Here is a 201,935-nt window from a genome sequence, read left to right on the forward strand (position 1 = left end):
TTTAAAAGTAAGGCTAGACAACAGTAATAAATAAACATCAAATAGAAATATAGTACCTAGCATATGCTTGGTCTTTGATCCATAGTTTTCCTAGTATACAAAGGGCAATGGAGACTCTAGACATTCAATGTGCTTAAAAATAGGCTAGAGACTAAATACAGAGTTAAGTGTGCAGCACCAGTTTATACAGGTTGTTTGTCAACATCTTTCAAAAAAATGTTATTTGATTTTGCAATTGCAATTTCTTTTTCCACCTTCACAGTTTTGTGTGGCAGAGTTTGCCTCATAGGAAAATGTGTTGTTGAGAAAATTCTCTCCTTTTCTGATGGAAATAAATTTTTGTGTTCTGGAAACAAAGGTCTGGAAGGCCCAATAAAAGCTGTGACCTGGATCTCTATGGCCCGTTTGTACAATCTTTTTAAAAAATACTCTCACTATCAGTGGCACGGCATCAAGGAGGAGGCTAGTAGGGAAAAAAGGATAACAGAATCTGAGGCCACCTCCAAGAGAGATTGTCTTGGCTTAAAAAAAAAGACAAATGTCTGTCAAGGAAGGTGGAAACCTTCCTCGAATGGACAGAAGACCCCTACCTCCAAATTATTATAACTTTGCAATTAAGAAGCTTTCAAGCAAAAATGCAGGAAAAGGAATAACAGTTCTTTACTAAAAATACGGAGAACAAACCAGAACAAACTACACCATAATAAGCTTTAACCAGCTAAATCCTACTTTGCTTTTTGTTGCAGTTATAACCACAACCGGCAAGGGGACGCTGTTGGGCTCCGGTGGCAGCGGCTCCACCGCGTCTGCGGGAAACCGGCGTGCGGGCGGTGGCCGAGGCGCCTGGGACGAGCTCGGTGCTCCCCTTGGTGGGGCGGACTGCTGATGGCGCGGGAAGGGAGCAGAGGGTGCTCTCCCTTTCAGGGGGTTCATGCGAACTCACGCTGTCGGCGGCTGATCTTGGTGTGGGTCAGCGGCCGAGGGGGGGCGGCTGGGACCCTCCCGCAAGCAGCGGGCACAGCGCGGGGGGCAAGTAGAACTCGGCCACAGTGCTGAGATGGGCACAGCAGTCCAAGGCGAGACAGCACAGCTCCAGGCAGCGAGGCAGCTCTGGTCCCACAGTGAAAAAGGCACCCCCCCAAGCCAAACTGCCAGTCCTTTATTCGCCTCTGCTCCTTCCCCAGAGCCCTCCCTTTGGGGCTGTGTCCCCGCCACGGTTACACAGGGAATGGGGCTTCCCCAGCTGCCGTAGGGCAGAGGCAGAAAAAACGGAAGAGTTCCACTTCTGCTGGGAAAGCCATCAGCCCTTCAATAGGAGAGCCATTAAGATCCGAACTAGAAACACATTTTAATCTTGATGTTTATCTCTCCCTAACAGGAAAGCTTGATCCCCCCACCTCCTTGACTGTATGTCAGTATGGAAAATTCACCGAAAAGTTTAAAACTATAACAGAGGTCCACCACTTTCTTCCACGTGAATAATTTTTTGGTAGTATTTTAGTATTTTCCATCTGGACGTGGCATGCAGGTTCGCCAACAACACTCCCAGACTTCGCTCATAAGGTCCAGATTCCTGTCCCTGTGCAGGTACGTGGTTACCAGCGTCAGTTGTCCCTCACCTTTTTTCTGTCTTGATACAGAAATCCAAGGCAGATGTTCTGTGTAATAGTAAATATCTTCTGATCTGTCAGTTTCGTATGTTAATCTTATGGACAACTGTGTAGTCTGCCAATAATTTGCTAAGCACCCATATCTGATAATGTGTTTTCGTATAAGCCTGATCCCTGCCATACATATGTATGTTTATTGGAAAACCACATATTAATATTATTTCAATATTTTTTACTTCTTAAATTGAGTTCTGAACTGCTACCACAAGTCAGATGTTTGAAAAGGTAACACATCAACTTGAATTTGATTATTTAGTGTCTATTCTTTTTCTAGAGACTCCTGCTTTTTAAAATTGGCCCTGGTGTGAGAAATACCTCTAATTAAAATTTAGAAGGCGCCCAAATAAAGTGAAACAAAGAACGTTATTAACAGCACGCTGAATGCACCGAAGTCCTCACCCGGTTCGAGCACACCCGAATGAGAGGGACAAGTCCCTTTAAGACCCTTCGATTTGCATAACCACTCCCTTGCTCCCCCCATGCCAGCCCTCGCTCTTTTCTTCCTTAAAAGACGATCTTTGCCTTCTGGTGCAGTCCGCTGGTTGTCCTCATCCACCTATCAGGTTGTTTCCCTGCCCCTGGCCGCATGGTTCCCTGGCAGTGAGCCCACGCTGGTCTCACCACCTGACGTTCTTCCCGGCTCGCCCTCGCGCTGTTACAGTAAGCAAGCAGAACAGTCAGTAACAATAAGTCGCAGTAAGCAGGCAGAGCTATAAGCAGCAGTTGGCAACAATGAGCAGCAATAGGTAACCTCAAGTAGAACTGTATGTAGCAGCAGGTAGGCAGCAGCAATAAGCAACTTCAAGCAGAACTACAAGCAGTCCACCAGTCCTTGACCACAAATTGGCTCCTCAGTCCTTCAAACAAAATGACCTCTAGGTATCTCAATAGGAGGTAACCATGGAAATCCTTGCTCGTAATAAAACTGCCTTATTTATTTCCCACACTGGGTTTGTGTCCCCTCACAGAATTATGTGCATGTTGACTATCACTCAGATTGCAACATTTTAACAAGGTTGCTTTCAAGCTGCTTTTATTCAAAAATGCAAAGATAACTTTGTTCAGCAATCATGGTAATGCTGCTTTGTAAACATTGATGCAGCAGTAATCCAGTTGGACAGTTTCATTCCTGGTAAAGCCCCATGGACAGTCTTATCTCCAGTGGAAAAGAACTGCAGCAGGAAATAATTTGGCTGAGTAAAATAAGTCTCTCTTGATTTAAGGTAAAGATTTATGTCTAACTCCTGGTAGTTCTACATAGAGTTAGCTGATTTGGTTTAGGACATTTCTGTCACAGTATACGAGACTTTTCATTGTAAGTACTATTCCTGTCGTACATCCAACTGGGGCTCTCTCTGTCCTCTCCCAATTTACTTTGGTTTATGTGACTTGGCTTTCTGAAAAGTGCTGCTTCTCTTGCAGTAACTCACAGTTGGTGTAGAAATGTAATATTTCATAAAACTAATATCTGTGTTACATTATAAAATTTGAACACTGTTGCAGCTACACTTTTCTTGATGTAGAACAGACACTGACTAACAGTCAAGGCACTGTTGTTATTCTCAGCTTCAGTGTTCCTGAACTGTAACCCGTCTGTGAGAGCTTTCTTTCTGAGTTAATCACCTCTTAAGTTAGTAGTCCAGAGACTTGCAAATGTTTTTTAAATTCAGTTTTGTTGTTACTGCCCACATAAGTCTTAGCTGCAGAGGGAAATTTACATTAGAATTTGTGTGTTGTTCTCAGCAGAATTCTGCTGAGACCCTCACATAAGTAGTTATGGCATTATTTTTACGCCCTCGCCCGTTCTTCAACATTTCAACTTCCCAAATAATAGATTACAAGTAATTTTGCCAGAATCCTATACAAAAGACTTTGATCCAGTTACAGAATTTTTGTCAAGCTTGCACTCAAAGAATGTATTGACTGCACAGCCATAGCCTTCATAAACAAAGAGCATTAAAACTAAGTTCTTGTTTGCAATCAGGGGTTGTCTTGCTAAGTTAGAGCCATCTGGCAACAACCGGATAAAGCCTGGTTGAATTTTTAACTTGCAGAACAGGCTGGACAACTATTCTGAGCAGACTAACTAACTTTAAATTCAGCTCAGTTGAACAGTTTCACCTTTCCATTATGAAACACAGATCTTCTCCCTTTCTATTAAGCAGCTTCATTCACATTGACCTCAGTCTCTGGATTCTTCCTTTAAACTAATTATCTTGTTTTCTAGTGTTGCAGTTCACCTTTGCAGGACTAGAAGCAACATGTTCCTGGATCTAATGAAAATACAGCTTTCAATGCAATGACTTTACCTTGGTTTTCAACAGTAAGACAGGTTGTCCTGAGGACAGCTGGCTTCTGGAGCTGGTAGAAAGAGGTAAGAATCTGAACAGCCCCCCTGTAATCCAGGAGGAAACAGGGACCTGCTGAGCCACTTGGATCCCCACAAGTCTGTGGGACCAGATGGGATCCACCCAAGGGTGATGAGGGAGCTGGCAGAAGAGCTCGCCAAGCCACTCTCCATCATCTACCAACAGTCCTGGCTCACTGGGGAGGTCCCAGATGATTGGAAGTTGGCGAATGTCACGCCAATCCACAAAAAGGGCCGGAAGGAGGACCCGGGAAACTACAGGCCCGTCAGCCTGACCTCAGTGCCTGGCAAGGTTATGGAGCAGATCATCCTCAGTGCAATCACACAGCACCTACGGGATGGACAAGGGATCAGACCCAGCCAACACGGGTTTAGGAGGGGCAGGTCCTGTCTGACCAACCTGATCTCCTTTTATGATCAGGTGACCCGCCTGGTGGATGAGGGGAAGGCTGTGGATGTGGTCTGTCTGGACTTCAGCAAAGCCTTTGTCACTGTCTCCCACAGCACACTCCTGAAAAAGTTGTCAGTCCACGGCTTGGACAGGGGCACTCTGTGCTGGGTTAGGAACTGGCTGGAGGGCCGGGCCCAGAGAGTGGTGGTGAACGGGGCTGCGTTGGCAGCCGGTCACTAGTGGTGTCCCACAGGGATTGGTGTTGGGCCCAGTTCTGTTTAAGATCTTTATTGATGATTTAGATGAGGGGATTGAGTCCATCATCAGCAAATTTGCTGATGACACTAAGCTGGGGGGGAGTGTCGATCAGCTGGAAGGCAGGAGGGCTCTGCAGAGGGACCTGGATAGGTTGGAGAGCTGGGTTGATTCCAACGGGATGAGGTTCAACAAGGCCAAGTGCCGGGTCCTGCACTTTGGCCACAACAACCCCCTGCAGCACTACAGGCTGGGCACAGAGTGGCTGGAGAGCAGCCAGACAGAGAGGGACCTGGGAATTTGGATTGACAGGAAGCTGAACATGAGCCAGCAGTGTGCCCAGGTGGCCAAGAAGGCCAATGGATCCTGGCCTATGTCAGGAACAGTGTGGCCAGCAGGTCCAGGGAAGTGATTCTTCTCCTGTACTCAGCACTGGTGAGGCCACACCTGGAGTACTCTGGGCCCCTCAGTTCAGGAAGGATATTGAGGTGCTGGAGCAGGTCCAGAGAAGAGCAACAAGGCTGGTGAAGGGACTGGAGCACAAGTCTTGTGAGGAGAGGCTGAGGGAGCTGGGGCTGTTCAGCCTGGAGAGGCTCAAGGGAGACCTCATCACTCTCTACAGCTACCTGCGAGGAGGTTGTAGCCAAGTGGGTGTTGATCTCTTTTCCCAGGCAACTATCAGCAAGACAAGAGGGCGTGGTCTTAAGCTGTGCCAGGGTAGGTTTAGGTTAGATTTTAGGAAGAAATTCTTTACAGAGAGGGTAATCAGGCATTGGAATGGGCTGCCCAGGGAAGTGGTGGATTCTCCGTCCTTGGAGGTTTTTAGGATGAGACTGGATGTGGCACTTAGTGCCATGGTCTAGTAACCACAGTGGTAGTGGATCAAGGGTTGGACTTGATGATCTCGGAGGTCCCTTCCAACCCGGCTGATTCTATGATTCTGTGATTCCACAAAACAAAACCTTCTAATAGTGAAATAGACATAAATACAGAAAGGAATTATACTGAAATAAAAGCATGCTGCCAATTCAAATAAAAACTTAAATTCAACTGCAAGAGGTTATGCATACACAGTAGCATTGTAAACTTGTTCTTTGGCAACATTTAATATCAATTAATAACCACAAGACTTCACAGGCAGTGCAAATAGTCATAAAATTAATCAATCGGTTAAATAAAAGCAAAATTAATACCAAAGAAAAACTTTTATAAGAGAGATAAATTTTAAGTACTGTAATTGTTTCTGTGGATAATTCAGTGTTCTAGCAAAGATGTGTCTAGATCATGACACCAAGAATAATGGCTTAACTCATCACCAATCAAAACTCACTCGTGTTCTATTAAATGAAATAAAACTACTTTATAGTTTTATGGAAACTTGACCAAACTATTGTCATGGAGAAATAGGAAAGGACTGGTTATTTATCAAGTTATTTATCAAGTAAACTGCAACACTAATCTGGATTACTTTGTATTTTAAGTATTTCCGCTTGAAGCAATCTCTAGAAATTCATTCAAATGCAAACTGAATTACAATTAGAATAGGAATACCACCAAAGTTACATTTGTGTTGGTTAATGTTTGAGATAATTTGGAGGGGTGGAGACTGTTACGACCCGCCCCAGGAAAAGGGGAGGGAGGTGTATCAGTAATTCCCTTGGGGTGGATTAGAGTGAAACGACACTGAATAACTGGTGTCTGAAAACATATATTGGTAAGGTTTATTTTAACAATTTTGTATCAACAGGTATCAACAGGTATGCTAGCATTTTGGGTGTTGTCATATAACAGCGTGGCATAGAGATAACCTTTGGAGGGGGGAGAAAATGCATAGGGGAGAAAGACAGGATAAGAGTAAGGGAGAGTAAGGAAAAAGAAAAGATAACAGTGGAAAAAAAACTTATATAGTCACCGCCCGCAGGGTCCAGCGATGACACTTGGTAGTTGCAGCTTCCATGTCTGTCAGTTGAAGTGGTGGCCTTGATCTGCTGGAGGTGAAGGAGGGAAGCCCCCACACGCCAAGAAGTTATGAGTTATTATATCCATGGTTAGTGTCACGGGCCATGCCTCAAGCCTCCAAACTCTCCCTGGGCCCTGCGCAAGAGTTTCTGTGTCTGGCCTGTTTCTGCCTTTTTTTAGATTAGCAGAGGGGGGGATGGGCTTTTATGGGCCGTCAGAGGTCCTGCCTTTTCAGGGCTTGACACCTTCAATTGCCCATCAGAGGTATAATGCAACAGTCAAAAGCCTGCAAGAATCTCCTAGAATGCATAAATCATCAACCATTTCAGTCTCTGACAGAGACCTCTGACAGAAGTCTCTTCCCTCACATTCAAAACCCCTGGTTTCTCCAGGGGTACAGAGAGAACAAATATGCCTGGATGTAAGTGAAAAAATAATTCTTTACCAAGAAGAAATGCTAATATTAATACTGATAAAACTGGCTTAAACCAACTGATGAGGAGAAACTTCCCAAGCCCTGCCCACCAGGCCAAATGAAGATGGCAGCCAGCCTCCTCAACCTGGAAAAAACACATGTGGCCACAGGACAGAGACCAGATGGCCGCCCCTCCATGTGTTTCGCCATCCCCACACCCAGAAAACCTGGCAGGAATGGTTGGAGAGCCAGTGCTGGAAGGAAACGGCGGATAGCAGGGATTCAATACTGGCAGGCGCTTGCGTGGTGATGAAGTGCAGCTGCAGTGCCAGTCCAGGCAGTCAGGGCAGGGCTGTTAACCCCCCCACGTGACTGGAAGGACCTCAAGACTCTGGTTGGATCCAGTGATGAGACTTTGTTGTTGTAGTTTCGATGGTCAAAGTGTTGGTTGAAGAGGTGGCTGTAGTCCTGTCAAAGTGGTGGTCGCAGTCTGGATCCGTCAAGGTGGTGGTGGAAGCCCCAGGTTTAGGAGGCAAACTATGTGGAAGGGCAGCCATCTGTGCTGTGTGTGTTTTTTGCAGGTGGGGGAGGCCAGCCACCATCTTGATTTGGTCTGGTTGGTTTTAACTGAGTTTTATCAGTATTGTTATTGGCATTGTTCTTGGTAAAGAGTTATTTTTCCACTTACATTCAGGCGTATTTGGTCACTCTCTCTGTATTGGAAAAACCAGGGGTACTGAATCTGAGGGGAAGACTTCTGTCCAAGGTATCCGCCTCGCCGAACTATCTCAAACCAACACAGCTAACTATCATCAAAAGCTCATTTGCAAGCACCTGCAAGCAGCATTTTTTGCCAAATAAGAGCAGGCAAGATTATATTTCATTTGACACAATAAATTTTCTAAAGTAGAGAATTAAAAATGTTTGTAGAACAAAGAACTTCTTGTAACCAAGGCTGATAATAATTATGAGTGGTTCAGCACTGTCAAGGTACCTTGGAATGCTCATTGTTTAACCTGGAAAGTCTACTATAACATGGTGTCAGTATTACCTGAGAATATGCACAAAATAAAGAGTCTCACTGGCTTAATCACTAGAATTTCACATTTAGAAATAAGTAAAAGTGTTATGATCAAAAATTTTTATGCTAAAACAGTTTGAAGAAAAATAAATAAATACGCAAATAAAGTAAAAATGCAACAAGAAATAAAAAAAAGGCCAACCCCCCCCCACCAAATCCAGTAAACCAAACCAAAACACTGAAAAAATAACTGTATCAGAAAATACATGGACTGTCTATCTTTTGTTAATACATAGACAGGAAGAGTGATTTGAAGACTTAAAGTAAACAGGTGCAAGGTGGTAATACCTTCCCAGACTGTATTATACACTTTTTATTGCACTTCTGCTTTTTTTAAAAGCTTCAAATACAATATAACATACAGAAAATGTAGTGTCATTGTACCAAAATACTAAAGAACATTCAAGGTTTCAAGATAGGCTTATATTTCCAAGATCCTATTATATGCCTATAACTAGCTATAGCTGTCTTCATTAGCATCACCTGCACTCTCTTAAAAACATAAACAGATCTTGTGTATTTCTGCCAAAACTTTATATCCAAACTTTTATGCCAAACTTTCATAATCACAATTTATTTTTCTTTAAGGCAACAAAATGCAGAAAAATACAACAATTAAATGTAATGACAGCATCAAAAGTTGAAAAACTACCTGTAGAACAATTTAGTTATTTCACTAGGAAATCACATAAGTCTGTATCAATCACAGTCCTTTGCAGAATTGAGTTTATGAAGGCAGTCTGCTCTTCCTTGTAACCTTGTAATACTACCTGCAAAAAGGTGTTCCTGTTGCTAGGTCAATTTCCTTGCAATACAAAGTTTTCTGTACTGAAGTATTTTGACAAGCAAGAATGTTGGGGGCTCTGCACTGTATGCATACTCAGAAGAATCACTACTATATAGTGAGTCATATTTTTCCTCTTTATGTAAGTGCCAGTTTGGATCCCATCAAATCTGAACAGCAAATAGTGCTCCCTTGCGGTAAGATTTTCTAGTGAACCACTCCATACAAACACTAAAGAGGTGATGATAAAGATATGAATAACCTGTGTACCTCCTCTTGGATTACTGCTGCCTTAATTTTAGGCTCTAAATCATTTTCAAGATCTGTAAGTTATCAGCTCCTGACAGACTAAAAAGATGGGAAGGAATGAATTGTCTCCTGAGCAACACTTCATTCCAGCAAGAGATTCCTCTAATACAGAATAAAAAACTATCTGAATAAACATCACCGATGGGAAACACATTGGTTTGTTTGGTTTTTTTCCAATGTGTCAGAACTTCAGTTCAGGACTTAAAGAAGTAAAATCTCAAGGATGTGAAGAGCTACAGCAATCCACAGGTTTGCCATCACTCATGTTGGATCTCAGTATAGGATGCTTTCTGGATTTTAGTTTTGTGATTACTACTGATGCAGCTGGTATGTCAAGATGGACAGTGTTTTCAAAGGCATATTTTGGGGCTGGTTTACTGGGTTTCAGCAGTGAAATTTTTTTGTTATTATCCCTGCCTTTTGTTATTGTTCCACAATGTTTTCATTAATTGGCTTTGCTTGACTTTTCATTATATGTTGGATGCATCTGTACTGATTGATATATATGGCACTAAGCATGTGGAACTGAGAATGTAATCTCTTGGTCGCAGAGCCAATGCTGATGAAATCAATGTCAAAGTCAGACTCCAAGGTGCAGCTAATTATAAAGATGATGGTGTTGATACTCACGTTTTTTTGTATTTCTTCCCCTTGGAAGTGCACGTCTTACTTTGAAGTAAGGGAGACTGTTAAAGCTTGTTAAAGTTTTAGCTGAAGGACAGTAACAGACCATTTTCTCCCTGTACCTCTGTGGTTACTGTGTTTTTCTGCTTTGTCTGTATCATTCTCTACTTTTTAGTAAAAACTGTTTTTTTTGTTTCTACACGTTGCTCAAAAAGCCTCATCTCTATTTTCAAATTTACAGTAAGTCCAGGAGGGAGGGTTTCTATTGCATCAGAGGTCCCACCTCCCTGGCAACATTGTCTTTAACTCAAAACACTTAGGCAGGCGCAGAGAAAAAAATAGAGAAGTTACCCTACTGTTTTTCAGTGTACTCCCCAAGCTTTCTGATGGTTGATACTACTGATGAAAGATATTATTCCAATTTTTTGTCGTAAGATCTGTTCTTCATCATTGCCTTCAATTTCTTCAATGTACTTGTCAGGATTTTTCAGAGCTACAGCTTTCAGCTGGCTCTGTATCACTCTGAACTAGCTTCCCTTAAAAACTGATAGTGCGTTTTAGGCACTGACAGAAAATGGATTACCCCTTTCTACAGCTTTTCTTTTGCTGTAGTAATTGACTGTGTTGAGCCCAAGGAAAAAGCTCTACATTGAAGTTTTGGGTTCTGAGCACGTCCAGAGCCTAAGTAGAAAGGCTTTAGGGAATGCAGTAAGATATGTGCAGCTGCAGGAGGATCTCAGGGAGTGTGTATCTTCGCAGGGTCCAACATTGGTATGATAGAGATTTCTGAAACAGCTGACTCCAATTTTCTTTAATAACTACTCAAAAATCTGAATTCTATAAACTTGCATTTTTTTGTATGTAATCTTCACAACACATTTTGTAGTAGTGAGTTCCATAAGTCAATAAATATAAAGCTTTATATGAAGTACTTTCATTTAAATCTATTTTGATGATTTACTTGAATGAGATTTGATTTTGTTATGAGAAATAATGAATATTGCATCTCCTCTAGACCACTCATTTGTAACTATCCTATCTCCTTCATAGTGGTTTGTTTTTGTTTGGTTTTTGGAGGTGGATGGTGTAGGTTGTTATTTTTCTCCTTTCTAAAACACGAGAAACTACTTAGGGTTTAACATTTTTTCTTCAACTTATCAATGTCAGCACAGAAGCACTCATCCGGGGGCAATGAAGTATTTGAGCTTGTAGTATTAGTAATAAGGTGAAAGGATAGCAGACTACAAAGAAATTAAAAATAAATGAAGGAAAAAGCCTAATGAGCCAATGCTATAAAGCAAAGCCAAGAAACTTAGCTATTTGTATAATTAATTAAAAATACTGTAAGGTAAATGTGTATAGATTAGTCAAGACATCAGAGCTAGTATTTTAATAAGGGAGGTTAAAATACAGCAGGAGGATAGCTATACAAGCAGTATGAAGCAAAAAGTAGTCAATGTTCATGCATAACAGCACACACTGGGTTCTGTACTCATGCCTATTATCAGTTGTGTGGGTAAAATGAACAATTTTCACTTAAAACCACACAAGATGTAATAATTTTTTAATTTAACATTTAATTGTGCTAAAAAAGGCAATTGCACTGGAACTTAGATTGGTCCCCCCTTCCTCTCCCATGCGTCCTTACATTACCTTTAAAACTCATCATAAAATCACATCAAAACCATTCTATAAAAGCTATGACATGAAAACCATTCTGTGATAGTATACAACCCTTTAGTTTTCTATCTACTGAAAAATCATTAAAGTTCCTATATCAATAAATGGCAGTCTGGTTAATAAAAGACATTAATTTTCAAGTGTATAGTCACTACAGATATGCAAAAGCAGAATTGTTGTACTCAAAGTCCACAATAACAATAGCTACAGAAAAGACCGGGATTACACAGAATGACAGCATTGAGTCAGAAGGAAGCCCTCAACTGACATAACTTAGAAGCTGTAGCAATCAACAGAACAGAGACCTGTTACAAGCCTTGATAAACTAGGTCTGAAAAAGCGAAGACAGATACTGTTAGAAACATAGCATAACACAATATGGGTCACAATATGTGGGAAGCATGTAGTGGTAAAGCTGCACACTCAACCTCTGCAGCACTTTGCACAGAAAGATGTTTCAGCTTTCCCAACTGTTTATCTCAAAGCCAATACATTTGTTTGCAAAGGCACATTCTTGAGCAGACACTTCTCTGTTATTTCCAAATTTCTTCAAGGCCATGTACAGGGGGAGCTGTGTTACTCTGAATTTTGCATACAGCAAAATACTAAAGGAAATTAAGAAGACTTCAGGCAATCTAAAAAATCTAAAACACAGAAGTAATATATAAAGTATGATTTTTAAAGTAAAAAAGACTATTAAACATCTTTGCATTGTCTATTACCTGAATTTATTTCTTATAAAAGCAGCTGAAATAAAGATTCCACAATGCAAATCTTGTTATAAAACAGAAGGCCAACTTAAGCAGGCAAAGTTGAGAAGTTAAGCAGTTAAAGAGATTTTTTTTTTTCAAGAGACTTTTTTCTTTTGCCATATTTCACACTCTTCAATAATATAGAAAAAAATCATCCAACAAGAAGTGATTGACGATATAAAAGAAATCTATTATGATGCCTAAGTACATCCTATGTCTGGATTAAGAGTACTGGTGTTGTTTTGTTTTTAAGTACATATGTAGGTCACGCTATTTGTGAAAAGCTTCTAGGCGCATTCTGTTTGGATCTTCTGGATGTCTCAGGGCCATTCCGAATCGCAGCAGCAGCTCAATGTAAGGTGGCCAAAACGACTCATTGATTGTTACATAAGGTTCATGTGGTGTGGTCATTAATTTATTTATCAGAATCTGGAAGACCAAAAGGATAAGATTTAGGAAATAAACAAACAGCTAGATTTTTATCTCCTTTAACCAAATCTGTACAAATTCCTGTAATGTAGGCAATATAAGAAATACTGACTACAGGAGAAATACAAGACCTGTTCAAAGTAGAAGCAAAGAACTTCCAATTAACTTCATTGCATCATTTTTTATGTAAAAATTAGAACCGGAATTCTCCTTTTATTGAGAATAAATATAGACTAAATTCCTTATCTAAATAGAGAATTCGTTAATAGAGTTAAAAACAAAATCAGTTTTGACATACATTTTCAGTTCATGGAGACAGTGTTTATGCCCTCATAATATTGCTCATCAGGAATATTGCACACATTACAGATTAAGTAATCTTACCCATCCCATGGTGCTCTCTCTATTGATCCCAGATATTTAATCTTTCCACTCAGAGGTTCTAAATGTTATACTTTCCCAATTTCAGTAAGTACAAAATATTGTCTGCCTCTTATTGCTAAAGACAAACTCAAAATCCTTCCTACCAGACTATATTCTTTTTTCACTTGTTGCTATTTAAAAAAAACAAACTCCAAATACACAACTGCTCCTCAGAACATTCAGAAGAATTGTTCCAGTTTTGTACTTATTTGACCCAATTATGAGAATTTACTCCAAATGCATTATTTGAGATGAATTTTTACTTAGTCTCTTCTGTCATCTGATATTCCAAAATAGCCTTTAGGCTGTAACATTTATATCTGTATGTAAGAAAACACTTTTCAATTTTAACAGGGATTTCAAGCTAGAACCACATCACTCAACAAATAAAAACCTCCCAGAAAACAAAGATAAGGGACACTGACACTTTAGGCCAAGACAGTTAAAATTAAAAACAAATCTGAATTTTTCAAAGTAGTATGTTCCTCCAAGTGGAAATCAGGCATTACTTGGATGTGTTCACATTTTAAGGAGATTAACAATAACATCAAATATGAAGGGCAATTTTTAAGCATTAGAAGAACTTTAAAATTCTAATTCCACGAGAAACTGTGCCAATTCTAAATTCTGATCTGTTTTCAAGCTCTGCCTAATTTGACATTAATAGGTACGCTCAGATATCTGAAGCATGTAAAATTATTTTGATGATGCAAGCACAAAGCCTGGGTTTTAAACTAAAGTACAACAATGTCATAGTGATCAGATAACAGCATCTTAATACCAGAAAGTTTTTATCCATTACGTTGGGCCTCAGAAAAAAACTTTTTCCCTCAGGGACATTTTATATACATAGATGCTTTGAACTGTTTGAAGAGAAAGGATAGAGGAGGAATAAGAAACTTCACTTCAAATGCTACATTTAAGGCAAGAAGGAAAATTATGCTTTGTAATTCAAATTCATAGATTGCACTGTAATTAAAAACTTACACAAAGCACTTATAAATTAGAAATGCATTAATTGGACCGGTTTCCTCATATGAGAAGATAATCATGCATGAGACTACATATTAGTTGGTCCTTCTGAGATTACACATGAACTGATTCTTCTGTAACTGTTATTGCATTAAGTTTAGAAAAATTTTTATTGAAACAGTACAAAATATAGTGTGAAATGGACCAATTTTTTTGTTAAGCACTGTATTTTTCTCTCCTAATATGAGCCACTAAGGCGCCTAAAACTTCTTTAAACTAAACATTATAAAATCAAGAAATAAGAGATAACCACACTCCAGCTTAAACTGAAGATTATTGCCACAGCTCTTGTAAAAATTGGGGGTTTATTTTGATAGGAATTAAAACAGAAAACTGACTTATCTGAATATCTCTTCTTTCAGTTTAAAACCATTCCCCCTTGTCCTATCACTATCTACCTGTATAAAAAGTTGCTCTCTCTCTTTTTTACAGGCCCCCTTTTAGTACTGGAAGGTTGCAATGAGGTCTCCCTGAAGTCTTCTTAAAGACGTAAAATTCTTAAAAATTCTACATTAACTATCTTAACCAAATGCCAGATACTGTCATTCATCTTAGTAATATTAATTAATGCATACCACTTTATGGCTATTGTTATTATTATTATTATATGATCTGAGTATTGAAAAATCCTCCAAATCTCTACATAATAAAACTATCTTACCTCTAAAATGTCTTGCAATGCTAGCAGTTCTACAGCTGGCTCTGAAGAAAAGTTCTGGAAAGATAAACATCCCCACAGCCAAATTAACAAAACCTCAAACTAGTAAGGAAAGATGTTAATTGACAAATGAAAATAATCACACAATTATTTGATTGCATAGTACACAACAGATGAAAACTTTTACTTAGATTTAGTCATGACAGAAATACAAGGTAGTATTTAAAACTAGTTTTAAAACCAGTTCAAAATCCTACACTTCAAATGTAACATTTTTTTAATTATTAAGAGATTAATCTTAAGTGATCATGTTTCTGTTTGTGTTTATGTTTAAATAAAACCAAGTACATCACATTTATAATGTAGTATAGTGCAGAACCTTCTATGAATATGAATATGTTAGGGAAAAAATGTTTTTCATGAGCTTTGGATAAATATTTACAATACAAATTTGACAAAACTCAAGACTTCATTTCATAGTGCCTTAATATTTTTTCATGACTTGCCAATGAATATTTATTCACTCTTACTTTAAATTCAATTTTGACAATAATCAAAAATCTGGGGGGGGGGGGGAAGGTGATGATAAAATATTATTAAAAAATTACTTGTTTTCCTTTGTAGCAAGCAAATCAAGCCATTTGTCTATACGCCAATAGAGATTCCTTAGGTAGCAATGCTACTGGATCTGCTTGTGCTGTTGCATGGTGAACCTGATTGTTTAATTTTTCAGTTTTATCCTTTTTACCCTTCCACTTCACTTTCAAAAAATTAAGGAGGTAATGCAGCACTGGCACCTGCTTACTCAGCATTGCTATTGAGTAAGTCAGTTAAGTCCTAAGATATTAATAGCTGTGCTGGACCTTATAGGAACTTCTGGAACAGAAGAATACAAGCAAGAAAGAAAAACTTGTAAAAAGCAAGTTCTGGCACCTTTTTTTCAGTCACACTTTGTAATATTATCACCTTCAGAGTCAGAAGGGGGACACACTGCCTGCTCCATGGCAATGTTGCAAACCATGGAGGCTCAATAATACCTATCTTTGTGCCTTTATCTTGATACTTGGCTGAGGAAATAGAACTTACACTAAGTGAAAAACGTTCCTTAGAGCAAACGTAAGGATACTTCACAGCCTCGGCTGTTTTATTTCCCTGGTCAAAAATACTGCTTTGTAACTTTAAGGTAGTGGGTTCAATATTCATGTTTCAAAGCTGAAATCAGATTATGACTTCAGCAATTATTAAAATTGATTGTATACAAAGAATAAGGATATTAATGTGAAGAGGTTTGCACTCTCACAGAACTAGCAAACATATTTTGCTAGGTTTATCATACACATTGTATACTTCGTAAAATTATTTTACTTATATATTTTGTCACCGATACAATAAGTACCTTTAATTAATTAATGATTATAAAGTCAATTTAAGCAAGATGTGCAGCATTTAGTTATTTAACCTGAAAGGCACCTTCTTCTCCCTTTTGTTAGATAGATTCGCATAAAGAATATTCCTCAACTTACGACTTTTCATATTCTTCTCTTGAAAAAAAAAAAAGTCCTTTTTTATCTAAGATTTAAAATGCAAGCTAATTCTTACCACAGTCACTACCTATATTAAAGGTGTTGGACTATAGCAAGGGAAGCTAACCTGGGCTGCTGTGACCCAGTCTTCACTCTCACTCCCAATCCTAGATGCATGTGCCTGCTGAAAGAAGGGTGGAACTTGACCAGCGAGGCTTCTAGCAGTTCACACTACTGTGCAGCTGTGTCCTACAAATGTCAGCCCCACGTATTTTTCTCATACAGGACTACTGCGAACATAAGATGTTTCCACAAAGTGTAGTTTACGGGGGACCTGTAGTTAAGCCACTGAGACCCAAATGAGTCAAACAATATAGAAGAAACTGAATTCACAAGGAGTGAAAAGAAAGAAAAAGATATGTCAGAAAACAAACTGTGTTTAAGAGTTCAGGAAATGCATAAATAAAAGTTAAACTAAGGAAAGATAAAACCTTGTGCTGAAATTATTCAAAATAACTTTTTTGTTTTAGTAAGAGTGATTGGTGACAGCCAACTTGGCTGTCTTCATTCAAGACCAACTGCACCCAACAAATTTGGTGGCCTTTTATGATGGAGTTATAGTGTTGCTGGAGAACGGAAGAGCAACTAATGTCATCTACCCAGACTTGTGCAAAGCATTTGACATCCTTGCATCCAAAGCATGACATCCTTGTCTCTAAATTGGAGAGACTGAGAGCAAAATGTGTCATATTTACTAATAGTGGGAAACGAAGGCATTGGTATGCAGAAAAACTAAGATTAAACAAAATAAGATGTTTGAATAATACATTGAAAAAGATCATCGTGTCTTGAAATCTCCACTTAGTATTTTTATATGCAAAAGATACAAAATACCTATGTGCAAAATCAAGATTGTTTTTAACTAAAAGCTTCCTCAGTTGCAAATAACAGATAGAAAGAGACAAGGGTGTAATTAGTTGCTTTGGTGATAGATGTGAGCTAGTAGTTTTGTTTATAATATTGTTTTTTACCAGGTTCCAAAAAGATCAATCCAAGTGAAAACAAATATAGAAAATGGGTATTATTAGGATAAGCCAGGGAATTGAAAAATAGTCTTACGTGAGAACATAAAAGTGTTGCTGTCTAAAAATGCATCAGGAGGAATAAACACAAGAAAAAAAAAGACTATTCTAAGAAAAATACTGGTGTAAGAATACATGGATCTGTGTTAGACATGGATAAATTTAGACTGGAAGCTATGAGAGTTTCTAACCAGAGTACTGAGGTGCTAAAAAACCCCCAGTAGAAGCAGTAGTAATAAAAATTATCTGTTTTAAAATGGAGCTCAATGATAATATTAAAGGATAATATTAAAGGAATTATATTTTGTGGTTGTCTGAAATAACAGCGAACTGGATGAAAGAATCCTTTCTGTTTCTGTCATCTTAAGTATGTCTGAAATAAAAATCAAGCCCCTGCCTTTACTTTTCAGCTTTTTCGTATCTATCAAATACTAGAGTAATAGTTTTATTTTTACTGCAGACTTTGAATTTATTACGCAAAATACTCCCTGGCTGCCTATTTTCCCTAAAGTTTTGAGATAATTTTTGGCCCAATTTGCCTGAACAAAATCTGATGGTTAACATTCTAAACTACTCTGTAATTAGAAACACTTGTCCTTATTGTTCTAAAACCACTGTTAGACAATTAAAATTTGCTTTGCCAAGGAAAACAGGAATCCACTTGCCTAGCTGAGTAAAAAAGAAAATGGACCAATTTGGATTGAACCCCCCACCATTTTCAAATTTGGCACAGCTTGCAGTTCAGTAGGAAATACAATACAGTATTATGCATTTAGAAAAGAAAATATCCAGCTAGAAACACCCTTAAATAATATAAATGAACCTGAAATATATAAATTAAACCTAAAGGATTATCTGCAAGAACTATACTTATTTCAAAATATAACTGCAGATTCTATGCTAGTGACTTTAAACAGATACTGCATCTAATTAAATAGAAATTGAACATGTTAAATTTAATAGTCATAGAAAAATCTTACCCTTTTTATGGCACTTCCACTATCCTGTGGAAGGGGAAAATGTTCATCCAGGAATTCACCCAGTGCACTCAAGAGTTCTTTCTTATATGTCTTTAATTGCAACATTTTATTGCGCAGTTCCTCCAATCCTCTAATTTCCAAATAGTAAAAACATAGCAATAGAGTATGAAATCAAATAAAATAATTTAAAAGTTCCTCATAAGTAAAAAACCCCCTCATATTCAGTTCTTATAAATGCAACATCTTGAATGACAGAACATAGTAGCAATATTTTCCATGTTTCAAATCTGGATTACTGAGCAATTATTTGAACTATTTAGCAAAACAAAGAGTATGTTTTATGAGTTTGTTTGTTCATTTGCTCCTGTTGATATTTGAATTCTTCAATATAAAAACTGAACAGTGTAGAAATACCTTGTTTTGTAAAGTTGTTCAACTTGGGGTTTTGTCTCTTCTTCAATTCTGTTAAGAGTATTTAGCATCTGTTCCTGTTCCTCATACCACTGCTGTTCTCTTTGAAACATGAAAAACAGTAAATGGCACAACAGAAAAATAGTTCTTCTGGGCGGTCAAAAAAAAAAAAAGCTTAACAGCATTCTAAATTCCAAATTATTATATTACCTTTCCAGATCTTCTTCTAGTTGTTTATTCTTTGAACAAACTGCTGATAGCACCTTTTCAAGATCATTCTTTACTTTCTGCAACTATAAAAAAGTAAAAATGAAACTACAGTTTGCAGGTAGCCCAGTCTGTAGTATTCATTCTATGTAAGGCTGCATCTCTAAATCTGATACAGAAGGCCAAAATGATCTGCAGATTCTTAAGAAATAAGGCTATAGTGTGACACACTATTTTAGAATCCAGTTTAAAATGCAGGAGGCTCTTTAAAACATTACTGTCACCAGTTGCTCATTAGTGTTTTATTGAAACTTTGCAAAACAACATAGTTAATTTTACCTGAAGCAGATTATGGAGCACACACATGAACTGCTCAGCTGATGAATGACTGAGGAGAAAATGTCTACAGCACCAGGGCTGTATTGTCTGAATCACTGCAACTGCTTGCAAGAATGAATCCATGCTAACTGCACTAACATCAAAACTATAGAAAACAAAGATGCTGCAAAAGAGACTAATGGCTTCCATGATTTAAATGGTCCTTGATGCTATGGACATATCTGGGAGAGGAAAGAAGGAGAAATAAAACTACTGCAGCCAGAAGCTATAGGCACTGCTGAATCTAGGGAACAGTGGACTCTCACTGGGCTGGGTCATTCATTACAGAATGGGTAAGGAATACATGTTCAGGAATACATTCAGTGCAGGTGTACAGCTGCAGTGTGAGCTGCTGGTTGAACCCCTGGTGGGCTGGAGCCAAAGCCTGAGCCAACATGCCATGAACTGCTGACCCCTTGCATAACAAAGGGCCCAGGGACCTGTGGGCCTGCCAGGAGACCTGGACACTGAGTCTCCCCAGGAGCCGATGACTCCCTGACTTTCCAGGGTTTAGACCAAAAAGGTGTAAAAGCTCAGGGTATAAAGGTATAAAAGGTATAAAAGTTTTAGGTCCCTCCTCAGAGGCAACCTTTGAGTTGTTATTTTGTTATTATTGCACCATTATTAAATTATGTTAAGGTTCTGGATGTCTGAGACTTTTGTGGGAAACCTGAGGTCAAGCCTCAGGTATGGATTTCTTACTCAGGAAGGCATAAGTAAGGAAACCTATCTTAAGGGCAGGTGTCAGAGGATGGGGTGAGGCTCTTTTGAGTGGTGCCCAATGATAAGACAAGGAGCAACAAGCACAAACTTGGAACACAGGAAGTTCCATCTGAAAATGAGGAAAAATTACTTTAATGGAGGGTGAGCACTGTAACAGGCTGCCTAGAAAGGCTGTGGAGTCTCCTTGTCTGGAGATATTCAAAAGCCACCTGGACACAATCCTGTGAGGCACTTAGGGACAGGGTTTAGTGGTGGATTTGGATGGTTGGACAGGGGCAAAATACCGTTTATTGTGTGTTACTTACTCACTGACTTGTGCAGTAAGTCAGTTTAAAAGCTCATTCATTACAACTAGAAAATTTTAGTAGTTACAATACAGGGGAAATAAACAATTAGAACAACAACAATGCCTGAAGGAAAATACACAGTATCTTAGCAGTAGTCCATCCCAAGAACAGTCATAGGAAAATGCAGCAATTTTATATAGGTTTTTCTTTTTTTTCCCCAGCAAAAGTTTATTATCTCTTAACAAACAAAAAGACTTACCTCTTCTTTTCCTAATTCTAACAATACATCTGGATTGGTAGAAATTGCTGAAAAATAAAATGAATTGGTGGGGTTTTTTCACTGAATGATAAAGACTTATTTATACTGAAAAGCAGCCCAGCTAGAGAGAAACTTGTGTAGCCTCTAAAAAACCAGTTTGGCTGTCAGCACCAATTTAACCTTTTTTTGTGGTGTCCTACTGAACTAACCTACTATCATGATTCAGCAGTTTAAACTAGACTGAAAAAAGTCCAGTGTTAATGCCTCTGTTATACAGTGCAGTTATAATGCCTCTGAACTAGCCCCAGGTATATAGGCATAGGTACATAATGACTGCATATCACATTTCAATATACTTCAAGATAACCAAGTCTGATTTTTTTCAGCAGAAGGCATTCCATCAACATTACCAATGTGGGCAATCAGACTTCACCAGTCTTCCAATTCCATGTTAAACAGCCTCCAAATGCTTCACCAGGACTATAAACCCTACTATTTTTAAGAACTTAGAAAGCATGTCCTCATCCCTTCTGTTCACAAGAACAGCTACATGTAGGGAGATGAAAGGCCTAGCAATATCAATATTCTAAATCTAACACTGAGCAACGACAGTACTTAAGGGAAAGCATGGTACAATTTAAGAATATGGAAATGTTTCCCCAGAATGCTTCTGCAAAATGCAGTGATTTATGGATCACGGATTTTCAGAATAAAAAGTGAACTGTTGTATTTTACAGCCTTGAGTGCAGTCCAGTCAATTCTCACTTCCATGTCAACTTAGACCATCTGTATACAAGTATGACCTTTTTTGAAAGTGAACTATTTGAACATACTAACAGGAGACATGAAAGCTGCTCTAACAGATTTGAATCTTAATATGACAGGAATTTTTTGATGAAAGTTTGGGCTTCAAATCTCTTAATCTTAAAAATAATTATTTAAATAAAAGCTTTTCCTTTAACAAAAAGGAAAACCCTTACCCCTTTCCTGAAAGCACTAAACATCTCCTAAATACGTACTCTTGATTTCATAAATTTAGAAAAGTACTTTTTTTGTCATGTTACAGTTTTTACCTCAACAAATTTTGAGAAGCCTTAGATGAGTAGTTTTAAAAGCAGTGTTTGTTCTGAGATGAAAATCAGAAAAATTACTGAGTTAAAAATACACAAAATTACATGTCCCAGTAAAATCCCTTTTACTTAGGTAATTAGTGTTTCTAAATATTGACACAAAATTTGACTAGTACGCTGCCAAATTAAGCTTAAGAGCTGCAGGAGGTAGTGGTCTGTGCTATTATTAGAACAATACTTCTTTAATTACATGAATATCCTACAACCCATGATAAAACTCATTGGTAAACTTTTATTCCCATTAACTGGTGTATTTGAAGAAACCCATACAACTCTTCCTCCTGCAACTTCCTGCTGACATGATTATTATAAGCCCTCACTTATCAATTATTATCAATCTCTACTATTGGCTTCTAACACTTCCTCATTTTTAGATACCTAATCCTGAGTTCGTGCTTCCTGTTCAATTCATATTGAGTGAGTATGAGAATAGAAGGCCACATCTTCCTGGGAAAGAACCACTAACTGTAATTTAGTGCAGGAACAATGTAGATCTGAGACACTGGGGCAACGCATTTACAGCTGCCATTGTAAAGTCACTGGTTGTTTTATCTACTAACAGTTAAAGCTTTTTCAGTTGCAGAATCACTACACTTGCAAAAATCAAATGTCAGACAGAACTGTCTAGTGATACATAGCACAATTACTAAGCAAAATACTACCAGATGCTAGGAAAGTAAAAGCCACTACCATGCACATGTTTACAGAAACTCCTATTAAAACAAAACAAAAAGGCATTTGGCAGAATACTGTTATTTTGCAAAGAAAAATAGAAATTATGCAGAGACCATGACTGTTTTATACGGTTTAAAACACAATTGCTTTCATTTCCTTAGTTTGCAAAGGTGAAAGTTAAATTCTATTTTTATAAGCCAAATGCTTTTTAAAAAGTTTAAATTCAGCTGATTTAGCAGATCTAGAGCTACATAAATAGCAGCAGAAATGGAGAAAGAACAAGAGACCAAAGTATAAGCTTCACAAAAATAAAATTTGCATTGTGAACTCAAGTCTGTTTGCCAATATTGTGGTCAAAAAAATGTAGAACTGCCAAGTTATAACCTCTGAAAATAAGGTTTAAAATTGAAATGCTGACAGGCCCTCATTTACAGGAAATTAACTGGCCACTATTAAAAGCAGAAACCAAAGTAACAAGACAGCCTGACATTCATGCTCTATTAGTAAATTGTATGAAATCAGTATTTCTGCTATTTTCATTTAGATAATTTCAGATAATGCTTTCAATTAAGTAATTCAAGACAAACAGTAGATAGAAAAAAGCCAAGATGGACAGACAACTAAGCAAAGTAGACTCATCTTCATACAAGCATTATAACTATATATATTCAAATTCTTAGCAGCAATTTCTTTTTAGTTCCCTTGGAAAAGTAGCCAAAAAGGCAAAGCTGTGGCTGCAAAATATTATTTGCATTACAATATGCATAGATAATTTCTCTATTAAAAAATTAATAATAAATATTATAGTCTGGGAACAAGTAAGAATAGTTCAACAAAGCAAGCCAGCAAGCCAAAAAAATAGGTCAAGCCCTAAGGATATTTTTAAGCCAATAGTTTAAAGTTTATTATATGTATTTTAGTAAGGAAATTTAACAATCCCAGGTATTTCACCCAGATAAAAACTAAGTGCTTTCAATTAATTTGCTTTAAGCCAGCATCTTATTCATGAATAGCAGCAGGGAACCAGTACATCCTAAATTCATTCAATGCCATACACTTTTGGTCTACATACCTCTCAGAAGTATTTGAGGCTGACAATTCTTAGACAGGCTTACAAAGCTGAACTACTAATTTATTCTAATAGGGCAAAAGTATCTTTTTATAAGAAAGAAAAACGATTTTTTCCCAGCTTCTCTCATGATATGCAGCTAGTACATGGACTTTGAAAGAAGTTGGAGAACTGCCTCTAATGTTGATCTGAAAAGGCATTTCCATTTGGCCAAATGACAAAACATTGGAATTCACCATGGGCTGTCTAAAACACATTCCTATCATTTTGTAAACACTAAAAAACCAAGCCTCTTCTGGCTTAAAAATATTCAAATGAGCCAATGTATTAATTTAAAGACTAACTGGTAAGTTTTACTGGGTTGACAGGTGCTAACAGGTCCTTGACAGGAGACGTAACAGTGAGTGCTACCAGTATACTAATGACAGTGTAGTGTGAACTGTTTTAAGAGTCTCCAAATGGGACATCTGAAAACACAGATTACTTTACTCGCACTTCAGTTTTGAATGGTTTTATTTCCAGTCTCTGACCACATCACCTTGTGAGAGAGTGAAATCAGTCAGCACTGATGCTTATGTAAAAAGAAAACTTTGAAGAACTGAGGAATTTATACCTTTTAACTGATAATGCTTAACAAATTTAAAAAATCACTTGTGTTTTGTGCTTTGCAGGATCAGTAAGTGTCCCGGATTTCTGTTTTGTTAAAATAAAACTCTAGTGTCTTTTACCATCTTATCTTGAGCTGAAATCTCCAATCCCTGTTAAATCCAAACCAGGTATTTTATTATGGTGTAATGGGCTTAACACTAAAGGTCTACTCCAAAGTTTCAACTAATACATCATAATACAACATACTTTTGTGAAGTATTAGTAAAAAAATAATCAGAGGAGGTATATATATATATATATATATATATACACACACCTGGGCAAATTATTGTTAGCTTATTAGCAATACTTGCAAAGATTTAAAAAAATGTAATAGATTCTTAAAAGACAAGATGAAGACAATATTATTTGACAAAGTAGTTCTGTTCTAAAAAGGAAACACAAATGAAAGATGGAGAAGAAACAATCACACAGAGAATAACATGAAGGAGCATAACAGCATAATGGACTTTCGTTATTTTGTTAGATTTGCTAACAGTTATGTTTCCACTTAACTGACTGATGAATGGTGGCATAAATCATGCATTTATTTGTGCAGAATTATAAGATTAGGTTATAGAGGAAATCACTTCTAAGTCAACTTAGAGCTGAAGTGCAAAAAGAATAAAGAAATGAAACATACAAGCTACTGTGCGAAATATTTAATTTTTAAGTAGTACGAAAACACAATCAGCATCCTTTACAGGGAAACAGTTACTTACTTTCAGGACTTCTCTCATGGCACTCTTGATAATCTACTGTTAAAGCTTTCCATTGCAGCATTAACAAGGCAAGCTGTGTAACAAGAAAAGAAGTATCTCGTAAAGTGTTAAATTGCACTGGTGTAAAATGATGTAGAACAGGATAGAAGTTAAATTAATAAGTTCATACAGTAGAAAACAGAAGAGCATCTACGACAATAGAACACTTATTCCTTCAAAATATTTTAAAATCAGTTGCAGAGATCAAAAACATTTATATTATTTTTTCAAAATGGGGAATGAGAAGGAGTCAGAGTTGGCATTTTTCCCCTAATTTTCTTTGCAATGACTACAACTAAAGAGGAGCTACTAGAAGCAATGACAAATACTTCACATCCTGACTTCTCCTTCATGGCTGAACTTGCTTATCCCACAGTTGGACAACATGTCCAGAAGGATACTATGATGGACAGTATCAGAATGACACTTTTCAAGAAGAAATTACATAGGCACTAATTAGGAAATAGTCCAAATAGGTATTGAAGTTACACACCTCTCCATTTTGCTGCCTATGTTAATCATTCATCAGTTGTGTGCTTCAAAGTTAGTAAATCTGTCCTTATCTTGACCCATGAGGCTGCAGTTATATTTCCTTTCCAATGTCCAGGTGAGGAGGGATAAGCAGCTTTAGTGGGCACCTGGTGGCAAGACAGGGTCAAACCCACCACAGATGCACTGAGGGTCCTAAGGGAACTGGCAAATGAAGTGGCAAAGCCACCAATCCATCATATTTGAAAAGTCACAGCAGTTTGCTTAAGTTTCTGAATGTAAAAGGGTACACATAACCCTTATTTTTAGAAACAGAAAAAGAAAGATCCAGGGAACTACAGATTTGTCAGTCTCACCTCTGTGCCGAGCAAGATCATGGAGCAGATCCTCCTGTAAAATATGCTGAAGCACGTGGAAGATGAGAAGGTGATTAGGGGAAATTAGGGGAAAAATGCCAACTCTGACTCCTTCTCATTTCCCCATGTGACTTCACTAAGGGTAAATTGTGCCTGACAAATTTGGTGGCCTCCTATAACAGGATTACAGCATTGGTGGATAAGGGCAGAGCTACTGATGTAATCTACCTGGATTTGTGCAAGGCATTTGACACTGTCCTGCACGACATCCTTGTCACTCAACTGGACAGACACAGATTTGACAGACAGATCACTCGGTGGGTAAGAACTGGCTGGATGGTTACTGTCAGAGGGGCAGTCAACAGTTCAATGTCCAGGCAAAGACCAGTGATGAGTGGCAATCCTCAGGGGTTGTTTTAGAGACCAGCACTGTGTAACATCTTTGTTGGTAATGTGGACAGTGGGATCGAGTGCTGCCTCAGCAAGTTTGCTGACACCAAGCTCTGTGATGCAGCCAACATGCTGGAGGGAAGGGATGCCATCCAGAGGGACCTGGATGGCTGGGCCTGTGCAAAACATGAAGTTCAACAAGACCACACGCAAGGTCCTGTACCTGGGGTCAGGGCAAGCCCTGGTATCAATACAGGCTGGGGAATGAATGGATTGCAAGTAGCCCTGTCAAGAAAGACCTGGGGATCCTGGTGGATGGAAAGCTGGATATGACCCAGCAATGTGCTCTTTGACAACCATGACCTGGGCTGCACCAAAAGCAGTGTGGCCAGTAGGTTGAGGGAGGGGATTCTGCCCCTCTACTCCACTCTGGTGAGACCCCACCTGAAGTGCCGCAACATCTCTTCTCCTCCGAAGAGAGGCTAGGAGAGTTGACGTTGTTCAGCCTGGAGAAGGCTCCAGAAAAACCTTAGGGCAGCCTTGCACTACCTGAATGGTATTTGCAGGCCTAAAAGAAAGCTGGAGAGGGACCACTTACATGAGCATTGTAGTGATAGGGCAAGGGGCAATGGCCTTAAGCCGAGAGAGGACAGGTTTAGATTAGATATTAGGAAGAAATTTTTTACTGTGAGAGTGCAGAGACACTGGAGTGGGTTGCCCAGAGAAACTGCGGATGCCTCATCCTAGAAGGGTTCCAGACCAGGGCTTTGAGCAACCTGATCTAGTGAAAGTATCCCTGCCTATGCCAGGGGTGCTGAAAACAGATGATCTTTAAGGTCCCTTCCAACGCAAGCCACTCTATGATTCTATGGTCTTTATAGAAAACAAAGTATTTAGTGGAAAATAAAAAAACCCAAACAACCGTCTTACCTTGGTATCTGATTTTAGCAGTGTTTCTATTCCTAGAAGCATTATCTTGCTTTGACACTGGGTAGAAAAGAAACAAAACACAAGCAATGTTTGTTTACTCTTCCCTTTTGTAACAACAGAATACAATCCTTAGAAAGTTGAACATAACTTTTTAAATATAGGAATAGAAGAGTTGTGACTTGGATCCCACCACATCCCTTAGATCCTTACCCAGAACAGCAAATTAAGAAATATTTTGAAATCGCACCACAGTAAAGCAGAACTTAATTAAATGGAAAGTAGAAAAGTAGCAGCTAAAAAAAGATGTATCATTTGACTAAGAAGGCAAATTATGAGGGAAAAGTTCATATAGGGAAAAGCACTGATCATGTGAAGAACATGAGAAACTGGGAAGAGAGTCATGCACAAGGCTGAACAGGGAAGCTGCTGAGAACTTAACACACTTTCTGCTACTCCTCTGGCTCTCCAAAGAGATTAATCCCATTTTAATACACATTTTTAGGTTAAAGTCATTTAGGGCAGTATACTGCACCCTTCAGAAGTGGTCTGACTTTCAGAAGTGCACTACATCAGCTCCCATGATTGCAATGGGAAGTATATGCAGTCTGAAATTCAGGCCACCACAGATATCCAAGGCTTCAACAGGAGACATCTGCTGAACACTTTCTTGTTTCATAACTGTCAGCAATTCAACCTATCCCATGACAGGGCAAGATGTACTCTACTCAACAGTAAGCAGTACTTTGGAAACCTTGTTGTTAATGTCTGGAAACCAAAATACAACGCAGGATTTCTCCTACAAAAACTGCTAATGATGTCACACAACCATTTGAACATTACATTGTAATCATATACCCACGATCCCACTCAATGACTATTAGTTGTTTAAACTTCTTTCTGAAACATGCGCATTCAGAATGAAAAATCAAAGTAATGAAAATCCTACTATTTTTATCAACTTCCAAAAATAACAGACATTATTACTTCCTGTATTATTTTGGGGATGATGGGAATGAGATACAAGATATCTAAGACTTTCAATTAAATTCAAAATAGTAAGCATTCTAACTTCCCTTCTAATTTGAAAATTTCAAAGAAAAGTTCAGGTCTTCCAAACACAACTTCAGAAACCCAGACAGAGAATTCCCTGCCACATTAGTATCTTTAAATCTGATTATGTAAAATTATTGCTCTGTGAGTTGTCTGTACGTTGTTCTACTTTAAGTTCAGAAATACCTTTACTTCCGTTTTTGAAATTTTACTGCTTTGAACCTACAACTCAGAACTCAAGCAGATAGCATTCAAAATTGAGCACAGCAATTAAGACTGAAAATATAACTTAGAAGATGACCTTTCATGAGACTTGGCAGAATCTTATAGAATGCACAGTATTCCCTCAGAACTGACAGAAGTTTATCTTTCCTGGGATTCCCTAAATAAAACCAATCTGCCCTAAAATGTTATTATTAGCATATTGTACCATATATCAGAGAGAGATAAATTTTAACCATGATGATATAACCATCAGTTTGGATAAGCATTTGCAAACATCTTTGTCCTTTTATGCCTCTCCTCCTATTCTCTCCTTTAAGCTCCAAACTACTTGTGAACAGCACTGGAATCCTATCTTGTGTGAGGCTAAAGAGAGAAGGATCTCAAGTCTCAGTGTGCTGGTACTACCATAAGTAAATAGTTTAATTTTCCCTAATTTAATACATACTCCACGCTAACTAAATCATAACATCAGCACATTGTAAACAACCTTTGAATGCAAGGCATCCCTCACCCCTGCCAGCACATCTACCTTTGGCCTTTTTATTCTTTTTGTTTTGTTGTGGTGGTTTCTTTGGAAGAGATGGGGTAAGCAGGCAGTGAATAAAACAATTCTGACAAAAGTTTACAACAAATCTAGTCTATCACTTATGGTTCCCATACCTGTTCCAATTCCTTCCAGATATTGTTACATTCCATCAAGAGTTCTTTCTTGGCATCTACAGGACAAAGTTCACTGGTGCGTTCTGCCTTGGTGGGTGCTGCATTGATGGGTTCAGCCTAATAACAAGCAAACAGAATAGTTATCGTGTATATCTACAATAATTATTACCAGTTACAGAATCATACCTGCCACTTCAGGTCAAATATGCAACAGAATGCAAAGCTTTCAATTAATGCCCCTGCAGTTCTAGATAGCACCCAATTATTAAGTAAAATCAGCTAACTATATGACTATAGAAAAATCAGAAGACACGAATAATTCACTTTTAAAATTGAATCACAAAATCCTAAATTTTCAAATCTGCTTTGATTACCTGCAATGGCTTTTCTTTTCAACAACTTTAATACAGAAACAATAAGAGAATCTCACATCTACAAAGCTATGCTTTTCCTCCGTATATCTGCAAAATTCTTAAGCAGTTACTTCTGCTCTGTCTTCCAATAAATGTCCTAATCTATTTCTCCTTCACTACAATTCAGATTTTTGATTAACAAATTAAAGCATCCTCAAAATTACTAGAAAAACAAACAAAAGAGTCAGAAAAATATACAGGCAACCAAGGAAAGAGGGCACCAAGACATCTGAGAGAAAAATTAATCCAAGTTAAAATAAAAACTTTGAGAAATGTTGGGTCAGAGAGAAACACACACAATTTCAGAAATTTACTCCCAGTTAAATCTCTTAAGATACCCAAATGACAACAGCGGCTAAGATGGGAAACATCTTAACAAGAAGGGCTAAAATGGCACTCAAAGGAAACTTTTCTCCCCAAGGTAAAACAACCAATAGAAACTTCCTAGATGTACTAGATGCAGAAAGCCTTTAAAAATATTTAAGTGGATCACTAAGTCCACCAGATTAAAGAGATTAAAAAAAAGATCTAATATACATCTCTTAATAATGCACAAATTTCTAACTCAACTTTTTGTTCATTTTCAGAATAAAAACACAGAATCAGAGAAAATTATGTCAAAATCCCAAGTAAATTAAAAGGAGTCAAATATTCAGCTAGTACTCCCAAAGTTCAAGGATGACAAAAAAAAAATCAGAACATCTCACTGAATGCTGGAACTATTCTAGAGTACTGAAAGGTAGCAATACTTCTACTAATCTTCCAGGCTAATTTATTGCATCAATAATTAAAAACAGAACCCTAGAATACCTAGCTTGCCATGATCTGATAAAGTCTAAAGAGCATAGTTTTAGCAAAGGAAAATAATTATCTTCTTAAGAGCCTTGGAATGTTTCCATCATATAAAAGAGAAGTAGTTCACATAATTTATTAAGACTTCTGAAATGCCTCAAGCAAAGACTGCCTAGAAGAAACTAAGAAATAAACTAAACAGCCTTGAGATGCAATGTACTTTTTTTCTGAGACATAAAAAACTGCAAAGGAGACAAACAAAGGGAGTTTGAGTGGGGGGGAAAAAAAAAGAAAAGAAAAAAGGGGAGGAAGAAAAAGTACCCAACCTTTTGAAAGTTTGAAAAGGATCTTGGGGTGGAATAAAAAATCCATATTCCCCCTGCTGTCCCCTGCAATAATACAATTAATCACCATACAAGTATTATATGAAATAAAACTCTGAATACACAGCCAGGAAAAAAACCACTATACAAAAATGATCAAATGATTCTGTTATTCTTGGCTTTAAATTTCTAGACAACGTTTCAGAATGTACACATTGTGAGATATGAGAGGCAAGCCAAACTGACTTGTGATCCTTAATGCTGTGCTCTTAATTACCTCACATAGTGCATATACTGGAGTATATCCTTGTAGCTTGCAGTTTTCCCTATTTCTGTATGGTTAAATTAGGTTTCTATTTTTACACCATACCTGAAAACTGAAGGCTTTTTTGGCATGTCATGACTATTAATGCATTCCAATTTCAATACGTTATTCCTTCTGACTTTGTTTTAGGACTACATAATTAGGTTACCAAGGTAATTAAACTGTTGGACTGATTTGAGCTCTGATTGGCCAATGGTGATGTGGGGATGATGGGGGACTTCCTGAGGTGCAGGTTGATAGAGAACTTCTGTCTTCTTCAAGCTGACTTCCAGCCCAAAGAGCTCAGCAGCATCGGCAAAGCAGGATGTTAAACAGCTGCTGAGCTGCTTCTGTGTGGGCAACAAGGGCGGCATCATCAGCATAAAGCAGCTCCCGGACAAGATGGTTTAAGGTCTTGGTGTGGGCCTTCAGTTGCCTTAGATTGAATAGACTTCCATTAGTATGGTATCGAATGTAGATACCGTCCTGATCATCGAGGTCTGCTGTGGCCCTTTGGAGCATCATGCTAAAGAAGATGGTGAATAGGGTAGGAGCGAGAACGCAGCCTTGTTTCACACCATTCTTAATTAAAAAGGGCTCAGAAAGTGTGTTGCCATATCTGACTTGGCCGTGTTGATCCTCGTGGAGTGAGATGATCATTTTAAGGAACTTGGGGGGACAACCTAAACGGCCTCATCTCCTCAGATGGTAAGATCGACGGAGAGATAGACAACAGGTTAGCAAAGGCATATAGTGCTTTTGGAAAACTCCACAAAAGAGTATGGCGTAATAAACACCTGAAGAAAAGCACCAAGATCAGTGTTTACAGAGCCATAGTGCTGTCTACTCTCCTGTATGGATCCGAATCATGGGTCATCTACTGCCACCACCTGCGTCTCCTCGAACGCTTCCATCAACGCTGCCTCCGTACAATCCTAAACATCCACTGGTCAGATTATGTGACCAATACATCTGTTCTAGAGCAAGCAGCAGTCACAAGTATTGAGGCCATGTTACTGAGAGCACAGCTGCGATGGGCAGGGCACGTCCCCAGGATGAAGGACCACCGCCTCCCCAAGATCTTGCTTTATGGTGAACTTGCCACCGGCTGCCGCATGAGAGGAGCCCCGAAGAAAAGATACAAGGACTCCCTGAAACAACATCTCAGCCTTGGCCATATTGATCACCATAACTGGTCTACTCTGGCCTCCAACTGGGAGGCCTGGAGACACACCATCTATAACGCAGCTGTCTCCTTTGAGAACACACGCAGGATCACCCTCGAGGAAAAAAGGCAACGCAGAAAGAACCGTGTATTGCAGAATACACCATCTAAGGAGTCTTTCTGCTGTGCCTTTTGCAATCGGATATGTCTGTCTCGTATTGGCCTCATAAGCCACCAGCGTGCCTGTAGCAAATGTGGATAGAGCCTTCCCAAATCTTCATTCGCGAAGCCTAGCCATGGTGACATAATTAGGTAAAAACTACATGCAGGGACAAAAAGTGTGCATTGTAGACTCTATGCCAGCCAAGCAAACAGGTAAGCTTTAGGAAAGCGACAGAATCACATAATCCGTCAGATTAGGAGGAACCACAGAGGGTCATCTGGTCCCAACTCCAGTGGGGTCATCGTAGAACACGTTGCACAGGATTGCGTCCAGACGGTTTCTGATTATCTCCAATGAGGGAGACTCCACAGCCTCTCTGGTCAACCTGTTCCAGTGCTCGGTCACCCACAGTTGTTCCTCATATTCATTTTGGTACTCCCGAAAAGAGCCCGGATCCATCCCCCTGGCACCCTCTCTTCAGACACTGATGAGCTGAAATGCGTCGTATACCCAAACACAACGCGACCAACTACGGGAAGATACTCAGGGAGCAGAGAGGAAAGTAACTGCGGCCGCTGGACAAAGGCAGGAAGGCAGCAATTCACTTTAGGAAGGAGAACATACGAAGGACGGAAATAACACCGCAAAAGCGATGACAAAAAAAAAGCAGAAGGGAGGCAGGGAGCCCCCGTTCCACCCGAGCGGCGGGGAGGGACAAGGTGGTCGGTCTCCCCTCACGGGCGAAGGGCGAACACCGCCCCTTCTCAGGCGGGAAAAGCCAGCGCGCCCCTTCTCAGGCGGGAAAAGCCAGCGCGCCCCTTCTCAGGCGGGAAAAGCCAGCGCGCCCCCTCCACGGCCGCCCCACGCCCCAGCGGCCGCGATCTCATCCCGGCCCCGCGGGATGCCCCTGAGCGGCAGGACCCCCTCGTTATCCCGGGATCCCGCTGGGAATCCCCGCCGCCCGCTCCCAACCGTTACTACCATGCCGCCTTCGCGCGCGCCGTTCCTCAGCCGCTGAGTCATTGGCGGAGCGCCCGGCGCGCGGCAGTGACGTACCATGATGGCGGCCGCCGAGCCCGAGCGCAAGCGAAAGGCTCCGGAGGCGGCGGCGGGCGAGGAGCGGGGAGCCGCGGAACTGGGGGAGTACGAGGACGAGGAGGAGCGCTGGGTCGGGCCGCTCCCAGGGGAGGCCGCGCAGGCGAAGAAAAGGCGAGGTAACGGAGGAGCGGAACGTCCACCGGCCGGACCCTGCGTTGGGGAGCGCTGCCCCGGGCCGGGTTCGGAGCGGGGGAGCGGCCCCGGGGGAGGGCGGCTGGGCCCGTGTGTTCTGTAGCGGTGTCTGCCTTGCAAAATGGCCACGCTGTGTGGGAACCCTTCGGGTGCGGAGTAACAGCCCAGGGGCATCAGGGGCTGAGAAAATTGGGGCTGTTCAGCCTGGAGATGAGGAAGTTCGCGGAGAACTCAGCAACCTTTCAGTGTCTGGACGGGGCTACAGGGAAAACGGAGAGGGACTCTTCGTCAAGAACTGTAGTGACAGGACAGGGAGTAATGGGTTCAAATTGAAAAGGGGAAAGTTTAGGTTAAATATTAGGAAGAAATTCTTCGTTGTGAGGGTACTGAGATACTGGAACAGGTTGTCCAGGAGGGTTGTGGATGCCCCAACCCTGACAGTGTTCAAGTCCAGGTTGGAAAAGGCCTTGAGCAACCTGGTCTATTGGGAGGTATCCCTGCCTATGGTGGGGGGGGTTGGGACAAGATGATCTTTAAGGTTCCTTCCAACCCCTTAACATTCTATGATTTATGATTTCTGCTTTCTCTCGTGGACACTATCAGGCTCAGAGCCCCTGCTGTGCAGACTGAAGCCTTGCTGTTTAGGGCTGTGGAGTTCGTCTGTTTTCTGGATCATCGCCCTAAAATGGAGATGCCTCTAGGCTGTATTTTGAGGCATGGTATTGATGACTGCAGCAACTCTCAGCTTTCCAGGTGTCATTGTAAAGTAAATGTGCCTCTAACGATGATCAGCACGTGCAGGTTCAGTAACAAATGCCATTTGCAGGTGTTAACAGGGTGTAAAAATCAAGAGACAAATGCCAAAATCAGATTATTTTGGGTGAGCCAGTTAAACAATGAAAGAGATAGGTGTCAGTACTTGGACTTTAAACTACAAGACCTGGGTGAGATCGTGAATCTCTTAACAACAGGGATACATTTTGTTTTGGAATAAAATAAGGTGGAGAGAACCCTCCGTTTTCTGGAAGTAAATTGTTGATTTTTATTTTTTTCATATATTGAGACAGCTGAGGTAATAGTTGCTTTAAAAGGGAAAAGCAGTATGAGTTCAAGCAAAGTTTGAGTGGTTTTAGTCCACTAAAAATTTGAGTGCAAAGCCACACCTAAAAGCCCTTTTATTATGTTTGCAAAAAATCCTAGCATATTTTAGACTGAAATATGAATAAGCAATTCAAGTAAGGGAGAACAGAAGCTGTACCTTTATGAAAAAAACCTTCCTGATTTTTCTTTTTGTTCTGTGTAGTTCTTGAATTTGAACACGTTTACCTTGAAAATCTACCATCTGCTTCAATGTATGAACGCAGTTACATGCACAGAGATGTCATTACACACGTAGCATGTACTAAGTAAGTATCTTTTTTTTCCAGGCTATTTCTTTGTCAGGGGTGTATTTTTATATATGATAAGAAGTTTTCATTTTAAATGTTTAGTAATGGAAAGTTACAGTGTCCTGTAACTTTTAAAAGTTTTGGGGTTTTTTTTTTTTTGAAAACTAAGTGCAAAGGAAAGGTTTACTTAGAAGGAAGATTAAAAAAATGTTTACATAAACTAAAGGAGGGTCTTAAAATCCTTATCAAAATGTGCAGGATATACAGGAATAAGATTGACTGACTGCCTCTGAAAAAGCACCATTCAGCAGACTGCAGAGATCACACACACTCACGCGCACACACACGTAAATAGTAACTACTGTGAACTAAAATAGGAGTTACATTTACATATTCAGAAAGGATAGTGTTATAATTTTTCAGGGTGTTGACTTTTCATATATTAATCCAGAATGCACTAAAATACCTGTTTACTTTTCCAGGAGTGATAGTACCCATTCAGACAGATTGTCACAGTAATTTCTTAAAAGTTCATCCTCTACAGGGTGTTAATTATGGTGCAGATTACTGACCAGTGGGAAAGTGCATAATGTGTTATCTCTTTTCTTGTTTTTAATTTTCTTTTGTAATTGTAGGACAGATTTTATCATAACAGCCAGTCATGATGGACATGTAAAATTCTGGAAAAAAATAGAAGAAGGGATTGAGTTTGTTAAACACTTCCGAAGTCACCTGGGTGAGAAGTTGCTTTTTCTTCCTTAAAGGGCCTCACTTTTTCCTTCCCATTGATTTTGTTGTTTAAAGAGGGAGTGCAAATAGAGAGACAGATTCTGGGGTTCATTTAGTGCAGTCAGGAATTAATTGATATTTACCTGTCTTCCTTCATTCCTCTGTCCTGTAATGTTTTGCTCCCAGACTGCAGGAGGGATAGGGTGAGAATAAAACATGTAGGACTCTGCTTGCACAGATCCCCTACATCCTTTGCATTACCTTGTGTCCTGCCTGTGGAGAGAATATCTTGGACATAACTTAACAAGGTACATAACAGGGTTCATAAAATCCAGAGGAGTTTAAAAATATATTGCTTTAAATGAAGTTGTATTTTTTTTGTCCCTTGTAGTAAGGAAAAAAGTGCATTTTTTTCATCTGGAGTTATTGTAACTGTAGAGTAAATTCTACATCGTTGTTATGATTATTGGCCGAATTGCAATTAAGAGTAATTTTAACCCAATTTTCTAAGCTAATAAGTACACAGAGTTCTTCAACACTATGCTGAGTGTTAAATAGACTGAACAGAAAATGACGCTCTCCATGGTGTTAGAAATTATCATATGCCTGAAGGAAAAAACCCCTCAGTTTGATATGCTGACTGTTACAGTAAGAAAAATATTTAATAATAGGTAGTAAAAATAGTTTCCTTTTAGAGTTGCAAGAAATATTAAGGTAGGTTCTTGAGCTTAACCATCAGGTTCTCATTATATACAGAAGCAAAATGTGAAAACAAAACCTACCAGGCAAAAATAAGCATTATGAGAAATTTATGGAAGGTTCAATTGCAGAGTAATTTTGAGTATTGTGTAATAGTCTACAGAGTTCTGCTGCATTTTCCCTATTGAGAAATACAAGCTGAAGAGCACCTGATTTTTACCACATCATAATGTTCTCAATTTTATAAAATCAACATTTTAAATTGAAGTAATTGCCATTAAAATCTTTCCCTTATGTAGGTGGTAAGTAGTTCATTGTCACATACCTAAGCCAAAACACTGATAGGATACCCAGTGGTGTTTTGGCATTTTTTTTAATAGTAATTTACTGCATTCAGGTAGTCTTTTAAGTAAAAAAGGTAGCAAAACAGTTGGGAGGCTTAAACTTCAGTAGGTTTTTTTCCTGTATAGTATTGAAATGAAGGATGTCCTTTCCCGTTTCTTAATAGTGTGTTAACCTTATTAACAGGTGTTATTGAGAGTATTGCTGTTAGTTCAGAGGGAGCATTGTTCTGTTCAGTTGGAGATGACAAAGCAATGAAGGTGTTTGATGTAGTCAACTTTGACATGATCAACATGCTGAAACTTGGGTAAGTTACTTAGTTTGGAAGTGTTTGTTTGGGATTATAAATGGGGATCATTTTGCTAAGAGGTAGGTCAATAATTTGGAGTTTTTGATGTTTCTCCCCTCACCCCCTCCCTAAATCAGATGAAGCTGAGTAAATTTCATTCTCTGAAATGAATCCAATGGCTGGAGACTGCCTGACTGAATAGAAAAATTTTGACTGTCTGGAACACTACAAGAGAGGAGTAGGAAAGGCATTTTCTCAGTCTCAAATGTTATGCACAAAGATGTGGTGTTTCTCCAAATGTTTAACAAGGCATAATTTTTTCTGTTGTTTGGCACTGAATTTAGAAATTACAGTCCACTAATGGTTCCATTAGAGAAGGGATTTGGCCTGTATATATCGTCTTATTTGTTGTCATAGGGATACAAATTTCCTTCTTCTGCTAGAAACAATGTTGCTTTCCTTCCTCTTGCTTTTGTAGCATTTTTGTAATTGCATATTTTGTAGCTAAAGGATCTGGGAGAAATAAGAATGTATGTTACTACAATTATTAACAATACCAGAGAAAAACAAGCCCTACACTGTTACAAGGGTGGGTTTGAAGGTTTGGAGGATCAGCGAGTGCTGCATCAAGAATGGTGGAAATACTGGTTTTTTTCACAAGTCTTTTAGCATTGAAAAACTTATTCCTCCTACTCTACTACTTACTGGTTAATTGTGAAACTGAATAGAAGTATAAACTCAGGGAAAAAAGCTTGTGCTATCTGCTTTGCTAGTTACAGTTTTAATATCATCCTCCAGATAATGTACTTAGCCTATAGGAATTGATTCTCTCTTGGCTGTCTGCTGTGGAAAAATTCCAGTTAGCCTTTGTCTTTTGATTTTGCTGGTATTTTCTACATAGCAGCCTTGTACTGTCTCTACAAAATCAGTAGAATTATACATAAGCAAAAAAAAAAACAAAGCTGTTACAATAGAAGATGCCCTTTTTTGTTGTTGCTTGAGACTTCAGGGAAAAATGAGATAGAATTTAAATCAGTTTTGCTTCAGGAATCCTGCGAGAATGCCACCGATAACATTTTTCTGTAGTAGATTCCCTGATTTATCTTTAAATAGATTTTTTCCAACCTTGGTAATCAAGATCCCCATGCTTTATGCTTCCATCAGTGATCTGGACAAGGCTGGCTATTTCTGCAGAGACTTCATACTTATTTATTTGATCCTGTTCTTTCTGGTGAACCTGAGACGAAGTCCTGGTTATGTTTTTCTCTACCAGACAGGTGTTGAAAATCCAAATTATTAGAGTCTATCATAATAGTGTCCTTTAGCGTCTGTTAATTTGATTTGTGAAAGGATACTAAATATGACTTTCCTATGGAAAAGGAATATCATTGCTTTGAGGTCTGCCATTTAGTTTGAGTTCTGGTTCTCAATCTTTGCTTACAGACTGTAAAACAGACGTAACTTATATTATTGAACATATTTCTGTCTTATTTTATTTGTAGAATGTGTTTTTGCAAGTAGCAAATGAGTTCCTTCTTAGATGCATTCACAACTCTTATTGAATACAGGGGGATTGTCTTAATTTTGTTTATATCACTTGGGTTTTTTGTTGTGGGAGTTATTTTTTTGGCAAGATGTAGTTGACCTTTCCTGTAAGTGTATGGCAGAGGTGCAGTTGTCTTCATTTCTAATGAAGCATTAATCACTTAACAGATGGAAGAGAATATTTGATTTCAAGTGTACAGCGTAACTCAACTCTTATCTAACACCATTCCTTATTTCTTTATTTGCTTTCTTCTCCTTCCGCTCTCTGTTGCAGCTACCACCCTGGCCAATGTGAATGGGTATATTGCCCTGGAGATGCCATATCTTCTGTTGCAACATCCGAGAAGAGCACAGGAAAAATATTCATATATGATGGCCGAGGAAATAACCAGCCACTTCATGTTTTTGATAAACTCCATACATCCTCGCTTACTCAGATACGGCTGAACCCTGTCTACAAAGTAGTTGTGTCTTCTGACAAGTCTGGGATGATCGAGTACTGGACTGGTACACCTCATGAATATAAATTCCCCAAGAATGTGAACTGGGAGTATAAAACAGATACTGATCTATATGAATTTGCTAAATGCAAGGCTTACCCATCCAGTATAAGTTTTTCACCTGATGGCAAGAAAATGGCCACTCTTGGGTCTGACAGAAAAGTTAGAATTTTTCGTTTTCTGACGGGGAAGCTTATGAGAGTCTTTGACGAATCTCTGAGTGTGAGTTTTGTCTTGTTTCTCTTTCTTTAAGACATTTTCTGTACTTATTTGAATTTATTTGCCAGCACATTCACCTAAGTTATCATTTGTTTCTAAAAGCGCACTTCCTTCCTATATTTTTCTTGCAGAAAAGGCCTTCCATGTTCTCTTCGTTGCCCTCTGTATTGCTTTGTTTCAAATGAATTCTTACAGATTTATGTTACTTACATAGTGAAACAGGTGTTGATTTTCATCTATTTTCATACTGCTAGATTACATTTTACTAGAAAGCAATTACAGAGAATTTCAAATAATATTGCACACCTTTCTTTGCTTAAGCCTAGTCCTATAACATGCCTATTGCATCATGAAAATAAAGAAAGCATTACTTGTATTTGTTTAAATTCTTCATTTGAGTGGAGTAGTCTCAGTTGAATTTGGTATTTTCTAATCATGTGGATTAGTGTTTTGCTGTATAAAAAGTTTAAAATATGTTAATATAATAGTGATGTGGAGTTTTTTTCTGTAGATGTTTACCGAACTTCAGCAGATGAGACAGCAACTACCAGACATGGAGTTTGGCCGACGAATGGCAGTCGAGCGTGAGCTGGAGAAAGTGGATGCAGTAAGATTAATTAATATAATTTTTGATGAAACTGGACACTTCGTTCTCTATGGAACAATGTTGGGCATTAAGGTCATCAATGTAGAGACTAACAGGTAAGTTCCAATGACACACATTGAGATAACATTTCTGTTTCAAAGTCTGTATTCAGTCACATCTATAGCATATTTAAAACTTGATATGGCTGTGGAGGTCTCCAGACTTTTCGTGCTGTTATTTGGGAACCTTACATTAGACTGTAGAGAAGATAGCCCCATGCTTTATAATGAGTTGTTGCAGATTACAGCTTAGTAAAATAAGGACAAAACATGGCAGGCATATGTGTATTAAAAATGTGTAACCTATTAATCTCTGGCTAACTGGATGGGATAATGTAAAGTTAATGTGGATCATTTAGTTGGGATTTTATTACGTATAGAGGCTGACTGGTAAATTAGGTAGCAAGTTTGAGTAGAGAAACATCTTAATTAATAAATAATTACTTGGAGAGGATTTGGGAATTTTGCTCTGAGTCCTGCAGTCAGAAAGGAGACATTCTGTGACTGTGAGCAGCTGACAGTAGTTACACCTCTTTACATCTTGTACTTCAGGTGCATTCGTATCTTGGGAAAACAAGAGAACATCAGAATGATGCAACTAGCTTTATTCCAAGGAGTGGCAAAGAAACATCGTGCTGCAATCACTATAGAGATGAAAGCATCTGAAAATCCTGTTCTCCAGAATATCCAGGCAGATCCGACAGTAGTCTGCACAGCTTTTAAAAAAAATAGGTTTTACATGGTGTGTGCGGTTTTTATTTAAATTCTTGTATTGATGTTTTCTCTACATTATTTTTTGTTTTTCTCCTTGTACCTTTCTAGTGCTTTTTGTCTTGAGTATTTGCTAAAAAAACTTTCCTAGAGGAGCTCCTTTATACTGCAAGTAAATTCTGGAATTTTTAGCTTGAACTATTTATACATTGGCTAGAAATAGCCTTAATTTTTTCACATTGCTCAAGCAGTTAAATAAATGGGGGTCGTTTCGGCTATCCAAATTTTTATTCTCCAAGAAGATGATATCCTTTTGTTCTAGTTGAAAAATAATTAAGAACATTTAAAAAAACTAACCAGATTTTATATAGAAACAATAATTAACTGTATGTATAAAAAATGTAATAGAAAAAAAATTCAGACCAGCATCAGGACTCGGTAGCAATACAGACATAGCAGGCAACCAAGAAAGATAGGAGTCATTTTCCTGTTCACAATTTGATTTTTATGTGAGATGCAATTAATAAGCCAAACAGACAAGCAAGTCCAGAGAAGGTAGTAGTTGATTTGATAGGTGATAGCCATAGAGGTTAGAGATTGGTCTGTCTGTTATGACTTAGATTTGCTGGTTGTCTACAGTTTCGTGTTAATGTAGTATTGGAATAAGAGGATTTAGTTTGATTTCTTTAGTGCACCTAAACTTTTGGCATGAAACCTGACAAATTTGTCTGAGTATAACAGAACAACCTGACATTCTCTGCTCCTTTTTAAAGAAAAAGTGCTGAACTACTGAGGAGTTCCTGTTCAAAAGGGGAGGAAGTCTAAAGATAATAGATTATAAAAAGTTACTTGGGATTTGCATGTAGTTGCACTGGAATTTGTGACCGTGGAAATGCTGGTAACGCACAGCACTGAAATGCAAGAATACGCCTATGAATTGTCTTCCTACATTTCAAATTGAATTGGATGTTTAGCAGGTTGTTTCTTGGGCACAGAGCATTGTGTAAAATAAGGGGGAAAAAAAGAGATAAGCAAGCAGTTAACATTCTGTTCTTTTGTTCTTCAGTTTACTAAACGTGAACCAGAAGATACAAAGAGTGCAGATTCTGATAGAGATGTATTTAATGAGAAACCTTCTAAAGAAGAGGTCATGGCAGCCACTCAGGCAGAAGGTCCCAAAAGAGTCTCAGACAGTGCCATCATCCACACAAGCATGGGAGATATTCATATCAAGCTTTTTCCTGTTGAGTATGTATTTGGTAGTTTTTCCTCTTGTTTTTGTTCCTTCTGTCCCTGGGGTTGCAATATCCAAGACTTATATTTCAAGCTAGGAATATTTATTTTCTTTCCCGTTTTTGACTGTCCTTGTTTCTTGACAGTTTCTTAATACATCAAGCTAGGAATGTGACTCTTGATGAACAGAAAGTACGGTTAAAATAGGTCTAAATAACAGTTTGGCACACAGGAGTTTTTTAAATTCCATTTTGTTTTATTTAATTATTGGTTCAGGGGGACTGTTCCTTTCTTAACTTTTGTTCGTTCCCCCAACTGCAGATGTGGAGAGGTAACCATACTCTTCTGTGTAAGCTATGTATTAGTGTAAGGCAGAGCTATTTGGTTCCACCTGGAAATAAAGTGATGTTGGCAGCAGCAGAACATTTGACCAGGAGGTCTGTGCAAGCCATAGGAATAGTAGTTGCAACTTCAAAATGTGGCCAGAGTACTACATTTTATGTTATTTCAGGTCCTTTAAGAGCAGTATAACATTTATATCAGCATATAATATTAATGCTGTGTATATCCAAAACAAGGCATACGATATTACCAGAGTTGCTTATTGTTAAGTTTGTCCTTTCTTGTTTTCTAGTATTTTCTCCCAGCTGAGCTTTGAATTTAAAATCTCTTTAATGTGATTAAAACTAAAGAAGAGCATATAGGATATAGGTTTGTATGCCATTTAAGTCTTTGGCCATTTTGTTGTGAAATGAAGTTGTGAATGACTAAGTGCTGCTCAGCAAGAACTGGGACTATAATCTTGTCTGTTCCTTTAGTTATATCACTGGTGCTGTTTTTCATAAGATAGTCTGGAGTGTCATTAAAACCCAAGATAATGTTCCTTGTCACAGCTAGAGTAACTCTACAGCTATGGACTCGGCCATTTTCTCATTATTGGGAAAATGGGTGACTGTAAACTTGTCAGTGTAAATCTACCTTGGCTACTAATGCATTTCCAAAAAATAGCAAAAGAGCTACCACAAAGAATTTTCACTCTGGTAGCATCTCTCAGAAATAAAAAATCAAGTCACAGAGGTTGAAGGGGTTGTCCCTTTTTTTCCATGAACAGTAAGATTCCACCTCTTCATGAAACAATGTTAACAAGTAGTTTCAGAGAAGGAAAACTGGCTGTGCTGACTGCAAGTTATATAATATTAAAACATTTTATATTTAGAGTTTTACTTGTATGCAACACTGGACACCTTGCATGTGTATCTTCAAAAAAGTGTAGAGGTAAAAGAGTGAACAGCTTTCTGCTTAGGAGCATACACAATTATTTACACAATTATTTACAAAATTATTAGTCTAAGTAGAAAGCTGGGGAACCTCTAATCAATTATTCCTTGAACTAGGCCTTGAGGAGATAATTCATTTTCTGACTGTCATTGTTTAACCCCCAGCCAGCAACTAACCCCCCCACAACTGCTTGCTTGCATCCCTCTTGTAGGGATGGAATGGGGAGAGTAGGAATAAGAAAACTTACGGGCTCAGGTAGAGACAGTTTAGTTGGGAAAGCAAAAGCCACGCACACAAGCAAAACAAGGAATTAATTCACCACTACTGTCATGGTTTGAGATAGTCCCAAAATCTAATTCCCTAGTCTAAGCCCCCTCCCACATCTCAACCTAATGTGAGATGGTTTTTTTTCCAGACAAAACACACCAGACTCCAAACAGGGGAAAGGGAAAATATTACAATGACTGTACAAATAAATACTATAACACATTATACACATGATCACAACTATCTCTACCATGACATATGGTATTTACAATGGATCAGATCTCTTCTCCCCTCCAAATAAAAGTCCAGGAGGGAAAGAAGGACAGATCCCTTCCAGTCTCAAAGCAGGAGAATTTTCCAAGGCAGCAGGTTTCTCCTCATGCATGCAGCAGCTGTAACTGGATTGTTGTAGCTGGATCCCTTTTCAATACACACAAGGGGGTCTCCAAGCCCCTCGGCTCTCCTTCGGTCCAAGCGAAGGCCTCACCTGTGGACTGCCAGCAGGGACAAGACTCGCTTCACCACAGTATATCACGAAATGCAGGGGCATCTTCGTGAAAGTCCCTTCCTCAGGAGATTCACCCCTGAGTCAGAACATCTTGGGCAGCATTCAGTTGCAAGCCTTTGCCTCAAGAGTTCTACCAGAGCTCCTGTGCTCTGTCTCAGGCTGCCAGGCTTGTCAGCAGCAACGAGGGGGGCCAAGGTCAACCCCCCCCCGCATTCCATCTGGCCATCCCGGTCTAGCTCCGGGACGTCTTTTGAGCTTCTTAGCTCCTCTCTTTCTCTCCAGTGCTGCATGTCTAAAACTCTTCTCCAAAATAGGAGTCCATGTCCTCCTTTCCCAGAGGTCTCAAAGGAGTTTGGGGGTCTGGTATAGTTCTTACCCCAGCGCTCTCTGTAGAGCTAGTTCTGCTCTCATCTGCTGTTGTTTGCTCTCTCTTGGCTCTCTGTCTCCTTTCAGGAGTTCTCTCTGTGCTGCATGCCATTTGCTGTTTGGTTCAGGTTCTTATCTGTCCTGGCTCTCTGCCACCGTTTCTCTGGTCAGTGCCGGCTGCTGCTCTGCGCCCATGGAGAAAAACATCTCCCGGCATAACTACAGGCACTTAGTCCAGTCTAACACTGTTCCAAGTCTCTCCAGTCCCCCCCAGCCAGGGGCTGGGAGGCCCCAGAGGCCCCGAGGGGCTCAGAGCCCCTTCCTCGTGGCTCTACAACATGGCCACCACTCCAACCAACAACCAAAACTACAACTCATCTCTTCTGGTGAGCTTGTGATATGTTTACGTTTTTGCAGGAGCACCCATTGGACAGAACTTCAAAACTTCCAGGGGTTTCCACCCCTTGGGGTCTACCACTTTTCTTAGCCTCTGGGGGAAAACAAGATCCAAACCACTACAACTACCCATGGACAGGTGTTCCACCATTTCCCAGAAAACAATCCTATATTACTTTGGAAGGCAAAACGCCATCACTCCAAGTGTCCCCCACTTCTTCCCTCCGTTTTTATATGCTGAACATGATGCTGTATGGAATGGAGTGTCCCTATGGTCAGTTGGGGTCAGCTGTCTTAGCTCTGTCCCCTTCCAACTCCTTCTGCAGCTCCAGCCTCCTTGCTGGTGGGGTGGGGTGAGGAGCAGAAAAGACCTCGACACTGTGCTGCTCAGCAACAGCTTAAACATCCCTGTGTTGTCAGCACTGCTGCTGCCTTCCTGTGCGATCATTCAGCTTTGTACTCAACTTTTTGCTTTCAGCTCTGGGTTTGAGAAGGTGGAGGATCTGTTTTTCCCTATTTGATGAAAGCCCTTTCTACACTGAGCTGAAACACTGTTCAGCACAGCAGGATCTTAGTCTCAACTGAAATCCTTATGGCCTTGTCACCAGACAAATATTTATTGTAGCCTTTGTTTTCTATTATATGATTTTAGGTGCCCCAAAACAGTGGAAAACTTCTGTGTGCACAGCAGGAATGGCTATTACAATGGACACATAATTCACCGTATCATCAAGGTAACTTGTAGCAAGTTAATTTTTTGTTGGTTTAGATAATGTACCCTAGTGGTCAGTCCTCTTTGCTAACCCTTTCATTCCTTTTTTGCAAAGAGGATTTTTGTAGTGGCTTTAGAATTCCCTATAAAGTCTAAACAACTTTGATGTTCTAAACAGCTTAATCACTTACTAAAGTTGTTTAATAATTGTACTGCAACTAAAAGGTGGCAGAAAACTGAAAGATAAGTTCAGTTATCCTGCTTGAATTAAGACTTTGTTTCATGTCAGAGGGCATTTCTTGTACGGCTTCTTATTTCTGCTGCACCAAATACAGCCAAAGTGTTTGCAGAAGGTACAGTCAGGTTTCTGTCCTTTACTAGGAGGAACAGTGAGTGAGAAAACAGAAGTTGCTTTTTCACAAGTTGACTTGATTATCACTCAAAAGAGCCTTAAATGCATTTTAACACATTTTGTTGTCAGGTTTGAAGTAGGTTTGAAAAAACGTCACCTGGCATAAAACACTTTTAGTTATTTATTCTATGCAATGATGTAATAACACATAATTTCTATGCAGGGTTTCATGATTCAGACTGGTGACCCAACTGGTACAGGAATGGGAGGTGAAAGTATTTGGGGAGGAGAATTTGAAGATGAGTTTCATTCAACTTTACGACATGACAGACCATACACACTCAGCATGGCTAATGCAGGACCAAATACCAATGGATCCCAGTTCTTTATAACAGTAGTGCCAACTGTAAGTAATATTAAAAGCTGAATTTAAGGCATGAGAGGCTAACTTGATAGTAAAAAATACAGTTTTTCTGATGCAAAAAGGACTGCACTAGTACTATCTAAATAATCTTTCCTTAATATTTTGCAAATAAATGCTGCACACCATAATGTATACTGTGTGGGGTTCACTGAAACCGTCCCTGAAGAAATAGAAAAGTATTTCTGTGAGTTGTGAACAAGAGGCCTTTTGCCTTTTAATTGGACTAAGGGTGACAAAACATTCTTAGGCGTGTTTGCAATTATGTATCCCAGTAACAGTGATTTAAACTTGATGGAAATCTAGGTATTGTGTAGGTTGTTTAGGGCTTGGATATAGTGCCAGGATGTCTCTTTAAGTGTAGCTAACTGTAGCTATACAAAGATGCCATTGTTCAGGTTTGAAGATTTCCTTTGATCTATGTATAATTTCAGAGCCCAAAAGAGAAATTTTGGTATGTGAGTCTAAGAGATACAAGACAATTTCTTAAAGGTAACATGTATTCTTAAACACTTATTCAAAATCCAGTGTCTGTTTTTTTAAAAAAATAGCACATATCTGCCATAGTTTTGAAGTTTGTTAAGTTCTGTCAGTGCCTATATTCAAATTGGGCATACTCTATGAAAATTAATTTGAATTTAGTAGTATTCTGGACTGGCACTTCAAATTCCTCTGTGAAAATAGAGAGACTGGAACAGCACATCTGTGAACTGAGAATACACTTTAAAATAAACTATACAATGCTACTGCACTGGTAGAATGTGACCTCTGTAGTACTTAAAGAAAACAATTGAAAAGGTAAGTTCAAATGCATATGAGTGTGTATTAACTGCACGCCAGTATTTACTTGCATGCTGGTATTTACATAGTATTAGATTCCATAGTCTAGACATACAAAATGTATCCATGTGTACTTAGTCTCTTTCTGTTTTGGTACCTAACCTATGTGATGCTTTCTGTATTAACATGCTTTTTCTTTCTTCTCCTCTGCTCTCTAACAGCCATGGCTAGACAACAAGCACACTGTGTTTGGACGGGTGACTAAAGGAATGGAAGTTGTTCAGAGAATCTCAAATGTAAAAGTCAATCCAAAAACTGACAAGCCCTATGAGGATATCAGCATCATTAATATCACAGTGAAGTAAGGCAGGCGTTGAAGGTTCCTGCTTAAGCAGAAAAAAATGAGCGTATGGGACCCAGAAAGGGACCTAGAAAGAACAGAAACATTTTAAATAATTTCTAGATATAGTGAGTACCAAGACAGAGCAATCACCAGTTTTACAATTTTTAATGTACCTAAAGTGCCCTAATTCTGTATTTCTGATAACTTTGTATTTTAAAGTAAAAACATAAGCATGTTTCTTATGAACTCTACTGTCTTTCTTCATCTTCCATGCAAAACTAAAGATAAACCCCCCCACTGTGTTCCATGATGGTATTTGTAACTTTGTCAGTTTATATGGCATCTTTTATTTTTAATTAATTCTTTTTTTAATACTTTTCATAGTATTGAAATCTTTGACAGAGGAAAAGGTCAGAAATCCTAAACTGCATAAACTCTTCTATCCTATGTCCATGTATCAAAAATTAGATTAAGTTACGATACTGTTTGCTATGACAAGCAAACAATGTAATCTACCTCTGTTCTTTAAAACTGCTTGTGTCCATGTCTTCTCTGTCCAAGAGCAATGATCAACTCTTAGAATGCCAGTGTATAAAGTCCTGTGCAATTTGTTTGGTGTTGCCAATGAATTTTTTTCTTTAAGTGTTTTCTTTCTCATTATTTTAGCATAGGGAGTCTCTTACCTGGCTTCATTTTTACTGGAAGTCCTACAAACATGATTGCTTCTACTGAAAAGCTTTATGTCAGGTGATTCTGATGCAGTTAGAGAACAGAATCATAGAATCATTAAGGTTGAAAAAACCCTGTAAGATCAATAGGTCCAACTGCTAACCCAGCACCACCACCACCACCACCTTCACCATTAAACCATATTCCAGGTGCCACAGCCATATGTTTTCTGAACACTTCCGGGGATGGTGTCTCAACCACTTCGTGGGCACTCCATTCGAATGCCTGACCACATGTCAGTGAAGAAATTTTTCCCAATATCCAATGGTATTTTGAGGCCATTTCCTCTTGTCATGTCACTTATTAGCTGGGAGAAGATACCAACACATACCTGTCCACACATCCTTTCAGGGAAGTTTAGAGAGCAATAACATCTCCCCTGAACCTCCTTTTCTCCTCAGCCGCTCCTAGTAAGACTTGTGCTCCAGACCCTTCACCAGCTCTGTTGCTCTTCTCTGGACATGCTCCAGCACCTCAATGTCCTTCTTGTAGTAAGTGACCAAAACTGAACACAGGATTCAAGGTGTGGCCTAACCAGTGCTGCATACAAAAGGGCCAATCACTGCCCTGCTGGCCACACTTGCTCATCCAGGCCAGGATGTCATTGGCCTTCTTGGCCACCTGGGCACATGCTGGCTCTTGTTCAGCTGCTGTCCACCATCACCCCCACGTCCTTTTAGTTGGGCAGCTTTCCAGCCATTCTGCCCCAGCCTTTACCTCATACCATTGACCTCAGCCCATGATCCAGCCTGTCCAGATCCCTCTGCAGAGCCTTCCTGCCCTCCAGCAGATCAAGACTCCCACCCAACTTGGAGTAATGTGCACACTTACTGAGGGTGCACTCTATATTAAACAGGACTGGCCCCAATGCTGAGCCCAGGGTGACCAGCTGCCAGCTGGATGTAACTCCATTCACCACCACTTTTGGAGCTTGTCCATCCAGCTAGTTTTTCACCCAGTGAAGAGTGCACCTGTCCAAGCCATTAGCTGTCAGTTTCCCCACAGCTACGTGGGAGACAGTGTCAAAGGCTTTACTAAAGTCCAGGTAGACAACATCCACAGCCTTTCCCTCACCCACTAGGCGGGTCACCTGGTCAAGCAGTGCCTGTATTTCATAGAATCATAGAATAGGCTGGGTTGGAAAAGACCTCCAAGATCATCAAGTCCAACCCCTGATCCAACTCCAATTACTTATATCGTGGCACTAAGGGCCACGTCCAATCTCTTTTTAAAAACCTCCAGGGATGGTGAATCCACCACCTTTCTGGGTAGGCCGTTCCAATGCCTGATAACCCTCTCTGTAAAGAATTTCTTCCTAACATCTAACCTAAACCTCCCCTGGCAGAGCTTGAGCCCATGTCCCCTTGTCCTATTGTTGGTTGCCCGGGAGAAGAGACCAACCCCCACCTGGCTATAACCTCCCTTCAGGTAGTTGAAGAGAGTGATGAGGTCGCCTCTAAGCCTTCTCTTCTCCAGACTAAACAGCCCCAGCTCCCTCAGCCTCTCCTCATAGGACTTGTGCTCAAGTCCCTTCATCAGCCTCATTGCTCTTCTCTGGACCCGCTCCAGCACCTCAATATCCTTCCTGAACTGAGGGGCCCAGAGCTGAACACAATACTCACCAATGCAGAGTACAGGGGAAGGATCACTTCCCTGCTCCTGCTGGCCACACTGTTCCTGATCAAGGCCAGGATGCCATTGGCCTTCTTGGCCACCTGGGCACACTGCTGGCTCATGTTCAGCCTCCTGTTAATCAGCACCCCCAAGTCCCTTTCCGCCTGGCTGCTCTCCAGCCACTCTGTGCCCAGCCTGTAGCGCTGCAGGGGGTTGTTGTGGCCAAAGTGCAGGACCCGGCACTTGGCCTTGCTGAACTTCATTCCATTGGAGTTAGCCTATCTCTCCAGTCTATACAGATCCCTCTGCAGAGCCCTCCTGCCTTCCGGCAGGTCGACACTCCCTCCCAACTTGGTGTCATCTGCAAATTTGCTGCTGATGGACTCAATCCCCTCATCTAAATCATCGATAAAGATGTTAAAAAGGACTGGGCCCAGCACTGACCCCTGGGGAACACCACTGGTGACCGACCGCCAGCTGGATGCAGCCCCGTTCACCGGCACTCTCTGGGCCCGGCCCTCCAGCCAGTTCCTAACCCAGCACAGAGTGCCCCTGCCCAAGCCGTGGGCTGCCAGCTTTTCCAGGAGTATGCTATGGGAGATGGTGTCAAAGGCTTTGCTGAAGTCCAGATAGACCACATCCACAGCCTTTCCCTCATCCACCAGGTGGGTCACCTGATCGTAAAAGGAGATCAGGTTGGTCAAACAGGATCTGCCCCTCCTAAACCCATGTTGGCTGGGTCTGATTCCTTGTCCATCCTGTAGCTGCTGTGTGATTTCACACAGGATAATCTGCTCCATAACTCTGCCAGGCACCAAGGTCAGGCTGACAGGCCTGTAGTTACCCGGGTCAGCCTTGCAGCCGGGTAACCCATGCTATGCTGGCTGATCTCGATTGTCCTGCACATACCATGTGATGGACTCAGGATGAGCTGCTCCATAACCTTCACTGGCATTAAGGCTAGACAGACCTGAAGTTCCCTGGACCCTTCTTCTGACCCTTGCAGATGGGAGTTAAAATTGCCAAATTTCAGTCACCTCCCCAGTTAGCCAGGACTGCTGATAAATGATCGAAAGTGTCTTGATTAAGTCTCTTGGTGAAATGTCTTCCTCCAGTTTCATCAGTACCCTTAATGGATCTCATCCGGTCCCATAGACTTGCAGGTGTCTTAACTGATGTAGCTGGTCACTAACCATTTCTTCCTGGATTTCGGAGGCTTCATTTTGCTCCTTATCCCTGTCTTCCAGTTCAGGGGACTGGAAACCCTGAGGACAACTGGTCTTACTGTTAAAAGACTGAGACAAAAAAGGCATTAAGTACCTCAGCCTTTTCCTCATCTGTCATCACTGTTTTCCCCTGCATTCAGTAAAGGATGAAGATCCTCCTTCGCCCTCCTCTTGTTGCTGATGTACTTGTAAAAACATTTTTTGTTGTCTTTTCCAGCAGTAGTCAGATTAAGTTCTAGCTGGGCTTTGGCCCTTCTGATTTTCTCCCTGCATAACCTCACAACATCCTTGGAGTCCTGGTGAGTTGCCTGCACCTTCTTCCAGATGTCATACACTCTCTCTCCCTGAGTTCCAGCTAAAGCTTTCCATTGAGGCAGGCCAGACTTCTTACCCACTGGCTCATCTTTCAGCACATGGGGACACCCTGCTCCTGCACCTTTTTAGGATTTCCTTCTTGAACAATGTTCTGCTTTCCTGGACTCCTTTGGTCTTCAGGACTGACCTCTAAAAGGACTCTCTCAACTAGTTTGCTAAACAGGCCATAGTCTGCCCTCTGAAAGCCCAAGGTGGAAGATCTGCTGCCTTCTCTCCTTCTTCAAGAAGCAAAACCTTATTTGTGATCCCTCTGCCCAAGAGAGCCTCTGACCAGCCCTCTGCTCACAAACAGCAGGTCCTCAGTGAAAGCTCAGGCAACTCCTCAAGCTGTTGCCAATCTGTGTCTAGATACAGTCCTGTTACTACGCTGCATAGTTAAGTCTACTCTAAAACCAGTAATATTTACCTTGGCTGTTTATGTTCACATAATACCACTGCACTCATAAAAGACTCAAGAGTTTACAGTTCTGGTAACTTAATTTATGAATTGAGATATGATGCATGATAATCAAAGTCAGTCTCTCAAAAGTTGCTGCTGCCACCAGAAAGTTTACCTTTAGTGAGATAAAGGATCTTCATGGATCATTAAGAAAAATTCTACGGTAAGTTAAATGTAGCACACCTCTAATTTGAGATAACCTTAAAAAATCCAAAAAGGCAAGTTTATTAAAGGTAGCTCTCAAGGGTTTACATACTTTTATTGAAAAGAAATAATTTTCTGGGCAACTCAAATTGCAGCAGCTCCACTAAAAAAGCCCTTTCTTCCAAGAAATTTACATAACATCCACATCTACTCCAACATTCTCAGAAGCAAACCCTCATAGTCCACAATAACTTTGAAGGTAGAATACAGAAAGATCATACCAAGTGATAAAACGTTACTTTTCAGTTAGCCTAACCCTAACCATACTGTTTTCGAGATGATATACTTTAAAGAAAGCCACAACACAGTCACTGGATGTTGCATTTACTCAATTTCAGAATTAAGTCAAAATCATTTGAGAAGTCATTCAGTCTTTTCAGACAATCCTCGCAGTTAGTAATGCTTGAGTGAGTTCTAGTTGAGAAAATATTCCAATTACATATTGCATAAGTCAGTACACCAAAAAGTAAAGTTCAGTAAAACTGAGGAAACAAGCTTAAATTTATAACTGAAGCAGTATACAAATAAACCTCTTAGTGTACCTGTTTACACCAAAGAGTTCACAGACAAATGTAACACCTTCACAGTTACTTCAAGTCATCTTAAATAAATTCAGTTTAAAAACACTTACAGCACCATTCCATATGTCACAAGCAACCACTTGTACTCAAAAATATGCATGAGTGAAAATTTTTCCTCTGCCCTCACATCAAATCCAAACTAGTCACCTTGAATATTTTGAAATAGAACTGAGCAGCATGTGTAACTGAAGCCTAAGTCAGCTAAAATAAAACTATAGAATCAGGATTTTTCTAAAGAATGCATGTCTTCTGTTAAAAATATTCCAGGAAAAGGTATCGACCATACTTAGCAGAACTTGTCTGTATTTCAAAAAGAGTTGTGAAAAGAGCTGTGAAGGGACAGTAAACCCTAACTAGGTAGGGGTTGCTCCACAGTACAGGCTAAGCAGATGCTCAAGTCAGAGCAGCCAACTGTATATCATTCAAGAAGTTACAGGCTGGGAAAGACAGCCAAATTTAAAGTTTGGTAGGTGCAAAAACCCCCACCTTTTACTCTGTTATAAGCTATTTCCAAATATATCAGCTTGTCTGAAGAAAGAGTAAATACCCTGTCTCAGTACCTATGTAGGCATTGAAATTCATTTCGCAAACATTATACTACTTTGAAGCTTAGTGTTCTTTCAGGTACTATTCAAGTCATTATACTTGCTGAATCTGAAGCTGCATTTAACACCATTTACCTGAAATTTAAGTAGCAAGAGAAAAATACAAATAAGTGACATTATGAGGAAGTAGTTACCTCAACTAATTCCGCCTGAAGAAAAGTGCAAGTGTACTAAAACTATTTGTTCATACATTCTTGGCTTTACCTAAGGTATGCAGTAGGAAACCAAAGTGACAATGAAAGCCATAGCCACAGATAAGGGGATGCACTTTCTTTGCCCCGTGAGGTTCAGAGCTCTCACAGGTAAGCACACTTTCCAGTGTGGCAAAAATATCTCCACATCTGTGGAACACTGTTCACTTCCACAGTCCGGTTCTCCTGATTCATCTCTACTCCAGTAAGAAAAGTGATGATACACAGTTTTGATCTATTGGTCATGCTCTTTGTAGTTCCTCTACTAACATGAAGGAGAATTGATGGCATGGTTTCTTCAACTGGCAGGGGCCATGCACTAAAAGAGAAGGGCAGAAGGTTCTGGTGCACATACCAGACAGATAAAATTGTTAGCAGAGTTGCATGTCCAGCAGAAAAACAGACACCATAAGTCACTGCAACCTTCTCTAAATTTAAACAGCACTACACCCATATTTTGTGAGTTTGTGAATGCATAATCTTCAAAAATAGAGGCAATGGTAACAATTCCATGTAGAAGATACAGAAAGAATTGAATATCTAATTATGGAAGGTTTATATCACATTTTACTATCTACTCTTCTAAATAAGAGTTAATATTAGTGTACACTGGTTTACCATTATGTTATTGAATATTTTAAGGCCACTACCTTAATCTGGAAGCATGACTTCTACATAAAAGTACATAGCTGGATTGACATTACAGCACACTACTTCTTTAAGAAGTTTTTTTTAAAGTTTAATTTGACTTCTCGAGGAGTAAACTTAATCTTTAAAGGCCGATTACGTCCTCAAGTATGCACAAAACACTTTCACCTCAGTATCACTATAGTGTGTCCATAAATAATTTAGCATGAAAAACCCAACTAACCCCTGTCCCCCCGATAGAAAAGGTGTAGCTAAACTGTGCCATAGCCTCCTCGCTCTGCAACACAGTTCTCCATTCTGGGATTTCTTTATGCAGGTATGCTGCCTTCTGATAACAAACAAGGAAGCTAATAAATATAGGGGAAACTCTTTATATGGTGTATTTACATTTAAGCTTGAATGCCACCTTTACATTAATAGATTCTTTAGATATTAAAGAGTAGCACCACTTATTTCTGACTATTAGAGATGGCTATTCTAATAACTTGAGATGGATTTTTGGAATATTTTCACGGGAAAGTATTTCTGAACCACTCAGAATTTTTCTAACACTAATCACCTACTATAACATCATTACAATTATTGTATGAACTCCAACGCAGATTTTATCAGGGAAGAATTTTAAATTGTAACAATTTCACTAAAAAGAATTTCATAACATCCTTGTAACAAGCCTGTTCCACTACTATCAAATTTCAAAAACACTGTAACAGCAGAAGTTTACTGAACCAGTTATCCAATCTAGGATAAAGCCTTATTTTTCTGTAATCACCAAGTTAAATGAAGTCCCCTCTTCAGAGAGCAGACCTGGTGACAACATCCTGGTCATGCGAACAAGACCATAAAGTACAACCTTAAATTGCAGCTACTGTAAAATTAAGCCACATCCAGGACACCAGCAGCCACCAACTGCCTGGAAAGCCAGTCCAGTCCTTCATAAAGTCCTGTACCGCTTCGGGCATCACAACCCTGAATATACCAGCTACGGCCACAGCAGAGTTTGTGGAGACTCAGCAGTTCTGTGATTTCTTCCACCGAAAGTGCACCTGCTACATCCTGCAATAGAATTGGATGCAAACACTCAATTATTTTTCCGTAATATGTTTGAAGGCATTTTATTTTTAACTGATCACTTAGATTGAGCTATAGATCATATAAAAGCTTTCCAAACACAAAAGTCAAGTGCAGCAGTTAAGCACTTACTACCTGTTACCAGGTAGTTCAAAAAGTTGTTCAATCCACTAACCACTCTAGCAACACTTATTTTACCAGCATTACATGTAAGGGAAAGTTCTACATTTTATGCTTTTTCGATGTTACCATTCCCTACCCACAGCAGAGGGTTGGAATTTGATACACAAGCTGAGGAGAAGAGTAAAAATAAATCACAAGTACCTGTTTATTAGCAAAGATCAAGAGCAAGGCATCCCGCAATTCCTTTTCTGTTAATAATTTTGCAAGTTCACTGTATGCTTCACTGATCCTGTCTCTGTGACTGCTATCAACAACAAACACCACCGCTATGAAAGAAAGAGAGAACTGTTTTTACACATATTAAAAAATAAACTCTGTAAAATTACCTTTCAGCTTACACAATTCCTTTTATTCTAGCAGCTCTATACGTAAAGTTTCTCAGTGGTGCTCAACTTTAATTTCAAATCCAGGAGGACTAAGAAATTCCTTACATACCTCTATACTTTTAACAAAAACCTAGAATTCATCCTAAAACAGGGAAAAAAAAGCCTAAGTTTTTTCCTGGTCTAATACAAAGGCTGTGATATTTTAACTACTCAGGTCTAAAACCAGATTTACTCTGTGTGGATAAAGTACCTCAGTTTAAACCGTATCTTGAACCGTTTATATGCCATCAAGTCCCACATGACTGTTTCAGTTTCCCTTAGCAGCCTGTAATATCCACAGTTCAGCCAAATCAGCATGGCTTCCCTCAACTACAGACTACACAAGCCAGAGAAGACTGCCATGAACCCAACATAGTAGCACATTTTACTATTCACTAGAGAGAGTAACTAAGATGCCAGAAAAACTGGAGAGTCAGGGAAGCAGAGCTAGAGGACAGAATTTAAACTCAGTGTTTTTGCAACGAAAAAAACCCTCAACACCAAAAGTAAACAAAAACTACTGCAGATACGTAGCAGGCTAACTGTTTAGCTTTCTCTTCAACATACAATTCTCAAGGTGGGAATGGTTCCCTGCTACTTTACATGATATGTTCTAAGAGGACAACAGAAACCCCAAAATATAATTTTTAGAAGTTTGAAAAGATGAGTAATTCGAAGTGTTGAAGCTTGCATTTAAGGCTGAAACAACACACAAGGTGCAGCACATAAACTGGTGTTTGTAATTCTTAAGTGTTTCAGATAATTACGAATGAATCAATGAAGAGGAATCCCTTTCTGAACTGGGAAAAAACCTATGGAGGATTTACAGAAGGACAGCATGAATTTCTAAGTTGGCACCATACAGATTAATGTTTTCAGAATCAATAAGCTAGTCTACAACCAGATATTACAGTGCAATACCAAGTCAGAAGTTAAAGAACGTCACAGAATTTTTTAAGTTGCTAAATGAAAGCTCCTGAAAGCTGAGTATTTTCAAGTGCTATTTAAATTTCACCTGGCAAGTACTGCTTCTCACTATGCAAACTCTGGAACTCTGCACCTTGTCTGTTGTCAGCTAAACCAATTTAACAGAGCTTCTAATTTTGTTTGGCTCCATGAACTGTCTGATGGATTTATGGAGAATGCACCTTTATCATGCAGCAGAAAATATGACCAACTGGATTAAAATTTCTTTGCTCATGAATCCAGCAGCTGTATTTTGCATTAGATGAACAATTTTCTGCTGTTTTAAATTATTTCTACTAATAATCTTTTTGGCTCTGAAATACAAGCTAGAACACCAAATGCAGTATAAAACTTGTAGCAGTATTACCTTGTGTATTGAGATAATAATGTTTCCACAAGGGCCTCAATTTGTGTTTTCCTCCTACATCCCAAATAGTAAACTTCAAATTCTTGTATTCTACTGTTTCAACATTAAAACCTGGAATAAAAATATTAAAGTTTTACAGTCCTGCTCTGTATGAATATAAAAGAACCAAACTCTGCAGACAAGTCAAACATTTGGAAAAGTCATTACATTTAAATTGTAGCTACTAACCTATTGTTGGAATTGGCTGCATGAATTCATCTTGCTTTAACTTAAACAAAATAGTTGTTTTGCCAGCTCCATCTAATCCTAAAGTGACAACCCGAATTTCCATCTTTGGTCCAATATGTACCCTGTTGTCCTAGAAGAAACAGAATACACAAAACGACAGAAAACTTAGGAAATTCAATACAGAAAACCCTTGTGTTTAAAATACACATTCTCCCACCATTTCATAGAATCATAGAATCAGTTGGGTTGGAAGGGACCTCCAAGATCATCAAGTTCAACCCTTGATCCACTACCACTGAGGTTGCTAGACCATGGCACTAAGTGCCACATCCAGTCTCATCCTAAAAACCTCCAGGGATGGAGAATCCACTACTTCCCTGGGCAGCCCATTCCAATGCCTGATTACCCTCTCTGTAAAGAATTTCTTCCTAATATCTAACCTAAACCTACCCTGGCACAACTTGAGACCATGTCCTCATGTCTTGCTGATAGTTGCCTGGGAAAAGAGACCAACACCCACCTGGCTACAACCTCCTTTCAGGGAGTTGTAGAGAGTGATGAGGTCTCCCCTGAGCCTCCTCTTCTCCAGGCTGAACAACCCCAGCTCCCTCAGCCTCTCCTCACCAGACTTGTGCTCCAGTCCCTTCACCAGCCTTGTTGCTCTCCTCAGGACCTACTCCAGCACCTCAATATCCTTCCTGAACTGAGGGGCCCAGAACTGGACACAGTACTCCAGGTGTGGCCTCACCAGCGCTGAGTACAGGGGAAGAATCAACTTTCCTGGACCTGCTGGCCACGCTGTTCCTGATCCAGGCCAGGATGCCATTGGCCTTCTTGGCTACCTGGGCACACTGCTGGCTCATGTTCAGCCTCCTGTCAATCCAAATTCCCAGGTCCCTCTCTGTCTGGCTGCTCTCCAGCCACTCTGTCCCCAGCCTGTAGTGCTGCAGGGGGTTGTTGTGGCCAAAGTGGAGGACCCAGCACTTGGCCTTGTTGAACGTCACCCAGTTGGAATCAGCCCAACTCTCAAAACCTATCCAGGTCCCTCTGCAGAGCCCTCCTGCCTTCCAGCTGATCAACACTCCCCCCAGTTTAGTGTCATCTGCAAATTTGCTGATGATGGACTCAATCCCCTCATCTAAATCATCAATAAAGATCTTAAACAGAACTGGGCCCAACACCAATCCCTGGGGGACACCACTAGTGACCGGCTGCCAACGCAGCCCCGTTCACCACCACTCTCTGGGCCCGGCCCTCCAGCCAGTTCCTAAGCCAGCACAGAGTGCCCCTGTCCAAGCCATGGGCTTACAGCTTTTTTAGGAGTATGCTGTGGGAGACTGTCAAAGGCTTTTGACACCGCCTTAAAAAAGGCTTTTGACACAGCCTTCCCCTCATCCACCAGGCAGGTCACCTGATCATAAAAGGAGATCAGGTTGGTCAGACAGGACCTGCCCCTCCTAAACCCGTGTTGGCTGGGTCTGATCCCTTGTCCATCCTGTAGGTGCTGTGTGATTGCACTGAGGATGATCTGCTCCATAACCTTGCCAGGCACTGAGGTCAGGCTGACGGGCCTGTAGTTTCCCGGGTCCTCCTTGCAGCCCTTTTTGTGGATGGGCGTGACATTCGCCAACTTCCAATCATCTGGGACCTCCCCAGTGAGCCAGGACTGTTGGCAGACGATAGAGAGAAGCTTGGCGAGCTCTTCTGCCAGCTCCCTCATCACCCTTGGGTGGATCCCATCTGGTCCCATAGACTTGTGGGGATCCAAGCGGCTCAGCAGGTCCCTAACTGTTTCCTTATGGATTACAGGGGGGGGGCTGTTCAGATTCTTACCTCTTTCTACAAGCTCCAGAAGCCAGCTGTCCTCAGGACAACCTGTCTTACTGTTGAAGACTGTTTAATCATTTGTTAAATGATTAAACGGACTGACTCCAAAAATACATGGCACAATGACCAATCACCTCCAGCAATAACAGAAACGAAAATATCCAATAATCTCTGTAACAAACTTGTAACTTCTACCTGAGTTACTGCATGTCTTTTAAAAAGTCGGCCAATTTCATGACAGTAAGTCTGAACTTCTTAAAATTTTAAAGTCTTTCATCATTCTTGGCTGAAACCACATGAGGAATTGTTTGTAGCTACTAGTTGGAATTCTCTGACCAGAGAACTCCCTATTTTTTCATAGTATTAATGCCTCCATCTAGAGAACTACTGGGGCTCCACAGCTCTCTCTCTTCACCTCAAGCCTCTTCCAATCTTTTAAATCAGCAACGTTATTAGCAACAAGCAGTAATCTCAAACAGTGAAGAAGAACAAACAACTCCCCAGGGTCTTGCTTGGATGCAAGGAATGAGAATCAACTTCCTCTCCATATTCACACCAAGCTATTGTAAGTACTGAACAGGCTGTTCGCAATGTGATCACCTGGCAAAACATAAATGGTAAAAGAAATAACATAGGATAAAATTACTATGTGTCCCTGAAACATATTTTGAAGGACTAAGAACTGCTGATGAAACACCAGACTATCCATCATCAGAACTATGCACCAATACATTTGTTTTCTTGCAAAATCCACACGGTACCGTGCTAGGCAAACCTGTGCCTACTCTAGACAGCCTTTTATTTCCTCTTATATTAGAAATACTACTGAGTGCAAAAATGCTACAACCTCTCCTGACCAACATGTCACCAGTGTGACTGGACGTATAAGCATCTACATCACATGACTTGAGATATACACACGCGCACACACATACACAGAGGATCCATTATACAGCTGGATATATTGTCATCGTGACAAGCAACTTCATTCTCTTTTCTGTCACAGATGATGAAGCAGCACATTTTCAAAATAATCAATACAGAGTAACTCAATGATGTTATACTATCACAACCTCTGAAGAGAGTAAAAATACCTTGAGAAACTGCTTTCTAAAAAAACCTAAAAATTATGCAAATACCAGAATGCAAAAGTCAGCAACATCATGACTGCAAGAGTCAGATCAAAGGTTCATCTCATCCAGTATGCTCTCTAAAAGTGGGCGAAGATGGATACAAAAGTAAGAAACAAGTTATCATAGTGATAACTCTCCTAAATACCTTCCCTGTGTTTAACAGCTTGCAGCTCAGGGATTTACTGAGTCAATACTGCAGTTTCTGCAACTAACAGATCTCAATGTACTGTTCACCTACGGATTTGTCTGTTTGTTGCTCGAAACCTAAATAGGCCCAGATGATCCTTAACACAGAACTCCACAGGCTACCTATTTATTGTGAAAAAAGTGACTTCATATGAATCTGTGAAAGTTCAGCATTTTCAGTGCTACTATTACACATGGCAGATGCTGCAAACCCCAAAGACTAATTGAATATTTGAGATTTGAAAAATAAAACATTGAGACTTATTTACTTTTTAATAAAAGTAAATAAATGTCCTCTAAATTCTACATATTTGGAGTCAGTGCAGAACTTGTAAAATTCAGTGAGAACACTGTGACACAGCATGTTACCAGAAAGGATTACCTCCTTCTGGAGAAGAAAAACCTGCAGGCAGGTTCTTGATAAGCACAGCAGCACATCAGCAGCAAAGGTGCAGAGAAAGAGAAAAAGCAAGAAGTATACAACAGGCTTTAAAGAGTCTAAAAAGTGACATCTCCAGCATGCTATTCACACTCAAATCTGTTCTGATTTTGCCTAAAATTTTTGTCAATGAATGTTCCCAGTTCTCTGTACCTGCAAGGAAAGAGGAAGGAAAAGCAGCAGCTCTGGAGGGAGCTGCTGAGTTTATCAAGCTTCTTCCTGGAAGCAGCACCCTGTTATGTCCAGAGCTTGCTGACAGTGATTCAGCCCAGCAATCCTGCCACAACTCCACCAGAAGCACCAGTCATCTCTTCAGCTCCAATGGCTGGAGAGCAGGAGTACAACTTAAATCACCAGGGAAGTGAAGGAAGTGAATGATGCTGTGAACTTTAGCCATCCTGTTGCAGTTAGCTTTCTGTAAGTTTCAGAGTGAAAATAGGTTGCTCTCAGCATGTTTGTATTCTGTCAGAAGGAATCAAAATGCAATCTGTGAAAGACACCAAATTTCCACTTTTTGCAGGAGTGGCTCTGTCACTTCAAGAAAAACCTTGCAAGAAAAGCTGCTATCCAGAGGACAATGTGTAGCAGTATGGACCTGTAATATGAGTCAGTAGTAATTGACTACTCATGATCACAGTTAGAAACTGACATGACTAAAAGTCTTTCCTTGTCAACAGTATCAGCACCTTTAACTTAAAATGTTATTTCAAAAAAGCCTGACCAGTAGAACACCTTTCTGTCTGTATTTCTGGCAGCTGCATAACTTGATAGCATACCTAAAACCAGGTAACCTGCGACTTCTGTTCAAGTAAAACTTCTTTTCTTAAATCTTGGTACGGAAAGCTCTTTATATGTGGCATTTCCCTGGATGGTTTAGAAGAGGTAATGGCACTGTTCTCGCTTTTTTTGTGTCATCAGTGAAACAAAAGAATATGGATGAGATCTATTCACTTTTAAAAGCGAAAAGGACTTCTCCCTGCCCTCCTTAAACGTTCACTATCTTCACTGAATATGGAATGTTCCTCTGATCTAGTACTGTTTGAAATGCTTTTTTCATTTTATAATGGATGCCGCCTTCAGCGCAATGACAGATCCTGAGAGAGACCTTTCCAGTGATACAATAACAGTTTACAGTTTTTTATCTGAAGATTTTATTTCTGTCTGATATCTGTTGTGAGGCACAGATCTTTCAAGTACAACAAGCCTCACTGCAAGTCACAACAGTGGCCACCAGCACAACAGTGTTATAAAAACATGTTGTGCAGAAAGAGACCATTAAGTTTTATCAGAAGTGAGGAAACAAAAAGTAAGAAATTCAAGTAATTATTTTCACCTTACTTTTTCAGGGCTGCTGCTGTTTTTGAGAAAAATGACATTTGCTTTGGTACCTTTGAAATTCAGAAACTAACCCTTAGAAGACTTTGTAAAAATACCAATTTGTTATAGGAGAAAACCAAGTCTCTTGAGTCCCTTGAGCCAAGACCTATTTCAGACCTCCTGTAACAGCTTAGCTGGTTCCTACCATTCTTTTTCCAAATACTCAGAGAGTCACAATCAAAATTTTCTGAGTCAGATTAACAGCTCCTAAAGGCAAAATAAGACACCCAAAATTACCCTCTGACTCAGTAACTGTTCCTCTGTGAAATGTGAATGCTGCTCCATTCATGGTATAATGGGAGTTTGCAGGAGATTGTCCTGACCCTACCAACTCTGGTCTCTGCTGAATAGCAAAGGGATGGACAAAAGCTAAAATGTTGCATTTCAATGGAAATTCAAATATACCAATGTTACAAAATAAATTATTTGGAAGAAATTTAACTTCTGATATCAACAAAGACTGACACAGAATCCCCATGCAAGCATCCATTTCCTCAGTTACACCTCAGCAACAATAGATCCTATTCCTCCTTCACCCATTCGGAACCAAGAAACCTCATAAATCAAATTAGTTCTTGTTCCTTGAGTTTCAAATTCATTTATTTTCCTATGTGAAAAGTATGATAGATAATAAAGATACACACACCAGATAAAAGTACCATTATCAAACTCCAAATAATTTCATCCCTTTCAAAGAATATTGTACTGAAGTTATACTGAAGCAATAAAAACCAAACCTATTTAGAAGATGAACCTTGTCTAAGCTATCAGTGAATACAACACATATAAGACAAATATAAGACAAATGATAATTTAATGAACTGAAACACATTATTTTTAATATTATAAACAGAGATATACCAGTAGTATTGTATATAAAATAGGTGTGCAGTTTTCAGGGAACAATCAAGGATATTTCTTTCCAAAGAAAGGTGTTCCTAGAACTCACAAATGCTATCCTACATATTAAAAAGAAAACAGCTAACGTTCAAACAAAGCTACTGATGTGGTCAATGTCAAATGAACATTTCTCACTCCAATTATGGTAGCACAGTCATTATGTTGCTCAAGTATGAGATTACACTCATTGTGTGATAACACACTGTGGCTCTAACTGACACTGAACTGCCTAAATTTGTTGCAACAAATACAGCATCATAATGAACATATATTACTCCTGCCTTTTTTTAAATTACATTTGGGACTTTATAAAGTGGATAGCTGTACTTCTATGAGATTAAGAATACCTTTGTAAAAGTGACAGGTATGCTAGCATCCAACTGTACATGATCTGCAAGTTCTGTAAACTGCTGCTGCTGTTTCTGTAATGTCTCTAGCAATCTTGTAATTTCCTGTTTGGCCAACACTACTCTGCAGTCATCCTAAACAGACAAAGAAAACAAAAGCATGCCTTTTCTTTAGTAATTTACTTTAAAAAGCCAAGTACAATATAGATATGTTTGCAAGAAATAAAGCATTTTAAATAGAAATACTGTAGTTAAAGAAACTCACATTTACAAAACAGATTTTTTTAAAATTGCAATACAAATATGAGTACCTTAACATTCTTTCTTAACATTAATAGATACTGAATAGTTCTGCAGTTTAAAAGTACTTTTTCCTAAACCTTTCTTAGCCATGTAGGAATAAGAATATAAATTATAAGAGACAATAATTTAATATATAAAGAATATTTATATAATTCATATATCACTCCAGCAGCTAGAATAGAGCAATTGCTTGGCAGCATATGGCAACACACTTAACAGGAAAATATTAATATCTACCCATTAATGATCAGAACATTTGCACAGATAAATCTGACTAAGCAACCAGACACTACCTCTAAACCTATCTGAAAAAAAAAGTACAAATAATATCTTAAAGTAGTTTCTCACACTTGGTTTACTTTTGCTACACATACTATTTACTTCTTGCTATAATTAAACTGAATAACAGATCAATCAGATATTCTCATACAGTCGCTTTCTTCACACATTTAAGATGCTCAATTACCCATGTTAAAAATGTTACTAGAAGTTATTTAATCCTATAACATTTTTTTGTACCAGCCAGTACGACAACTACCTTCAAACACCTATACTGCTAACTGCAGCTGTAAAATCCTTCCAATAAATCCTGTAGGGTTTTTGGTTTCAGTTTCATCTTGCATTCCTACAAACCTCACAAACACCAGAAATTATCCAAGAAAAGAGTCATGCCACAGGCCTTAAAGCAACTGGAGGACTCTATGCTTTCATACTGATTACCCTTGTCTAACAGCCCCTTGTAACGAATATTGAAATCTCATGTTATACCACCATTATTTTAACTTTGTAAAGAAATAATGTGGAGTACTATCTAACCTCTTTTTTTTTCTGTGGTTTAAACTTAATTTATAGTTCCATATATCTTGCCATATGCTACAGCTCACTTGTCAACCTACCTGTTGTAAAGTCTTTTCACAGTGAAGACAAGCTGTTGAAACCTGTGACAAGAGGATGGTCATGTCTTCTTGCTGTTGCCTAAGCCAAATCAACTTCTCTCTCACGTGAGCATCAACAACACTAAGAGCCATTTCCTCCTGACGACACAGGGTTTCATGAAGGTCAGAAAAATAGGCTCGGACACATGAGCGAGCATTCTCTGCAGTTCCTGGTACCTACAGTGTTGCAGTAAGGAGATCCAGAAGATTAAGAACACCAGTTGATTCCAGAAGTATATTTCTGATTTTATTTCAGGTTCTAACTTATGTTCATATCTGCTTGGCTACACACAGTTCAAGTCCCAGTTAGGGCTGACAAGACTTTCTGTATAATATCAAGATCCTCCAAGAAGTTACTCCTACAATCAAGTAGCTTATTTGTATGTATACGCACCTTCCTAAAAATGACCAGGGAAAAAAGCCTCAAGAGTATCACAGCACCTGAGGACATCTGTCACACTATGTCAATACTAGCAGTCACACAACTTTTCCCACTGCCTAAAAACATTGTAAGAGACTACAAGTTCCCCTCTATCTGCTGACTTAAGCCTCAATATTGACTTGCTAGATATAAGAACTTGTCTTGTTCTATAAAGCTTATATTTAATTTTCAGAGAAATTCCTTATCTTGGTTATTACAAAAAAGCAAATATTCTGTACGTGTGAGGGAAACCAAAAAAAAGCATACATGTTCAGTATGGGCCATTCCAACTCCATCTTCAACTATTTGTTCTCCTCCTTCTATATGCTGAACAATTCCAACTAGTTTTCTGGAATAATCTGAGATTTCTTCTGTGAAAGTTCTTATACAGTGAGCCATGTCTAAAATGGATGCACGAATCTGGTTCGCTTCTGGTTCCAAGACAGAATGCTATTAATTAAAAGAAAAATATCATAGATCAATCACAAATGTCTTCCTTAATCACCTTTCCTATTTTACAACATATTTAATATATATGTGTATGTATATTGGCATATGTTTACAAATATATATAGGAAAGACAAGTAAGAATCTAAAATTATCTTGCAATTCAAAACACAATCAGGAGTCATAGATTACACTCAAACTAAATTCAGGCATCTAGCAATCATGCAAGTAAACAAAAATTTCCCTGTTTATCATAATGAATTATAAAAAAATAGAGATGGTTAAATTGCACCAGTGATGTGATATGTATGTAGAGTTTACATTATGAAAACAGCTTTCAAAACTGATGGTTCAATGTTGTAAGAAGTCCAGAAAAGCAGCAGATAAAGGGACTATCCTTCTTCATATATATATATATATATATATATGTAAAAAATAATTCACTGAGGACTTAGAAATAATAATTGTTTTGCTTCTAATTTTACAATGGCAACTATCTGAAATGAAGGGAAAATGAAAGAACGGTATGAAGACATACCAAGAGTCCACCCTCATTTCTTGACAACCTTTTGTACTTTAATTGGGTAAGCAATCATGCAAGCCACCCCATGGCACGACTAGAAATTAATTACTAGAAGTACCTTATGACCTTGATGCTTTCCATATTCTTTGCAAACACAACACATGAGAGGACTCGCCTGACAGCCCTCTTCCAAACAAACAAACTCGATAGCATGCACTTGGTGTTGGGAGCACATTGTCTTCTCATGAGGCTTATCAGCAAGAGGCACACGCCTGTGTTTCGTTAGTGTCTTAGTAGAATGAGTGAGCTGGGAACAGTCTGCACACAGGTGAGTGGCACAGACTGTGCAATACACAGATGCAATGTGGGCTTCATCTTCATCGCAACGAATGATACTCTGGCAACAACAAAACAAAGCAAAAGTAAAGTTGTTAACACTTAACCCCAGTAATGGAGGAAAAAAAATATCAGAAAACTTGTCAACAATATTAGATTTATCTAAAAGTTAAACACTAATAGGTATTTGGACTATTTTGAAACTTGACTTTAAGTTTTCAATAAACTTTTAAAAAATAAAAATCTGAAGCATTCAGCAATTTTATAAATGTAAATTTCAGTGCAAATTGTAAAGGTTTGGAGGAGAAAATATATCTGGCTCCAGTAATTTCCTACAAAGCAATCACTACAGAACAGGGAATTACAGACAAACAAAACACCAAAGAACTTACAGGCACTTAGGAAAGTTAGCTATTTCTAGAATGCTACCAAAGATACTTCCTGCACACCAGTTTTTATTACTGAAATTATAAAAGCAGCTAGTTTTGGTAATGAAGTACTACTACATGATGTAGTGATACCAAATGACTATAAGTAGTAACTACTAAGAAGAAGAGTTGAAGTCTTTTGAGAGAATTTCTCAGAAATTTTAGAAAACTGTACTGATACCCCTGTAACTAAAATTTCCAAATGAATAAACTTATCTAAACATCTTAAAATCATAAAAAAGGGGAAAAGAGTAGGCATGCCTGTTAATACCTGTTTATTTTCTGCATTGGTCAAGTACAAATTTGCATTTAATGATGAGGCAATTAATTAAAGCCTTAATACTAGATATTGGAAGAAAATAACAGTATTATTGGTGAAACTACATTTGGCAAAGAACTGATTTTCAATCTTTTTCTATCTAGAGATAACTTTTAGCAAATGTAACATTTTTTTTTTATTTTTTGTTTATAACTCAGTACCTCTCCAGATAGACCAATGGCTTCTTCTGCTGTCCCACACTGCCCAGCAGGTCCATTCTGCAACCGTTCCAAGAGTTCCAACAAAGCAAAATTCTTTTTCAATCCCCAGACTCCAGAATCTCCTTTTTGAGGAAGATTTAAATGAAGGGGAGAAAAAATGGTATTTGCTTCAGGTTTTTCTGAGAAATTGCACAAACTAGTTGAGATTGTGACAAATATTAAGAGCATATTATCTACAGTGTATTAACCACATGAGATACAACTAGTAATTTTTCTGTAAGCTCGCTCCATCCTCCTCCTTCCTTCAATCATGAAGCTATTTAATATTCATACAGATTTTCCCTAACTAAAAAATTATTAAAAATTTTTTAAAAAGTCAAAACACTCAATATAATCCACAATAGTTAACAACTAAAGAATACAAGGAACACACAAGCACATACAAGTGCCATAAAAATTATTATTTTCATAAGTACAGTGTCCATTTCTACTGTACTAATGGAAGGTATGAAGAATTCCCTACTGACAAACCTCCTATTACCTGAATCACAAAATGCATCACCTATTGCAGATCTCAATCCAGTAAAAACCTGAGTAAGAGTTAAAACAACATTCAGAAAGAAAAAAACACATCTTACACTATTTGATTTAACAAAAAGGAAGATATCTCATACTCCCTAGAGCAAAGCAGAAGTCCACGTCCACTCCTGTATCATCCTCATCTTGTAGAAGTTAATATGAAGCAATGCAATGAAAACTAAAACCAGAATTGCATCCCAATGACTGCTCCTAAATGCTACCTGCATAGGCCACATAGCATATGAGAATCCTAGTGACTGCTTCTTCAAGGAAGTATCATCCCTTGACTTTTTTCAGCATAATTGTCGTAGATTTAATGACATTTCCTCTGTTGCAAGATTGAGGCACCTCAAGAAATGAAGTGTCATCTTTGAGCACTGGATCGTTACTTTTCAGCCACAAGAGAGTTACAGAATTATTGAGGTTGGAAGGGACCTCTGGACACCACCTTGCCAGTCCCCATGCTCAAGCAGGGTCACACACAGCTGGCTGCCCAGGACCACACACAGGCAGCTTTTGAAGATCTCCAAGAAGGGAGATTCTACCACCTCTCTGGGCAACTTGTGCCAGATCTTGGTTACTCTTACACTTAAAAGGGTTTCCTATATGTGCACACAAACTTCTGTGTTGCAGTTTGTGCACATTGCCTCTAGTTCTGTCAGCAGACACACTGAAAAAAGCCTGGCACTTTCTTCTTTACACCCTCTCTTCGGATATTTGTAAAATATCTCTCAGCCTTTCCTCATACCAGAGATCTCCAGTCCCTTCATTATCTTACTGATGTTTTGCTTTAGTAGCTCTGCTTGCACTGGAGAGTGCAAAACTGTACATGGTACTGCAGATGTGGCCTCAACGGTGCTGAGGACAACATATCTGAGAATAAAGACAAGCTCAAGATGTTACTTAATTATATCCAACATCACTGCAGAATACTAACAGAGCATGCTGGTGCACTGAAAGGAAGGTAACATGCAGACAGCATTGCCCACAACTCTTTGTCAGATGTTTACTTCAGTGTATAAAACCTACTAAATTCAGGAAAAGAAATAGTCAGGGGTTTGCTAGCCTTGAACAGAATCATAGAAGGCACAACATTACTAGTAGTGCCCAGGGTATTGACAGATAAACATTTTGTAGCTAAGAAGGTGCCTGAAAATGCCACCTTATATTTAAACAGAATCTGTAGGACCTGAAATCAACTACTCTATTTTATGATGGAATTTTTGAACTGTGTTTGTAAGACAAGAAAATGTTGCTGCAATTACTTTTTAGAGTGTGGGACACCACTGTCTGGACAAAACTGCATAAAGTAGAATTACAAAGCTGAAATTACAAAATTACAAGTATTTGTTTCATACTTCATGCCCATGAAGAACTGTTAGCGAACTTATGGCATTCACTGTGAAAAAAAATACAAACTACAGTTCTTTTTTTAAAATGCAAGTGACTGCTTTATTAGAGTCATACTTTGCTTCAAGCATGATCTGGAAAACAAACACATTTTAAAATATAAATGACAGATCTGGAAAAAGGTTTGGCTGTGTCTCATAATCCAGATGCAAAGACTAATAGAATATCAGCTGGAGCCTGAGGCTGGTTCCAAATAACTCCTAAACTCTTGACATTTTCAGTTCACATGCAAGTGTCTCTCAGACACTGGGTATCTGACATGAACTCACAGAAACTGCATCACACAGTTTCTCTGTTTTTTCCTAGAGAGCCCAGACTACTTGAATTGTCCAGTTGTCCCATGTTGTTTCCTAACTCCTCTGCTGCTCTGTGGCAGTCTGGCAGGAATATGTCCCCTGCATCTTTCTGGAATTCACTGTCATTCCACTGATGCTATACAGACATTAAGTCTTGTCTTCCTTCTTCAATATGGAGATTTATCAAACACTCCATAGATTTTGGTGTATCATTAGAGCGAAAGTGCAGTTCCAAATGAACAGATGGATAACTATGAGTTGCAAGCAGTTATGTGAAATAGCATCCAATTGGCACCCACACTGTATACCTCATGCTTTATGTAGCTTCCAGTTTTACTACATGAAACTTTCTTTTCTAGTCAATTTTCAGTTTAAACTACAGACAATAACATTCTATTTTGAATTTGGCCACTGAGAAGTTATGTGCCTCACATATTAAAGGCAAAGTTCAGAGAACAGATAAATGGATGATACCATTTTCCTACTGCTAGAGATGGGAGCACATATAAACTATTCTCCCTCAAACATCCTCAAAAGGTGAAAAACAACACTGATTACCTGCCAGAAAAATATGCTTACCAGGAAAGACCATCCAGTTTAGCAAATCTGTTGCTTCCAGAAACGAGCCTATCAAAGCACTGATTAGTAACTTTGAACTCAGCTATAAAGCAAGATGCTCTAAAGAATCAGTGCTTCCAAAGTCAGTCAACTCTGCAGTTATCAGTTCCATGGTGGAAGCCTTCTCTGGTACAGATAGCATTACTAACACCCAGTCCAAGATCAGTGTACTCCACAAAATAAATTGCCAACAAAATAAAAAAGAAATATTTCAACTTTTGTTTGCCACAGATCTAGAAGGAGTTTACAGAAGGAATGATCTGGCCCTCCACAATTACATTAAGCATCAGCAGAGCCATCCGCCTTGATATCTTCTGACTTCAGAGCTTAGTCATTTTTCAGCTGTAGCACTCCTTGCAAGATCATGGTGTTTTTTTCATAACACAGAGCAAGGAACAGTCACCTCCTATTACAAGTTGAAGAAATACAAAGCACTATATCCAGTTTTAGAATCTAAATTATGTCAAACCAGGTTATAAACTAGAGTCTGGATTTGCTGACACTGTATCTAGACAGACTTCTGGATCCTAACCCTCAAAAAACAAAGCACCTGCAAGTGGTTAGAGGGTTCCCTTCTAGAGTGTTTAGAACGTCACTTTACCACGGCAAACTGACTGTGCACAACCTTCAGCTACTACTGCGTATAAAATATTCATATTAACAACACATCAATATAATGACTGCTGATGCTAACATGGACCTCTTATCTTCACATTAGCCACTAATCCAAATAGCCATTAATAGCCCTGTATAAATGGATGTACACACACCAAAACAATAAATCCACTTAAGGAATAGATTATAGATCTTAGCCTTTAGGCAAACATTGTCTTAGGCTTTAAGCAAACATTGGGTAAGGCTGAGAGAGGAAGAAGCTGTTCAGTCATTACAGAGTTTCCTAAGAAATATTTTCTTTCACTGGTTTTCTTTCACATCTGCTATAAAATTATTATGTACTTGACCTACACATTTTCAACACATCTGATCAAATGTTAATTTTATATTTAAATCCACTAAAAGATAAACCCACTAAAAAGTTGTGTAAATACATCTATTTAATCTCCTGGGCTTTAGCTCAAATTCAGCTTTGGTCAGAAACGTAGAAGAGTCTAGAGATCTCATCCCTGTGCCTACAAAGAACATCTGTGCCCATTACAAAAGTCACTACACGCTCCATCCCTTCTCAGAAGAAGAATAAGACATGAACAGCAGGGAATGTGTCAGCCAGGAATGAGACACTGACAGAGCAAAGATATTAACACTGACTTCAGCCAACAAGACAAATGTCAATTTCAAAAGCATGAAGCCTGTCTGCAAAAGGATTACAAATAAGGCACGGAATAAAGGAGCAACTTTTGTCCAAATGTCTGAAGAGATTTGAAAGAATGCTATAACTGCATTTTCTTGCACAGTATGTTGAAGTTTTATCTTAGCACTCAAACACTAGCAAAGGACTGTATAAATGTAAACAATACCAATAAGATGGATTCCATGAAGGATGTCATCATCTGCATATCTCTGTTGAACATGTTTTAACGACAGAAAATAGCTTCAGCTTTGTAGTAATGGTGCATAAAGACTCCAAAGCTGTAATATAAGTACAACCTTCCTAAAAATTCCCTGGTCCATGCATTAATTAAAAAAAAAAACAACACAAAAAACCAAACCAAACCAAACAAACAAACAAACAAAAAACCAACAAAAAACCAAAACACCAACCAAAGAACCACTAACCCAACACAGGAAGAGAGAAAGCAACTTGCAAGAAATTATTTGCCTCCTGTCCCAAATCAACATGCTTTAAGAAAAAGGCTTTGAGAGGAGCCTCTTTCTCTACAAAGACCATTTATTGGATTTTTCCCCTATATAATCTCCAGAATACATGGCTTCAAAATTTCAAAAATTGAAAAAGCTTCTCCATTGCACCTTTTTGGTTAGGAAATGTTAATTCAACTGAAGACAACCACTAGACAGTTCACATACCTTCAGCATGTACATCCTCATTTAAAATTCTCCACTATAAGATTAACCACAGGCAACTTCATTAAAGAATTCTCAGTCTTTAGTCTACTCTGCAAAGCAGTATTCTTTAGACAGGCTTTGGTCCTACCTGAGAGAAAACATTACTAAATGTTTTATCTTATAACAAGATTTTATGAACTTCTAGAGTATTTTGCTAAGCATGTAAACAACATGTCAATTTTCAGCTGCAAATCATATATTTCCAGAAATCCTGATTGAAAAAGTACTTCTAACCTTGCCTTCCCATATAGTTATATATACAGGTCAATTTAAACCAAGAGTCCAATTCAGAAAAAATACAGCTACATATATCCATATACAGATCCCTGAGTATTTCTTTCAAAAAGTTCCCAAGATTCCTTGGGAAAACTTGGATGAATATAGTATTAAGTGTTCTAGTAAAAAGAGCAAAGGAAAAAAAGCAAGCATAGGTAAATGACCAACTAAAAGTATCCATAAAATCCACAGTCACTGATTAAGGAACTGTGCTCAACACAGGTAATCTTACATCCTGATTTTACAGCTCTTCTTTCACCAAAACTTTCTGTTGGCAGTGATCCTATAATTTAGATACTAAACACCTCCCTGAGACTAGAGAACATTATTTCATTAAGTTCATTAAATGGTAGAATAGCAGCTGGGTGAACATGCGCTTTCTCACATGCCCTCAAATACAGGGGAGGGAAGGATGAGTTCTCCTGGTCCCAGAGTTGTTCCTCCCAGCTCCACTCCTGAACTCACAGGGCAGTGGAGAACTACAAGTGCAGCAAATTTAACCAACAGCAGTAACTATGTGATTATTCAAGCAAGGTCACAAATGCATGTACATCTCAAAGAGGGGCCATGATGAGCTGCACTCCACAAAAAAACCCATTTTTACATCCTAGAGGCAGTTATATTTCTCAAGACTCTTCTTACGGACATGGTAAGGCTAAAAGTGGCTATGACCTCTTCCTGCCTCAGGTCACCAGGCAGAACACTTTTACTCACAAAAATATTTTTATTTTCAAGCTGTTTTGCTAAGATTTTCTACCTAATAATTTTTTGAGCAACTGTGGGTCACAGTGTATCATCCTTTCTAGTATTAACCAGTAGGATCCAAGTCTACTATCCTAGATGCAAAAAGATCCTGAAGCTTTTCTTCCATCTTCCTAACTGCAGGAGACTTACAGGTTTAATAACATCTCATCGCTTTTCATCAGAAACTCCTTGGTATTAAGTAAGATGAAAAAAAACAACTGTAGATGGTTTTGTAAAGCTTCATTTTCGCCAAACATGAAACACACAAAAGATTTATGACAGGACACCTTCAGATTCCTGGGAAAAATTCCACAATAAAAACTAAGAAATGACAAGTTTCCCATTATAATAAAAAACAGCGGTCTTGGGCAGAAATGTTACATAACAGCACAGCTGAGTCCTGTGCTCAAACGTTCTCTCTCAAAAGCATAGTTAAGAAATCTTGTGCAGCTGTACAGTCACGCGTAAGAAATTAAGCAAATTATTACTCTTTTAACCACATCTACTAGATTGGCGATCATTCATGACGCCCATACTTTACCACCTCCCTCTGCCGAGAAAACAAATCCCTCTTTCATTTGAGACTGATACTACTTCTCCTGACTCTGATCTCCATGAAAACATCCTGCAGAGCGCCTTAATATTCTTTGCAGTTTCGTCTACAATCTAGCAGATTCTCCTACTGCAAAGTAAAGTCTTATTTGAGTGAATTTGATTCTTAAACATTTCTTTCATGGATTACCAGATTAGAGATGTCCTTCTCTCAGGATTCTCCTCCTTCCAACAGTTTTTTTCCCCCCTGGTGCTATTCAAAACTGCTGGAGCCAGTTCTATTAACGAGTTCTTATTACAAGTTCTTCCCATAACTTGTCTTCTCTGTAACCCTATGCTGACCAGGTAATTCTTATTCTCAAGAAATTATAAGTGTGTGTCATCTTTTCCTTAAAATAAACTGCCACTGGTGGAAAAAAGCTGTATCTTACCCTTTCAAATACTGCAGACACTCTGACAGTAGGGGAATTGCTATTGATATCCTGCCAGTGTCACTTATTGCATGTGTAGAGGTAATTAACACTGCAAAAAAGTTTGTTATCATTGATACTTCCCTCTATATCACTTCATCATAACTCCATACAAAAGTTTGTCAAAGAAGCTACCCACTTAATCGCATGGTTTTTAGTGTTTAGGAAACTAATACTCGTTCAGGAACCCCTACACACTAATTTAAAAAAGAATAGCCCTCTGTCAATATAGGTGTACAAAAAGACTTCAAGATATAAAGTTTGCAAGCCCAGATTCAAGAAAATGAAGGTTAAAATCTACACTTTCTAAGATAGCTACTTTACTAGTGGTTAACAGTGCTATGAGCTTCTCTGAATGACAATAATTCACAAAATTACCAGCATGAAGTGGAGCGTTAAGAACCTATATCTAGCATTATCTTCTAGATATCCTTGGCTGGCAGGTTTCAGGAACTTCAAACTTACATTTTCTTACCTAGCTCAGTAACTTGTCGATCAAAAGGACAACGAACTGCTCTGCCATGAAGGGGAAGCCGGGTAAGACAGTCATGGCAGACAGTATGGCCGCACAAAAGCAGCCGGGGAACTTTGTCACCTTGCAAAGAAAATACATCTTCACAGACTCCACACTCAAGAACCTGTAAGTTAAAAAAGACCGTATTTGGTTTTGAGCCGATAAAAAAGCAGTAAGCTTTGGTCACAATTTATTTTACAAAAGTTCATGTAATCACAGCACATGAGTCAGGTGAGTCATTAATTTTGCTTTATGCACACAACTAACGATATTTTTGAAGTAAATAAATAATTAGACACAACCAGAACGTTTTAACTCCTCAGCATCCCACCTGATGACCTCATGACTACTTCTTGCCCACTTCATTAAATACAGTGCGCCAAGGGAAGCCGCCTGGTCAAGCAGCACAACTAAGTAAGGAGAAACACCGTCGCAGGAACATGAAGCGGAGGGCAAGACCCTGACAAAGCGGAGTGCTGGCCGGCGGAGAGCTTCCCTTCGCAGCTGGTACACATAAAGAAGTCAATCACATCAAGTTAGACACTTATGAACCTATAAACGCAGCACCAAGGCAACGGGAACAAACAGCTGTGGGCCGGAACATCTTAAACCGTTAGCTAAAAGGAAAACTGATGGTCACTTAGGGGGAAAAAAAAAAAAAAAAAAAAAGGAAACCCAACACCGGACAACCCCTAAGCCCTGCCGCTCCAGGGTACGCCTCCTGTACCAGAGATCCCTCGCTCCCCCTCCTCGGCCGGCGCCGCCCGCCCCGCCGCAGGAGCCGAGCCAAACCGAGCCGCCGCCTTACCTTCACTGCAGCGCCCGCCGGGCCGCGCCCGCTGCCACCGCCACCGCCGGGCCCGCGGCTGCCGTCCGGCCCGGCCCCAGCCCCGGGCTTGTTTACAAGGAGGGCCGCCATCTCGGGGAGGGAGGAGCAGAGCGTCTCCGCAGGAAGGAGCAGGGAGCCGCCTCAGGCACCGCCCTGCAGAACTACAGAACTACGGCTCCCATAGTCCTGCGGGCCGTCCGTGCCGGCGGGCGGAGGAGGAGGCGGTGCGGCCCCGGGCCGCCCGCGGAGCCCTGGGTGCTGTAGTGACGGCCGCCGCAGCCAGAGCGGCTCCGCCCAGCTCTTCCCGCCATAGTGCGGGTGGAAGCCATGGACGTCAATCAGTCCAAGCAGGAGCACTTGCTGGCTCTGAAAGGTACCGACAGCGCGGCCCCGCCGGCGGCCGCCCGGCCCTGGTCCGGTGGTGAAACAGCGTGTCCGATCCGCAGCCGAGGGTGTTTCTCCCCTCCGTCTCAGGAGGTGGATCAGGGCAGGGCCCGGCGCTGAGGCCTGCGGTGGGTGGTGCCCCAGGGCACAAGGAGGCGGCGGGGGCTACTCTGAAATACCCCGCACACGGGTGTGCACCTGGCGTGGTGGGGCTGCGGGGCTGCTCGGCGTGTCCGTGCTTTGCACAAGGCTTCGGTTGTGAGAAAACGTTTAGTTAAAATTTGCTTTCCAGTTCCCCTTGTTTTTCAGGACGAGTGGACGTAGTCTTAAACTATGCCGGAGAGGTTTTAGACTGGGCGTTAGGAGGGATTTCTTCACAGAAAGGGGGGTTAGATATTGTAATGGGCTGCCCAGGAGGTGATGGAGTCACCGACCTGGAAGTGTTTGAGGAAAGGCCTGGACGTGGCACTTGGTACCGTGCTCTGGTTGACATGGTGGTGTTCAGTCGTAGGTTGGACTCCATGATCTCAGAAGTCTTTTCCAACCCAGTTGGTTCTCTGATTCCTCTTTGGGCGGATTTTGCCCTTTTCACCTTGTGCTCAATGCATAGCTACCAGGCCTACTTTCTGGATTCGGGGATCACAAATAGTGAAAATAAAATTGTGTATGTCTCCTGCATGCCTTACAAAATTAATACAAGAGAGCCCTCTGAAGTTTTTGATAATTTCTGAGTAATAAATGCTGCTAGTTATGTTGGTGCAATAAACAGTTGGTTAAAATCTCAATTCTGCAAGCATTCTAGATCAGTGAGGATGTCCAGATGGATCAAGTAGTGCAGCTGTGGGGTTCATTTCGGAGCCCATCTTCTAGTTTTAAAACACTCCTGGACGGAGTTTGTAATGGTATCTGCATGTCACAGTAAAATCTGTTAACCATAATTCAAAGCTCAACAAGCCCTTTTCGAATATGTATAGCTATATACACACAGAACATGAAACATCATGAGCTGACAATATAAATGCATTTTGATAGTAACTAATTCAAAGCAAAAAGTTTTATGATGGGTCATAAGAAACCAGTGCAGTCCTTGGGCTTGTATTGAATTTGGTGCAGTGTCCAGGCTGTAGATTTTGCAAAAGAAGTGAGAAAGATGTGAGGGCTTCTTTGCATTGTGACTATACTAAAGAGAATCTTGACAGTGCAATGATTAGGCAATCCTGGATTTTATTATTTTAGTATTACTTTATATTACTGATCAGGAAACCTGAAATGATTGCAAACTTCTTAAGAGGGTGAGAAAACAGGAGAGCAATAAGAGTGCATGTTATACTTATGTTTCATAACAGTGTTTGTGGTTAATGTATTCTTTTTATGAAAGTAGTAGTTAATGAGTCTTTTAATTATTCTAAAAGTCTGATAGATGAAGCAATTATCAGTTCCTTGAATTAAGGTTGCATGTATTGCTTGGCAGCTCTGAGACTAAAACTGAATGTTGTAGTTCTGATATGAAATGGAAACAGGCAACTTCTCTTTGCCTAGAGCACTTCCCTTTTAACTTTTTACTTTAAAAACTGCTTTATCAGTCAGTACTATTTCAGGAAGGGTTTTTGTAACACACGTGTTGCTTTATATGCCCTGGCTTAAAATATTGATGTGTAGGAGAAAAACATTTTAAAAAAAAGTTGTCGGCTAAATTTGAGAAGATAGGCAGTAGTAATTGTATGTCTTTTAAGATACATAGCAAGAATAGTGATGGATGGCAAGTGCAAGATGGTGACAGAAGAAGAATTCTCTTGCAAAGGGACTGTGTTGAATAAACAGTGTGCATGTGGATAATGTTCAGTGTACTGAAGTTACACTGGTAGTGGTGGAATACAGCCACTAATGTTCAGCCTAGATAAAGTAGAATGTTCTAATACATATCTCACTTATTTTTACTACCTGATTCTTTTTTGAAAAATGTCCTAGCGATGTTTGTCTTACTATGGTAGTATCTTATTGTTTTATAATACTTCTACTTTAGGTCCTGTTTTCCACTGATCTTTGCGTCAAGGAAAAGGAAAGGGCAAGGACATTCTAGTAAATAAGATGTTTCAGTCTAGATTTGAGAATCCTAATCAAGACACTGTTTTCCTAAGACTGTTTTCCTAAGAATCACTGGATTCCTATGGTACAAGCATGGAAGTGGTCTTGCATTATCGACCACATCAGAGAGATGTAATAAAACTGCAGAAATTTGCAGAAGCAGCAGTGAAGGAGTTTCCAATTCGTCAGTTACCAAGATTTGCACCCTGGTTTCCAAATGATTTATACAGACTTCCCCTCAAACCAAAAAAGCGGGCACCTGTTATTTCTCGTGAGGAAGCAGAAGAATTAAAACATCTTTCTACACCTTCAGAATATGTTATAGGATCTCCTGATTACGACTGCACAAAGAATCTGCTTGACTTTCAGTCTAGCATGAAACACGGTTCAACTTTAATCCAAGCACAAGCTGTTCACAGAGCAGTTAACTTGGACTATCAAGGACAACCACCACCTGAAGGAAAACAAAAGTTGAAAAGGTCTTGGAGTATCTCTCTCCCTAGCGCTAAACTCAAAGAAAAGATTCTTCCTTTATCTCAAGAACTGCAAAATAATTTGGAAAGACTAAAACTGCATGCATTTTATAGAGCAAAGTGGACAATTGAACAATCTATTTGTAATAATGAGAATTTGGAGGACATCTGGATAAAATTGAATAGACTCATCAAGGAGAATGAATTGCCCTCTTGCAATGCTACTATCCGAAGATCTGTGGGACAGATATGGATATTCTGTGATATATTATACTGTGAATATGTTAGAAATATTCTTAGGGAAAAGCTAAGCCTTACAGATAAAATGAATTTGCTTGTACATAAATATGGAATTATATTTAGTTTATAATTTAAGATACAGTTTAATAATAAAATTACTGTCTAGAGTACTGGAGTTTTTAAGCAGTTTAGAATATATAGACTTTAGAACAACTGATGAATTAATAAGCAAAAACCTACTTATATTACTTTGCTACAGTTTTCTAACTAATGATATATTTCTTTAACTTTGTTTTGCCTGAAAACTTATGGTTCAATTAAGATTAGTAAGTTTCTGTTTGGCTTAGTACTGCATTTTGTAGCTTTTCTTTCCCTTGGTGGTCTAAAAGAAAAAATTTAAAGCAGAATTTCCAGGCTGTTTTGGCAAGCTGTGTCAGATAATAAAATCTATGCTTTCAGCTGAACAAAGTACATCCTTTCTGCTTCTTTGAAATTAGGAGAAGGAAAAGTGTTTTTAAATGAGTTGTAATAATTGCTATTATATCTCTAATTACTTTTGACATTAAGAGTTTCAAGATCTGATTATTTCTTGAAAGTAAGGTGTGCGAGAATCTTTTTTAATGAAGGCATATCCCTTGCATGAAGCACAAACTTATTTTATGTGGCATGAATGCGCTTTATTAGTAATGTTAGCTGTATTTTCACTGAAATACTAATGATAGCTTCAGTAGAAATTGTGTGCTGAAAAATATGAACAATTTAATAATTGCTGGTTTACAGCTTTGGTAATAAGATTATTTTTTCCTGATGTTTCTGTTGTTTTGTCTCTAATTATATTGGGGAACAAGACAGCAGTGGTGAGCACTAGAAAGCACTTCCAGCTACAAGTGAGGAAATTAAGAAATGAGACTTCTATACATAAACTTCTGTTTGTTGTCATTATGGAAGGTAAAGGTCTCTGAGGGTTTAAACAGTCATAAAAGGTTGAGTTCATCATGGCTTTTTGTGACCTGAAAGAATAAAGTTTTTGAAGGTCATACTGTCCTTGCTCAATCGAATATTTAGAGGGTCAGTAGAGAAGTTAAACTGGGATTGATATGACTGCAAGGTATGCATTTCTCTTAGGCACTTCCACTGACTCTAAATAGTTTTGCTCTAGCTGGAGATCCAGGTCTATGGCATCTGGAAAAGGAGGAAAACAAATGTATTTGCAGATTGTTAGATTATCATTAATGCTAATCAAATAAAAGTGCGCATAAGCTTAACAGATCCCTCTGTGTAAAAATAAGTAAACTCCCCTTGGACTTTTACTTACATTTTTATGACATCCTTATGTTGAATAATTATATTTTATTATAGGCATTGCATTTTTTTAAATATTAAAATTAAAGATATTGCTCAGTTTGGGTGATTGGCATGTATTTTTGAACTCTGACTGAATTTTAAGGGGGTCTTATATTGACATTTGGGGTGTTTGTGCCATTTAATATGACCACTTAGCAAAATTAGTGCAAAATACTCTCTAGTGTAACTGCGGGTCGTTATTGGTTTTGTAGCTTCTACAGCCAAATTATTTCACTGAAATTATATTTCTGAATTTAACATTAATAGTAGCAAAGTTTCTTTGTGTATCAGCATTTTTGAAGATATAATGGAGGAGAATGCAATGTGATTTGAATTTTATTTGATGTTGTATTTTGTGTCTGGGATCTTAGAAGAAAAGTGCTGAGACCTTGTCCTGCAAAGATACTGTATTTTCTAATATTAATTTGGTAGTCTTATTAAATAAAATAATATACCTATAGTAGTTTTTCTCTGTTTTGACTTCATTCTGTGATGTATTTATTTATTACCTGAAACATGACTAAACTTTCTTTAGAAATAGTCAGCAACTACTAGTTTATACAGTTTTAGTGTAAATTTGAATAAAATTAAATAATGCCAATAATATAGTCCCACTATATTTATTTGATATACTGGCGAAAGAGCTAAATAAGCATCTTACTAAACAGAAGGAGGGATCACTGTCACTGCGGCTGTCAGCTTTCTTCTGCTGCTTTGGTTGGCTTATATGTGAATAATTGATAGATGCTCTTCTAGCTATGAGCACCTGAGCTGGGTAACTGTCATGTAAAGAGCGAATACCACCTGAGGCTGCCCTACAGAATTGTTACAGTCTTGAGTAGCACCAGTGTACCAGCTGAAATCCAGGCTTTCATTTTGTTCTGTTCAAGAAATGCTTAGTTCATATGCATGTACAATTCAGTGTTTTATGTTTTTCATTTTCAATGTTGAATGTGGTTTTCCATTTACTCTGTTTTATATATCTTTTTAATATGCCTCATGGTTTTAAACCTTCAGAAGTCATATTTTTCCACTTTTCACCATAACAAGGAGAAAATGTTACCTTTTTATGTGAAAAGTGAGAATTGTTTGTGTCGATGCTAACTTGCATAGGTCTGCTGTATGGTAGTCTAAGTTCTTGTGAACCAACACAGCCCATTGTACTCAAATGTATATCGAAGTAATTGAATACTTTACACCACTGGAAACAGTGAATGCTGTCTGGATATATAAATTGTAGAAAAGTGCAATAAAAGTAAAGCCGCAATACACGTATGAGTGCAAGGATGTTGATTAACTTGTTGCAGTCAAGAGAAATCCTTTTGGTTTATTTTTTAGTTTTAGTTGGTTTTATGTTTATTAAGTTTCCAAGAAAAAAACCCGATGATTTTTACATATTCAGATCAACACCTAAGGTTACAAATGCTCGATTTTGTTTCATGTGAATGGTTTCATGATAAGCTATATACAAGATTAGGGCCATGGTTAATGTAAATAGGGAAGAATTAGTTTAAAAAGTAGCATCTTAAATCTGTTATATAAGTAAAAATAGCGTAATTTTGAGTATGAGTTAAAATAGACTTTGAAAATACCACTTTCTTGAAGTATAGTTTTTTAAGTAGCAAAATCTCAATGATTTTGATTTTGTCAGTATCAATAAAATGGTTATGTTGTTCCTCAGGTTTTTGTGCTGGTTTTGCTGGCTTGAGTTTAAAGGTTGTGGCTTAAAGAAAAAGCAGATATATAAGTAATGCAGGCCTTTAGACTTGTAACTCTACCTTGTGTATGTGTTATAGATTAGGGTGTAAATGCAATTCCTTATAGACTGGTGTTTGACTGAAAGGGTCTGTCTTAGCCATCTTGTCCCATTCTAGAGCAATGAGGATTACAGGACAGGTGCTTAACTGAAGAAGTCCACAAAGAAATTAAACTGGTACACTTCTGAAGACCACAAAGCCCTTAACGCTGTAACAGGTATAAGACGTTTAGCACATAAAATTGAAAGCAGTAGATGTCAGTGCACCAAGGGAACAAAGGAGGAGGGAGCAATGCCATTACCAGTATTGGACCTCAGAAGAACAGGGAATTTTTTTATATTGTGAAAGGCCAGGTGATCCAAGAAGGTGTTACCCTTTTTCAGGCTAAGATTATTCGGTGGTTGTGGTTTGTTGGGGCTTTTTGGTGGAAGGAGAGCAAGACAAAATTATACTTTAAAAAAACATTTAAAAATATTTGTTTAATTGACCTGTGGTTTATTTTCTGATTTTTGCAGTGATGAGGCTAACCAAACCTACTTTATTCACTAATATTCCGGTGACTTGTGAAGAAAGAGATTTGCCAGGTAAATCTTTTCTACTGACTGATTGTTATGTATGTCTTACCAGGTTTAAGCAATGTGACCATCTAAGATATTAGAGGATTCTTATGACCTCCCCTAGAGGGGGGACTCTGAAACAGCAGTATATTTTAGATTTGGTAATAATTGAAGGAAGGTACCAAGGTGCACTCTACAGCTCTTGACCTACAACTTTGAAAGCTTAGTGATGATACTCAAATGCATGATCTCAAAGTCTGAGCAATTAACATAAAATTGAAGGCAGTTCTGTGAGAGAAATGTGTAAGTGGAGAAAGCTTGTCATTACTGTCTTTTTGTATCTGGAGAAAAGGCCCTGGTAATTAGAACCAACACATGAACGTTCTATGGAAAACAATTTTGCAAGACTGGTTTTGAATTGTATTATGCTTAGTGTGCCTTCATAAATTGGAAATCCCTGGGTTGTCCCACAGAAATAGTTGAAGTCTAGAAGTCAAGTATAAGAGTCAAAGGGAAGATTCAAGAAAGAGGATTGTGTGGAAATACAAACCAAGCAGGGGAAGAAAATAAGTGAGGTTAATTAGTTCTGTTATGTACTGTGCTTTACTTGGGTAGAATTTCCCTTAAAATTCAATGTTAATTTGAGCTATGCCTTTGGTTGGGATTGTACCCTTCAGTATGTATACTGAATAAATTATTGGATACAAGTGCACGGGAGTTAAATTAGAATTTAAAGGCAGGCCTATGGATATGTATTTCCCCCCTAAATAAGTTTATTGTAAAATAAATATATCTAAAAATAAACTACATCTAAGTAAGTGATTAAGTGTCTAACTTAAATGTAGACAAACCTTTAGACTTAGCAAATATGTAATTAATAGTAACTTGATATTTCTACAGGTAATCTCTTTAATCAACTCATGAAAGATGATCCTTCTACTGTAAAGGGTGCAGAAACTTTGATGTTAGGAGAAATGCTGACTCTGCCTCAAAATTTTGGGTAAGAAGGAATTATTGTAACTGTAACATGCAAGGTTTAGGATTCATTTAATAATAATGTGTTTATTACTTCTCTTTCTATTTGAACACCATTGTCATGCAATGAGATTTTCAGTCATTTTAAAAATAACCTGTGGTTTGATTTATAAATCTAAATCTATATATGTGTGTGTGTGTGTGCTACACGATGTTTCTTTTCTATGGCATGACTGAATTTAATAAGCATTGAAAGTTGGAAGAGATTTACAGCTGTGCGTGAATGACTAGTGTAATGCTCTGCTTTAAACCCCATCTTATATTAACACAGTTTACTACCGTGATGCTTTGGGTACTGGAAGCCATCTTCTTATTCATCTCAGATATTGAGCTGGAAAAAAAAATCTGATTTGTTTGCTCTCTTTTGAAGCTGTTTTTCTTAAAAGGATGGCTTCAGAAGTATGGGTGTGAAGATGCCAATATTCTTCTAGGATTTAATCCGGCAAACACATGTGTGTGTATATATTTTTTAAATTAGAACTAAAAGATGTTTCAGTGACATGTTCTGGTTTTTTAGTAACTGTTACTAAAAATATTTTTTTTTCCTGAACTGCAGGAACATATTTCTGGGCGAGACGTTTTCCAGTTATATTAGTGTGCACAATGATAGTAATCAGGTTGTCAAGGACATACTGGTGAAGGTATGTGATGATAAATCCACTTACTTGATTTATAAAAAAAATGATGAGTATGTTTTCTGACAATATATTGTATATATATAATGCTAATTTATAGGCTTTAGGAAATACATGTCACTTTTTCCAATCCAGAAAATATACTTGGAAATTGGAAACAGTAAGACATAAAAATAGAAATTATTATAGAAATCTTTCAAGATTAAAATGAAAAATTATGCTTGTGTCAAAAAATGGATATATTACAGAATCACAGAGTTGTTAAGTTTGGAAAAGACCTCTAAGATCAACAAGTCCGACTGTTAACCCAGCACTGCCAAGGCCACCAGTAAACCATGTCCCTAAGTGCCACATCTACACCGTCCCCACAGGGTTAGTGACTCAACCACTTCCCTGGACAGCCTGTTCCAATGCTTGACAACCCTTTTGGTGAAGAAATTGTTACTGCTATCCAATCTCAACCTTCCCTGGGTAAACTTGAGGCCATTTGCTCTTGTCCTATTGCTTGTAACTTACGAGAAGAGACCAACCCCCATCTTGCTACGATCTTCTTTCAAGCATTTCTAGATAGCAACATGGTCCCTCCCCTGAGCCTCCTTCTCTCCAGGCTAAATGCCCCCAGCTTCCTCAGCCACCCCTCATCAGACACGTGCTCCAGACCCTTCACCAGCTTCATTGCCCTTCTCTGGACACACACCCTTCTATGCAAAGCTTCTCTGAAGAATGGGTCTAGCAAAACTTTCACAGCTAAAAATATGGAGTTATATTCATTTACTTGCATACTCAATGAGGTTGTCAGAACAAGTCTATGTAAACTGCACGCTGGTTTGTATTTTGTATGAGTTGTTTTCTAGTGCTACATTTTTGTTTTGCATTTTCTGTTGAACAAATAAAACACTGAGAGTAGAAATTCCAGAAGTCATTGTGGAACTCAATGTAAAAAGCAAATAGAGATTTTATAAATTGCATATTAAAGGACTAGACCACTTACAACTTTTCGAACTTTTCTTTAGCTTTGGTAGGTTTCATCATCTTAACATATAATATGTATGAAAGTGTGTAGGGTACAAAATGCTCAGTGAAACCTAGTACTTTATAATATAAATTACTTTTCTTTAGATGGTTTTAAGCAGCTGCAGTTCTAACCAATGCTTTGTTTTTCTGTCTCCAGGCTGATCTTCAGACAAGTTCTCAGCGTTTGAACCTTTCAGCTTCTAGTGCTGCAGTGGCAGAACTTAAACCTGACTGTTGCATTGATGATGTGATCCACCATGAAGTAAAGGAAATAGGAACACACATGTAAGGTTTTAAATTTTTCTGTTGTTGAATGAGCTCAAATGAAACTGCAGCACAAGCATTCTGCTTCTGATATAGCATAGATTTAAAGTAACTCAAAATTGTTTTTTAAAAAATTATTTCTTTTCAGCTTAGTTTGTGCAGTAAGTTACACTACGCAGACCGGAGAGAAGATGTATTTCAGAAAGTTCTTCAAATTTCAGGTATTGCATGAAGTATTCCACTCTACTTTTAATAAATGTGTGAGTCCTGAAAACTCATTTTAAAACATTTGACACTTCAAAAGAACTTTTACGTACCAAAAATCTGTTCACTTTTAAAAGTGAACTATTAAAAGCCATCACTTCAAACTTCACATGAACTGGTGGTTTCTAATTGTCATACACGTAAACATTTCAGAAATAATAAATATTACATCTTACAATTTTTTTTAATTTATAGAGAAAAAAATTACTCTTAAAAAATCCCTTTTTATAGCAGCCAGCTTTATGACTGTTTTTAAACAGGATTTTATTGAACATTGTTCATGCTGACTTTGATACATCTAACCATTGAGTTTACAGTGTAAAATTCTGATTTTTCTTTTAGTGTGTGTAACCTTTTTTAAACTGGAACTTAGTGATTTGTTTTTTAAAGGAATCTAAGCAAAGATGTCTGATGTACTGTATCTAACTAATACCCACAGAAGTAATTGACGGAGTTGAAACCTTCTGTTCCATCACACAAATTTCAAGACTTGAGATTGGAGTAACTGAGGAAAGCAGGAAAATACTGTTATCTGTGGACTGATTCTGGCAAGAAAGAGTCTATTTTAGCTGTGTATTTAATGGCTGTTTGGGGATTTTTTAGAGAAACATGTTAAGATTTGGATAATTGTGGGCTCTTCCTCATGGAATGGAAGATACTCTCACAGAGTATCTGGCAGTACAGGAGCATTATATAGTTTAGTCCTGAAGTTGTGTCAGGGGTGGTTTAGGTTGGATGTTAGGAAAAGGGTCTTCACCCAGAGGATGATTGAGCACTGGAATAAGCTGCCCAGGAAAGTGGTCACAGCACCAAGCTGACAGACTTCAGGAAGTGTTTGGACAATACTCTCAGACACATGGTGTGACTCTTGGGGATGGTCCTGTACAAGGCTGGAAATTGGACTTGAAGATCCTTGTGGGTCCCTTCCCACTCAGGATATTTTGTGATTCTATGAGGTGATTTCATTTTGTAGTTTTTTAGTATTCTGTCTAGATACTTCAGAAAAAAATATTTCAGTCTTTAGAAGGTTAAATTGCCATTCATTACAAAGAACATGTGGATATCGCCTTTTGCAACCGGACTTGTCTATCTCATATTGGCCTTTTTAGCCACCAGCGCGCCTGTAGCAAATGTGGGTAGAGCCTTTCCCAAATCTTCGTTCGTGAAGCCTAGCCATGATGATGACAAAGAACATCCAAGTACTGTTAGTATTACCTTGAAATGGCACAAACTGATTAATCGAAGATGTGTTTCTTGGCAGTCCTGGGGAAAATCATTCCATATCAGTTTTTGTGTTACACTCCCTCTGAATGCAGAATCTCTTCAGAGTTTCTTCATCTTTAATGAAGTTAATTTTCATCCTTGTGTGCTTTGTCATGCTCTCCTTGTGAAACTGTTTCCATTTCTCCATTCTCTGTCCCTCGATTTAGTGTTGGCTACCTCTGTCCCCTCTAGTCTTTCTCTGATCACTTACACATGCATCTGCAGGTTTTCACATCTCATATTCTCTCTGTTCCTTACTTTTGTTCTTGCCAGAGCTTTGTGTAAGATGTTGATTTGTCTCCTTTAGATTTTATATGTAAACTTATTTGTGCACATTTTTCTGAGGTCTACATGCGTGTTGTAATTACGCATTGCTGTGGTTTTTAACTGAACCCAGCACAGACAATTTAATTGTCAAAATAGCTAAGGCTAGCTATCTGTCAAATTTGAAGCCCTTCCTACAAAGAAGGAAGCATAAGAGCTTCTTAAAAGTTACATATATACATATATATATATATACACACTCTTTTACACCATTCTGTAAATACCCTCTGATTCGTTATGAGAAAAACTCTTCACTGAGACATTTTTGCCATTATTTGTAGATTTGACATCGAGACACCGCCTAGAATATCTGAGAACAAACAAAAAGAAGTGTTATAGAACACTAAACCATTTCTTTACAATGGGAATTGATGGCTGCTTGTGATCGAGATGCCACCAGCTATTTTATAACAAACAAAAAAAAATTCTCTTTGACAGATTCTCAGCTTTTTTACATTTACATTTTTTAATCATCTTTTAAATTGAACTGGTTATAATCAGCTTCTTTTTTAAAACATCATACTTAGTTTTATTGTGATTGACAGTGCTTTATGTTCCAAGGCTTTCTTTGAGTAATAACAGCATTATGCTTAAATGGAGAAGGAATGATTCTTTTTGGGGTTTGGTTGTTGTTTAGCTTTGGTGGGTGATTTGTGAACCTCACAATAATTATTTGTATTTTACTGGAAGGCCACTTGAAATTTACTGCAATGAATGGAAAGACTTTGTCTATCAGAAGAGAGAAAAAAAATCAGCATGCAGAAAAATTATTGAGAAGCTTACTGAAGCAAAATATTTGGCTGAAAAAAGCCCTACTCAACCAGCAAAGACCTAAATTAAAATTTTAACTTTTTTTTCTGACTAGAGAGAGAGATAGTTATGAATACTTGAAAGATTTGAACTTTATGCCTGTTATAGTGCAGAAATCTCTCTGAAGACAACTTTTTAATCTTGAGTTCTTCAGTGCTAAAAGATTTGTTTACGACTTGGAACGTTAGGGGTCTCTTAGGATGCAGTGCATTTATGTACAAACAAAAAAAGTTTTCCTATGTAAAGGCAAATAAATGTCTTCAGGAATAGAATTTAAATTTGTTTCCTTACAAGTGTAATAGAAGATTTTTTCTTTCAGTTACATCACTGTATATACATTTCATATTTGAATGTGTTAACTGTAGTGGCTTTATGTGAAAATTCAAGTACTTAAGAACCAACACTTGAGAATCGCTTTTATATCATGGAGTTGCTTTCTTTTGCTGATCAAATCTCATAAGACTAAAATGATGTATTGGATTTTTTATTTCTCGAAACAGCTGCATTTTCAAGAAGGAAGTGAAGGCTAGTGTGGTTTTTTGTTAAAGCTAGTCACATGAATAGTTCTCTATTTCTTTTATTTTAGAGAAGCCCTCAGCAACGTTTTCTGCAGAACTCTGAAGTACTTGTAGATATTAGATAATTCTTGCTTACTCTTGAAAGCAAGTGCAGACCACTTCAGGATCCGGGATGAATGTGATGTTATTTTAAAGACATAGATCTACTTAGAACACTGGATTTGTCTGGTTTTGTAAGAGGCCAGTGCTTAGGTCGAGAATTACTTGTTTTCAATATGAGAAAACTGCTTAGTAGGAAAGCAGTCAAGTATGCACAAGTAAGAAGCAACAAGTACATACTCTTAGTTGTGGGGCTTTAGCCGAGTCAGTTGTAGCACATGTTCCGTTATGCACCTGTTTGTTATGTGTAAGATCAAAAAGAAAAATAACACTTCAGTAGAAGACCCTAGCACTTCAAAACAGTTTATGCTGAAGTTGTCTGAGAAACCAATTGTCCATCTTTTTTTCCATTTCATTTCAGGTTCTTAAACCACTAGATGTGAAAACCAAATTCTACAATGCTGAGGTGAGATCTGTGTGTATTTGGGTATTTGTGTTTTGGTGTGCTGGGTTTATTACTTCATATTAGGTGGTTAGATTAAATTCAAAGTGCTTTGTATGTACACCTTTCTGAGAAAGATGATCAGTTTTAAAAGGAAAAAAATTATGATAGATATATATTGTTTAGTTTTAAAATAGGCTCTTGATTCAGGGTTGAAAGAGATGGTAACTAAGATAGACATGTCAAGACTTTAATGTAATTGACTGACAATTTTGCATATTTTCCAGTTGCCCATGAACTCAGATACTTTCAGTTATTATTTGTATATTTAGGCTGGTAGAGTACTTACTGTAAGGGAGATAAATTGTTCACAAAGCAGATGACAATTTATCAGAGTGGGGACAAATTAATTTTTTTTTAAATTTAAATTACTTAAATTTAACTTAAATGTAATTATGACCCTTCCATTCAGTAATTTAATTTTTAGGTTTGTGACAGTTACACACAGCACTTTGAAACTATATGACCTTATATATGCCTTGCATATTTATTTGGACATATTTGGTTATTTATGGTAAGAATTTGGTAGATGTATGTAGGCCACAGGCTTCAAACCATACGTTGATCAGGTGTGAGATACCTGAATAGGGTTGGAACAAAAGCACATGGTTGTGTGCTTTATAGAACTGCTGTTATCCATAAGTGGGAATGTCTGGAAATGTCTTCTGCTGTGGTTTAACAACAAAAGAAACAAAAATAATCCTAAAAAATTAGGTAATTCCTCTTGGAGCAAAATAAACCCATATTTAGTGTCTGCATTATATTATTGTTTCAGATATCAAGTGTATGTTAGGGGAGAGAGGGACAGATACCTTAAATGTTGCTATCTCTCTATACTTCCTGTGTAAGTTTTGTTTTGTGATGAAACACTAATGGAAATCAAAACCTTTTTAAGGTAAATTCTGGGCAAACTTTTGACATAGATCAAAAGTATTCTTTGTTTTTACAAAATTGTTATACTGACTGGTCTTGAACTCCAGTTCTCAATTAGCTACCAATTCCTCATGGTAGAGATCTGTGGGAAGCTTTTGTGTTTGAGCTGGTGTGTGTGGGTTTGGGTTTTGGTTTTTTTTCTCTGTAGAGGTTTTTTAAAAGGCTGTTTGAATGCCTTTTGTTCTTCATGCTCATGACTTTGTGCAAGTCCCATTACCGTCTTACCCATATGATTGATTGAAAGAAATTTAAAAGAAAATATTTTGGATGATATTAACTGAGCAATTTTCGTTTACCTAGGAAACGGATATAGTACCACTCCTATTTAATTTCTGGAAGTATGTAAAGTGTTGCTGTATGTTGTGACCATAGAATTCAAATAAATTTTAAAAAACTAGAAATAAGTCTTTGATTAGATGTTGTGTGTGATACTACATTGCTATGAAAACACCAAGGCATTGATCCTGACTATTATCCTTGAGAGCAGGGGAGAAAAGAAAATGGTATGTGTCAGTTACTTAGTTAACTAAAGGTCTCTAAAGGTTGTCTAACCAGTTAAACTGTTATTATTAATGTTACAGGTATAATGCTGTCTGTTCATAATGCCTTTCACTAAAATTATTTTCTATTAATATTCTAATGATAATCCAGAATTTAATTTTTTTCTAAGACAAGGAATGATGCTGAACCTCATCTTCTTGCTTGTTGCTTATATTGCGGTAGCATCCAAATCGAGTCAATCACTGAAATTTGTGCACAGAACACATGCCCTGTTGCCCTAACCTGCTGCAATCCCAAAATTGAATTACCTGCCTATAGAAACGCTCTCACTGACTTTGATGTGCCTTGGAAAAGGCTTTGTAAAAGCTTCTGTTCCTGCAAACATGCACAGGGAGGCAAATATGCAGACACCTAAGATAAGAAAGTTTGCAATTAAAACTGAGTTTTTGGAATGATGGATATTTTAAAAAGTTTTTCCTGATAGTATGCCAAATTTTGTTATAACTTGCTACATTGTAGCTTTGCTAGGACACATTACCACATTGGGGTTTTTTTGAGACCTTATATATGTGGATACTTCAAATTATCTGTAAAATGGCAGGGACTGTTTTTCCATTTCATATACGACCCATTGCATGGATTTAAATTTAGGACAAACTTGAAATTTGGTCAAAAACTCCCTTTTTTTGGTCAGTTTGTTCTACCATATCTTGTCTGTGATTTGTGTGCCGTAAGCTCTACTTTGGATTAGTTCTGAAGCAAAGCTAGTAAACCATGTAACCATACTAGCTATAAGTTATTAGAAATGTAGTTGTCATCTTTGTTTGCATCCATTTTTGTTTATGTTTCTGTCTTACTAATGCTATCTTGTTTAGATGGTGCAAAAAAATGCAGAGATGCATTTTGTTTGAAAGTTAGCCTCCTTTTTCTTTAACATTTAACCCTAATTTCTCTAATTTTTTTTTTATTTTCCCATTAGAGTGACCTCAGTTCTGTGGTAATTTTTATTTATTTTTTTATAAATATGTATGCTTTTTTAATTGCTTACCTGTTTCTGTGCTTGTTATTGACATTCTTTTACAAACATAATGGAAAAGCAATGTTTGTTCTGCCTATCATAAACAGATGTTTTCTTGTTTTTATATGTGCAACTAATCACTCATATGGTTAGCTCTTTCTTTAATACCCATTGTTGAAACTCAGAGTTGATTATTACAGATTCTTGCTTGTGGGAGTCCTCCTATAAAATACCTTACCAAAATTTTACTAGATTCATTATTTGAAAACAGGAGTGATTCTCTCCTAAAATTTTTCTTATTTTGCCCTTGGAAATGTAGGTTTCACTACAGCACTGCTTGTGTAAGCTGTGACAGAACTTTTTGCATCTCGGTGGTGGAGACAGTGGGTTTAAGGAGAGAGCAGCAGTTGGATATTCTTTGTTCCTTTTGCTAGCTGGAACTGCACTTTCCAACTTTTAACTGCATGTAACAGTTGATTGAGTTAGTATGTTACTTCTGCAGTCTGATTTTACTTTAAGGTGTGCCTTATATTAAAATATAGTGCATATTTTTAAGTATTTAAGGGGGGTGTTAAATCATGTGATATTAAACCAGATTACAAATAACATAAAACTAACTTGCTTTTTCATTATGCTGCTTGTTTTTTCTTTTCCCTTTCAAATTAGCTTTTCTAAATTTCTGCCTATGGTTGCTGCTTCGAAAACAACTAAAATTTGGGTAAATGGACACTTTGAGCAATGGATTTTTGGGATATAAATGGTATCAATTTTAGTGACAGTAGTAATGATTACTTAGAACCATGTTTTAGTTGGGGTTATTTCCGGGTCCTGGAAGCATGAGGTGTGTCTGTAACCCATGGAGCCTGCACAGTTTTCATTGCCATATTTATGCTATTGTCTGGTTTTTGTGCCTTATAAACACAGTAAACAAGAGAAAGTTACACAGCAATTCTGTATTTCTCCTTCTAACACAATATTTTTGAGACTAAACATATTTTGACTGTTTTGTCACACTTTTATTTTGTAATTTACCAGCAGGACTCCATTTGTATAAAGAAGTGATTTATTTAAACTGATTAAAAGAAACTATAAGCTTCTTTCTGCTTTCCTCATAAAAGTACTTTTTAAAAATTTATCATAAAATAAACTGCTTCAATCTGAATCAATAGACTACACTAGTTCAGTTGGAAGTAGCCTACAACAATCATTTAGACCAAATGCCTGAATCAGTAACTCTTCTGTAAATACAAATTTGGTTGCTACCCCTTTTTTTAATTTAAATTAGCAATTTGGTTTTGTTTTTCACTTCTCTCGGGGCTCTTACCTCTAGTAGACTCATCCTGTGCCCTAAGATTTCTAGAGTTGCAAAATGACTTCATTGGTTTGCAATTCCACAAAAGACGTGAGGCAAAACCATCTCTAGTTCCATGTGTTTTCATCTTTGGAAGTGTAACAGCCTTAGCTTTCATTTCTGTACCAGACTTGGTCCTTCAATACTATCTTTAGGCATTAGCTTCAGAAGTTCTGAAGGTACAGCACCAGTTAAATTGTCAGATGCATACAGTATTGGTAACCTTTGGCATGATGGAGCTGAGTGAGAGAGGAGGCTGGATTTTGTGTTTTAGCCACAATGTCAGTGTTTCATAATAATAATAAAATCTTAGAGCATGTACATGAAATATTTTTTTCAGTTAAAGAAAAAAACACACACTTACTTTAATGTTTTTATACAGCTTGATGCACTAGTCATCTGGCATGGCATGTTGTGCACTGCAATTCCTTACCATTTATTCTATTTTTAAATTTTTTTAAAATAATTTGGATTAAATCTTGAGTTGCTATTAAGTTGATGGAAGTCTTAGGAAGTGGTGAACTGATGCATTACAAATAAGCAATAGCTAGAACATAGCAAAATTATCCCACATCCATTGTTTGGCAAGATACCTGTTGACTAACACTTTTGCTCCTATTGTTACTGGGATTAAGGTTTTTTCTTGCATTAATTAATTTGATTTGCAGGCATGAACTAAACACATGTGACTTTTTTTAACAATAGGACTGTCTACTCTGTTCAATAACACTAACCACATTTTCATGAACTTGCACTTTTTTTTTTTTTCCAGACAGATGAAGTGTTTCTGGAAGCTCAAATTCAGAATATCACTACCTCTCCAATGTTTATGGAGAAGGTTTCTTTAGAGCCATCTATGATGTACAGTGTTGCAGAACTGAACACAGTTGACACAGTAGGGAAAAGGTATGTTCATATTCAGGATACTTAACTTTGAAACTCTTTGTATTAGGATTTCATGAGATATAAGCATTACAGTTAGTTGTCTGTAATGGAAGGATTGCACTTCTTTGCTTGATTAAAAAGATCAAATTCCTGTTATGTATTCAACTGGAAAATCTGTTCCAGTTTTCTTTTCATAGAAACTATTCTTAAAACTTTATAATTCTACCTAGTAATCTCCAGCCTAATCCTCAAATAATTTCTAACATGGATGACATGGTAACATGAAAACATACTATTTTTTCAGTATCTCCTATATCATATTTAGCCCACATCTGGTTCTGACTTGATCTCTGTGTACATACTTAGCCTTACAGGACCTGATATGTCCTTGCTTCCTATCAGTAGAGTGGTAACTGTTTTCAATTGTTCTAATCATGATCTAGCAAGGCAGCAGTCAAGGTGAAGCAGTGGAACACCCATATAGGATCTTAAAATATAAAAATTTGTTATGGTGAAATAAATTAAATTTCATTTAGTGTCCGTTAGTAGAACACCAAATACTAGAATAACTGACTACTGTGATACAAAAGCTTGTGAAGTTAATTTCAGCTGTTTGTGCTTTGCACTTGCTTGGGGTTTTGGAGCAGGTGATGTTTGAGTGCTTCTGTAGAGGGGGCTAAAGTGAAAATTCTGTCTTCTTGCCTGTTTAAGGGGTCACCTGTAATATAGAGGAGCATTGTTCTTATAAAGTGTTTGCATCTGCTGTAATGATTTTTGAGCAGGAATCTTAGTTTCATTACACTGAGATTTACTGTGAGGGAAACCAAACAGCAAAAGAAAAATTAACAGCATTGTTGTTTAAATGCTAAGATGCCAGATAGTAAATTATAATGTGTCAAAGTGTATTTCCATCTCATTTCTCTCTGGCTCAGATGAATAAGAATGGGGGTTTTTCCCCACAGTCCTTGGGGGTACATAAATTCTAGTATTGTTTTCTGTTGTGTAAAAAACAGAAAACTGTTCTGTGTGTTTTGCCATTAATAAAGTATGAACACACACACACTGAGTAAGACTGGTGAGAGATGGGGAAAAAAGGTTGGGTTTCAAGTCTTTTTCAAAATAACTGTTTAAATTAAGACCCAGTGTGTTTTTTTTTTGTACAGTGAGTCTACTTTTGGCGCAAGGACTTACTTACAACCTATGGATACACGTCAATACTTATACTGTCTAAAACCAAAGCAAGAATTTGCAGAAAAAGCTGGAGTAATAAAAGGTGTAACAGTGATTGGTAAACTAGATATTGTATGGAAAACCAATCTGGGTGAACGAGGAAGGCTGCAAACTAGCCAGCTCCAAAGAATGGTAAGGTTAATTCAAGTGTTAAGTTAACTTAGCGCTCATTTCTAAGGCAGCTCAACAAACAATTTAATAATGACTTGGAAAATGTGAGCTGCTTACTTTCTGAACCTCATGTTTCTATATGTGTTAGAGAGTTATTTCTTGTATTTCTTCAGTGAAGTGTGGATAACTTAATGGACTGTGCATTTTAGTTGCCAAAATCAAGTAACCAGTGTTGCAAAATACATTGGTTAGAATAAAATTATCTTTGAGTAACAATTTTTATGTGTAATATTATTTGTCTTTCATGTCCACAATTTTGATTGAATCTATTCTATTCTAGTTGATTTATAAATTGATCATGAATTTTAAGTTGTATTTACTAGCTTGCTTAAGTTAGCTGCACAGTGTGTCTACTCTAATGCCTAAACTTGACTTGCATCTTTTCAATTGAGGATGGTAAGAGAGATATGGAAGAATAGTTAAAAAAACTTTGAGAAATGAATCTTAGTCTGAGTTTACAAAGCTTATAATTGGGTCTCTACCTCTGTCTTTCCCCCAGTCCTCATCTTCTAGTAACTGAGCAATTCTGTAGGGAAATCATACTGACTGAGAACTAGGCAAGCAAACTTGGATCATGGAAATTCACAGCTAGTCACTGAAACTTCTCTTTATTTTTAATTGAAGTATAAAGTGTGCGTATAACCCCACCAAATTAGAAACTGCCCTTTTTTGTGAACTTAAGTTACTCCTGTTACTTTGAAACTTGTTGCTTATTTTTAAGAATAAACTGTCCCATTTTCAACTGAGCTTTCCTATCATTTCTCTTAAAGACAGATTTTTTTCCCCCTCCCTAAATCAGTATTGTCTCACACTGCATCCCTTCTTGTTGAACATTTGAGTATTGCACATGAAGCACACTCCATGGTTAGTTTTGGTCATCTGTCATTGGTTTGTGCCTCATGATTAACAGAGAAACATGAGCAATCTTGTGTACTTTAAGCAACATATGTTTTTAGAAAAGCAGCAAATACTTGGGCTTTTTCCCTTTCGAGTTGCAGTGTGTGCAGCTCCCTCTTGTCTTCTCCTCATTTTTTAAGTGCTGTCAGATTATTTAATCTCTTGGCTTCGTTCACCTTTAATCATTTTCATCCTAATCCATTTGCCAGCCTTATTGTTGCCCCCAACACCCAGAATTTTGCCTGTACTGTGCCCCTCTGTCATTGTTATGGTTCAGATCAGAAATGCATTTTAGAAACAACTATCCTGGATTACCCCTACATACCATAATTTGGTTGGGGTTTTTTTTGTGGAATGGTCTTGGAATTCACAACTACATTCTTTTTGGGTGACATTAAACCAGACAGATGCATGTCCACAGCATGCCAAGGGTATTCCACCTGCTCACAGGCATTTAGTGCAGGACTAGACTAGAACCAGACCAAAGTTAAACATTATCCTTGAGCAGGACAAGTGAGGAATTGTCTAGTTGATTCCATACTTTCGAGCAATTACCTCAATTTTGGATAAAAGCTACCTTGCTCCTCGTGGTGTTACTTCAAGGCCTTTACTTCTAGCCATCAATTCTTGGAGGTATCTCATTTCTAAGCTCAACACTATGTGCCAGAATAGGTCTTCTCATCTACTCTGTTTTGATTTGGCCAGTTGCTGCTAAGTTTATTCTATAAAATACTGCTTTTATTGTGCATTTGTGTATGGTTTTTTTCCCCCTTAATGTATCTCTTAAAGGAAGAGCTCAGTGTTACAGCAAACAGTGTTATGTTGAGGGAACTGAGTATAATTTTCCAGTTGACTCCTCCCTGTGACCTAATGCAGCTGAATATATTTGTGTTTTTCCAGGGCTGAGTAATTAATTCTCTTTCTTGAAAGGTTCCAGATGTACACTGCTCAACTGGTCTGAAATCTCCATTGGCTTGACATCCCTTTGCTTACTGTAATGTCCAGTTAAATATGCTTTCTAAAATGTCATCTGTCACTACTCTGTAATGGACTGTATGTGACTAAAACCTGTTTCAAGCACTGGCTTTCTGAACCTCTTCAGGAATATCATTCAATCAAGCTGTAAATACAACTTTCACTACAGCATGATTTTATCAGTAGACTTGGAACATATGCAACAACTAAGCCTTATCAGGCAGGACAAATTTTTCCCTTATTTTTTCGTTACCGTCTATCATTTGTGGGGATTGAAAATCTAAACCTGCTTTTTATCTGCAGATTACCAATTTGAATCAGCCCTGGTTGGTTTTAACTAGGATATTTACCACAGGTTTGTCATATGACATGTGCTTGACTCTTGACAGAACAGGATAGTTGATAAGCGTTGATATTCATGTGACTTTCTAACTGGTGGCAATTAATTATTTTGGCAGAAGCTTGGAGGACTGAAATGGCAGGGAGAATGAGCAGCCTCTTATTTCTTAGGATGTGGAATAGTGGTGGCTTTATGCTGGAAAATTTTACTAACATTGTCCATTTAGATCTGTTATCTGCCTAACAGGTCTCAGGATAAAGCAGATCTTCTCAGGAACTGTATACAGCTATTCAGACTTTAAGGGTGTAAACTATCTGGAAAACATAGTAATAATGATCACCGTTATCTAATGAATTGTTAAACCTGTGAAGAAGGTGATCATCAGCAGTGGATGGAGAACTGTTGTGATTTGCATACTAATCAAAAGCACAGAGTCAACCTTCTTTCTTAAACCTTCTTCTCTTATTCCAAGCTTCTTGCAGTAAAGGAAAACTTGAGTAGTAAAAACTTCAACATCACTATTCAAAATCTGAGTATACATTCTTCTTCCTTTTCAGGCTCCTGGCTATGGTGATGTAAGGCTTTCTTTGGAGACAATACCAGACACTGTAAATTTGGAAGAACCTTTTGACATTACATGTAAAATAACAAATTGCAGGTAACCATGTCAAATTATTCTTGTGCTTTTTCAGGAGTGGGTAAGTTGTGGCTGGTTTTGTTTCATTTTTCAATAATTTCTCCTCAAACAAGTTAAATGTGGTCTTTACTATGAGTTGTAGTAACACAAAACTGCTTGAAACACATCTTATGAATTACAATGATTTTAAAAAATAAACAAAACAACAAAATAGCCCATTCTGTTATGCTCTGTTAATACCGTCTGAACTAGGAGATTGCCAAAAATTTGTAGAGGAATTCCATGGAGCTGTCTGTAGTATTATTTAGGATTGTACCTCATACTTTAATCACAAATCGTCTTGGGGTTGCAAAAGTGATAATTAAATGAAATAATTCTAAATAGAAGTTGAGGGCAGGGATTAAAGCATGTATTTAGTCTGCAGATACTTCTCATGCAAATCTTGTAGTCCATCCAAAATGTCAGCAGTATTAGTTATCCAGTACTGTTAAATGCATGATAGGATGCTCGTGTCAAACAAAGCTGAACTACTGTGTGTCAATCTTGCTTGCTGCCTTATAATTATTTATAAATTCTTGATTAATAGTAACCTGAATAATAATCAAGCTTTCACATGTCTGCAGTCCTTGAGTGCTTAAAAAAGCCCACAGGTTTATTCTTGTTTTTCAATTTTCTCTAGCAGTGAAAGGACTATGGATCTGGTTTTAGAAATGTGCAATACTAATTCCATCCACTGGTGTGGAGTTTCAGGAAGGCAACTTGGAAAGCTGCACCCAAGTTCATCCCTCCACCTTGCACTTACATTGTTGTCTTCAGTGCAGGGATTGCAAGTAAGGCATTAGCACAGTTTTGTTATAAAATAGCTGTTTTATAAGTTTAACAGTTCTTTCTAATACCAACTCCTAAAAATATTTTTCCTTTCTAGAGTGTCTCTGGCTTAAGACTTACAGACACGTTTTTGAAGAGAACATATGAGTATGATGATATTGCACAAGTCTGTGTAGTTTCTTCTGGAGTCAAACAAAGCTGAAGAAAAAAATTCTGTGGTTCTGCTGTGCTTGCTTTTTTTTTACCAACTTCTTGATGTTTTTGCCATCAAATCATACATTTTGTTTGTACAAACAAACAAAAGCCCTATATAGCTGTAAATGTAATTGTGATGATTTAATTTCTCTGAGCATTTCTTGAATGTTTTAAAATCTTTTAAAAACATGCATATGCATTTTATCTAGTAAAAATAAAACCTTTGAAACAAGTGTAGCTCTAGCAAATTATATTGCAGTAACATAACATCACCTCAGCATGGGAATGAGACTGAAAAAAAATAGTAGCAATTTTTACTTACTTTTGTAATTATAATTATTTTTTAAGTATTTAAACCATTTAAAAATTATGGTTCTGACAGTTTGAAGGAACTGACCATTTAAAGAGAAGCTCCTGGAATGTAAACCCCTAAAAGAAATATTTTGGAGTACCTCACATGGCAGTGTATTTGCATGGAACACGCACAGACATAGGAAATACAACTTGATAGAGGTATGACATGAGAGAGTGCAGCTGGCACTGTTGGGGTACTGGCAGCTCCAAAGTGGATTATCAGCCAAAGACTCTGCTGGTTGTGGCTCAGTCTTTGAAAAGGAGTAATACAGCAAATCTGGCCCAGTTATCTGCAGCCATGAGCAGAGTTGTGTGTCCCTGCAATACAGGGCATGCTGTAAACAGGCAAGTTGTTTCCCAGTTAGTAGGGAACTGAAAACTAAAACTGAAATATCTATGGTCACCCAGAGGCAGCCATTTAATAGAGAAAATGGTGACTGTCTTTGCTAGTTTAACACTAGGTAAACTAGTGTTAAAGATTCTAATCAACAGCTTCTTGTATTTCTTAGCTGCCATGTCCCTTAGTTAGTTTTGACAGTATTTTACTTAAGGCTTTCCTACGTATAAAATCTGTAACCATAGAATTCAATTTTAAAATATTGTATAAATTTAGGACCAGCTTCCTAAAATGAGGGAATAAGTCCATACAGGAAAAAAATTAATTAGAACTCTATCCTGACTATCTAATAAAATGCAGAGCAACCAACATGAACAGGTATTTTAAAGAATGCAGTTTACCTGTTACATTAGATACATCAACAGATTAAAACAGTAAAACCACAACTATCCAGACAAAAAAGTAAATAACTTTATTTATAATATATCCGCAAGATAAACTAACACAAATTGAAGGAGATGCAACCATATGGTAATAAGAGGTAGGAGAGATACAGAAATGGTAGAGAAGCTGCATTATGCCAGTATGACTTTTTGTAACCATGAAACAGTTTATTCTAAGTTGCACACAATTCTTTCTCAGTATGAGTGATTTTACTTTGTACTTGTTACAAGACTAGAAGTGCAAACTGAAACAATTTCTAAACTGAATATTTCATTAGGTATCTTTCAGACATAGTTAGACAAATATACTCCCACGCAAGCAGATTACAGGAGTTTACAGTTTAGTGCAAAATATCTTCTTCTCTTTCTTATATGCTGATATAAAACCAATTAGGTGTAAATCCATATTTGCTCAGTTAAATGATAAACTGCAACTGACGTTAAATTAAAGAAATTTACAGGGATTGTGGTTTAGCAAGATGAAAAGTTCAGTTACTACACAGGAAGAGATTCCTTCTTCATCCTGTGATTAAGACATGTTGCATGACAGAAACAATCTAGCCTATTCAAGGAAAAGTAGACTTTAGCATAAATGCTCTCTCTGTTCCTGGATTCAATGGAAAAACATGTAATGAGAGCTCCTGTTACTGGTTCCACTGTTTTTTGTCTAGGCTATAAAGCCCTTTTTGTTAATATACAAAAAACAAAGATTGTTTACTAGAGGCAGTATGTTTAATTGTGGCAGTTGAAGCACGTTTCTGAAGGGTTAGCTAATACCATCAACATTTTAATAAATACTCTGTATTATCTCTACTGGAGTAAACCCTAAACATGACAGTATTGTAGCATGTGAAATATTACAACTCTATGAAGATGATTTCAAGAGTAGTTTTCCAGGTAACTAATCAATGCTTAATTCCATTTAACCTTGGGGATTATTCTTCCATAAATCCAGTGAGCTACAGAGCTTGTACTTGACAGTACAACTTCTACGGCCACTCTATGAATAGTAATATAGTCTATCGTTCTTAAGGAACTCTCAAGAAGTTCTTGACATTCTTTCTGTCTTAAAGTAAAAAGGTAACTGACTGCATCAAGATTGCTGTCACAAAGTAAGGATAAATTGAGTTTGTAGAGAGATACTGGCAGTGCTGTCCAGTCCACTTTGGATGTATTGGTTCCCCCTATCAAAGTTAGTGAAACACACTTTTGAGCCGTTAAAGATATGAAAGAGAGAATTACAATGAACTGTGAAGTTAAGGAGGATATATGCTAGGAGCAGTGCTTCTCTCCTGACACAACATACTACTCCAAGTAATGTACAAACACTTGTACAGTGTTTGTAGCCCACCTACAGCAGCCATTGGTCTTTTCTGTAAATGGTATCCTGTCCTGCTAAATGTAACTTTAACAGTTTTCTTGGGATCTGAGCTACCTCTGAAAAAAGATCCTGTTAGGGATTTTCTTTTTTGTCAGCAGATGTTAAGTTATAAACTCTTAAATGGAAATGTATTTAATGTAAAGCTTAAGTATCTCCACAGCCTCAAAAAAAAGCACCTACACCAACTTAAAGAGAGAATTAAAAAAAAAAATTAATGCTGTATATGGGCAAGCTCTATTCAATAAAGTATGAAACTTAAAAAAGCTATTAAGCTTTACATCTTTATTCAACAGATGCTAATATGGATTTCCTAGTTTTGTGTTTTCTCCAATTCCTTTCATTTCTCAATGGATCCAGCTGCACTTTTCTCCCTGGTTTCGCAGATAAATACTCATGCCATAGATGCACACTTGTAATTTGTTAGAATCAAGTACATTACTTGTCTCCATTTGCTTCTACTTGAGGAACTCTTTTTTGAGCACAAGATCAATCAGATATAAAGTCTGAGGTTCAGGAGTTCCTGTGTATTTCTCCATTTTGGAGTCTGTTACTCTTCCACGTACCTTCTTCCAGACTAACTGGCCAACAGAGATCATTTTGTCTTAGAAATCAAAGCAGGCTCCTCAAATTGGTTTGGATATACAAAGAGGAAGCCTCCCTAGAGTAAGAACAAGTGTTTGAAACAGAAAGCAATGTTAACAGTAAGCAGAGTAAAAAACTTTAACATCATAGAAGTACAGAAGAGCAGTGGTCTCTGAAAGAGTAAGATTAACTGAGCAAGAAAAGCCAGGTTAGGAAGAGAAATACTACAGAGTGGAAAAATCATGACAATATAACCATCATTTTATGTGTACTTATACTTAAAAAAAATCCCCAATTGTTTAAGCCAGTGCTTTACCACACAGGAATAGAAAAAGAATCCTTCTAAGGCAGTTCTTTTTTAAATAAATTTTCAGTACTAGTTATTTGTATAGTCACAGGCTCAGTTTTAGCTTATAACAGTTAAGAATTTTAAGCTTATGCTAAATACTGCATACATAATGTAATACAGCTTGCCATGCCTAGGAACATAGTGCCGTAATGCTGACCTCCAGGGCTGTCATCATTATGTGAGGGTATACGTGGCAGTAGAAAAGCCTAAAACTTCCTAAAACTTTCCTTTCCCAAGCCAAGTTTCACTTTGATTTCTGTGTATTATCCTACACACAATTATTGTCTTCTCTTTCTCTACGATTTTTGGTACTCCTTCATATGGAATCATCTCTCTCCCTCCTGCCCAGTAAAGTTGAAAAATATGTTACTCATGATGGCCCCTTTACAGGCTTAAAGAAACAGACTTCAAAAGCATTAGTGTTAGGTATGATCTAAGGGCACAGCAATTGGGCCTGTTGTTTCAATATCTGACAGAGAGTACAGCCATCACGGTTCTCATTGTAAGAATAACATGCCTTTTACAGCAGCATTTTAGAATTAAGTTGTTATGCAAGATCAGCCCACTGCAAAACTCCTTCCCCCTCAATAGCCCTGGAGATCATTCTAATGCACATATTGAAATGACTTGGACTTGAGGATTTTAATAAACCACCTATTCAGTGTATTAATTTTCAGAGGAGTAACTAGACATAAACGCTATGTTCCAAGTTATGTGCAAGAGATCTGTTTAACAGATTTATTCTTGTTTGCAAACACACACAAAGAATTTTCTGTCTTCTATTCAAGCAGAAGAGTTACAATGGTGCTTTTGCTACTAACTATGGTATGCATTCTCGGGTTGTATATCATTCCAATTCACATGCCTCCTTGAAGTCAGGAATGCTCTTCAGTGCTGCCGCTCAAATATCTGCTCCGGATATGATTTCTCAGTTGCTCTATGAGCTCAGGGTTCTGTTGCTGTATCTGCTGTGCAAACTGCTGCCCCCTGTGTTGAAGTGAAATCAGCAAGTGAAAGCAGCATTTGTAAGAAAACAGGCTATCCCGATACAGCTGAAAGGTGCCTTACATTGGAGTTAAGACTAAAGATGACTTGATTTATAGTATCAAGGTATTTGTAGTATTATGACTTTATCTGGTTTAAGTGTCTCCAAACAGGATTATCATGAAATATTTATTTTCATTCTTTAGCACTTCTACTTGATAACATAGAGGAAGAAGTATTACCTTACACAGTAAAACAACACATCTGCTCCAGTGATTTGTTCCCTTCTTTTTGAGAGGATTTATTCTAATTGTTTAAAATAACTACTCTTAGAGTTGAAGTGCAACCTTATGTTAGCTTTCTAGAAATACAGTGTGCAGCTGCCAGCTTCTACTTGTGAACGAGATGTCATTAGTAGAAAGTAAGCATACTATTACATCCTTATGTCTTGTATGACTGAAGTAATATCAGTAATCTCTGTAACAGTTGTAGCTTCAGAGTTAAATTAATAGGTGACATTAACTCCATGTAAAAAGTAAGTATAGCACTGGTTTACTAGAAAAAAACAAGTAAGTAAAAAAATACTACTTCACAAATAACCTGGCTTGGCTTCTCTGTAATTTCTGCATTTTGCCCAAGCAGCAAATTATCAAGACAACTTTAAACCACAGTGCAGGTTGAAGAAAAGCCACCATTTTCATATATCTCTGTGTTTTTTGTGAAAATAGCATTTGGTTTTTGCAGTGGCACATCCCTGTCTGTGATGTAAATTATAAATTACTACTGCCCTGAAAAGGCAAAACTTAAAAATAGTTAGAAGTGTGCTAGAATGCTGAAATAAAGTAAAATTGTATTCCTTTAAGAGAACTTGGCATATAAGCAAACTGCATGCTTTTGTGGAGACCTTCCAGATGGATTTTATCATCACTGTACTAGAAAAGCCTTAGGTTCTGGTTTTTGTAAAGGTACTCTTCATTATACTGAGTCCTCTGAAAGCTTCCTCGTCTAAATGGAGGGATGCCAGAGCAGAACCTATGACGTGTTAAGTAAATCTGTAGCTTTTCTAATGATTGTCTGGGATATCAGGTAGTCAATTTATCCACACAATTTGAAAGCACATGTAGGAGTACTTAAAGATTTAAAGGAATATTTTTAATAAGTGGCATTAGAAGGTAATGGTGTATGAGAACCAGAAAGTGAAACTGAGCAGTTCAGTCATTCTAATTGATGCAAATGTACAAAGCAAAGAAACAAATTTGTGGGAAACAAGTCTTAAGAGTTGTCAGTTTTAATAACAAATAGGCATACAGTGGGACTAGGCCACAGTATAATTGGCTTGACACTATCCCTTTTAAATAGATGTTGCAGTGATCCTACTGCAACTGTAACAGATTAAACTATGCAGTTCTTACTTACGCATGAATCAGGCTAGACAAATCTGACAGGCCACCAACCCCGGCAGCAGGGCCACCAATGGCATTGGACATCATCCCCGACATCCTGGAACAGTTAGCACAGTGTTGGCATTGAGGTGGGCAGGGACCTTTATAGTAAGCAGTAAACCCTAGTTCTTTTTTGAATCGCTAGGAGGAAATAGGCTGCAAGCAGAAGAAACTACAGTAGTTTTATTTACACTAAGTAAAAATAAAATTACCTTTTCAGAATACAGTACTATACACTTTTCCTCTTATTAATTCAAACCTCTAAAGACATTTGTTTTAATTGCACTCCATTTTAATACTTACAGTTGTTGAACTTGAGGATTTTGCATTAAGCTTGCTGCCTAGAATAGACAACATATAGCTGAAATTATAACACATTTACTACTTAGGTATCACTTAGAAAAGTGTGGGGAACAAAAAAACCAAAAAAACCCCACATGCTGTATTCTGTTTTATTACAAAATTAAGCTAAGTTTATGTCTTCTGCAAAAGGAATCACTACAGGAATGTATTTCAAGGATATGAAGCTGAGACAATTTGTTACATGTTGGCTAAAAAATAGTGGTTACAGATTCAGACATGAAAATATGACAGGAAGCCAGTAAAAATAAAAACCTAAGTAACAGAAAACTAAAAAAACCCAAACAGCCAGCATTGAAAACTTTCAAGGACAAAGATTTTCTACTAGGCTTTTTGAAGAAAAGTTTGTATTTTGTTGCTTTCCTGCCTGGATAAATTAAATTCGCAACTATTATTACTACTAGGTATTAACAGTTAATGTTTAGACATGTGTCTAATGTTTAGACACATAGACACTTTACCATAGTGTAAAGTGTCTATGGACAGATGCTATAGAATAAACAATGTGATATTTTAATGTTAGTAACATAATTCCTGCAGAAATCAGTGTCTGGATGAATACACCACCAACAGGCACAACAGAGTACCTTCTTATTCACTGTCTTACTAAAGGTACTACAAACCCCAGATATATCCAGTATTTATTTTATTGATCAATATATTGCCATATATAGATATCTCAAAAGTAAATCAACTTTTTTCTCTAGTTAACAGTTGGATATAAAATGCCAAATTCAGGCCAATGCTATGGTTAATACAGAATTCTGGTTTAGTTTCTGCTATCAGTAATAAGGCTGATCTAGCTTAGGGGCCCAAAATGGAGGCTACAAGCCTCTTAAGTCAGACAGTGAGGCAATTTTTCCCTTAAAAACAAAACAAATAACTACATGTCAGGAAGATAAGTCGTTCATTCCTGAATAAATGCACCGTGTTCTAGGCATGTGACCAGGCATCTTCTGCAAATGATGCAAAAAATCCTTTCCCCCAAGTTAGCTCCATACTGAAGAGTATATTGTTGATTCTAAACAGACACAGACTGAGTACATCATATGACCAGTGAAGTGGTACACAGAGTTCCAGTGCAATTTCATCACAAATGCCATCAGAGAACTCGCTCACTCCTTCCTTACATACCATTTCTATTATTTGGGACCATGGGTGCTGGTTTTGGCTGGGGTAGAGTTAACTTTCTTCATAGTAGGGGGCTGTGGTTTGGATTTGTGCTGAACACAGAGGTTGATAAGAGGGAGATGATTTTGTTATTGCTAAGCAGGGCTTACAAAGAGCCAAGGCCTTTTCTGTTTTTTGCGCTGCCTCACTAGTGAGGGGGCTGGGGGTGCATGAGAGGCTGGGAAGAGAGACAGCCAGGACAGGTAACCCCAACTGACCAAAGGGATATTCCAGACATCATGATCAGTATAAAAAGCTGGGGGGAAGAAGGAGGAAGGGGGGGTACATTTGGAGTGATGGCATTTATCTTCCCAAGTAACCATTACACATGATGGGACCCTGCTCTCCTGGGGATGGCTGAACACCTGCCTGCCCATGGAAAGCAGTGAATTAATTCCTCAGTTTTCTTTGCTTATGTGCAGGGGTTTTCCTTCCCTATCAAACTTTCTGTATCTCAATGCACAAATTTTCCAGCTTTTACCCTTCTGATTCTCTCCTTGATCCTGCTGATGGGGGAGTGAGCAAGCAGCTGCATGGGGCTTGGCTGCTGAGTGGCTGTGAAACCACTCCACCAGATGTATGGATCTTTTTTGAATACAGTGCACTTCTACACAAAAGCATCGATTGCAATGTCCTGTTCCAGTGAAGCTACCCAAGGGCTAGTCAAGTTTTAACTGTGTTCTCAAAGGATGTAAGTTGGTTGGTTGGGGGTTTCTTTGGGGGGGTGGGGGAGAGAGGTTGCATTTCGTTTTCTCCAAATTCCATTCTACAAAGTTCACTAATTCCATTTAGCTAAGAAAGCTAAATTGTACTGGAAGTAAAGGAATGCACTATATGTTATTTATATTTGTTGTTTGAACACTTAAGGATGTCAGGGATAATTTGAAACAGTAAGAACAGAAAGGTCTCAAGGTAGTTCTCCCCAAGAGTTACTTTAGTCCTTGTATTCATTGTTAACTGCTTTGTGAAGAATAGAAGAAATTTTCATCATGCCATCGACAAGTGTTTTACTATCAAGCCATCTACAAAAACAGCACAGCTAACCTATGTATGTTGTAAGATAGAATCCACTGGAAATAAGACAAGGCACTACAGGAGATTTATACTTCACTTCTTGTTTTAAGTGTAAAATTACATAGAAAAGTTGAAATTCAGTGTAATACAACCATTGCTATAATAGTAATTAAAACTGCTTGGCTCATTAAACAAGAGCTTTTCTTAAAAATTCATTTTTAAAAACAAGATAATGTCAAGCTTGAGATATACTCACCATACTAATGAAGGCAGGATTGTTTATCAAGCTTGCCATGTCAAAACTCAATCCAGTTCCAGTCTACAAACAAATTGCAATTGAAGGTAAGTTTATCTAAAAACTCCCAGTTAAAACTGTTGTAAATAAAGAGAAGCAGAGCTAACTTACAGGACTGGACATGTCTCTCAGTTTCTGTTCTGCTATTTTCAAATTTGACTTATAAGAGTCATTCTCTGGATCAAGATCCAGTGCTTTTTGGTAACTGGTAACTGCTTCTTCATATTTATTCACTGAGGTCAGAGCCAACCTAATGTGAAGTAAAGAAATCCTGGGTAGAAATAAATGACCATCAAAATATATAATGATACATTTTCTGTTCTAAGTGAAACAGTATCTTGCAACTGATTTTTTAGCTTGACCACTAAATTAAAACAAGTTTTGCTACTGTGGTACTACTGCTTAGTGTAAGCACTTGTTTTTACAGAAAAGATGATCCCTCAAGAACTCATCTTGCATTGTCTATTTCATATATATATGCAAGTTTCATGGAAAATTCCTTGGCATCATCTAGTGATTTAGTCTCTATTTTGAGAGTACAAGCTGGATCCAGCAGCTGTGACTTTTTGCATAAGCTCAGTAATTCCTCCAAGTGTTTCTTCCAGTCCTTTTGATCCAAGAGTTTATTTAGAAATGTACATGGGCAAGTTGGGCAAAGATAGTCCAGTAACTATCACTAACATGACTTCTGCAACTTCAAGAAAACAAATACTGGACCCACAAGTTTCAGCATAATGGATTTTTGTCTCAGGATCAGTGCAAAGGTTCTCCTTAAGGCTCTTGTACTTCAACAGTTGGCAAATTAGTTAAATGGCATAGTAATAAGATGCTGTAAGAAACCCTTGTATCAGGGAAGCCTGCTTAATATTTTGAAAAAGACTCTTCTCCAGCAGTTCATGAGAATACAGGACAGATCTACTTTTTAAAACAGAATTGTTTTCAAATTCGATTACTACATTTAAAACATCTTTCTTTGAACTATTCCAGAAGTCCATCTGGTTGTGGTTTCAATTCTATCCCCTACTGTATATTTTCAGTTTATACTGACCAAAAACCTAAACTGATCTTTTCCACCTTTTGTAAAAAATCTGTGTAAGCCACATTCAGCTATTTAGTACTCTAGTCCCCTCTTTTGATATGTGCTGAGCTAGAAAGACTGGGGTGGTAAGCCTGTGCTTACCCAATAACAAACCTTAGTCTTTTGTCTCAGGCAAGCAAGTTCAATGTGTTAAATACATCAGTGACAGCCATCACTCTCAGTAAAAGTGTGAAACGCCAGGAGTTGCCAGTATTGCTCCTGGAGGAACCCATACAATATTAGTGTCTGCTTTCTTAACACAGTTATCCTCATAAAAAACATTCTCCCTTTTTGGCCCATTAACTTGCCAAAATAGTTTCTGACTAGACAAGAAATGCAATCCGTTATTTCTGTGATGCAATAGTGCTTTTTACAGAAAAAGTATTTTAGAGCATTTTACAGAGAGAGTTTCTTGGAATACAGTACAAGTCAGAACAGTAGGCAACCATTTCTTTGCTCACAATTCCTACCCAGACAGGTGCTTTTTCAGGGTCATACTGGAAGTATCGCTTTAAATTGATACTCCCACTTTAAAATGGCTCCCATCTCTGAATACTTCTGCATCTTTCTGTGACATATAAGGAATTTCTGTCAAATCCTGAGAAAAACTGATATGCCTGCATAATATTGTCAGAAAACAGATCTTCTTCAGTTGAGAAGGTTTCTGCACTTGGGAGTTTTTTTTACTAAACATCATTCAGCCTATGCCATGTTTATGCTATGTTTACTCATCTGCTGAGCTAAGAAATTACTTGTAGCTCAAAATATGTCCTCTATTAAAACAGACAATCAAAAAAGAGAAGCTTGATTGCCTGGGAATGGTCCCACCTATACTGTGTATCAAAGGAACACTAGTCTTACACCCAAAACTCTAAAATAACCTCCAGTGTCCAATTAATCCAGCCTGTAGCTTCCCTCCCTATCACTGAAGTCAAGGGATCTTGGGTTGTGCTGTATGAAGAAACGATCTAAAGAGAATTGAATAGAACAAAACCAATTCAACAACCAATTCAGCCTAAAATTTCCAAATGAATTAATCATCTCAAAAGCTACTTAGTCTATGTTTGTATTAGTAAAATAAACTGTATCATGGAAAGTTTTCAAGTGATAGAATTCCATCGTATTTTATGTTAAAATAAATGTTCCTGGCATGGTTTTGTCCCAGGTCAACATGCATTATCACGAACAATTTTGGGGCATGGTTCAGAATTTAACACAGACCAATGCAGTTTCGTAATAGGTCATTTGGATGTGGCCACTCCATACTGCAAACTAGATTTTAATAACATGGACATGAGCCATTTTGTGCCAACTGACCCAACAAACAATCCTAAGCATGTTTTAATTTACTGGTATAGAAAAAAACTCAAAAGCCATATGCAGCATTCAGCCCACAACCACAGTGTGTTCAATGACTGAAAAAGAAAATCTACACATCTTGGAAGAATGGCCCTTCACTCAAGTCAGCAGCCTATTCAGAGCATTCCTGACATTCTTTTCAGATAACCCACTGCCTCAAAAGGCTATACAGTTAATCTCTCAGATACTACTGATAAAAACTACCAAAGAGACATAGCTTAGTCTTGCTAAAATATTTGCACCTAAAGATCTATTAAACAGAGAAATTAAGCCTCTACTCTTGCTAGTGAGAAGTCCCAGTGCTGTTCTCTAGCAGCATCATTAGCAGATCCACCATTCCAACTGCAGGGTTTTGATTACTCATAACTAGGTTGGAGGTAGAAAAAACCCATCATGACTTTCTAAACTGAACTTGCAAAGTTGATAAATTGAAAGAAAAATATTGAAAACTGTTGAAATCTGATAAAAATGCTGATATCAAAAATATATAAAAAGAGCTGACAGCCTGATAGGGTCATCCTCAGAAAATTGCTAGACTTTCAGAACAAGAATGTCAGATAAGTAAAACAACCTGGCTCCACTTATTTCAGAAAATCGATGGTGATTTACATCTGGGGTTTTAGTGTTTACTCAGATTTGTATTAGCTTACCCCATTCTTCCATATGCTTTGCTGTACTTTGGATCTATTGCTATAGCATTCTCACAGTCCTTTATTGCTTCCCTGTAGTTGCTGAGCTTACTGTGAGCAGCAGCCCTAAGAAAAAGATGGTAAAGAAAGGAGAGAGCTTTGTCAAAAAAAACCCCAAACCAACAATAAAAGAAAAATCCCCAAGCTTAGACACTCACATGTTAGTCTTAACTGACTTTTCATTCACTATTTAGATAATCCTTACCTTTCCTCAATTAAGTAGAGTGAGCAAATGTTATAAGTATGTGTGTAAGTGCATTGCTAGACTATGGTTTTGGAGAACACGCACTCACCTTTGAGGACACATAGGACAAATAATTCTAAGAAACAGTTTTAGATCCAGTAGATGACTATGCACAAAATAAATCATAAAACCTATTACAAGAAGTGAAACTCTCAAGTAATACTTTACATAAAATCCTTGTTTAAGGAAGAGTATTGTATAAAAATGGCATTTTCCAGCAAGTATAGTTTTACGGGTATTCAAAGGAATGCTGTGATTTTTCCCTGCTCAGTTTTTTAGAAGTCAACTCATGCTTGCAGGTAACTCGGAATACCATTTCTCAATAACCTCTGAATTACTAAATTACAATTACATTTCTGTACTGGAGAAATACTGAATGTTGCAGATGTTAATATAATAAGATTAAAGACTTGGCCAAATTAAAAAGGACACATTAATAATCAAAACTTCCTCAGTCTGAAAGGTCTCAAATTTGTTCTTTCTTGGTTTAAAACACTATAGTAGAAATAAAGCCTTTTTCTTTTTTACTAGTATTCCTTTCTCCTGCAATTACCTCCAAACTGCACGATTTTTTCTGACTTGGATTAAAATGTCTTCAAAATGGGACTACTTACCTATTTTAAATATTTGGACTGTTTAACATTTGTCACACTCCACAGATGCCAGTGGAGATTTACAAATAAAATGGTACAGTACTTAATCTTGCATGTGTTTGAACAGAAAATGTTTTTTCCATGTTCACAAAAAAAATTATACAGCCAGTTAAAATTTCAAGGGCATCTCAGCTTTCTTTTTCTCACTGCTGTGAGTAAAAAGAAATACCATTGAAGGCAGTATGTCTCCATGGCTCCCAAACAAGGTCAAGAAAGATAAGGCCTATATTTACGCAAGTACCACATCACCCACAAAATTCCAAGCATCTTATGTTTTCTTTTAAGTAATTACATACAACACTGTGCTGATCAACATCAAGACTCATTTTAGTCCTCACAAATGTGATAGGTGATGATGAAACACACAGAGTAAAGTATTTCTACTTTTGCCAATTACAGATTTGGTGCTTAAGCCCATTCTCCTGAGGAAACTCCCAGAGATGGGAAGCTTTTCAATCTGGTCTTAATTTCCATTTTATACCTGGATTCACTAATGTGATGAGTTTTCCCAAGGAAAACAGATGATTTACACTTTGAACTGCTGTCTTAAGTATGTAAATATTAACAAACCACACATTTCCTTTCCCTTTACATTTGCCTCAAAACACTGCATCTTTCATTTTTATTTATCATGAACTAAACTCTGGAGTAATGGAAACACAGCTCTTAAACTAGAATATTTCACTGGGTACACTGCCACAAGGTCAGATTGACAGCACTCAAGTTAATACATCCTAAATCCTTAAATTAATAATGGAGGCATTTTATTGCATTTTACCTGTTGCAGTAATAGACTGCATTGTTTGGATCCAGTTGTATAGCCCTAGTGTAACAATCCACTGCAGCACCATAATTTTCTTCTTTCATATGATTATTACCTGAAATAAATTACAAAAAGCTCTTAAATAGTTAGAAGATATGGTGCTCTGTATGAAAGAAATAGAGCAGCTACCTTACAGCATCTATATAAGGGAATTATGACTGCCCTTTTTTGAGATACATTCTTTTAAACAGAATTGGCAGGGAATAATGAAATAAAAATATCTATGTTTGTAAAGTTTATTATGTACACTGTAGTCCACCACATAAACCATCCTCTTCTCACCTTGGTATTTCACACTTCCAGTTAGTTTCTGCTGTTAAGCAAAGATCACTTCATTGAGAACTGTAATTGTAATTGCAGTTCCACTCTAGTATAGACTCAGTCTTAACTGTCTTTGCAAGCCTCATAATCCAGTAGGCTACATTAATTTCTTAATTTCATTTTCTTGTATGTCCCAAAAACTTGCTTGTACCTATATAACATGAAAAATCAAACAACAGCAAAACTAAGCACATAAGTCCCACTTTTGTGATACCATGTAGATGAAAAGTATGTATAGCACCAGCAATCTAAAATGACTCAAAGGTAAAATTTCTCACCAACAAAGCTCAGAACTTCTACTCTAAAACAAAGTTTCACATTTCCTACTTTTTAAGTCCATCAGAAAAAAAAACCCAGAAACATTTATATAACTTCTCTACAGACAGAAAATTCTGCAGTAAGCTCTTTCAAAACAAAAGACACTTCACACATTCTTTTGTCCCTGACACAGGGCAGTCTTTCTAGTTTCTGTCTTTCCTGATGACACAGAAGTAAAGTAAAAATCCTAGTTTGGAGTGCCTCAGTGTACGATTGTCCCTGGGTCCTGCAATTATCGATTTTTGGCCTGCTAGATCCTACAGAAGCCTTGGTTTCTCAGAAATGTCAAGAAATTGTCAGGAAAACTATAGACTTCCACTGACTTCCTTGTATTTTGGCAAAACATTTGAACCTTATCCTAAAACAAACAGGAGAAGGAACAGGTCAGTAGGTTACTACTGATGCAGATAACTGCAAAAGCAAAGGCTGGAAAAGTTCAGTCAGTGCAACTGAGTCTCTGACAGAAAGCAAAAGACTGTGGAGCAAGCAGTCCTAAGTGTTCGTACTAACTGAAAACAACTAGTTTTGAGTTTCTTTTTAAACATGGAGAAAATAAACAAAACCAGATTAAAGTAACTAAGTATCATCAAGGTAGTACAAAATTACCTCTTCCCAATAGTGCTATTCTTACCATAACTATAGTCACCAATCCCTTCCAGCGACAAGGCAAACAAACTGTAATTGCATGTATACACCTTTCAAATACATACAGAATGTAACAATATCTTTCTAATTTCTAGAGGTCCACTATCTACATAGCTTTCCTTTGTTCTGAGGTAAAGATCTGTACACTAAATCCTGTTGTCAGATAAAAAATTTGCAAGTTAGCTGCACTCAACAAAATTGCAACAGTTAATGTTCCTTTAAAACAAAACTGCCATCAGTGACCATGAATGTCAGAATTTATGATACTGTTCTGAACTAAAGATGACCTGCGGTACAGAGCTAAATTTGATCTAATATCAGAGCATACTTTTCGCGCTCTCTCTCTTTCCTGCTCCAACTTGGCTAAAGGAAAACATAAAAATAGCTAGATCTACTAACTCTGCTGAGATAAGGAAAAGCAACTGTATTATTCTTTTTTAACATCATACAAAAACTCTTAAGACCAAAAAACCCCCAAAATGGTTATACTTTCTGAACATGTGTCCGCTACGGGGAAAATACAACTTATTGTTATAATTTATGCTGTGGTAATACACAGATCTTTTTAGAGGTCTGAGACTATCATTACACTATACAAACCTGTACAATCTGTGCTCTTACACAGCTTACATTAAGCCAAAGTGTCAAGTGATATGCAAGTGTAGGCAAGTAAATTCAAGTATTTACTAGTCTGAAGGGTACATTACGTTCTGCTTTTCTAATGACCAAGAAAGACAATTTGGCTATTCGATTTTGTTTTACTGTTCATTAGTTAATTTCTACAAGTATTAGGGCTGAGTTTTTGGAGCAGAGGAGGAGCAGGCTGGTGGTCACAAAGATGAGTGAAGTTATTCCATTAGTAACGACATACAGACAATATGAGGAAATCAGAGTTATAGAATTACAGTATTATAGAAGATACAGGTCAAATGGACTTCCTCAAGTTACCTAGTTCATCTCCATAATTCAGGGCCAAAACTACTCCTCACTGAAAAGCATGACAGTGGTCAATATGCATATGAAAATGCACCATTAGAAAGCAGTAAGTTAATTTTATTACAGGAAATTAACCAGAGGCATTTCAAGCAGTTCCAAACTCCTTAGTAATGCCCCTGACAGCTGACACTTGAAATGGTCCATCAAAATTTAGACACTTTCAACTTTTCTCAGTAGAGCCATGGAAGTCCTTTTGTAAAACCATACAAAGACATGGATTTAAAATAGCTGGAACATCTGGAAAATGCTGACTATCCCTACAGTCCAATAACCATACTGAGAGCTACAAGCGTTCTTCACTTTCCATGAGTTGACAGAAACAGACAGCAAAATGAAAAGCTAGCATGCACCACAGGTATGTTATGAGTTACAAACTAATTTTCTCTTGTGACCCGACCATGTTTGAGCTCTTTACCCTTTGAATTAAAGAGCTAATGAGCAACTTCAAGAATTAGGAAAACTTACTTTCAGAGCCAGTAATGGACTGCATTCATGACTACAGATGACCAGTTTTAAGATAAGACAGACACGGAACTCATTTTACTCACTGTCAAAACCAGCAGAACTTTTTCCACATTATTGTCCTGCAACTTTTGAGAGAGTTACATCTGCCTTGTAATTGACGTTTATTTATTTTTTCTATAAAACTCAACTATCTGAAAATTCAACAGGTTATAAAAAATGTGATTTATAAAGCTTCAATCCATAGCAATTCCTAACACTTTTCAGTGCTACCTGCTTTTTTCCCTCCCCTCTCTTCTTTTTGAAGGGAAATAACATGGATGCTTTCTTAGGTAGTATTAGTAAAGACTTCTATGGTACAGCTGCGTTTCCTCACAGAACAGCAATAACAGCTGTCAAAAGGACAATAAACAACTGGTTTGTCTGCGATTATAAAGCACACAAATGATTTCACATATGTGAAATACTAACCCCAGTAAGTTCACAAGAATTTTTACATTGGTGTAAGCTTTTTACCATCACATAACCATTTCAATATAAGTAGAAACTTGAAGAACAATTCCATGGACAAACAGAGAAATCTATAATATGCCAAAAAATACCTGTTCATTCTTTAAAGCTTCTGCCAACTTCACGTGTTATCCCTTACTTTTTAAGCAACCTCCAGAGCAGGGAGAGAATAAACAATATTTTCTTTGCTCCCAGATGGAGCAATCAATTAGACCTCATACAACATAACAGTCACCAGAGAATATAAGCTGAAGTTTTTTGTGGGGTGTGTGTTGCCCAGCTGCTATACTATCACTACCCATGATAACCCAAAAATATAATAAAAGCATAAGACAGTTTATTTCTAAGTTTATTACAAACCTTCATCCTTCAGTTGGTCAGCCTTTACAACATTCTCTGGTAAAGAACCTGAGAGAGGCAGCATGTCATTCTGTATGGGAAAAAAAACAAGGGTTTTTTTTCCATTAAAATATAATGTTATTAAAAATTTCTGGGCACCATTGTGTCAACAAACAACCAGATTTTCTGTAGTGTACAGGAAGTGTGAAAGAATTAAACATCACTAACACATCCTTAGAAGAAAAAGATAGCTTGCTTTCTGCTACTGAAAAAACCTTATGGCTCACCACGTGTTTTAAGGAAGTCAAGGAGAAGATAGCTGGTATCTCTTCAGTCTTGTTTTCTTAACTCTGACTTTCCTGTTTACCATTCTGATGGTTCTTGTACTTGGGATCTCAGATAATATGTATTATTAGTACACACTTTCGAAGTTCCCATTTTAAGGTTAGTGTTCAAAACTGAGCAATTAAATTATTTCCAGAAAGGAGTGAGAAGCATCAACAGACTACCAATGACACACATCAGATATTTATCTCTGGGAATTGCAAAATGCTTAACTGAAGGATAAAAACCTTGAAGTGAGAATGAGACATCCACTACTGAGTAATTTTCTGGAACTGTCCTTGTCTAGCTGAAATTAATTCTTCCCACTGCCCCAAAAGATTCTCATAATGCTAGCCTCTTATAGAAAATTAACTTTTCTCATGTTTTCCTTTAAGTTATCACATCATTTTGACCTATAGAGCACTTAAAGATTGTGTATTCAATATGAAACCTTAGCACATATTGGCAGAGTAACTCTAGAATCTAAATGAAACTCTTACCTTGTGAATAGAGTTTGTGAACATTTCTATCAAATGCTGTGGGGGTGCAAGATGAGTATCTTCCAGGTTAATCTTAAACACAGTCTCCAGACACTGAATTGCAACTTAAAAGGAAAAAAAAAAAATCACCAGTTTCTCAATAGAAGCACAACTTCACTAATTTATTTATAAAGCTGTGACTCACTTCCTTATTCAGCTACTAAAGGCAGCTCTTTGGAATAAATCATAAAATAGAGAGGCTACCCGATCCCCATAAAATTGGCTTGCTGAAAAATATCTAAGATATCTAAGATATCTAAGATCACAATCCATAGATAGTTTGGCCATTATTTTTCAAGTAATTTAAAAATTTTATTTCAGTTCTGCGAGTCACTCAAAGCCTTTTTTTTAAATATAAAAATATAAGGATTTAACAAAAGCACAAAATACAAGCTCATAATACAACTATGCATGTGCATGTGCCACATACCCCACCTCAAAACATCACAACTACCACATATCTGAGTGGCATAACAGCTGGAAGGAAACTGCTCACCTTTACAGTAAAGAATAAAGGCAAGATACTTGTTATTCTTATCTTTTTTTGGTAACAAAATATATTCATTTGAAGACACTGTTTATTAATAAAATGCTGCATTAATCACAAACCTTTATTCTATAAAAAATATATATGCAGTATCCTTTCACATGTTCAGTTGTGTAAGGATTAAATGGCCCTCCCAAACCTGCAATAATGCAAATGCACTTACAGTAAGTAATTCTAAAAAAAGGAGAGCCATATACCTAACTAAAGTTTTAAATGTGCTCACATATTTTTAGGCAAAAGAAGATCAGTAGCAATTACTGTATACAAGTCTGGAGAGAGAGAGATATATTCTGTTATTTACACTACTGTGACATATAATTATTTTCCCAATAATCTTAAGAATCTAGTAGAATGTTTTTATTAAAGTATATCATCTAAATGTTTTAGACTTAAAAGTGAGGAGGAACAAAGAAGCGTCTTTGTAAAGCCTATTTTGAACAGAAAAACAGCTTTTTTAAGTCAAGATATACAAGACAGACAATCAAGAGTATCTGAATTCAAATTAGGTATCAGTAAAAACGGATTCTTAGTATTTAAATTGACCTTCAGGCCAATGTTAATATAACAAATATATTTTGAATTCTTATTTGCATTATAATAAACCTGAACACTAACCCAAAACTAGTAAAATTCCTGAAAGTTAACAACAGTAAGGCCAGTTTGAGGAGCCTGTTTTCTATGTCACAGCTGGCAGAAAGGGTGGGGGAAGCAGATTTGTGAAATAGATAGTAAAACCTGGAAGATGTAATTTTTTAAAAAAAGGGCAACATAAAATAGAAATTATTCACAAAAAAGTAAAGTATGATAAAAAGTTAAGGTTGATAACATGTAACAATTGAATACACTGCTAAATATGCATGCAAGTTGCTCCTATAACCTCTTAAAAATTTATCTATTTGTCAGGTTCTAAATTATCCAGTAAGAGTGCTGAAGGATTTGGGTTAAACTTCTTTGTCCCCTGCTATGTAGAAATATTTGGTTCTTTGTACAGTAAACACTGATATATGCTGGATTCTGAATTACATATTAATAGTACTTATTACCAGGCCTATCATAAAATCAGTGGAATTACACATCTCTTTTTTCCTTATATGACTTAATAGGAAGCCTCTTGCAACAGTTTACTTACCAGTTTTCCCCACCAACTTATTTTTACCTAAAGGCACTCCCTTTTCAGAATGCCTTACATAATCTGTAGTTTTGCATAAATTTAAGATACAACCTCCTCCCTTATCTTTCTCAAAGCATTAAGTCAGTGACACCAAATCTCTATGATATAGGAGAGTTTTGCAAAATGCAGCAGTGCAAATTATGTGTAAACAAAACAATTCTGAGTATAGTATTATTACTCAGCATTTCCATTAAATAATCAGTTGTTACAGTGAACTCCTGTATTTCTCCTTTAAGTGAAAAATGGAATTTTTATTCCTTCTAATTTATCTATGATGTAATAAAATTAGGAGCTCTTATGGGATGAATCCATAGGTTAGAATAATAACCACTGGTTAACATTCAAGCCAACAACAGAAACCCACATAAAAAAATAAACACTGCCAAAACAGAAACTTTTCCAAATCAGAAGATGTAATAGGTTGTGACAAGATCAATAACTACTCTACTTTAATGTTACATAAAAACCTGACCCCAGTAAAGTCAAAGGTGTGAAGACTTGTTTTCACTAGAGAGGTACCTCCGGAGGTCATGCTACCCCAATATCAAAGCAAGCACCATCCACCGCTGCAAGCTCAATATTATCAGTGAGCTGGAAAGACCTGATACTCTATGTGAGCTATTCATCTTTTCCTGCATCTGATTTCAAAGGCCAAAGTTACCTGTTCTCCTGATCAGCTCCACCATCACACACACTTTCAGAGGCCGCAGCTTGAACTGACCACCTTGCAAACCCATACAGGTCCCTGCTGAACAGCTGGGACTCACAGACACACCCACTATCTGACAATAGGAGCAACTGGGCTATGCTGGAGCCTAGCTCTGTATTCCCAATGCCGCATAGCTCCAGGACTTTTTGCCACCCTAATACAAATTGCAAGCAACATGAAGGCATGAGAGCCAACATGCAGGCTGTTGATCGCTGAATAATGCGCATGAATTGGGCTGCTGAGGCCCCTTTAGTACTCATTACCATCTTTCTTCATCTTGCATATAATCTTCCCAGTGTCAAGTATTATATGCATCACCTGCCTTCCTGTTTTGGAAACGTTGCCTTAGAGAAATTACTTGTGGTACATTGATCATAGAAGTAAGAAAAAAAAATAAATCACAGCCTTGTGCATGTTGTAGATATTTTGCTTTAAGTCCACAGAAATCGGTGCTATGAAAGAAAGAAGGGAGGGGAAGGAGGGAGGAATAACTGCCATTTAAACATGGTCTAAAATATAACTTAGAAGAAGTGAAATTTCTAGATCATACAAAATAGTTGAGCACTAACCACCAAGAGACCTGTATCACTGCTCTAGATCCTAGGGTATTATGTTTCTCTGGTCTACCTTGCAATCACTCTGCTTCTCAAAATAAGGCATTTTTATTCATCAAGCAAGTACAAAATTCCTTGAGGAAATTTACACTATCATTGACATCCCTATATAACTCACACAAGCAGAATGAAGGTTATCAACAAAAATGGAGTGTGAATACATCCTAGACTTGTATTTTCAGAAGGTCTCAATTTTATTTGCAATCTTCTAGCTCTTTTTGTTGTTTTGTGGGAAATGGGATCTGTTTGACTTACTTCTTGGCAGTCACGTAATCAGTCAGTGTTTTATCTTTTCACAGACATAAAGTACCGACAAAAACTATCAGTCAAGTTTTTTAATCCCTTATGTCTTCATCTAACATTAAATACTTCAATGGCTAGGACTTGGGCTACTGCTGCTCTACATGCACTTAAAGATATTTTGCACAACTGAGTCAATTTTTCCAAATGCCCGCCTCCTACCCTCTAACACATAGCATATGGTACTGTGCTTGTGGCAGCATAGAGCTCTAAAATTAGGATTTCACGTCTGCATTAAAATGCTAAATTTTGCATCAGTATTTAAGCACAACTGAGGTTTTATAATATCTTTTATTTAGAAAACTGAATCTTAAAAGTTGATTCCTTTATATAGACATTGGCTAAGGTTGCTCTAAGACACGTTATCAGGTAAAATTTCAATCATAACCCAATGTTTATCAGTTTCATTATAAAAACAAAAGGAATACTCTTCATCTCTCATTATATATGATCTTCAAAAACGTTTTCTTTCATCAGCTGAATATCATCATAATCTGATACAGGTTAAATTCATTTGATGGCTACTACTTTTCAAATGTACAAAATACTCCAGATTATTATATAAAACCAAATCTTTTAGCTTTTATTCCTTCGGAACTATCCTTTGAATAGAAAGACACAAAGGTTTCTTTCTTATTTACTTTGGTGAACAACCACACTGTAAAACCAAGAGACACTAAAAAGATAAACCTGGATGTGGTTCATTCAAGTTTACGCTTCTGAGAAGCAGGACTTGCTTTGTACCTCAGCAAAGTCTCTCCACACCTCAGATTTCACAGAATTTAGTAATCTAATGCCTGAAATTAATTACTGCACTGCTGGTCCTAGACTTCTCCCTCTTACCTCCGAATTCCTTCTCTGATTGAATGACCAAAGACTGCTTGAAAGAGTGCAGAGGTCTTTTAAAAAGATGCTATGAAATGCTCGTTGCAGAATTGACTTTATTCTTTCTTTCTTAATTCCAAATTGTGATACCACATGACATAAAGTATCCAGAAATTAGGAAAAAAGAATAAGAGCAGTGTGAAGGAGGAAGGCAGATACCATGAAGTTACAAAGACTTAATGACTGTCTATCAATAAAGGCTATCTGTCCACAGCTATGTATGCAGACAGATGAACTTGGGTGTATAACAAAAGTTATACTGAAAATACTTACTACCATGTGCTCTTTGGAACCACTACTGAAGCGAAAAAAAAACTCAAAGCATTTATTTTATTTTCCATGTTCTTAGGATGTCTTAGCCTTCCCTTGTAAATTACGTGGAATTCTTGCAAGTACAAACCAGGAGTTCTTCCCACAAACCAAACCCAACGTATGATAATTGTTTTACTTCCTCGGTGGCAAGCAGAGCTACTAAGAGATATAAAATGCAGAAAGAAACCAAATATAAAAGAGAAAAATAATCAGCAGGCAAAAATTTGTGGGACATATACACAAGTTATTACTAGGGTCTGCATTACAGCACTGCTTAACTTAGAATCTAGAATTGTTGAGGTTAGAAAAAAGACCTCTACAAATGATGTGATTCAAAGTATGTTTCTCAAAATTAAGGTAGTACACATGTAACTTTAGAATATTTTTTAAATTGAAGATGTCCTAAAATTAATAATCTCAGAAACATTAAAATCATGATCTTATTCACAGATAATATTAGATGGCAGTTTTAGTTACGTCACTCCAGTTACTTTCTGTGATATTATATATAAAGCAATGTAACACCTGTGAGGTATTATACATATATATATACACACACACATATATACATATGTATATATATATATCAGCATCTTTATCGCTTACCTTCCAAGCTTTCTTGTTCATCTGGAGTAAAAGTATCCATCTGACTCTGCTGTCTCAAGAAATGGATGACTGCATAAACCAAGCGCTTGACTGATGACATATTGAAATTGATTCAGTTTCTCCTATGTCTTAAAAACAACAGGATCTCTTATTTCAGAAAATTAATTCTTACAGTATTCCAGTCTCCTAGTGACCTCAGTAAGAAGTATGTACAATACACAAAACCTTAAAAGCCCAATAACACAATGCCTTGAAACAAGCAGTGAAATTGTATGGATTAGGGAAAACTGCTATGATTATCTAGCCTAAGTACCATCAAAAAAGTACATATTTCCTCTGATTCATTACTGCAGGAAAGTTGAATCAGAATCACAGAAGGGACGCACAAAGATCATCAAGTACAACTCTCAAGTGAATGGCCCATCACCAAGGTTAAATTAATTTAATGACTTATTTTTCATTTATAGGGAGTTCTTTTATGGTTTTACTTTTATTTCTAAGACACATGCACTTGCAAGAAGGAGCATGTGCTGAGGTCAAAACCAATTAAAAAGCCACAGTGATAAATATAATGATATAAAGAAATATACTTCAATAAAAGGTGTTTGTTCTTCGGTGTGACATGGGTGTTATACTTTAATCAAAGATGTTCTATGGTGTTACATGGTGTTATACTTGAATAAAAGGTGTTCGTTCTTTGGTGTGACACGGGTGTTATACTTTAATAAAAGATGTTCTATGGTGTGACATGGTGTTATACTTGAATAAAAGGTGTTCGTTCTTTGGTGTGACGTGGGTGTTATACTTTAATAAAAGATGTTCTATGGTGTGACATGGTGCTATGGAACAGTTCATTATCACTTCGGACAAAGAAGTGGAACACTGTGACCTCAGTACACACTTGTGATTAGAGACACTACTGGCTCAGTCTGATTTCCATTTAGCATCAGCTAGGAGTTACATAACCTGGAGGACAATTTTAGTTAAAACCTTCCAAGTTATTTTTCCTTAAATCCTTTTGATTTTAAAGGGTACAACCCTATCCAGCTATCGGGGCAAAGCAGGTTTAAAAGTGAGCATTAAATGAACGGCAAGACCAGGGTCAGCCCCTCGCTCCATTATTTTCTCCCCACAACGCGCGAGCGAATCGGTGTGCGGCCAAACCCACGCCACGCAAATCCCGCCGTGGGGACGGGAGAGCCAGGAGGGCCGGGGGAGCACGGCCGGGGGCACCGGGGGTCCCCGACCAGCTTCCCCCCGAAGGGGCAGCGCGGGTTCCAGCGCCCGGGCGCGCCCCCGCGGCCTCGGAGGGGGGCCGCGCTCCCGCCCCCCGCCCGCCTCCGCGTTCTCCCCCGGCCCAGGGCCGCTCGCTCGGGCTCCAAGGACAGCCCTGCACCGCCCGGCACCGCGGGGACCGCGGCCGCACCGCCCGGGGTCCGATCTCCCCCCCGCCCCCGGGCTCTGCGCACCGAAGGTGCGAGGAGGCGGCGCGGAGCCCCCTCGCCCCCGCGGGGATGAGGCATCTCTCTTACCGTGCGAGAGCTGGCGAGTCCGCGCCGCCGGCGGCTGGCAGAGAGCAGGGACGCGGGGTCGAAGGAGGCGGTGGCGGAAGCGGATGCGCAGGGCGGCGGCGGAGCGGGGCTAAGGGCTGCGCTCGCCGGTGGACAGAGGGCGGGGTGGCGACGGGAGTGAAGCCGGTCCTTCCTATGTTTCTTCTTCCTCCTGTCCGTCCTTCCTTCTCCTCTCCTCTTCCTTCTCCTAGTCCTTCCTACTCCTCTTCCTCTGCTTCTCCTCTCCTCCCCTGTTCCTCCTCCTCTTCCCCTCCTCCTCGAATCCGCCTTCCCCGTGTCCTCCTCCCCCGCCGCCCACCGCGCCGCCCTGCCCATGCTGTGTCTTTGCGCGGGCGCGGTTCGCAGGTAGGGGCGCAGGGAGGGTGGTGCCGCGGGACCCGGGACGGGGGCGGTCTCCGGAGTGGGTGGGGGTCGCCTGGCCGGACTGAAATCCATGGGAGCATGGAGCTGCCTGCGGCTGACGGGACATCCCCATCCCTCGCCCGAGGAGCCGGGCCTGGGAACTGGGCCTGACCCCCGGGCCGGGAGGAGCCGCAGCGTAGCGGGTGGGACGCTGAGGGGGGACGGGCACACAATGGGGCAGGAAACCTGTGGGGTTCATTGCCTCAGCTCCTGGCGCGTTTCCCGCAGTCCGCCCTCCCTGGCATGAGCTCCGTCCTGAAGGGCTTCCAGGTGGGCAGGGCGGGCGAGACGAGGTGTCCGCCTGGTAATCCTTGCACTGAGTGGCACACGTACTGCAGGAGAAATGGGCAAGAAGACAATGGAGTGAAGGAGAAGACTGTAGCAGCGGGACTGCAGCAAGGTGTGTGTGAAGAGAGACTGGCAGTGTGTTCATAGTAGCTCTATAAAAAGGTGTATCACTATTACACGTTGTACGAAGGGTGAGACGAGTACTAGTATACTACCGAAAGGCTTTAAAATAGGGCATTACTTATTTAATTAATGAACACGAGCACTAAATGGACCCCAGAAAAGCAGTGTGGAAGAAGGCTTGTAGTCAGTTCTAGATGCACCAGAGAAATGAGCATCATTGCTTTTATGCTCGCATCTCAATTTCCCCAAAAGACCAGATTTGAAAGAAAAATGGAAGTAGTGTGAGAGGCACAGTGAGAATATGTTGTGGTAATGAGAATGAAGCTGAATTTGAGTGTAAAATGAAAAAGATAGTTACCTGGTGAGGACTTTTGAGAAATGATAGTTGTGTATTTACTGCATAAAGTGTAGTGGTTTTGTTCTATTTCACAGCCTTTGTTCACATCAAATGAGGATTGAGGGTATTAGCAGATAGAAAGTAAGATCCAGAATATTTTCTTTTTATAAAGCTTCTGCTGTTGAAAATTGATTGACCTGTTTTCTGGTGCTGAATAAAGTGCACATCTATATTCTTTTCCTAATACAGGTTTACATTCCTTTTTTTGTATAGTCATTTTCACTGTTTTCCATATTTTGTGACTATCTTTGTTTACCCTACAGATTTTTCCATCAAAAGAAGGCAAGGAAAGGAAAAGGAGTATGGAAGTTTTTTTCTTTAGATAAAAATTAAAAGGTCTATCTCTGTTCGCGGTTTGCATTTGGACATGGAAGATACCTCCTTTTTAAGTAGAAATAAGTATAGTGGGGAGTGGTTCCTGCACTTTGTTAATTGTGATTTTTTTCTTCAAGTCATTATTTCAGTTTGCCCAAATAATTGTTTCACAGAAGAGAGTATTCTTGAATGAGTAATAGTGACTTGTAACTTTGAAAAGTTAAGGAATTGGTCACAGAAATGTTGGATAGCAAAGGTTCTCAGCTTCTGTTTTTCCCAAGGGCACCTTAATGTGAGATAAACATGACAGTTCTTAGCAAGTTTGAAGTATCATGCCTTACATTAAATAAAATAACGTTAAGGTTTGATTCTTTTGTTTAAAATAGACAGATTTTGGGAAGGAGGCTTTTCCCAATTAAATATTTTTCCTATTGGAATCCAAAAGATTCAAAGATTCATATTCAGTTCAATAAAATACATGGGTAAAGCCAGTCTAAATTACTTAAGTAAGCCAATAGTCTGTTTACTTTATGAGGATCTTCCTAGAAATGGAAAAAAAAATCTGAATAAAAATAGATACCCTGTTTTAAATAATTTCAGTGTCCTAAAATCATTGTCTAGGATTTGTGAATTCTGGAGCATTGCTTTGAAAATGTCAAAATCCGGTTTTGAATTGGAAAGTACGTGTACGTGGATTCTGGAAAAACTAGAATTTATATTTAAGATTTAATTTTAGATTTCCATCACTGTAAAGAAACTCTGAACACTGGCATTTTTCTTTATGAGGAAGAAAACCAGCGAGAAACAGAGGCTGGGAAGAAGCAGAAAAAGAAGTGACATCAGAGGGCAAAGAAATAGGAAGAACTTTCATAGTAATTTTCTTATTTCATACTTATCATCATAGTGTGTCTCTATGCTTTCATTGAAGTATCAGGTCCAGCACCTCAGCAATGGCAAAGACCGGACAGGACACTTGGAGCATTTTTCCCTTTTCGTGTGATCCATGGACTGCACAACCTCTTCTGTGTATTGCAGCAGCAATTTTTCCTGTGGTCAAAAGCAACAGCTACCACTTTTCTAACCACAGCAGGCTACAAAAGAGCAATTTGTCTATTAGACAGAGTTGGCAGAAAGAAATTATTTCCTTGGCTGGCTCAGACAAATGTGTTGAGCCCAGAAACATTTTGTGGACTGAATTTGACCCATAAAGAACCAGTTGGACCTCACTAAGCAATGTAGTTAATGTCTTTTGAGAACATATCTGTTCTGTCATTCTCTCTATAAAGGAAGAAATGCCTGGCTTAGAAAGATTTCTTTTAAATAGTTTGGGTTAGTTCAAAAGTCCAAGCTTTCTTCTGTAGGAGTTGGGATCAGGTAACTCAGAAAGCATAGAAGATACGATGAACATTCAGTACAATCTTTTCAGAACAGTCTAGGAATTGCGGACTCTCTAACACAAAACCAGTTCTCCTGTATGATCTCTTGTACAAAAATTTGTCTAGTAATACCTTTTTATATTGAAACTACTTCCTTAAACTGTGTTTGATCTCTTACTCAGTTATGTTGGAAGTGACAGGAAAAAAATTTATTCCTGACCATTCTCTCCATCCGTCTCTTCATTATCATATAAATCTCTGAAGTACTTCCTCTGTTGCGTTTTTTTCTCTGCTTTTTTAATTTTTTTTTTGTCTGCTCTGAAGAATCCCAGTCTAGTTGTTCTTTGAATGGAATATATTGCTCACTGCAGGTAATTGTTTCTCAGTCATTATGACTTGGTAGAACAGATAAAGGTTTTGGCAGGTAGAACAGAAGACATGAGAGTTTACCTGTTGAGAGGATCAGAAACACATGTGGTATAATGAATTTTTCCGTTTTGTTCTGTTCCACCTCTGCTAAATCCTATCATTTTGTTCTTTGTGGATGCCTCCTCGTTAATGTTTTTGTTAAACTGTTATGTCTCCAGAGTGACTGGATCCAAAGTGTGCATTAATTCACATTTACTAATACTGAAATTCACTTTGTTAATGGTTTTAAACTTTTCTATATTGTGACATTGTTTTTCATCTTTTTGTGGCTGCCTTTAGTACACTACATTGTCCTAAGTAAATTATCATCAGTAAGTTTTGTCATGTCATTCATCCCAGCTTTTTGTAGATGAGGTATAAATATGTGAAAAAATACAAAACCCCCAAGATGGAACCCTGCAAGGTTCCACTGTCACCTAAATCCATTCAGAGCAATGAGCAGCCATTTTTAACAGCCTAGCTTTTAGCCAGTTTTCTGTAACAGGATCTCCCTTCTCATCTCACAACAGCAGTTTCTGATCTCTGTCGATTGTGACTCCTTCAAAGAATTCCAGTAGATTTGTGAGTCTAAATTTTCCTCTGTAGAGGAGGCTATTTTTCAGTACATGTTATTTGTGTTTTGATTAGGGAAGGCAAGGTGAGGACAGTGGTAATTTTACTTGTTTCTGAGCAAAATATGATACAGCATCTCTGTTATTCATACCATCTCTAAGAAAAGCTCCGTCTTTAACAGCGACCCTTTTTATTTCTTCAGTAGAATGTTAAATGAACAAAGTTCTTGCCATACTTACCATGCTGGAACATGTAGCTTTTCACATAACCTGTAGCTATCCTGGGAAGCACTCAGTGTTATTAAATCACTGTTCACTCAAAAGCCAGAGAAGAAAGCAGGCTTCATTTGCGTTCCTAATTTGTGGTGTTGAGCAGGCTGTTTGGGATTTTGCAAGCAATGAAATGGACATAAGGCACTGTCTCCCAAGAAGATCACTGGTTTAAAATGGTAAGTGAGTGAGATTGGGTCATCATCCGCTATAAAGACATAGAATTTTCCAACTAACTGGTGATGGCAGGAGAACATTTCTCATTGCTTTGACTGCATGAGACTTAAGATCAATGGGAAATCGAAGTGTATCTCCATGGTAGGCTGAGCTGATTAACAGTAGATGTAAATCAAAAACCTTTTGTGTTTACAAACCCTCAGTAGTTTTCTCTGTCCTGCAGCACCACTTCATTTTCCAGTGGAGTCAACAATGTGTTTCTCGTGCATTAGCTGATTGCATTCAAGTACTGAACTATCCTGGGAGTAACTGTGCGGTGTTTGCACTAAACAGCATGCACTTTACCTGCTGTTTATTGCTGGCATCATGGAAATATATGTTTATGCAGCAGCACCTGAGGGAGCTGTACAGCCTTAAAAGCAATTTTTTTCCCGCTGTGTTTCCACAGTTTACCTGATAGTAGAACCAAATAATAAGATAACCGTAATGAATACCTCCTGCCTCAGACTGACTGTAGTACAATTATTGTCTGCATGCAGGTGTTAAGTCAAATTCCTTCCTAAGACCCTTCAAGGAAGTTGCTATGATTGAGGTTTGCTGTGACACAGAATGCATTCAGTTCACAGAATGAGTGTGAAGCCTAGTGTACTGGTAGTAGTAATTTTGGGTTTGTTTTTTTTTTCTTTTTTTGGGTATGGTTGTTTGGTTTGGGCTTTTTTTGTGGATTTTTGTTGTTCGGTTTTGGTTGGTTGGTTGGTTTTTGGGTTTTTTGTTTGGTTTGGGTTTTGTTGTGTTTTTTTTCCCCTTAGAACCATGGATAACATAATTTTAGAGATCAGACACTCTGCTGAAACTGTATCCTGACATTTCTATGTGTTCCACTACAGACTACTGTGTTGAAAGCACCTTCTCATATGAAAATCAATCAGACCAGTTTCCAAATTTTGTTGTATAAAGACTGTCAGAGGGAACAAGGGGAAGGGGAGAAAATATATGTAAGTTGTATTATGTTATGCACTTGTATGAGTTTCCGCTTAAGGTCTGGATTGTTTATTAGCTGCTGCAGAGCACCTTTTTCAGTTAGTTTTCTGTTTATGTTAATTCTGTTGGAGAAACCAGTAAGCATTTCTTGCCGGATAGTGAGGTCATGAGGGTAATGCGCATATCAATAAAGGTTTGAAGATGTTTGCATAACTTACAGATTTTTTAACTTGCTCATTTTTATCTGAAGAGGTTAAAAGTATAGTTAATGTAGAGTGTACAGTGAACCAAGTTGTAGATAATTCTTTTTTCTAAATGGTGTGACAAAATTAAGATTTAGTGTTAAAAGGTGCTAGATTTTCTTCTGTTTCTTTAACTGCTGCTTAAAAATAATCAGTTTCTGATGGCAGTTATAGACCTTTAAATTAGGAAGTACTAAACATGCTGTCCTTTTTCTGTGATGAGATATGTCTGTGCCAAACACACTCATGACACAGAGCCACGTACTTTTCCAAGGAAAATGGCCCAGGAATTCAAGCCACGTGTTCACTGTTGCATACATGTCAAGAGCCAAACAGATGAAAGGGCTGAGAAGCGAAGGGGAAGAAGGACTTAAAATGTGTTTGTCCCGCAGGAAAAAGTGATGACTTGTAGGACACTAGTTTCATGCCTTTGGCTCAATTAAAATAATGCTTTGAGCCATTTAACTGTACACTGCTGGTTCTGTCTTGGACTTTTTTTTTTCCTTCTGTTCTTGTTTTTGCCTTGGTTTACCCAGTTCTCTGCTTGCTTTGGTTAATTTTGTCCTTGCTTTACTGTAAGATATACGGTTACTTATTATCTGCAACTTTGAGTCAAAATTGAAACAATATGGAGACAAATTTAAAATGTAAGCAAGAATTAATTTCTAAATAATACAAATATTTTAGCCTGTTAAATTTTTCTTAAAATCCATCCTGAGAACCTAGACCAACTATAACGTACATTATATTAGATGCTGTTGAATACCCATTGTGGTTTGTTTTTAAAGTGCTTTTTAACTTCTTAATTTAAATTTTAAAAAAATATTCCATTTCACGTGAGGCTTGACTGTTAAAAAGCTTTGTTAAAACCATCCCTGTCTGCTGTCATTTATATATGTTTGCTAGCACTTCAGTCTGACTTTCACGGAAATGCCAACATGTGGCATATTGTTCAAGTACTAAATAATTTGTCCTGAGGCAAAGTGTCATCTTTTATATTGCTTTAATAGGGCGTGTCTAGTGTTTTGTTGTTTTGGGTTTTTTTTCGGTGAGGCCGCTAGGTGGAGTGAAAACATTGAGCCCCCGTGGATGTTGATTGCCTGTAGAGGAGAATACAATCTTCACATGCACGGTGCTGGTTTCCAGCAAGCAGTACTGGCTCTCCTGCAGCCTGTAAGACATGGAAGTGTTATTTAAGATATGCTGTTTAAAAGGACAAAAAGACCAAAATAATGTTCTTAATTTTAAACTGGCAACATATTTCATACCGTAAGTTACTAATTGAAAGAGGTGTTCATTGTGTTAGTAAGAGCAGCTGTCCATAGGAATGTCCCCTGAAGGTATACATAAGGTGCAACAAGAAAAACCTAATTGTATTTATTTGCCATTAGAGTATTAAAGAACTCAGTGACTAAAGTATCTGAATTTGCTGCACCACCCCCACACCTCTGGCTTTCTCTCTCTCTCTCTTCTTATTACAATCTTGGCTCCCACTTCATTTCTGAAGCTGTTGTCTCAGGTGTTTTGTCAGTAGAGAATATAGTTTTCCATCCTACATGAGACCGATGTACTCTGATTTTTGTCTGGCTACATGGAACTGTCACATCTGTTTGCAAGTACAATAAATTTGTCTGTATATATTTTTCTCAGAAATATGTTTGTTCATTTGTTCACTTTACTCTGTAAAATTATACTTGTCATTGCTACTAATACTATTTAGGTGAAGATTAATTTGAAAACTGAAAGTGCCATTACAGAAGTCTTGGATGTCCATTGGTTAGATGAGACAACAGGCTTAATCTTGACCATATTATACAGTGATTATCATTAGTAGGAGCATGTTGTGGACAAGCTTGCAGGTTTTTGTGTTTGTATTTTTTAAAACTGGTGCTACCCCTCACTGATGCTTCTTCAAAGATCGTGGCTTTTGTGTTTTATTTTAGTAGTGTTAATGGAACATGCCAAAAAAAGCTTGCTTGGCATATTTCAGTCACGGAAAATGTTTGTAAGCAAAACCAGACTTACATAAATGTTTAATATATTTAAGACAAGTTAAAAATCAAGTCTGTAAATTCAATTGCGTTGTTTGTATTGCTTCAATAGAGTATTTTAGAGGTTCTTCCCCTTTCTAAAATCAAATCAAATTTATGTTTTCCAGAGGCATCAAGTAATCAAATTGTAGATTTGTTGCTAAAAGAAATTACCTGACATTCTGCAGATTGCAGTCTGTAACTTAGAGGCTTGGCTTTGTTCTTTAAAAACCTCTTTTAGATGTAGCTACTAAGTTTTTCAGTGTTATTCAACTTACTCTGCTTTTGTAAAAAATACCATTCTTACTGCTTTTGGGATTGGCAGATTAATACCATAATTTGTGAAAACAGCTGCCTCTGTTATAATCTTTGTTTTAGCTGAAAGTCCAAACCAAACTTTGTGTGCCTTTCTTCCCAATGTTCTCATAAATGGATGAAGCAGTGCACAAATGCATAATATATATATGCAAATGCATAATATATAGTCTGCCCTGTATGTCATTCCAGTGACAGTATTAGATGCCATAGTATTCACCTCAGAAAAAGGCCAGTGCGAGTTGCAGAGGCCAGTTACATATTTATTATAAAAATGCAATATAAATAAAGGTGCGTTAATTTTGAAGGACCTCAGAGGAACATAGGGACTGGAAGGGCATTTGGGATGATCTAGTCTCATGCTATCTTAGGTAACCAAGTAACATTATGCATTTTATTAATTGGTCAAGCACCATGTTATAAATAGAGATGTTTTCATTTGCTGGTGCTTATTTGGCATCTGTTTCAGAATCTCACTGCCCTGATGCTTACAAATGTCTTGCAATTCCAGCTTACATGTATTCCTGACCAATTTATTCGAATTTCTTCTTTGTCAGTATTGCCTTTTAGCATCAATAGCTCTTTAAACTTCTGGACATTTACATCGTATATGCTTAATGAGAGCAATCATCTGGAGACTCTTTTTGCTAGACTAAGTTCATGCATTTCATGTGTGCTTCTAGCACTAGTGCAGGCTTAAGTGGCTGCTGACACTTTTTAGCTTTCATTTAGGCCAACACAGTTGTTTTGAAGTCATACATCAAATAGGTGATGGGACTGATTAGCTCAAAAAAAGCTGTCCTCCCTGAATTTTTTTGGTCTGCTCTATTTTCACCTGTATGCTGTCTTGAATCTTTTCAAAGTAGGACCCTAACAACAGTTATGCTGCTGCCATTGATGGAGTGGTGTAGGACACAAATGAGCAACAGAGGGTGGAACACTGACAGAAGAATGTCTTAAGGCAATACTGTTGCTGGACGTGAACCTTATCCTTAACCCCGACTTGTTTACATCTATCTAGTGCTCTACAGTGCACCACAGAAAACTGAGCATGGTAGCTGAAACAGTTTGAATTTTACAGTTCAGGCATTAGCAGCAGTCAATGCAAGGCACACATCCTTCCATCTAATTTAAAATGAATCAACTTCTGATTGCTCAGTCTAAGCAGTAGTTGTCTCTTCCCTAATGTTACTGCTGTTTACCAAAAGCAAGCCTAAAATAATAATTCCGTCCTCTTCATTCAGTATTTGAAGAAAACCATCTGGTTCCTACCATTATTAATAGAATTTATTTTCCAGTTTATATCTGGGAAGTTAAAGATTCCCTCAGTGATACAATTTAGTATTTTCTCTCTAATAACATGACAAATGTAACTGCAGAGCGTTTTTGAACATCCTACTACTATAGCTATATTCTTCTTTCTTGTTTCTTTGTAGTCTATTTATAGAATTTAATCTTGTCATTGTTTATTTGTTTCTTTCTTGAACAAATAAGGTAAAGTTAGTAAATAATCAATTTTATTGCAGTGTGGTACATGAAGTTTTGGGAATTTATTTCTTTATAGTTTTATATGGATAAATAATTCAAAATACTAATCCGTGAAAGAAATGGCCAAAATTTCACCTGTGCATATATATTTACTTGCACGCTGTTTCCATTAATCTGATGTCAGTTAATTTGGTCTTTAGTACAAGGACATCTGATTGACTGGTAGCCAGTACCAACATGTGTGTAAAAGGTTATTTGAAGAATGACATGTAGTGACTGGTGTTATATGAGATGTTATATTACAGTTTTTGAAGGCCCATTGTCATTTGGCCAGTTAGAAAAACTTGGAGGTCTTTCTGAGTTTGTACTGCCTATTATTATTATTAAAAATAATATACATAAATGACTGCTTCATCCTATCAGCAGGAGACAAGGTATTGGCATTTCAAAACTGGGTTGATCTGTGTTTTCTTGTTTCCAACAGGCAGACAACAACTTGTTGGGATTTATGGCGACAATTTATACAGCTGTCAAATTTATATGTGTATGTCTCAATGCGACAATATACTAAAAAAATCAATTTTAAGTCAAATTTAAAAATAGTGCTGTGCAGTAATTAGGGACCCTGCATTCAAGTTTATGAACTCAGTCCAACTTTAATTATTAATGAATCTAGTTGGACAGGCTGCAATGAATGTAATCCGTCGGTCCTGTGCCTGTTATAGTGTTTGGTTTTGATAATATGTAATTGGTCATTGACGACAGGGCTCTGTTTTCTACGCATCTAGGTGAAGATACTGAATGACAGAAAGCCGTAGGTTCCCTTTAAAAAAGAGCATCTGTTTAATATCTTGCACTTTAACATACTTTCGTGTTGTTCAGGCTGTTGTTTTCCTTTAACTCTTTTATTTTGACCTTAATTCAGAACAGTGTGTATTTTTCCTGATGTTCTTTGGGGTGGGTGGTGTGGGATAGAATTCAGAGCCTTGAACTATTTTTGAGGAGGTTCCCCTTCAGCTTCCAAGAGGCTGTACTAGAGCTGTGCTAGCAATGTGTGAAAAACTAGACATAGGGCAGTCCAGTGGGAATCTGTTTGTGACTTAATGAAGTAGTGTTCTTTAATGGATTTGTAGATTTAAGGTAGAGTTCAGTGGGTTTTGGAGATGGGAAACTAATGCGTTCTGAGTATGCTAATACTTAACCTTTTGCTTTCATGAGAACAGCTTCATTGTAGACTTCTGAGATTCCAAGTGTCAGTAGTCCAGTGGAGAAGCAACTAAGGCATTAATGACAGAAGTCAGTTGGTATCAGAGAGAAAGAACAGAGGTGGAACAAATGTTCTGTGTTCAGACTTCACTTTCTAAGTGAAATCATCAGTATTTCTGGACATTGATGTTTCTTTCTCCCAGTAGAAAGGAAGAGTAAGCAATTTGCTTACATTGCTATGGAAGGATTTGAAGAATAAGGAAAATAAAATTTCAACTTGAAGTGTAGATAGAAATGTTGTCTTTTGGTTTTGTCTTGCATAAAAATAATTTTGTCTAAGCTATTTCTACAGAAATTCCCTTTTTTAACAAAACGTCTTCCCTTCAAACAGAAGCCATGTGTGCAGCCCTTTTTAGTTTATTGGCATTTCAGTCTTCTGCTTTGTTATTCCTTCAGTCAAAAATTGCCTATCCTTCTTGCTCTCTGCACTGTATGCCAGAACCTGTTCATGCACTTATGGACATACCAGTCAGATTTCACAATAAAATCAGTACAGATACAGTGGCTAGCATTAAGAGAAAAAGTTACTTAATGTAAAAACAGTGTTAATTGAGCATCTCTTTTTGTAGGAAGCTCTCTGTGTGTTTCTTTAGTTATGGCTGAAAATTTTAAGTTGTCAATATTATATAACAACATAAGATTTTTTTTTTTAATTATGTGGCTGAAATAGGAAGACAGTAAGTCTCTGACAGGCAGAGATTCTCATGTGATGCTCTTGTGATCTTCCTGTGATAGTAAGCACTGCAGCAAGTTTTACTCGAATGCAGGCTGTCTTTTAATTATAATCAAATTATTATCTTCCTCAGCAACTACTTCTTATATAACTGAGCTACTGATGTAGTCACTGGGTGGACACCTTGTTGGCTCTGTGGGTTTCTGTTAGCCCCACTTCAGTCAGTTGCCTGATTCTATATCCTTCTCCTTTGTACAACTAAGTTGAGTGTTGGTTTGTTGCAGTGGAAAGGTAGAAGCTTTTATTTCTGAAACCAGTTTCTTCTTAACATGTTTGGGTTCATTGCTGCAAGTCACTTTTTTAATACTATCAAAGCCATTGATTGCCTAGCGCATTAAGATCGGTTGCGTATGTAAATCTTTCTCCTAGCTAAAGCTGAAATACAGTTGATTTATATAATCAGGTTTAATAGTGCATAAATTCCAGTAAGCAGTAAACATATATACCTCTTCTGGCAAAAGAGTGAAACCATCTATTTAAAATCCACAACAATTAAAGGAATACATTTGCAAGTGAGTAACAACTAGAAGTTTTCTTTCCATGTTGATTATGTTGCAGACATCCTGTATAAATGTAAAATTATTTGCCATAATGAACATGATCAAGTGATATGTTTTATGTCTTATGTTGTGCATCTTTGCAGTCTTCTTGTTCATCATCTGCAAATCAATATGTGGGTTTTATTCCTTACTTCAAAAATACAAGTACTATCTGTGAAGTTTCAGTAACTGCAATTCTCTTTTTCTTAGAAGGGTTAGTAGTAGCGTAATCTGTATAGTTTGGTCAATAGCAAAGGTTTTGTCCCTGTTTGCACTTAGTCATACCCTAAATGGTAAAGATAGAAGGCAGATTTATTTAAAATTACACTTAATTCATAAAAGTAACAGCTTACTGGACAAACTATGGCTCTAAAAAGGACTTTGTTCTTGCTTTTAAAAATATGCTGATGCTGGGTTTTTTAATGTTTACTGTACACTATCTCTTGAACTAGAACCTTGCTATGCAAAGATCAATTTTATACTTCTAGGTCCATTGGGCCACTGCGTGTGTTGAGGATGACATTAGGAACAGAAATTACTAGCCAGCTTAAGGCTTCTTCATACATAGCATCAGGCCGAAACCTTTTGAGATGGGACCTGTCACCAGAGGAAATTAGAACACGAACAGAAGAACTTATCAGGAAGACAAAGCATGTCTATGACAGAGTCGGGATGCTTGATATTGAAGAAGTAACACATGAAAATACTGTACGGGCTTTGGCAGACATAGAAGTGGAATACGCAGGTTAGTGTATATTTTTTGTGATTCTTTCTACAGGGCATTCCATCTGCACATAAAGAAACATTGAGAAAAAATAGTAATTGCTTACAATTTTGATCCCTACTGTTATTGTGTAGAGGCCTGTCAAGAGTCCTCTGGTCATAATGATCTTTCAGGACCTCTCAGCAATATGTAACATGATCAGCTACAAAGTTCTACTCCTTTATTCTAGAGATAAAACAAGGATTGACTAAACTGTGCTGTTGATGTCTTTGACACATGCAGAGAACTGCATTGGTCCCCTGATTTCTTTTCCAACTCTGTGCAGGGGACAGTGTGCAGTGTCTTTGGTATGTGTAATACATTAAACCTGGTAAGCAGTGCTTTTTGTCAGACACTGCAGAATCTGAGACAAGCGAGTCAAATGGAGCAATGGAAAGGTTGGTAAACCGCTAGTGGAGAAAATGTGATGGTTGAGAATGAAGGAATTTTTGAATGCATTATTGAAAGAAGACTGTTTTACTTGCATACCTTTGTATTATGGCTTGCAAGGCCTTGTAGAATCTGGGGAGAGGTTCATCATGCACTCATATCTAGATTGTTCTGACTGAGTTATCCAGACATGTCAGTGTATGGATGGAGTTTGATGGTCAAAACAGGTTATAGAGGTAATTTGTTAATAATTGTCAGTCAGAGGAGTGGGAAAAATATGAACCCTGTCTTGAGTGGCTTTGTTTTGAAAAACCTGTCAGATGGTGGCTGCATTACTTACAAAGCAGAGAGTGTAATAAATGTCAAGTTCTTTTGAATACTCTAAAAAATCTGCAGTAGCCACAGAAGTGCTGAAAACAGCAGCCTTGGCTTGGAGGAAAAGCTTTGACTAGCAAGCAAGATCAGCCTGCAGCTCAAATTATTGTACTGTAATATTAGTCTGGCTTTCACATACTTAAAATTGCAGTTTAGGCACATACAGTGAACTGGCTGGAATTTATGCTGGCAGAAAGACTGAGTAATCTTCATTCAGACAACTTCCTGCCAGATTCAGTTTTAATTGTACCAATGTATTTGGTATAATTTTTGTAAGCCTCTTCACCAAGGCGTAAAACTCTCTTCTTTAAATTAAATTAGAAGGAAACACTTGTTTGACGTGGAAAATAATGGCTATCAGCTTCTCAGCGTAGCCACTAAGAGTGGATCCAAAATATACTTTTTTCACTACATGCTATTGCCGTAATGGGTCACATTTCAGTTTTTAATGCTAATCTTCAAAGCTATATGTGACATTATCATGACTTACTGTGAAATAGCCCATGGCATATAATAAGTATTACCACAGCAAGACTTCCATTAGAACCTTAGAATTTAAAGCCAGTGTGTTCCTTCCACATGAAAGGCCTGCCCTAGTAATTGGAAATTATTATCCCAAAAACCAGAGATGACAACAGGCCTTACAAGTCAGTTGAAAACTGCCTAAACTCACCTTATCATTTTTAAACATTTTGGCATGAGGGCAGGATGTGGAGGGGAAAGTTTCCTATGGACTTCAAGAAGAACCATATGCCCATGTTTGCATTCCAGAGATTTCTGAAGGGCTGAGAGTATCTCAGGACTTGATAAAACAACTGCACATTACATAAAATTACAAAGCTTTAAATCAGGCTAAAATGGTGTTGCTAAAATGTTGTTACTCTAAAATGTAGTTTTGGAGAGGTAAATGGTAGAGACATTATAACTGATTTTTAATTAAGTGAATTGATTTCTACTTCAGGATTTCTATTCAATCTCATTATAAGATGTAATAATACTTTAATAAGCAAGGATTTATGTAATCTCAAAAGTATATTCTATAAAAGTAATATTACTCAGCTTCTAATTTCTAAAAGTTCAGAATACATAGTATCTTCTGTGTTTACCTTAAACACAGAAGAGTGCAGTACATGGGGATTTGACACTGAGCTCATAACAATATAAAAATAACTTCAGGACAGATGGGCATGTTTGAAAGATTCAGAGCTTTTGACTTTAGGTGCTAACGTGGAAGCATCTGTGCCAGCTATGAAACAATGTCAGTCTTCACTTACATGACTTCTGGAAGATGAACTATTTGTATCATATTTATACACCTTTCAGTTGATTTTGTGGAAGACAATGAGATAATTAGGCTTGGGTAATAGATAGCTTCTCTATACTATGGTGTGTGGTTTTGTCCTTTTGCCTATTCGTTTTTACTTTATATGTAATAACTATTTGCTTCAAGCCTGATCTGAAGCATCAAGTTGCTTTGGATATTTGTTTCTTATGTCTTCTGTAAATGTCAGAAGGGGGAAAGTTCCTTATCCTTAAGGCATGTCTAACCTTCTGTGTTCATTGCTTCTTATTTAAACAGTGGAAAGAAGCATGTTGGATTTTCCCCAGCACATTTCACCTGACAAAGAGGTACGCTTAGCAAGTACAGAAGCTGACAAAAAGCTTTCTAATTTCGATGTGGAGATGAGCATGAGAGAAGATGTGTTTCAGAAGATTGTTTATTTACAGGTAAATCATGGTGATGTCTGCACAACTTGTTATGTATCTAAATGTATCTAAAATTTGTTCTTATACACAGTGCTTTTCAAAATCACTCTGTATTTCCTCTCTGTCTATGCCAATCAAATCTTTCCAGTGGGACACAGCTCTACAACAGAAAACAATCTACCTTGGTGCTTCCACTCTTTGCAGGCCATATCTAGGTCTCTGTATCCTTTTCTTCATTTTATCTTTAGTCTTCCAATGAGCTGGTTAAGCTGGAAGCTAAACTAACAGAAGGAAACCTATCAGGAGAAGCATTTTTTTGTTTTCTGTTGGCTGAGCTCCCTGAACTCATTCCAAGAGGGAAGGAAGAGGCAATACAGTACTGTATTTACGTTGGCTTATACTGTTTTTCAATTTGTGTCCAAACTTACACTGTATTGAAATAGTTAAGAATTTTAAATTTAGAAGTTGTTTTAAGTTATGAAGATTAATGAGAACATATAACTTGGAGTGACCTCTGAAATTACCTCTTTTGACCTGCTCATTATAGACAGTTACACTATATACTTTTGCTCATCAGTTGCTTTGACCACAAAATAAAACTATGTCAAAAAACGCTTTTCCTGTTGAACTAGTTTCTATCCCTTTTGTTTTTCTGTTTAGCTTCTCTTCTAATTCAGCACCCTTAGGTATCTTGTATTCTTCATTTGTACTAATTATTTTGTAGCTCTAATGGGAAGAATATTTGGTTTTGTTCAAATCTAGTGACATTTAGTAATAATTTTCCAAAAATGTCTGATTTAAGGGTAATACAAGGAAGCTATCAAATATGAAAACTAAAATAATTTTTTTCCTATGGTTTACATGTGAATCTTCCCTTTCAAACCCCACTAATTTTTAACCTTCTCGTAATGCTAATAAGACACTGGAGCCCCTGCTTCTTGGAGTTGTTGTTTGTGCTTTTTGCAGTGTTGACTGAGAACCAGAATAATGCTTGCAGTGCCTTATTAAAGTGCCTTCCAATACCATTGTCTTCTTTTGCTGTGTTTTCCAGAGAACCTTTCAAATGTTCTCCTCTAGCTGGGTATTGTTTATGTGTTTGTACAGGTATATAATAGCCCCATTCAGTTGTGTGTTGGCAGATAGTGCTTTATGTTGATTTTTTTCTTCTTCCCCTGCTCTGTGGCTAGTAATTAAATGGTTTGATATGTATTTATTATTTGCTGTGGTTTTCCCCAACATCCAGTATAATATATGCAAGTACATTTAGGGCAGATCTGCGATATCTCCGAATCTATCTATTTTTAATTTACAAGGATATCTGACAGTAGTTAGTGAAAACTGATTACTGTTACTTGCTACTACTACTTCCTTAAATTTTTTTAACTCTTTCATTTGGTGTTTTCCTGTCATTTACCTTTGCAACAATATTTGGCCTTTATGACACTTAGAATTGCTGATTAAATCTCCATTCAGTATTTTTAGACATTTTTCTTGGCTTAACTGCAGCGTGCAAGCATGTTTTAGTATTAATTTTCCAGAGATGCAACCTCTGAGCGTATATCAGCTTCATAATAACTGTTAAAGTAGTAGCAGTTTTGCCGTAGCACAACTGTGAAATTGCCAATAATGCCAGACTGGTGAAATCTTGCTATTTCCAAATGATACATTTTTTGTTAATTTTTGCTGAATTTCTAATGCCTTCTCCTGTTAGAATCTCCTAGTTAAAAAGTCAGGCTCCAGGAACACATAAAAAAAAACACATGAAAAAAGAACTTCGAAAAACAGACTTCAGACTTCTGCTGAAATTAATTTATCAGTTCAAATAAGGCAGTAAAACATTTTCATGAAATCAAGTTTTTCATGGCCTCACTGGGGATTTAATAGTTCAGGTAGATGAATTCAGTCCTGCACCGTGGCCAGATTAAAATGAGATGAGGAGAATGAGGGCCCTCACACTTCCCTTTTCTTTGTAACACAGTCCACTAGGAGACTAGTAAATCTGCTTGATCACAGTGATATCCTGAATGTTTTTGCTCCCCTTAATGAGGGCTAAACTTTTACAAGCTAACAACTGTTTAGTATTCTTTTTAGATTATGCTTTATTTAAGAACTATTGATCGAGGAAAAATGATTGAGGGTTTTGTATTTAATTTGAGAAAATATTAAAATAATGCAGTCTCTTTCTTTTCCTGACACATTAAGGGAAAAAATTCCTGCATAAAATCATATTGTTGAATATGCTTCAGATCTTATTCGTTGGAAAACGAGGTTTGAAACTTGGAGTAAAAGTGAATTTGGTAGTGAAAGTATCATTTTAAATTTTATTACTCCTGATATCTGCACATGCTGACTAGCAGAGGCATGCTTAAGAATGTTGCCAGTCTTCTCCACCCACATGCCCTCGGGAAACAGCCTGTTGTAAACAGCTGCTGCAGGCTTTGTTCATGGAATTGCAGGTAGGTTTTGTTTCTTACTCTGCCTGAAGATTTCTTCCTGGAAAAATGTAACATGGTTGTCCAAAAGAAGTATGAAATGGTATATAAAATCATCAAACACGACAATTCTAAAACTTCTGGAGAGTTCCAACCTTTCATGTGTGCAGTATACTCAAAATTAGTATTTCTATTGCGGAAATTGTTCATCAGAGAAAATCCAGGTGATGAAGACCATCTTGATCAGACCAAAGTTCAGAGATGGCCCCAGAACACCCTTGGTTCCTGTGCTTGTGAAGGTTTATAGGCTTGCTTATCCATAGAGACCTGAGACGTCTTTTTGAATGTGTATCATTCTTACCTTAAGCATATCTGTGATGCAGATAAACTTCACAAAGCCTAATTAGTGTTGAAGTGTATGGAGAAATGTATAGTCATCAAGAGAAAGATGAAGAACACTTAGTTTTTCTTCTCTTTTTGCCCAAAAGAATCTTCATCTGTTTTAGCTTTAGGAGGAGCCAGTATTCACTGGCTTTAAGGGCTTAAAATTAGTGTTTGTGAATTCCCTTCTTCCACCTAAAATCTTTTGGGCCCTGGATTTGGGCCCTGGATATTTTCAGGAGCGTGACAGTTCCATAGGCCCAATGGAAGGACTGGAAGATCCAGCATAGTGCCTAAATAGCTCAGTGAGACTTTTCACAATCCTCTGTCCTAAACTGTTACTGTAATAAAAGCATTGGCTTTTTGTAGAGTTTAGCATACTTAATTTTTTTTCCTCAGCCTTTCTGTTTTTGAGTCTTGCAGCACAGTTAGCCCAATATAAATGTTAATATAGTGGCAGTGTCTGCATTTTTCACCTCTGTCATTTTGAAGTTGTGCTATTTCCATCACACTTAGTCTTAGGTCAGAAAAAAGAACCCTGGAATTGTGGGTTGTCCAGTGGAAAAACAATATGTGAATTTAATTTTGATTGTTACAATTATTTTTGTACTGAGTATTATAGCATTGACACTCCTAGATGTAGTGCTTTTGGTAGCATGAAGATCTTCGTGAAGCAGCAGAATTTCATAGAGTGTTATTTGCCAGAAACACAACAGGAGACTCAAGTGTTGGAGGGAGTAGGGCAATAGCATTTTTTTTATCTTTGTGTTATGAAATACTCTGTGTTACTTGTCTTACACATTTACTGGGAATGAGAATGGAGATATGAGGTTTGAGTTGGAGAGGACAGAGGTCATGATTTTCTTCAGTTACTTTCCTCCCAAAAAGAGATTTCTACCATTTACATCCTGTTATTTAAAAACAAACAAACAGAAGTGATATCTAGGTGCTAGGTGCAAAAAAATCATAGGTCTAGTCAGGGGTACTCCATGCAATCACCTGGTTGAATCGTTGTTGACTTTAGCTGTGTGGTGACCTATAGTAGTAGGATCATCTTTCCGTTAAAATATGGATTCTTATAAAAATTACCTGTAAACACATAATATTCATCATTCCTGTGACAGTAAGTAAACTAAGTTAAGTCTACCTATTGCTTTAGAAAAGTTAGTTTATCACAAAGTGAAATAACTGTCATTTTGTTTTACCAGACTTATAAATTCTTGCATGTAGACTACTGGTATATGCATTAGAGTTTTAGGCGCAGAGTAAAAACAAAACTAAACTATTCTAAACTCTTTCATGGTTCTAGAAACCAATTTCCACAAATTTTCTAATCTCATGTGCAGGGCACTGGCAGGAGTAGATATTGTTTGTGTTGTTGTGTAGATTATTTTTAAATGACAGAAAAATCTGTTTCAGAGTTCTTATTTATACTTTTTTTTTTTCTTGGAATACAACTACGTTCCTGTCTCTTAATTTTTCTGTTTAAGGAAGTGAGGTATTCTGTACTGACAAGTCATTAGTTGACAGCTCTACACAATTGTGTGACTCATTCATAAAATTTGCATGTTTCAACATCTGTGCTTTTCAGAGATGCTAGTCAAGCATTAATTTGTGCGTAGGTAAACTGATGAGAGGTTATTAAGACAAGTCATAGCTAATTCCAACAGCTTCATATTTGAATGTGAACTTAAATACAATATGTCCTTTCTACCAAGTTAATAACTTTTTTAATGTTCCTTTTAGATGAGAGAAGATAAAATTAAAAGGTGTACACCATTATTTTCAATTTAGGACAAAATAGCAAGTTTCTGAGTTAAACAGTTATGCTGTATTCAATTTGAAGGAAGACTTGCACAGGACCGATCCATGTTCTGTTGCAAACACTGTCCTGTCTCTTATTGTTGATGCTTTAGGAAATGGTGATTCAAGAGTCTTTGTAATGGCATAACATAGAAATATTGTTTTTAGCTCAGTTGGTTAAAACATGGTGCTAACACCACCAAGGTTGCCGGTTTGATTTCTACACGGGCCATTCACTTAAGATTTGGACTCGATGATCCTTGTGGGTCCTGTCCAGCTCAGAATATTCTGTGATTCTGTTTATTTGTTGTCACTGCTTGATTGTTTCTGAAAAAAAAAGATGTATATGCTCAAATATTATGCCATCTGATAATCTTCAGTGACACATCTAATCGTTTGGGAGTTTTTTCAATCCCTCTGACTTATAACATACAGTATTACCTTATACCACTGATTTTCTTGAAATGTGTATAAGAATGCTATCTCTACAGAAAAAGCTGAAGTGCACTGGAGTGAAAACTAAAAGGACTTGCCATGATGACAGCATGTAAAAGTGCTGAGTTACTTGGTAAAAAAAAAATACTTTAAAATCATTCTGCATCGATATAAGAATACTATTGTGTAAGGTAACTGTTTTGGGGAAGTCCTTTTTTACTATGACAGTGCTCTAAAGAACAACTCTGTTCAGACCCTTCTAATGTTTGTTATGTTTCTTACACTGTGTTAATTCAAGTATTCTGTTCTGTCATTTCAGCAAAACTGCAATCTTGAAAATGTAAAGCCTGAAACAAAGCGATATCTAGAGAAATCAGTCCAAGTGGGCAAAAGAAATGGACTCCATCTTCCTAAAGAAGTACTGAATGTAAATATGGACCATTTGTTTATAAAGCAAAGGTTATAAACTGTTGAATTATGATTGATTAGCTGTACTAAGCGTGTATTTGAACTTCATGCTTTTGGACCTGCTGAATTACTGCTCTGATCTTAACCGGTCTTAGTTCCAGATCCATCCTTTAAACTTCAGTCACTTTAAGGTGTTTAAATGTTAAGGTTTTTAATCTGCTAGACACTCGTAGTACTCGGTGGATAGATGTGGTATGCATCACATTTTAGCCTTTGAGAGTAAAAGAAGCCTAGCTGGAAGAGTTTTGTTATATATTCTGATTACGAGAATGCCTAAATAAGATTCCTAGCAAAGAGACCTCTCAAAAAATGTTACAAGTTAGTCTGCACTTCGTTTCAGAAATATGTATAACTGTTGCAAAGACACAGCTATTTTAATTTCATTTATTGACCACTGTAGTAAAATGTATCCAGGATTTTAGCATTTTGCCTGAAAAAAAAATCGAAGTAGGTTAAAGGGAAGAAACAAGTGACTCTGAGAACTTTGGCTCCATTAAGAGAGGATTTACTCATGCATATGAAAGCAATTGTCACTTCCAAAAATCATGAAGTAAAATTGACAGCATCTGAGATGCTGTGGCATCCCATCCTCAAGGAGAAGGGAGCACCCAAGACTTGTAGATGCTTGTGGTTGAAAGGAATGACAAAATCAGAGAGTCCACAAAAGCTTACAAAGTTTTATTAGTAAATTACAGACTTGTCTTGGAAATTGGTATTAGTCCCTGACCCCCTAGTATAAGTATATGGCATAAGTATAAGTGGGTTTTGGATAAAGGGGTAGAGTGAAAGGGAAAAGACAGAGAGAGAGATGAATTAAAGAAGGGGAAAGAGAAAGGAGAAAGGGAGACTGAGATCACTAATCTGGGCTCCAGCATCAATTCAGCTGACAAGGTGACCAGAGTCCTGGAGCTTGGTGGGTGTACTTTATACAGATAAGTTTCCCGTGCCCTAGAGGTAAATTTTGCACTTTCTGAATGAATTAGTCGTCATGCATAGTGCATTCTTCTAGACCTTTTTGGAAATGGGTAAAGCATTGGAGGTCTGTGGTGGTCTTGATCCCCCTCCTGCTACAGTCCATGCCCACTTCTCCACCTCGTTTCTGTGCCTCTGCTGTACTGTGTTGTGCTTATCTTCAGGAGATAGAACAAGGATGTTTGTTCCAGAACAGGGCTGCCCTTATTCTATATGGCCCCTTCTCCAGCCACATCTTGTTCTTTTTAACAAAAGTCCTTGGCTGTTCTTACTAACAGTCCTTGGTTGGCTCCATGGCTATCTTGGTATTTCAAGCATATCCATAGGCCCCTTATCTTCTAGCCTTCTACAGATGCCAACATAATTCTCTTTAAATTCTGAGTCATATATATGTAACAACCTTTATTTCTGACTCTTGAGTAGACTTTACCCTTTGTAGAAAATAATCATTCTTCATCCACATCTTTCAGTTTGTGAGAACAGTTTTGTGTGTATTTTCATAGTTCAAGGGTAACTGATGCCTCTAAAGATATTTTGAAATTCCTTAGGAGACAATAGTTGAATTATATTTAGGTGAAAAAAATTGGCTGATGGGAGTCTTTGGCAAGGTGTTGGGTTTGTTGTTGGTTTTTTTTTTGTGTATGCATTCTCCTACTGGTAACTACTGTGTTTATTTGAACTTGACTGTAAGGTATAGAAATTTGTTATGAGATGTATTAGAAAATGTTTCAGATGGATGAATATCCAGATTTTAAAAATGGTTTTGGAGTGGTCTTATGCTGTGGGGGTATTCTGTTCTTTTTGTCATACCATACCTGTACAGTTCCAAAGCAGTGTTTTTCAGTAGGTTGAATGCATTTTTACTCCCTTCATTCTCAATTATTTTAGTGGGTATTTTTACACTTAAAATTGTAATTTAGCTTTTCAAATAAAAGAAAATAATTGAATGTTAGAACATAAACTATTCAGTGAATGTGTTTAATCTGTCCAGTCCCCTCTGGGTTGAGTTTGGAATGTTGGAGTGATAGCCCTGACGCAGGGTTCCTTGACAACAATATTGCTAGGGGTCAAAAGAAACATAAAAGGGAGGCTGATGGGAGAGTGAAGTATGATGCTACCTGCAGTGTGTTATTTGCTCACTGCTGGTGTTTACTGTCAGCTAGTAGAAAGCCTAGCTGGAAAAAGTGAAATACTATTCATGTGGAGGATAGAAATTACCAACTTTGATTTTTGTTTTTCCACTAAGTTCAGTTTATACTCAATGCAGGAAATAAAGACAATGAAGAAAAAATTGAATGAGCTGTGTATAGACTTTAACAAAAACCTGAATGAGGACAACACATTTCTTGTATTTCCTAGGGAAGAACTTGGTAAGTGGTATGCTTGCTTTCTTCAACTTCCAGTTTTACTTGAGTAGCTGGTTTTGGCCCCATGAGTGATGGTAAGATCAAGGGAAATTCTGACTGTTTTCCAGTCTTCTCTGTTTCCTTTTTAGTTCTTCCCCAGAGTCAGTTTAGTGTTATCCTTTGCAGGTTTTCATAATGTCTGCGTAGATTTTTGCTTCCTGAAGTGTTTGCCTTGCATCACATTGGTCCTCCTTTTTTAGCATAACTTAACTCTGCTCCTTTTCTCAGTTCTCCACCACCAAGCAATTCCTTGTGTATTACATTCATTGTAAGTATTGGAAAAGCTTTTTTGCCCTGCAATATATTTTAACTAATTCAGTAATTTAAAAACTAAGCTAGAAATTGCATGTGATAGAAAATTTGGGGATTCATTATTTGAAAGGCATGGCATAAAATATGCTCTAATAACATTAGAGATTCTTTAATGTCATTCTGGTAGCCTTACATGTATTTCTCTTTTGCTTGCAAGTGTTTCCAAATTTTATTTTGCTTGGTGGAATTTGAAAAAGTTTTAGCAAATAATTGTGTCTCAGTTTAATGAGACAGAAATGTTTGCTTACAGAGGGTGGGATAGGAGAAAAACCAAACTCCTCCCTCTGACAGTAATTATAACTTCAAAATTAAAAGGCTCCAGTTGAAAAGGTGTGGAAAAGAAAATAGCAGCTCTTTACTAAATATATGTGTGTAACATAAAAGAACAAGCAACAATTCCATAACCAGACTTCCACAGAAAACAATTGTGCTTTCCGCCTTTCGGCGCAGTTATAACCACGGCCAGCAGGGGGCGCTGGCGCCTCGGGAGGCGGGGCCGCGGTGTGTCGCGGCCAGCAGGGGGCGCTGCTGGACCCGGAGGAAGGGGGGCCGCAGTGGCTCCGCCATGGCCGGCAGGCGGCGCTGTCGGGCGCTGGTGCCGCCCCCTCTGCAGGGCCCGAGGCGCGGGAGGCAACCGGGTCGGTCCCAGGCACGTCCCGGCGAGGCGGGCCACCGCCGAAGGGGAAAGGGAGAAGGGGAAGGGGTGGTTCCTCCTGTGGGCTCGTGCTGTCAAAGGCTGGCTCTGGCTGGGATACCTTTCCTCGTCAATGGGTGCAAACGCCGCCGACACGGGAAAGGAGGAGAGGAAAGGCCGCCTTTCCCCTCAGCGGTTCTTAGCAGGTGGTATCCGCGTTCCGATGAATCCGAGGCAAGTCCAGGCAGAGCAGGACGTGAGGAATCGGAGGCGAACCGGGACCTCCCTCGGGGCCAGAAGAAGCCAGTGACCCGGCTGAAAAATGAACCTCCCCCTCCACACCACTCCCTGAGTCAGGGAAGAACTAAAGAGCCATCCCCAGAGAAAAAAAAACAACTGAGGCCTCCCTTCCCTCTCCAACAGTGGCTACCGAGGGAATGGAGTTTCCCTTACACAATTTAGCTCGTGTGCCGATGTTATTTAGCATTTCAATAGGGCAGTCGTTAAGGCCCGGGCTAGCCTAACAACGAAGTCTTAGCTTAGTAGCAAGAGGCTGTTGGTATGGGAAAATTCACTAGGCAAAAAGAAAAAAGTGTAAAACTATAACAAATTGCAAAAAGGTGTTTTTTCTGTGGAGATTTCTAATTTCAAGATAGATTGCACCAAAACAAATGCAACAGTCTTAAAAAAACAGGGGAGTAGGTAGTTCTGGTAATTACTGTTTATTAAATTCTGTTCCATAGATGGCCTTCCTGATGACTTTATTAATAGTTTAGAGAAGACTGAGGAAGACAAATATAAAGTAACCTTGAAATATCCCCACTATTTTCCTGTTATGAAGAAGTGCTGCATTTCAGAAACAAGGAGAAAAATGGAATTTGCCTTTAACTCGAGATGCAAAGAGGTATGTTGTGTATTGGTTGTTCTACAGTGCAATGACAGAATTGAAAAATGGAGCTAGACATTAGAATGTTATATTTGAGTTCTGCTATTATTAAAACTTATCAGTATGATCTCTAAAAGTTCCTTGCTTCAGTTTATTCTGATGTCCAGAGACCTTAGAAGTTGACGATCTGCCTCTGTGTGTGTACATATCTTAATCTTCAAGTGGTGCTGTTAATAGAAATAGGATTTTGATCTTTTGTCAGATTTCCTTGTAGTGTTCTGCACATGTTTACTGACACTTTGCTCACAGAAAAGGATGTCTGATTGTGGCTTCTATAGTATTTTGGGATTTTTCAGAATGAGAGGGGTTATTTAAGCACAGGTTTTAATTATAAAATACAGGTGATTAAATGTGAAATAAACACATTGCATATTGATGAGAATTTTAATTAGATGTAAAAAGCCCTCCTGTTTTTTATAAAAGATGTATTTAATGATCTGAAAAATATTTGGAAACCTGCTTTATAAAAAGAAGAAATAATTTCACAGTTAATTTATAGTGATGAGACCACACAACTAGGTAGGTACAAAAATTGAAAAGAATAGAGAATATGTCATTCAGACAGTTGTACCAACCATTTATTAGAGAACAGTGACAGAGTTGAATTTTTGTGCTTGAAGTACTGGGAAATGTGATGAATACAAGATAAGATAAAATGGCACCGAGAACTGAACACTTTGCCAGTCAACACACATAAGGGTACTTGATGTTAAACTTTGGAACAATCTTCAAATCTAGGGTTTGATTTCCACCCCCCACCCACCCCCCCCGAAGAAATCTCACTTTTCCAGAACTAGAGGTTTACACAGTTATGTTTTCAGCTTCTCAAGGATCCTGCAGCACATTTAGGTCAGGGCTTCAGATCTTTCTCTGACTGCTATTGTCAGAGTGGCAAAAGAGGGAAATTTGCAAACAAGTTTTGAATGTTGGCACAATACATTTACAAGCTGTCTTCATCGCTAACAAGCAATTAAGCCTGATGTCAGCAGTTTCACTGTTACCTTTCACAGTTAAATGATTGATAAAGAAACTAAATTCTTCACAACTGTTAGTATCCTAAAAGGAAATGGTATCCATTTTGATTAATTAAAACAGATAAATTATAATAGGGAGCGTAATGACTGTGATCAACTAGAATACTAGCTATCTGCAATCAAATGCTGTGAAAAAAAATTCCAATAATCTAGGTAAATTTAGGGGTTTTTATATTTATATCTTAAAGTGTTTCATTTAAAATATCTACTGTTTCATAGGATTTCAGATATTATTCAGATGTTTTGATAACATGTGTTTTCTGGTTTCACTTTACAAATTTCCCTACTTTCTTTTTTAGGAGAACACAAAAATTCTTCAGCAATTGCTTCCACTACGGGCAAAAGTAGCAGAGCTTCTTGGTTATAATACACATGCCAACTTTGTCCTGGAGGTAAACACTGCAAAGAGCACAGATAATGTAACAACCTTCTTAGGTTTGTTCTCATTTATAAGCAATACTTTTATATTTGATGTGGCAACATGATTACTCAGCCAAGATTATTTTAAATACATAACTGGGTCACAGTATCCATCAAGTGTAGCTAGAAAAGGAACTCTCTGCTGCCTCCGTTCTGGCACATGTATTTTTTAGACTGTAGCTGTACAAATGCAGTTGCTCCAAATCAGGGAAGCACAAGGCGAAAATCTGAAAATCGCTGCTTTGTGACAGCCGATATAAACAAGTGGTTGTGTCTTTCTCTGCCCCAAAATGCAGTTATCCTAATTTAGAACCAAAGTAATATGTGCAGCCTAGCCAATTTTATCAGTTCAAGAGGCTGCATCAGAGTTGCAGCTTTTCTTTCCCGTTTTTTACACAATTTTTTCTGAATTAAAAAATTAAATCTGGAATGATGGATTAAATCTGGAATTCAAAAGCCTTGTAATGGAATTTGATCTGATAACAGAGGTATCTTGAAAATTTTGAACTGAGCAGTTTATGAATTTATAGTCATGCTTTTGACGTTAGTGGGCCCACTCTTTTGCATGGAATTAGTCTCTACTTTCTGGAATTACGTAGTTCCACAGAGTAGCATGTGTTCCTTTATTAACGTGTCCTAACACCACTTAGGAGTGTATATTGATGTATCATACAAATAACCCCCCCGCAAATAATTTAGTACAAAAATAAGGTATGTTTATTGGTAGTGGGTTTATGCATCAATAAAGAGGTTCAAATGCTCTTCTTCTTTCACCTGTAATTCTGTTGCATTTCTTCTGAAATGCTCCTTCAGATCAGATGCATATTTGGCCATACCAATTATCCATATATTTGACAACTCACAGGTAATTTTGCGTTATTAAATGTTTGAATTACCTGGTGTTTTTTAGGTGTGCATAAAGTAATTTGGACTCTTTTTATATCCACTATGTTATTGTAATACTGTGTTTTTTCATTTGTTTTGAAGCTGACACTCAAAATCTAGCAGTTGCTTTACAAAGTAAAAGCATATGAGATTATATACTTTTCATAAATATCATGCTTCGTGGTAATTCTCACAGAGGGAGAATGTTCATCAAATTAATTGTCACCTTTAATTTAGTTCTTTTGATATATCTTCAGCTACAAGCATGACAGTATATTTTGCTCTACTTTGTTCCTATCTGTTCATGTTTTGAATCAATGTTCATAAGCTGATCTTACAGCTAAGGAGAAGAGCATTCTCTCCTATGACACATTCTGAATTTAGCACAATACAAGCTTCAGTCATGAAATACAAGTATTTCAGTCATGTAAATGTAACATAATTGTATATAGTGCCTTACAGACTACCTAGAAAGAGGAGTGGCAATTCCTCGATTTTACACTCTAGATATCAACAATGAACATTCATCTGAATTCTTAAGAAAGAAGAAAGGGTCTGATAGTCCAGAAATACTTATGAGAATAAGTACAGTAGGTACTTTATGGAAGTTTCAGTAAGGTTAAATATTTTATATTCAATGTGTGTGTTTCATAGTGCTGTGGCGCTTTCTTGTCCAAGAAAAGTATATTGGAAAGTATTTGTACCATAGAGATTAATACCCAGTGACTTTGCTAGTCTGGAAGCAAGAACTCTTGAGTCTCTTGTTCTTTTATCAGGCTTTAGCTAGAAGTATTGAATTTTGTGATGCCCTTGCAGGTACTAATGGTAGCTGTAGTCTTTTGCTGCTGCTGCAGAAATATATTAAGAAAATTGAAATTACATGAGATAAAATCAAAGGATTCAAGCAAAAGTGTCTAGTGTTGTTTTCCATTTTGATATCTTTGAAAAAATCTAAATTCACCCCCCTTCACAGCTCTCCTAGGTCTACCCTAGTACTGTAGTGCTACTGGAGTACTGTATCACAGCATGCCTGCAGTTAAGGCTCACTAGGACAAGAAAATGGACAATTGGTCAATGAATGGAACACTCTAGCTTCCACTTCTGGAGCATGTGCTTAAAGTTTTGAGTGTATTTTATAGGAATACACATTATAGTAACGTATAAGTTGACTCCAAGGCAATCTTTTTTTCAGATGATTTGAGTAAGAAGCTAAAGCCACTGGTTGAAGAAGAAAGAGAATTCATTCTAGATTTGAAGAAAAAGGAGTGTCAAGAAAGAAACTTTGATTATGATGGAAGAATCAATGCATGGGATCTTCATTATTATATGAACAAAACTGAAGAGCTGAAGTACTCTATAGATCAAGAAAAACTGAAGGAATACTTCCCAATTGAGGCTGTTACAGAAGGCTTACTGAATATTTACCAGGAGCTGCTGGGACTTGTATTTGAGCAAGTAGAAAGTGCTCATGTTTGGCATGACAGTGTTACTCTTTATGCAGTAAAGGATAAATCAACAGGAGAAATGTTAGGGCAGTTCTATTTGGATCTTTACCCCAGGTAATTATGATTTAGTGTTTTACTTATGTGTTTAAAATGGATTTTGTCTTAGTTCTTGCTTCTATTCAGTTTATGAAGCATTGCTACTTTGTAAATTTTTCTTTTGTAGTACTGCTATTAAGTCAGTTATCCATAATATCCATAATCTATGAATTTTCTCCTTTCTACCTTAATACTGTTTTAATTTTAATTTTTATTGAACAATTATATTTCTGTCTGCTGAGTGTTCCTAGTTTCTCTTAGTTCCTTTTTACACTCTGTTGGTCTATATGTGTACTTTTAACCTGTTGACCAGACTGGTAGAGAAAATATCAAATAGATAGTAGCAAGAATAGATTCCTGTTGAGCAGACATTGAGAGTTACATATTGATATCTACCTCTCCAACTCTCTTTGTAGCTATCTACAGCATCATCTCTGTTTTGTCAGAGATTGTGAAACTAGACTGATTTGACAGAATTTATTCTGAACTACTCCTTTTTGACTGTCACTGGGTTTTTGTTTGCTTTGGTGTAGGTTTTCTTAAATTAGTATTTAGCAATTTATAAATTGACTGATATTCTTTTTTTAATATAAGTTGATTTAAGGCTTTTCTGGCCTAAGAAAATTAGGTTAGTCAGTACAATAGTACATAAATTATTCTTTTCAGGATAATGTACCTATCTCCTTCACCTGTTTGCCTGCTTCCATCTTTATGTGTGTCATGTGAATTGCTGAAGCTATGTGTCAGTAAGACTTCTCTGACTTAGCCTGAGTATTAACTGGGTAGTTTAGGGCAAAATTTTCAGAATAAGTTTTCTCTAAACTCTTGGATCACCATAAAAAATGCAATGTACTGTATTCTTTTGTCTCCTGTAATAAAATAAAAAATACTGCTTCAGAGAATACAGCCTAGTCCTTGCTGTTACAGTAGCAGTTTAAAACAGAATGGACATCTAAAGTATGTATACTTCCAGTATTATAGTAAAAATCAGATTCATGTAAATGCTGCTGAGAATCTTAAATTGTTGTGATCTAAGTACAAGATTACAGAGGGCACTTTTCCACTTATGCTCTTAAGAGACTCACTCTGAGTCTCTAGAAGTCATGAAAAGATGTAATTTTTCTGTGTAAAGCTGAGTGTAAAGACACTGACTGATTGTCCCTGTTCTTGAACAGGCTTCGCCATTCTGGTGAGCAGGTTTGAAGATAGTATCTGGTTTATTTTCTTATACAGAGAGGGAAAGTACGGGCATGCAGCATGCTTTGGTCTACAGCCTGGCTGTCTCCTTTCTGATGGCAGCAGATTGATGTCTGTTGCTGCTCTGGTAACCAACTTCACAAAACCAGCATTGGATCGTCCATCATTACTGCGACATGATGAAGTAAAGACTTACTTCCATGAATTTGGTCACGTAATGCATCAGATATGTGCACAGGTTAGTGATGTTTTGGTTATTTTTTACAGTGTCAGGTTGGGTTTTTGTTTTAATTTTTATTTAAAACTGAAGCAATAAATACACCTCCTTATGAAAAACATTTTCATACAGACATATACTTTTGCATTTGCATCATGCAGGCATCTATTCAGTCGTCACAGGTAGATGTATGAGGTGAGGAAGGCGCTCTCTCATGGTTTCTGTCAGAGGGCTTTTTATTACATCAAGTTGCACTTCTGGATATTAAAAGTAAAAAAGGGTCCTGTACCTATGAATGAAAATTATTTCTAAATCCAGATGACCTCCAGCATTTTGGCATTTAGTACTCTTGAGTGCTGTCACTCTTGATATCAAAAGCATAAATACCTGAGCCATTGTATTTTCTGCTCTGCTATCTGATAGGATAGGTTTCTCACAGTGACCAGACAGAACTGAAGTTAGTTTCAGATTTTGCATCAAGATGCCAGTAAAGTTGTAATATTTCTGGTTTCATTTTTACTTATATCTAAAATTAATTCTGCCAGATGATAAATTTATTATTAGTCTAATGAAAATTTTATATTACAGAGAGAGATGTCAGTATTCACTCACCAAAAAATCCACATAATTGTCTACAAATCCAGACTTTGTGTAGCACTTCATTCATCTTCTGTATAAACAAGTACCAAATAATAAAATCAAAGAAGTATGACCCACATTACATTCTTGACCATTATCCTATAGATTGAGACTGCAGAATAAAGAAATAGTCACACAAATCCATATATTAAATCTGGAGTTAATAAGAAACTAGACTTGCTTAGATACTTTTGAATCATGTTGAAAGGAAAAATATATCATCTTCACCCTATGTTAGGTGTTTCTCATACCACAAATTGAGCAATAAAACCTAGGCTGTATAGAAGGTGTTTATAAATGAAACACATTCAGCATTGGTATGAAACTGTACAAAACTGACTGCAGCATAACCAATGAGAATGTGCCTGGTTGTTGTGGAGTCCAGCTGGGGCAGCTCAAGCCAACAATTCTACTCCATATGTGTTTTAGTTGCTATGGAATTGCACACATGTCAGGGAGGCCTCCTTTCCAGTTGTCTCTCACACTGCTCTGGTGGTTTTTGTGTGCATAGCTACCATGCTTAGTGCTGCTGTGTTGTATGTGAATTGTTATTTGCATGTGTGCGGACTTGCTAATCCCACATAAGAACATCCTGTCTTTGGAGTCTGTGTGTACAAAACGCTGTCTTGTTTCATGTGATTATTTGTTTAAGCATGTTAAGACTTGACATTTAAATGCTGCGTATGGGAGGGAATCTGTGAGCTGCTGGTAAAGATCTGATAGTCTGTGTAAGACACTGGAAAAAGAGAGAGATACTGCTGGAAAGTGAGATCAGGGCAGGGAGGGGATTTGTTTATGCTGTTAGGAGAGCTCTTGAAGTGACTTGACCCAAATGTCTAGTGGCTTTTGTTAGTGTGATGCATGGATAATGTGTATGGTTAAATGAGGATATCTGTTTTGTTAGTATGTTGATGAGAAGGGAAAAAAAACCCATAAAATTGGTCTGGCAAGAGGAGGTAGACCTATTACAAGACAAGGGTGGAGTGATGGTGGGAAGTCTCTACAGATCTGCACAATGGTATGGGGCTCAACAAGGTCAAATGCTGGGTCCTGCACTTGGATCACAACAACCCCAGGCAGCACTCCAGGCTGTGGGAGGAGCAGCTGGAAAGCTGCTCAGGGGAAGAGGACCTGGGAGTGCTGTTTGACAGTGGCTGTTTGACATTTGTGTTGCTGTCATAACCTAAAAGATAAAAATCAGTAATGTTAAGAAAATGGAAGTACTGCTCCATACCAGTCGATAATGCAGTAAATAACCACTGAGAAATCTAGTTTATTCTTGGTAATAGTCTTATGTCTTGATTTTTTTCTTTTTCCTCCTTTCTTTAAATTTAATTTTTAAACTATTATTATTGGTCTATTCAAATGATTCCTTTTGCTGCAATTAAAACTGAAATTTTGACATATGAAAATTTGTATTCTGCTAGAAATCATGGCTTCTATTGTCATTTAATTCAATGGCTTTTTCTTTTAGACTGATTTTGCTAGGTTTAGTGGAACTAACGTGGAAACAGATTTTGTAGAGGTACCTTCACAAATGTTTGAAAACTGGGTGTGGCAGAAAGAGCCACTACAGCAAATGTCAAGACATTATAAAGATGAAACCCATGTTGGAGACACTCTCCTTGAGAAACTTGCTGCCTCTAGACTGGCTAATTCAGGTATCTCTCTGCCTTTTCTCCCCACAGTATATGTACAAAAATACATTATTTAAAAAACTGATGAACACAGAAAGCCCATTCAGTTTCTTCTGTGTGTACACTTATCATTGTCTTTCTAGGTTTATTTCTTTGGGTACCCCCATTAATAAAGGCTATGATGATAGTACCACTGTTTGCCCGGACAGTAGCAGCTCTGATTTTCCAGGCCACCCACAGTACTAAAATACTTTTCCTCTTCATGTGACTTTTTTACCTACCAGCATTGTTCATTTAAAACTGGGGAAGGGGGGGAGGTTTGGTGGTGTGTGTGATGGGGGAAGAGGAGGGGTCTGTTGTGGGGTTTTTGGGTTTTATTTTATTTGTAGTCCAGAGCAGGCACTGTGCATACAGTGAATACACTGTCAGATTTTCTGTAGGCATTGTCTACATTTGATTTGCACATGACGCTTGACAGACGTGGAAGTTGTTTTCAGATTTAATGAACATATCCCAGACAGAAGTGTTGTAGCCCTGCATTGTTCAAACAGCCTCTTAACTTCTAAATCCAGAACCTTAAGTCCATATTCTCTACTTTCCCAGGAGATATACTGCCTTCCCAAACTAAGGTTCTAATTTTCTTCTCCTGCCCCATCTTGTACTACCTTACATGTATCTCCAAACTGAGATTGTAATCTCATGTCATTGCCTATCATATCATTGTTATTCTATAACTCCCACCCCTTTGTTCCTCTAATCAGGGCTTCTCATTTGTCATTAGACACTGCTGTTTATTTCATACTGCTTTCCTATCCTGAACAAGAAGTCTTTGTCCCTGTGGCTTGTACAGACTCTGTAGCTGCAAAGCATTTTGTCTGGGTAAAGGTTCATATTTTGTAGCTTCTTAAAAAAAGCTTACAGCAGCTGCTGCAGCAGTTCTTGGTGTTCTTTGAAGTGTCTTAGGGTAGATATACTAACTACCAGCTGTTCAAGCTCTGAGTGAAATGGTATATGGGAAGCAACGGCAGCTGAAAACATTAAATATTAAGATTTGCTTTAAAAATATCTGCTTTGTTTTATTTTTGATCTGTGAGGAAAATAACATTTGAAAAGATGGAACTTATAGTGACAATTCCTTTATTAAAACTCTGCCTCTGTAACTGGAGCAATTCAGATGGGAACGATGCAACTCCAAGTTTGTTCCATGGTTAAAATTCTAATCATTTAATGTGCATGTTGAGATCCTTGAAGGAAAGATGCAAATGAAACTCCAGCTACTTTGATGCTGGTTAATTAAATGTTCTTACCCACTTAGGCCTTTTAACCCTCCGTCAGATTGTTTTGAGCAAAGTTGACCAGGCACTGCATACAAAGCTATCTGTTGACCCAGCGGATGAATATGCTAAATACTGTATGGAGATTCTAGGAATTCCTGCCACTCCAGGTATGTCAGTATGAAACTTTTATACAGCATGTCCAAATGGTTCAATTTAACATGCCATTCCTTCCCAGTAATGCTTGGCATACAAACCCCCTAGAGTTGTTTATGAAATAGTCTACTTTATGAAGCCGAAATAGTTATTTTGAAACTTAGGATTATCTTAATGATCTTTTCTGAAGGAAAATTAAGGTAAATATAAAAATTAACCTTTTTCAGGATATGTTTTAATGTGACATGATGTGAATTCCACTTTAGATGTTCTGTCACATCTGTGCTGGAGGTACAAGTAGCCTAAAATGGGAAACTGAGTTTCCTTTGTAGTCACCGAGTTTGTCCAATACTTTGAGGCATACTCAGACCCTTTATGTTAAAAGTCTCAAAGTAGTTGATATAAATTCCTTATTAATTTATTCTTGAAGTACTGTATTTTATTAAAATAACTTAATATTAATCTACTTTTCAAGGAACAAACATGCCAGCTACTTTTGGACATCTGGCAGGTGGTTATGATGGTCAGTACTATGGATACCTGTGGAGTGAAGTGTTTTCCATGGATATCTTTTATAGCTGCTTTAAGCAAGAGGGAATAATGAATCCAAAGGTAGGTGATGAATACTTTTTAACAAACACTTCTGTTGCACTTTGTCTCTGAAACAACATTTATTGCCATCTTGATCCATAGGTATAACATCTCAAGTACTTCTGTACCTGTCAAACTCAGATCAACAACAAAAAAGTGTATCAGTAACTTTAGAAAATAATCTTGACATTTTCAAGAGCACTTAGATTTTAATACTATTCTTACATCATTATGCATTTAATATTATAAGACTTAAGACATTGTGTTGCCTTGTCTAATGCCTTCCTCTGTAATTTTAGACTGAAAAAACATTTCTCCGTTGCAGGAACAGATGCATATTCATCTGCTGTGAAACCTGTATGATAGTAGTGTTCTGTTTCCATTTCTAGTACATTTTGTGTACCTCAACTGTGTGGTCCTTTTATGTAATTACTACATAGAAAATTGAATTCGTTCAGAGCTTTCTCTGTCACAGCACAGCATAATGCACAAATTGTTTTATCTTTAGTTTTACTCCCAAGTCCATTTTGAAGTCCTAATCATTAAGAGGTTCTAGATTTACTGGGCCTTTTTTTTCTTGTGTAACTCTCCAATCTGTTCTGCCTTAAGCAGAAAGAAAGGATAGTTAGAGATGTGACTAGTAGTCCTGCTAATTCTGGCAAAGTTTGGTCTTGATCCTCTTGTGTTCTTGATTCAGCTGCCAGCTGTAGTTCTTCCTTTCAGTAGAGGTACACAAGAGAGAAATAAAGGAAAGAGTAGAAAAATGTATGATTGTCCTTTTCCTCTCCTGGAATTTGCCTTCTTTCCTCTCCTTCCTTATCACAGCAGCCAGAACTTCTAGAACTGTCCATCGCTCTAGAGGATGGTGACAGTAAACAAGATTAGATTTTGATCTGAACAAAGAGGGGAGTCCAAAGAGCAGATGGGGTGAGGCCAGTAAAACCGAAAAGGGTTTTATGGAGAAAAGCAGCCAACTTAACAGTTTTAGAGAAGAAGGGACAAAGAGTTTGGAGGTCAAGAGTGATACTACGGGGGGGGGGGATTCATGACAGGTACATGTGAGAATAAGCAGACCTGTTTGTTCATTGGCAGTCTTGTCACTTGCAAATAAGAGCAGCAGAGAAGATGTATCAAGCTAAATGAGAGAATAAAATAACTTTTTATAAAATGTTGTTCATGTGGATCCTAAAAATAGCATTTCAGGAGAGGTCAGACTTGCTGGGTTTTATAACTGTTAGCATTTGGGAGAGATGGTTTAAGGGTACTGGTGCCAAAGTTGTGGGACTTCGTGTCAGTTTTCTGTTCTGACACAGACGGTGCCCCTCCAGTGTCATCACAGACCTTTTGTTCTGCTTTACTTTGCAGTCTCAACACTTTGAGTGATTGTATAGTCAAAACCCTAAGCCATAGTTCACCAGAATTGCTCTGTTACCTTTACTTCTCCTGGGGGATGCCTTTTATTCTGCTTTTTGTGAGAATTTTTGTTTTCTTTGCCTGTGTATGGGAGGCTTTGAGAATAAATTAAGTATGATAAGAATTAATATTTGCTGTGGTACAGCTGAAAGACAACTAGTACCTCTTCTAATGGGAAGCCTGCTATCCAGGCTAAGTTAGGAAGAAAACTGATTATTCATGTGTGTGTGTCACTCACTTTCTACTGTATATGTGCACACAATTTGCCTTGATTGCTGATATAACTTGAGGTGTAACAGTGGAGATTTTTTCCCTCACTTTTCAATGCTATCTTCTCATATTAGTTCTTTTTCAACCCAAAGAAGCATTCTAAGTGCAATAGTGTTCCACAAGATGCAACAAACTGTTTTATAAACAAATACTAGATAACTGTTTGATTTTTGTAGTTCATTATATCTAGAGTTAGACTAGTCTTCAGAATAGCAGGAAAAGAAGGTTGTTATGGTGTTATGACTAGGGCTTTTAGAAATTTGGCTTACCTCTTCCTGTTAGAATAAAACCTCTCTTCCTGTTTTGAACAACAGTTATACAATCTAGTCTCAGAGACTGGATCTGTAAAAATTCTTCAGCAAACACTTAACTAACTTAATTGGTTACCACACTCCTCAGTTCTTCCACATTATCTGAAATAACCTCTGGTCTCCCTAGAACTCCCTAAGGAGTGTTCTGGCTCTGAAGGGACAACAGCAAAGACTCAAGTCTACTCAAATAATACTTTTAATTGACAAGGAATAAAATCTTTGTTTGCTGCTGATGTTCAGGAAACTAACCCAAATAATGAAGTATAAGCAGTGCTTCAGTGAATTTTTTTTTTTTTAGTGAATTTTTTAGGTTTTTGCAGCAGTAATTCAGACAATTCTAAATGGCTAATGTAATGCAGACTGCAAATGGTAGTTCAAATTAAGTCTTGGAAGTCCATCACTTAAAAAGACCTGTGCTTGTTTTTACAGTAATCAGGAAGCAATGTGGTCCTGTAATCGCATGGCTTTGAGTTGTGGGGGAAGTGTATGCATGTATATATACTGACTAAAAGGAAAAAAGTGTCTTCTTCAGTATCAGAAGCATCTGGGACATCTGCATGCCAATAACATTTCCTTATCTATAGTCATGTCTCAGAAGCCAAAAATTCTCCAGATATAATATGTTCTTTAAAATACAACCTCTTATTAAGAAACTCCTCATTACTTCCTGTTGTCCCAGAAACTTCATTCATTTTTTTAATAGGAATCCATTCCTTCTGAAGCAATAATGTTTATTGCTGAAAGTAAAACCTGAGTTAAGTCCCATTACATGTTTGGATGTATTATATATACTACTGTGCATATAATATGTGTATATGTGCATGTCATTCTACAGTGCTACAGCTGTCTATCTCTGGAGTATCATCTCTGTTCTCCAAACAGAGATTAAAGAAAGAGAAATCATCGGTTAAGAGAGAAAAGATGTTGTGGCTTTTTTCCTACCAGTCAGTCACAGGGATAATTCATCAGTGAAGATTTTGAGGAGATTGTATGTTTGTTATATGTCTTTCAGACAAGTTATGACTGTAGCTTCCAAACCAGTGTAAAACCACAAGAAAAATAATTTCTTCAAGAATTGGTTGAATTTCTGCTCTCTTGAGTTCTTCCAGCAGATCTAAATTATACTTGTGCTGTATCCTGATTTGTTATTAAGGAAATCTGGAAGGAGGAAAGTTGTTTTATCATGAGTGGATTTTTAAATATGCAAAAAATACAGAAAAAGAGGCAGTTGGCAAGATAAGAAGTATTAACATTCTGCTTTACCTTCAGGCTGGGATGAAATACAGAAACCTTATTTTGAAACCTGGAGGATCTTTGGATGGAATGGATATGCTGCAAAATTTCTTGGGGCGTAAACCAAGCCAAAGAGCTTTCTTATTGAGTAAGGGATTATGTGTTCAGTAAAATGATGATTCTTTTGTAATGGCATATAAGTATGGAATGAGCTGGAAATGTCAGTGTATTTCACATCTTGACTATGTATCACTCTAGGCAAACTGGGTCAGTTTTTGATGATTTTTTAAATTGTAAAAATAAAAATATGATTTTTAAAAAAAATTTCATAGGACTACAAAATTCAACACATCAGGGAAAAAATTGAGATGTGTGAAGCTGAGGAATTTGGATGGTAATTCTTTTTAATTGTTATGAAATAATACTAATCAATATGGGGATTTGATGCCATGGTTCTCTTTTAATAGATGTACTTAAATTGTGTCTTGTGAGTGAATTTTAAATCTGGAGGGGATAAAAAGGACACTACCAGCAATAAAAGAAACATTCTTATTCTGTATTTTCTGTTGTATTGACTGCTCACTTTGTCTCTGATGGAGAGGAAGCGTGTTGGTTTTTGTTATTGTTTGGGTTCAGTCTCGCTTCCTGACAAATTTCAAGACTGAGAACCTGCCCCAAAGAGCTTTACGCCAGAGATGTGTGATACTTTTAGATTTCATTCTGATGCATGTTAAATTCTTATATCATTTATATACTTACATAGTATAATTAAAAAAAAGAAAAAAAAACAGCCAAAATCTATGACCTTAGCAGTTCTTCCATCACTTTTTTGTTTTTGTTGATGATCACAAGTCTGGTCTTTGGTTTCCAAATTATATCAACACTGGCATTGAAATGTTGTACTTGAGCAATTATAATGGTTTCAGATGGTTTGTGAATTATTTTGAGATACAAATAAAGAAGGAATGAAAGAAGATCTCCCTGGTGGGAATGATAAAAGTAAATTGAAAATTTTCCTATTCCTTCGCAGTGTGGCATGCAGAGGTGCTTCAAAAAAGTGCAATAGATTTAATGATTTCAGCTGTGGGACTGTGAAAGTAATTGAGGAATTATTTTGTAGTTTTTCTGCAAGATCAGGAAAAATGAGTTTTACCAGGCAACTCTCAGCACCCAAATAAAGCTGTAAATCCCAAGTGCACTTTTCTTGTCTTTAGATATCTTGTCTTACTTTGGTTTTAGTATTACAGCATGTATATGAACAAGCTTTAATTGTGTTTACTATCCAATACATATTAGACATTTGAACCATAGCTGTCAACATGGTTGGTGTTTTTACTTTTTTGTTCAACAGTGAAATAAGAAAATGTGCCTGGTCAACTCAAAAGACTTCCTCTTTTTCTAGCAAAAGAAAACTGAAAGCACTGACTTTGGGTCAAATCTGTCAATTTGTTTTAGGGGGAAAAAGCCTGACAGTTGTGACTGTTCAGATGAAACTTTGTTTCTTGATTTTCTTTTAAAGCATTTAAACTGGGGAGGAAAAAATGAGATTAATTAATTTCTGAAATGCAAAATGTGACAGGCCTTATTTTTTAACCACAGCAATTAGATGTGAGAAATCATAAATATTTGTAGCCAAAACAGATTAACTCTGCAGTCTTAACAGCCCGTATAATTAACTAATTTCTAGTTGTCAGTCACTTATAGTTTTAGGCCGCAGTTCTTCTGTGTCATGAAAAGGCAATACATGAAAATCACATGTGTGGGAACACCTCGAAAGGTATTCAGCACAGCTATAAAGGAAAGCTGAGGAAACTGATGGATGCAGGATTATACCAAAACCTGTGAATTTTGTCTAGACTAATTTCCCTTGTGTTCTGACTGGATTTGCAAGTATTGTGCTTGTCTTTTTATACATGTTTAAAATTCTTATGATTTGTCTTATCAACATATTTTTTTCCTTTCACACCGTAATGATAGCTCCAAAGAACTAAAACAAAAATATAGTAAGTGATACTTCCCCTAAATGAATCTGCAAATTTAAGCAATGGAACCTCTATTAAGAAGCAAAATTCAGTTTTTATTTTACAGTTGGTAGACAGATTTCCACATGAGGGAGACCTTTCTCTGTATAAATCAGCAGTCTTGAATCAAGGTGGATAATTGCAAATGTAGTAATTATAAACAAAAATATGAGATGACTATCTTTCAGCAGAAAAATAGTCTGAAGACAACCTGGATGCATCCTAGATCCAAGCATTGGCACCTCGTCGATTATGTCTTGGTACGATGGACAGATGTCCGCGATGTCCACCATACCCGCGTGATGCCCAGCACAGAATGCCAAACAGACCATCTGCTGGTGCGCTGTAAACTTAACCTCAATCTTAAATTCAAACCCAAAAGGGGCAGCATCCCAAGGAGGAGACTCCAAGTTAACAATCTCCAATCAGCCACAGCGAGAGACAGATTCCAGGCAAATCTTCAAACTAGGCTCGAAAATCATTCCATAGATTCTATACATGCCTCTCCTCAAACACTTTGGCACCATTCATAGCCATGAATGAATGAATGAGATGATAAAAAGTCATGTGGTGATTTAAAAGTTAGATTTAGAACAGTACTGATGCAAATGATGACAATTAACTTCTTTATTTTCCTGCTCTTTAGTATGTGTTAGTTTGTTGTACAATGTAGAGTAACTAAGATACTGAAGTGCAGAAGAATGTCTGCTGTTTACATGCATATGAAAATGCTGACATGGCTGTATGGTTAAAATAGCATCAGATGAATATCCATGTGTGTAGGGAGGAGAAAAAACTAATGTTGTAACCACAAATGAAAGCGTTATGTTCTACACCTGTTCCAAAAGAATAGGATTTTTTGTTATTTGTTTTTATAGAAGCCAGTTCCTTCAGCCTGCATCAGGCAATAATTAAGTTAGATCATCCTATAGCTAAAACTGCACTCAACACAGAAGACTAATGGGTACATTCAAAAATGCTTATGAAACATCTTAATGTAGTAAAATATCAAACTTGTCTGCTAAGTTTTATATTGACTTCGTGGAGCCTTCTGAATTAAATCAGGGTTGGACTAAATTACTTTTTTCCTTCCAACCAAAGTTGTTCTTCGAAATTCATGTTCACATTTTTTTATTGTAAATACCAGATCTTGGCATGGAAAAAATAACCTGGAGAAAGAAATCTTTTCTGTTTTTGCAGCTGTCCATCATAGGCATGAAACTTTTATCTGTATAGGAAACAACTTATTCAGACACTATTCTAAGGCAGTGAGATAGAGTCCCTCAAGAAATGTGAGTTAATTGACTTGTCACTGCCAGAAACAATCACATACATGAAACAGTGCCAGTAAGCCCAGCCTATTCTAGAGTTGCTAAACCCATGCTTCCACTGAATTAAACTTCAAAACTGTGAAAGTCTGATATATTCACTGTAATAAATGAAGAAATAAATAGTAATTTTTGTCTGTAACAAAATGATACCTTTTCAAGTTTAGTATTGTATCTTTTTAGAGTTTCATTGTGTTTAGGATTATTATTTTCTTGTGTTAGAAATTCAGTTTGGACTTTGACTTCACAGCAAAAGCTTCAAATTAGTGGGAAAGGGTAAAATGGGAGACTCGGGAGACAGTGCCTATTATCACTGAGTAAGTGGGTAGTAGGCAATGATTTCTCTTTCTGTTGCTTCTCTGTAAAGGACAGAATAGTTTGAGCATGTGGCTGGGTCACAAAGTGATAGCCTCAGCAGCCCCTGCTGCTAGTTGTCTGACATAGGTCCAGCATGTAGGCTTTTTCTGGTTGCTTGCAAGTCATGTGGTCAAACCTAAATGGTAGAAATAGTCTGAAGGTTTAAACTTTAATTTCTGAGGTGTGGTGGCTATTGGTTGTTATGCTGACTTAATAATTGAGAGCACTAAGACCTGGGGAGTTAATGTTTGTAAAGGAAAGTAGAGCATTGTAGTTCTCTGTTGTATTTTATTAATATCACAGCATTGCAGAAAAAACCCTCTTCCTCATTATAATCAGTAATCCAGATTAGTCAACTACTGACTTTGATAAACAACTTCATTAAACCATGTTATAACAAATGATCAGACAGCAACTAGTTGTAATGACTGTAGTCATTTAGTATGGGAGAAGTAAAATTATGGTAGTGCAACAAGTGAATTACAAGGTCAAGATCTCAGCTTCTCTCTGAAAAAAATGAAACAATTTCCAAGTAGCTTTGGAGGGTAGTTGAGTGAAATGCAGATTCCTGGAGGGGTTTCCTGAAAGCGCAGAGCTGTTGGCATGGTAAGTGATTACTGATAGGGATTAGAGGGCTACACATCAGCAGGTTATGTGATACAAATCAAAGGTAAAGGGAGGAAGGCAGTTAGGTGGAAGGATGAAGCTGGAGAAGGGTGTTTTGACAATAGTTGTAGAGGGGTTGAAGTGGATACAAGAGGTAGATAGCAGGGAAGAGACTAACAATGCATACTGCTTATGAAAGGCTACTTCAATGCTTTTCATGGTTTTATGAATTAGAAAAAAGGTGTGCTTTTCTGTAAATAGATTTCTATTCTTATTTGCAGGTGAAAGAACATGAGACTATGCACCTGGTTGTTACTTGACTTCTTCCTGACATATGAAGATTATTTTTTTATTTCACCACTATTTTCTTCATTAATATATTTAAATAATAGTTTCTCATAGTGGAAGGAAAAAAGTTATGGGGGAAGTTCATTTTGTGGGGCCTGTGCTGGAAATCCTGTAAAGCTAATCATCATTGGCCTTTGTAGAAGTGCAGATGATACAAAAGATGTGGTTCCAAACAGCAGTCAATCTATTTTAGACCTAATTAGGATAAAGACAAATTAAGTAAATGAATTGGAAGTTAGTGGTTGCCTAGAAACCAAGAACCATGACCTAATTTTGTTCAGTATTGATTAGCAGAGGATAGACTTCACCAATACTTGCTTGTGCTATATTCCTGATGAATTATAAAGGTTAAAAATATCATTGTTAGGAGAATCAATGAGTAAAATCACTGGAATGAAATGTGAATGAGACGTGGTGTGTCTTTGAAATTCAATTGTCCCAAATCCCACAATTTCACAACTTAAAAATCTTTGTGAGCAATTCTTACTAAGAACCAATCTGTTCACCAGTAAAAACAGCAATTAAAAATAAACAAAACAGAAGTGGGAAGTCAGGAGTAGGAAATAGTTATAAAATGAGGAATTGTAAAGTGATAAAAATTATAAAGAAGGCTAAGACTGCAATGAAAAGAAACATGGATGAAAGTGTTATAGCAAATAATATGTATAATTCAGTGTATTAAGAACAAATAAATCCGATTTGTGTTACAGACCTGTCAGTGGATGAATATGCTAATATTGCAAATGATAACAAAAAGAATTTTTGTTTTCTCTTCTGCATTTACAAAGAAGGAATGTGATGTCATCATAGCATGTGAGAACCATGAAGTACTTTCCAGTCCATTAAAAGAGGAGTATATTGAGCAATACCTACTAAGAAAAAACATTTTGGCCTGAGTAGGGCTGAATAACTTGTACTTTACAAACAAACAAAAATTAGTGTTGAGGGATTTTTTCCCAGTGCTGGTTATCTTGGGCTAACTGGGCATATGCCATTATACTAGAACAGTGCTAATGAGTTCTAGTGTTCAAAAACCAAATAGGTGACTATTGGTAATTCAGCTGGAAAGCCAAGTTAAGCAAAACGGTGGGAAAGCATAAATATGGTTCTGTTGCTGAAAAATTAAACAATGAGTATAATTCATAGAATGTGAGCAATTTTAGGAAAAAAGAGTTTTGTCAGACAAGCCTGATGTAATTGTTTGTGGCCATTACAAGCCTGATGAAGGTGATTGTAAAAAGATTTACGTAAGGAGTATTTGACTTAGTGTGTATATTTTCATTTAAAATGACACTACATGATATAGAGGATATATAAAATGGATTAAGAACAGCTAACTGTTTAGAGTACCTAATGGCAGAGGATTACCATTGAACAGTGATCTAAGCGCTTCAGGCATTACACAGGACTGTAATATAAAAGCATTGGTGATAGAACTTGTAAACAATTAACCAAAAAAGGCAGTCACAGGGAATTCCTTGATTTGTTAGAAAGCTTTGGGTATTCAGATGAAAAAGTTCTGTACCATGGGCAAAGGAACGAGTAACATCCCTTTAGCAACTAAAAATGTAGGTTAAAACTACAGCTTGGAGGACTGTATTCTGTAAAATACTGACCTCCGAAAGTATCTAGAGGCTAGTTACAGCAGTCTGTTCAGTCTGAATTGCTAGGAGACTATAGCAAAGAAGGGTTAGGCAGTCTCATGATGGATGAGTGCAAGAATATTGCCTAAGAACAAGTTACTGATGCTACTTCTGTATACCATATCAGCAACTGTATGCAATTTTGGTGTCTGGATTTTTAGCTAGTAGGGCTTATTATTCCAAATGAACACAGGTGATTCTCTGTGTAGAATAAAGTTAAGTTGTGGAACTCCTTGCTGAGAATATTATAGAAGTGATACGTCTGTATGAGTTCAAAATAAGAGAAGCCAGTGGAGAGTATTTAAATACATAAAACCTTACTCATCCTCGGGAAGACCCTACAAAGTAGGGGGTGGAAATCCAAAGAATATTGAAGAAAATATCATGTATTGCAGCCCTATTCATGTTTCTGTTAGGCATCTGCTTTTAGCCACTGCTAGAGATAGGATATTGTAACAAATCAACCTGCTGTTTGATCCACTATGAAGAAAGAACAGAGACTTGCAGTCTCTAGGTATTGCCATTACATAGTAAAGGCTCTTTAATCCTTAGTAGGAGAATGTCAGCCAGAATTTGAGGCCAGTCATTTCAAAGACAAAATAACAGCATTTTTAGCAGTGAGGAAGACAAGCAACTTTCTAAGCAGTTTGTCCCAATAGTTGGGGTTGTCAGTTCTCAATGTCTTCAAATCAAGACAAGTGAAATCTCTTTCAGAAGATACATGTTCACCAAACACAATGATTTCATTCAGAGTAACTGGGTGAAATGGAATCAGACTGATTTCCTGGACCTCTTTCCTTTTAAAACTACAGTTCTGTAAATCAAATCTTAGCAAAAAAAGTTTGTTGCGTGTTTATTCAGGGGAGAGGTGTAACACTGCCAAATGTAATTCATTGCCAAGGACTTCTTGCCTTCTAAACCACTAACGGAAAGCAAAAGCAACTGGAAAATGTACTTTTAAATTAAGCAAACATTTTAACCTGACATAGTTGTCTTTAACTGCATAATTGTGGGATTTACAAACTTTTATAAGAAAACTGAGCAGACAGATGTTTTTCCACATGACAGGAGATAAATTCATCCTTTGATTTCTTGTTGAAGAAGGCATTGTTTTTCTCTGTAGAAAGTAGAAACTGAGTAATAACCCCAAGTTATTGTTACAAATGGGATTTTTGACTAGGCAGTTATTTTTTCTTCATTGGGTTGTCTCCTTTGGATTTCCAGATTTCAGTTAGGTTTTAACAGATTACTACTTTTTTCAGAGCTGTTATTTTCTGATTGGTCTCACTGTAAGGCACAAAACTTATTGTCCCCCTCTCCTTCTCCCACACCTCTCCATTGAAGTGTTGCTGTCCTCTGGAATTTAGTCAACAAATTAGCTGAGATGTATACTTTAAACTTGGGAAAAGCACTTGGTAAAGAACTGAGCAATTTGTATTTGTCCTTTTATTTGCTAAAAACTAGTCATGGCTCAACATCTAAGATAAGTTACTACCAAAATCTGGCAAAAGATCAGAAATCTAGTCAGATTTTTACAGCCAAATAATGTATAAGATATTATCAATATTGTTAGTAATAGAAGGGTTTTACAAGAACTAAATGATTCTATAAACATGAAAGAGTTTTAGCCTAAAACATTAATGAGAAATGTCTAAAAGCACACTTGGGGATGGTGCAGGGTGCCCTGGTGCAGGGCTAAGAGTTGGACTCTATGATCCTTGTGGGTCCCTTCCAACTCAGCATATTCTGAGATACATTGCACATTGTGTTTTGAAATGATGCACCAAGAGAAACACATTTTATTCACTTTGGTGTTTTTAAGTGTGGTTTTGTATTTCAAGCCTTGTCAAGAAGTGAAAGAATTTTATCCTATTGAAAATTCAGAGTTAAGACCCATAGAGATGACAGGGTTTGAATCAGCTATCTGTAAAATATTAGTTAATATAGTGCAATTAAACTTAATAGCATTTTTCTCTTAGAATGAAATGTTATTTTTATACAAATACATTCTCTACAGAAAAGGAAAACCTTCAGAAGTTGAAAGCTGTTACAGATATGTTGTCTGTATACATATTCACATTATGAATGCGTTTCTGCACAAGTGTGTTTATGCCTTATCTATTTCTACAGGAACAGGGTCATTCTCTTTCCTGTCAAGCATGGTAAACCCTTCATAAGGCCAGCCACAGGCCCCTCCACCATTTCTGCTGGAAGATAGTGAGCAAGGGAGGGATTGAACAAGCATGAATCTGCAAAAAGATATAAACCACATCTGAAGATCTTCCGATTTACTGGCAAATCAACTTCTTTTTTACTTCATGTTGTTTTCTGTATGCACTTTGCTCTGCTAGAGACTTTCAGCAGGCCCCCCTTAACCTGAAGAAGTAACGTCTGGTCTGAAGAACTTAAGAACTTCTGGCTCTTAAGAATTTAACCACAATAATCCATGGTAGAAGTATGGATTAAGTCTAAGGTGGCTGGCCTTCCTCTCTTTTGTTCCCTAGGAATGACATTAGGTTTGGTTGACTTCTTATGGAAATTGCATAAATCACAAATTGGTTTCATTTTAGCCATCAGCTATCCGGTGCAGTAAGCTCTTATTAGAGCTGTACCTAGGAACCTCTCTGCCATGAACACCAAAAGGGAAGAGGTCTTCCTAAATGATCTATTCAGTCTGAATGGAAAGATAACATGATAAATGAGTTGGAATGCAGTGGATCAGATTTTTTTAGGAGAAAATTTAAGGAGAGGGGTGTGATATTCTCACCTAGGTAAAACATAAATTTAGTATACAAGGGTAAGCTTGGTGTGGTGAAGAAATGACATGTTAAAAAGGGGGTTTTCTCCCAAAGATGTGTGAAAATAGAATTCCAGACCCTTTATGAGAGAGACATTCTGTGAAGGAAGAAAACCAACAACCAAAACCCACCCTCAGTTGTTACAGAAAACTAATGGTGAACACTGAGAAAATTGCAAGACTTATCTAGGATCACGGGAAAATGAGTCTGCATTACAGGGAAAGATTTATCTGCACACCAGAGAAAAATCCAGTCAGTTTAGTCATATAACTATGTCTCATAGACTATATCCTGGACAGAAGGAGATATACTACAAACCCATTCATAGGTTTCATGGCAAAAAAGTCAGTCTCAAGTGGAAAGTCCTACCTGGGTTCTTCAAAAGCATGTCTAAAGCCTGGGCATTGTAAATTCTTAAATTACAATAGTTGCCCAGGCTGGAATGGCAAGAGTTATGTTGGCAAATCACATATTATCTTCTTCATGGGCAAATACCCATTGTGAACTACAAGGGCATTCTCAGGGTGTGCATAGATCTGGTTCAAAAAGCAAAAGCTCAGCTTTAATTGAAATTGGCCAGAGATGTCAAAAACCACAAGCAAGCGTTTTTCAGGTACATAAACAACAAGCAGAAACAGAAGGAAAATATTGGCCTGCTATTGAGCAGGAGAGGTGAATCAGTCACCAACAGTGCTGAAAAGGCAGAGGTTCTCAACACTTTCTTCACCTGTGTCTTCACCAGCACTCGGTATATTAGGAACAAAAATCCAGGCTGATGCAAACAGAGAGCTGCAGTCAGTGAAGGTAGAGCTGTTAGGAGCTTGTAGGAGCTTGACCCTACAATTTGATGAGCCCTGACAGTATCCCCCCAAGGGTGTCAAGAGAGCTGGCTGATGTCATTGTGAGGCCAGTCTCCATAATCTTTTAGAAGTTGAGGAGATAAGAGGATGTTCCAGAAGGCTGGAAAAAAGCTATTGTCACCCCTATCTACAAGAAGGACTTAAAGGAGGGTCCAGGAAAATATGGATCCATCGATCTTCCTGCTGTCCCTGGGAAGGTTACAGAACTAATCCTCCTGGAGGCTATCAAATGTCAGATGAAGCGCATGACTGGGAAAAGGCAGCGTGGTTTCACCAAGGGCAAATTGTGCTTGACAAACCTGGTCACCTTCTACAACACAGCAACCTGCTCAATTGATGTGGGGTAAGCAGTGGACATTGTTTACCTGGATTTTTCCAAGGCTTTCAATAGCGCTCTTGGTACTGCTTTCCACAGCCTCCTCTGGAGAAACTGTTGCATTACAGTCTAGACAAGTGGTCTGTCGGGTGAGTGGGGACCTGGCTGACCCAAGGCACCCAAAATGGTGTGGGAAATCACTCCTGTCCAAACCAGCAACAAGTGAGGTCCTCCAGGGATGGATACTGGGCTCAGCACAATTTAGTGGAAGATGGTATCAAGTGTACCCTGATGAAGTTTTCCAATAATAACAAACTACATGAGGAAGTGGATGCTTGGGAAGGGAATGCTACCCTGCAGGAACACCTGGATAAGATGGAAGAGTGGGCTAATGAGAACAGTGTGAAGCTCAACAAAGACAAGTGTAAGATCTTGCATCCAGGAAAGCATAATCCAGGAAAGCAGCACAGGCTGGGATCTACCCGGCTTGGGAGCAGCTCTGTGGGAAGGGAGCTGGGGGGATCCTGGTGGATAGGCAGCTCAGTCTGAGTGGCCAGTGTGCTCCTGCAGCAAAGAAAGGCAACAGGATGGGTGGCTTCAACAAGGGCTTCACTAGCAGAGGTGAAGAATTATCCCACTTTGCCCAGTGCTTGTCAGAATCATTATTCCACCCTACTTTCTGGTTGTCAGGCCTCAGCTGGAACACTGTTCAGTTTTGGTCCCTGGTGTACAAAACAGATGTTCACAGGCTGGAGAGGGTGCAGAGAAGGCCCACAAAGACAATCAAAAGCCTGGGAAGCCTGGCATGTGAAGAAAGGCTGAGGGAACTGGGGTTGTTCGGCCTTGAGGAGCTTGAAGGCACAGGGGAGACCTTATCCCTCTGGTCCAGCATTTAAAGGGTGGCTACAAAAAAGATGGAGATTCTCTTTTTAGGAGGAGCCACATGGAGAAGAAGAGGGGTAATGGGTACAAGATACTGCTGGGGAGATTCCAATTGGATGCAAAAGGGAAAATTTTAACAGAACAATAGGCCATCGGAATATCTCCCCAGGGAAGTGATGGATTCTGCAACTTTGGACACTCTTAAGATCCACATGGAAAGGGTCCTGGGCCATCTTGTGTAGACCATGCTTTTGCATGGACCAGATAATATTTGATGTCCTCTTACAGCCTGGTATTCTGTGATTCTTAAGCATCTTGAAATTAGAAGATAACTGACAAAGATCCAAGATACAGACTGTTTCTGCAGCAGAAGGGTGCCATTTCTTCTTGGTGTCCAAAGGTAATGGAGTCCCTTGGTTTTGAAAAGGTGACAGAGTGAGTAGCTTTGTGTTTTCAATTCTTTCAGCTCTGGACATTCCACACCCAAAGCAGAGATTGCAAATTACTATCTCAAAACAAAAAGAGGAAAAGAGAAAATCAAGCCCCTTTAAGCGCGCTCTGGGCTGGAGAAACCTCAGAGACTAGAAATTCTACTTGCCTGATACGCATATTTGATTAATTTGGGCTCAGTTCTCTAACTCAGCATGCTGTTTGGGAAGCTGCACAGGTGTGATTTCTTAGGCCACTGTAGTATAATTTGCTAAATAAATCCCCAATGGGTCTATTAAAGTAGCATTTGTTCAGTTATCAACAAAGTTCCCAAAACATTAAAAATTATTATTGAAACATTTTTTTTATTATTGCTGGCCCACATCTGTAACAAAAATGATGCTTCTCTGGATTACTTTCCCATGATAACAGAGATGTTTCAGTTGCTGATATAATTTTCCTTTATTTAATTTTGTACAACATTAATTAAAATGGAAAGTTTCATCAAAGGTCACTGCTGACTTCATTAATAAGAAAGCAGTTTTGGTTTGTGCAGAAGCACTACGATAAGATAGAATTTAACACAGAAGATAAATTTAGGCAGCAGCAGAATTGGAAATTTCAGAAGTAAAATTTTAGATGTAAAAGAATAAATGAATCATTTCTAGTGTTGAGTGTCTCACTAAGGATTTTATTGCAGAGCTTAGCATCTAACTGATATGATATTTCCTAATTTTGAGGCATTTCATATTTTATATTGCCTTTTTCTCTTCTGCTATGTGCTAAGTATCCTCAGAGGAGAAATTTTGTCAAAGGGAGGTTGTTCAGTTTGTTTAATAAAACAAATAAGTACTTTATTTGTGAAATATTGCTGTATGTCATAAAAATCAACAAGATGTCTTAGAAAACAAGAGACTTAATTTTCTCTTATAGACTTAATGAAAAAGAATTTCCTTAGTTTAAAAGGAAGGACAAGAGAATATAATTTTCTTATTGATATTTAATTAGATTTGGCTGTTGCACAATTTTATTAATAATTGGATAATATTGTGAGTTCAGGCTGGTGAATTCTGAAATGGTTCTGAGAGTGTTTGAAAACTTTTTGTATGTGACTTGCAAATTGATACTTCAATGTAAGCAACAGTGCACCTTGGCATAATATATGATTCTTTTGATATGCCTTTAGTAGGTAATAACATTTCTGTGCTCACTTTTAATCAGATTGTCATTAGAGAACCTGAACCATCTTACATTGCAAATACAGGTTGAGCATGAAGGTTACAAGTTCCCTTCATGTCTTTTCATAAATCCTGGCTATGTCTTGTGCTCTGGTAGCAGTTTTGCCTCTGTGAACCCTCTTTGCCTGTGTTGTGGCTACTTCCGCCTTGAAATATTTTATGTTTGTGAGTATATTTTTTTTTTATTCTGCCTGACAGTAAAGGAAGGAAGGAATATAAATAACCACTTGATTTTTCCCCAAGGACAAAGTATAACTCCTCTATGTGTAACCTGTATTAACAGTATTTCATAGCTGCAATTTTACATGTTAAAATACAGAGTCCAGAGCTAGTTATTTAAGTGATGTATTAAGTTATTTAGTTATTTAAGTTGATTTTCAGAGAATGAGGATCTAGTGAGCTCAGTGAGAGCCATTGTTAAAGGATCTGAAAAACCGTACTATGGTAACTTGCCAAACATTTAAAAGTTTTTGTCCTCCTCTTACTGACCATTTTTTGTCTAAAGTATTTCACAGAATGGATAACAAGGATAAGAATATCCCTCTCTACATTTAAAAAGTTAGACCTAGAGAAGGTATTTTGGCAACTATCAAACATTCTTTTGGATTTGAAAATGTAAGCATGGATGCCTATCTCCTTATGCTGTAGTTATTGTGGATTATGTCATCTCCCTTTTCTTTAGAGAACCAATATTCAAGTGCTGTAGATGGTTTAATTTTGGGGGGAAAAAGGAATAATTTTCAGCCAGAAAAGTAGAAGATGCTTGTTATGACTGCAGGAGATTTGAATATGAATAGGAAGAGATCAGTAAAGTGATGATAAAATTTCCCTTCACCAAAAGAACTTTATAGCTCTGACTTTTCACCAGAAAACACAAATATGAATGCATCATGTATTATAAACACAAAAATATAAAATTAAGGTATTTCTTGTCTATGTTATACAAAGAGACATATAAAGTACTAGAGTAATATTCATATGGTGAAAGCAACAATATTCAAGGTTATTTTTGCTGACTAGTGCATTTGCAGTGACTAAAATGCACAAAAGGAATTGCTATGGAAAGAATTACTTATTTTGCATGCTTTCTCAACATACCCACCAACATGTTTTCATGTCCACCCTTACTTTGAGAGCACTTGAGCAAATGCTCTGATGATTAAAGATAAAAATTAAAATAAATTCTAAGCCTTGTAATTTGTTACTTTTGGCTCTGAATTTTCTTATAACAAGGTAATGATCTTGGGTGGCCCTTTGTGCTGAACATTTCAGTCAGTAATGCCATTAGTTTCACAGATCTTATGTGCTGGTGCTGTTGTGGTTATCAGTGAGGGACTAGATTGTCAGTCTCGGAGGAAAAAGAAAAGAAGTCCCTGACGTGGAGAGAAATACATTTCACGAGGACACAATGACTAACACTAGGAAACAAATGGCAAAAGTACATTTCGGTTTTAATTATATAGTCCACTGAGATCATAAAGGAAATAATGGGATACTTTCTAGATAATCTTTTCTACAGCACAGATTTAAGTGCAGAACTTACAATAGCTCACAAGGTACAGTTTGTTTTTTAGATTTAAGATCTAGAAAAATTGTTCAGTCAGTTCCCTTGTGGATTGTTCCTTCTGCACTAATAACAGGGAGCTCTGTCTGGCTTCCTTATCTGCTGCCAGAAAATTCACCACTGAGGGCACAGAAGGGACAAGCTGCACTTCCACATTTCTGCTGGTTTATCTTGCTGTAGCCTGAGTGGGTTAGCAGCTGTTACTATAGTCTGCCCATCTTCAGCTCGGTGGTTGTGGCCTGAAGGGAGCTCTTGCATGGGATAAAATGGCTCGTTTGCATTTGAGCCCAGTCTAACCTGTGGGAGGTGCAAGCATTTCAAGGGATTTTGGAGATTTTTAGCTATATAACTGCAGCAGGTTTTTACTGAACTGCATATTCTTAGAGGTATATAACCAGGCCAAATTCAGGTGTATCTTCATGACAAAAGCAGAAAGGACATTTCAATACGATTTTTGTTCTCTGCCATGTTTCAAATCTTACTTTAAAGCGTTACTATCAGATGTTTTTAATTGTTGAAATAATATGTATAATACTTTTCTTTGATTTCAGAGACAGCCAGAATAATTCAGGGAACATTTTCCTCACTGAAATCAGCCTGGGGAGCATATTCAGCATGAAGAACTTCAGCTCAAACTGTTACAGTTCAGCAAATTTAAAAGAAATTGAAAACAGGTCATTATAATAGGACTTGTTGGGCAGCCTAACTTGCAGTCAGGTCTGCAAGCCCAAACTATAGTTTACTACATGTAGAAAGTAACTTCGCAGTTTAGGTGAGAGTTCATAAAAGTAGGTGAGAAGGAGGTTTTTGGAATGGTTTATCAGAGTTGGTACTGGTTGAAATGTTTTAATATTTTTAATTGGAGCTTTGGATTTCAGTATAATCTTTTTTTCTCAACATTTATTTCATGAGATTTTCTGTATAATTTAGATTTTGGTCAGTGGTAGAACTTGAAAAATTCCTGACATATTAACTGAGAACTATTCGCTGAAATATTAATGGAGAAAATTATTAATTTTTTTCATTGAGATGCTTACAGACATATTGCTTTCCATAAAAACCAGATTTTTGTAATAGAATGGCCAGGTTTAGAGTTTAACATGAATAAGATGTGTTTTCAGGTAGCTGTTGGATGGAAATGAATCCTCAGCAGGGATTCTCTGATACAGGTCTGCTAAAAGCCAGTGGAGCTTTGTTAAGTCAGCTGTCTGCTCAGCATGAATTTACAGAATAAATGAACTGTGAGGTTCACCAAATATTTAAATGTCTGCTAAGGTAACTTTAATAAGAGAAAATATCTCTGTGTAAGGGATAGATTTATTTCAGCCATCCTATTAATATTAATAATTAATATGTGTTGTACTACCTCTGTGTTCTCATTTAGACCTGAAATCTCACAGTGTGGGAAGAGCTGTAAAGCTAAAGCCTGAAGGACAGTATCAAGACAGTTATTTCAAACAATAGTATGTTCAAAAACAGTGGTATGGCATCAAAGCCAGAGTTGTGAATTACTGGTGAGAAGAATTACTGACAAGGCTGCTGCTGCAAGTGAAATGGGCTGGATATCTATGTGGCTGCTCCTCTGTGTCTAACACCTGGAGACGTGGATAAAAGGATGACACACAAATGTAGATGTCACAGACTAAGAAAGGATCAAAGGGCAGGAAAGCAACTTGCCAAATGACAACAGTGTGTATGTGCTGTGTATGTATGGAAGATGTGTTGAAACTAAAAGTGGGACAACACTTGTGTGGGTAGTAATTGTAGGACCAAACAAGAAGGTGATTATAATCTTCAGCTTCAGAGTTAATTCTTCCTTGATAGTCAAATCTGATATGATACTTTAACTTTTGCAAGTGGGAACATGAAAAGATATAATTCATATCAAGATTATGAATTAGAGTAAATGAGATATTGGTAAGACAACTGTCTGTTTATAAACAGGATATAAATAACAGATTGAGGTTAAAAATATTTATTGCTATGGGAGGATGGAGGAAGGGAATACAACTTTATCCAAATACTTGTTTCGTTTCCAGATATATAGTAAGATCTTTAATCTTATTTATGCTGGTGTAATGTAATACATCAAAAAACCTTCTCCAATTGTTCCAGGGGCACTGAATCATAACAGCTCTGGGTTGTCCAGTGTGATTAAAGGAAGGTAGAAATAGTTCTGTTCTTGCTGCCAAAAATCTTGCTGAGATTTATTGATGGAGTTTGTGGTGCCAAGAATGCCATGCCAAGTGCTCTGCTGCAGGAAGGCAAGTAGCCTCACTAAGTTATTTCATAGAATGGTTTGCCAGGTTGGTCACAGCAAATAAAAAAGACATGAATTCTGAAATCTGTGTTTTCTTATTGTTAGGACTCCTCTTTTGCATATTTGTCTGATAGACACATATTTTGAATTTTCTTTTGCAGTTCTTCCTATTTCACAGGATAGATAGTTATACTACTAATTAAACCAAAGTAAGGTCTTCATATCCTTCACTCAGTGCATGTAATCTTGAATTTTCAAGTACACTCCGTGATTTAGTTGTCTGGTTTTAAATTATAAGTAGAAATATAGTGTAATGGTATCTTTTTAAAAATCAGATTTAGGTTAGCCTGTCATTTGGGACTGTGTTTTAGTACCACCAGTATAGTTGCTATATAGATTATTTATTTCAGATAGGGAGCCTAAAATTATGAATAGTTACACTTCTGTATTGTCTTGCATTAGTTATTTCAAAAGTATCACTGAAACTATGATTCTACCATGCTTCAAAAGTATGGGGATGTTAATAAGCAGCAATTACAAAAGATTACTATTAGCTGCTCACAGTATAAATATTTCTTCATGATGCTGACATGTGAGTGCCTGTAAAAGACGAGTGCTCCACTCTGCACTTCAGAATGCACACAAAAAGATTTCCCACTTCTTTCTCACTGAAGAGACGACTCGCTTTTTCAGTGTGAGCAATAGTAGTAGCCTACCAGTCTGTCATGCCATGTGCATGTGTTTGTGCTTTGATTTGAGAAATTGCTCTTGCAGTTTTTCCTGTTGGTTTGGCTGAACTGAACAATGCTCTGTTGGGAGCAACGCATGATAGCGGGTGCCAGAGGCATGATCCTGATCCCATTTTAGTCAGTAAGAATTTCACTACAGAAACTGAGGCTGGATAAGGCCTTTTGTGTGAATAAGTTCAGCCCAGTAAGTAGTTTCTTATCCTATAGTTAAGAAAGCTGCTCATAAAGATGCTGCTCTCAGCAGATATTTATAAATACAGGATTTAATAATATGGAAGCCAGACATGCAAATTTGAATTTTTTTTGCAAATCTGCATAAGAACATTCTAGACTGTGAGCTCAGACTTCTTATGCCTCAGACATCTCTATTGCGAGCCTAACTTCACAAGAAGGTAGATTGTCCTGAACAGAATGCAATGCAAAGGCACTTCCCAGTGTGCTAAATGGCAATTTGGGCAGTCCTGCTGTGCTGTGCCATGTAGACTGTCCTGACACAGGCATGGATCCCATAGGGAAAAGAAGAAAAGAGGTGGTCATGTAATTGAAGACTATATCATAAAGCAAAGTAACCAGTGGGTGTAATTATGGTTGAACATAATTATGCATCTCCTAACCTTATATACTTTAATTATAGCACCTCCTAACTCTTTGTGTGCTTGCCTTGGAACTCAGTCTGGTGTAGCTGTGCTGGCCTACAAAACACACCATGGTTGTGTGAGCTGTGTCCATCTTACAGCTGAAGACAGTTACTTGGTTAATGCAAGCATCAGCGGATTGTCTCTAAGCATTTAACTTTTTAAAGCTAGTTAGTAAAGAAATTTGGCAGTAGACTGTGAAGAAAGTAAAGCTCTTACTGAGGGCTTTGGCTGTCTTGTTTTTCTGGGGAATGAAAGCTATTCAGGAGGGCTCTGTATACCAGCTGGGGAGCCCAGGAATCTTGGAAGCTTCTTGGAGTGTCTGGAGCAGACAACATCATTTTGGAAATTGTCCAAACCGTGTGTTGGAGCAAAACAGTGCCCAGCAGCCACAGTACCTCCTGACAGGACAGTCAGGTGGCATGACAGGTTCCCTCCAGCAGTCTCTACATGGGTGATCTTCACAACTCTTGCCCCTACATATCTGTCCTTGCAGGAAAAACTCTTAGTCTTCTCTGAAACAAGCCATGATAAAATGTGTGTCTTTCATGTACACAAATGACTCAAGGGTGCTGTCTTGTAAGGAAGCTGTCCAGCCAAGGGGAAAGCAGAGAAGCGTTCTACCCACAGCAATGTTTTGCCCTTAATGGAAGAATTTGGCCTAACCCTCACACTCATTTGAAAGCATTTAACAGCGGTAGGCAGGGAGACAGACTACGACAAATGCATCTGGATGATATAATCTTCTGTCTCAGTCATATTTTGTTGAATAACAGTATCTTTGGATCTCAGTGTCTTTACAAAAAAAACCTGCACTGAAAAAATAGGAGAAAATTACTTGATATCTTAAAGGGTCCTGAAAATCCAGATGCATGAGAAATAGCTGTACAACAATACATAGCTTAAAGCAACTTCCCTCTTCGCCCCCCCCCCCCCATAATTATCTAACAATGTGAAAGATCACTGTGCTACCTCAGATCACTGTTGATGGGAACGGGAGGTACAAAGATGCTTTATTTGCTCTGCTGTGCAATGACTGGACTGTGTGATAATGCTTAAGTAATAAGACACTCCAAAGAGAACAGGTTGGGGGCTATAGACGCACCACAAGCAGGACTGGCACAAAAGACATCCCCAGGGACACAGCTTCATTTCAGATGGTTCTGTCTGGAGCTTGGCTCTGCTGCCCAGCCCTGTCCAAAGGCAGCCTAAGAGAATATTATGAGATGAATAGAGGTAATTGATATCTTTTTTTTTAATTACAGTATGTGTTTAGAGATTGTAAAGATCCACTAGTAAGCCAAGAAATCTTCTACAAAATTTTACTTACTATCTTGCCCTAACTTTCTTCAGAGCATTCACCAGTTTCTTATGAAAGCGCATCTTTTTCTGCCAGATAATCACAGCCAAAACCTTTCAGGCAGTATCCAGCCAAATGTTAATGTTGTTAGAAACAGTAATAATTATGCAAGCAGTCACTTCACTGGTCACTGAAGGTGAGTTCTGTATTGAACCTGAATACAAGCAGGCTATTGTGGTTTTAGTGAAGAAGCGTGAAATTGTACAAAATTCCAAAATTCCCTTCTGACCTCTATAGTTAAAAAGGAGATGATGGTGACAAAACAGAGACCTTTGAAGGCTTTTGCCATGTTGTAGAAATGGGTGCAGATCACAGTGTACTAAATGATGCACTCGCTGCCTGGATGAAAGGTTTGTGCATAGGGGGTAGGGGTAGTGCCACTCTGAGGAGCATTTCTTTGTCTGATGTACCTCATTCAGACAGTGCCAGTGTAATAAGAAACACTGCTACTTAGATTTCCCCATGAGGTTTCTTCCTCTCTGTGATCTCAAACTTTGTTGCTATAATGACTTCTTTCCCCTCCTTCTCTTCTGCAAACTTCATTGAGCCATCATTGGGAGCTTCTCTTCACATAAGTGCCCTTTCTCTTGACTCTGAATTAATTAAGGGTGAAACTGGAACACTGACTCATAGCAAAGGAGCCGAATTCCTTTTTAGTAATAGGCAAAGAAGGCCACAGGAACCCACTGCTTCCCTGCTGCAACAATGCCTGCCTTTTGTGTGTCATTCCCACATTGATCATGTTAACTAATGCCTCTTTAGACACTAATTGCTGTATTGATGAGTCTGAATTGGATGGGTTTACTATCTGGGGGCTTTTGGGGAGCCAATCTCCAGAAAGGTGAAAGTGCTAATTATATTCGAAATTACTTTAAAGCTCTTATCCTCCTTTTGCCAGCATCCATTCCCATGGTAACAGGAGCAGGTACAGCAGCATGCAGCCTAGCAGCGCTCAGAGCTCTTGGCTACATCAGCAGTGGCTGTGGTTGGAAAGATACTATACAAACTGTGCATACAGATTTTCCGAGATTCCATAGGTTTCTTCACCACAAATCTAAGTTAAAATACCAAAAAATGGTATCCTAAAAATGAATTTCCTTCTTTATGAACTGTATTGGCTTTTTTAAGCTTTGATTTTACCCTTAGGTGAGCTGGCAGGTCTTCTAAAGGCTAGTCTGCAGCCAGAGCGTCCAGGGGATATTCTGTCTGACTCAGCAACTGTCTTTTTTCCTGCAGCCCGCTGGGCTGAGAACAATAGCTTTGCCACTACCTGACTCTTGGGCCTAGTCTGCTAGGCAAATTTCAAAAAGGAAATTCCCACCAGCACTTCGAGTGTGTCTGAAATTGTAAACAGACTGTATTTGGAATGGTTTATGTCACTGACTTGCAGTCAGCATTAAACTTACTTAGGCTGCCATCAGTTGCAGGAACTTCCTATATACTGAGGCTTTTAGCATGTAATTATGATATTTCCCTCCACATTGTAAATGCGAATCACTGATGTTTTCTTTATGAAGCAGCACAGATTCCAGGCTGTGCTGAGCAAAGGCAAGCATGACATTTCCATGCCCTGAAGTGAAGGTTCTAAAGTGATCTCAGTGGAGTTGGAGCAAGAGAAAATCTCAAGGTATGCTGCTTTCTGTCTCAGTGAGCTTCACAGCTCAAAACCAGCTCCAGCAAGAACACTTCAACCGTGCTCATCAACAACTCACTTCTATAGAGAGTGTTAGGCTTTACATAAAGGTTCCTCTATAGGGTGTTTTTAATTACATCATAATTCAGTAAGGATCATAAGGATTCTGTAGTATAAATTCCTTCTGGAAGTATTAACAGCTAGGAATATTTTTTTTCTGTGAGTAGCACAGATACATTTTAAAAGAAAGTTCTTTCTCAGCTCCTACCTTTTTTTATTTAATCTAAAGAAAGTTTATTCAATCCTGCAGTTGATACTAAATTTCACTTCTGAGCAAGTCTGCTCTCTACAGCGAGATTATACCTATCCTGTTTACTTAAAAGAAATAAGAACAATAGGGAAATCATAAATAATATATGGTGCCGTACAATCTAAGGAGGAACTAGATGATTCTCAGCTTTGAGGATCAGGGCACACACTTTATTTATTGATGTCAAATGTAGTACCTTAAATATTTGCATGGTCTATCAGGCAAGGGAAGTGAAGGGAAGGGAAGGAGAAGGAAAGGGGAAGGGGAAGGAAAGGGAAGCAAAGGAAAGGAATAGAGTTTTTGATGGCTAGCAAACTTGGGGGTAGGAGAAAGATAAAGAGTTGTTGATAATGACAGTGCTGCTGTTAATTTACTAACAAGTGACATGGTTACTAACCACAAGTAGTCCCTGTATTGGAGTGGTGGACATGGTGGTTGCTGGGTTAACAGTTGGACTTGCTGATCTTAGAGGTCTTTTCAAACCTTAAGGATTCTATGATTTCCTTGGATCCTTCCAGTTACAAAACCAAACCATGTTATTGATTATCAGAGTTCAATAGAGTGTTTACGCAAAGACAACAGTGTGAGACTAAGACATCTTGTGCCATCCTCTTGTCCTCATTTGGCTTATTATTGTTTTACTGATGTCCTTATACCTTTATATCTGGAGTTAAAGGCCCATCATGTTTCTCCTGTGTTTTTTATTTGTCATGTGGGACATGTCTGTCTGAAAAATATTCCAGCCCAATAGGAGTTGGAATAAAGCAGAGGCTGGATACTGCCTGAAAGTAGAAAAGATGCCTGAAAGCAGAAAAAGATGCGCTTTCATAAGAAACTGGTGAGTGCTCTGAACAAAGTTAGTAAGTAAAATTCTCTCCGTCATAATGCTTTAAAGACATCTTCTGGGAAGAGATACATGGGAAAACCAATTCTTATAAATCTCCTCTGCATCTGACCAGACCTGCTACTGAGCCTGATGTCCCATCTCCGGAAAACTCAGAGAGTTCTCTGCAGTTGGAAAAGATGCAGGCTAAATGAGAGCATATAATGTTTTACATCCTGGCAGTGAGATGGCTGTCATCCAAATTTTCCTCAGGGAGAAATTTGGCAGAACTTTTTGACCCATCACCTAGGGTAAACCAGGGATAGCATACTCGTAAATGTCTACAAAAAGAAACAGCACAGTTAAGGATGTTTACTTTAATCAGGTTACACAGAAATAACAATGATCTGAAAAACTGAAAGAAAAGCTGTTCTGAATATACAATAGCATGCTCTGCTCATCTTCAATTGCGTTCTGCAGGCTGGGCAAACAACTGGCGTCTGGAGATGGGGAATCTAAGAACACAGCAGGCCTGCAGACTGACGGGTCAGAGAAAAGGACTGTCCAGCTGGTCTGTGGGACACATGAAATTTACATGCAGAATGTCTAATAATTTGACTGACTTCATTCTAAATGTCTGTATTTGAAAGCAGAACTCTTCTGAAGCAGAACTAGAGGAGACAGAAGGAAAAAGGTGGTAAAGCAGGAGGGAGAGCAGAGAAAATTGTGTGAACAGCGAATATGAACGTGCTTTAGTGAAGAGGAAAAGCTTATGGACAGGGTGGGAGAAGCTAGGACTATTCCTAGCACATGATGCAAATGGCTCAGATTGATACTTTGTAGAACCATTTCCATATATTGGCACTCATGTTTAAATACACTTTGCAGAAACAAAATTATGAATGCTCTCTCTAATAGCGTGTTCCAGTCATACTGCAGCTTATATCTCACTGAAACACACTTCCCATGTTTGGACTTGCCTTCATTTGTACCTTCAGTAATGAGGCCCTGGAGCTGTGCTCTGCTGACAACAAAACCATTCACCTGGGCTGCTTCTGCCCTTGAGTTTGTCCCCACATACTTCTATTTATACCCTTCATGTGTCCTTGGCTGGATGGCTTTTTGCACTTTTTAGAGGAAGCTGTGCAACCACCTGTTCTTATTGACAAGCTAAATTGGCAAAATGTTTCTCATAGGCCTGAGGCTGACTTAACAGGGAAGAAAACAGCAAAACACAAGCATATCGTGCCCTTCACCACCCCTGAGCAATGAAGCACAGGGGTGCAATGAAGCTCAGCCTGCTTACAAAAGCAGGCTTTTGTAAGGCAGGTGGCACAGCCAAAGTCCACACAGGGGCTGTGCCGGCCCTGGGAGTTCTGAATGGCTTAAGAAAACATGTATGATCACTTTTGCTGCTCTCCTGGTAAGCTATTACCATAATGTTTAGATGCCATGAGCTTGCAAGTGTAGAAACTTATCCGGTTTATCAAGCTGAACTGTCTTTTAAATTGATTTATCTCTTCTTGTTTCCCTGCCAGGTTTAAGCAGTTTGTGGTTTGCCTGGAGCCTTCAGCAGCGAGGAGAGGGGCAGCATGGCAGCTCTGCTGCTGGCTAGCAGTTCTGAGCTACTCGCTCCTCAGGTCCCAGAAGCTGAATGTATGGCTATTTCAGACCCCCTGCTGCCGGTCACACTCTGCTTGTCACATTACAGGGGCCACCAGACAGCCCTGCTCACTGGAGCGGCGGCTGGACTGGTGCTGCTGCAGCCCAGCCCTGTGCTGGGTAACCGAGCTGCATCTGTCAGGCACATTTCCTACGGCGGTTCAGCAGATATTGACACACAACCAAGAAGAGTTCAATGACTTTGTTAGGTTCTTCCCACACTGCAGCAGCTATGATTTGTATTACAATGGCATACCAAATACTGCAAATACTAAATAAGGGAGGTTCCCTCTCCCGGGTTGTCTACCATCCAAAACCGGAGGGATTACAGTGCCCCTGCTAGCTGTGGTCTGTGGCAGACTGGGATACAGAGTTCAGAGCTTCTAAATCCTAGATCAGTGAATTAACAAGATTATCCTTTCACTCTGAAAACAAGATTGAGAGAGATTTTGATAACAACAGGCCACCAAAAACCTAAGTTACGTTAAATTGCCTGGAATTGTAAAACGTTTAGATTTTATACTTAGTTTAAACAAAACCCCTCAACTTTGGTGGCAAAGTGTAAAAGTGCCACCTTAATCATATTAGATACAGTCACGTGTCAGGTGTGAGGCTGTTTGAAAGTTATACTACTGACATGTCTTTTATTTTGAATAGCACCCATGACATTATGGATGCTTTCATAATGAAAATAACTTGTTCCATGAAGGAGCAGATGTCCTAGTACTTAAATACACACTGACACCGTGCCGAAGTCTTCTGCTTAATGGCATTAGAAGCAGCAGTTTGTCCTGATCGACAGCTCTGCTGACATCCTAGATGCCACTGAAGGGCAGAGCAGGTGGGTCTTCCACAAACAAGAGTTTTTATGGGCCAAGTGCTGGGTGCATGCAGTTCTGCAGAGCAGCTCCTAGCCTTGGGCTCTCAGGCTCCTCTCTGCCCTTCTATTATAAACTTTTTCCTGACATTTATAATATGTCTGTAGGAAGGATTGTGTTACGCCAAAGTAATATAGCTGATGCCAGGCCAAAATAATGAATTGTCTCAGGGAAGAGAAAAATCATAGACAAATGTTAAATTTAAAATACATCTTTGGCAAAGAAGTCAATAATCCAAAGGTGCCTTCAGCTGATCTCACAAAAATCCAACCACACGCTTTCCCTAGCTTCTCTTGCAGCAGAGGTGGACCCCTGCTATTCTTTCCCCTTCACCATCTTTTCCAACAGACCCATTCCTTTCTTTCTTAGAATATTGCCACCTGAAGCCTCTGTGTTTTTTAGGGACTGATGATGATGCAACAACAGAGTGGCCCCTCTGTGACCAGGTTCTTGTAGGTGGAACAACATTGCAGCCTGTGCATGTCTTTGAGTAGTGTGAGGATGCCCATAGGCCAAGTTGGTTAGGGCCTTGAGCAACCTGATGCGGTGGGTGGCATCTCTGTCTACAGCAGGGAGTATAAGAACTAGATAATCTTTAAGATCCCTTCCAATCCAAGCCATTCTATGACAGGGCCTGGTCTCCATCTGGCTCCTTCCCACTCATTTTGCTCAAACCATGGCAGCACTTCAGTGTGATGGCAGAGCTGTCAGGGCACCCAGACTGCTCCTCTCCTCAGCCCAGCACATGATGGATAGGGCACTGTTAGCATCACACAGCAATGTGCCTTCCTGGTTGCCTGGTGTGTGTGGGGGGACTCATATATGCCCACCATGTGACTACTGGTGTAGTAGACAACTTTTGGCTTTTGTGTAGCCAAAAGTAACTGTCCCGTCACATGGCTGGATGTGCACTCAGCATGCGGTGGAGATTATGAAGAGTTTGATCAGGTCAGCTTTAAATTCAGTACATGCTATGGAAGGAGCTTTGTCCATGTGTTCCTCCAGTGTCCCCTTAAAAGGTTCTGTTGTGCAGACCTGGTCTCAGAACACTTCATCTCTGCTCCAGACAGCAGTTTCTGAGTACAACACTGGCTGTGCCCAGAAGCTGCCAGGAGTGCATAGCATGGCCTCGAGGAGAGAGGAGAGAAAAGATCACCTAATTGTAGATGAGTTTGCTTGAAATTTCTGTGTTAAAAATATAAGCAGTGGAAAAACTACCATTAACATATTTGCAGATCTGTACTCCCATCAGTATTTGTCACATTGAGAAAGCATATCCATGCTATCCAGTAAAATTAAATAATAATAATAACAATCCATTTGAGGCCAGTTCCATGGACTGCATTGCTTCATCATTTAGCTTATTAGCGTGACTTGCATTTTCAGCAAAACTCAGGCAGACCATGATAATGAGGGAAAGCAGAGCCATACTGATGACTAGTGGCCATATCCCAGTGTTACCATATTTCCAAAGCAAGGAACTCCCACTTTTTCACTGAAATCCATTTTTAGATGTTTAAATTCACATTTTTATTTTATTATTCCATTAATTTTTCCTGATGTTTATGATTTGTCTGTATGAAATCCACTGTAGATTGAAATCAGAAGTACACAACATCTAGACTGCCTTAAGAATGTCCATGCTCCAGGAAGGGATTTTACAGATTTACAGATCATCCTACTGCCCTCAGCATGTTGCTGCACAGGCCACAGGATCGGGGGAGCCACAGCAGAGCAGCTGCCAAACACTTGGGGCTGTTTTACGCCTCTGCCACTGCCCATTGGCTCACAACAACAGGAGTAAATCCAACTTGTGTGCTGTGCTGCAGCCCATGTCAGGGACAAAGTGCAAAGCTCCCTAGGAGCAGGCAGAAAATGCCTGTTTTCCTTGCCCTGTGAGGCCAGAGGCCCTGACTATGTGGCAGGACCCCTCTGTCTGCTCCATCCCAGGAACACAGTTTACCAAGGGTACCAATGGCAGTGACAGCTGTCTTCCTCCAGGTCCAGGATGGAGATGCTCCTCTTGCCATTACAATGCCCTGCGCATTCAGCATATCTGTGCTGGAGGATTGGAAAAGTTTCCTTTTTTTTCCCCCAGGGTGTTTTGGCTTTCAAAACTGAATTTACAGAGAACAGTATGCAGATTCTGCTACTGTAGCCAAGTCTTTGTGCCGGATTTTGTGATATAGCATATATACCTTTAAAGTCTCACCTCATTTTGCTCATTATAGAATTAGTTACACGGGGAGACTTTGATTCTGCATGACTGGATAAATTTCTTTCCTTCTTTTCCAAACTACTGTTATACATGGTGTTACACTGAATCTTAAATTACCTTACATAGTCATCTGACAATTACATATTGTGTTTTGGCCCAAGTCATTGAGGCCCATGCCTCAATGTCACTCTTTTTCTTTTTTTTGCTTTCAGTTCAATTGTTAAATTCTTTTGCCTAGAAAATGCCACATGAACACTGGAGAGAAGCGCCTTAGTGATTTTAAAGATAAAAGTGATTTAAAATGGAAGACTTTTAGAGCTGAGCACATATGCCAGGACCAAAGTTCAGTGGGAATTTCATAAGACACTATTTTTAACAATCAAATTAAAATAAGATATGTTTCTGAAGTTGCTAGCAACATGGATATAGAGTCAAGATTCCCAATAAAGATTATCGAGTAACTAAAGTTAATAAGAAACAAGGTGAAAGTACTAGAAATAGGCAGAGCCCTAAAATATATATTTACCAGATTGACTTTGAAAGATTTTCATCCTCCTGAGTATTTTAGGGAAACAAAACATCAGCGGGCCTAAGAGTTCCATGAATTCAACAAAATTCTTACAGCCTCTTCACTTCTGCCCCTTTTAATTTTATATTTAGACTATTCTCCTTATCTGATTTGCTGTTTGCTTACTGAATGCTCATTTTTAGTGCACGCCTTCCACAAGGTCTTTTATCCCTCAAAAGCAACAAAATAGTGGCATATATAATATGGTTAGAACAGAGTTCTAGTCCTGGGTGTTTATCACTGTCTTTTGCTGGATTTCTGTGGCCTCTACAAAAGTCTGCTGTTTTTTCTTGGAGGCTAAGTACAGTATCATTGGTGGAGGTAATGGTGGAAAACAATACAATCTCACTTTGCAGATAATCAAGCAGAAAAATGGTTTCCAAAAAAACCCCAATTATCAGTGTTCCTAGAGAGAGGAGTAATAAAAGTAATGGTGATGTATCTATCTTAGTGCTACAGTCCTTCTTGAATTCAAGGCCAAGAGAAGTAGTAAACAATTGGTACATATTTTTCCAGCAAATAAATATTAGAATTTATTTGTAGGTGAGCTTTCAGTATTCTAATGAAGCTGAATGATCCAGAAAAATGATCTTTTAAATGATCTTTTAAATCTGCAGTAATGCCACAGCATAAGAATGCTATTCCTTAAAGCATTTTCCAAAAGTGATGTGTGGAATGAATACTGTACAGGCATCAGATTTGAAACAGAACTGTGGCTGTTAATTGCCATCATAAAACCTGCTTTCCTGATTCCTAAATAGTTTTTTATAAATCAACCAAGAAATCAGATTACTTATAATTACAAAAAAACACACAAAAACCCCCCCCCAAACCCCCCCCCCAAACCCACAAAAAGAAACCACAAAAAAAGCCAAACCCCAAACCAACCAAACGAAAAAATCCCATGCTTGTTCTGCTTTCTTTCTTTTGCTGACCAAAAAATGAATTTCTGTTCTTAACATATTACCTAAGCTGCATTAACATAGATGGCGTTAAACTAGCTTAGCCAATGTGAAAGAATTATCATTGAATTTCTTCCACTAAAACATTGTTTCAACATTTCCAGAAAAATATTTTACTGGAAAAAATACTATTGGATCTTCGGTAAAAAATACCAACAAATTTAATGGAATTAATTAATTAATTGCCTCTGCTTCTTTTAGTATATCAATTAGCACCCCTAACTTCTGAATGATGAGCCTGTTTTTTACAGTCAAATGCATGACACAAAAGAACTCTAAGCAAATGTAATTATACTTTCACCGTATTATGCTTAGCTTTATTATGCTAAAACCCCACATTCCTTCTCCATCCAGCATAAAGAAAATCAGTGCCTTACAATCTAAGCATCCATTTTCCTTTTCAGTGAGAGATCTAAATGAGTTTATCGTTTTCCAGCTGGTAATAGAACTAATTTTGTTCATCTGTAAATACACAGATAGGAGAGAAACAGCAAAGTATTCCTCTGAGTTATTACTCCCAAAACAGCATAAGGAATCAATTTTAACTTAGGTTTGTGTTATGTAAATTGCCATCAATGGAAATGGGAAACTTATAAGACAACTGTAGACTGTTCCATGTAATTTTTTAATTCCAGTGTAACTTGTCCACTCTTTTAATATTTCTATCAGCAAAGTTTAACAAGTAGTAGTGAGTGTGAAAGCAGACTATTCACAGAAGATGTATTTTACAATGGTGTTGACTATGTAGCATTAGCAGCCTTCTTCAAAAAGATAGTGTTCTTTTAAAAAGGCATAATAGTCTGCTTCAACATATATGAAAATGTTCCATAAAAACCAAACCAGAAAATGTTCCTTAAAAAACACAAACAAAAAGGAGTATTTACACAGGATTTTTGTTTTGGTTTGGTTTTTTATTTTTTTTAAACCTGCAAATGAATATCGGTTTCTATATATATATATATATAAATTTATTTGCTCTGTTTAAAATTTATGTCATTTAGACAGCAAAGGTCACATGAACTGAAACTCCATATTTTATTATTCAGTAGCCAAGTAAAGAGAAATGAAAAAATTGTACAAAATATTAAAAAATTACAAGTATATACATATACTTACAAAATGTTTAGTACTTCGGTTACATAAAAGGCTGTAAGTTACATAAAAACACAGTTGTGTGCATTATTATTCATGATTCCTCAGCAAACAAAAATTATATTTAACACTTGACTAATTAATTTCAAGCATTACAGTGTGAAGGACCAGGAGTCAGAATGGGGAAAATCTCAGAAGTGGAAAAAGATGTACAGTGATTGAAAGGACTTTATGATACAGACTTTACAGTTATTATGTATATACACATTGTATGCTTCCCCAGAATTTGTACTTCCCGGCCATGTTCAGGCTTGTCCGCTCCCCTGCTTTCCTGCGGATTGGCTGGAGAAGCTGCAGAGAGGGGACAGCCTCCATTCGCCCCTTCTCTCCCTGGTTCCTCCCACATTCCTCCCTCTTTTGCCCATGTCCCTATCCTGGTTTGTTCCCCCGCTTGTCTGTCTCATGCTCCGCCCTATGTTCTGGCCCTTTCCCCTCCTGAGCTCATAAAAGATCGTGCGCACGTGTGAATAAAGGATTCTACCCACACTCCACCTATGTGTTCGGGATCCATGCGGTGCCACGGTCCTCCCTCCCCCCTTTTTGGACCGTGGCATTACAGAACAATTAAAATATATCCCAGTTTAATTCTTTAAACTAGGCACTGGATTAACAGTATGTCTGAGTATATCTTACGAAGTACAGCAGAATATCATTAATTTAGATGGGTTGTGTTTGCTGCACTATTGTACTACAACAGTTGATTTTTTCTGCATCTGTGATGGGAATTGTCAAGTGGCATAAATTAGCAGAGTCCTAGGACCTGCATTGTAACTGTCCTTTCTGTGAGTAAGAAATTCAGTTCATATCAGAGGAACCTTACTTCTCCTAAAATAAATGGAATTCAATGCCAAAATTTATTGGCTCTAGGTTCTAGCCTTTTATTCAAAAGTCTCTAATTCATTTCAGTTTTTAATCCTCAAGTGGCTGTAAACAACCACAAGGATATGATACAGCAGTGTAAGGCTCAAAATGGAAAGTACTGAAATCCTATTTAAATCTTTTGCCAGAAGTTCCAGAGACTTGATGTTATATATGTTGATTTCATTAAATGGAATAATTCTGGTAGGGCTGTGGTTTTGGAGTGGTGTGCTGGGCTAAAAGTGGGTATTTTATTATGTCTCCATTTCTTCTATCCTCTCCTTACCCTTCCCTCCTCTCTACTCCTCTATTTGCTAATCACCCTCTACTTTGTAGTCATCCTCACCCATAGACTTAATGACTTCTCCCAATCCTTTGTTTGTCTTTACATCATTTTCCATCAGACCATCACTTCTGCTCTTCAATAAAGTCCTAAGAGAAAAAAGCAAATTACCCTGAAGAGAGAGATGGAGCTGTTGATGAAGGAGTGGTGTGACTATTGCCACTGCAGTAAGAAAACACTGACGTGGCAGCTTTCTGCCTAGCATGATGTTTGCCCTGACTGCATTTCCCTGCTTCCTGCTGAATGATTTAGCAGAGTGCCTGTGTTTTCTCAGACACGTGACGATGTTATTTTTGAAAATTAGTTTGCTTTCTTTAATTTCATTTTTCAACTGCTTCTCTGTTCTTCCAAGGCTTTGAAAAGACCACTGAATATTCTTCTGCTCTATTTGACAATATTTATTTTCAGTTATAGCCTTCATTTCTTCACAGTTGTACACTAATTTGAGAGTACTTACTAACTGCTCACATCCATTTCCTCTGCATAATACCAACAGTATTATTCCTCATGTTTCTGAATGTCAGCAGCTCCTCCCTATACTGTAGCCTTCTTAATCAAATCTTTATTTAGCATTTATTTCCTAATGGATCGCTCCTACAGTTTACAGAGACCCGATCCTTCCTTTACAAGAAAACTAACATCTGTTTTTTATTTCTTTATTTCAAGAAGCCTGTATATGTAGGCAGCATGACTGGAATTCGCCCAGACTTTTATCTACATCACACAGAAAAAAATAAAGCAACTGTCGGGATACCTGCATGATATTTGGATATGGTAAAACTGGCCTTTTCTCCACTCACTACACGGTAGTCTGCCTGGACTGACTTACCTCTTCCCAAGGCAGCACTCTTCTTCAACTGGGACCAAAACACCTCTGTTTATCACTCTTATTTTTCACGCTTCAAAGGCCGGTCACTCTCTGAATGTCAGCTGAACTGTTTCATTGAGCTCCCCGAAGGTCTTCAGTATTCAGTAGCAGCTAAATATTCACCTTTTTATTGCAGTCCCTTAAATAGGAAAAAGAATTCAGCACTGGCTCCAGATGATCTCCCTCTTCATGCAATCACTATACGAAGAAAGAATTCATAGGACGTTTCCTATATGTAGCGGAACAGAAGCAGTCTAATCTCCTTTGGAAGCATAGTCACTGCTTTCAGTGGCTATGGAATAGGGAATAAGGAATAAGTCAGCTATACAATAATAATTTTGGCATCTTAAATTCAGTTTTTATTCCTCTATGAAATGCTTTGTTTCCAGTGAAGATTGGTTATTCAAAATTTCATTAGCTAGCAGTGTCTCGTGCTTCTTCTTTTATTGGTGACGGGTGATGGCAGAGAACTTTGACACATTTGCTACAACACAGATTTTCAGGACTTTTCCCTTCTAAGCTCAAGTTGAGGGGGAGGGGAGGAAAGAGAAAATGCGTATTGTGGGGAGGAGAGCAAGGGAAAGACAGGAGTGTTTTCCACTGAACATCTGAGAGGGAGTAAACTATTATATTTACTAAGACATCATTATTTTTAACTAGGTCTTGAAACTGCCTGGAACAAACAAATGAAGGCAACTGAACTGAGCAGTTAGGGAAAGAAGAGACAGTTGGTTTGTTAGGAGCCAAGATATGTTAAATGCCCACAAACAACACTGCAAGTCATACTCCTACTTCTTGTGCAACTTTTCAAATTAATGGCATATTAACCAGGCAAAAAAAGATTACTGGCTGATGTTTCTTTCTCAGGATTGCCAGCATGAGTAGTCCATAAGATGGGCAAATTGAACACCTGTCCTGCTACCCTGGGATGCATCCAGCAAAGACTCTTGGTCAGGCACTCAGGCAAAATGGTCCTGGCTTTTATGTAAGCCTTGTTGACAATAGCGTGTGTCAGCCTCAGAGTCCTCACTAGCATAAACTCTGCCTACAGCAAAGTGACTTCATGTCTTTCCATGCAAAAGTCCAGTCAGGCCTTTTCTAACAACTGCAGGTAAAATGAGAATTGCTGGTAATCTACTTTTTGTTCTCCTGCAGTGGATTATGATGCCTTATTTGGTATGGCAAGAGAGCAGGAGGAGAAATGTGGTGAGTTGCCTATGGCAGCCAGAGAGAGACATCATCCTCATTTCAGCAAGATCTAAGCTGCTTCCACGTTGCCCTGTATGAGGGGTGTGTTTGTCATGAGGGTCTGTAAGTACTCTCTCAAGCTCTATATCTGATTTCTCTAGAACAAGGAGATGAAAAAAGCTTGCTCTGCTGTGTTGTGACCCTGCAACGTTGTAATGAGGAAGCAGAGTTCAGGGGCACATAGAGGCTTTCTTACCTTCCTAATCGCTCCAGGATATTCTCAGCTTGGGAAAAGCAGGAAGGCAGTAGCTCAGTAAAACATTATGCATGCCTCATTTAATAAGCTTCAAATGGGTGTATGGGCTTTACGTTAACAGTGAGCGTGTACTAAAACTATTACATGGAATTAAGGTGCCTCAGTGTACATAGATTTGGTGTACTTTTCTGATTCAGTGTAAACAAGCCCTTAGGTCACAGATCTAGAGACAGGTGTAGCACTCCTATTTCTATTTGCAGTATCAGTGAAGGCAATAAGTTTACTCATATGAAAAATATCTCTGTTGGAAGTATCCAAGATGAAGAAGAAAAGTTCCTCGAATGGAAACAAGGACTGCAAGACAGCTTAACTGAGGCTTGTGAAGAAGAAAATATGCTGTGAATGGACTCAATACATTATTACCTGAACTGAGATTGTTTTGGCTGAAAGAGTTAGCCAATGTTAATGCATGTTTAAATTTGTTGTACCCCCATGTTTTTATTCAATTCTATAATATTTTTCCCCTCAATTATCTACTATTTTCCTATTGGTTGGATTCTGCTGCAGTGCAGAATCCCCATATTTGGTCATGTCCTTCCCCTTTTCTCCATATATGGGCAAAACTCCTCCCATGCTCTCCCTTTTAAGGCTTGTATCCACTTTCTCTTCCCTTATTTGGAAAGTCTCCACCCCCTATTCCAGAACTTTCCTTCTCCCCCCTATAAATAGGGGGAGCCATTTTGAATAAACTCAGACCTACATCCTTCCTCGAACCCTGTAGGTTGTCGTGTGTTTCTTTACAAACTGTGACATATCTCTGCATTTGAAAGAGCAGATCTTTATATTTTAAAGCCCTGTTAAATTATGTGTCTTTCTGGGACATCATTCATTTTTCCCAGACTTGTGTTTGATTCACATAGCTTTTGTGTCCATATATTTTTATTGACATTTGTCTGTCTTAAAGAGTAATCAAATTTATGGCATAGGAATTTATATAATACATACATATTTTAAAATGTGTTCCTCATACCAGTAATGGCAGCATCTTCATGAACTACTCATGGGAAGAAGGTGTTTTAGAGAACTGTGCCACAAAACCTACTCTGTATTTAAAAGATACACATCTTTATTACCTGAGCTTCTCCACAAATTTCCACTGTCCAGTCAAGCATTTACTTAGTACCCTTTTGGTACTAGAAGATAAACAACACCTTTCTAGATAACATGGCTGACAAAAAGTGACAATACAAATTACCTTGTAGAGGAATTCACAAATCAACAAACTCTTCAGAAAATTAGCCACCATGCGAAACATACTAGAAAAAAAGTCTTCAAAGTGCCTTGCAAGGAGCAGGCTTTGTGTTCAAATTAACCACCCAAATATCATCTATTAATCTAATAATGCAAAATGGAAACCCTCACTGACAATATCTTTCTGTCTATCATGTACTGCTCAATGCTGTATATATACAAAAGAATTGTTAGATAACTACAGCATCTGCTAAAACACTTCCTTGAAGAGTTCTTCCTGAAGCCCTTTCCCACGTCTCTTTTCAAAAACAGTTCCAGTATTAAACTCACAATCCAAAGCAGGCTTCCTCTGTACTAACAAACACTCATTAGAACCAAACCTTGCTGGCACAGAAAAAGCAAAATTCACTAATACCTAAGTATTTAACATAATCGATATCAGTGCCCAAAAGAATTATTAATTTCCATGTGTTTCTTCATACATTTTTTAAGATGTGATTATATTACACTGGACATATCACATATCCTCCTGAGAATTATGTGCATAAAACTTATCAACCATTATTCATTACCATGAACTGACACAGATAACAGATCATGGACAAAACACAGCAAAAGGTAGGAGAATATATTTTTCATAAAGAAAGTAGTCCATCTCTTGCACAGTCCAGAGGCTAACAGGGAACCTACAAATCATGTTTAAAAAATAATTTGGGGAACTAAATTCTTTAGAGTAGATAAACAAATTCTGGAGACAATAGCAACATTATTTTTAAAGCTTACAGTTTTCTTGCTGATTCATCCCTGTACATTTATGTTAGCAGTTTTCTTACCAGTGGTTTAATTGATTAAAATAATTTTACTATACTGAAAACAATCACATTCCACTTGTATTTAGTTTGGATTTTGCTACTTGTCAAATGGATGTCAGTCAAGCCTTAAACTTTGTTTTCTCTAGTTCTATCAGTTGATCTAATTAAAGGTATCACCTCTCCTACAAACCTTTTCTAATTTATATGACCACTATATGAAGGCTGGAGAGCAGTGCCCTGAAGGCCTCATAACAGCAAGTGTATTTGACGATACCTGTTTTTGCGTTAATTGATAGTTTTCTGTGTCACCTGCATTAAGATTTAAGTGGATTTATTTTACCAACAGTAAAGAGCAAGGCTCTGGGTTTTTTTCTGAGAAATCTTTTCTATCAAAATTCAGTGGGGTCTTTCTCACCTGGGCTGTATGTCTTTTTAATCTGAATGTATAAAGTCTAATCACAGAACTTAGAAATATGTTCATGGAAATGTGTTGAGTTGATGCTGTCATGATGCTCAGATGGAAACTCTACTACGTTGCTAATAGCATGGTTAATCAGAATCTATGCATTTTCCCCTTAGTTTAATGAAGTAAAATATTTAAAATATTTTATTTCTAGAAATCATAATAAAGAGTAATTACACCTCTATCCTGAAGTGCTCTCCTCAAAGTACTTAGCAAAGCCAAGGTTTTTGTTGAGAGTTTTTGCTTGTTTGCATGCATGGAAATGAGTTTATAGACAACTTTTCCACCTTTGGGTCCTGGAAAGTCACTCCTTCCTTACTGATGTAGCATAATACTCATACTTGCCATGTAAAGCTTGTATAACAATATTCCTCCTACTGGAGGAAACCAGTAGATGAAACCTGTGAATTAAAACATTAAAAATATTACTTTAATTTTATTGTTTGCATCTACCATGGCTTAGAAATTAGGCCACATATAACTGAAAAAATATCTATTTGGGATTTTTAAAAGCATACTTAAAACAGTGTTATCAAAGGAAAAGTTTTCCCCAAACTAAAATAATCTTCTTCTGTGAACCATATTTTGCAGATAGAGAACAATCAAAAGGATTGTTTTTTGAACTCTCCTAAAACAACTCTCCAAGATAGCTCTTCTACAAATCAAAAATTCTTTACTTAAGGTACAATCTGTCTGTTTAACAGGTCTAGAGAACAGGATAAGTCATCTCACTGGATTGTCTGCATCTCCTTGTTTCAAAAGCATTTAACTTGTGGTTCCAAACTTGGTAATCCATAAGAAATTCAGCTTGAAATATAATTGAGCCAACACTGAAGCCAAGAATTCTCATATTGTTAGTATTTTTACATGACTGACATTATTCACAGAAAATGAAAAGGAAAAAGTAAAGAATTTGTTGTGTGCGCACGTACAACATCGCTAAAAACTAAGAGATTTGTATTGTCAGCATTAGCCCTTTCTAAGAAAAATTAATCATCAGAATAGAGATAAGCCATAAAATGTAAAGTAAATGCAATTCGTCCTACAGTTAGAAAAATCTCAACAGCATTAATCATTACCCTTTTAGGATCCAAGAACTTACCAAAGGCGGTCCAAAACCATCATTGGTGCATAGGCAAAATACCGAGCATATGTCTTATTTTAGGCAACTTCACAGTTGGCTCTTTCTGCCAACTTCATGTTTAACTCTTTGTCTTAACCTTGTGAGCGAGGATTTGTGGTTATGATACACAAATGTCAGTATCCTCACATGGCATGGCCGCATTTTGATTCCTTTCTGTTTGTTTTCATCAGCACAAGAATTATATACTGGCATCAGCTGTCAAAACAGACTCTTAGGCTGAGAGGCTGCAGCATAGCTTAAAGTCAGTGTTAAGAAGACTGTCCAGGAGCAAAGCAGTCCAAATCAGGCAAGAGTAAAGGTATCTTAACAACACCTTCTTGTCTTTTCTCCTCCACGTGAAACAGTGTGCCAAGCATTCCTCAGAATTCGTCACCTCTCCCATGGTAACCAAGGAAGAGAAATACAAACAAAAAGTCACAATAAAATGTTTAAAAATAACTCTAAAACATTCCTAACCATTTCTAGAACACAACATATACAAAACAGGTTGTGGTGTTACAAAGGTTTTGCATAATATTCCAAAACTTAGTTACACAATACATTTATGTTTATCGCTTTGTTTGATTTTACTGTTTGAGAAACAATGCAACCAAATACAGAGAAAACTTATTTGTATGGTGTATGTTATCAGTGCAAATTTGGGATTTTATTGATGGTAAACTGAACAGAAATTATTTACTTAGCTTCTCTTTAGATATAGTAGATATGCATTATGCATTTAGGAATTACAGCAACACACTTCTAAGACTTATTATACCAGTTTTGTGTTGATTTCACCAGCTTAAATGTGGTGTGATCCAATTGTAAATCATATATATTCAGAAAATATTACAGTAAGACATTTTGAATGGACCATGGGCAAATTGAAATCATGGAGTATTTAAAATAAACTTCAATATATACTTGTTAAAAAAAAGGTTACTTATTTCCTCTTTATGTCTTTCAGGTGGTTATTACTTCCACTAATTATTATTTAATGTTTATATTGCAATGATGTCCAGAAGTCCCAATTCAAATCAATTTGAAATTCACCGTTGAACTCACTACCTGGGCACTTAATAAGCAGAAGTGCTTACCCCAGAGGCCTTTCTGTCTATTTCCTGGAAAAGTGGAAACACATGATCGTAATGAACAACAGTGGTAAGTAAGAACAGGGAAAAGCAGCAATTAAACCCTGTTACTCCAAAAAGCTATGTATGCATTGTTCAGACCATGAACTCTTGAAAGGGACAAACACAGAGGTGGCTGTTTCACCAAATGTTCTTTTGGTTTAGCTGCATGTTCTTGCAGTATTTACTAGTGTTCCTGTTCAAATACAGAAATAGAAATTAAAATGAGAGGAGTTTGAGCTTGATGTCCAGCATGAAATTGTGCATAAAGGATTTGTTTAAACATTCAGTGGGATCAGTTGCATAGTCTCATTTGAAAGACTCATTATGTAACTCTCTATTTTGTACTTTGTGCACTTAATCTGTAATTATTTGGTAACTGGGATACTAACTCTGGGAATTAATGTTGCTGGGGACTCTGCTGAAGCTGTAATCTAAATACTGTCTTGATATTTATAGCAGTTTTAGATCCCTGGGATAACTTCTGGTATTTTCTTAATTTCTATAGATATATCATGTCTGTATAAAACGTCTTCAGGAGCTGTGCTCTAGCTAGCTAGAGTTTCATCAGACTTTGGCTAGGCTTTTATTTTTGATGGCTAAAATTGTAAGCGAAACAGTATTTTACTTTGAAACTAACAACTATAGGAGATTCACCATCTGAGCAACAGCTACTATAAATTTCCCACACCCATCTCTTACTCTGCTGCATTAATAAATGCATTGGGCAATTTGCAGTAAACATTGCCAAAGAACATTTTCACATTAAAAATGTTAGGATAATTCATGCATAAAAGAGCCTTGGAGAGTTCATGATGGAGGACATCAGTTACAGAGAGCTATTCACATTAATTATAAGGATACACTATTGGGTATTGGACAGGAATGATCAATCGTTTGCAAGAGATTGAAAAAATCAGTAATTTTATTATAGCACCAGTGTAGTGCATTGTAGTGAGATATTCGAAATCTGTTGTGAGTTGGGGTGAAGTTCTCTTGCTTGGCCTTAGTCCAAAGCTGATTAATTTGAAGAAAATAGCTAGCTTATCTGAACAAGAAGAAATGGAAGTGATTTAATGTTTTGGGAAAAAGATATATATATACACATATACTTCTATTTTTTACAGACTCTGATAGCTGTATTTAATTTAGTTTAATTACTTAAATCTAGGCATAGATGTAGTCTCCAAAGCAGGGCAGTATGCTCTGTGATGATGGAGAGAGGATTTGTAGAAAAGTAAAGGAATAGTGACTGTTATGACCCTAGTAGAAATACATCCTTATTTTCTGCATCTGGATCCAAATGGGATACTTGAACATAAAATTCTCAAACACAGGTGAGAAGTTTCAAATAAATAACAGTATTGTTAAACATAGTGGACTTTTATAAAAATATGATCAACTGTATGTTTTGTTGCTAAAGATTAAGCCTTCTTCATGTAAAGCCCTGGAAGAAACTGGATGAAGCAACCAATGATCCTGAACAGGAAATACCAATTGGAATTACTTTCAGGGACTGGTGGGGGTGTAAAGGACTTCCCACACCTAGTTGTATGCCAAAATCAGGGGTAGGTTAATACTAACATGACATACGATTTTCTTTGCTGTTCAATGGCTCAACTAAAATGGCATTTTTTTGGCATTTTGTCAATTTCTCAGTAAACAGATTAACATAATAAAACCCTATTCCAGCTCATTTGGTGGCAGTCTCAGTAGAGAAGCCAGGGATTAAATGAGCGTGAAAACAAAACTACCTCTGTCCTTAGATGTGGTCTCTGCAGAGCACAATTAAGGAGCATAAGGTAAGCAGCACGTACAAATCCACCCTGCTGTCAGCTTTGAGTGTTGTGTGGTGGCTGAGCAGAACTCCGGGTTCCAGGACTGTTAAGATGGCATATTGCACACACAGTAGGTTATCAAATACCCATTTCAAACAATCCAGGAAATTAAACAGAAACCCACTTCCATCAATGCACTATTGTGATCCAAACCACACCAATACCGAAGCTGTGTGATCCCGGTGCACACACCGGCTGCTTTTCAAACATATGTGTACGTAACTCTATCAACAGTTTTCAGTACCATTGTGTTGCATTAATAGTGTTGAAATACTTGGAAAACACGCGGCAGCGTTCCAAAGTTTACGTGAAACAGTGTGCCTATACACGCGGCATTAATCGTTGTTGTTTGCATCCAAGTTCACTGTGGCATATCCAAACACCCTAGCGTGGGTGGAGGCCGTCAGTTTTTCCCTTGGGTGTGTTCGTTCCCCCAGACCTTGGTGACTCCAAGTCAGGCAGTACGAAGTGTGATGAAGCAGGGGTGGCATGGCCACGACGATGCGAGGCGCAGCGCCTGATGGCGTGAGCCATTGCCTTAGCGGTTTGCACAGAGGGTGTGCAACCATTACATTAGGAAGAGGAGCTGCTTACGAGAAAACTTTTATCGTTCAGGATTGAATTGGCCAGCGCCCCTTCTGAAGACAAATCAGGACAGGCCCATGGCGGTGCCCCCGCGGGCCCCAGGCCGGGCAGCGGCGGGAGAAGCCATTCCATGCGGCGGGACACGGCCCTTCACGGCGCCGCTCCCGCCTCTCGCCAACCCCGCGCCAGCGCCCCCCGCCCAGCCCCATTGGCCGCGCGGCCTGTCCCTCACGGCCCCCCG

The 201,935-nt window shown here is 38.0% G+C and overlaps 7 protein-coding genes across 18 annotated transcripts; 4 read left to right on the top strand and 3 right to left on the bottom strand.

The window, feature by feature from the left end:
- Nucleotides 1-11,223: 11,223 nt before the first annotated feature.
- Nucleotides 11,224-32,164, bottom strand: CENPK (centromere protein K). Of its 4 annotated transcripts, none has more exons than XM_039384399.1 (10): nt 32,130-32,164; nt 29,064-29,180; nt 27,129-27,185; nt 24,925-24,997; nt 20,681-20,727; nt 19,037-19,119; nt 18,830-18,928; nt 18,416-18,545; nt 14,834-14,887; nt 11,224-12,717 (listed from the first exon to the last, which is right to left on the bottom strand). In XM_039384399.1, exons 1-10 carry the CDS (start codon nt 32,130-32,132, stop codon nt 12,559-12,561), a joined length of 822 nt encoding a protein of 273 aa, XP_039240333.1. In that variant the 5' UTR covers nt 32,133-32,164; the 3' UTR covers nt 11,224-12,558. The 4 variants fall into 4 exon arrangements, with proteins under 4 accessions (XP_039240333.1, XP_039240334.1, XP_039240335.1 ...); XM_039384400.1 differs by lacking the exon at nt 32,130-32,164 and adding an exon at nt 30,962-31,137; XM_039384401.1 differs by lacking the exon at nt 18,830-18,928.
- Nucleotides 32,165-33,247: 1,083 nt separating this feature from the next.
- On the top strand, nt 33,248-47,422 carry PPWD1 (peptidylprolyl isomerase domain and WD repeat containing 1). Of its 3 annotated transcripts, none has more exons than XM_027732367.2 (11): nt 33,248-33,437; nt 34,757-34,859; nt 35,477-35,577; nt 36,798-36,918; nt 38,720-39,167; nt 39,676-39,866; nt 40,362-40,551; nt 41,587-41,768; nt 45,221-45,302; nt 45,856-46,038; nt 47,055-47,422. In XM_027732367.2, the coding sequence occupies exons 1-11, from the start codon at nt 33,281-33,283 to the stop codon at nt 47,196-47,198; spliced, it is 1,902 nt and encodes a 633-aa protein (XP_027588168.1). In that variant the 5' UTR covers nt 33,248-33,280; the 3' UTR covers nt 47,199-47,422. The 3 variants fall into 3 exon arrangements, with proteins under 3 accessions (XP_027588168.1, XP_039240330.1, XP_039240331.1); XM_039384396.1 differs by having other exon boundaries at nt 33,350-33,437; nt 34,057-34,859; XM_039384397.1 differs by lacking the exons at nt 33,248-33,437; nt 34,757-34,859; nt 35,477-35,577 and adding an exon at nt 35,656-35,878.
- Nucleotides 47,423-51,770: 4,348 nt separating this feature from the next.
- TRIM23 (tripartite motif containing 23) lies at nt 51,771-75,516 on the bottom strand. Its single transcript, XM_027732368.2, has 11 exons — nt 75,340-75,516; nt 74,493-74,655; nt 67,051-67,172; nt 65,925-66,203; nt 65,104-65,286; nt 64,377-64,592; nt 63,178-63,312; nt 56,969-57,098; nt 56,741-56,851; nt 55,184-55,308; nt 51,771-54,844 (listed from the first exon to the last, which is right to left on the bottom strand). The coding sequence occupies exons 1-11, from the start codon at nt 75,448-75,450 to the stop codon at nt 54,665-54,667; spliced, it is 1,755 nt and encodes a 584-aa protein (XP_027588169.2). The 5' UTR covers nt 75,451-75,516; the 3' UTR covers nt 51,771-54,664.
- TRAPPC13 (trafficking protein particle complex 13) lies at nt 75,388-101,671 on the top strand. 5 transcript variants are annotated; one of them, XM_027732370.2, is made up of 13 exons: nt 75,388-75,733; nt 82,159-82,227; nt 83,101-83,200; nt 83,792-83,876; nt 85,042-85,169; nt 85,297-85,369; nt 88,848-88,892; nt 91,342-91,359; nt 93,504-93,637; nt 94,780-94,978; nt 97,787-97,887; nt 98,549-98,696; nt 98,792-98,971. In XM_027732370.2, the coding sequence occupies exons 1-13, from the start codon at nt 75,688-75,690 to the stop codon at nt 98,894-98,896; spliced, it is 1,251 nt and encodes a 416-aa protein (XP_027588171.1). In that variant the 5' UTR covers nt 75,388-75,687; the 3' UTR covers nt 98,897-98,971. The 5 variants fall into 5 exon arrangements, with proteins under 5 accessions (XP_027588171.1, XP_027588170.1, XP_027588173.1 ...); XM_027732369.2 differs by having other exon boundaries at nt 75,391-75,733; nt 98,546-98,696; nt 98,792-101,671; XM_039384386.1 differs by lacking the exon at nt 75,388-75,733 and adding an exon at nt 75,854-75,872 and having other exon boundaries at nt 98,546-98,696; nt 98,792-101,671.
- Nucleotides 75,675-81,157, top strand: SHLD3 (shieldin complex subunit 3). Its single transcript, XM_027732386.2, has 2 exons — nt 75,675-75,733; nt 77,768-81,157. The coding sequence occupies exon 2, from the start codon at nt 77,923-77,925 to the stop codon at nt 78,670-78,672; it is 750 nt and encodes a 249-aa protein (XP_027588187.1). The 5' UTR covers nt 75,675-75,733; nt 77,768-77,922; the 3' UTR covers nt 78,673-81,157.
- On the bottom strand, nt 100,028-123,816 carry SGTB (small glutamine rich tetratricopeptide repeat containing beta). The gene is made up of 11 exons (XM_027732384.2): nt 123,577-123,816; nt 122,045-122,172; nt 116,862-116,965; nt 116,059-116,128; nt 112,402-112,501; nt 110,688-110,792; nt 107,712-107,850; nt 107,562-107,624; nt 105,065-105,102; nt 104,736-104,819; nt 100,028-103,322 (listed from the first exon to the last, which is right to left on the bottom strand). The coding sequence occupies exons 2-11, from the start codon at nt 122,142-122,144 to the stop codon at nt 103,211-103,213; spliced, it is 915 nt and encodes a 304-aa protein (XP_027588185.1). The 5' UTR covers nt 122,145-122,172; nt 123,577-123,816; the 3' UTR covers nt 100,028-103,210.
- Nucleotides 123,494-185,070, top strand: NLN (neurolysin). 3 transcript variants are annotated; one of them, XM_039384385.1, is made up of 15 exons: nt 123,874-123,960; nt 124,246-124,417; nt 136,026-136,282; nt 138,645-138,793; nt 144,143-144,250; nt 146,531-146,633; nt 148,359-148,519; nt 149,895-150,030; nt 152,093-152,459; nt 153,675-153,876; nt 155,969-156,155; nt 157,447-157,575; nt 158,037-158,173; nt 161,416-161,527; nt 176,321-185,070. In XM_039384385.1, the coding sequence occupies exons 3-15, from the start codon at nt 136,054-136,056 to the stop codon at nt 176,386-176,388; spliced, it is 2,088 nt and encodes a 695-aa protein (XP_039240319.1). In that variant the 5' UTR covers nt 123,874-123,960; nt 124,246-124,417; nt 136,026-136,053; the 3' UTR covers nt 176,389-185,070. The 3 variants fall into 3 exon arrangements, with proteins under 3 accessions (XP_027588164.2, XP_039240319.1, XP_039240318.1); XM_027732363.2 differs by lacking the exon at nt 176,321-185,070 and having other exon boundaries at nt 123,494-123,960; nt 124,356-124,417; nt 161,416-162,350; XM_039384384.1 differs by lacking the exons at nt 123,874-123,960; nt 124,246-124,417 and adding an exon at nt 128,692-128,938.
- The last annotated feature ends 16,865 nt before the right edge of the window (nt 185,071-201,935 follow it).

The sequence above is a fragment of the Pipra filicauda genome, unplaced genomic scaffold, assembly GCF_003945595.2.
Source record: "Pipra filicauda isolate LSUMZ 115617 unplaced genomic scaffold, ASM394559v2 scaffold34_size3990699_pilon, whole genome shotgun sequence".
Lineage (NCBI taxonomy): Eukaryota > Metazoa > Chordata > Aves > Passeriformes > Pipridae > Pipra > Pipra filicauda.

What these genes read in the sequence shown, in the direction of transcription:
- CENPK (XM_039384399.1), bottom strand. An exon ending in TCTGGAAGGAATTGGAACAG is followed by an intron (nt 27,186 to 29,063) that starts GTATGGGAACCA and finishes TTTTCTACCCAG; the next exon opens with TGTCAAAGCAAGATAATGCT. An exon ending in CCATGAGAGAAGTCCTGAAA is followed by an intron (nt 20,728 to 24,924) that starts GTAAGTAACTGT and finishes TTTATTTTTCAG; the next exon opens with CAATTTCTACCAATCCAGAT.
- PPWD1 (XM_027732367.2), top strand. Translation starts at nt 33,281, where the DNA reads ATGATGGCGGCCGCCGAGCCCGAGCGCAAGCGAAAGGCTCCGGAGGCG. An exon ending in TAATTCACCGTATCATCAAG is followed by an intron (nt 45,303 to 45,855) that starts GTAACTTGTAGC and finishes ATTTCTATGCAG; the next exon opens with GGTTTCATGATTCAGACTGG. An exon ending in TTATAACAGTAGTGCCAACT is followed by an intron (nt 46,039 to 47,054) that starts GTAAGTAATATT and finishes GCTCTCTAACAG; the next exon opens with CCATGGCTAGACAACAAGCA.
- SGTB (XM_027732384.2), bottom strand. Translation starts at nt 122,144, where the DNA reads ATGTCATCAGTCAAGCGCTTGGTTTATGCAGTCATCCATTTCTTGAGA. An exon ending in AAAGCATATGGAAGAATGGG is followed by an intron (nt 107,851 to 110,687) that starts GTAAGCTAATAC and finishes ACTTCACATTAG; the next exon opens with GTTGGCTCTGACCTCAGTGA. An exon ending in AATCCTCAAGTTCAACAACT is followed by an intron (nt 104,820 to 105,064) that starts GTAAGTATTAAA and finishes TAACTGTTCCAG; the next exon opens with GATGTCGGGGATGATGTCCA.
- TRAPPC13 (XM_027732369.2), top strand. Translation starts at nt 75,688, where the DNA reads ATGGACGTCAATCAGTCCAAGCAGGAGCACTTGCTGGCTCTGAAAG. An exon ending in ACTCTGCCTCAAAATTTTGG is followed by an intron (nt 83,201 to 83,791) that starts GTAAGAAGGAAT and finishes CCTGAACTGCAG; the next exon opens with GAACATATTTCTGGGCGAGA. An exon ending in CTTCAGTGCAGGGATTGCAA is followed by an intron (nt 98,697 to 98,791) that starts GTAAGGCATTAG and finishes TTTCCTTTCTAG; the next exon opens with AGTGTCTCTGGCTTAAGACT.
- SHLD3 (XM_027732386.2), top strand. Translation starts at nt 77,923, where the DNA reads ATGGAAGTGGTCTTGCATTATCGACCACATCAGAGAGATGTAATAAAA.
- NLN (XM_027732363.2), top strand. Translation starts at nt 123,559, where the DNA reads ATGAGGCATCTCTCTTACCGTGCGAGAGCTGGCGAGTCCGCGCCGCCG. An exon ending in AGCAGCGGGACTGCAGCAAG is followed by an intron (nt 124,418 to 136,025) that starts GTGTGTGTGAAG and finishes TTATACTTCTAG; the next exon opens with GTCCATTGGGCCACTGCGTG. An exon ending in TGCATCAGATATGTGCACAG is followed by an intron (nt 153,877 to 155,968) that starts GTTAGTGATGTT and finishes TTTTTCTTTTAG; the next exon opens with ACTGATTTTGCTAGGTTTAG.
- TRIM23 (XM_027732368.2), bottom strand. Translation starts at nt 75,450, where the DNA reads ATGGCGGCCCTCCTTGTAAACAAGCCCGGGGCTGGGGCCGGGCCGGAC. An exon ending in TCGACAAGTTACTGAGCTAG is followed by an intron (nt 67,173 to 74,492) that starts GTAAGAAAATGT and finishes TTCCTCAAAAAG; the next exon opens with GAGATTCTGGAGTCTGGGGA. An exon ending in GTGAAAAGACTTTACAACAG is followed by an intron (nt 63,313 to 64,376) that starts GTAGGTTGACAA and finishes TTGTCTGTTTAG; the next exon opens with GATGACTGCAGAGTAGTGTT.